We start from the raw sequence: 288358 nt of genomic DNA on the forward strand, positions 1-288358 counted from the left end.
ATATTAATGGACCAAAAACCCAGAGAGTATGCATCAGAGTAAGAAAACTATTTAGGCGATGTGAGTACATGTCTGATGTGTTTTTAACTAGTGTTTGAGATGTTTGTTTTTTGTTTTGTATTTTAAAAGTAAGTAGTTGTCGCACTGCCTCGGTACATTACAGTCACCTCTAGTTAGAGCTCTCGTTCTGGATGAATTCTTCGAGTGAATGAATTCCGTGATCATGTTTGAATTCATATAAATTACACTGATTATGAACTAGTGGTATTAGTCTAACACAGAACTTGTGAACTATGGGTATTATTATTGTTGTATTGTGGGTTTAGTACATTAGTAGTACATGTAAGAAGCTAAAATGATGCAGAGAAAATGTTTAATTTCCAGCTCAACAGAAAAGTGTCCTTCTCATTTATATACTCACAAGCACTTTAAATTAGACTTAATAAACTAAATTTAAAAAAATATTAAAAACAATTGTTTGAATGTTAGGGCTCAATGTTGATCTTTATTTTGTCCTGATAATAGTTTGCATTTAATATCTTCTGACCATAACTCCTCATGATTCATCCAGTTCTATCCAGAGTGATTATGCAGACCACTGCGCTGACAAATGTCTGCTTTGTAGTTTTATGAACTGAGAAAAGGATGTTATGAAACTCTTTTTTTTATTTAACGTGTGAAAGAAAAATTCACCAAAAACACAAAAATCCATCAACTACGTGGAAAGCCTGATTTATATTACCAAAAACCAACAACAGCAATTATGATCCCAAACCCCGGCCTCACATGAGGAACTCGAACAGAAAGACATGAGCTCCCAACAAGTCACACGTTCTCCTAGATCTCCCAGGCAGCTGTGGGCAGAGGTGAGCCAAATGATTCAGCGTTTTCAGCTTCAACCAAGAGTCCGAAAAAGGAGCTGGCAAAGCTCTTCAGGCCTGTTTTCAAAAAAGGTGATAGACTGCCACCTTTGGTTATAAAGGCTTTAGCCTTTGTATGTTAAGAAAAGCAGCCTGACAATCATTGTGGCAGACATTCACTTTAAAACTCTCTCTGACAAATGATCTGATTTGTCTTTATGCTTGAATGCGTAAACAAAAAGGCGTGTATGTACTTGTCAAAACTGATTTTACCGAGCTCATCACGATCTCAATGCATCTCACATTTAACTTCATTGTTGTGTGTAACCTTCCATATTGTTGCTTTTTGAACCTCCCAGAACAGAGTTGAAAGTTGACTTTAATTTTTTATTTTTTTTTTTAAAAATGACAACTTTTGTTAAAGTTTCCCTCTGAGCAGGTTAAATGTGTGCTCTCGTGTAAGGACAAATTGTCTCAACACCAGCGTGGAATGTAAGGACCTCAGGGCCAAAATGAGACAAACAAGAAAACAAGCACTTATCAGAGTCTGAAAAAAGAACCTCCACATTTTCAACATTCTTTTCATTTTCTGGCCAAAACTGAGCTTTCAAAATGTCATCCTGTGGCGAAGAATTCAAGAAGAGAACAGCTCAGAAATATGAATGAGGTCTACTTTAAGGACAAGGGCACGCCACTCCTCCTGGACTTTGCCTCAGCGCTCAAAGGCAGAGTCTGTAATCTTAGAAGAACAAGAATCTGAAGAAGGAGGGAGCCGATGAAGTGAATGGAAGTCTTCCTTGTCTTGGCGTTTCATAGCAGCGCACCAGTCTGATCTGCTCCTTCTCACGCTGCAAACAGGGTGTCAATTAACATTCCAAGTGTTGGCCTGTCGGGGCACTATAAATCACTTCTGCCTCACCTCTTCTGGTCACACTCCTTTATTTCTACTGTAGGCATAATGACAGGAGAGAGAAAATGAATAAAGCATGGGCATGACCCTCTTAACTCTTCCCACCAGTTTGTGCAGCTGCGTTCCTCTGTATCTTCCTTTTTATGGGAAGCACTAAACCACTGTATCACATAAAGATTAAAAACTAAACCATAACACACTACAGGAAATGTTTTTACATCAACAGTGTTAGGTTAAGAAGGTTATTATAAATAAAGTGCGTTGGTGTCTATTCACAGTCTCTGTGTATTTGATTGTAACTACTTGCCCTTCTAGATTTAATGAAAGATACTGCAGCCCTGACCACCGAATGTTCCCAAAAAGAATTCCAATAGCAGCTAAATCCCCAAAGGCCTCCCTCCGGGGAATATGTCAGCTAGAATATTCTTGAATTGGACGGGTGCAGCCGGAAACCCTAATGCTCAAGCCACAGTCTTAAAATTCCCATAACCATAGAGTTGTTTGCCTCAGGGATGAGTCTATAACTGCAGCCTCTGACAGCCACGGTGCTCATTTGTCTTGCTTCATATCCATTTGAACGCTGCTCTAAAGATGGAGCCACAGAAACGGTTTTAGAATCCGTCAGTGACGTTCATGTTTATTCAGCAATGGAGGAGGGTTTCTGTTCAGCTGTGACTTGTCAACTGAATCATTCATTTAGAGGAACAACTTTTGTCTTTAAAACAGCGCTAGTGTTAATGAGATTTATTCAAGTGTCTGAACAAGGACTCAATGAAACTATCCTGTGCAGGAGTCTGGTTATACACCTCCCTGGTGGTTCGATGGGAGACCTTACATGTGTAAAGCATTACTTGCATTACTTTTTTGTGGACAACATTCAAACGCATAACTAGGAAATCCCAAATGTAAACATTGTTTGGTTATATTTATGTATTATTAAATAGGTTCCATTAACATTTATCATGTCATCATATCATATAGACCTACAGACAAGCTATGTTTAGTCTTTGCTAAGGCAGACATGTTCAGACGAGCAGCATTCTCCACAATTCCCTCTGCAGCAGACCAGAATTAAGTCTTGCACAAAACAAAACAGAAATAACACGACTGAACTGAACTGACACAACTGAGCTTAAATGTTTTTTGTTTTTTGTAGATCTTTGCTTCCTACGGTGCACATATTTCTTTGACACATTCCAATTCAGAAAAGATTCGAGAAATACTAACCATATCCCGGGAAATGTCAAGATAAAGTCAAAACCATAATTTTCAACAACAACCCGTTTTCATGGTAAACTGAAATGTGCTATTGTGGGTTCAACCTCACCCTCGTCTAGTCAGATGGTGACATCTTCTGACGGCTGAAAAGACTGCAGCACCGACTGTGAGTGGTGACACATGAGGTGAAGTGTTTTTAAATATTTGCAACTGTTGGAAAATCTGGTAACAGAGAAATGAAACTCAGATAACAATCAGATTAGATCCCGCAGCTTGCAATCAAAATCATTGTTTGACTGTGACTTCAGAGTAGCTTCAGAGTAGTAGTACAGATTACAAAAACACAAACAGAGTTACGGACCATTTAATGATCTTCAGAAGTAAGTTAAACAACCATTTATTTTACAGTTTAAAATGTCCTCATGGAGGAACAGCAAAATACACTCAAAATGAAGATTGATCAAAAGACATTTTTTATATTAATCACCGTTTTAAGATTGTTTTATTTTCCATGTGTGTATTTTCTTCTCATTTGTTTATCAAAAATTATAAGTGCCTTCAACTTAACCATGAGCGTATTCAGCTTGCAGCCATAGAAATATTTACACCACAAAACTGACAAGCATGGTTATACTTTCAGCATCGGTTTTAAACACCTCAACTCCCGTCTCTTTCAGACTGCTTTGTTTTGTTGCACAAAACAAAAATAAAGACCCTGAAGAAAGACAATAATAAAGGGGAAAAGTACACAAGAGCACAGATTAAGGACATTAGTATTTACAGCTTGGCTCCAGGAGACAGTTAGGAGGGGGAGGGGGGTGGAGACAGATGATCAACACATCCATTAGCGGCATGACGTCAAGTTTAAGACACATTCTTTGCCTTTATGATCCTACGTTACCCTTTAAGAGCTGAACATGAAGCATGCTATAACACGTGTGGTGAAGTGGCTTACATTACCTCAGGATGCAGTCCTTGACACAGAAGAGAATGATTTTCAGACAGCAGGGGGCAGTACAGGACCACATAAGGGAGAATAAAGACAGCAAGGCTAACAAAAAAAATGCAACCCCTACAGCACAATGGTTTCCTCAAAATGAACATACAATTTCAAATGTAAAAGCACTGTAGTAGCAGAACTGGGTTGACAAACAATACCAAAAAAAGGAATCAAGTCTGCCCTCTGAATGGCAAAATACAAAGTCACATATGAAAATAGGTTCTGATCAAATGTAGTTTCAGATACATTTCGCATGTTAAGCATTTGCAAAAGACATTTTGGCACAGAATCAATTTTTTAAAAAAGTTTTTTTTGTTGTTGTTTTTTTTTTTGCAAATATCACTTGTGGATCATGTACAGATCCTCACTACTGTTCCCTATTCCCAAAGAAAGAAAGAAAAAGAAAGAATTGATGATCTGTCTTCTAAAATAAGTGACTTGGTCTCTCCACATTGCTTCAGTCTTTAAATATTTATAATATGTACAGTTTCACAATTGTCCACAATAACCTTAAACTTAAAGGAGAAAAAAACAAAAATAAACAAATTAAATATTCTTTATATAGTCCCCTGTTGAGGCATTGAGTGTAAACTGTACAACTCTAAACATCCCCTCCCATGTTCCTGGGGCAGGGAACACTTCGGGATGAAGAGTTGAGTCCGGAAATGAAGTAGAAATCTGCTGATGGAGCAAAAGCAGTATGACTGATCTCCAGGCAATGATGAGTTGTTGTTTTTTTTTTTGTTTGTTTTTTGTTTTTCTTGCACAAGCATGACTGATCACGAGAGTAATTCCATAACATGTATCATTTTATACTCAAGTCTGTACAAAGTTCACAATTTTTTCCTTAACATAGTGCAATGACTTCTCACATCGTCTTTAAAAAAAATCACAATCACTTTTATGAAGGTAAAAAAATCTCATAGGAAGGTCTAAATCCATAGCTTTATGAATGCTATGGATTAAACAAGGCTATGCACAACACCTCCAAAAATGGCCAACATGAAATGAGCAAAGTGATCAAAAATCCCCATTCGACCCTTTGTATCCTTTTCGTAAAGGTATAGTTTTTGGAATTCAGCATCACTGGATGATTTAAGGACTTGGTGAAGTGAAGGAGAAAAGGTGAGTTCATGCTAAATTAGATCTTTAAAAAAGTCAAATACATAAAAATATGAGGCAATTCCAGTTTACAAACCGGATGAGTCAAAAAGGGCTGGTGTTGGCTTGTTTGTGGTGGAAAGGATGGAGGTAATTAAACTGAGGCGATAACAATCATGAGGTGCGGAGAAATGCTGGAGATGCTGTTGAGAAGGTCCGGGGCCAGACGTGAAAGGTGGCTCTCAGAGAATTCACAGGGTGGGAAAATCTGCACCACATAAGCTGGCTGTAGGTCCACAGAAGAAAAAAATGCAAAGAGAGAGGCAACGTCATAATAAGGTACTTCATTATGACATACAACTCATAAAATCTAAATGAGCACACACCTGATTAGAGCCGGGATTGGGCACATTGATGATGCCAGCTGCCTGTTTGGCTTGCAGGTAGGTGATGAAGCCACTTTTCAAAGCTTGGGTTTGACCAAGGACATCTTCTTGATCTCGACCACAGGGTAGAGCCAGTAGCAGACAGTAGTCGTTTTCCACCTGTCATGAATAAATAGATTGTCACCACAAAATTTTAAGTAAAGCACAACTCCAGAATGAGGAAAACATATTTATGGTCAAATGTGTCCATTGTGACTCTTTTCAAATATGTTTACCACGTATTTTAAAACCTTAACTTCGGCGATTAAAATAAAATCAAAATACTCACAGTCATTCTGCGTGCCACACTGTCCAGCTGAGAAGCCTCAAGCCTCATCCTCTGGACAATACGAAGAAGAGAACCTCCCTCCGGGGGCGGCAGGGAGCGCTGGGCCAGTATGGTGTTGCCAGACACAAAGTGCAACTGGACAGCAGCCTGGTCGTTTTTCAGTGCTAACAGGCCTTGCCACACAATAGGATATTTCTGTAAAAAGAAAACAAAGAGTTTGCTAAGCATATTCACCTGTTTAGTATAGTCTTGAAAATATATTCTATGCATTGTGACATTGCTGGTCCAAAAATCTTACTGTCAGAAGCTGCACCATGTCAATGGAACGATGTCCTGAATGTTCAAGCTTAGCATCAGCCCGTTGCTGTAGTGAACTCGATGGGGCTGACGGAGGCGTAGGCAGATAGGCTGGAGGACCTTTCTGTAGAGACAGATCTGGCTTGTGGCCCATGGGGGACATCATTGGAGATTGGTAAGAAGGGGAGACTGTATCTCCTTGTATTCTGGAAATATGTGAAATATCCGAAGAGGTAGCATGACGAAGATGAGAACTCTCAGGCTTGGAATCACTTCCTCCCCCATGTGACTGAGACATTTTACCCCTGTTACCCAGCTCAGGATCTGGAGGGATCTGATGAAGAAAATAAATATGTAAATATGATATATATAAAAGACGTTAAAATATTTACAAAAATACACATAATAATGTGTGGTGACCTGTGAAGATGAAATGCCTTGGTTAGGCAGGTTGTGTCCCGGAAACTGGGATGGAAATCCCCGCATGTCCCGATAAACTGGAAAGGACCCTGCTCCTCCTGGATGTATCAGCTGAACCCCATGAGGGTGAGGAGACAGTATGACAGGGCTGGATGCATGTACTCCTCGGATTCTACTTTCATTGGAAGTCGGATGTATGAGCTTTCCTTCTAGTGGTTTGAGAGGTTCTTTTGCTGAAAGCTCAATATTCTTCCCCACTATAGGACTTTTTGAAGGCCCAGAGATATTGCTTGAAGATGCAGTTCCAGTCTCTGAGTTGCGTGGTGGTCTTGCATCTACTGCAGCCTGCTCGCCCAGTTGCTGGCGCATGAGGATGCGGTGATGTATGTCTCTGTACTGTTCCATGCGAATACTGGGGTGGAGTCCTCTGTGGTCTCCGTGAATCATCATTACATCTGACTGGAGCTGGGAAGCTGAAGGTCTGTGAAGAGCTTGGTTAAAATGTCTGGGTTCCTCTTCACTTACACTGTTACCACAACCTGACACTGACCCTTGGGAACTTGAATGAGACTGCAGTACCATGTCTCTAATGACATTAGGCTGAGGAGTGTTTGAGCGTTGTGAAGGACCAGGGTGGGAGGAAGACAAGGAGTCACCTCGTCTCCCATAATTAATCCCAGAAATTGGCGGAGTAGTCATCCTGGCTTCATGAGACATTGACTGAGTGACACTGTGTGGTTGAATTATGACAGAGGATTGTTCTGGATGTGAATGATGTATACTAGAGTGATAAGTCGACATTGGTGGCATGCCATGACCCAGAACAACTGAAGTTCCAATTGGAGAACTGCTCGGTGGACAGGATTTGACAAAGGGTGATGGGGAGTGAACAGCTGTCCGTGGAGACTGGGGTTCTTGCTTGAGGTGTAGAGCTGACCGATCGCCTGTGATGCCAGGGCCGGGGCTCACACGGGTACCAGACAGTGACGGGTGGTGTGGACTCATAACTGGGCTGAGGTTAGACTGCTGAACAGTTTTGCCAATGTCTATCTTTTTTGTGTGAGGTTCAGTTCCTAGTCCTCTTTTGCTATGCTGCTGCTGTATCACAGGTTGGTTGTACATCAAGACCTGAGGAGAACTAATGGGCTGTTGGAACATCTTAACCACACCACCTTGGGTTGACGTGTGATATGGCGCTTCAGACTTGTCACATCCTCGATTGTCCTGCTTTGTACTGGAAATGACAGGCTGAGAATTATAGTTCTGGCCGGTCAAAAGGACCCCTGTGTGCCCGAATACTGTATGAGTTGGAGCTACTTTTGAAGTAGGTGAATGGGATGATGTGATAACTGGGTCTTGCTTTATCTGAGATTTGGACACAGATTGCTGAAACTCAATATCACCCGCACTGGCTTGAGGGATTTGACTAATTTTGGCTCTCATCCTGTGAGGCCCTTCGGTTTTCTGACCAGAGTAACTCAGAACAACAACACCTTCTGATGTATTGACCCTCAGACCAGGACTGGAACCTGCATTGTAAGGAGTGGTCTCAACAACAGAACGCCCTCTGGTCCCATCTTCTGCTATATCCATGCCAAGGCAGCGATTATTCTCATTGGTGTTGGTTCTAAATTTTTGCTTGGGAATTGACAGGCCAATGCTTCGGTTGCTTAGGGAAATTCGTGGAGTTTCCTCTGTATCATAAGGCATTGGAATTCGACTTATTACTGAGGTAGCAGGAGAAATTACTGTATGCGGTGTCTTCTCGCCACAGTTTTGTTGGGACTCCGTCAGTGGAGATGGTTTATGGTGAACTGGCTGGGGCGGCAATGGTGGCCTCTCCTCAGGATGGAATTGTCTTGAAACTACTGTATCTGAGATGTTTTCATTCTCGGATATCCTTGAAGCTTCTGAAAGAGCAGATGTGACCATAGTGGTAGGTATAGAGTTGCTGTTTGATGCAGACACATATTTAGGTTCCATTAGGATTTTTCTTAACGTACTGGAACTAGGATCAATATCAGACGCCTTGGTATCAGGCGGCATTGGGGGATTTGTTGATGGTGTTCCAAGTGCAGTCGATGGTGGCACAGATGGAGTTACCACAGTGACGTGACATGAAGGAGCAACATAAATCCTGCTTTCTTCTGATCTTTGAGGCCATTCAGGTGAAAGTGACATTTTGGCAGGGCGTAGCAGAGGGACACTGAAATGGGACACTGGTTGAGGGCGAGTAAGAGCAGAGGCAAAAGTAGGTTCTGCTGTTTGAGGATGCTTTTTACTGCTGGAGATGTTGCTTGTGCCTGAATGAAAAGCAGATTCTTTTGGTACAGGTTGTTCAACCTCAGGCTGTTCTGCCTCTTTGGGGGTGTCTACAGTTATAGCACTTGTAACATCTCGCCTACAAGTTGCAACAGCAGTGACCACTGAGGCTGCTGCAGTACCCCCAGCTGTAACAGTGATTGCTTTTGAATTAAGGGTTTCTGGGTCTTCTGGGATTGACTCTGGCAACTTGACCGGGGAAGGCTCTGATTGTGAAACATCTTCAACAGTATCCCCCTTCTTAGTAAATGCACCTTTACGACTTCTGGACTTCTTCGGGGTTTTAGCTCTTACTTTACTTGTTTTCTTGGGTGTTTCAAGTACGACAGGATCTTCTGCTGCCTTAGACTCTGCCATTGATCCCTTTGGGCTTAGTGTCAGAGGTCCATCGTCTAAGTCCCCTGCAAGAATATTGTTGATCGCCATGTGTGTTTCAGGTTCCATAATCTCATTGGAAGAGGAAGATATCAAAGAGTCAGGGGTACGAATAAGAGCAGTGTAAGTAGGTCCTGTGAAACCATCTGCATCTCCACATTCTTCAGCCGTAATGGAATCAATAGCAGCTGCAAGTTCAGTTTCACTTGCAGGATTAGCCCGCTTCTCCTCAACTTCCTCACCTTCTGGTTCCACTATGACAGGAGGCAATACAGTAGGTTGCTCTGGAGGTTGTTCCTTATATGGTCGGGGAGGCTGCTCAACTGTGAGTTTGGCAATATTTTCAACTGCCTGCTCTAGTTCCATCTGTCGTGCTAATAGCGCAGCAGCTGGATCAGTAGGAAGTTCAGATTCTGATAGCGTGTCTTCTCTGTCATCTGAAGCAGGCTCCTTGGATTCATTTGGAAAAACTATAATTTTTGTTCCATCATTCTCTTGTTCTCCTGTCTTGGGTTTAGTATTAGTAGCAGCCTCAAAAGTCTGAGCCTCATCATCCTCTGTACGAAGTAAACCTTTTACATCATCAACACTTACACGGATTTCAAGATTTTTCAAAGTGTGTGATTTATCTTCGGTGGCCTGCTTGGTATTTCGTTTCAACCTTGGCGTTTTCATTTTAACACTCTTTTCAGGATGCTGTCTCCTCTCAGATGAGCTTGTGTCTATCTTTTCAATGTCACTATCTACAGATTTCTTTACTCCTGGATCTTTTTCTTTTTTGTGCACAGGTGAGCTTGTGTTTTCCCCTTTTTCTGATAATTTTCCAAACAGTTCAGAATCAACTTTAGCTTTAGGCTCTGACTCATCATGACTTGCCATACCAGTGAGCTCAGGTAAGACAGTCATGCTCCCAGGTGTTCTGTCTGTTTTACCTTTTTTGTTAACTGGAGCAGATAAAGTCTGTAGCTGTTTCTGGGTGCGGGGTGAACGCCATCCCTCAGAGGCTTTCACAACCTCTATATTACTTGATGTCTCTTTGACCTCTGTGTCTTCTTCTGTGTTTTTCTTCTGATCTCCTTTTACTGGTGATACATCTTCACCTCGTTTAATGCCTCTCTTAGGTGGGCGTCCGCGCCTAGTATTGGTAGAAATTTGAGCATCTAGCTGTATTGATTCTTTATCAGCACCACGTTTGCGCATACAGCGGGATGGCTCAGCTACCTCTTTGCCAGTTTGCTCATCTTCATGTAGCGTAGCATAAACTGACCTTACATTCCTCCGACGTGTTCTACCATGTATCAAACTTGACTCAAGGCTTTGTTCAGAATCAGATGCATGTATTGGTGACTTGGACGTGGTTTTAGACTCAAATGACATTTTGGGTGCTTCTGCTCGAGGAGATGAGGCTTTTTTAAGTTTCTCTCTGTCAATCCGTTCACTCTTTCGCGTAGCAGGTTTTTCAGTTGCAACAATTTGGGAAGTCTGCGTATTACGTAATACTGGTAGGGCTTTTGCCCTTTTACTCTTGGGCTGTCTACGGCTCGGTAATGGTTTTATTTCAGCCTCTAGCTCTGGCATACATGCCTCACCATCTGCCTCTATTTTCTGAGTTTCTTCAAAGTCTTTTGCTTCTTGATTTTCGATTTCTGGTTCCGTCTTAATCATTTCAGATTTTTCTTCAATCTTTGAACAATCCGAATAAGCAAATTCTGGAGTTTGTTTTTCAAAACCGATCAGGGAACCACCAGGAGTGGGAGGCTTATCCTCCATAACTGGATTCTTTTCCACTGCTAAACTATCACATTTCACTTTGTGTTCAATTAACTCTGCTTTTGTTTCAGTTTCATTGTCCAGTTCTGACAGGGCAATGGGAGGGGTTATAATTAAGTTAGGAGCAACTGGTTTGAAGTCTTCCATAGGAAGAGAATCAGATGGAGACACCTCAAGGACTGACTCTACTTTTTCTTCTTTGACAAGTGACGCATGTTGATCTGAGGAGGGAGTTACAACTTCTTTCTTTATTGATGGAGACATTTCTTTAGGGGAAGGAACAAATGGCAAAGATGTCAAGGTTAATGGAGAGGTGGCTGATTTGTCATCAGCTTTCAGTATGGGCTCAGATTCCTTATCAGACATCACATTGTCACAATTCTGAACTCCATTTCTTTTGATATCGACCACTACTGAATCATTCTCATGATCAGGTGATGTTTGGTCTTTGTCCTTTTGTTGCTGGAGCTCCAAAAAACGACTATGGAAAAGCACTATGGGCTCTTGGGGGATGTCACTTCCTCCAGATTCAGGTTGAGCCTCGGCAGCACCTGGCTTGGTAAAAGGCCTAGCAATTCCAGTTTCTAAATCTTGGTCTTTTCGTTCGAGATGTTGCAAACGGCGTGAATCCTGCTCAAATATTGAACTGTGTAGGAAACGAGAGGCAAACAATTCCTGACGCTCTTGGTCCTGGGGCTTAAGTTCCTCCTTTTTATCATGCAGCTTTTCATCAGAGTCAGTACGAATCTTTTTCTTTTTCATATACCAAGAAGGAATAGGTCGAGGTGCTAACTCTACCTTGTCCTTATCTGAACAGCTGTGGGAGGCTGGAAAGCGTGAAGGCAGAAAGGACCAATTATCTTCCCTTGAGGAATACAATGTCTTGGCTCTTTCAAGGAGTGCTTTTGTATCAGGAGTTATAGTTTTATCTAAAGCAAATGAGTAAAACTTATTCCTTTCCAAAGAGCCTGAAAGTTTGAGATCTGTTATCCTCTCATCACGATCTCTGAGGATATAAGATAACGAACTACCTGACTTGGGAGAGATATGTTTGTTTTCTCCATCATCCTCTGAATCGGACTGCACCTCTCCAGGTTCCAAATCCTGGCCAAGGCATTTGCTTATGCTGCCATGTTTTGAAACATTGCTTGGGAATGTCATTTCCATTCTGAGCGAATCAGATTTAATCCTTCTTTCCCAATGTTGCATTAACTCCTCATCACATCCAAGCAAGGACGTTTTCAGCTTTGGGACCTCATTTTCAGAGGACTGAAAATGTCTGGCTGTCAGACCCAAACTGTTTTTTAATAACTCAGTGTGTGAAAATTTATCATCTGTTGTTGGGGAGGATTTTCTTTCTTTCTTTGTAACAGACACAGATATCTGGGCAGTGTCATCTTCCTCATTTTCAGAAAACTGACCAGCTCCTATCGATGATGGTATCCTATATATGTCTTCACTTAACTTTTGGGAGCTTGCAAAGTTGTGCTCTCTTTTTACTTTGAGTATTTCAAAGTCAAAATTCTCTAATTTCTTACGTTTGCAGGAAGAGAAGTCATCATTGGCCATATCTTGAATTGATTTTCCAACCTCATGCATGATATAATCCTTTTCAAAATCATGAGTATCATTATTTGCTTGGTGCTCAAACATTACAACCTTTTCCGGGTCAGCAAGCTTTAATCGGAGCCATCGACTCTGTTCTGTTTGTTTTGTGCAAATGTTATGGTCAATGTGGGCAAAATGTTCATCTCCATCATCAGAGTCTCTGCACTTCCCTCTCTCTTTTTCGTTTTCAGACAAAACCTGTTTCTGTTCTTTTAATTCATCCAATTCAAGGCTGCAGTCCTCTTGTATCTTGGTAAAATTTGAGCAATTTTCACCTTTTGGACCCTCTGAATCAATTTTAAGGTAGGAAGAGCTTAACGGATCTGAAGAATCTTCAGTCAGTTCACCTAACTGTGACTGTTGCTCCACAGGAAGGCTAACCGGGTTGGTTTCACAGTCTCGTCCATCTTTAGGACTGTTAACTGACACCATTTGGACACATTTATCCTTGTGGTGTTCTTTTTTATGCATCACTTTTGTCAAAACATTCTTGTCTAATTCGGTCTCCTTAGCATTGTTCCACAGTTTATAAAGTCCAGGTCTACCAAAGTCCTCTTCAGTACTTCTCTTTTGTCGCTCAGATTTTCCTGAGTCTTCAAAGCGCCTTTTCCTTGCAGCTAAACGGTCAATATCCAAAGAAATACCACTGTCCAATCCCATTTCAGATTTTCCATGTTTTTTGGATTTGATTTTGCTATCAGTAACCTCTACTAAACTGTGAATATGTTTGTCTCTAGGTACCTTCCCATGCTTAGAGGTATCACTTTTTGATTCTGTGCGGAATGGAGGACTCCTCTGGTCAGCTGTTGGTGATGTCAGTCTTGGACTATCACTTCCAACCCTCTGTATTTGTTTTTCTTGGACAGTATGACCAATCAATTTCCCTTCTTTTTCTTTAACACGTGTTAATTGCACCACACAAGGCATTAGATCCAACCTGCCTTTGCTCAAGCACTCCTTTGGGATTTTACTGGTATTACTTCGAAGAACAGACTCAGGGCTAACATCTCTTTCAAGTTCAGGTTCCGTGTCACATGCTGGGATAAGAGGTGAAGTGACTTTGAGCTTCTTAAGCCTCTGTTTCTCACTTTTGTCCTTGTCTCCTCGATCTTTTCGTCCTATCCTCTTCTCCTTTTCAACCAAATTCCCCCTTTCAATTTCAAAAACTCTATCTTTCTCAAGTTTTTCAGTCTTATTATACCTTTCAGATCGTGCCTTTTCTAGTTTTTCAAATCTGGGTGGAGAGATTGAACTACAACTACCACTTCTTTCAGAAGATCGACAACAAATACGGCGATCTGTATCACTTGGTATCCTCTCAGAGAGTGAAGGAGAGGCAGTGGGACTAGCTGGACGACGAGTGGCAATGTGAGATGGGCTTTGGCTACGTTCAATGGTCCTTCTCCCATGATCACGTCCTCGGTCTGTTTCAAAGCGTTCTCTCTCCCTTTCACGTTCCCGTTGCAAATAGCTGTATTTGCGAATGTCCTGCTCATAAGGGTCAGCTCTGTATTCCCGATATTCCCGAGGGTCTTCAAAGTATTGTGGATCATAGTAATCTCCTTGATATGGATCCCACTCTGTGTAGAACTCCCGACTTCTAGCAGGGTATTTGCGACGTGGATCTTCAGTATATGTTCCTGGTGTTCGTACATTTTCATAATACTGTCTCTCCGCTTGAAACTCATACTGGGTTCGTCGATCATCTCTGCCAAGAAACAAATCAAAATCAAAAGTTTTAATTTTAGACAGTGCTGATATATTCTTATCCATCTTTAAGCAAACAGCACAAACCTTCTTTCAGAGAGAATGTCATAAAAGTCTCGTATATCCTGCCCAGATGCCTGCATCGAACGATAGAAAGCCATCTGACTTTCCTGATTCGCAAAGTCCACCTGAGGAAAAAGAAGTCGGTCATAACGTTACAACCTATCAAGCATTGACAACTCAGATTATATATAATTTCCAAATAAGCCCTCTGTTTCACTTGCCTTGATTTTACTGCCGCCTATCTTCCATCCCTTTGTGTCTTTCACAGCAGCTTGTGCATATTCAATGTTGTTATACAGAATAAGGGCCATTCCTTTCATTCTGTCAAATACAACCTGCAGAGGACAGAGGAAAGTATTGTTTCATGGTTCCATAATAGCAACAATGAACGAATTATGAGTAGGAAAATAAATAAAAACTTACCTTGACAACATGGCCATAGCGGCAGAAATGACGGGTAAGAAACTGCTCAGTTGTGTTCGATGCTAATCCATCCAACCAAACACATGTTGTAGGCATGCTCTTCCCAAAGCCCAACTGAAAAGTAAAGAATAAAATGTCAGTTCTCATAAACAATACTATGGTTTGCCATAAAGTAGCATTGTTAAAATAACAGAATATGGTACATGTTTAAAGGTAAAATCTACAGTTAACTCAACAAAATTCTTACCTTCAGTCTGTTATTACCAAGATACTCGCCATCCATCTTCTTTATGGCCTTGCAGACACTGGCAATGTCACAATATTGTAGAAAGGCATACTGTGGGGCTCCATTCACCTTCTTGATGTCAATATCCTTCATGGTCAATGAAAATTAATATATTCTGTCAGTAAGCAAGGTCATCATCACCGCTGAGTTTGTCCCAATTTTCAACCGATTCACAGATTGACCTACCACTATTTCTCCAAACCGCTGGAAAATGTTAAGCAGGTCATGGTAAGTGGTGGTCTTCTCCAGGTTTCCAATGAATAAGGTCCGTGTGGCTTTCGGATGAAACTCATCAATCCTCTCATCCAAGGGGCGAAATTCATTCTCACTTTCTGTCTCTGAAAAATGCTGAGTATTAGCTAGTGGATTTGTTGATATCCATGTTTTCATTGAAAGAGAGTTCAGATCAGAACTTACCAGGGCCATTCCAGGCTGTGACATCAATCTGCATGCCAAAAAAAAGCTTTCCCTTTGATGCTCCAAGTGCTTTTTCTTGGTCTTCTTGCTGGCGGAAAAAGACAAGCCCATAGCGCTCCTCTGAAGCTCCATGGATTTGTACTGATGTGACCTTTCCGTGTTTTTTAAATTCATGGAACAAACCATCCTTCAGGCTTGTATCTGAAGTAAACAAACCAAACGTTTAAATTAAGGTTGTTGTTGACTCTTTTTAAGAAATGACCACATTATTATTATCATATGATATTTCAAAGATATTCAGGAATATAGTGCATCACTATTTATGCATATAAAAACTTCTGGTGGTTATGTACTGCAGGAGCACCATAAAACTAACCTGTAGAGCGCACAGGAAGATTTTGGACCTTAATACCAAAGCTTTTACGCGGTTCATCCTTGTCAAGAGAGGATAAGGTAAGTGCTGATGGTGCAGGAACAGCGGCAGACTGCACTGAACGTGCTGGAGAGTCATCACTTGAGCTACTGCTGGAATCACTGCAGCGAAAAAAGTAACATAATTTTGGATATTGAACAAGGGTCACAGTTTAACTTCAATCATTATATCAATCAATATATTTGAATGAAGGTGTGTTGCTTTGCTTTAAGTAACAGTCTAGTTATGAATACTTTACCTAATTTGAAACCCAAGTTTATAAGACTGAAATTACATGTGGTATCATATAATTTTGCAATGTGACATATTCTGCCCATAAGAAATTATAAATAGATTGGCTACTACATAAAATTTCATTTCATATCACGAAATAGTCACTGCATTTTATGGGATGACATTTTTGAAAAACATATGTTCAAATAAGGTGGGAAAAAAATGGTAAGAGACAACATATGATTTTAAAAAGAAATATCTGACACACATACATATATACATATACACTGTCCCTCATTTGGATAAAAGGTCATGCAATGCATTGTCAATAGGCCATTCCACCAAATTTTTTTTTAACATTTTAACAATTTAACATCTCTGAACTGAGGAGGAAAAACATATCCTTTTCCCGCACCTTTCACAATTCTAGGGCGCTTCTAGTTAAAGGCAGAAAAAGATGAATTTGCCCACAACAGGCAAATGCATGGCCGCCTCATGCACCTTTTTTTCTCAAATTCCCATGTCTGTCTCAGCTTTCTAGGCCCTCTGCTGTTTGTTTCCTTCTCACTTTCTCCTCCTGCGCTCAGACACTCCCGGAAGTGCTGCTGACAGAGCCTGGCCTGTGGGAGTGGGCAGGCAGCCAGCACTGGCCAGAAATTTCCAGTTCCAACTGGATCTCACGGAGGGGGGGGAGCTACCCATACACAGAGGTAGGCAGTGAGAAAAATATAGCAGCCGTCTCCTGAAATTCCCCCATAGCACTTCCTCATCAAACCACATGTGTCGCTGTCTGTTGTTGCTGAGCTGTGGACTCTGCTCCGTCCAAAGGTGATGCAGTTAACCCCTCTCCAGATGTTTATTTTTTTAAGTAAATTTATGCAGTGGAGTGAATCCCTATAGATGGACACGAATTAAACTGAATGAAGCTTAGTTTAATCCCATATATTATTATTTATGTATAAGAACTTAGAATAAAATAATTAACAGAACAGAATGTTAAACTACCCTGTCAAATTCAAAAAATACCTGAGAAAAATTCACTGGCATAACAAAGCTGGCACTGTTTTGGATGTCAGATGTTGGATATTTCGGATGATAGGCATTTGTTTCAAACACCATTAATGAAAACACAATCACAGCATGCCGGCAAAACAATCACAGTATAAATGACTGCAATAAAAGGTGTTAGTATTTATAATTTTTAAAAGCTTATAAAAGTATTTGAAAAAAGTTTTAAAATGGTAATGTAACTGTAGCAAAAGGTAGTCTAGAAGTCTAAAAGAAATCTGACTGGTTAATGGATGCAGACAAAGAAACAACCTCAAAAGCTGCCATATAATGGCATGGCAGCATAAATATAAATTAAGCAGAACAAGAAGAGTTTTGTTATGAGAAGTGCACCTAGTATGAAGCAATAATAAGTCAGACTAAATTAAATGTTCACAACACAAAAAGTGCGGCATTATGTGCCTCAAAGGTCATTTCACGCCATTTCAATCCCACCTGAAATGAACTACTCCAACAACAACCTTGTAAAAACACTTGATCTGTCATTAATGATTACACAAAAATAGCAAAGTAAAAATTTTAAAGAAGAAAGAGGGAGAAGGTGTACCACATACGAAATAATCTTCCCCATTTTGGTGAATATGCCAATACAGCACAATTTATCACTGAAACTGAGAACAGAAAAAGGAAGATTCACATGCCAAGTCTGGCCAATGACATTAGCTGGCGTTTTTTCTTTTTATAACACCATGAAAGAACTCCACAATATCCACAATAATGTGCTATGCTGGTTCTGATAAACGGTTCGATCATACCTAAAAAAAATGCTACTGTGCTGATGAAGAAACAGACAGTGACAAAGTACATACATATAATTTTGCCAAAAGGTTTATGTTCTAAACCATACCACAGAGGGATGATGAGCAACAAGCCAATGACAGAAGTTACATACACACATCTTGCCAGTCTTTCGGCATAATGATGCATAATTCACAGAGAATTATTACTGTGTCCATTGGGGAAAATAGGTAAACAACCATGTGTAAAGACAGAAATCCTCACGGACAGATTACGCTTCACTCACCTGCCACTTGTACTGCTGCTGGTACTGCTGACCGAGTCTGAACTGGAGGAGCGGCTGCGAGAACCTGACCCACTGTGGGAGCGTGGAGGACGAGAAGCCTGACTCACGAGCCTCTGAGGAGAGGGATTTCGTGAATGTGTTGAGTGTGGAGACCGGCTACGACTGTGGCGGTATGTCCGCTCCCCACGTCGACCCCTGTCCTCCCTGTAAAGGTCCCTGTGAACCACACTGGCCAAAGTGAAAGGTTCCCTGGCACGAGGCTCATAGCGAGGCTCTGGTGTCTCAAAGCGACAAGGACTCCTGCTGTGGGAGCGGTAGAAGCCAACCCCACTGGATGTGGATCCTCCGCTTCCTCCCGTCGTGGCCCCCGCTGCTCCACTTGTTCCTGTGTTTCCAGCAACAGCACTTACTATAGTTCCACTGACTCCTGATGAAACCGTTGTACCGCTTCCACTGGAGGTACCAGACCCACTGCCAGCAGTGCTCAGAGTCCTCTCTCTTGCATCACGGTAATAGTCTGTTTCATAATGCCGCTGACGGTCGAAACTGCTACCAGGACGCTCGTGATGTCCATAGGCACTGTGATCATATGCCCGATCCCGACTTTCAGCAGTCCTAACAAACAGGAAGAGAGAACAAGTCATATTACCATCACACTCTAATGATTTAAGACAACTGCTAGCACCAGACAGAGGACAAACAAAATTAACAGGTGTCTCAGGTGGGTCATCATTAATGAGAATAGGGGCAAAGTGTTTTGAGAAGATCTCAGAAAATCTACAACTATGAGTTGCTTTACAGGATTGACAAGTTAGGACAACAGAGCATCAGGTCTTTTCTCTGGTGATGAAATGTAACAGATCCTTCTGCCATCATAAAGGGCGACTAAAATGCTGTTAGGTATTACACTTTCACACATTTCCATCAACTCTGAGGAGTTAACAGAAGCTTAGTACGTTTGAAACTTGTTTCCTTAGAATGCAGACGTGTAACCGTTTTGCAGTTTCCCAGTTCATCTTTGGCCATCCAAGTCTAAGCCAAAATGTTCCATACTTAAAATACAACCCTGAAAGCACAGCATGAATGGCATGCATTTGTTGTATAACTGAACACAAGTCCTAAGCTTGTTTGAGCTTAATTGGAGGAAATGACAGACTTGTACAAAGATTACTTTTAATAAAAGGAATGACAGATTATGTCTTTGTAGTCTGTCATGTCATTCTGGGCTTGTAACATCAAGAAACAGTTTCAAAGGCCACTTATTGAGGCGTTTCATCAGTCATATGAGAGGCTTTGTTAAAGAGTTTTGGAGGTGAGTTATGACAGGCCTATTGTTTATAATGTTACACAATTTGACATCCCTTGTTCTTCTTCTGAAAAAAAAAAGCTCCTCAAAAGATCTCTTGTGAAGAAGCGCATTAGAAACGGCGCTAATATGGACATTCTGTTCAGACCTGAGCATCCTCTTTCTGAATAAAGCAATCAGAGTTTAATTTGGTAATACAACTGCTGTGTCATTACAGCAGTCATATTACCAAACTCACCATAATGAGCGGGACAGGACAGCAATTACCACTGTTTGAATTCAGATTATATTATAATCAGCAAATTATCCATGATGTTCCAACACAGGGCAGAATATGGATTTATAGAACAACAGTGACAAACTGTCATTACGCTGGTCCTGTGATTTATTATTTCTCCAATTACAAGGGGAGGGTAAAAATTTGAGTTTAATGGAAAACAAACTAACTTTTATAATTCATGGAAAAAATAGAAAGTATATTTACAGCAGTCTGACACGATACAACATTTGATTGTATTTGAATATATGGCGGTACGTGTGGGTGTAGGCCAGGTTTCAGTTGAGGGAAACTTCCTATATGAATGTTTATCCTGGAAACATTTTTACTGACTGCCTTATATCTCCTAATGCTTGATGCCAATAACAACTAGGGTTCACTCAGAAATAATATTAAATAATACACAATAAAAAAAAGTTTAAAAAAAATTCAACGTGTAGTTTCTAATGTATGTTTCACCTGAATTACAAGAAATCGTAAGGTATACAAAATTCATCCCAGCTTACTCCCCTGTTAGAATTAATACAATTCCCTTGCTCACAATTATTATAGAAGTATAAATCTTTTCTATCTTCTGAATGATATGGACCATCTGAGAGCAGCTGATGTATTTGCATCTTTGTAAATATCCGCTTATCCATATTTTATGTTTATGTTAACAGAGACTTTAATCAAACACATATGGAACAAGGAGAAACTTGTTAAACCGCTTCTGAGGAAAGACACAGTGGCAGCAGCAATGTTTTTGCTTTGGTTCTGATACAGAGGTTTATGATTAGTTCCTGTGGTAATGTTTTTAGCCTCTTGGATTTTCCAGAAATTTGTTGATGTTGTGTTTTAAATGGAAATCTTCTACTGGTAGTTTTTGATGACAGAGACAGACTATGACACATACATAAAATAACTATAAAAATCTGAATCTGTGGTGATTCGGCCATCACTCACAAGAATTTCTTCAATTGAACCTGTGCTAAAATGAGCTGCCTGGATCTTTGTGAGCTTTACAAACTAACTAGAACTCATGTTCCAAAAGGCTGCCATTTCTTTGAAGATATACGACACAAGTGTCTTCTTCTGCATGACTGGGGCACTGTGACGTCCTGAAAGGCCATTTGGTAAATGATCCATGAGATGAGTTTCTTAAAATGCCCAACTTGGCCATTACACCTGACAAAGAAATGTGTTACACATTTCCACACTAACATTTTACTGCTACACTTGAGAGGACTCTCCGCACCCAACTAAAAAACCTTTTTTAACAAGCCCTTTCTATGCTCTCTGATCTGGGCAAAGTGGAAATATTCATCTGTGAAAGACATTTGAGATTGTTGGACATAAATACAGGTCTCACTTTAAGTCTTTCCACCAAAGGCTTTTACCACAGGGAGGGTCTTCTTGTGGGTCACAAGAACAAAAGACTGTATGGGATATACATACTGCTCTAATGTTGAGGGTAAATGGCTTTGGGAGACTATTACTGTGTCGTTTCACTGCACTATACGGAAAAGTACAGCAGGTCGGGGGCAAATTCTGTTTCAGCTTATTTGATTTAATCATCTGTGTGCTGGATTCATGAATAACATCTATGGAATAACGATGTCTGCTGTGAAATTGATGGATTACCTTGACCCCTAGATGCTCTTGAAAATGCTAATTTGGTGGTGCAGGCTCGCTGTTCAATAGATACCCTTCAATTTCACTTTACACAAATCAGGTTCTACATTATTCATAGAGCTTAAAAATAATTCAGTTACTTTTTTGGGAGGATTTCCATCAGTGTTTGATTATTAGTCTACTCCGGTGCATGCCAAGCACATCAACTGTTTTGGGATTACGTGAACAGCATAGTTATAAGGATGCACCCCAGCAGCATGACAAAAAGGTGTCTTATATGGAGGCTCCGCTTAAGAGACCAATACATTCAGTCCCGTCCATCCAAAGTAGTAGAATAGTAAATTATCCTTTTGCCATTCAAACAAACAGATTAACTACATTTGCTAAGCACTTTGTTCTTCTTACATGGTATGATGTGGTAAGATTAATAAAGTCTTCTATAAATGTGACATAGTAAATAATTTAGAAATAAAAAAAATCATTTTGTTAATCTGGGGCAACAACAAAGTAAACCCAGAATGGCCATGAATCAACATTACCTGTAACCACATAATAATACTTACAGATAGATATAAAGAGGTTCTAATAAATTGGCCAATGAATCATTTTGTCAATAAATGATTTAGCTTAAGACTGCATTTCAAATTTGGTTGTGTCAAACTAAATTTCTACAACATTTTATGTCAAATAATGTAGAGCAGACAATGGTAAATGAATCATTAGCTGATGATCTGATGATAGTAGGGAATTTGCACTAAAATAATAGCTATAAGGAGCTTGGAAAGTTCCAAACGTATGTGGATGAAATTGGATATTACCTGAGTTTAAAGTCATAAATTGAAGGGGGAAAAAATGCTGAAGACTTGTATCGCATCTTCACACCACAGATGCCACTCATTGCCACATATCCTATCTGCTGTGGATGACTGAATCAAATCAGATTCTATAATTAGATTCAGGAAAAAGGAAATACTCGTGGTTTTTACATAATTGCCATTCTACCTTGAGAACAATAAGAGAACAATGCTGAGGCGTTTTTGTACACAGGGAACCAGCGGGATCACCTAATGAGGTCCATACAACCTTTGAAGCTACGCAGTTCTGACAAATGCCATTATTCAGCGTATTTCTTTTTCCTTGACAAAATTGATTTGTGATTGTTTCTCAAATATTCATCATTTTATCTTATTTTTTTGATAATGCCAACGTTATTACATTATTATTATCATCACTGCTCAACTCATCATTTAAGTAATACTGACCAGTAAAAATCTTTAATTGTGGCCTTGACAAAGTTCTCATAATCAATAAATCTGTATATTAAATTATTATATTATATTATATTACCAAAATTATATTACCATATTACCAAAGTATATATTTTTACTTGAATATGTTTATTATTGTTGTTATTATTGTTATTATTTACTCCTAATATTATTCTACTCATTATTACGCACCACCTTGTTTGTACCTCCTGTACTGATATCCTGCCCCCACAATTCACTGTACATATTGCAAATATCAGTATGTGACAAATCTTTGAATTTTGGGTCTTTAAAAGCAGTGATCATAAATATCAGCTGCAATAGGATCTATCAAAATGGAGAGCAGGAGATAGGAGCTGAAAGTGGGATCAGGTGTGAGCAAGAGAAAGGAAAATATTACAAGGTAAAGTACAAATTTCTCCATAAAGACATACAGGAAGTAATAACAGTCTATGTGCCAGCTATTTCGGTTAGTGGGGAAAATGGAGAGAGACAGGGGTTCAAACTAGGGGGTTAGAGAGGACAGCTAAAATACACAGGGCAGGACATACCAACCTTTTGAGAGAGTGGTAACTTGACCTATAATTCCAAATACAATTTAGGGAGATAGAACTTTGTGAGCAAAAAATATGGGCAAAAATGTTGAGTGTAGGAGGAAAAAAAAACTGAAGCACAATTAGAAAACGTAATCCTCGTCTTGAGGGAAATGGGGGCCTCGCATAGATGAGCTGGAGTGTCCATTTTAGTTAAAATCATGAAAACACTCTTGGCTTTGTACAGATCCATGTTACGATGTTCTGTCTGCTGTAAGTCAGTGTTCATATATCCATCCAAAATTGTGTGGGGAAAAAAATTTGTGTTGCACTTAAGTCCCATAAAATAAATATACGATATCCAAGAGTCTGTCTTCAGAGAGCTGATCACAGCTTCTCCGACAGCATCAATGGAAGTGAAAAATGAAGTCTTTTATCTTCTTTTCTGAAGTCCTGCTCTTTCCAGGTTGGCCACACTATGTGCCAAAGGAGTCAGGCTCCTGATGCCGAAGGAGTCAAATCTGGTCATGACACACGAAGAATAAAGGTGTTTCATAACAGTAATCCAGATTCATGTTCATAGTAGCACCGTATTCACTCCGAGGGTTGAGAACAGGGTTCAGTTCTGAACGTCCATAATCTTCATGTCTGATGTCCATCCATGATCTCTTTACAAGCATAAGAGCCAAGAGTCAATGAGAATTACAGTTCATGGTACAATTCAGTTCTGTGATTCTGTGTTTAATGTATCCAAGGTTTAGTTATACTTCCACATTCAGGAGGAGGTAATCCACAGACATGAGGTAGGTTATCTCCAGTAGTATGGATGGTGCAACATTCATTTTTTTCAAGCTGTATGATCCATATGCAGTCCTTGCATTCCTTGTAGGAACGCAAAAAAAATAAAAAATAAAAATAAAAAAATATCTCCACCAAAAAAAAGGCATGGAAAAAAAGTCATTTGCTCACTTATTTTTGTTGTCTCTACTGAGTTGGATCACCAGTAGAGGTCTCCCAGCACTCAATTTGTAATGCCCTGATTTTAGATATATTCCCAAATAAAACAACAAAAAAACAAAGAACCAAGAAAGCAACTCATACCTTTAGCATGATCGCATATCCTTTTGGTGTCTGGCCAGTATTAATCCAGCAATGGGGAATAAATATCCTCTGCAGGTTATCCACGTGACTCCAGCCAACAAGAGAAGTGAACACTTCCGCAAGGTGTGCACGATAATTGAAAACCAAATTAAACTAATCCAGACATGATGTCTTATGTATATAATTTGTGCTCTTGGTTTTGTTACATGAGGAAATATGGGCATTAATCCACCGAGCAGGCCGCGTAACTCCAGATTAAGGGAATCCCAGGGATGGCTGCTGGACCACTCTCTCTTTTTCTCTTTCCCTCTCTCTCTTTTTCTTTCTCTCTCTCCAGCAATCTCCAATAATCCTGGGAAATTTTACGATATCCAATATTTGCCCCGTATTTTCCGCAAATGATACATCCACCTCACAGAAATGTTTAAAATGACAGAGATAATCCCCAAAAGCCATTTAAACCACTGACTATTCATTTAAGCAATGGATTTAATTGGATACAAACATGCTCTCATTCATGGAATATCTATGTCTACCTGTAAGTACGTATCCAGGAGCGCTGGTCACACTGATGGACTCAGAAGAACTCACTACAAGACTTAATTCTTGAGCATGAACTCTATTTCTCTTCTTTAACCCCCAAACAAATAAATGAATAGGTGGATGCTTGGTGTTTACTAGAAACCACGGTTCCCCCTGTCTTCAGAGAAACTTTGTCCACTTACCCGTCTAGTCTGCGTTCATAGCGTCCATCTCTGCTGTGAAGCGACGTGGGGGGCACATACACAGCCCCCCCTGCCGCCCTTGTGAACCCTGATACATCCCGGCCACGAGAGCCTAAGGACAGACTATCGTCCAGCCCCCTCGCTGCACTAGGAATTGTGCCTGGTTCATTGTAATCAGTGCGCAGATCTCTGTCCCCCATCTTGTTGATAGCATTGTGAGCCTTCTGAGCACTTTTAATGTCCACAAAATCCACAAAGGCTGCGACTCCACCCTCTGAACCCCGCTTTGGCAGGACCTTGACACTCTCCACCCGTCCATATCTAGAATAATAAAAAATAAAAAAACAAATATAGAAGAAAGACATGGTGATCACCAGGTTTTGAAAATGTTCAGTTTGAATTCTTGACAATAATATTCAATATTTCATTTTTCAAATGCCACCACCCATTTCAGAATTCAGTGTTGAAATTAACTCAGTCAGTGTGTGTGTGTGTGTGTGTGTGTGTGTGTGTGTGTGTGTGTGTGTGTGTGTGTGTGCGCGCGCAGGGGTGGGAGGCAAGGCGGATTTGCTACTCTTACTTTCCGCTCTGTGGCACTTTCTTTCAAGGCAAGAGTAACCCAGCAACTGGACTTGAAACCTTGGAACATTACATGTTAATAACTGCATGTATTTTCTATCATTAGCATGTTTTCAAGGAGGAAGATGCTCCCATAAGCATATAACAGAGGGGTTTAAATGAGACTGCACAGCAATTTTAAAAAGATATGAAATTTGTTCTTGATTTCCAATAAAAATATGTCATGGTTGCTTCTGTTCCACTAAGTAAACGCCTTGTAGCATATTTTAACATGCACGACATTGCTGCTTAAGGTACAATGGGGTTTTAATAGATTTAAAAGATTTATAAGAGTGCAAGTGTCCCTTTGTTCCCTTAATAAGCATGTAAACGTCAAAATGCCTTGTTAAGCGACGGTTCAATTGAGTGATGGGAAGGCTATTACACAAAATTTACAATCCTGCGATCATCTCTATGCACCGAGTACATCCCACGCCCCCCGAAGACAAAAAAGGAACGCGTGTTTTCTGTCGACTGAGACAGTAGGTTGCCCATAAATTTATTGGCATGCCAGTTCCCAACACTGAACAGCCCCCGACGCCATTTTAGAAAAGCTGTTCACACTGCTTACTCATTCTGCCGTCCCCCATCTTCAATGACTTCTATCACACATTGGGCTGTCATGCACCTGCACACTCCGACTACCTCTGGGTAACCGCTGGAGCTGAGGCAGGCTGCACGCTAAAAGGGACTCGCCAACGCCGTTTCCCCCCTCTGCTATATTGCAATAATGGGCTGCCAGTCGGCACCCTCCTAACATAACGTTTCGCACATCATAGGACGGGATTGTGTAAATAAAACGACGTATAGGTAGCCCCATTATTGCGCGGTCTGCAAGGCTGCATGAACCAGACACGAGTCGTATCTGTAGTTCGCTCTCGCTGCATCAGTCTACCGTCAATTATGAGACCGAAAGGGTACAAAGTACCACGTTATTATCACCAGTTTATATGTTTCAAACAGTCCGGGAGATGCTATGGGAAAAATGTGCCTTTAGGTTGCAATTTTTTTTTTTTTTTTTTTTGCCAAATAGGATTAATGTAATTTAGCAGCGTCGTCCCATATGGCGACGCCTACACAGCAAAAAGAAGAAAAAAACGCAATGTTGCTCATATGGGTAGACTATGATATTTCTTGCTTGTTTGTTTTGTTGTTGTTTTTTCTGCAGTCTGGGTTGCAGCACATCTGAACAGAGAATGGCTATTTCCTTGACAGCCGGGAAGAGAGAGACGACGAGAGCGCGCAGACTACCATGATAGCCACACACACAAAACCATATTTACATGTTTTAGTCCAAGAAGGACAACAAAGAGCTAAGAGCCAGTGCGAGGTGCATTGGGTTAACTTGCTCCAGCAGCCCAAACAAAAAATGTAGGAATGATTGAGATTTTCTCATGCTATTTTAAAATACAGATATGTAGTCTGATTTTCCTGAAGTCAGATCACGTTGCTGGCTGTGCAACTCGGCAGCTGCGGGTAAGCAGCGCGGTTTGAATGTGGCAAAGACAACCATTTTCTGCGTCCAAAGCAAACACAAGAAGCCCACTACAACGGTACAATGTTGCACATCAGTCGGAGAGTGAACAGCACCCCGTTCGATCGCAGCCACTCTGCAGCGACGTCGCAAAATAGATGTCGGCGTGACGTCGCGTCAGCTTTGAGGTTTCACTGACTTGTGTTAAAATTATAGACCAAAACAATAATAATTCTAACAGTAAAAAACATCTGCATGCTCCAGCGCGCTCCAGCGGTGTTTCACGGGTTCGATTTGAAGCAGTGGCTTGACAAACTCACGGAGTAAAGTGAAACAGCAGGAACACACGGCGGCTCACTTCATTCCGTGTGCCAGAGACGCAGACTGGGAAATGCAAAGCTCGTCCGGAGCCAGCAGCTCGCCAGGTAGCCTGAAGTTTGTTTACACTGGCTGGGCTCTGTTAGCGTCGAGGCTACAGGAAAACGTGTTTTGTTTGCGGTCACCGTATGGAAAGGTGGGCTGCTTAAAAGCCGGCGTGTTACCTGATGGGGACGTACGACCACACGACATAAAGGACAAGTAATCACCTAACCGACAAGTTCGTAGCCGTGTCACAATGACAAAACCATATGTGCGCTAGCTGGGTGGCACTGGCTGAGGCGTGCGAGACGTTTTCTTCTTTATCGCAGCTCAAATGCAGCGTAGTGCTGTTGCTTTAGAGAGCTGACAGCACAGTTGCCAAATGGGACTTTGCTACAGGGGGAACCTCCTGCTTCATCCCGACTTCACTAAAATATGACACAACAGAGAGAGAGGGAGAGAGAGAGATGCTGGCCGTGCACTCGTCTCCTACATTACAAAACACACGCACGCATCGCTCGTTTTTACTCACCGCTTGAAGTGCTCAATAATTTTCTCTTCTCGTACATTTTCGGGTAAATTTCCCACCCATAAATGTCTGGTTTCCCGGACCATACTGTGTGCTCCTGCTCCCCGATCATGCAGATGAGTTTACTGTGTCAGTTCTCCCCGTGCAAAATACAAAAGGTCTGCAGGATAAACGCCGGACAAGAAGAAAAAACAGATACTTGGCGCAAATCATTGACTGGTCACCGTGACCCAATGTAAACCATTAGGTTGGATCTCCGCACGCTGTTTGATACTCTTCACTGTTAAAGCGCGATCTTGCACCTCTTCGTGAACGCGCTCCGGTCTGTTCCCGTGACTAGGCGCGTCCCTGACACCATGCGACCTTTGGGTGTCGAAAGAAAGCATGTAGCTTCCTAAAAAGATGCAGCAACTTCGCTTGTAATGAGAGGCACACCGCGCAGGCGTGGCTTTGTGTGTGAACTTCTTTTTTTCTCCCCGATGAGATAGTCTTCCACACATGCGCATGCGTGAGAAAACCCCTGGTTGAATGCTGGTGGTGCTTTGACATCCGAGAAGCTTTTTGACACACAGGAGGATCCCATCACTGCCCGTCAAGTATGACGAGGTGTGGCACAATGTATACACAGTAAATTAATACAAACGTGATATTTGTAATGCTTTATTAATGTATTAGGTTTCACTTTATTTTATCAATGCACAAATAAAAATCACAAAACAAATACAACTAAAGTAATTCCAGATAGTCCCCCCACCCCCTACCCACTAGCCCTTATTGTAAATTTATCATTTGTGGCGAGGACTAGTAGATTTGATGTACTGATTTACTTATTACTGATAGCCTATTAGCCAAAATTAATATGAAAGAAAAAAATACGTCAGAAAAACAAATTCAGTCAACATGAAGGTTTTGGTGATATCACCCACTCCACCCCCACCACCTCACAATTTAAAACAGTCTATAAATGTCGTGTTGAACCTTTTGACACATAAAGCGGAAACTTGAACACAGGAAACAGGAAACTACAGGACAGTTGTGGGCGACTGTATGGTAATGATCTGGGCACATGGCAAGCTTCAGTACCTCAATAGTTGTGACTTATACAGTTGGTGTAGACCCCATTAAATGTAATTCTATCCTTATTTTCAGTAGATGCTCATTCTGAAGTTAACAGATCAACTTTGTTATTCTTTAAATCTTAATAACAGAATAAATTGTGATCTTATAGTATTACTGAGTTTAAGAGAGATCTTTGTCACCCTAATTTTGCTTTTATAATTACATTTTTTTGCAGATTTAAAAATTTCCAGAACACAATGAGTGGTTTAATCAGTATCAAAATAATGTCATCTGTTGTTGTTGTTTTATTTATTTATTTTTCACCAATCCAGTTTAAGAACTTCTAATCTATTTTACTAAGACGTGTATGTTCAACAGAAAATATAAGGAAAAATAAGGACTGCTGCCTTGAAACTACTACTAGTGTCAAAAAAACTATTTAAATAGAAAGAAGGTAGTTGACACATGAGGGAAGGTGTTCATTCAAAAACATGACCACATTTAAATATTACATTTGACATGAGTCAACATTCACCATCAACTGACAAATAAATAAAATAAATCACAAATGAAAGGATAAGGCACAGACATACTGAGACAGCAAAAACCTGCCCTAGTTTAACCCAGAATTTAACAGAATGAAAACAACAGAAGCTGAACATAAAAAACACTTGATTAAAATGAGGTTTGTATAAGTTTTTTGCTTTTAACTTGTGTTAACATGTTGTCAGCATTTGAAAGGCTACCTTAGGTCTTTCAGGAGGAATTAATATTTGAATCATATACAACTGCTCCTAGTTGCAGTGGGACACAAAACGCACAAAGGACTATTAAGTCAAGAACTTTGACCTGGCTTAGCTCTACTTTAGGCTAATAAGTAACAGGAAACAACTGGGCTGACGTCCAAAGGTCCATGAGAGCAGAAGTGATAAGCCCCAGTGAGAGTTAAATAAATCGGCATTTTAAAATACATTTTTTACTTTGAACGACAGTCCTATTGAAAATGTGATATATATCTTTCTTAATTACATGGTCAACGTGGAAATAAAATGGCGGCTGAGCTGAGTTTTTCAGTCCACCTACTCGATACGTTTTGCCCTCAACCTGTAAAAGACGATTATTGGTTCAGAAAAGCCCTGTAACAACAGTACGCCATCACTCTGCTTTTGTTACTATATTAAGCATTACATGCCGACGTGCGCATGCGTTGAAATGCGGTAACAGGGGAGACGCAAACCTATTTTGCGCATGCGTTTGATGGGCCAATGAGATGAGGACAGAACAATCTAGAAGTCGCCAGAGGAGGTGACAACAAAGGGAGCAGTCAGTTCAATGGGCATTTTCACCGCACTCGGATGCCCGTGGAAACGTCCTCTGAATGCGTCCTGGGTGGAACTATATTCCATTATAAGACTATTAAATCTACGGGAATACAGTCTTCTATTTTGGTGGATCGGCTTAACACCAAAACTAAATTTCCTCTTGTGATTTTCAGACCTGGGATTTTATCTTGGAAACTGGACCGTCAAGGCTAATTATCCCACGGAATGACGGGACCTGAATAACAAAAACTCCATCATGGAATATGTTTCCGTCTGTCCACAGCTCTCAATAAAGACACATCTAATGGGTACAACACCTCCGTCAAAATGTGGATTTAAATCGATGAGTCGCCGAACCGATAAATTAACAAGAAGTCAGACCCTTCACTGTTGTGTAACGGTTTAACGGCAATAAAAAGCTAAAACAAAAAACAATATACGCCTTTCATTAGTTCTTGCTGGGGATTATAATTTAGTTTCATGTAGGAGAGCACAAACTCGTAATCTTCATGTTTGCTTAGGTTAAATCAAATATGTATGTATTGGCTATGTGCACACACACACATACGTATATCAATCTTATCACTCTTAGGTCTTCAAGTGCAGTTTCTTTTGGTACAGACACAGACAAAATACTAAACAAATCCTAAAACAGACATTAAAAAGATTGATTCCATAAAAATTAAATTTTGAGTATTGGGTCATTTTGGTTCCACTACACTACTAATGAGGCCATGATTTTTGTTAGCAGACCCGTTTTTCTGTTGCTGTGCTTCATGTCTCCATAAAGTCAGTACATTTGAAAGTTCTTCAGAGACAAAAATGGCTAAAACAAGGAACCTAACGCAGGAAACACATCCGAAGATACAGATTCTCTGCCAGGAAGGGTACAGCTGCTGTCAGATTGCCAGAACGTGCAAATGCAGTCCTTCAGTAGTTGGATACACTGCAGAAATACAGACGAACCAACAACTTGGAAGATGTTGGCGCCCAAGGGTTTCTTCAGCAAGAAATGACCTGATCTGCATGTGCAGGGAAAACTGACGAATTACATCACAGGAGCTCCAACAGCAGTGGTCAAATCAAACTGATGTCTAGTGTTCCAGCTACAGTATATGTGGTGGACTTTTAGATCATGGCTTAAGGTCCTACAAAGCTGTGAAGAAGCCCCTGATCATAGGGGCTTCTTCACAGCTTTGTAGGCTTCATAGGGCCCACAAAAGAACTGGACAGTGAGGCATTAGAAGAAGATTCTGTGGTTAGATGAGTCCAGTATCTTCCTCCTACTAATGTGAGGGTACGCAGGAGACCAGGCAAAGCATTATCTCCAGCATGTACAGTACCTACTGTCAAAACTGGTGGAGGGAGTATCATGGTTTGGGGATCCATGAGCGCTGCCATTCTCCAAACCCACATTTTCCCTTTTACACATGCACTGTACCATCAAGGTCGAAACTGGATGTTTCAACAAGATAATGCTCCTTCCCACACATCCAGGAAGTAGTAGAACTTGGCTGCAGGAGCTCAGTATCCAGGTCTTAGAGTGGCCAGCTCAATCCCCATTGAAAATCTGTGGTGGATTATCAAAAGATCTGTTTCAAAGCGCAAACTAAAGAATTTAGAAGAATTAAAAGTAGTAATTAAAGAAGAATGAGGCAAGATTACCCCTCAACGGTGTGAAAGGCTCGTGGGCAACATGCCAGCCAGGATTAGAGCTCTACTGCTGCTAATGGCAGGAGTACTAAATATTAATTTGATGATGTGATGGTTTATTTAATTTTTGTTCAGTTTTGAACACGTTCTTTGTTATTTGTTGACTTTGATGCCAACAATGCTGAGAACTGACATGCTGAAACTATAAAGAATTTAGTTTAAATAGTTTTTCTTGTTAACAATAAATAAATGTATGGTATGCATGGGTGGTAAAAACATTTTTATTAGTGTATGTCTGCCACACCATTTGAAACACACACAAAAAATGATTTTTTCACAAATATTTCTTGAGATTGTGTAGAATTTTAAGGATGTCTGAAACCTTTTTTTTCCCACAACTATATATATATAACCTAGTCTTTTCTTTGTCTAACACCATTTTGTGTGACTTCACGGCACTAACGCTGTCGTCAGCCATTTCTTTTCAAGCACACGTTTGAGAACGACCACCAAAGCCGAGGGGTGTTTATTAGGCCCTCATGTCATTAATGAACAAATAATGCATGTTTGTGTGAAAGTATGAGCTTACCTATGACCTAGTATGTTTGGTGTGGAGTTGATAGACTCTTTTAGCCATATCACTTACTGCACTTTGTTGTATAAGTGTATTTATTTGCTATAGTAGGGAAGTCAGATTTACTCTTTGGTAAAACTGCGTCATAAGCTGACTGTGAGTCTGCCCTGCCTCTTTCAGTTCCTTAATAAGTGTAATCACTTAATGAACCTTATGGCTTTGTTAATTACCTTAATGGCATTAAATGTGGGGAAAATAGAAAAGAAAATGTCTCTTGAGTGGTGAGAACATAATGAAAAAAAATAGATAATAATTACGTTGTATTTGCTCACTTACAAAAATCCCATTAATTACTGAACCTGATAACACACTGTGTGCATCTTTTTTTATTATTATTATTATTTTCAAAAATGTTAAACACAATGTTAAAAATGAACAGGGTTGCAAGAAACGTGTTGAGAAAAAAACAGACATAATGGACAATGGTCCATTGCATGCAACGTATGCCCGTTTTGGGGAGCTTGGTACTTAGAGTAGAACAGACCATTTAATATTTAACAAGGCTTATGACTTGTTGAAAAGAAGGGTGGCTATGTTGGTCACAGATTTTTTATTTTATTTATGAAATGTATTTATTTCACAAATTTCGAGCTGTGTATTATTCTCACTTTAACAGGTGAAAATAAACAAGAGATAGGCAATTTTTCATGTGGTTTCATAAGAATTCTGCACACCAGTAGTTTCCCAATAATTTAGCACACATATATTTTCTCCAAAGAAAGCCAAACCCTTACCTTAACTTTGCCTTGGATCGACAGAGCACTGTAGTTGTTCAATAATCAAAATAATCCTCAAATATACAACATGCTTAATAAAACAGTGAGGCCATGGAGGGGGTTACAAGGATTCTGAGCTAGGAGGTCACACATACCCAAAAGTGCATGGTAACTTTAGTAAGGCAACAGCAGGGAAATGCAAATTGCAGTAAGACTAAGATCCAGTGTTAAGAAATACTTTAGTTTGTGGCTGAAGAACTGTAAACTGTATTTGCATAACATTTAAAATATTTAATGGAAAAACAATACATTGCTGGTACAAAAGCAACAATAGCTTATCTCGCCTTAATATGACTTGGACTAAATAGACTCATTTGGAAGCAGTTCCACTGGATTTCAAAATCTCAGAGTGATGTTCCTTCTCATGTCGCCGTGGTTTTTGACGAAGGTCTCTTTTAACATAGCCCGTATAATCCTCTTCATCCTGTATGCACACAACAAATATGACAGATGAAACGCATGTGATGTAAGGTGGCAGTCAAAGTGGGGATTAAAAGAGTATGGCAGACTGTCCACTGACACAGATCTTGTATGCTAAAACAACAATGGTGTCAATATTATAGTATTTTTTAATTATGATGATCATTGCAATAACAATATGAACACTATGTTGATCCGTGTTACATTCATATGGTTTATTGTTACACATGCATAAATTAATCGCTCTCACATTTATATAACATTCACTATAACATTCATGTGTATGTATTCACTGATCAGTCGTAACATCATGACCACCTTCCTAATATTGTGTAGGTCACCTTTGTGCCTCCAAAACAATTGGGACTCATCAGAGAATGGACATGGACTCTCTGAGAGTGTCCTGTGGTGTCTGGTAACAGGATGTTGTTAGTGGGGCCTTTGGGTCCTAGGGGTTGAGTAGAGGGGCGTCTGTGGGTCATGATTGTTCCAGCACATGGGATGTGCTGCATCCTGCTGGGGATGACTGCTGTCATCAAGGAGTGTCATTGCTATGGGGTGGGGGTGTCTGGTCTGGTCTAGATGGGTGTTACATGTCTAATTAGCATCCACATGGATGACAGGTCCACTAACACTAGCAGCACTATAGATAGATAGACTGGTATATACATACCATACAGTTAATGCCAAGTTTTTTTTTTTTTTTTTAATTTGCAGGACAGAGCACGTCAGTGTTTTAAATTTAACTTAAATGGATACATTGAAACTTCATTAGCTGAGACCACTTTCTGTAAAACTCTACACTATTTAATCAGACGAGCTCGGTGAAAGGAAAAGTAGGCTCAGCGCTCTGAGTCAGAGATTACTCTGACCTGAATCTGTCTTGGGGGTCTTAAACCTCCTCCACCTGGGATGCAAGTTAGAGAAGTTCGGTCTCGTCTCGGGACCAAGAATAATGAACACATTGATATTCGACCCAGTTTTTGGGTCTCGATGGACAGAAAGTGCTGACGGCCCCGTGTGCTGCTTTCAGGGAGTCTCACTGACCTGTGAGGATGCCGCATCCAGCAGATCCATAGTGGGGATTAGACAGCCGGCCTCGCCCAGGAAACACATTAAGATGTGGAGCACGTCAGCCCAGCGTCCAACAGTCAGCATCAGGACCATCAAACCCCCGAGGCGTACCACCACTGTGTTAAGGACAGCCTGGCCGCTGGGCAGACGATGCTGCTCCTCTGCACAACCAAGACAAGGTGGAACTATTTGACTTTATTTGAAACGTGAGTGCCCCAAAAGCTGATAAAACATAAACATGCTTCACTTAAACTTTAATGATTAGTCAAGACCAGGGAGCTGCATTAAATTGACACGTGTTTCATATTTCTCCAGTCTTGAAATAGGTGTATACATTGTCTGTCTGATGAGCTTTGCTCATTTTTTAACACATCTTTTTTCTATGTTTTTCTATGTACCTTGCATGTACACCACCAGCAGTGTGTAGCAGATAGTCAGTGGTGTCCAAAATCTAAGTGCTTCTGTTGCAGAGAGGAAGTGTTGGTTAATGATTGATACTGCAGCCAGCACAGCCACAGAGAAGGTAATGATCATAGTCCTGCACAGCATGGGCAGCAGACAGCTGCCTGATGTGAGGAGGCTGATGCAAATGCCGCAGTAGCGCTGTGAGCTATGGAGTTTATACAGAGCCATGACATGGTGCAGCATCCGAGTGGATTGCCTCGCCAGGAACCAGCTGAGTGACGCTGCCAGCAGCAGGCAAAGCCAGCGCTGGGCCGCCCCCTCGTGGAGAAAGTTCAAACTGCAGCTAAGGGCACAACCCAGTGAGAACTGGCTTTGAACTAACAGCTGCTGCAGAAATTTCTTGGACTCCTGGGAAAATAAAAGACCACAAACAGAACTGATGGACGAATCAAAGGAAATGATGAGCTGATTGTTGTAACAGATGTCACAAATCATTGTGACACGATAAAATCCAGAAATAAACTCAAAACTAATCACAGAAATATCAGGTTAAACAGTTGAGCTCCATATATATATATATATATCACATAATTGGCAGTGATTTCGGTATTTACATTCTTTACCTGGGTGACAGTACCAATACAGAAACTTAAAATATCTTGTTACAACTGAAAGTCCTAAAAAAATCATACTAAAGTAAAAGAGCAAAATATAAGTCTCTCTGACTGATATATTGTTATACACAGATCAGCCACAACATTAAAACCACTGTTAGGAGAAGTAAATAACATTGACCTTTTGGATGTGGCATTCAATCATGTGGATGTTACTTAGACTTGTACCACCCACCTAGACCAGACCAGACACCCCCACCCCATAGTAATGACACTCCAGCAGGATGCAACCTGACCTGACACACACACACACACACACACACACACACTTTAGGATAACTCAAAAAAAGAGAACTTGAAGAACAGCACAAGGTGTTGGCCTGGCCTCCAAATTCACTAGATGCCAAACTGATCTAGAATCCATGGGAGGATCCACAGAGGCCCCTCCCCTCAACCCATAGGAGCCAAAGGCCCCCACTAACAACATGCTGTTCCAGACACCACAGGACACCCTCAGAAGACCCATGTCCATTCTCTGATGAGTCACAACTGTTTTGGAGGCACAAAGGTGACCTACACAATGTTAGGACTGTGGTCATAATGATATGCCTGATCGGTGTATGATCACATTAGATTATTAATATGGAAGCATCAGTGTGTAGGCAGCATGTAAGTCTTGAAGCTCCTGGAGGTAGAGTTAATTTGAACCATATTTTTACAGCTTTGTGTTTGAAGTAGACAATGCAGATGAGTCTGAGTTGACTTCAGATGATTAATGGGAAAGAAAAGTAGAAACAGGAAACAGAAATGAGGTTTTCAGTTTTTGAGTTTTGAAATTAAACTGCGCAAGAAGCTCAGAGGAAGAAAACAATGAAATTGTTGAGCTGTTAACTTCTGAAATGTGATCCTGACTATGTACTGCTCTCAGAAAGATATCAAAGCCAGACTTCTCAATCATTAACAACGTGTTGTATTGTGTTTATTAAAAACTTATTGTACTGTGTATTGTGAACTCATTAATCGTATAAATATATTTAGTAATTAAAACAGAGGTATGGAAGTATAAACTATTACAATGGAAAGTACCTCAAAGTTGTGACAATATTTGAATAAATGTACTGTGCTACTTTCAACTACTGATAACTGGTTTCTTACCGGTCCAGCTGTAACCCATCCAGAGACAGCACGAAGACAAAATTCTAATACCACCAGAGAGGACACACGTGAGCCCACCACAGCTAATATCCCAGTCACAAAGAAAAAGTGGACTATTCCAGCAAGGCCAGTATTACTCTTCTTTTGTTGGCTGTTCGTCCTCTCACTGGACGTGTCTTTAGCATACTTATCACTCCAGCTGTGAGTTGGAAGACAAAATCAATCAAATCATAGTGCATTTCAAAGTGTCTACACCACTGCTGAAACATGACTAATTTACTGGTAATGAAAACATCAAATTATGCAACCAAATACCAAATTTATCATCATGTCATATGTAACAAAAGGCAGCTTGCTCACCTCTCCTCTACCAGTAAATGTATTCTCAGCAGGGAGCATAGCACAGAGATCCCACACGCACCTACCAGACCTGCAGGTCACATAACACTGAATTTGCATCACAGCTAATAACGCACTTTTAAAGCTCAGAAACAGCCTGGGCCCATGTGGTCATCAGAGGAAATGAACAGATGAAGAGCTCACCTTGAAGAAAACTATTCAGAGGATTTGTATCTAGAGCCAGCCATCCCGGTATGTAGGAAGTTGGTAAAAATGATATGATAAAGGAAAACATAGTGCTACCAAAAATAAAATCCTGTTCAATTGTGTAAAAAGGAACTGAAGATAAGCTTATTTAAACCTTCGCATACTCTAGATTCATATATTGTGCTTCTCAGATCGGGTTTTGTTTCGGTTGCTTCAACGATTAGCTTCGCTCATCCAGAAGCAAAGGTCATGTGGATGACGCAACGGCCCCGAGTCATAACAAGATAAAGGAAGCTGGTGAACCACGGGAAGGACTTTGCACTGTTTCTAAAGTAATGGCAGGGCAAGGACAAAATCTTTTTGGAAAATCTGATTTAGCATCGCACCTATGTTTAACCATACAAGTAATTAATCCGGGTACTGGTTGCAAAAGAAGAAGTACAAAGTCTGGTTTTAAATCGGAATGTGCAAATGTTCACAGTATTAAGCAAGAGGTTGGAAATATTACAGTCCAGAAAAGGCATGAACATAGTTTTTCTTGTGATGTGACATTTTGGCTGTGACTGTCTGACCTCACACCTGTAGGTGGGCTCATGCCTATTAGCAATGATATCAGTGAGCTGTTATTTCCATAGCTCAATATCTAAAAAAATAACCAAAAGTTGTAAAATAATATTTATTCTAAAGCACTTGATTGATACTTTACCATTTTAAAAGGAAAAAGAGGAGACACTTCAGGATGAAAATGTAACAAATCAGAATTAAGTACATAAATACGCATTTTAATGACTGACTGTATTATATTTATTTACTTTAAATAACAGTTTTTGTAGATGTAAATGTACTTACAATTTATCATTTCTGTTTTTATTGGAGATAGAACTCAAGTGTGACTTGTAGATATAATTATATTTGTAGATAGGTAGTGTAATTCCCACTACACAGACATGTTTTAATGAATTCATCTTACTGGAACACCCAGAAACAGACAGCTGGCATTGGATACAAGAAACCAGTGACTTAAAGGTTGTAAAATTTGTGTGTTCCATGTCAAACCTCAGCACGTGTCCATAGGGTGGCAGCAGTGTCCAACATTCAGTGTCAAGGCAGTCGTCAACTCGAACCAGGTCCATCAGACACAGGTTCAAGCAGGTGCCAGCCCTTTACTAGGTCTCATGGCTGGAGTCAGCTTTGATCTCTCACCTTGATCTAGTTGGATGAAATGTATATGTGGCATTTTAAGATAAGGCCTTATCACCTGATTAGCTTAAAGGAATTTGTTCATTTACAGCAGAAGTGGTGCGTTGTTATACCAGCAATGCTGACACAGTTCCTCTTATTCAACAAGCCAAAGAAAAGAAAAGTTGAAAGAGTAAAGCATATGTCATCTAAACTTTCCACTATCTGCTCAGGATGTGATGAAACCGGAGACCACATGGTACTTGAAGAGGCCTTTATCACTGAGAACAAGTCATATAATGAGGTGGATTACAGCCTGTAGATTTATGGCAGGCTGACCTCTGTGAACGCATGAACTATGGTCAAGGATTCTTATGGAGCAGGAAGCATGGTTGTCTGTGTCAGTCTGGGATTGAACGTGTTGGAGAGCTGAGCTTTCTAAGCAGCTTGTTTCAGACTCCTACAGGTGAGTGAAGCTGTCACTTGAACAAGCTAGGTCCTTAATCGTCAGACACTGCTTTTTGAATCAGAATATTTCAGTCACTGTGTCTGATTTAAATTATATTAACACATTTCAGTCTGTTTATGTGCCTCATAATGCTGCGCACATAGATAAGTGACACTCTTTAAACAGTAGCTAGTTTCTTTGGCTGTTGTGAATGTGCCTTAATCTTATTTTTATCTACCTGCAGACAACTCACTGTGTCCCAGCACAGAGTATATGTGCTGAACAGTGAGCAGTGATTCCAGCAGATAAATCTCAGAGAAAAAGTAAAACTTCCAACATGGACTCCAACAGTGGTGGGAGCGTCCAATATGATCGCTGGAACGAAAACAACATCAACATGAACGTAGAGGCTTCACAGTCTACTAGGACGAGGTGAGACTTAGCTGCTGTGTGTCATGATTACATTGATGAAATGGGTGTGTTTGGTTTGACATTGATCTTTTCATTTACAGTCAATTGTGGTACAGTGACTATTATTTAAACAGGAAGATCTTGATATGCTTTCATCCCATTTCAACGGCCTCCTCTTCTTACAGTTTGATTAGTAATGGCTGATGAGTTGTGGTGTTTACTCGATGGGATGCCAATGCAGATGCTTAACAAAAACATGCAAACTATATATCTTAGGTCACAGTAATCCTGTAGCTCAGTAAATCCGTGCAAACTTGAAACAAAAATAAAATGACAATAAAATAATGTGGCAGTTTTATTTGACCCTGCCTTCCTTTGTCTCACAATTACAGGATCTATAACAGAGTGTGTGTTGGCAGAACTGGAGCAGTGATAAAGACAGCAGCAGCTATAGCTGCTCTGGTGATCATTTACATTTTAGGATACGTGACGGGATACTACGTCCATAGCTGTTCAGAGTGAAGACCAGACAAGAGGTAAGAGACATTTTAAGATAAGACTCGCTCTAAAAGAGCACGCTCAGAACTGATTATTTTCACTATTTGAATTTATTTCAGTTGACACATATTTATTTTCTTCTTTTGCTGATGTCTTATGATCTATATGGCTGTTTGACTATATAAATGTTTGTAAAATATGATGTATTCAAATCACAGGGAGAACATGCACACAGAAAGGAGGATGGATGTGGACCCAGAGCTCTCCTGCTGGGAGGCGTCAGAGGTTAATACAAGCAGTTTTAATGTTTGAAACACTGTCATTCAAACTCATCCAGACCTTCTGCTCAGGTTTCAGTCTGACTTGTTCTGTGTGGAAAACATGTCATCTGTAGCAATCTGTAACTCTGCACACACTCCAGTACATCCTGCACAAGACGCAATGACAACACAACGACAACCTCAAAAGTTAATCATATAAGTAAATAAATTGCAGCTTCAGGAAGTTTTTGTCAGCCTGTGAAATTTAATCATTTCAAAAGATTAAAAAAATCCATTGTAATCAGTTAATCCTTGAAATCAGTATGTCTAAATAATTGATATATTTCACATTTCTTTTTTTTTTGTAAGCACTGCTGATTTGACATGAATTGCATGCCCTAGTTTTATTACAGTTCATAATTATTCGTCATATATTCCTCTGTATCACAAACAGATCAGAACAGGCTGCATTCTTTGTAAGCTCTTAATAAACTTGTGCGTGAGGCTTTTAACTTAATCATGTCAGTCTGCTCATTAATTCAAACAGCCACATCAAACTAAAGCATTTCCAGATTTTAAGTGAGTTCAGCTTCACACACAAACTGTGGTGCTTGAACCAACGCTGGCATGTTACAATAACATCAGCCTCAACATAATCGCAATAAAAGCGGATGCTTTGTTAAAACAGTGTTGTTTTTTTTTCCTGCAAACAGTCCCACTAAAAGCTGTTGAATGCATATATTGTTAGGGCCACCAGGACCTGATGCAGTTTTTGTTATTTCAGGTTACATTTATAGAATTAATACAGGTTTAAAAAACAAACTATTATCTTTGCGGTCAATTTGTCCCCATTCAGCATTTAACGTCTTTAACTATATTATTAACTCTTTTTTTGGCTCCATATTAAATGGCTTTTCCTAATTTGACGGAGACACTAACATGGACAATGGCCCTGACGTAGTATGTCATTGTTGTGTTGTGTTGATAATTGTTCTTGGCACCAATGATGAAAACTGAAAGTAGTAGGAGGGTTAAATCAATAAACAAAAATACCACATGAGATGTTTAGGAACCACTTTTGAAAACAGTCCTATTTTTAGGGACTCGGTAGTGATTGAACTAAACAAGTGGGTCATAAATAAAATGAAATAAATATATTAAATTATTGGTTATTAGTGATCCTTTGTCAGGCCTTTACTATGCTCGTCTTCAGCTGTGACTGGGTTGCTGTGTTTCTGTTGTTATTTGTGTCATCAGCTCCATCAAGATTAGATAAGGTGACTGACTCAGTCATTACAGAATATCCCACTTCTTCATCTTCAAAAACTCCTGAGTTGGTTGCACAATATGATTGTGGGTCATCGTCCATCTGCACTGTATATTTACCTGAATCAGAGTAGACACTTCAGAATTCATCTGCTAGAGACCCAGTGTCATTGGAAAGACAAGTGTAAGAGACAATAATCAGGTTATTAGTCTCACTAGTCTAAAGTTACAGTGAGCTGAGCTCTTCTGGCTGCCACATCACTGCAAACTGTTAAAGCACCTGCAAAAGGATTTCCTAAAATTAGGTGAGGAATAGCAAACACAGGAAGTGCAGATTTTTATGTGCACTTTGAAGTGGTCTGACGTCCTCCGAAGCCTTTGAGAAAACAGCTGCAGTTTATTGACTGTTTTTAAACATAATTCAGTTATTACTAATTCTAAAGATTTTATTTTGTTAATATAACATTCAGGCAGTACTACTTAACAATCAGATGCCTGGCAGGAAAACACATCATCTTCTTGAGTGAAAATAGCGACCCACAAGCAGCTAGTTGGAAAACTAAAAGTTAGAACATGTAATCTTTAGTGAGTACCTTAGTGTTGACTGAGCTTATTACAAAGAGTCATTCTACTACATTCACACTGCAATTCATACTATGACCAAGCCTTCTGGTGCTGTTGCTTTAATAAATGCTTTTCTTTATTTAATAGGCTTTCACATGAGTAATCACATTACTATGAGCAGTAAAAGATGCAACGTCATAACTTTGCACCTTGTCACACAAAAGTGAACAGGGACATTATTGCAAATGTATACACTAAGACCCCTTTAGTGCACAAGCACTCATGCAAACATATAGACTTAGATGAGATGAGCTGGCCTCTGACCCCTGCATAGAAGTAAAGTCACCCTCTCTATGGGGGTCATTAGAAATACAATTTATAGAGTGATCAATGCCTTACAGTAACAGTATAACACAGGTACATGTCTGTAGACGGAAAGCCCAGATGATAGCTATCATATCATTATACTGCTCTACTTTCTTCTTGAATTTTACTCTCAAAGTTATATTTCATCAAGCGCTCTTAACGTTAATGTGAAGATTTCTTTGAGGACTACAATATGATTACCTTAATCCATTTTAATCATATTAGTTAAATGTGAGAGGGTAAGGTAAATGTGCAGCCCCTCCCATGGCTGAAGCTCCTTTAAACAAGGCACTTAACCCCCGAACCCCATCGGGGCACTTCTTGCAGAGCTGAAGTTGTGGTTGGACATGTTTATTGTTGGGACTTCAGCTGCTATGGTGGTTTAATCTACAATGAAATGGATACACCCAGCTGTAATACATCTTAAATCAGCGGTGCTTCTTCAGATAGGTTATCAACACTACCGCAGGATAATGTCAATGAAATGCTTAACTAGCAAAACCATTGTCACAAACACGCAACTGCTGTATGTATAATGTTACAACCATTACAAGCAAACCAGCCAGAATCATAACAAGGCAGCTCTACTATTGTCAGACTGCTGGAATGACAAACATTACAGTGGTTAATGAGGCAGCTGGTGAACCAGTTCTTCTAGTTTCCTGGTTAAATACAAGGGTGCAGCACACCTGTGCTTGACAAGCCACAGCTGACTGTGCACAGATTCTCACTCTAGTCACAACCAGCAGCAGTCTTTTACATGACAATGAGCACAGCAGTTACAGCTGATGACTTACAACTAGAAGGCTGTGCATTTGCAGTCTGCATGTTCTCCCTGTGGTAACAGGTAATGGGCAACAAACAAATGAACCCAGCAATTTTTTCCACAAATTTGCAACCATTAAAGCAAGGTAATACAAAAGTAGTCCTCAAATAAATTTTTGGTGTGACCATGCAGGGGAACAGTAACAATGATTTCATGTTACACAAAATTTTACAATGCATTTCAGTAAAAACAGATCCATGTTCGTGCATGGAATGGAATATAATCAATTCTGATACAGACTGATGATTTATCGGGGCTGACACCTCTTGCAGTAGATTAATGTAGCACATAAACACATTCCACATGGAACATCTTAAGACACACTATGTTTACAAAAACTCATCTCAATTTTCTGTTCAGGAGTCCCTGTTGTTACAGGTTAGCTTGTGCCGCAGTATTAATCATCTCTGTAAAGTTAGCACCTATGTTTTCTGGGCTCTCTCCTCCACATATAGCTGCATCTGTTAAAGGCAAAAAACTGAGCATCAGCAACAGTAAAAAGAACAATCAAAGTCAAGATTAAGCCTCAACTAGGTTGCAGTGTTTGTATGTTTGTCTTTGAAAAGTTAAAGATAAGTTGGGATCTCTCTGCTTACTTTTACTATGTCAGATGTCATGGTCTTCAGTGGAATGAGTCGAGGCTCCTGCATGTGAACTTCCTGCTCATCAGCGACTATCCATGGAAAATCCTGAAGGGGCAAAAGCACATATGTGACCTACACCTGTATATTATATTAATTGGAGATGCTTGAATCCAAACAAAAACTAAACAGGCTGAAGTGCATCATGGGTGAATGAATAGATGTTTGTGTTCAGTATTAAAAACCTTACCTTAATGACTTGAACTTTCTCCATGTTGCGTGTAGCAGCATCTCTGGTGTGTACTAGTACTGTAAAAGAACACCCTATGACCAAAACCAAAAAAAGTCAAATAAGTCTAGAATTCACATCTGTTGAACATCACTTACATACCAAATAATGTCCTAAATTTCTTGTCAGTACAAATTAAGTTACTTTTAAATGTGTTTAAATTTAGTTACTTTATTTCAGTTCTTAACTACCTGGATATTCAGGTCAAATAGTTTTAAGTATATAAAGTATTGTGTTTGCTCTTTAGGTTGATGCTGAAGAGTTGTACCAGAGATAATTCCTCTCAGATTTACAAACATTAATTCCAAAATAACTGAATAATTAAATACAATAATGAAAACACTGAAACATTTGATTATCAGAACTAGTTGAGCATTATTCATCCTGATAAGCATGGTGACTTGCACATAAGGACAATCAAAGTATAAGAGGTCTTCATATTATGATGACTTGATTGTTTATGAATAAGGGGACGTGGCACGTTACATTGCAACTAACTAACACAGCGCAGTAAATAATTTACTGCATTTAATGACAGAACTTTAATGACATTGCACACAAGTTATTATCTCCAGTAGCAGGTTGACGTCAGGTGTTTAAGGTGATAATATATTAAATAGAAATATATATAAATATAAAAAAAAACAGATCTTATAATCTGTTAGCTATGTAGTTTAACATTCCTTCAACAACCTTTTCACAGCCATGGGATATGGGTCCATACATTTTATGAACCCTGATTCTATCTTTCAAAGGCCGGTCAAAGTTTGGAAACTGCAGTTTGGGAGAAATGTTTCTTAACCTGACTGAATCATGTCAAGAGTGAGAGCAAATAAAACACCTTTCCAAAGCTTTTTGGGGTATGTATGAAATGTATGCAGGTGACATTGTGCGGATACCTATGTGTCTGATGTACATCATTTATGTAATATGTAATTAGTGATGTTACCTGGTGGGTTGTTATTTAAAACAGCATCACACACACTGATCTTCAGGATGAATGCCCTCAGTAGCTGCTCCACGTGAGACAGTAATGTGTCTGAGCTGTGACAATCAAATAACAGTTGGTGGTCACCAAGAAAATGAATAACAAACATGTATACACTTTATAGCTATGACTGATTAAAAAGCAGAGGGAAACCTGATGGACAGCAGCGTAGGTTGAAAAATCTCAAACACAAATCTCTCTACTGGATGATGCTCCTTGTCCATGATGACTACTACCACCTTTTCTGCATCATTCTGGGAGGTAAATGAAGGGATTCAGCAATATACACAAGTAGCTGTGAAGGAAATCTTATCCCAGTATTAAATCTTTAGGACACGTCTTACCTTCTCTATGAGCGGCTTCACACAATGTAACGTGTCTTGAATATACTGATTCAACTCTGGGTGACATGACATCTGGAAATAAACACACCAAAGATAGAAATCAGTGATACAAATATGCCAGCTCCTCTTAAAACCTGTAAGTTCAGTAATTACGGTGTTGTGCAGCTAATTCACCTGCACAGGTACGTTGTATTTCTTTCGCTTCTGAAATATCCCAGAGGGATAAACTTCGCGGACATACAGGATGAGATGAATAGCGACTTCCAGGAACTCACACAGGATGTCAGCAACCACTGAAGAACAGGAGTCAGGTGGATGATGAAACATTTCAAGCTTTTAGTTTTGTTCTCATATTATGACAGTGCCATATACAATCTATTAACTCACATTAAATGACATGTAAAGCTATGTCAACGATTTAGCAAATGACTCGCCATTATAAATGAACAGATTATCTGTTAGTAGGCAATGTCCATTTTTTTCTAATTTGTCAGGGGCCACTGCAAACGAAGGGTTGTTCCATACAAGTAATTCGTTCGGTTACGTTACCTTGTCCAAAATTGAGGTCTTGCCTCGTTAGAGTTGTCATGTTTTATGTCAAAATCCTTAAATCGAAACACCTGGGTGATTTTCCTCCAGCTAGCTAACGTTGGCTCTCATGAGTATCGAAGCCGTTTAAAAATGCTCTTTAGTCGTCGCCCGATTTGACGAGAGAGGAAGAAAGAGGTAACATGTCACTTTAACATGGATTCATATGAGGCTGAAAAAAAGCAAGCCAGCGTTTTAAAATACACGGAAGATATAATCCGTGTAAGGACGCGGAACACGGCTTTTTTATTTACTGCTACCGCTTTGCCGCGCATCCCAGTGACGTATTTTGTTGTTTACCAGTCACTTGCTGTGCCGTCCTCTGGTGATGACGTAACTGGATTTACATTTATGTTTGCGGCTCTGCTAGCCTTTTCACACCCGTTTATGCCAAAAATGCGAACAACAGCGGTTAAAGGGCGTCTTTGCTGATGAAGCCAATTCTGTACGCAGACAAAAAATGAATAAATAAATAAAAACTGTGTCGTAGATAAAATCTGGTTATTTCTTCTGTACAATCTACTTTATTTCTCCTAACCATAAAACGAATAACACTATTGAAATGTAACTGTAATTGTAGTGGACTGTACACGGATGTAAGTTTAATGTTGTTTAGCCAGTAATTTTGGTGTCAAGACTGTATTTGAATTAGGATACTATATTAAGACGTTTCCTAATCAAATGTAAAAATCTGATCCCATCAGTGTTATGTTTTCTGCAACACAACCATGACTCATAATTCCACCCAAAGGCCTGTAGAATCCAAACTATCCTTGAGTAGTGCCTCTCTCAGGTGAACACTGATGTCAAACAGAGACACACGTGGGACTGAGAAGTGCTGCTATGTTACTTCAGTGTTTTTGTACAGCGAGTTATCTTTACTATGGAAATTTAAAAAGGGACATTTCACAGTATGGCTGAAACCTATTCTCCTCAAAGAGTAGCTGTTACATCTTTATAACTTCATTCAAATTATATCACTGTATAATCTGTGGATTGTTCAAGGCCATTCAGGTGGTGTACACTGGCATCATCAAATGCTGTTTTTTTTTTTTGTTTTTTTTTTTTTTGTTATTGTTGTTTTGCTTTTTTATCTTAAAGATCTGACCACCAGGAGGCCTCCATGAGTTTAATAAATCTGAGAGCAGGGCTAAAGAGAGACAAGTCTTGATGCTTTATTATTTCTTGAAGAGATTTTCTTACATTGTACAAAGCGATTGGACAGTAGTTGTGTCCGTTTCGGGTATAATTATTGACTCCCACTAGTTCTAAGCTCAAAAGATAATTTGAAGGTTTCTCACTGACAGTCACAACCCCATCTGTTACAGAGAAAGGATGGCATGCTAAAAATATTGTATAACTGTGTTTACACGGTTAAAAAAATTCTCATGGTATTTAGGTTGTTATTGTTTGACTTAATTTTAAAATATCTTCGTGGTGGCTTGGTAGGCCCTGTCATCTTTTTCATGTCTTGTGTTTTTCTTTCTCAGGCAGAGATTATGGAGCAGAGCACTGATTCATTCAGTTACTTCCAAAACAAAAAGAAAAGGGTAGAAAGAAAATGAGAGGGCAAACCAACAACCCATTGCTAGAGTACTGGTGCTTGTGACAAAAGGTTGCAAACAAAAATAAGCCCCCACAAAGAATATCACAATCAAGCTCATGAAGATGACAGGAGCTGAAGAGTTGTAGTCCTGGAAACAAGCAAACACAATACAAACCCATGAAGATTAAATGAAACCCTTTTACCAACTGACAGAGGGTTCTTTTTAAATGAGCTGTGTCGTGCTTCCACATAATTTCATATAAGTCAGGTAAACTACGTATTCCTAAATATGTCCGATTCTAAATGTAGCAGTTAAGTTCCAGTTAAGACCTGGTGAGCGTACTTATTTGTGGATCCCATTCAGTTAGACACTGAACCCTGCTATTCTAGTACATGGACCTTGACGTGAAAAAGGCTGCATATAAAGAAGTTTCATCCGACTGTGTAGTCTCTACAGCTACAGAGCTGTTTTGTTTTTAGTAACCTTTATGTTCATTCATCAGCGCAGCTAGAGCCTATTTGAAAAGAGGCTCGGCAAAACCCACTGTACACAGCCTGCCCCACACTTAACAAACAGCACTGAGGCACGGTTGGAGTTTGTTGAGTTTTTTTTTTCCTTTTGATGGCAAGAGAATATTTAAAAAACCCTGTTTTAGACACTTCCCGACTTGGATTACCGAGAATCTTCAGACAAAAAAGTAAAAACATTTAACAGCATTTGTCCTTTTGGGATATTATGTCAGTGTTCAGTCTACAGCTTATTAAGTTTAAGACTTCAAACTACCATCATGTACATGTACAAATATATAAATTAGATGTATAAAACCTATTGTCAGGATACGTGTGTACTGTGTGTAAATCTGCAATATAACTGGAAGTAGTTTAACCGATATGCAGATTAGAAAATACTTTTATTTTTCTGGGTCCAGACACAATTATATCCTTATAAACATTTTTACATTTTTGATTGGCGCATTCCCACTCATACAATTCATGATTACCCAGACTCCTTCACACATGTTCGAACTTGAGTGTTGAAGCAGCTTTTCACAGACTTGACATGGAAGAAAGGTATATTCTACAGGTATCAACAGTAATGCATACCCCACACTTTTTTTTTATATAAGCCCACATGGAGAACAACTTAGGAAATAGGCAAGTATGATGAATTTGTTCATAGTGTAAATAGAAGTATGTATGTTTACATCAGTCACCTTATTAAGCCTCTTTCACATCGAGCGACACAAGTGAGAAAAGACAAAAGGTTGTTTCTTGAGGCACAAAAAAGGCAGCAAAACAACATTAGCATTACTAAAAATCTTTGACAAAAAAAGCCAATAAGAATAACAGATATGTCAGAATAACGATGAGTCACACAGTGGTGTCCTATGGGTCACTTCAGTGAACTTCAGGCAATGTGGCATGAGCGTGTTTCTATTGAATGAGTCTCATCTTCATCAATGTGGACAGAAAGGGCAACACTGTTTGACACACAGATATGTTATGAATTAGGAGTACACACTGTTTCAAGACCACCTGCTGTTTTAAAGGCTTATTACATTTTTATTTGAGTTGTTTCAGTTTATGATAGAAACATAAACACCTGAGATTCTGGATAATGCAACATTGGAAAAAACACAGATCAAATATATACAGTCAGACAACCAGACACTTGCAAACATGCAGCAGGTTTGCAAAGAGATACCACTTCAATTGGGGGTAAAACCAAAACTGAGTGGGCTTGGGATAAAAAAGAAGAAATAACTGAGTGCAAACATCTACAGGAAGTACAGTAAGTTAAAATAAGAAATTGTGGTATTTGAAGAGTATTAAAACTCAGTGCGGAACATTTGTCTTCTTCAGGTTGGAAACCTGGGCAGGACTCAGCGGAACAGTCCTAGAATGGTTCAGGTCCTACCTGGAGGAGCGGCGTTATTTTGTGACCATTGGAAATTATCAATCCGACGAAGTGACTATGACATATGGAGTTCCTCAGGGGTCCGTCCTTGGACCCCTACTGTTCAGCCTATATATGCTTCCTTTGGGTCAAATTCTGCAACATTCTAATGTCAACTATCATAGTTATGCAGATGACACTCAGATATATCTCGCACTGTCTCCTGATGACTGCAGTCCAATAGAGTCTTTGTGTCACTGCTTAGAGCAAGTCAAAAACTGGATGAACCAAAATTTCCTTCAGTTAAACAGAGATAAAACTGAAGTCATTGTTTTTGGCAACAAAGAGAAGAGGGTTACTGTCAGTAAACACCTTGAGTCACTGTCTGTAGAAACTAAAGACCAAGTCCGTAACCTTGGTGTGCTGATAGACTCAGATCTGACCTTCAACAGCCATATCAAATCAGTCACCAAAACAGCCTTTTATCAACTTAAGAACATATCCAGAATTAAAGGCTTTATGTCCCAAATAGATCAGGAGAAACTGATTCATGCATTCATCTCCCATAGAACAACTGTAATGGTCTTCTGACTGGACTCCACCCAAAAAAGTATCAAACAGCTGCAGCGAGTTTTAACCAGAACAAAGACATCAGATCATATCACCCCAGTTCTAAAAGTCTTTATGTTGGCTCTCAGTCAGCTACAGAATAGATTTTAAAGTTCTGTTACTGGTTTACAAATCACTGAATGGAATACATGAATACATGAATGAGATGTTAACAGAGTATAAACCCAGTAGAGCTCTGAGACCTACTGAAGCAGCATTTAGCTGTTATGCTGCACACAACTGGAACAAACTACCAGCAAAACTCAAATCAGCCCCAACTGTGAGCACCTTTAAATCCAGGTTAAAAACATTTCTCTTTTCATGTGCTTATGGCCCTCTTCATTGTTTTAATGTATGTCTTGTACTTCTTTCTTTTTCTTTGGTATTTTTTTTTTCTGTTTTATAATGCTCTTTTTAAATGCTTTGTCTTTATGTAAAGCACATTGAGTTGCCTCCTGGTATGAAACGCACTATACAAATAAAAATGCCTTGCCTTGCCCTGCCTTGCCTTTTGGGCAGTATGAGTAATTACCCAAACCCAGCATACATCACACACATACAACATATGCCTACAGCCCAACACATCCTTTTTTCTTTTAGCATGCTTCAAGCGAAAGTAATCAACAGTCAGTCGCTTTCTTTATGCACTATTACAGCTTCCGCTGAGAAGCTTGTTCTTCTTTTTTTGGACCTCTTAGAAACTTTTTTGAATGCTTCTTAGATGCTTCTTCATTCCTGCTGATGTCAGAGACCATTTCAAATAAAACTAGTTACATTTGTAATCAGTGAACTCCTTTAGGAAGGCCTTGAATATAACAAACGTTTATATATGTATGCAAAGGCCCTGTTCTCCATCTTTAATTTGACTGTTGACATTGTTTTACTAAACAGTGGTTTGTTTCGAAGCTCTTTTATTGTCTGACTGTTGGACGTAAAGTCAATATGCCGATTACAACAAAAAGTACACAAGTCATAATCAGTCGTTATTCTCAGAGATTATAAATTTGTAAGGAACTGAAACTTTTCCATCCATTCCTTCTCTGAGTCTGTTTTTCTACTGATGTTGACAATGCATCCCAATGTCCATTGGAAGGCCATTACTGACAAAGATATACACAACAACTACAAGTACATGATAGAGAATGGGCATTCCTGGAATGCAGTATGTGACATTCAAATGTGTGACATTGTTTAAAAATGTGTCAAACGTCCAGTCTAAGCTTTGTCTGGACAAATGTCAAAAAAGGCCTCCCATCTCAGGCACTGTGCTACCTTATTTACATCTTAAATTCAGAAGCACTCAAGATACAAATTACATTGGTTGATACAGTGTAAATTACACCATCACACCAGTACACCAAATTTTAAAATCTTACAGCTTCAATTATTTACATACACCATACATTTAGTAGCTGCTGTACCACAGGTGAGAGATCAACCAACATACTCTGGAAGCTGATAACACCCTGAGCTTCTCCATTAACTGACTCATATAAGAAAACAAAAAAAGGATCAAGCATGGTTAAAGTGGTACTTAGGCCAGGGTGAAGAAATACTGTTGATGCTGTTCCACAGGACGACTGATGGCTTTGTCAAACACACGCATGTCACTGAACAGAAGCTGAGAAGAGTGAACTCTTTAACTGGAATGTGTGCAGATACCTTCAATTAATTTCAGGCAGCAGTGAAGCCGTCAAGTATCGAGTCCTCAGTGAGACTGAGAGGCTTGGAAGTCCTGCTCTTGCAGTAGTGGTTTGTGGTTCTGCTCAGCGGCCATGGCCTTTAAGGTCTCTCTCTGGATCTGCCTGGCCTTGTTGTAGAAGAAGACCCCAATGAACACGAAGACAGTGCCGGTAGCGCTGAGGATGGTGATCTGGTTATTGAACACGATGATGCTGAGCCAAACCGATAGAGCGTGCTTAACAGTACTGGCAACACTGAGGAAGAATAAGAGATATTAGTGATTGGGGTGACTTCTTTCACATACTGTAGCAGTATTTTTCACAACAGTCAGTACTGAACCTGATCATTACTTTCCCACTGCCTTCATTATGTGGGCGTGACTCTATACTCTGTCTTAAGCATGCAGTCAGAGTCAAGGCATGTAGTTACTGTTTATTTATGAATACAACCCGTTACAACAGGATTTTTCAATGTTTGGCATTCCTTAATCCGCCATAGCTTGAAAACTGCCGCACTAAAATGAACAATGAACAGATTTGATGGTTCTGACATTTCAGAAAAACTTCTCTTATGCTGGGTTCAGGCTACAGAGTGTTAGGTAGATCATACTCCAGATTAGTCTGTTCCAACAACCAGACACAACTGGTCCAGAACTCACTTGTTATCAAGGTGAACTTAAGGTTCTTTCTCTCACCTACCCACTGAGTATGTTTGATTTTTAAAATTGCATGATTACGTCAATACTTTTTGATAGCTAGTATACCACTGTTTACAGATAATAAAAAAACTGTTAAAATCCCAAAGAATGTCAAGAACGTCATTTGCTGGTGGATCTGTGCTGCTTGGAAAGAGGACCATTATGGTATTCTGATCAGGCATAACATTATGACCTTCCTAATATTGTGTAGGTCTCCTTTGTGCCTCCAAAACAGTTGTGACTCATCAGAGAATGGACATGGGTCTTTTGAGGGTGTCCTGTGCTGTCTGGTAACACAGTGTTGTTAGTGGGGGTCTTTGGGTCCTATGGGTTGAGGGGAGGGTCCTCTGTGGATCATCCCACAGATACTTGATCAGTTTAGGATCTAGTGAATTTGGAGGCCAGGTCAACACCTTGTGCTGTTCTTCATGTTTTTTTTGTTTTTTTTTTTCCTAAAGTGTTTTGTGTATGTGTCTGTGTCAGGCTGCATCTTGCTAGGAATGGCTGCTGCCATCAAGGAGTGTCATTGCTATGGGGTGGGGGTCTCTGGTCTGGTCTGGCCTGGTGTGGCCTGGTCTAGGTGGGTGCTACATGTCTAAGTAACATCCACATGAATGCCAGGTCCTAAATTTTCCCAGCAGAACACTGAATTTTCACAAGATGTTATTCACGTCTCCTGTGGTTTTAATGTTGTGGCTGATCAATTATTAGTCATACGAAAAGTTCAGCAGGAATACACATACGGAAACAAAGATTAAAATAATTGAACATTCTGTGTATATAAATGAAGTGTAGGGTCACGCAACATTTTGAAGTGGCTCCACAAACTGATAGTAATTTAAGTTGAATCTATGGCCCAAACATATAAAACCAATAGAATGCATGAAACAACCATGGTTGCAATTGAGCGTTGTACCACTCTAACATTACCATGCCTTATGCTACTTCAGATGTGTTATGCTAGTAGCAGCTCCTAATGCATCTCCCTGTCTCTGGTCTTAGTAGTAGTGATCAAGACCTGTGGCTTGACAAACAAACCATTAGAGCTTTTATCTCAAAAGGCTTTTTCGCCACATATAGTGTGTCTCCCCACAACATTTATGTGTAAAGTTGTAAGCATGGACCATTGCCAGCTTGCTCATTAACTGTACCATGAACACTGCAGTGGCAGGAGATAACAGGGCTCAGAACATGCCTTTAGTGGGGATGGGGGTGGGGTGAGTTATGCATGACTGTAAATAGTAAACAAAATATCTATTATGCTTGAGTAAATGAAACCACAATTAATTTATTTGACTTCCTACAACAATAATAAACAAATAATCCAATCAAGTACTCTGTAATCGCATTTAATTTAATTATGAGAGAAAACACTCACAGAGGCACGTATGTTTCATTTACTTGATTTAGGAACATAAAGAGTGGCTATTCTAATAAACATTCACCTTTCCCCCTCATTGTTTCTTCCTTATCTTTTGAAACTACGATAACTGAACCCGCCTTCCTACCTCATCTCAAGACTGTGTTTGACTTAACATCCCAAAGTTCTGGTCAGCCTGACTCAGAACAACAAAAAACTGAGATCTTATTAGCCCAAGCTCCATTCTTATCATTTTGCTGCCGTTGATTTTTCCTTTGGCTAAAACCTCCATTTGTGTTGCCAAGGAAGGGTAGTAGCTAGTTATAAAATGCAAAACTTTTGTACTGACACAAGTGCAAGACATCATAATTTTTCATTCTTTTCCAGAAAATAATCAACTCTAAAATACCATTATGCAGAGAAAATATATAAAATGACATAGTGGTTTATATGTGACGTATAAAAAGAAAGTGGAGTGAAATACTTGTAGCCCTGTGTATAGCACAAAACTTCATGAGTGCACAACGTGATGGATGCCAACACAAGTGACACAGATTATTGCTTTCAGTACTTATTATATACACACTGCTTTAGACTCGTGACACTCGTGACAGTGTCCTACCTGAAAGTAACAGGTGAAATCCGTCCCATCAGAGCATATGCAGTGACGCTCTGCAGGTGAAACAGGCAACCATCAAACAACAGCAACAGGATAATGTCTTGACTAAAGGTAAAGCTCCGTCCACTCTTCCCAATCACTGGAATGTCCTGAAAACATGGAGTGAAACAAACTATCAATATCACCCGTCACAAATAGCTACAGGGCTAGTAAAACTCTGACTAATTCAGTAGAAAGGAATTTCTGAGTCGACCTACCAAGAGGAAAACCCAGGCAGGTATGAGCATAATGACTGCAGCCGCACTAGTATAGAACTGCAGCTCTGGAGGGCTAAAATAAGAAAACAACATTAGAGTTGCATGTATAGTTTTACAGTCACAAATATGAGGATTTACAGTATTTTACCTGAATCTGTACGTGTCTCCACTTAGCAGTTTTTTTGAGAATACGTTCTGCAAGCTGAGATAAGAGGTATAGAGTTAGGGCAGTGTTGTGCAGGAACAGCATTCATTGAATACGCATATTTTTGTGAATGCATAATTTTTCCAAGTGTGAGCATAGATGTCAATTTCCCTCAATCTGGAGAGAAATAACAACATTCACCCCCGTTTACGACAGCTGTCACACGACCTGTGATTTTACAGCAAACAGCATGGCTGAAAGAGAAGCTGCCTCCTGCACTTCAGGAGACTCCTATTCACAATGGGACTAGTTAGTTTTGCCTGGGGACCTCAGGTAATTAATAATAATCATAATAATCACGGAGGTCATCAGTGATCTTAATCAATAGTCAATGTCAATCTTCCATGTCCGTAATTTGTATAAAATATAAATTACACCGCAAATTACATGAACCCTATTTCTTGTAACACACAGGTCCTCTGATAATAATCCAGTGCGAATCAACATCTCTGTGATTTAGGGAGGAGTTTTACTTTTCAAGACTTTTGCTTGATTTATGTTTGATTTTTTCTGCCTCTTGTCACTTAAGGATTAGGTAGGATGTGCTATAAGTCAAAGTTTGGACAGATGTAACAGCGCAAATCAAGATGACACTGAACTATTGCCCTGTTAAATGGATGAAATCATTAAATAAATCATTAATGCGTTCGTCGGCAAAGGTGGAGCTGATTTAAATTCTGACAGGTTGTTGGTAATTCCTTTGGCGGGATAAATTGTATCAAAAATATATTTTTACCATCCATTATAATTTTCAAACTAATTAAAGCTGGATATGACACGCAGTGGAGTGAGGCTGAAAGTAGAGGCATAATTTAGAGTAAAGCAGAGTAAAACACAGAGTTTTTATCCCCTGTGATTTAACCACATGAAGCACAGGTGCAGGATAATATCTTAATCACAGGATGCCCCACAATCATAGGTGAATAGGATTTATTCTACACAAACATTTAAGGAGCTATTTGAAAAGCAGCACAGATCCTGGCAGAAAAAATATCATGTTTTTCTGTAAATTGTTTCTGTCGGATCTGAAAAAAACAAGCCCAGACGTCCACCATTTGAAGCTACACATCGAGTTGGGGAAAAAAATGAAAAAATGAACATGTTTATGAATGTTGTTCAAAATAAAAAAATGTGAACTATGAACGTGAACTAGTTCATTTAATCTGCACGGACTGAACTTTGAACAAGTTCTTGTTTACTGTGAACGTGCACAACACTGAGGTTAGGTAACGGCTAGAATAGCTGTACAGAGAGCGGCAGTACCAGTCCATGATGTTGGTAGAGAGAGCAGCGGAGAAGCCCAGCATGTTGAAACTGATCTCTGTGGCTGTGCAGAGGGCCAGACCAGCCATGACTGGGAACAGAGACAGGTTCACCCACAGCCCTGTGGTATAAAGAGTAAACAGTGCACAAGGATAATGGAATCAGTATACTTATCAACACAAAAGCAGTGACTAATACTCTTGTGGACGTCCAACTAGTATAACCAGACCAATTCTTTTGAAGCTCTCAGATTTGTATTAGTGGTTGTCGCTTAATAAAACAGGACAATAGATTAACATCACTAACAAAGGGGTTGAACTTTCATGAAAGACATAACCAGAACCCCAGACTCATCCAATAAATCAGTGTGTTTACCTGTGTACTCCCCGAGGATCAGTCTGGACATGATGACAGTGAAAATGGGTGCCGAGCTCTTCACAGTCTCAGCAAATGACACCGCAACGTTCTTCAAACTCACTAATCCCAGAACCACTGTGGTGAACCTAACAATAGAGATCAGATATTAACTTAAAACAATGTTGGATTTACATGATTATTAGCAAATCTAATATTATTTTTGTTATCAAGCTAATTCTGCGTTTGATCCCAAAAATAGTTATGCATGCGTGTAGACCACTTGGTTCTAAGGACAAACATATCCAAGTATGGATACAGTTTTGAGAGTGTAAATGGACCCACCTCATGAGTCCAACAAACAGCATGATCATGATGAAGTTGGAGGGATACTCGGTTCTGGACTTGTGCTGGTACAGGCAACAGGGGACAAACATCTTCAGGAAGCCTATGACGGTGGTGGAGAGCATCTGAACTGCACCTGCGGAGCCCACACACATTTAGTTAACTTTCTCTCAGTCAACTACAAAATGTTCCCTTCATTACCCATAACTACTACAGCTATGAACATTACGTTTTCCTCATAGCACTGAATTACTGTGCATGCATTAACAGTTGGATACAGAGGAAAATTAGTAAGCTCAGAGCTACATGACCAGTCATGCAGTATGTTTATTTAATTTCTGAAACGTGTTTGTTTTGTTTGGAGGAAGTTGAACTTCATATAAATGGCAGAGAGCCATCACAAAGCTAACTACGTGACTGGCTACCTGGTTACATTCTTTTTGAGCACCACTTCATCCTCTCCTTTTTTTAAATATGACCATGCCTGGGTCTAAGCCTGAAAGAATCTCACATGTCTCTTCTTAAAATCTTTACTGGGCACTCATAAGAAAGTCTCTCCTGAATCCCTTTATTGCTTCTTACCCAGCATGCTGGGCTCTCCTTCCAGCAGCGTCAGGATGTACTTGTTGAGGAACAGCGTGCAGAAGCTGAAGAAGTACCAGAGGCTCAGGTAGGTCAGTGAGCGCCAGTTCAACACCCCAGACTCAGCCTCGATCAATGTGGTCTCTGTGACCGTGATCTTTAGAACTTGCTCCCCGGGCAGGCTCTCGCTTCGGGCCAGCACCACCCGCTCCTGGCGGGTGCGAAACGGCGACAGGAAGCGCCATAGCGGGGTCCCCGGCATCACGCCTGCAGCCTGAGGGCCCGCAGGGGCCCAGCAGGCGGGATGTAAGAGGATAAATGAGGAGAAGGTGATAGCTTTGAGGGTTACTCCATCTTCAGATGGCAACAACTGATTTTCAGTCTCTCAGTTTTGCCCTGGCTGCTAGAAATGTGTTCTTTTTTCCTGACCTGCAGAAGGAAGGAATGGAGGAAATCAAAATCACATGACTAACCGCTGTCCAAGGGTTGGTCACTTTTTTTGTCTTTTACTCTCATATGTTAATTATATTCTTGCGATGCATTTTACACCCTCTGGACATCTTTGTGGCAAACAGATTCACACACACTGTCTCTCTTGCACAAACACACACACACACACACACACACACACACACACACACACACACACACACACACACACACTCTTGGGGCTGTTAGTCACAAGGCTGCATAATATAAATTAAAATATAAATTGAAATTTACAAGATTTCCATGCATCAGCCTAGAATAGGAAAATTGATGAATCTGATCAAATACAGTAAAAATGTCAAATATCACTACTTTTCTTCTAAATGAAATGCTAACAATAGATAATGCATGGCTTTATACTATAATGACTGTCAGATTAAAAACTGTTGTTTTGGAAGTATATGGGGCATTTCTGATATTTTATGGACAATAGTTAGTTTTTGTATTTTTTCAGACAGGCATTTAAAGGGTTACAATCCGGAAAACTATTGAAATTCTGGTCGTTTTGAGTAGGTTAGAAGTTCTTGAAGTACTTTATGAAAAAAGTAGCAAAAAACACTGAGGCAAGAGGATTTTATGGCTGTTTCTTTATCCGTGCAGATGTTTGCCATGAAATTATCCAGTCGGTAGAGGAGGGCATAAGGGTTAAGTAAGTGAAAGAAAATGTCCCCTAACTTGACACAGCTTTTCTAGTAGATTTTGTGTCGTGCAGGTCTCATATTACACACTGAATAACATCTAATATTATTACCTCATACATTAAAAGCACTAAAAGGATTAAAAGGACATTTTCAACACCGTGAAACCGCTGACTGTGTTACATTACATACAATCTACTTACTGTATTTCACAACAACAGATAAACAAACTATGTAACGTTAAGTCGTGCAGCAACACAAGGAGATGTAAACTCAAGATGCAACGTTACCAAGAAGGCAGAGCCTTACCTCTACTCAGAGTGGACTCAATAAAGAGGGAGGCAGCCGAGCTTCATGAAAGAAGGAAGTTGCACATTGACGTTAGCTAGTCGCTGTGGTTTGCTGCAACTTGGGATGCAAAGGAGAGACACCTGGGCAGCCAGCAGCGGTGTCAGCCATGTTATACGACGAGGAGGTAGCTTCATGAAGCTACACCCACTACAGACAAACATTCACCCAATCTGTCCGAATTTGAGCTGGACACCTGACTACAATACGTGGCTGCTAACAATTAACGAGCAGAGTCAAGTTACCTCGACTCAGCGGCAACAGACTAAATTCTAATCTCTTCAAATTAAAACTTGTTCGCGAGTTAGGGTTGCAAACTACACTCCTCGGAAGTGCAGGTTTATTTTATTATGATACACTTCTTGAAACCTTTTTTTTATATATATATTTTAAATTACACTCTATTAATAAATAAAAATTTCCAGGAAAAAAAAAAACACACATGCTTTTATTTTTATAGTCCAGTCGACTGCTTCCGTATTAATTTCAACTTGACGCAAAACATTACATAGACCAGCCCACACTATCTATCTATCTATCTATCTATCTATCTATCTATCTATCTATCTATCTATCTATCTATCTATCTATCTATCTATCTATGTAGCTACACTCACACATATATATACGTATCTTCAGGTGGAACAGATGATAGACCATACAGTGTGTGTGTGTGTGTGTGTGTGTGTGTGTGTGTGTGTGTGTGTGTGTGTTATAGGTAGTGTGCCATCACCTCATCAACTTGGCAGAGCTCTACAAGTCAAATGTTATATGTACAAGGGTATGAAAAAGACAATCAAAATGACATTGGAATATTTTCATATATTCAAAAATAACTGCGAATCACTGCAAACACTGTAAGCACTGTCAGCAGACACTACAACTCTGACGGAGTTGACAATATTGACTTTTTTTAAATTTTATTTTTTATCCTAACCATTTGTTGTGCACTGAAGCCATTTTGTTTTGTTTTTCCTCAGTTGCTAGCTAGCTCTACCACCTACAATAAAATGTCAAATTTTATTTCACAGTTACTAAGATCATAATGATGTAAAGATGGTGTTGACATGTACAAGCTGTGACTGCAGTGATTTCAACAATCACCATGAACAGGAAATGGAAAAGGGATCCTCAGGGCCATAGCTGCCCACAATATGTCCTGATTTATTCAAGTTTAAAAAAAAAATAAAAATAAATAAATAATAATAATAATAAAAAAAATCTGAGTTGACGGAGAATGAGGACACACTTTTGATAGTATTTTGGTAGTATTTTATGAAAAATATAATTTGAGGTACATTTTATGTATCATTTGATGTATTAATGATCATTTCCTTTCATTTGATATGTACGGTTATGCATTAATAGCACTTTTTTTTGGTAGTTTGACATTGTGACCTTTTGCTGAGGATAGACCAAAAATGTGCATTTCCTGTGTACAATGCCAGGGTTTTAACAAACTGTGCTGAAAAAATAAAATAAAAAATGAAATCAGTGTTATGCACATACAAAATTCATTTACATGTAACCTTTTAACTAGGTTTATGATTAATATCTTGTCCTGTAAGACAGGTTTTGTCCCTTATCTCAAGAATCAGTGATAAGTTTAACCAGTCCATAGCTGATTAGTTTAAAGCTGACACAATAAGTGTTTCTACTCTACTGTTTCTACTACAATCTGTAAAAATAGAGTTTTGCGGAGTCTAAAAAACAGTTACAAGACTTTTTTTGGACAACTTTCACCACAAAGAGTTGATTGTCTGGCTAATGTCTTAATAAAACTTGTGAAAAGCCTGTGAAGCCCAGCAAACATCATGCAAGATGCAGGTACGTCCTGGATACTGTGCTGCCCGGAGCGCAAAAGTGACAAATTAACACTATTATAAATAAAATGTTCATTCTTAATACTCTGTTGAGAGTCCTTTGCAGGCAATGACTGCCTGACGTCTGGAACCCATGGACATCACCAAATGTTGGGTATCCTCCTTTGTGATGCTTTTTTGCTGCAGCAGTCTTCAGTTTTTGCTTGTTTGTTAGTTTTCCTGCCACAGACACTTTTATCTTAATCAAGTGAAATACATGCTCAGTCAGCTTGAGATGTGATGAATGCCACTGAAGAATGTTTCACTTCCTTGTATTAAAAAACTCCTGGGTTGCTTTTGCTGTTTGTTTTGGGCCATTGTCCATCTGTTCTGTGAAGTCCTGGCAAATAAAGTTTGCTGCATTTGGCTGAATCTGAGCAAAAAAATATATTTCTATAAACTTTAGAATTAATCTGGAAACACTAGTGACCCAGTGTCACTGGAGACCCTGTATGCCCATGCCATTTCACTGTGTCCACCAAGAAACAGATGAAACAGGTGAAAAAGGTTGATGTTAATGTGGTTCTAACTATTCTGAGAAAAATGTATTGTATTGTGTCTCCTTTCGGACAGTCCATAGGGGGAACTTTGAAACAACCTAACATGCTGTGGTGTCATGTAATAAATAGAGAAGTAAAAGTCAACAGTGAAGTTCCAAACTATTTTGGCAGAAGCCTTGGCAGCATTGTGTTTTCCTGTTGTCCATCTCTCCCATTCTCATGAAGAAAATATCATAATAACAATTTGAGAGAATCAAATATTTGACAAATGACTCAAGGAGTTCAACTCAGTCTATTTCTTAATTAGTGCTTTGAAAGCTTTGACCTCATAAAACACAACTTAATTTAATCATAGTCTTAATAATCTCATCTCATCTTGTACTACCGTTTATTCTCACTAGGGTCGCGGGGGTTGCTGGAGCAAATCCCAGCTGTCATCGGGTGAGAGGTGGGGTACACCCTGGACAGGCTGTCAATCTATCGCAGAGACAAACAACCATTTGCACGCACACTCACACCTATGGTCAATTTAGGGTCACCAATCAGCCTATTCAGCATGTCCTGGGAGTTGGGAGGAAACCGAAGTACCCGGAGAAAACCCACGCAGACAGAGAAAGGCCCGAGCTGGGGAGAGCTTACTGACCTGTGAGTATATGTAGCTCAGTAGGCCCACGACCACCAATCCAGCACCAGACAGATAACCAGGATGATCATTCTCATAATTCCTCTTTTGGGCGCGTCTTGATCTTGAGTCGTCCCAGGAGGATGTGGTGTATGTGGTCTTGCCCCTCCACATGTTCACAATCAGCACTTGCACAATTCCTTCAACCAGGCAGAGGACCCTGAACCCCTGATTTTCGATCCAGAGCCCTGTGCGGCAGAACATAAACCATATGACTTCCAATGTGACAAACCTTGCTACATCTCCATCAAATTTTTTGTGTTGTGGGGGATTCAGTCCAATTTCCCATATCGGTGGTCATCTTGAGTGTCTTTACACTGTTCTTTGCTCACCTCGTTCGTAAGACATGTCCAGTTGCGGGTTCATGACAAGCAGAATCCCTTACTTGCAAGGCGATCCCTCCTCGCGTAGGAGGAGCTCCAACTCCTCCTTGTTCTTGGGCATAGTCTCCTTTCTCCGCCACCCTCTGCAGAGTCCCTTGACTCCAGACTTGATCAGTCCTCCCAGAAGTGGTGCTAGTAGCATTACCCCATTCCGATAAGTGCATATGGCAGAATCATTTTGATAACCCCCCAAAGTTCCGATCCCAGAGCTAATGCTCTGTCTTCAATCTTCTCTCCCTGGGAACTTTCACAGCAGTCTCTAACACTGTTCTTCCATACAATTCTGGTACGGTGCAATTGTGCCCATTCCATTGCAACCAATATTCTTGTGGCTTCTCACAGGTCCCGTTGTTGTATATCTTGTTAGATTCGATCCATTCAAATCCTTCAATTTCTTTCCCCTTGCACAGGCTCTTGCGAAAGGCATGCTCCTCCAGCTTATTGAGCTCTGCTTTGTTCACAGTGGGCACTGGTTTTCCAGCAATCCGTTGCCTCCTGCCTCTATTCTGATCCCTCCCTACCGGTCCAGGACCTAGGGCCAATTCCTCGGGAGGAAGGACCAAGAGGCACCAACCTGTACTACAGTGTCACATGTATGGATGCATGGGGCCACCAGGAGGCGCGATCCAGGGAGAAGAGCAAAGAGTTTGATGTCACACCAGAGGTGTGGTGGAGGGATGGCGTAATCCAGCTGCCTGGAATTTGGGCATGCGCTCGCAGTGGTTTCTCGGATGCTGCAGCTCTCGGTGCTCCGGGTTGAAAGGATCCAATTATGGTATGCTATGGTCACCAAGTCATATGCACCCAGGGCCCATACATTCCCTTTCCATATGCCGTAGGGAACCTCTGTGATGGAGGCATCCGCTAACTGCCTAACCTCCCCTTGGGACTCAGAGCCCTCCGGGTTATAGACACTCCAGCCCCCCGAGTCCTCCAGATATGGAACTCCATCCCCCTGGGTGTAGATTTTATCCTTAATTCGGCAAGCATGATCCAAGGTGACTCAAGCGGTCATGTCCATTACTCCTTTTTCCCACCGTCAGCCACCTGCTGGTGGGATAGTTGGAGAGCGTCCTTCTGACAGCTTTTTGTATTCGTCTCCTCTAGGTGCTCTCTGGTCGGAAGGTCTGCTGCTAGGAGCGTTGGTTGGGGGACCATGTGTGGCAGGTTGTTGATCCACCTTTCTTGGCTGGTTCCATGTGTTCGGTAGGGGCTTTGGGGTTGCCACCTTCTGTTGATTACGTTGACTCCCCTCGACCCGCCTTACTTCCTCGAACTTCCTCCTGAGATCCCATTTCTTTACTGTTTCCATAATCTGATCTGGGGTGCTGTTCACTGTATTCAAGGTGACAAAATCCAACTCACCCCTTAGGCAAGGACCATTCAGCTTAAAATCTGCCCTTGATCCAACTGACCACACGCTTTTTCAATCTGTGCATTCTCATCGTAGATGTCCTCTGATTATCACTCATGCAGGTCCTCACCATAGGCCAATTTTGCCTCAGGTAATCCTGCAGGCTTTGCGCTGGAGGCTTGTTATTCACCAGCATCTTTCTCTTCTTGAATTCCTCAAAGCTGGAACTCCCCCCTGATGCTGCAGGTGCACCAGCCCCATTGGTACTCACAGCTACATCCTGAGTGGGCCAACAATTTTGCAGCTCATCTCTAACTCGGGAAGATGTCTGTGGTTCGTTGTCATCGCTGGAGGATATCTCCTCTACTCATTGACTTTCAGTATCTTTTGCATACTTGAGAGCAGCTTTCTTCAGACGCTGTAGCATGACATTATGGGTGATGGCCAGGAACGCTTTCTTAAAGTTTGTGGTCAAGGGATCATAACTCCTTAGCATAGGATAGATGGGTGCCATCAGAAAGTTAGCCCGCTCTCTCACAGTCACTTTCACTGGCAACACAACCTCCTCGTCCAACCGTTCCCCCCATACCTCTGGAACTCTGTGGTCCCGCTGTCCGGCTTCGGGTATATAAGCCTTCCTCCCGTCCAGCGTCTCCATGTATCCAAAGGTAATGTGGCGGGCCATCCTCTCTGAGGTGTGCTAAATCATGTACACCGGTGTCCTCTTATTTGCCTCTGTCCAATCCTCAGCTCTACAGCTCTAGTGATGCCTCCCTGTCTCACAGAGGCCATGGTGTCTGCTTCTTCATCGTCATCCTCCTCACCACCGCTACTCCTGCCACCGTCACTGCCACTGCTGCTGATCTCTGGATGGCTGCTTGCACGGGTCGGTGGGGTGGCAGTCTCTCTCTGTGCACTCTGTTCTCATGTAGATGATCGCCCCTGGCTCAGCATGCTGGACGCCCCATCTTCTGGCCTCTCCTCATAGGTTACAGCCGCAACTCCAGGGGTTCTCTCGTTTTGCATGCCATGGTAATCCCATATCGGCCCCAGCCTGATCTGACAAGGACCAGTTTCCCGATCCCTGACCACGCTGATGCCTCCACCACATGTATCCGGCCGTCTTTCACCATGGCCTTCTCCGCCACCAACCATGGCAGGTTACCAGACCTTATTCCATCAACACACATCGTCACTCTTTTATATCCTGCGTTGCTGGCAGATCGTAATCCTCTTTCTGGAACATTGACTAACTCCTGCTCATAATTCTCCTCATAGTCCCATATTGGAACATGTATTATGGCGAAATAACTTGAGCAGCTGCCACTAATGCTCAAAAGTAGCTCCCCTTTTTCCCTCTCTTCTACCCCCAGTCCCTTAACCTCTCTCTGGCTCATCTATGAAGCTCCTTCTTGAACTTATGCCGGGGGTTGGTTAGGATAATTAGTCGATGTCCCTCAAGGTCACACGGTTCACCATGGTGTTGATGCATCACCGTCTGGCCCTTCCACCTCAGAGTCCCCACAGGCATAGGGGATAGCTTGGCGTGCCAGTCTGTTTGGTTCTCCTCATTGGTTAACTCCCTGGAGGGTTTCTCCCTCAGTGACTTATTCAACTTTTCTTCACGTTCCTCCATACGCTGCAGATACGCCCGCATCATGTCGGGTGTCTCCGAGACTCACTTGAATTTGTCGGGTAAAGCAGCCAGTCCAAGCGTCGTTCACTTTTCATCTCATTCCAAGGATGTGTCCTCTGCCCGGGGGGATCCTCAAAAATGTGAGAGGACTCCTTGTCAAATTTCCTTAGTAAATCCAGATAATGTTGGTCTATTGATCCAGTTCCAGACTCATTCCCCAACGTCTTGGTGATGGCGTCATAGTCTCCCTGGGGACTTATATATGTATATTATACATGCTGCCACTGGCTGGGTCCCGTCCTCTAAGCTCCCGGGCCTTATCACTCTCACTGCCCATTCTAACCAGGTCTTTATTGTATCCTTTTTCGTCCCTGGTTTGGGAGATCGCACCACATGCACCCTTATCCGCCCCTGCACCTCATCGGCTTCCCCATCCCTGCATGCCTGGTCCACCATTTTCCCCGTTTATATTTCAGGGATTGTGGTGCACCTTATTGTTACATGCTTCCGAACAATGGGGTCCCATGTGCTGTAGCCCTCTGCAAGTCCTCAGTTAAATCCTCACCTTCGGGAGCCCGCTGGCTGCTCAGACCTGGGTTAATTCATTGAGCTCTCTGTGCCCCCCTTTGCCATCTCTCATCTCGCGAAGTCGCTTACTCTGCCACACCCCATGTTGGGCGCCACGTGTTAGATCCCACAAGTGCAGCTTCTCCGTTTATACAGGGTTATGGCTTCACATCAGCACAGTATTACCCCAACTGAATTCAATGATAGCACTACTCAAGCTGTGGGCGGGGTAACTCGCCTGGTTTCTGGGCACCTTTAATCCTGATGTCTGCCCCGCTTCCTCTCATCCCCGAAATTGCCAGTCAGGGAGGCTTCCCGCAGCTGGGTCCGAAGTTGAGTCCCGTCAGTTGTGGTGGCTTACCCTTAATGGGTCTGTGCCCTTGGTATGTGCCAGGTTAAAATTAAAAGGCTAGGCTGAAAGCCCTGGGAACATAAACTAGACGGCGGACTCAGTAGACTAGTGTGACCAATAAGAGCTAGGTGTTAGAGCTACCATTTAAGTAGTCTATAATTTTACTGTCACGTGACTATCTGTACCAAAAAATAGGGAAAATAATTGTCAAGAGAATTCTTCTGACTTTTTGCAGGTTCATCTTTAGCAATTCAACAGCTCAAGAATCAATCAAAACCAAAATAAATAAATCAAATAATCCATTGAAATACTAATAACTATAATCGTTTTTGTGATGTAATATAAAATTATTGATCAAAAAGAATTACTTATGAGCTGGATGGATGGAGTAGGGGTATAGAAAATGTCCAAATCCAGTCATTTTACTGCTGCAGTACGAGTTGGTGAAATAGGGAAGTCCCAATGAACGATGTTTCTGTCCTTTTGGTAAATCCCTTAACTTGCTTGCATTGTAATCCAAGATGTCTCCTCGACCCTGTACAAAATCCAAGAAATAGAAATCCAGAATGTGAAAGATAATCCAAGCTTCGACTGCTAGGCAGGGGGAATGCAGACAGAACTTTTAAAGCCAAAATAGCACTGCAGGGGAGTTGGCCCAGTCCACATGCTGTACAGTCCGTCAGGGTGAAAATCCAGTAATACACTTCTGCATTACATCTTTTATACTCTTAATTTTGGGACACGTCCTATTTCCAACACATCATCATGACTGACCATCGAACCATCACCCTTCTCCAATAAGGGTGTTACACTCATGACTTATTCATTAATACTTGGGCATCAGATCATTTTCTGTATTTTTCCACTAACTGCGTGTTTGGACATGTCCTGACCTGTCAATTATTAGTAACGTATCTTCAACTTTTATTCATTTTAAATTCTGTGTACAATATGCATTCGCTGAGAATCAACACTTTTAATCAAAATTACTTAAAATCATAAAAATCATTCTTTAAAAATGATCAATTCAAGTTCTGATTGCACACCTGGTACCGTGCTTTAGGCTGTTGGTTAACTGAGATCTCAACTCACTTGACAACTTATATTCTTTTTTTTGAACCAAGTATTTATTGGCATTCGCATGTATTAACATGCATATACTGGATTACATCAGATTTTCCTTAGTTACATACATATGAAAGAGAGGAATGTTTAGACTAAACAGTTAAACCAAAAACAGTTTGGCAAATAACACAACAGATTGTTACTTGTAGTCCTCTGCATGAATCCCAAATACACTTGGACAGATCTCCTGAGACAGCCATTTGACAGGTCTTCACATAGACAGACTTAAGTATTTGCTTATAGGAGCCCATCTTGTTGTCAAATGTCCATCTTGAGATGAAGGTGTGCTGTGTTAGCTATGATAATCAGAATCAGAATCAGCTTTATTGGCCAGGTATGTGAACACATACAAGTAATTCGACTCTGGTCACTTTGCTCAATGGCACAACAAAATAAAAAACAACACTTGAATAAGCATAAAAAGAAAACGTATGAAAAAAGAATAGAAAAACTGCTCAACATAAATAGACTTTCAGAATAAAAAAATAGAATATACATCTATGCATCTATATATATAGTATATAGACTTACAAAAGGACTTACAATGATACAATGATAAACTTATCATCTTCCTCGCTATTAATAATAGGACATGTAATATTTAAGCTTCTCTTTTTCCTATCTTCCCTTAGGGAGTGCTCCAATCATAAGAAAATTGTGTTCAATATATAGATAATTCCTTTCGAATTCCCTCCCAATAATTTTTTAAACTTTGGGCAGTCCCAAAATATGTGTGTGTGGTCTCCTATCTGGTGACAATCCCAGCACAGATTTGTTTTACTACTGTCAAATTTGAAAGTTATGGAGGGGCTTCTAAAATATCTAATTTTTAATTTCCAGTTGAATTCTTTCCACATTGGACTACTGGTCATTGTGTGTGTTCTTCCCATCATGTATCTTTATTAATATGATTCATTTCAAACTCCCATTTCCCTTTTAAATCCAGAGCATTCCCCGACATCAACCAATTTAAACATTTGTAAATTTGTGAAATTACCTTAGTACCTTTCCTTTCTTTTATAATATTTATAAACAGGTCTTCTATAGGTGGGTGTTGCTTCTGCAGTGAACGCCACTCTTTGCGTGACATTAAGTAACGACAGCTGGGATTAGACAATAAGCGTATCCCAGCTGTCATTAGGCCGGAGGCGGACAGGTCACCCGCACTGTGCTGCCCGGGGTGCCAAAGTGACAAATTAACATTACCATAAATAAAATGTTCATTTTTAATACTTTATTGAGAATCCTTTGCAGGCAATGACTGCCTGAAGTCTGGAACCCATGGATATCACCAAACATTGAGTTTCCTCCTTTGTGATGCTTTGCCGATCTTTACTGCAGCTGTCTTCAGTTGTTGTTTGTTTGTTAGTCTTCCTGCCACAGACAGTTTTGTCTTAATCAAGTGAAATACATGCTCGATCAGCTTGAGATCTAATGACTGTCTCTGCCACTGAAGAATGTTTCACTTCCTTGCCTTAATAAACTCCTGGATTGCTTTTGCTGTTTGTTTTGGGTCATTGTCCATCTGTACTATGAAGTCCTGTCAAATAAAGTTTGCTGCATTTGGCTGAATCTGAGCAAAAAATATATCCTTATAAACTTTAGAATTAATCTGGATGCCTCTGTCTTCTGTCACATCAAGAAATGCCAGTGACCCAGTGCCATTGGAAGCCCTGCATGCAAAGTTTCATCTGCAGAAACAGGTGAAAATTTGTGAAAAGGTTGATGCTGGTGTTGTTCTAAGTATTCTGAGACAAGTGTATTGTATCATGTCCCCTTTCGGACAGTCTTTAGGGGGAACTTTGAAACAGCCTAACATGTTGTGGTGTCATGTAACAAATATAGAAGTGAAAATCAACAGCGATTCAGTTGTTATCAGATCTTGTTTTTTTGTTTGTTTTCAAAACCATTTTGGCAGTAGCCTTGGAAGCACTGTGTTTTCATGTCGTCCTTCTCTCCCATTTCCATGAAGAAAATATCATCATCATGATTTGAGAGAATCAAATAGTTGACATTTTGACACGGTAATTTCTTAATCGGTGCTTTGAATGATTTGACCTCACAAAACACAACTGTCTTCTCATATAAATATGGCTTGAGCAACGAACTCTTGGCACTAGATGGCAGCTTTGCCTTTGGCCTGCCGTAATTTGATCAGACGAGGAAGAAGCACTGCGTGCGGCGCCTCTACTTCCTGTTTATTTTGTAGAATGTTTAACTGAAGTTGGGTCGACTGGAGGTGGAGACGCGGCTAACAGGTAGCAGAAATGTAAGCTCCAACCCCCCCGCCCAGTCCTGTCCCGAGGGAAATGGACGAGATAAGGTGAGCAGCTCCACATGTATTTACAATGTTTTATGTTCTTAATATTGCCGATAAGGTTTTATTTTCGTCGTTAGAGTAGCCTATGTACTGATAAAAGGGCTAACAAATCTGGTTGTGGATGATGTTCAGCTTATAAGCGCGTTATAACGACTCATACCCGTTCGTCATGTTAAAGGCTTTATCAGTCTATGAAGTTCACGTGTTCTTTTATTTAAGTACTGTATGTTAGGAGGACTTAAAGCGGGCACAGCTGCTTCTTTATCTAATCCAGCACCAGTCCCTAATTTATCATCTTCTCGGCTCAGTGTGGGAGGAAGAAAGTCCAGAGTTTGTCACTATCCATCCATTGTCAAACTGGAACTGTGTAATATCTAGCTATATAGATATTACTAGAATATTTAATAATGGTAGACAGCAACAGCAATAATAATAATACATATATTTTTTTAAATGATTAAAATATATTTAGCCCGTATTTGCATTTAGTTAACAATGACATTACAGTCAGTGCTCTCATAGGTTTGGAGGAGTTTCTTGTGTCTTTCTCATATTCACTCGTGAAGCTCTCTTAACCTGATTATTACATCAATTTAGTTGGCATTTAAGCAATTCAACTTCTTGGATTCAGATTATGTACTTCAGTGTTGCTGTTTGTCAACTTACTCCATTTTACTCCATCTTATGTTACACTCGATACAAATCAGCCATATTTTGCTAACTAATGGTCAATTGCACTCATATAATGACTATTTAGTCATCAGATTTTATTCTATTTGCTTGGCATGTCAGTATTTTCTTACTGACACGCCAAGCAACATCACATTTGACATATTATCAATGCAGTTTGGAACAGTGCGTAATAATTAATTCTGTTTTTCAGTCCTTTGTTGGGCAACCAGCCGCGGCAGGACCCAGACCTTCTGTCTCCAAACTTGAGACCCAGACACCGGGATCTGATCCCAACGCCATGTGGACCAGTGAGAGGCTCTACCCTTTATCTGAAAGACATAATTCTGCAGCTGTGTTGTGATGATTGTGGTGTTGGTCTTTAACCCGCTGAGACACGCAGGCTGGGGTTGAACACGTTTTTTGTCCTCTCTGTCTCCACTATCTCGCAGGTGAAGCCCTGGTCAGAGCTGACATGCATGCTGAAGCTCTATTTCTGCTTCACCATAGTGTCTTTGCTTGCCCTGCTTGGCCTCACCGTGTACAGCATCTGCAAGGAGCACATGGACACAGACGTGTATGATGAAGACAATTTCACTGTCTCTCTAATCCAGATGGTTGGAATAGGTGTGTATCATGTCTGAATCCTCTGCAAGAAAGCCTTTTATTGCCAGTGTCTTCAGGAAATGGATTTTGTTTCTTTAACCGTCAGCCACTGTGAGAGCCAAAAGCAGAAGTTTTCCTGATGTAATCATGTGATGAAAACTGGAAGAGCTACAAGCAGTGGCTTACCAACCTTTAGTCTGTGCACACTTCAAGAAATGATCCTGTGTGTGTTACTGGTGATTCATTGCCACCCCCCACCCACTCAGATACTTCCCTTATTTTTCTGCACATGCTTTTTATAAAGCTGTGTTTTACTGAAAGGATCATTCTGGTGTTACTCAACCTGCTGCATTTCTCAGAAATACGTGGCACAAGGTGCTTGATGCTGGAAAATGAGGACTGTTGTCACTCAAGTCTCAGAGCAATGCAATTCATATTTGAAAAAGTGGGAGCAAAAAAGTCATTCATACACCAGAAGAAGACTACAAGACTAATTTATTTGCAGCTCAAATTTTATTTGCAGCTCACATATTCCATTGACCTATCTGTTAACCAAAAAATATTCATGTTACGGTAATATATAATGAATATGAAGTGCAACTTTTATGAGCCATTTAAAATCCGAATTGCAGGAAACCTGTAGGACTGCTTTAATAAGTAGGTTTAATATGTAACTCTCCCACACGCACCACACACTGCCCACAACCAACCAACCCCAGACAGAGGTAATAAAAGAGTTTTATTCATTTAAATGGACTTTGTGCCATGCTCAGCTATGGCCATAAACAAATGTTATTTCTACAACTGTGCACATTTAGTTTTTATGCACTTTCAGATGTGATTTATGTAAGGGTGACCAAAATTATTATTTACTGAATTTCATTTTATTTTTTCATTATGTTTGTTTTATTTCTACTGAAGTGAAAAACAAAACCTACTGCCTCTGGTAGCTTCAATTACGCCTCTGTTATAGTGTATTTATCCACTTTTTGATGGGCTTTAAATTTAAAAGATAAGATAATCCTTTAATTTATCCCACAGTGGATAAAAAGTGCATATCTTTTTTTGACATGGATCTGTATTGGGTTTGGAGATATTTGTCATTACCAGCTGCTTACTGGGCACCTAACACGTCTTGATTTTAAAGTTTCGCTCAGATGAATCTGCATCCCTGGTCTAGATCCTAACCAGCATTGAAAGCTGAAGATGCAAAGTCACAGAAGAGGATGGAAAAAACTCAAACTGAACTAAACTCAAAATATTAATCTAGATGTACAATATTGTGATGAATTGTGCTGTGTGTGAGTTGTCCATGATCTTGTCCCCTGCAGTGTTCTGTATCTACTACATCAGCCGCGGCGTGCTGCAGGAGAACCGTCAGGAGCTGGTGGTGTTTGTGCTCAGCGTGTTTGTGGTCATGATTCGATCGGTGGTCAACTTCTCCGTTCAGGGACGGAAGGCCAAGCAGGAGCTGCTGGTGGGTGCATTGTGTCTCAAGTTGTTGGTCTGACTTCACTGCTTAACCTAATTATGATAAAGAAACTTCTGTGTCGACTCTGCTGGAACTTACAGACTGACTTTCATCACATTGGTTTGAGGTTTTTGACTCATTTATTGATTTTGTCTATGGATTTACCAAACAAACAAGAATCAGAGAAAACAAATATGTTGAAAACAATGACTAGAACATGTTGTGTAGAATCAGATTAGTCTTTTCATTTTAATAATTGGCTTCCTTCTAATGGTAAATTTAAAATCTAATAATTGAACATATATATATCATTCGCATGTTCGAAATAAATCACTAAATCCAAAAAAGAAATAAAAAAATATCAAATCAATAATAATAATATCTACAATCAGCCTTCACTATGACTGTCATATTTAAAGCCCCAGACTCCATGCATTATGTCTCTGGTCTTCCTCTCAGCCTCCATCAAGAACACAGGTCACAATATCCAGTATGTAACCTGAGAGGCTAAACCCAGGGCAAAATGGGTAATCATTACTAACTGCTGCTGGTGAAGGTGAGTCACTGTGAGCGCGCGGATTGATCACATGCGCTTCTCAGTATCTTCTCTACAATGAGCTTTCCTCAGGACAGTCAGAGGACTCACTTTTATTTTTAGAGTAAATCTAATTGAAAGTCTAACTAAATTAAGCCCTTAAACTTGAGCAGAGGTCTGTAGAGAGCAGGATCGGGCGTTCCCCCAACCGTCACGTATGTTTTTGTTTAATCCTAACCCACTCACTTGTAAAGGAAGCACAGGAAGCGTCCGTTGTACAGAAACTTTTTGAAGCGGCATCAGTCAAAAAAGAATTAACAGATCCTACCACTTGATGTCACTGTTGTCATTCCTATCAGTCCCACTGTTGTACTGAGTCACAATGTATTTACTGATGTCAGTCCTGAATGGTGCCAGAGAAATACTCCCTGGTTGACATTATTCTGTCAGTCACTGTGGTGCAGACTGAAATGTCTGGATAATGAATTGTGAACAGATTTTCATCCTACATTTAAGTACATCTCTAGATGTTGAATTTTAGTTAGATGGGTTATTGTGTGATGCCTCCTTCAGTGACTTAAACCTTTCATATATACAGTAAATATCTAATGGGTTTAAAGTTTTAAGGAGAGATGCTTATGGTTGTTGGTGAAATGTCTTGACAGCCAGTGAATGCACTGACTCCCTACTAACTAGTAATAACTTTTATCATCTAGATGAAATTTCAGCATTTCCTCCACATACTGCCATTGTCACTGTGGACATTTTAACAGCAGCTTTTAGCTTCAAGTGATAGTTTGGTTTATGTGTGGTTATTTTAGGTTGTGTATTACATTACCGTATTACGGGAGGTAGTGGACGACACTAACCCAGTTTGGAGAAGTAGGCAAGGGAAGTAAAACCAAAAGCTTGAACTGGTGTAGGCGGGACACACCTAAAATAACCTCTGTCAGGAGGAGGAAAATACAAGACTGTGAACCACCACCATCTTCTGAAAGTAACACTCTTACTGTGGACAAACACCTCATAGAACCACACTTAACTCTTTACAGGGCGCTCATTGAAATTCTTCGATTGACCATTTTAAGACCCTAGAGTGTTATTAGATATAAGAAGACTATTTTACTTTTGTGAAATCAAGATTAATGAATTTAACCCATGGTGCTCTGTCATTAAGTGGTAAACAAATATAAACATGTATTTAGGGCATTAGAACGGTAATGTTAATTCAGATTCTGGTCAACATTATCACATTAGACAACATTAGGGCCACTTTCTACTTCATGATATCTAATGAGTCAGTTATGTTCAGTGTTCATGCAGAGACCACATTTGACCAGAGGAAGTTCCCTTGGTCTTCTCTGATTGGCTGAATGAAAACCACATGCTTGTAAACCTCACAGGGACACAATTTAAAATGTGTGTGGAAACTACCAAATATGGTTCCTTGTCCCATAAAGGGTTAGGAGAAAGTGAACTATCCCTAAATCACTATCGTGTCTCACAGCCACAGCAGTTTCACACTAACTGCAGACGTGAAGATGAGTTCATAATGCTCAGCCTTGGTGTAAAACCAGATGATAGACAGAGGTTGAGTTCAGCATAGATAATCTTGTGTCATTTAGTGATTTTGTTTTTAGTTTGACCCCAGCTTGAAGTGAAATCTTGACCTGTGAGACGCTCCGGTCCGTTTGTGTTGCAGGTTCGATTCGTGTGCACCATGACTCTGGGCGTCGTGCATCTCTTTTGCACCATAGTGCTCATCCAGAGGCCCAACATGATGGCGTTCCGTGTGGGCGGGGCTCTGGAGAGGCTCCAAGAGCAGTATTTCCTGCTTAACTTGTGCTTCTCCATGGTGACCTTTGACCTGCAGGCTCAGGTAAACCTGCTCACTCTCACTAGACCGGCTTTTCATAGCCGTGTCACACAACTCGTTGAGAGAATACGTCATGGCCTGCTACACATGATTCCATTTGTTGTAAACACTGAGAGAGGAAATAGGTCATGATGATGAGCAAGGCGGCAGGTTTTACTGGTTGTCTTGGATGTCACATTAAACGTGGCTTGGTCCACGTCTGTTTATTCTTCTCTGTCTCTTCCGTTGCACGTCCTCATCCTGTTGTTTTTATTGTACAAAACAATTTTCCCATAACAGGCTTCTGTGTGCTTTGAGAAAATAGGACGCAGGTTAACTGGCTTCACTAATGGTATTCTGTTAACTCTTCAGTTGTGTCTGTGCATCATGATCACAACGTCAGACACGGCCATGTCCACTGTCAACAGTATCATCCTGGGTGTTGGAGTGGTCTGGGCCTGCCTCACCTCTGCTGTAGGCGCTGCTGCGGTGAGACCTTTTGTTCCAAGAGATTATAAACCACCTAGTGAGAAAAAATGTTAAGTGAAACGGTGGTAAATCCAAAAGCAGTGAGAGGTTTTGTGCTCTTATTGTTTTGCAGGTTTTAAAGGAAGCAAAAGTCTTGGTTTGGATCTTCACGGCGCAGAACCTTCCTCAACTAGCCTTCTTCGTGTATCTGATGTACAGGGTACGGTGACATTTCTCTAAATCCAAACGATGCTTTATGAAGCTGGTCATGGGTGACGGGCTATTTTCACAGAGCGCAGCTCGGTTTATCTGGAGGTTTACCTTAAAGACATGTTACTTTCTAAAGTCTTTCCAGACAGTTCGGTTTGTTCCTTTAAAATGTCAAAACATAGACACAGCTACCAGTAGCCACTGGCCCCATCAAATCTCTACGTGCAATAAACTTCTGTCATGGAATAATTAGCCAGTACATGTTTTTTGTGCATTATTGATGCATCTGGTCTACATAGAGAAGCCATCCTTTACTAATCTGCACACATTAATGCACACTTAAAGACTGGGTGAGTTTGTAGTGTAGTGTGTAGTGTAGTTTTCTATGGTGTAGTTTGTAGGAGCATGTTGGAGTCATTGTAATGAATCTGCTTGTGGGGCTCTCTGATGCATTTTACTTGTGTTTGTAGCACGGATGCATATGGGATGATAGATAATTCTTGTTGGTAGTATTAGATCACATTTTTATTGGGAAAAAAATCACTTCCTATGATCTGAAAGATTCAGGATATGACATCAAAAAAATAGTAACATAATTAGAATGAAGTGCTTAGAGTGCATTTTAATGGTAAGGATGTCAGTGTTGAACTTGAACAAACATACTATGTTACTTCTCATTAACACACTGCAACACAGGCAGAGTCCCAGGAAGTTAATTTACTACATAGCTGAACATCTGCTGCAAGGACCCCACCTCTTTGAACAGCTCTGATCTCCAGCTCTATGACATGAGTTTAACACTCAGTGTTTGGATGGGATGTACATTCAGAAATGGATTCCTACAGGGAAGTAAAAATCAGGTTTGCTTTGATTGCAGGTGGTGGAGAAATGGTTCCACGACAACACATACACACTAGAGGCAGCTGCTGTGACCGGAGCTTTGATTTCACTGGTGATCAAAGCGGTTTTATTCTGGGGCCTCTTCAGACTGGTGCACAGCTTTGGACAAGGCCTGAGAGAGAGAAGTGAGTGTTACCCCTTTTTTTTTTTTTTTTACTCTGGGCAGAAGACACGAACTCTCCGTAGAGTCTGCTCAGCACTTTCAAAGTGCAGCGTACTTTCCAAGTACACTGAACATGTTCCTCATTCTGTCGTCTGGACGACATCCTGGATGTACTGACCTTGGTTGCGTTAATGTTGTCTACAAATCATCAAAAAGCCATAATGCTCTTGTTGACCTTACATGTGTTTTCCACAGTGTTTGCATCCGGCAAGTGATAAAACATCGAGTGGTCGTGGACCGAGGACACAGCTTTAAGAAGATCAGATTTCTATTCATCATTAACTCGGCCAGAACAATCACCTTTTATTTTGCCCAATATGTTTACTGTATGGATTCAATTTTAGCTCCACCTGTGTGCCTGTTTACAAGTCAACTTGAGCCCCGTTTCCATGTGATACCTGAAGCATTAACACCTGATACTAGAATTCATTTCTGGATTGTGCCTACTGTTTGTTTTCAGTCTAGTATGTCACGTTGTCCCTGGTTGCCCTGCAGTCCTCAATTACTGAGCAAACACTGACTTTTTTTTTTTTCCATTTGTCTCTTCAGTATGTGGTCAAACTGCATTTACACCTGACTGATATCCTTTCACAGTGTGAGCCTGTCCAACTGAACATGTCATCCAACTGGTCTGATTGCATAACAATGTGCTCTGCAGGCATTAACACGCCCTAATCTGGATAATTTATCTGGATACCAGCCTTAAATGGGTGCATTCAAAACAGTTTTGCACAAAAATGTATCAAATGCCTTTTAAGACTTTTTCCTAGGGATTTTTAATTGAATTTGATGAATATATGCATTGTAACATCTAAACCTAGTGGTGTTAGTAGATATTTGTGGAGAACATCCTTCATTTAAAAAGGAATAATTTAATCTGCACTGTCTTGACTTTGACATTGGCAACACTGGAATATTTTTTATTTACCTATTGTCTTTTACTTAACTTTCTGCTGCACCTTAATGCACTCCACTGTTTTTTTTCATTCCATGTTCTTAATAAAATATTAAAACAATGATTGCAGTTTCTTTCGATGCTCAAAAGAAAGAGTGAAAAGAAGTTCTTTAGATGTAATGATAGTATAGTGAACGGCCTCGGCCTCCTCCAAGCACGTACTCACAGAACCAAAGTTACATCCACGTAGGTTTCTCCTTCAGCAGCTTCCACCACATACTTTACATGAAAACATGAAGTGAGGGGCTAGTTTCAGGGGAGAAGATCAAACAGGACACAATCATTCTGGTTAAACCATCGGTTTTATTGAAGTGTTTTTCCAAAGCGTTTCAGAATTCATATTAGAAACATTAACAAACTCAGTGATACAAAAGTTACATATTCTCAGAGTATTGAAAGTGAAAAGCACTTTAAGACATGACGCTGCTTCATAGAAGAGAGGTCACAGCCTGGGCTTTTAGTAGAACTGGGGGTTTACTGAGATTCAACAGTTCAGACGAACATTTGACACAAACCTGCTAATATCTTCTTCTAAAAACATTAAGACTGCCCTGGAATGCACTTTGAATTAAGTTTAAGTGTGTCATTGTAATTTTGTCCAATTACTCCTGTTAAAAAGTTGAACTTGACAATCAGAACTGCTGATCAATAAAAAGAACTGTTGAACTTATTCATATAAAAAAGTACCAAATAGATTTATTTTCATCATAATACATTGTAAACCAGTTAATAAACACGTGGGCTTTACAAAATTAAACTCATTCAACTATTCCATCTATATACAAACTCAAAAGATAAAGGAATGATTGCCTTTCAGAGCTCTGTGGGTTTTTTGAGACAGGTAACACCACTGTTCATCATTTCACCTTCACACAATTTGTTGAGCTGATTCACCGTGTACATGTTGGCCTCTGGACGCTGTGTCTGAACACACGTAATGTAGGCCACCTTAAATACTCCACAAAAGCTGCACAATGGCAGACTTGCAAACTGATAGAACAGAAAGCCTATGATATCTCCACATACAACAACACAGAGCATTAAACCACCCACAGCCCACAGACATTGATCTATAAAATATACATATCTATATATATCTATCTATCTATATATATATATATATATAAAAATTCAATTCTATGGCTTAAAGGACATATTAAAACTAGATGTTAAAAAGACACTGAAGACATCTGAACTATAGTGTCTGGTTGGAATGAATACCCCCTCCCAGCTCCTAGTCCACTGCTCAACCGATGTTATACACATTCCAATAGTTTAGGACAACGAAAATGCACAAAACCCATTTATGTGCAACTGAGTGGTCAAAAAAATGACAGACGTGATGTAAACGCTGAAAAATAACATCTCTGTACAATAATGATACCAGTGTTTAAGGCACAGTCTGTACAGCTGGGTCACTGTTGCAGAGCACATGCACTGTTTCCCTGCTCCTCCCCTGGATCCACTGAAAAACTAAGTGAAACTACACGTCCTTCGTTAATGGCATTACTGCACATCAGTTTTTCCTGATTAGTTTAATAGATTGGAGTTTCATTTGAGATTTGTTTTTCCCAAAAAAGTGCAACTTGGGGTTCACCTCAACTGCAGGAATTAGTTTAAAGTCATTATGTATAAAGTCATAGATGTGTCCCTGCCTCTCTTAAAGTGCTAAACAGACCAGATAACACCCATCTCGAGGTCTGCAGTACCTGCCATCCACAACCTGCCTGTCTGCATTTTGGTCCAAGATCCAGCCAGGTGTTCCATTTCCTTCTGGTTAAATGAGCAAAAAGAAATTCTCAGCAAACTGCAATTTTCACAGTATATAGATCTTGGACCAATAGCAGGACCAAACTCCATTCAAAAATCCATCACTTTAATGTCCTTAAGCGTGACATAAAACATGAGATTTTTGGAAATTGACAGAGTCTTAAATTAATGCTGCATACTCCTAAGAACCAATGTAACACTGAGCGGAGCAGTGGGTTGAGCCAGAGAAAAAGGGGGGTTTACAGTTAACTTTAACCCTGAATTATTAAAATTCATCAAATATTTCAGCAGATTTATTTTGCTAGCTAACTGCTAGCTAGCTTACTAGCTAGTGTTGGCTGAACGACCACATACTATGGGAGCTAATGTAAAACTATATTACTGTCACATCTTATCCAATATATCCATTATTATTCATTTTAAAAAATATTTGACTTTATTTTCACTTTATTTTCTTAACATTAGGATTGAATATCTTGCCTCTTATTCCCTCATATTTATTCCACTTTAATACGACACAGAAGAAAGTCAAAAGCAGCAGAAATGCTGTTTGGACTGATAGTTGTTTTCTATGGTATTATATAAAAATAACACCATGGTATTATTTTTATACCTGCGAAGGGAAACTTAACTGACAGACTGTTTGAATGGAGTTCGGTAAGACCTTCCATATCCATAAAAGCCAAAATGGCATAGAGCACAGTCAAACTAAAAACAAGACTTTGGAGTCCAGGAGACCTTTGATCAGACCTTGATGCTGGAGCCAACGCCTCAAAACTCTTCGTCCTCTGAGCTGAGGTAGTTCTGCTTCTTCCTCACGTTCCAGTGTAAACACTGTGCCAGGCTCTCAAACCAGTCATTCACCGGGTCCCGGAAACAGATGGAAGGAACGGGGAAGCAGGAAGTGGTGATGTTAATACTGGAACAGGGAGGGGAAACAAAAGAGATGAAGACTGAATGAGGAAACACGTAGACACACATGGAAGAAAAGTTCCAGTATTGGCAATAAGAAAAGCAAATAAGGTGTTGACATCAGATGCAGAAAGACTTCCTTATGAAGAAACAATAGACTTTTATTGAAGAATACTGGAAACTCATGTCAAGTGCCAGGTAGGTGATTACAGCCCTATTCACTGTGGACTAGTTTTACCTGCAGAGGCTGTCTGTGATATTAATCATGTGCAAATCAGCCATGTCGCTTACTATACCAACCATGTTTCTACCATCACAGAGGTTCTGTGTTCAAATGAATCCAGTGGGAACTGGCATCTATGTGATCTGATTCTTCTCTTTTTTTAACTCAAGAATTATGAAGGCTGTGACATGAATCAGCTATTTGGGTGCAAAGTTGGGATATGACATTGACAGAAAAAAGCCAGCATAAAACCATCAGAAGAATAAAAATGTCAGTGAAGTATGACTAGATTGAAGACCTGCAAGGAATGGTTTTGACGTTATCTTTAGTGCCACATTAATGCCTTTATCACACACATAAAGGTGGAGCTAATTGGCATACTGGCAAGTAGTTCATAGACTCTGCCCCACATCACATTATATTATCAGAAATGTATGTGTGTGTAGAGGTCTAAAAGTTGTTTCACCTCTGACATGTAGTGGAGTGGAAGTGGAAAGTAGCAACAACATATTTTAACCAGGGATAATGTCAGTACATTTGAATAAAGCATAGAGTTTACATGACGTCACATGATGTGCTGAGGTAATACTAATCCTGTGTCTATGTCTGGATGAGTTACATAAAGGACGAGAATGGATCTTACTCAGAGGACACTCTTGGCTTCATGCCCACTAAGCAGGTAGAGAAGATTATGCAACAAAGCCTGGAAGTGTGTAAGCAGCTGCTGAGGGGACTCCATCATCATCCTCCTTCAGCCCTGAGGCTTTGTTTTGCTTCATTAACTCTGTTTCAATGTTACTGTCAGTGTGTTTGTGTGACTGAAGCACGGTGGCCAGCTTGGTATGTGGACTGACCTGTCTCCGTGGCAGATCTCTTGTCTCTTTCTTCCATCAAACGACACCCAGGCTGTGTTTCTGGCGTCACGTGACAGCATTATCTGAGAAAGAACAGGGGACAATGTAGAGAAGTCACACTCGCATGTCTGGACATGGCATGAAGTGATAAAATTATTTCCTCACTCCTCACTCTTGGACTGATGTGCATGGCAGGTGTATTAGTCAAACAAACCACAGATGATGACATGCTATAGTCTTGGCGGCACGCTGAGCTCTAATGCCAGGCCACACCACACCACTCCCTCAAATAGAGTCCTTACCTTGAGCTCCACCCCGGCAGGCACCACGATGGGTCTGAAGGAGAGCGAGTGTGGACAGATGGGGGTGATCATGATGGCTGGGACGTTGGGGTGAATCATGGAAGCTCCCGCTGCCACTGCATACGCTGTGCTGCCTGTAGGTGTAGATACGATCACACCTGAGGGAACAGAGATGTGTGTTAATAGAGACTCTGACTCAAAGGCTTGACAACCTTTATGGAGGAGAATGTTTGTACTCTGTAAACATTTTGCTGCATATTTCCATAGTAGTTGGTTGTTTGTGTTACAAAGGACATTCTTTGAGTGTCTAGAAAATTGTGTACAAAGTGCACTGCTGCCTGGGAGGCGAAGGTCAGTCAGAGTTAGAGACTAAACTTTGCCCCATCCACAGACCTCTTTGTTTGGGCTGTCACAATGTTTTACTCAGAGTGTATTAGGAGAATTCCTGGTCTAATTCATGTGTCAGCACTACAAGACTGTAGCACTGTCCACTCACCATCTCCCTGCACTGTCGTTATGAGATGCCCGTCCAGGAAGAGGTCAACGTTAGAGAGATAAGACGAGGGTCCTCTGTCCACCACCACCTCATTCAGCACCTGTACACGGAGAAAGACACAAGTTCAAAAGTTAACATTCCTACCCTTCAGTTTGCCACAAACTCCTTTACATAGCTGCTGACATCACAACAGCAGCATAGTCAAACTGTCTCTCTGCTGTTGGATTTGCATCTGTAAAAAATTTCAAATATCATTTGCCTCGTATTGTACCTGCAGTCATAGCTGCATGTCACTGATGATAGTGTTTCTTTAAAAACACGTACACTGTGGCTGAGTCACGATGATGAGAACACATGGGTGAGCCCTTCAGGCCTGTTTACAGTGCTGCACCCTGTGGCTAAATGATTAAAAGCCTTTGAACACCCAAACCTAATAAACTACCACAGCTGATGAAAATCACTCAGTATCCAAGTAATCTTTAAATGTAAGTATTGCACAGAGAAGAGCTGGACATTAATGTTGGAGATTACCTGATACTGCATGGCTTTGCGGCTAGTTTCAATGTCCCCGTTGGTCAGGATGATTCCCTTTTCATCCACCCTGGCTTTCTTCTCCCAGTTCTCTTTAAGCACCCGGACTTTCAAGCGACTACGCAGGACGATGGCAGCATTACCTTAAATATAACATATATGTTACTAAATGGAAACAAAAACAGGAATTTTGTACAAGTATGTCGCAGAAACTTAGAGGACAGATTGGAGGACATTCTATACCTTCAATTATTTGGGTGACCTGAGACTGATAGGTGTCAAATTTGAAAGGAGTCAGAAAGCCCAAGGAACCCAGGTGGAAGGCCATAACTGGTGGAACACTCTCCTACAATGAACGAAGAGAGGAGGAGGTTCTAATGTTACAACAGTGAACGTAAAAACACTCTTAAAGTGTCAGTGGGAACATCTGGCTGAATACCTGGAAGAGTGAAGATGCATACAGCAAAGTCCCATCTCCACCAAGGCAGATGATAAAGTCCACACGATTGGAGATGTCATCAAGATCTGAGGAATATACAGAGAAGGAACCATTTACATCTCTTGCACAAAATAATATCTCTCTCTCTCTCTTTTTTTTTACATTTACTATTCATGTGTGTTATAACCGCTTCCATACCTTCTCTGAAAGTGCAGAATTTCTTTGTAATGACACCAAAGTTTTCATCGCCTGAAATAGCTGGGTCATCCAGAACTTTATTTTCCACGTAAACAATCAGGTTTTTCACCTACAATAACAAAAAGAAAACAATTAACAACAGCCAGAAATGATTTTTTTTTTTTTTTCGAATCAATACGTAACATTTTCATACCAACAACAAGGGCTCAACTGAGTCTAAATGGTTGTTGATCTCTGGTATTACCTATTATTTTAAACGTCTACTCTGGGTAAACAATGCCTAGAACCAATAGATTAGCAACTGTTTTTTATCTTACAGGAACATTTGACCACATAACTAATGTTTGAGCTGATCCCTCACCATCCTCCTGCCAACAAACACTGTTGAACACTGAGTGCTGTCAGTTCTGGTGCTAGGTCATACCTCGGTGAGGAATATGCAGAGCTCTTTGAAAGGCTGAAGCAGACTGGCATCTCGGATCTTCTTGATGACAAGGACACTTTTTGGTGGCTTGTTCCACGTCAGCCTCTGGCTGGCGGGGTCCTGAATGTGCCTGAAAAAACAAACAACGTTTGATTCAAAAGAACTCATGAGCTTGTGGTTACAACATGGGAAGTCAAGTATGTAACATGCTTGAAGTTTAAGTATAATATGAGATGTAAGTCGTGACAACACCACACTAGACAACTGTTGCCGTCTTAATGTGACCAAAGCTAACCGCTTGGAAAGCTAATAAGCGAATAACTTAATACAAGAAATGTAAAGGCTGAATGAAAAGAAGTAACTGTGTTTTTTTTTCACACATACATATAAGATCAACAAAGTTGTTTGATTGAATTTCTGTATATTACCTTAAGAATCACCTTGTTCATGTGGACTTTTTTCGTTACTACTGAAAACACAGCCCCATTTGCCCATTTGAGGGTTTCACTAGTGAGAGAATCTAGATGGAACTTGATCCTCGGATCTGATGTAAGACTTGTTAACTAATGATTCCTTCTGGTCATCATAACTGGGACTGCTTGGTACCTCCAATTAGAGACATCCGCTTAAGCTCTAGCTCTGGAGCCAAATACCTCAGACTGCTCCATGCCACCTGCAGATCCTTCACCTCATCTCAATGCCTACCAGTGAGTGACAGCGTATCAACCGTGAAACGGACAATACAAAAACGAGACGGTGATGCTCGCTTCATGATACAACAGGATATAAAAGGGACTAATGGCGACATGAAAACAGGAATGTTCCACAGACTCACACAGATCATAGAAGAAGTGTACAAGTTAAAACTGGAAACTTCAGAGAGGTTCTAGTCTATGCCTGTTTAATAATAATAATACCAGAGTCTGTTGACTGTACTTAGCTATGGCTCTCATCAGTTACAGCTGTGTCATGCATATTAGGAAAATACTGAGATACAGCAGGCTGATTATAGTCCTTATAAAAGAATTTATTCTTGGAGTTTTTATGCAAGAAGTTATGATTTTAACAGTCCTAGTTTACAAGGAGCATTCATACCTCATAGTATTGGCTAAATGTCAGTATAGCAGTAGCAGACTAAATGTGTTGAACACATTAAGAAATATGTCATGTATTAAATTTAAACTTCCATGTTAAAATGTCTCTCCAGAGTAGAAATGGCCTGGTACAGAGAGAGAGTTGTGGTTTCTAGAACCAGTTTCTTCATGATGTTTTGAAATACATTTTTCATTAATACCCAAAGTTAGGCATAATTTCAGGCATGTCTGCCTCAGCTCCACCTGTTTGTTGCTGGGTTACTTGGGTGTAAGGTGGATTGGACACTGCCAAGATGGGAAACTGTAGAAAAGATCTGCACACCTGCAGAAGCTCCCATTTAGACTTTTGTTGTATGATATGATAATGACAATAAAAGTCTAAATGGGAGCTTCTGCAGGTGTGCAGATCTTTTCTACAGTTTTTCATTGTTATACCTTCCGCATAACTTTTTTTTGGATGTGCGCGCCTTTCCAAACCTTTCACTGCCAACATGGAGCCACGGTTCAACATTGCTCTTCAAGAAAACCCAGTGGGTGACGTCACGGAGGGTTAGACCATCTTCATATACAGTTAGTTGGTAATTATTTCACAGTCCTATAAAACCTCTGAATGTACCACATTTCATTAGTCCTTTTATTAAATCTGTCATTTATATTAACAGTTACAAACAAAACCAGGACAACTGGAGTATGTAACACCAATAAATAAGTGGAACTTTCAGACACTGTTTTGACATTTGTCCCGTGTTAAATAACATCAAGAGTCAGAGTCATGCTTAAACTTTTACGCCTGTTACACGTGGACAATGCATTTTCAGCCTCCAAATCTACCGAGACTGGCTTAGATTTTCCTGGTTCTTTTAAAAGGACCTTTTTCAGTTTCCTGACATCAGAAAACATAAAATCTTGATATCCTCAGTATATTTACGAGATTTTTCAAGTATGATATATTTAACAGATCAAACTGTGAGCACAACCAAATACTGGTGACAGTCAAGACAAACCAATCTACTTGCCGAGTGAACACTTAGAGCTTCTAAATCTAACCAGTCACTAGTTTCATGCAGATTCAGGGTTTTAATATTTTCTCTAATCCAGTCAAGTCCTGGTTAAAGTTTATCAACTGCTACCATGACACCTACCAGTCATTATATATGAACTCATGCTTCCTGACTTGTTTTCTAGTCCTTGTTTTTACTACCTACTACAATCAAAAGGGGCAATAACACAACCACACGGGTAGAAACTGCAGCAACACTGCTTCATCCCGCTCTTCTGAAAAGATGTGACTTATTAACATGACGCCTGCATTGGGTTCTATGATACTGAACAAGTATGGGACCAGTACATCAAAAACGTAGTTGTAATATCCTTTACTTCTATGTAAATAACATAAAAAACAGCATTGTTATGACATATTGAGTTCCTGTTTCCTTCAAAAAAGCCACAACAGCATAATGCAATCCAACTCAAAATGCCACAAACTAATGCATGAAAACTCCACCAGTTTATCTGCAGAGGCATGTTTAAATGTAGTAAAGACTGTACTGTAGGTACAGTACAAGCAACTGAAACTGTGCAGATCAGGTTTCAAATGCAATTATATGAAACAAAGCAAAACGTCATTAGCATTTGAAATGGAGACAAGCTGTGATCTATTCAGAATGGTTTCTCCTCTGAACACCTCAAAGCTTCCACACCCTGACCTTTCCCATTCATTCAGCAACCTTGCTCTGTCCAAACAGCAGGACCATGCTGCTACACAACCAGCCTGTGATAACATGCAAACACTGACAATTCCAAGCCTCCAAAACCTACGACACTCCAACTTTACACACTCAGGATAAATGCACACTTGGATTATCAGTCTTTCAATTAAAATAAACAAATAAATGAATTTTTAAAAAAAATAAAAAAATCAGAAAACAGAAACATCTCTTATGCTGTGTCCGATCTAAAAAGCCCAGCTCTGACGTTGCATCAGTTTGTTATTAGCTCACAGCCTCTGAACATCTGGTTTCCAGTAATCTGTTGTGCCATTTAATATTTCACCTATAAAACAAGTTCTCTGTTGAGAAACAGACAAAGATGCTAGAAAGTCCCCTTACCATTTCCAGACTCGGTTCTCGTGGTTCCCAGGGCTGTCCTGCAGTACGCACTGGTTAAACTTCATGGCTGTACACATGTAACGAGGATGACGCTTCAGGCTGCCTCAGCGGGAGAACAGAGCTGTGTCCAGGTTGCCCCTCTGACAAAACTCATTCTGCCTCTAACAACTTCCTCTAAAGCTACACATTGCCGAGCAGCTTCAGCAACTGAACCAATTCACTGCTTGTGGTCAAGCTGTGAGTCACCCACTGACTGTCTGAGAGTCTCTACATGTGCCGTGGACAGTTCCTGGATCAGCTAACAACCCCTCGAGCCGTGGCTATATTTGTCCCAGTGAGGACTTAACACTAAACCTTCCTGCTGCATTCTGCTGCTGAATTAAAGCTCTCACTCATCTTAAGGTTGACTTCATCTCAGCCCCCGCCTACTCTGCTGTTCTGAACACGCCCATTTGAGGGAAGGCCTTCGCTTTAACAGGTGTGATTCACAGGAACAACAGTGGCAGGGCTTTTCCTCAAACTAATACAGACACTACAATGAAACACATTTCTCTCCACTCAGCTATGTGCAGTAATAAACAAAACATGACTGTTGGTCAGTAGATCTCACTTTTAAAACATCTGCCAGTTATAGGAAAGAAGCAGTAGAATATATGATCAGGAGTTTAAGGAAATACCATAGAATATAAGTGAGCTTCCCATCATCCCATTCTGTTCATGCAGTTAGTAATTCTTTCTGAAAACACACATATTTATAGTCTTTATCTATAGATCAAAATACATGTAGTCATGCAAATAAGAAGTCCCTAAATACTGTATCCTGAAGACCTTTTCACATTCCACCATGTACTTATCCAGGAAAGCCTCAAAACTATTTAAAAAGCAGCCTGCATCTGCATAAACTGAAACAAAAGCTTCATTAACAGCACAGAAGATAAAAAGTTGTAGGGCTTGAATCTGACCGGTTTCACAGTGATGAGGCAACAGCAGCATTTCTCTGTGTATTCAGTTCAGTTGCTACATGTGACACTGGTTTACACGTCTGGCTTTAAAACGACTCCATGACGCACTGCAGTTATCCATCTGAGGGCGTGTTCAGGGTGTCGGGGACCAGCGTGACAAGGAGGTGGACATTCTCTGCAGTCAAAAGACAAAAATCTACCTGGAGTAGTATCACTGCCACGCCCTTTCACAGAAAACAACTTAAGTTGAGTGTTTCCATTTTGAAGGGAGTCAACTTTGACTAGTTTACTTGGCTCTCTGGGGCCCAAATCACCTTTCATGTTGCCTGAAGTGCAAATGCACAAAGTCAACTGCCTGCAGAGACAGCACACAATATGCGCAAATATATTTGAAAGCAAGTCTTTCTGAAAATACCACAGGCTGACTTTGTTTAGAATAGAGAAAGGTTGGTTTTACTATTTTTAACCTGTCTAGCTGTATTAAGGAGTCTAATCCAAATGAAGTGCTCGGTGACAGGAGATCAACAGTTTGGCCAGGCTCTGACTGGAAAGACTCTTTCATAACTCTGATTGAACTTGTGTTGTCTTTAACTCATTCATACATAGCTCTAGATCCTTAACAACCTACCATTGTGGAGCGTTCAACCTCTGCTGATACTGTGTCTGAGTGGTGCTGATATGATTGTCTATGTAGTAAGTAGCGTTAGCATATTGGATTTTCTACTTAAACTAGATTTCAAATCTTGTGAAGTCAATAGTGCTGCAACGAGAGGCAACCTTTCCTACAAAGTTTAAAATGTTTCATGAAGTAGATGTTTATTTCAGTACAATTGTATTGAATTACTTTAAATGCAAATGAAAGACAATATTTTTTGAGCACCTAATTTCTAATGCTTCTCCCCAAGGCTAATCCCAACATGCCTTCCTTTCATTTGTCTGAGGTGATGGATGGAGCTCTAACAAAAGTAAATGGACTGTAAGTAAAGATTACCATGTCAAACTACTATTTAAATAGTCACGACTGGAAAACCCTGATCTTTTTTTATACCAAACACCAAGACAAATTTTTGAGTGTGCATCGCGTGCAATAAATCCTGTTCCCACGTCAAAATGATTAAGGAAAAAACTGCAAAATTAAAATCACCTTTTTTAGTTGCTTCACAGAAACTTATTACAAGAGAGAACAAAACACCACCCACACACGTCTAAAAGACAACAAAAAAAGCACTCTTCCTAAAGGTGTTCAAATATGGTTACTTATTAACAGCTAAATTGTTTTAACTTCTTTAATCTATAAAGCTGTCTAAACTTACCCTTGACTTGTTAAAAATCCAAGTTAAAGGACTCTCAGGGGACTTGGGCAGAAATATTAATTAAAACAACTCAATTGAAGAAAATAAGAAAACCTGACACATGTATTGTCACCTGAGCCGCGGTGTTGATGTCCTGATCACACTTCCTCCAGACTAGGTACAAAATTTTTTATTATTTGTTTATTCATTTTTTTCCCCCCACTTCACAGAGCAGTCGGCATGGCAGGCGATGTCACATCCTGTTTGTCTAGTGTCAAATAACTAACTACAACGAAACTTCTCCAAAAAACTGACACTTGAGTATGAGTCACTGAAAACCTGAAGCATATCTGTGACCTATTGGAACATTTCATGTTGAATAGACTGTCTAGTAGGGTTGGTTTTACATGCCAGTTTGATGTCCCAAATGTGCTTTTTTTAAAATTAAGAATTAACTGATAAGCATTTTCCAGCGCATTAAATCCGACAAGGATCAGACAGATGTGTTTGACAGATGCAAAAACTGACAGCAGACTGATGTGATGGGGTATGGGAGCACGTTTGAACACATCTTCATTACTAGCTTTTGGTAGATACATAATTAACACTCTATAAACACAATTTAAATACACATAACCCACTATCTGGAAACACTACAGCTGTCATGATGAATTCATGAAAATGTCAGTACAGCTACACACAGTTGTAACAGTGTTAAGCACACACTTACTTTCACTATTTTGCATTAAAACAAGCATAAAAACAAGAATTGACATGTTTTGCAATCCAGTGCATTTTTTCAGGGTTGGAATTTACACAAGAGGAAATTGGGACAACATCATCAAGTCAACAGGTTCTTTAAAAAAAAAGCAACCATTTAGGAGAAGTCCAACATAAAAAAAAAGCAACCATTTAGGAGAAGTCCAACATAAAGATCTGCATTCACTAGTTTTACAAGGATAATGGCTTTTAACCCCAATTTACTTTTGTAGACTAAAGTACAGAAAAGCTTTCATCTATGGAAGCAGGAACGTTTCTTGACCTCACCTTAAAAACTAATTTTATGATAGCATCTCAACACAAAAGAGGACAGTACAGCTGCCTGGCCAAAAAAAAATATAAAAAAATCGCCACCTGGATTTAACTAAGCAAATGGGTACAAGCTTCCTATTGGATAATTACTGCAGTGGATGATTATCTTTCAGCTGCCAACAAGTTATTTAACCCCAACTGATGCAATGAGTAGTTTCTCATCTCTTAAATAACCATGTTGAAAGACACATCTTGTGGTTGTGGAAAAGATTTTAGTCTGTGTGAGAAGGGTCAAATCATTGGCATGCATCAAGCAGCATTATGAGCATTATCCAACGCATTATTAAAAACTGTAAGGATAGTGGGGAACCATGGTATTCCAGGAAGACTATGTAAAGTCTCTTCAGGTACAATGTGAACGCAACTAAAGAGATTGGGACTGAACAGCTTGTAGCCTTAAGAAAACAACTAATCAGTGAGGATAACTGGTTCCAGAGTGATGGGGCATCAGGGTCAGAAGAGAGGCAGATGAAGTGTGGGGTCAGTGGTATGATCTGGGGTTAGTGTAGGTGCTCAGGTCTAGGTTCAGCAACATTATGCCCAAGGAATGAGGTCAGCTGACTACCTGAATATACTGAATGACCAGGTTATTCCATCAATGGATTCTTTCTTCCTTGATGGCATGGATATATTCCAAGATGACAATAGTTGGGTTACATGTTTCATATAAACACCTCAATTGGAATAAACAGCCCCAGGTTTCACAGGGGTATAATATGCCTTTCCCCAAACCGATCAAAAGTCATGTAAACGGTGAATCGGAACAGGGTCCATCAAAAATTCATTGAAGCTGGGATAGACTGAAGCATGGAACAAATTTGGAACCGCTGTAGAAGTTTCTTATGGAAACAATGTCAAGGTGAATCCTGCTGTAATCAAGGCAGTGTATATACAAAACATGTACGTTTGAGATGCGGAGAAGTTGAAATTGGTTTTGTTTTAGTTTGTTAGATGTGGGTGCTGTGAAAAGGAAGTACAACATTATGCCAGGAGTAGGACATCATGCTGCTGATTTTATTGCCTTTCCAGAGTCCATAAATTAAATTATTGACCAAAATGATCTCCTTCGTTTCATAATTTATTAAAACGCTTTTCATTTTACTTGTGCTTGGGAAAAGCTCGGATAATAAATTGGATTATAGATGTCAGAACAGGCGTGCTGTGTTGTGTGCTGAAGATATTACAGAAATGTTTCTCAGACTGACAAACTAGTTATTGCCACATGTGTCCATAACCAAACAAGACATGAGGTGAAGACTTTGAAGACAGAACATTACGTGGTCACTGTGAAGCTTGATGTAACACGTCACTTTTATCCTGTTAGATGTTTAAGGATTTTTTTTTTTTCGGTCTCACAGCAAATTCATTCTTGAGAGAAAAACAAACAAACATGTTTTCCAGGGTCACAGTGATCCAACCACTTCATCTTTGAGTCAAGTGAACCTGCTAGCGAGCGCATTGCAACAAGATCTAAAATCAACAATAACCAGTGGCATTTTGGTGATGCACTGACTAAACACTAAACTCACACTATTTAAATTTGCACTCTCACTCATGATTCTAATAATAAAGCCCAAAAGGCACACATACTGGATATTATGTGTCAAAACAAACAAACAAAAAGCCCAGCCTTACATTACTGCGTGAGGGTTCTGGAGCATGCATGCCTTCGGGCCGAATGTGGTCACAGGACTTGGTCCATGAAGAGACTGAGTCCTCCTGAAAAAAAGAATGGAAACATTCAGGTTTAAACAAAGGAGGCTGCTGGCAAAGTATGCAAATGAAGAGAAGAAACTATTTTTAAGCTTAGTAAAAAGAGCAACTGTTCTGTTGTGATAAATAAAGTAACCACATCACCACTTCTGATGCATTTACAGTGTCACATTTTACATATTTACAGTATTTGACACTGAAATACTGGCTCGTGTGCATGATTGTCTCAACAAGTCCTAAATTATTAACTGCTTCTTCATGTGAAGTAACCCATCAAATAAAAGGGAAGTAATATACTTGAGACATTTATAAAATGATTACTGAGCACATCACCTCAGATGTGATATCAGACTGAGGGTTGTTTTTGTGGTTAGCAACCTATGACAAACCAGTACTCGGTTCACTGTATTAATTAATATTAAAGTTGAATGTTGTCTGTGACCTTTGATGCTGAACTGTAGGTTATTTCACAATCCTTAGAAATGTAACAGTGAATTGTGAAACATCTGAAAAACAAACACTTTAATCTATCGTTGCTACAGTACCAACACCCTATAAGTAAAGGTGACAAGAAGCCACCTTTTTAGTAAACATTCATATTAAAACATCAGATTTTTTTTTTTATCAGTTCAGCTGAACAGTGGAAAACTCTTACAACATGTTAGTGTTTTTAAAGAGGATGTCCACGGTGAACAAATGCAGCCTTCAAGCTGCAGCACATCACACAGCCAGTAAATCCTATTGGGAATGTATTACATCAACTGACCCTCAAAGCTGCATTAATCAATATTTTCATATTTTCATGAAAAGAAGTTATATGTATATTGTCAAATGATGTTCATAGTAATGTGCTTCCTTTACTACATGCATAAAGCACCTCTCTAGTCTTATAAACTAGAACTACTGGTTTGAGTCACTTGAGTATTTCTGATGATGCCTTTTGTTTGTCTTTAACTTTGATAAATTCATTCGTCAGGCCTTGTCTTATTATATTGAGATTTTACCTACTCAACTTGTTTGCATACCCTCAATATTTCAATGCAACATTAAATCTTCATTCTGTTCTTTTTCTCTACTAGCTCCTCCAGTTTAGAAATGCTTTGTCTTGACACCAATGACACACCTATATTATGCTAGAAAAATGCTAACAATGGGTATTCACTAACATAGAGGTGTTAAGTACCTTCAGAGAATCACCTTCCTCTCCAAGCTTTTGTTCACCAAAAATCTTTCCAAAAAAAAACTTTCCAGGAATGAATTGAGAAGTATCACTCTCAATTGACAATAAACTCAATAGTGATCTATTTGTGGGAGTGGATTACGACATCTTGGAGAACTGTGCTCTTTTGAGAAGCCTCGTGTAAGTTTATACAACACACACATCAGGTCTTAAATATCATTTTCGTGAAGTATTTTCTGTCACGGTTGCAGCAATTTTTCCCACACATTTCACAAATGTGAGAGGTGGTGCAACACAGATTATGTCACAAGGCGGTTTCACAAACATTTCAAGAGAAACTTCTTAAATGCCACACAATAGCAACCAGTCAGGGGATTATCTGTCAACGATACTATATTGTTGTGGCAACATGCTCTATTAGAAAAAACCCTTCAATCAACAGGAACATGCACACCGATTTGTTCATTCTGGTTAAATAGCCATTTACAATCCAAGTGAATAATGACGAATCAACATTCTTTTTGAAAGAATAGTTTCTAGTGAACTGCAAATGCTGAAAATCATGTCTTGTCTTTCGGCTTCAAACATAATCATGTCATCACCTTTAAAAAAATCCAGACGAGCCACCCCTTTAGGTCACCACCCCATAAATCCATGCTTTGGTCCTCAATGTAGTAGCACAGGTTCACTGCCACTGTGCCCATTACTTCCTGTCTTAATGCTAATCAAAACTACTACTACTTTTATATTTGCACTACTTTAGCCAGGAGCTACAATCCAGAATTTTGTTATGTACACACATAATGACAATAAATGATTCTTGAAATAACTTTTCATTCTCGTTCCCACCCCATGTCACATCATTAACGTCTTGTTAGAGCAATCATGGGTGGATAATAGGAATGAAACCAATTCCTCTGTACAGATGAGTGTCTGGTAGTGTCTCACATGGCTAGGGCTAAGACCCGAGTGAGTTTCAGGTGTGTTACTACTAAAGAAACCCAAAGTCTCCATTTAGGACTGAAAAATGACTTGGATGACTTGATGGTTGGTGAAATGTCTCCAAGGATCCCCAAAGTCCAGCTGTTTTATTTTGGTTTTTTGGGAGCTTGTGAAAAAAGAAGCAGATGTACCTGTACTCAGAGCTGCTGGCTGAGGAGGTGCTCAGGCTGCGGGTCTTCCTGTTACGACGAGGCACGCCGCGTCCAGAGACCTCCCCTCCATCACAGGTGGAGCAGCAGTATGGGGCAGCGTCCACTCGCACCTCCTGTCCTCCGTCCATCTCAGAGAGCCAGGCTGCAAGCAAACTGATGGGGCATAACAAACATTCATTCAGCTGAAGTCAAATAGTAACACAAATAATTAGTGAACCATATTCACTAAAATAACCTGTTCCAGACTCCTGGTAGTAGGAGAAAACAGGCTCCAAAGTTCAGTGAATAACAAAAACACACAATTTAAGTGATGCTTATAACTACAAAGAACCATTTACACAACATAAATGTGCTTTTTATGATCATAGAAACAGGAGTCAGTTCTGTGCATATAGCAAGACTAAGGAGGTGGTGGTGGACTACAGGAGGGAGCGGAGGAATCCTGTCCCAGTCACCATCCAGGGTGAGGAGGTGGAGATTACAGACGCCCTCTACAGTAAAGGACAAAGCAGGATGTTCTTCCTGAGGAGACTGAGGTCCTATTGCGTCTGTAGTAGACACCTCAAGACCTTCTACCAGTCCACGGTTGCCAGTGTCGTCTTCTTGGTGCTGTCGTGTGTTGGTGGGGCAGGGCCAAGACTGGTGAGGTCAACAGACTCAATAAATTGGTGAAGAAAGCCCGCTCGGTGGTGGGAATGAACTTGGACTAGAAACACTGGCTGAGAGGAGGGTGAAGGACAAAATCTGTGCAATATTGGACAATCCCTCTCACCCTCTGCACAAGCTGTGGCTGATGGGCAGCTCATTCAGCCAGCGGATCATCCCACCCTGATGCAGAACTGAACGCTTCAAACGCTCCTTTGTGCCCACTGTCATCAGACTGTACAACAGCAGTGTGAACAGCACACAGGTCTGTAGCATTGTTACTATTTCCGCAACTGTTGTCACTTGTGTACTGTACTTTTTGTTGTCCTATTTAAAGTTGTGGTTGCCTGCTCTCTGTGTCCTATTTCATTTGTTTTATTTGTGCTGCTGTAACAACTGAATTTCCCAAATGGGGATCAATAAAGTATTATCTTATCTTATTATGTTAAATAAAATCCACCCTGTTTCTGTAAGTTAATCAGACTTTTGCACAAAGTGCTTTACACAATAATCACACCTGTATCCCCCAACCTCCACCCCTTCCCCAGCACAGACACACACCCACAGATACACGGACAGACCCAACTTAATCTGTGAAGCACTACAAATAAGAATAGCATTCATTAAAACAAGAGCATTAAAACAGGAGCAAGAACTGTGGAAACGCTATCATAGGTGAGAAAACACCGGAGGCTGGATACAACTAACAGCAAGGTAAAATCAGTCAGTAAATAAAAACTCCAAATAGTAAAGTGAACATAAGAGTAGTACAATGTGAAGAAAATCTGACTAAAAATAATAAAAATGCTAAAAGGCAAACAGGAGGAAAAGTGATAAAATTATGTTAATAACGGATTAAAAAATACCAACTACTAAGACAGTAAAAGAGATCAATTTTTTAAACAGTCATAAATAAATAGTCAAGATTCAATTATAAGTTAAACTGCAAAAGTAGGTTTTAAGTTTGCTTTTAAAAATATCAAGACTCTTAAATGTTGAACTTTGAGCATCGATTAATGTATTAATTGACAAAAAAAAATATACTGAAACCGTTGCCAAGGTATTTCTTATAAAGCTGACATTTTTATTTCGGTCACTTGAGGTTATCGTTAGTTAGACAGTTTGAGATATAACTGTAACCTAGCTGATATGGTTTGATAATTGTGCTACGTTTAAATGAAGCTACCAGCGCTGTTGTCGTTTAATATAGCTCACTTTGTAAATTAGCAGGTTAGTAAATGTCTGACATCACCGTCATTCTCCGACACTCATTACCGTTAAGAGGACACAGTTGGTCGAATGTCCGAGTTGAGCTAACCGAGCTACTGTTTATCACGATAGGCTAGTAGTGAGTTCGCCTCAACACAGAGAGCAAGAACATTTTAACATTCCGCGTTCAAACACTACCTTTCACCCAGAGCGTTACGGGGAGACGAGATAGACGTGGAGCAGCAGCAGCAGACTACAGTGGGATTACGCTCTCGCCATTATTTCGTGAGATTTAAGACGTTAAATTACACCATTTTACTTTATCATACCATCACTTCCGGGTACTCACCGCCCAATCACAGGTGGCCTCCTCACCAACGTCATGTTGGACGACTCGCGCGAAGCACAGTGAGTTTATATTAGGTTACGTCACAGCAACGGACGACTAACCTATTAAATAATTATATGGCTGCTGCTGCTGCAATAAAATGATTATTCCACATATAAATCGCCTCATAGCCAACGTGTAAGCAGCACTACTTTACTCTCATATCAAAACAATCTATGTGGATTATTGCACATATCGGTTTATATATATATATATATATATTATTGCTACGCGCATTATTGTTAATAATAACAAATTAGTGTTTTTCGTTGTTGTCCGTTAAATGCACTCATTGAAATACTTAAAAATTGTACATTTCAATCCCAGCCTGTTATTGTAGGGCATAAGAAGACTTTTTCTTTTTTCTTTTTGGGAACCAAATGTAAACATGTATTTAGACCGTTACAAAGTGCTGATTCAGGCACTTTTCACATTAGACGCCATTAGGCCACTTCTTCATGGTACCTAATGAATCAGTTATGCTCAGTGTTCATGCAGAGTTGGAATTTGTAGACCACGTCTTTAACATGTATACAATTTAACGTGCATCGAGACCTTCATGCAATTCATACACATGTCCAGCAGATGGCGTTAGTCTAGGGACCTTATAGGGACCTAATAGGAGCCTTTAGTGTCTGGAGTAAAAAGAACGGCCTGCTCTTGAACACTTGCTAGACCAAGGAGCTGGTCATTGACATTCATAGGTCCAAGCCCCCTCTGCTGCCTATCAACATCCTGGGAGAAGATATTAAGGTGGTGAAGACCTACAAGTTCCTGGGGGTGCATCTAGATGATAAGCTGAACTGGTCGGCTAACACGGATACTCTCTATAAGAAATGGTCAGAGCAGGCTTTTCTTCTTGAGGCGGCTCAGGTCTTTTAATGTGTGTAGGGAAATGCTGGTCATGTTTTACCAGTCAGTGATGGCAAGCATCCTCTTCTATGATGCAGTCTGTTGTGTCAAGAAAAGACACTGGGCAGCTAAAAGCTGGTCAGGAAAGCAGGTTCTGTGGTGTGGCAATGCCTGACCTCCCTGGGGACTGCGGTTGAGACAGATGAGGGGCAAGTTGTTATCCATCAGGGGAAATGTAAACCATCCTTACCTCCAGTATGTCCTGGCGGGACAGACCAGCAGTCGCTTTCGCAGGCGGCTCCTCACAATCCAGCCCCGGACAGAGCGCCACAGCCATTTTTAACATGGTTTCATAGTATTTTTTACTGTTTATGGATGGCCCTGCTTTGTGTTGTTTTGTCTCGCTAACTGTATTGTACTGTGGTTGGGTGTTTCTGTGAGTGACAAGACTCCCTGAGTTTCCCCCTTTAGGATCAATAAAGTATTTATCTATCTACCTGGTCTGAGTCTCTGGCCTGTCATGGTTTTTTAAAAAACAACAAAAAAGCTACTAGTGAAGATGATGCCGTTATGAAAGGTATCTAATGCCGGTTAACTTTGACATGTGTGGATGTGTTCCACGTGTTTCAATGATCAGTTTTAAGGTTTTAATCCTCACAATGAATAAACAGCAACTGCATTGTAAGGCACCCCTTCTTTTATCAGTGTTTACAGCCAGTATAAAGCGCAAAGAGAGACTTACGGACAATTGTACAGAGGAGTCAGGCTGATTCAACAGTGGATAAGAAATTGTTTATTTGACTTGAACATAATTACAAGGAAACCAAACAGTCTGCAACATTCTAGCTTCAGTGGGAATCGCTCTAAGTGAATCACACTCAACACAGTAGGTCATCTCAAACTGCTTTTTATTACATCTTAAATAACAGTACATTTTAATATAGTTTCTATCTTGCATCCAGCTTTCGGTTGTACACTGACTGACTTTAAAATTAAATACAAAAGGTGAAAAGGGAACAGTGGGGGTGCAGAGCTCTACAGTTATTTGATGGAGAAAGAGAGAAAAGGAAAGGGAATTTAATTAATTTTTTAATATTTTTTTATTTTATTTTTTTTTTGCCAACTGCAGGCCTAACGCACAATTACAGCACATTTTTTTGTACAGAATGTCGCAGAGAAAAAACAGAATGGAAAAAATGTCACTACTGCTAAAGAAAGAGCGTCTGTTTACAAGGAGAAGGGAACAACAGAAAATTCTGCCATTCAGATGCTGCAAGTTTTTTTTTTTCATTTTTTATTAAAGGACAGAAAAAAACCTGTTATAAAATGTTTTTCTTTGTAAATGGAATTTGTTTGCTACAGAAGGAATGAAAATTTATTTGTTCCATTTGAGATTGTGTATGTTCAGGAGAATGAATGTACGTATGCATGTGTGTACAATTTAAACATTTACGTTACTTCTTAATTTGTGGAATCCCTCCCAAGTATGGACCAAGTAACCGTTTATGTTGCAGGGTTTGCTTCTCAAGTGCATAGCTTTGACATTTTAGTTGAATCATGTATGCACGGAGTAGCCAAAAATAAAAAGAAAGGAAAAAAAGAAAAAGAAAAATATAAATACCATCGTATTGATATATTCAACAGGTTATTTTCTTAAAGAAAAACATCAAAAGGACTTAATTCCATATGCACCTTTTAAGCAATTCTACAGCATGCGATTCTAAGAGATAACCCACCCATGGCAGACAACCAAAATCTTTTTTTTTTTGTTTTTAACTTAAAAAGTTTCAATATCATTATTTTCAAACATTGATTTATACAACATGTCATTCACAGAGTAGTAACTGCATTTCCAAGCACGGAATGGGCACCTCTGTTAAAAGAGAAACGTCCGGATTGCAACCGGGCTAAAGTGGAGGTACTCCCTACCCGACCAAATCACATCACCGGTCCCAACCACGGGCAACAGAAACCAGAGAAAACAAAACTAAAGTAAAGGAGAAAACAAATGAATACAAAAGGGGGTGGGCTGGATTATGATCCGATGGGTTAATCTTCATTTATTTATTCTACACTGTTGCCAGACAAAAAGGTGTAAGAATGGTTAAAATGTTGTTTTTTTGTTTTTTTTTTGTTTTTTTGTTTTTCGTTTTAAAAACGAGCATTCATTATCATAAACAGCATGTGCTTGGTTAGTTAACTTTTTTCTTTAGACATTATTCTATATATGCAAAGTTTAATTTTTGTGCAAACAAAGATTTGTGGACTACACTGGAAAAAAAAAAGAAACAGTAAAAGTATCATGGGGCTAAATATACAGAAGGGCCAGAAGTGGCTTGAGGACTCCCTGTTGAAGTTGAATTCTCTCGCTTTGTTCTCCAGTGGGATAAAGCTGGGTTTAAAATGAAGCAATCCGGAGGTTCGTTTATTCTTCAACTTAAAAACATTCTCTAAAATGTGTAAAGACTAGGAAATAAAACAAAGCTTTGATCCTCATTTTAAACATTAACTGACAGTTTGCTGATCTACCTCTCTTCAACAAAATATAATGAAAACAACAGAGAAACAAAATAAACATGGCCAAAAAGCTATTAAGAGTTAGATCACTGTCATGTAATAACCTTCACTCAGACCTGTGCATATTGAGGACGCAGGACATATTTGCTTGTTGGTGGTAGCGGTGGTGGGGTTTTTCTATTTTCACTTATTACAATACCAGACCATGGTCGTGGGAGGAATGCACAAATTTCCCCTCCGTTCCACTTTGAAACCACTTAATTCCTCAAGATTAGTTTTCTTTTGTTTGTAGCTGAATGAGTGACAGACAATTGTGCTCTTTTAATTGAGAAGGAGAGAGAGAGAGCTAGAGAGATAGAGAGAGAGAGAATTTTTGCCCTTGATAGTTTTTTTGGGGGGGTGTTTGGAGTCAGTATCATGGTGTTTTCGAAAAGATTGGATATGCAATAAAATTGAACATCGTGATGTTGGAATGGTCTTCCACTCAACTTTGGAGTCCGGATGCCATCTGAAAGAGACACACACAAAAAGACACATTAATTGGACTATTGATATTCAACAACAGATTTATCACATCAGAAATCCATGTAAACTTAACACAATGGCCACCAGCAACAGTCATGTGTGGATAGGTTTGATTTGAGCATTTCATTCCTTGCACCCTTGTTGTCAACCACCAGATGGCAGTAAATCCAAACTCTAGGCATGGCTGACATCAACCATCACAGTCAGCTGTCGGTCACAAAATGTTCCTCTCACATCACCATTTACCTTCAGACTCTAGTTCCAGATCTTGAGGAAGCTGTCCCAGGAGCCTGTTGCCACTGCCATACCGTCATCGGTCACACCCAAGCAGCTCACCCGATTATCATGGCCAGCAAGGACACCTAGGGAGACAGCACAGGGTGAGACACCAGAAACAAACCTGCTCTGCCTGATGTCAGACGCTACACTTCGACTTGAAAACACAAAACACCAAGCGTGTTTGGAAAACTGGAGTAGTACAGAGTCCAGATGTCAACTTCTGATCTCTTTCCTTATTGTTAAAATCGTATCCTGCCCCAATCTGCAGATAATCTTTACTCCACCCTCCAACAGATCCAGTAAGTGCATGTGTATTTGAAATTGTGTGCCCAGACGCAGGCCTCCTCTGATCCCTGTCCCACTATGCAGTCAATAACTATAAAGTATTCATGTGTCCACAGGGGCTCGTCACTGCTGGAGCAGGCGACTATTTCTGCTCTCCAAGATTATCTGAAAATAAAAACATAAAAAGTAGTTCCTACTTTTTCCCTTCATATACTGTGTAGAATCCATCTGGAGGCATTTAAGAGGTGTCTACATTCCAAAATTATGCAATGATCATGACCTTGCAGAAACTATGTCAAAGTGTGGTAAAGGGCAATCCAAGTGGCATTTTGAATGTGAAAGACTACTGGAATGTTTTAAGTAGGAGCACTACACAAAACTGTTACTAATACAACCACAACAGTAATCATTTTGTATTCTGTGCACTTTCACAGGAAGGTTATCACAAATTCTTTCAAAGCAGTTCCCAGTGCTCATATTACTCCTCAGTGTGCCTTTAAAAGAGAAAAGGAATCACCAACGACAGCAATTACAAAAACAACTATGTGGACGGATCTCAGATTTGCACATCTGAGCCATGTTCTTTGCTAAACTGCTTACATTGGCAGTCAAGTCCTACATATTCATATTGTGGATGTTTAGTCTGGTAAAGAAACCTTTATAAGAACTTATTTCTACACTTCCGTCCCAGTATTCCTTCCTCCAACTCCTACACTAGTCCAGATGTGAGAGGTTCCAAATGCGGAGTCCTTCAGCTCCTTCAAAGTGTCAGCAAGTCTGTTTGTGGATGGCTTTGTTCTGTTACTGGCAATTCAGTACCTGGAAAAGATCTTCGAATCTCTCCCTGACTAGTAAGGCACAGTAAACTCTTCACAGCTTTGTTTGGAAATGTTGACAAGAAGTTGACTAACCAGCTGTGAGATCTTCCAGATACAGATTATAAAAACTAAATCAATGTTCACATTATGACAAAGTCCAGAGGAACACTGTATAATATGAGACGTGCCCTCTGGAATAAACAAAACCACTCACACACGTTTTACAGTTACAGTATTCACAATAAAGTCTGGCCATGTTTCCGGTCTGAATACTTGAATGTTCAGCTTGACTTGCAGCCTGCACACACGGCGAAGTCACCTCAACTAAGGGTGCCTACAATATTTCTATTTATACAAGTATAAACTGTCTGGATGTGATTATCAAAGCTTATGAATGAACCAATGCTGTTTCCATTCCTGAGGTGTTCTTGTGGTAGGATTCATGATGGCTAATCATTTATTTTGTGAATTGTACAACATGTCTTGGCCTGAGGTTAAGTAAAGGCTTGTTATTGAAGCTAAGACTACCTTGACATTAAATCATGCAAACACAATCCAACACAATATGTGAATGAGCTTTTCAACCTGCAACCAAATGTTTCAGTGGTTAAAAAGTGTTAATGTTGGGGTCGGATGACCAGACCTGGGTCAGCTTGGTTCCCATTTACACATTTATGTGTTACAGCACATATATTCATACCTTATAAATCAGTTTGGGAGTTACTTTTCTAAAAATATTTCTCAATTCTGTTTATTAATTTAAAATGTATGCTGTGCAGTGGAGATAAATGCTTAATATTTATAGATTTAAAACTTAACAAGACAAAAGTGACAACCCTGTAATTTGGCCATTTAGCATTCAGAATATCTCACATCCGTGAGACCAACACATCCATAATTTAGTTTCGGTTGCAAACACAACTTTAGAGTTTTGTTGTGGATATTCAAATGAGACACCAATGACTCACCTAAAAATAAACCTGTCTCTGATGCTAATTTTGGTGTAAGTACAATTTTCAGTCTTGTGTGCATTTTGAATGGCAGTGTCCATGTGTGGATCTTATTCATTCATCTTGCTCCATCGTTCGGCTAGTAAGGAGGTTTACCTGCACGGTCGGCCTTCAAAGTGTCCCAGACATTGCAGTTGAAGTCATCATAGCCAGCCAGCAGTAGGCGGCCACTCTTGGAGAATGCGACGGAGGTGATACCACAGATGATATTATCGTGTGAGTAAACCATCAGCTCCTGGTCGGCGCGCAGGTCAAACAGTCGGCAGGTAGCGTCGTCTGAGCCCGTGGCAAAAGCGTTGCCATTAGGGAAGAACTGCAACAAGGGTCAACAGATTGACTTTAGAATGACGGCAGGAAACTATATAGTGATTATCATTTAGTCATCGAGAATAAATTATGTTTGTTTTGAAGTTAACTACTAATTAGCTAGGTAGAGCAATTCAATTATTCATTTAAAAGAGTAAATATGTTACTTTTTCTACTAATCCCCGTGAGAGCAAATATTATTTCAGAAACAATGATTTATCATGTTCAACTGGACTCATCGTCTTTCTTTTACATTATACCACGTCCATTCAAATGTGCTAAAGGTAACTGGTCTAGGCTATTTTAAAAACAAAGCTTTGGAAAACAACATTCAAATGAGGGAACATGAAAACAGTCCGCTTCCACAGAGCCATCGATTTGCATAATGATCTCCAATTAGTTTAAAAATAAAACCTTCAGTCTGACTTGCCTTAAGAACTCAACGCACGCTCTGAGAGATACGACAGTATTGATATGACAAATGTATATACAATAAATACAGCCAGTGTGTGTATGAGTGTATCCGTACGCAGATGGCGTTGATGTCTGACTCATGGCCAGTGAAGGTCTGCCGGCACATTCCTTCTCTGATGTCCCAGAGCTTGGCTGAAGCATCACAGGCTCCAGACACAAACAGCCTGGTGTCAGGCGCCAGAGAGAGGCTCATAACGTCACCAGTGTGACCAGCAAAAGTAGTTGTCTGCTGACCAGTCTCAATGTCCCACAGAGCACTGTAAGAAAGCACAAAGAATATTGTTTTTAATTGTTATTCAAGATAGAATATACATTCCAGACAAAAAAAAACAACATTTGAGGCTCAAAACTGACTTGGATTTTAAGAGTAGCTGTCTAGTCATCAGTGCTGGGATTTAATTACAATAATAAGCTACGCAACCAACCAATATAGAAACACTCAAAAGTATTAAGTAAACAAGTATAACAGCCCTGCATGAAAGACTACATCTGAGGTTTTAGACTTAAGAATTTTCATGAAACCCTGTTTAATTTCACTCCTAATTTCCAGTGAAGTCGTATTGGCTTGTATTGGTGCATTATCACAACTCACCAGGTGGTGTCTCCAGAGCTAGTGACAATCTGGTTGTCATCCAGGAAGCGACAGCAGGACAGGTAACCTATAAGGAACGAAGCACAGTGATTGAATTACTTCATTATGATGGAGTCTCTTTTAACAGTATTTAGTAAGAGGGGCATGTTTTAGTGCCTTCCACTCTGCACAGAGGAAGAAATCTTAACCCAAGGTATCATCACACCTTTAGACAATGCTGTGGGAAAGATGAATTGACTAATGACTAATGCAATACCATTAACAGTATAAAATGCTGTAGAGCATCTACTAGTTCAAGACTTGCTTCCATAATTCATCCTTAACTAGTTGGCAGTGTACATACCCCACCCCTCCCTATAGTGAGGGAACTGGAACTAAAATGCTGACACACTTCCTGCATCATGTGACACTGATCAGATGAATGCTCCTTGCCTAAGAGCTCAACACTTTCATTAGTTTGAGCTGGTATACGGTTCAACCAGCTCCTGTTTTTACCGAGACAGACCATGTGCCTGCCATCATCTGGATGTGAAATAATTAGGAACACGCCTCTATATGGAGAACATACAAAATATACAGCAAATAACAGAAAGGCTTACATTTGACTAGTTGTCTGTAGTAGACTTTCAAAAGAAAAAAAAATATATATTGGAAATTCACTCATGTATGTCCTTTCCTGATGTAAGCCAATGGCCAAAATTATTTCTCATGAACACAATGTTTTCTCCGACTAAACTAAAATATGAACAATCTCAAATGTGATTGGTGCTTCATCATGAAAACATTATGAAAGCATGTAGGTCCTACATGTATCACCTAAAGATGCCCACTGTTAATTTGTTAAAGCTAATGTAGTCATTACGCCTTAAAGCAGGTTTAAAAAATCATTTATTATAAATTCATTTTGTATTGCTGCACAACATGGTATGATCTGCAAAGACTGTTGAAAAACAAATGACATATCTGGAGTCCCTGCCCTTAAATTTTTTTTTCCAGGACTAATGGATACGTGTCCAGCATACCTGTGTGTCCGGCCAGCTCGCGGCTGACACGCACATTTCCTTCACGGGTCTTCAGGTTGTAGATGGAGCAGATGTTGTCCAGGCCACCACAGGCCACGTAGTTCCCAGAAGGAGCATAGGCGCACGTCATCACCCAGGAGGAGCGCAACGGGATGGCATGGACCTGGAAGAGTGGAGGAAGATTTAATATGAGATCGTATGCAATGACAGATGGAAGAGAGAGAGGAGAGGGCATGTGACAAAGTCTGTCTGCAATATGAACTTAACCTTTCAAGGGTACAATACCCACTATAAATAGCACTGCTCGGCACCATGAAATACTAGAGAATTCAATTATAATGAACTCAACAGAAGTCATTACACCTCGGTTTATGCCAACTGGTTTGGTTTAAGTTGACAGCGCTTACATACACAGACGTTAAAACGATAGTTCTTAATCAAATACAAAACCAGGTCATTTAGAAATCTGTTCAAAGTCAACTGTTAAGATTACCCCAGTTCATTATTGTGGAGTGTTACATTTCCTGTTGGCTGAAATATTTTTGTTTTACATAGAGGCATGAGCTCTCTTATGCTGGACTTAGTTTCAGTAAGATTAGAGCTCGGTGAGGCCTGACTTTGAGCATTACAAATATCTGTAACATAGCTAGATAAGTCAAGAGTAGATGTGGTTTTAGAGCAAAGTCCCTTTGGGCAAGCTGACTGACTAAGTGACATTTTAAGACTCTATTTCGATGCCAATAACTGCTTTTATTGTTCCACTGCTCTATCAGTATAGCATGGAATGACTGTTGTTCCCCGAGCCAAGACAAAAAGGGAAAGAAAAACAAACAGAAGAGGAATTTTCTGTAACGTGGAAGTTTTTACATTCACATGCTGAAAAACAGGAATGTTTTTCTGTACTTCTGGACTAAAACTTGAAACAACAACCAGACTACATGCAACTGCTTTTCTTCCAAATGCAAAAGAAGGAACCAAAATCACACATATTGTTTCAATGGTTGAATATGCCATTTTGTTTTTGTGTTTTTTTTATTACCTTGTTTGTGGTGTAACTGTCCCAAATAATGAGTTTGCCATCCTGGGAGGCGCTGACCAAAAGCCTGATAAAAAAGAAACATAAGAATGACTCAAATTACAACTAGAAGAAGATATGCACATTTTGGACATGTACTTTTCCACACAGAATAAACAACATCATTTTAATTCTGTGATCCATGTTATCATAACACACTGGTTCTCAGGCCCTGTCATCTGACACCTTCAAATAAACAGTGATTTACACTCAATATGTGGGAACATTTGAATGGGTTGCATTATGTGCAGTTACACTGCAAAAGGCAATAATTCACAGTCCACACACTTTACAGCATGGCTATATATTGGGGTTTATTATACTGGCATGAGATTTGTTTTATTGATTTCAGGTAACAAAGAGGATTAAATGTTTTGCTGAGTCGATATGGTAAAAGATAGAGAGCAGTCCAGGTCATGTAATCCAGTTTTATCTTCATATGTGGGAGGTAGTAGTGGGAAAAGGGCCTGTTGGAGAAGCATCATAGAAGCCAAGTTTTCAACAAAGATGGGAATCCACACTCTACTTCAACTTCCTTCAACCACTAGAGTAAATTAACAATCGGATTTACTTAAATGAATAGATGAAGTATAAATAATTTACTCACAGTATCCCATAGAGTGGACAGTTACTGATAATAAAAAAAACTGATCCATATACTAAAATAAACTGTTTAAGTCTTGTTTTTCAATTACACAGAAAGGTCTCAAAAACACAATTAACCTTAGTTTCCAACATGACTCTTTTCAAGGCCTGTTTTTGTATTCTTGAGACAGCTCCCAGGTACCTCTGTGGCTGTGCTCTGCTATCTCGGGTGACTCCAACAAGAGTAACCACAGTGACAGTCCCAATGCACATAGGCACAGAAAATGAAGTGAACACACTAAAGACTGCTGGGACTATGCAAATCTTAACTACCAGGCTGACGGGAGCGTGCCCACATGTACACGCTGCAGCAGATAATGAGACGCGACATGATGGTTTAAGCTGAGAATTCTGCTCTGAGAAAAGTGAATCCTCAGCTTTAGACACAGTGAAAGGCATGTAGCTTGTGTCAGAATCCACAATAACTTCTGCTAAACCCTGAGACGATGACGTCTATGATAACGTGCTTTCTTTCTAGTCAGGTTTGGGAAGACACACCCAAAGTTGTGAAAGATGAACAGAACAAACCACGTTCATTGTATTTACTGCTGTTGTTCACCGCTCGTTATTTGTAGCGTGTGTTTGGCAGTATACTGTCGACATGAAGAGAGAGGCAGAAAATCTTTTTGCCATTCTTGTGAACATGCACTGTTTTACAGAACTTCCAGTCAAATGTACTCAGGGACCTGGGCTTTGTATACATAGTTGTGAAACAAGTGAGGCCTTGAGATTACAATTTGGGAGGTTTAGAGCTTAATAGGTAGCAATAATTTATCTAAACTGACAGTCAGCAGTCAAAATATGTGACAACTAGTGACGTTTCTGTGTAACAAATTTTTATTTGTATGCATTTTTAATGTACAGTAGATTAATTCTTGAGAAATCTGAACCTATTAGAAAAATTATTTTATATTTATATATATATATACATATATATATATATATATATTTCAAAAGGCTGTAACAAGGGCAGTGTTTTTGCAGTAGCGTCATAAAAACAACTGATGGGTCAATTGGTGGTTATTAAGAAATCTTTTCACGTGGGAGACTGGTTATGACTCACAGATTTCACGAAGAGCAAGGTTATTATCCTTATGTGCAGGGCTCCTTTACTGAAGTAATTACAAACTGCCACTGAAAAACTAGGACTTAGACTGTAACTGGTAAAGGATTTTGCAAGTTATTTTGTCATCATCTGTGGTGAATTAATGAATGTACACCTGTCTAATGTAATATTACTAAAGCAATAGCAATGCGCTCTATGTAATTCCTTAACAACAAGCATTACTACCCAACTGTTTCCTCCTCTCCTATGACGCATTTGATCTACAACTAAAAAGCACATAAGGGCTTCTGATCAAGCGTGTCATTTAAAAAATTTTCATTCATTTATTACAATACTACAACTGCAAAAGTCAAGCATTTGTGTGGTTTCATGATCCACAAAGCACTACACATGGAACTCAATACATCATTGCATGGGTTTAACTTTCTTTCTCAAACTACTAGAAATCCGCCCCCATCTGAATTCAAGAAGTGTCTCTATGGAGCTAAAAATAGTAGACCTTGCATAGACTCTGGCTCAAAAACATTTTTAAGTGACCTCCTTTCTGGTAGATGAACCCTGGCAGGTATGCAAATAAACACTGAAACTCATCTGGAATGTGAAAGATTAGCAGATATAACATACAAAGAGTAAGAGCTTACAGTGGGTAAACACGGTTTACTTTTTTCTTAGGTATATGACAAGAGGGATGATGAGGTGACTGAGCAGTTTGCCATGGTCTCTCTGTGGACTGACGCACAACAGCACCACAGTGATTAACTTGTCGGTTGCTGAGGTGAGAGGTGTGTGCAACTCCAGGGAAATGGTTTATATGAAGTGAGGGATATTGTTTTCCCTGTCTGGGCTATCAGCCTCAACACTTGCTTTAACAAAGGATGACTCCATTTTGAGTATTTTCCCTACCCACATACGCCGCCCCCAATGCACACAAACACAACACGCAAACACACAACACAGCAGACACACTCAAAGATGGAGAGACTTATACATGTCAGATGCGCACAGCAATAAATGCATTACCTATTGTACATGTGCACAATATACCCTAGTGTTTAACTGATAAAACACTGAGTATATGTTAATAAGGAATCTATTTGCACAGACGTATATCTAAACAGTGAACTTTTGTGGAACGTCATGCTTTTGACGAGGATCCTCAGGAGGAAGTAACGAGCACAAAGACAGTCAAGCAGGCTTTTACATCCATTCCTGGCTGGACTAGGATAAAATATTTAGTTAATAGACAGAATGAAACTGAATGAGATTACCTTGAGTCAGTGCCCCAGTGCATGGCATAGATTTTAGCCAGATGCCCCCTCAGTGTCCGTCTAGTGCGCATCTGAATTCGGCCAACAGGGTCAATGTTAGCTGTGATCTGAGTAGGACAAAGACGAGAGAAAAGGTCACTCTGAGAGCCATGTATTCTTTTCTGCCACTGACACCCAAACTTTATGTAGTTCAGAAATTAAGATACATTACTTAAAATTCTTTCATGGCAATGAATTCTTGTTCATCGCACTCAGTGTGAACACCAAAACATTAAAGCTGAATTTGTAATTTAGAACGTATCTGACTGTTTCTTTACTAAGCCAATAAGACAAGACAGGCCAACTTCTTACCTGAGACAGGGTAGCATCAGCACACGCTTTCCTGGCATCCTTAAACACAACAGCACAGTCAGTCTCTGCAACACTTTATATTTTAGTTTAGAAGTGGTGTTTGCATTACATTTACAGACAACAGTTCCACCCCAGTGACAGTCTATGTCTATCTATAACTCCTCCACTATTTAAGTGATCTGTGAAAACTCAACTGTGGCATAAATATGTAACATTAGTTTAACTGCATTAGGGTGGTACTAGTAATGAGTTTATCAGTAATCCTAATCAATGTTGTTAGACATTATGGTGCAGTACAAGTTGCATTGATTTTTCATCTCAACCATTTGAGCTGGATTTTCTTTCAGTTGCGAAAAACTGCAGTGAAACTAATGGACAGAGTTTAAGTGACTTCAATCATTTGGACTGCAGTATGTATTAGATGTAATGACATTCTCTGAACTACGACAGTTACCCAGGGATGTAGTTTACTGGTTGATGTGCTCTCATCCTTATTTATGGACTATGTGGAAAAATTACAGGAAAAATAAGCCAACTTGAGGACAGTGAAGGACTTACTCTGATCTGGTTCTTGAGCTGCTCAGCCTCCTGGCGTAGCTGATCCAGTTCACTCATTTTCCTCTGCTAATGGTGTGCTTCGCTCCGCCGCCTAGACTCTTGCTGATCTGGAGAGAGAGAAAAAGCAGTTCAACATAGACACCACATAATGCTTTTTCATGCAGAGAGGAATAAACAAAATATGGATTAAGTAACCTCTACTTTTCACATTTTCTTCTGAATTCAAGCGACTTCAGAGGACAATGAGTGGTCTTGGCCATGGAGGGACAAAGCTTTGTCCTCCATAATTAACATATGGATATGGCTACTACAACAACACGCAGCTGAGGATCATATAGTGTCTCTTAAATCCAATCTGAGAGGCATAGACAAAGTCGCAGGGAATCACTTTCTAGACAGCTCAAGACTTGTCCTTGCCAGCTTGAAACTGTTACCTAGCAACAAGCACTAGGCAGCTACTTCAGGCTTAAGATAACAATTTTGAGGATGATGTTGGATGTTTTCTCTCCCCTCCTAAACAACAGCAAACCATTGGTCAAACATCTGGACACGAATAGCAGCTGAAAACTGTTCCACAACAAGGCAAAAGAAGATTTGTTTTCCAGAGAGAAGTTTTAAAAAAGATATGCTGGGCTTTACAAGACCAACACGTACCCCCTATCAAACAGACTGTCAAAATGAAGCAAGTATAAAGAGTCCAGATATCAAGAAAGCAGGTAGGCAGCCTAAGAAATCAGCTAATGTTATGCCTCTTCACTGGAACGCCAAGGTGTTCAGATGATGGACAGGGTTTGATGAAGCTGTCAATGCAGTGGCCTGTGGACTCTAAACTCTCCTCCAATGTCATCCCTGTAATCCTGGGACACAGTTGATTCAGCTCCTCCAGCCAAATCCGGTTAATACAAAACCTGCTGATGATCCTAAAAGCAGTGGCTATCCCGCTGACCCCAATCCTCTGGTTGACGGTCTTAACACAGACACTTTCACTAGCCACAGAAAGAAGATAAATTCCACTAAATACAAAAATACAATTGCCATAATTATGAGCTGTGGATTAAAGGCCTGGGGACATATGTACCTTTGCACAAGACCCATCATAATCGATGCAATCATGATTACTTGAAGTGACAACATTAACAGTGAGTAAGAGTTAAAACTTTTCAAAACAGCTCTCCTTAGAAATGATTAGTAATTTCGGGGACCACAATCAGACAAGTAAATTAAGAAATGATCTTCTTATACTCGCAGATCTCACCAAATCCAAGAACCATTTACCCTCACAAATTAATAAAACGAAACACCCTTAAAAGGCAATACTGTGTGACACACATGCCTAACCGTCAAATACAAGCTACCTACAGCACCATTTGCACTGCAAACACACCTTACCTCCCTGTTTCTCTAGGTCCTTTGTCCTGGAGGGTGCTGAGACCTTCTGAATGAACACCTTATCCTTCACGCGCCTCACATCTTAGCAGCTACCTGTCGTCTGATTGGCCAGTGCTGCTAAATGGGTCTGCATCTAAGCAAGATGCTTTAGCCTCCTAATCTTGGTGATAAAAATGTCTCAGTGCTGATATCACTGGCTAATTCTGTCTTCTCTGTGGTAACACTTTGTATAAAAAGGTAAAGAAACCCACTAGTTGATTTATTGATAAAGCTATAAGAACATCAGTGGAGTGTGGAATGTGAACAAATACCTCACTGTAAGACTGGAACATCTGAATAAGATCTGGCCAAGGAAATGTCCCACTAGTGAGGAAGTCCAGAGTTTTAGGGTTAGTGCATAAATACCTAAACGCCAAAACACTTCTGAAAGATTTCTTCAAATTATTACAAAGGTTACAGCTAGATTAACATTTCCACAAAGTCTTTGCCTACATTTCCTTTTGTCAATTCCATTTTGACTCTTGCTTTAAAAAGTTTTCTAAAACTTCACTGAAAGGCATAAGTTTACTCTGCTGCCACCGAAGATGTTTGACTTTTACACAGATACAGCACTTGATATATGGGCACTGCTGTTTTTTCTTTTACAATACCAAAGTAACTCTCTTACTCTGTCAGTCCTATAGTGTCAGTAGTAAACTCTTAAAATGTGTGCATAGCTTTGCAGTGGAAGCCACAGATTTGTCCTCCTGAAAACATATTTGCTCTAGAGGTGGTGCTTTCCTATGGCCCGGGGGCTTTGGGTGTGGAGTCTGCTGTGCTCAACATTGCTGGCCGTTCAACATGTGAACAGAATCCATTCTGTCTACAAGCAAAGGCTCCACTGACTTTAAATGAAAGTAAGCCAGACAGTAAGACACCACTGTAGGTCTTTGTGCACTAGTACCTTAATGAATATTCTGATAGGCTCAACACAAAGCCAGGTAATCCGCAGGTGTAGATGTAAATAAAAACACCTAGTTTTTACCAGCCGTTTAAAGTGCACCGCCTGCAGTTTTGGCCAGTCAGACATAATTTAACATTTACATATACAGTCATATTTGCTGGTGAAAATCTATCTACACAAAAAGTACCACAACTCAGAAAATGTATGTAGAGTTGCACTGTCATGCTCATACTCCAGCATTCTTCATTTCCTGTTAATATTGGAGGCTTGTATAAGGCTTTAACAAGCAGAACACATACTCAGCTGTTGGAAGTCAGGTAATCGATGCTGCTTGTCGTGGAATATTCCACTGTCTGATTGACTAAAATTGCGTTGTTTTTTTTTTTTTACTTTACAGGGAATAATGAACATATTTTGGGTTTCAATCAATTGTCTCATGTCTACAATGCAACAATTTCAAGACTAGAATAATTTAAAATGGATTAAACATAAGATGTTTTACTGACAGAAACCGGAAGCTACGAGGTAATATTATTCACTGGTGATCAGCATTAGAATATCAGAGGACTCTCTCGCTTTCCCTTTTGCTGGTGGTGGGAGTGATGAAACCACTGGCAGCCCAACAGATAGGGCCTCGACTTTGCTGCCTTCTCTTTCTGCCAGCTATTTTTAGAGAGGTGGTGGGGGAGGAGGAGAAAGAGGAGGAGGGAAGCAGACTTCACATTTTCCAGCCACTCCTATCAGTGCCGACATCTCGAGCACAACACAGTGACAAGGAGAGAGGAAGTGTAATTTGACTCCTTACACACACTCCATTGGTATTTCTTCTTCCCATATGGCAACAATCTTGCATTTTCACATCGTATCAATTAATGTTTCTCATAAGACAGCATTTCTGATAACGTTTTCTAAAGGGTACATGTAGAGAAAATAGTAATTCAAGATCAAGACCAAAACCTACAATTTAAAATGAGTACATCTCAGAAAACAAACATTCATGGTGTTGAATAGTAATTTGTACACAAAAAATGTGAAATTGGTGCATTATTCAAAGCATAATACACCAATAATCTCACTTGCACAAATATCTAAATTGGATCTGAGAATTAGTTGTTTTTTTAATCTGTCAAACGTAATATTTTCTGCATCAAAAACAATGAAATGACTGAAATCTAAAACAAATCTGTGGGGCAGCACGTGTGAAGACAAATCACAGAATATTCTTGTGTGGTTTGACAGTAGATCTTTGGGGTAGACACGGCCCGTCAACCTGATGACATAAAGAGTGCAGTAGGCAGCTAGATGTTCTGGTGCACAAGAGGATAGAGCAAGAGAGGCAAGCTGGAGGACAGAGCCAGATTAAACTAATGAGAGTGAACAAGCAGAGGACAATTGGGAGGGTAGCTTGGTAAAGGGGAGCAAGTGCACGGTAAGCTTCCCAGCATCTACAACTCAACAGAGCAGCCAAACTTAAACTTACTTGGTGTTCCCAACATACACAATTTCTAATGTAGTTTTCAGTAAAATACGCTCCATACAGAAGTGCATATACACCACAAAGTGCTGTAAACACTATACAATAGGTTAGACCAATCATCATCATAACCATCTATATCATGGTCATGGCAAACAAATCATGTCACTGAGTATTTTGCCAGTTGAATATGACACTATCTTTTCAACATGATGTTTTTTTTACAAGATAGACTTAGTCAGGAATTGTCCAAAAGCTTATACTGAAATACTGTCCCAGAACATGCTTATTTTTTTTAATTTTATTTACTTAAATTTTATTCCCCCATCCCCCTATTGACCTTCTGTGCTGACATGTAACACACACAAACTAAAAACATTCATCAAATTGGAGCTAATCAAACAACAGGCAGAATATGAATTTTATGATTTATCTAACCTACATTTACAAGAAAATGTGAATCGGAGCAGGTTTACGCTTTTACGCTCTGGCAAAACATTAAACTTTAAAGCAGGTTGGTAGCATCACATTTAACAAAAAACTATTGACGAGATTGATTTAAATCAGAATCACTCCAATGTTCACTTATTCACAGTTCCCTTTAACATAAATTCAATATTGTTTTTCACTCAAATGAAGGCAATGTTATAGTTCAAGTTGATACACAAATAAATTACACTAATGAGCTACTATGGTGTGGATGTGTATATTGGGAGTCTGAACTCTGCATATGAAGGGAAAGTGTGTATTCCAGTAATCTCAGCCTTCAACATTGCAATGTTTCAACACACTTCCTAGCAGTGAGACAAACACAGCCATCTATTAAGGACAAAGTAATGTTCTAAGGTGGGGTAAAGATGGTGGCCTTAATAATTCATGCCCTCCTGCTTGGATACCAGCTGCCCCACCCTTTCCTTCTCGAGGGCTGCATCCCGTCTCACTTGTCCGATTGCCCCTGCTAACTTGCCTCTCTGCCTGATCTTATATTCTTGTTCTTCAGAGCACCACTAAGGGTGTTGTTGATTTAATGATCCTAGAAACAAACGATAAGAGTTCCAGTAGAGTACGGATGAGACAGTTTTTTGTTGTTAGTCAGTATACGGTTGTTGGCCGTGTCCAAGCTACTGATCATCTGTGAGAACATGATGCCTCCACATTAATACAAGCAGAAAGATTCTCTAAGCAGGCGTTTCCTTTTAAAGGGTGTTTCCCTTGTAGTGCTCGTCTCTCTCTCTCTTCCCTTTGTCAAAACATTCAGCGGATGTGGCAACAGCGCGCACACTTTACAAATACATTTGCTTTGTGGTTCCTTCTACTACCATTGCACTTACCAGAGTCCATCAAGGCTTTGAACCAGGCTATGCAATCGGCTGCATTACCGTAACCTAACACAGGACATCCCGACAGGCAGGCTTATGCTAACAGACAAATAAGGGGATAAAAATGATGAGACAGAGAGACGGATGGAGGATCAGCAGGAGGCACTGCGTGTAGTGCTGCAACACCAGAGGACAGGCTGGCACTTCACACAAAATTAGGTCAGTCTGACTTAGATTAGACCTGGCTCATGCTGGTAAACAAATAATCAAGCATGACTGAATGCAAGAAGCTGAGTTTACCGAGTGAAGATGACATGAGACAAGTTTGTTGAGCCACTGTGAGTGCATTGTTAATGAAATGCAAAACCAATTACCCTGGCATCTTTAAGAACCATTATGAATCACCATTTCCGACATTAGACTTGTTGTCTTAATGAAAGTACATTTTGTGTGAACAGAATAATCCAAGAAAAGTACTTAAATATTAGAAACTAAATATTTGTTTTAGTAAAATGGCAGCAAGTTTATAAAATGGCAAAAAAAATAAAATAAATTAGGCAATCAATACAGCATTTATTACTATCAAACTATCAGAGTTCCTACTGAGGTGAGACCAGAACATTTCTGTTCTTTCGTGGTTGATCTTTGCAATCGCTCTGTGTGTTTTCCTGCATTGGTAGCTAGCGGGCTCTTCAATGTGAAGTCAGAGTCATTTCTGTAACAGTGCTGTTATGTTACACTATAGACCAATACACTGTGTTTGCTTCAGTGTATTGCATCTGCATTTTCATGCAGATGCAATACACTTACAGCGTTCTGCATACTTACATCATTCCGCTGTGCATACCTGTGAATGTGTTTGTACTAGTTTCATATTGATAAAAATCACTTGTGGTTAGAAAATGCAGGCGTGTGCAAAATGTGTGTGAAAAAATTAAATCTGAAAGTGAATATAAATAAATAAATCTCATACCCAATAATACATAGTTAATACCTGGAACATATCACTAGCTCAAACAAGAATACCAGATCCTTCTCTTAGTAACCAAAGCAACATCTGAATGTGTCGCTGTTTTCCTCAAATGTTATTCTCATCTAAATTGTGTGACATATCGTACACAGGTTCAAGTAAGAGGGGAGAAAGGGTGGATGGATAAAATCCCTGTTAGTGGCCTACAGTGGGCTTTCAGGTCTTGATGTGATGGGAATGGCTTTTAGAGAAGCCATCTCATTTTCTTCTTTTACCCATTCATCCAGTGGTGGAAAACTCTGCAATATTTAAAAGCACTCCTCCAACCCCCACACCGACCCTATGAGTCAGGCAAATCAATTATTGTGCTCAGCACCTCCAGTCTAACTAGTAGTGACAGCTTAACCACTGACTGACATTACCTATGAAATCTGCAACAAAATGGATCAGTCCAAAAATGTCAAATATAAAGGCTGGCAGTTGATAACAGTTTGCAACCCCAATGCAACTCTGCTACCATATTTGAGTAATTGTGTTGACCTGTTCAAAAATACTCCAATCCTAGCTTTCTAAGGCAGAGTCTATCTTTTCATCCTTGCTGTTGGTTTAAAATATTAACAAGGTTTTCATGTTGGTGAAAATGTCTAAATTATACTCAAAGCTTAATGCTACCTTGATTTACTTATTTGCTTTAACCCTGCATTGGACTAAATGTGGACAATAAAGAAGGACGACTTAGACTGTGGTCAGAATGCATTTAATAAATTGAATACGGTCTGATGTAATAAATGCTTGGGAATAGAATTATTACGGGTTTTATATTCTTTGTCTAAAGACGTTGAATTTCAACATCATGCCGGCTTATAAAACTAGTCAAAATGATACTGTAAATGCCCCCCTCCCCTCTCTCTTTTGGTCTGATCGGTGGCTGAGGGTCTGTCTAAGTGCTGCAGGGAAGTGATGCATGTTAAATGTAGTTGAAACACAACCAGGTCACAAAGAAGGCAGGAACAAGGGGGCTGATGGTGCAGCAAGAGAAGACTGAAGGGGAGTGCTCCTGGACATTTTTTTTTTTTTTAAAGCTCCATCCAATCTCCCTCACTTTGCCTTTCTCTCCGACACACAGACAACCACTCAGTGGCTTTTTTCCCTATCAAACACAGGAGAACTACAGCACTATGGAGGACAAGCTGAATCCTTACGCTCCCTGTCTGACTAACATCAGAATGAATGAATGCAGAGTGAAATATGTTTTTTTATGCTGTTAAACCAAAAATAGACTTAACATAACATGGCAATCTAATCAATCACATATTTAATGTTTGTCATGTTTGTATGAAGACTTTACTGTATTTCAGCCAGCTCTATCATCCTGAAAGTAATTTAAGTATGTCCAAATCTGCCTAGAGGATAACTTTTTATTAATATACAATAGTCTGCAGATGGTTCTGTCACTAAAATGTGAGAAGTGCAAAGTTGCAAAGACACATAACAAATGATGTGAATATTATAAACACATCGTTCTCTGTGCAATAAAGCGCAGTATTGCCATGGTACATTCATCCCAATTATGACCACTATCAATGTCAAGCAAACTACTGAGAAGAGTTCATCTAAAAAGGCCTGATTCCAGTCATCAAAAGGAAGGAAATTTCTAAACTGAAACGTCATAAACTAGATGTTTTGTAATAAGGAAACTTCGCTCTAAATGAGTACCTTAACCAAAAAGATCAGCTGGCTTTTTTGGGTGGAGGCCAGTTTCTGGCAGTCAAGGTTGTGTCCTTATCTGTAATTTTTCAGACAACTCAATGAAGACTCCTTAGAGCAGACGCTAATGACTAGTAAGGCAACACTGCTGTCTAGTGCACTTGCTAATTGTAAACCGTTGCGCATACAGACTTATAAAACTAAACATAGATTTCCTTTAGGGTTATGCCTGAAGTTGGGTTAAGAACAACATTTTGAACATAAAAATAAAATCACAAGTTAAATCATACCAACAATGTTGGTCACATTTGGTGTCGGACTTAATTTGTTAATCACTTATAAAAATAGTTGCTGAATGACTGACTTTAAAACCATTTTTTAAAAAATGCCTTTAGTACACTTTGATGCAAGATCCACAAGAAAATTGCCACCAGGGCATGTCACAGCATTAAGCAAGTTTGAGGATGAATATTAAAGCTCCCTTTTCTGAAACACATTATGAGCATAAAAAAGTATCCTTTAATGAGTGAAATGCTTAAGTAGCTACACTCAGAACAACAATCAACAAAAGCTTTGCCACTAAAGCGTAATTTAACTTTGTTGCGTCACACCTCCCTGGTTGTGATTTGGTCTGGTTGGTAGTCAATTGTTTCTGCTTTAGTATTCACGGCCGCTTCTCCATCTCCGCAATTTTCAAATTGATTAATTTGGGTCAATAAATAATCTTAAAGGTTAACCTAGGAGGTTTGGAGATATAGACATTTGTGTAACTCATGTTCCCTCTCGTGTTCTGAAATTTCGGCAAAACTTTCAGTCGCCATTGTTGAAAGTGAAGCAAGAAGTAGAAATAAAGGTTAACCTGACCGGCACAAAAGAAACAGCGCTGTCTAGTATTTGGGTGGCGTCATTACAGAGCGGGCCAGACTGACGAGTGCACATGCATAGATGTCTCGCACTGCCAAAGGATACGTGCATCACGTCCTTGCGTAGCCCTGCGCAGAAGCATATTTGCGGCTTAACAGATAAGGGGCATGTTTACTTCTTTTCATGGTTGTTTTACTAAAATCTCCATATAGAGGCAATTTTAAATTGTTTCTGAGTAGCTTCCCTGCCACACATTGTCATAATGAGAACTGTACCAGCCACTCCTCTCATACTATAAATCTGCCAATGAGAAAATGTTGACAACATGTGGATTAGTTCCTTTAGTCAATATCTGAGAAGAATGTGGATTTCAAATGCTCACAAGTCTCAAGTAGAGTGGATGAACTGAAAATGAACAGCCTCAGGCCCCATAACCCATTTTGCTTCATTGAAAGTAGAGCAAAATCCTGGGGCTACAAATGAGAATGCATAAACTGGCAGAGTTCTGTTCATGATGTTCATCTCAGATTAGGTACAAAAATCATCGGACAAAAAATAAAATGGTTCACTATAGAGTCTCAGGCATGTTCATCTATTTCATTAACAGTTTTAAAACTGTTAAGGAAAAATTCTGGTACAGTTCTTAAAGTCATCAGGTATTTGTTCCAACATTTGGCCACTGACGCATGCATAACATTCATACTCAGAAAAATGACATAAGCCACAAAGTATTTGCTCAGTGCGCTTTCAATTTACTCTTAGAACATCAGGGGTGAATGGCTAGATTCAGATTTTAGACAACATTTTACAGAACAACACTGGAGTTGTATGACACAAAAACCTCTCAACATCAGCTGACTTGGAGCCAGGGGCAATGAGTGTATGATGAAACTTCTTGGACAACGAAACAGCTTAAGAAAATCAACGTACTCTAAACAATGTACTGTATCGTTTTCTGAAAGTTTGCCAATCAATACAGTGTTTAATGCTGGGAAATACTCAAGTTCCTCGCAACAGCTTACGCAGCTATCAAAAAATGGATGGTTTTATGGTATGTGAATCTTTGCTGTGAAATGGCCAGATATGGTCAGACCTGCATTCATTTCATAATGGTAAGAAAAATATTACTGTAGTATTTTGGTATTAACATTATAAAAATGATAATGTCTTATCGTTATGGACTGGCGCTGCCTTGACAGCATCAGTGTTTAGGTGGAGGGTATGTGTCTAATTAATATACACAAATACAAGGACCATAGGTTTCCCACCAGAACACTACATTGACATAATCAACGTGATTCACAGTCAGTGATTTTAGTTTTTTGTTGTCCATGATCGGTGCACACTTAAGCAAAAACCTTTGGTCAGTGCTCTTACCATATACTGATACTAGTGTTACTGCCTTATTATTTGTTGTTTTACTCCTATCTGCTCGGTCAATTAAGTGCTTTTTTTGTATGTATGCAATACAAGTAAGTATCAAACCTACATTTAGAGTTTAAAAACTGAATTAACAGATTCTTTTTTTCTTTTCTTTTTTTTTAATTTATCATCAATACGGATTTCCTTCGGTTTTTAGCACTACCTTCCCGGGGTGTTTATTTAGTCTAGGTCAACTATCCCTTTAACTGGACATAATTTTGCATGCATGCTCCCTCGCTGTGGTTGCGTCCTGTGGGTAATGTCTGATGATAGGGGACATAACATCAATGGGGCTGACAGTAAAGTTTAACTGATTGATTAGTCAAACATTCCATGATGCTGTGTGCCCTTACTAGGCACACTGCAGTGTTGGTAGAAACAGCAAGCCTTTGTGGAAATAAGCTCAAATTAGCTAAATAAAAACAAATATCTGAAAGTAATTCACTATAAGCTGCTACATACAAGAGAAAACTGAAAATCTGAACACAAGGCTTAAACCAAACTGATTTTACGGACTATCGCTAAAGTGGGGCAATTTTCTGCAAAACCATGGCATGACAACAATTCAGAAATCCATTTTAAAAAGGATAAAAAGGTCACATACATTAACAAAGGTATGTTTTGTGCTTGGGATAGCAGCACAACCTTCTTTTCATACAGGGAAATGAATGAGTTAGATTAAAAAAGGAAAGAAAAAAAGGAAAGGAAGGTCAGGCTAGCCCAGAGCCAAATGCATGACTTTATTTAAAACATAAAATACACTCCTTTGATTGCATTAATAATCATACCCCTCCCCCCGTGCTTTCTCCCCACAGCTTCTAAGAGAGGAACAAGTGTGTGTGAACAGTCACATGACAGCTACCCCACTCCTTTGCTCAAGTGACTGTGGCCTTTCTTGTTTTAAAGAGGAAGAAAACTCACTAATGCAGACTGTCTTTAGCCATCATCTTGGGATTCAGGTTTGGTCACATTTTCCCCGTGGCAGTCAAATGTAAGCGCTAGAATGTAAATACACAGCCACAGAGTCGCTACTCAAACTGACCAGGCGTTCAGCTGCACATGCAAAGTACTGCCAGAATTGTGACTTGTGGCAGGGTTACAGTGTCTGAGTGGTGTGTGGGTCAATAGGCGGAACGGCGTCACTTACTTTGACTATTCAAAACACAGCCAAAGATCTTTTGGCTAGTGGTGACAAGCTATGCATGCATAACAAAACCTCACACTACAGATGAATGTGCAAAGGGAGAAAAATACAGACAGGATTGCGCAGAAATGTCGAGCTTAGGGGACGCTTAGACTGAAAACAAAATAAGAACTGATCCTTGTACTTCAGCAGGTTGGAGTGAAAAAAAAGGAGTAGGAAAATATATGTGGTCTGTATCAACACTTTTTCATATTTCCAGTGCCTTTATTTTAAATCCAAGACAAATGGAAAGGTTTTGATTCTGAGTGTGGGAGGCGACAAACAACTCTCGTTGTCACTGGCTGAGACACAAGTCTTCACTGATACAACTGAATTACTCTGCCAAATAACTACTTAAACGTTTTCAGTTTCACTTCTGTCCTCCTTGTCATACACTAGCAGTCAAAAATTTGGACACGCCTTCTAACTGAACTGAATGAGAAGGTATGTCCGTCCTTTTGACTGGTAGTGTTGCCACCAAATCACTTGTTGCCCACATGTGCCAATTTTTAATTTTGCTCAGTTTCAATCAATCTTTATTTCAGACTCGGATCATTTGTAAGTTTGCATTTTAACAAAGTGAATATAAATCAAGTGACACTCGTTACATTTTATGTGAAACTGTGACAGTTGCACCATTTTCCAACGATGGTCAGTGGGAGATTTGAATTGAAAACTACAGTGTCTTCTAATGTGCCCTATGTTCTCAACCCAAAGTGAAAAGCCCTCTGGTTTACCTTTTGACTGATAACTGACTTTGGGGAGATGCTCACATATCTGAAAAATCACTTGTGATAAAATGTACCAAAGAAACTTGGTGTCAACCAGATTAATGTTGGTGAATTACATCAACTACACCAACGTCTTCAGTCATACCTACACCACGCTACATTCAAAATCCAAAGTGTAGTCAGGACTTGACCATGAGGGCATTTAACTCTAAGTATGATGTAGATGAGGGAGACAGCTAGTGACCTGTAATAAGACACATCCGGCATGATTTTTAGTTTTAATAAAAATTAAGGTATGGCTGGGAATTCAGTTATAGAAACAAATTCCAGAAGTACTGTTGCATAGCAATTTTTTTCCACCAGGTTGTGAAAATGTTTTGTTTGTATTGTAAAGCCGGGCATTTAGATTTGGAACTGCAGTTTTAGGTACTTCCTCAATGGCTTTGTTCTTCAGCACTGGTGGCTGCTGCGTGCTGCGGGCTGACCCAACGCTGCCCCCATTAGCTGTCTCCCAGCAGGTTATAAGCAGCAATGAAGCCAAGGTGACAACATAAAGGAAGCGCAGCCCTGAAAAGAAGCCTGTGGTTCACCACCAACCAGATGAAATTGATTTTAAGGCAGGTCATTACCAAATAGCTGTCACATTTGTCTATTTCTTTTAAATATCTAAAGGAAATTTCCACTCTAGCTTAAAAGGACTTTGAGTAGTTGAGTGCGAAAAGGCCCATTATTTGTTTTGTTAATGAAAGGTGAGGGCTCAAGGGAATTTTGAAGAGATCAAAGTCGTCTTCTCCCTCATAACACACTTGGTGGGGATCATATTGGTGCTCCCCATTTTAGCAAATGTTAAAGAGATGTCTGCACAAAGCAGGCAGCATCAAGAATTCAAAACCAAGCTCCACTGAAGTTTCCACAAGACTGGATAAAGCTTGCACAGGCCTTCAAGTACAACAATTTGCAGTCCTGTTGAAGCGGGCTATTGAAACTGTGGTGCATATATGGTTTCTAGTCAGTACTTTCACATTGGCCAGTCCAACACACAAATGCGATGTGTATTCATACCAAGTTTCCCATTAACCCACTGATGACCTAGCTGAAAGCCAATTGTGGCAAGATGAATCAATGGTAGTTCATTCTCAGAATCTCTGTAATCTCAGAATAACAAATGTACCACGATTGTTGCCGTTTTTCAAAGTGTACTACTTCAATTTCAATGACTACCCTGAAGAACATGAAAGGAACATGTCATTTTTATTTTAAGTATTGATTTATTCCTCATTAGCACCTGTGCATCTTTTGGATAAACATTAAATTAGAAATCAGAAGCAGAAGCACAGGACAGGAAAGGATACAGACTGCCTGTCCAAACAAAAAAAAAAAAAAAAAAAAACACCACTTGGTTTTAACTAAGCAAATAGGTAGGAGCCTCCTATTGGATAATTACTGCAATGGATGGTTATCTTCCAGCTGCCAACAAGTCATTTAACCCCACTGATACAATGAGTAGTTTCTCATTTCTCAAACAACCATGTGGAAAAACACATCCAGTGGTCATGGAAAAGATGTTAGTCTGTTTGAGAAGGGTCAAATCATTGGCATGCATCAAGCAGAGAAAACATCTAGAGATTGAAGCAGGAACTACTAAAATTGGGTTAAGAACTGTCCAACGCATTATTAAAACCTGGAAGGAGAGTGGGGAACCATCGTCTTCCAGGAAGAAATGTGGTCGGAAAAAAATCCTGATTGATGGTGATCAGTGCTCACTTAAAAGTTCGGTGAACTCAAATTAAAGAAAAACAACAGTAGAACTCAGGGCTATGTATAATAGTGAAAGTAAGAGCATTTCCACATGTACAAAGGGAACTCAGGGGATTGAGACTGAAGAGATTGTAGCCTTAAGAAAACCACTAATCAGTGAGGCTAACTGGTAAAATGCTCCGATTTGCGAGGGAGCATAAAGACTGGAAAGCAGTGGAAGAAGGTCACTGTTCCAGAGTGATGGGGCATCAGGGTAAGAAGAGATGAAGTGAAGCACCCATCCAGTCTTTAACCCCACTGAGACCCACCCGTCATCAATACAAGGTCTTGGTGAAAAATTAATGCAACCCTGAATGGAAATAAATCTTGGGACATTGCAATAGCTTCTTGTTCAAACAATGCCACAGTGAATGCTGCTGAAATAAACGTTAAAGTCGGTCCCACTAGATATTAAGAGTATATGACCTTTTTTGGCCTGACCGCGTATATATATGGTCATATATAGCCATGGTACTAACATAAAATACACAAATACTTATTAGTATTTTCAGACTGGATACAGAGCCAATCTTTGCTTTTGATATCAAACAATGGTGAAAGAAATGTCAATTCATAGCCCCATTTGATGACAGTGTCACCCTCTACTTACTTGACATGTGAAAGAAAGACCATAAACTCAGCCAGTCGGCAATACTCAATACAAGAAACTCTAAACGTATTCCTAAATTTTGACTTGGCAGGTAAATTCCCCAGGTTCCCAAAATGTTTAGTAGTTCCTGGATAGGAAAGAGCTTGAATCTCCCTCTGCTTGTATTAATGCTTTCAGCAGCTGAAGCTTTGTATTCTAATTCACCGTGACAGACTCCCTGATCTTTAGAAAGAAGTCCTGTTATTGTGATTGTATCGGCGTCTATTGCCATATCTGAAAGTCTGTTAAATTAGACTTTGTATGTTGGAGCCATGTAACTTCAACGAGCACTTACACCTACAGCTGGAGTACTGGACACAAGTCAAACTGAAATACAAGCAGATATTTTATAAAATCCTCTGCTTCCAAACAACATACTAATGATAAACTAGAATAAAGAGAAACACTTACACAATCTTTAGTCCCACATTTGCTTATAGATGTGCAACACACCCTGATGAAACCATTTCAGTTATGTTAAATAGGAAGCTTACTGAGTGAAGAAGAAAAGAGATTTAGATTGCTCAACCACAAAACACAATACCCAAGAGGTAAAGTAATGGAGGTTATAATGTACAGACTACCACTAATGGTCTATTTATATTAAGATACAAGAATAACCTAATTGGTGAAGTCACCATTGTGGAAGCAGGAGGCTAAGTGCTCAAAAGCACAGAACAATGGATAAGCCAAGGCCCATGTAATACCAAACATATTATCCTGGGTGTTTTCCAACAATTTCAAAACGGATATTATACTGTAAAGGAATCAGGACAACGAGTATTTGACAGACAACTACATTGCATTTAAAATGACTAACACAAAGCTCTCTGATCCCCAGTATCATTTGTAAAGAGGACATTATCCCTCTAGTAATTACCAAGGATTGTGCTGCACACTTTTGGGTTAATATTTAGATACCATTGACCAGAACTGTTGCTAATTACAAATGTTTTTTTTTGTTTTTTTGTTTTTCACATCGTATTTACATCTATTGTTAACCATTGAAATTTGAAGATGTACTTGCAGATCTTTGCTTCTGGTGAATGTCCAAAATGTGTAATGTTGATTATAGTATTGACACAGGCATAAAGTCTTCCATCTTTCCAATATATTTTACGTGTGAAATACTTGCAGCACGTTTGATTACAATTGGTTAACCTACCCTGAGTGAGACATGGGTAGTTTCTTTTTGGGAACCACAGACAATCTGTGACAAAGATCACCTGAAGTTACACCCTGCAATTCTGTAAACAGAGAGAAAGCCAAAGAAGGCTCAAAGCCCCATACTTAAGACCCATCTGCTACAACAAGCTGCAAGATGCTCTCAGAAAACAATGCTATCATCTCCCTTTTCTAATATTAATGGACACATCATACTATCTGCTGCTTCGATTAACCTGTAAAAGTCACCATTCTGAATTACGGAATGAAAATACAGGAATTTTAACAAACACATTTGTCTGACAAGTTATTTCAGTGTCGGTGTGAAATACCTATGCTGTCTTAATGTATAAAATACCATAAATAAATTCTGCAGTACCTTTTGTGAACTCTGAGCTAACTCTGTTTAATGTGTAAATCTACATTATAGCCACTAAATTAACCATACTACATGTGTAATCCAAAGTACGATGTATAAGGGAATAAACACTATATAAAACTCGGCTAGGCATGTACTCCAATGCCTTTTCTTGACTCACCACTTTTCTGCTTTTTACAGTGGACGAACTGAATAACATCAGCACTATCACTGACCAAAGCCTCATAATCCCAGAGAGTGAAATCCACATGCTGAGAATTTAATCCCACTCATATCCTGCATTTACAGATTAAAAAAATTAAAAATACACATTAGCAGGATGACAGTCCTTATTTAAAAACAAAGCCCCCCTCCCAGTGCAAATGGATAATTATTCAGGTGTTAAACATATGGTTATGTTGTGGTGACTAACCCTACTGACAAGCTCAGACTGTACTGCAAGAAAGACTTTGAGACAAGGCTGTCATCCATGACTTGTTTTCACTGCAGAGGCATCAACATCGTTTTATTTTAGAAATGCCAGCAGATTATGCTACTGATGTCGACCAGGGCCAGAGGACAGTGTCAGATACATCCAGGATGTCAGTATGGTGTGGGTCATATCCAGGTCACATTAGCTGATGAAACAGGGCAATGTTTTGCGCTCGGTTTGAACATGCAGTATCATGCATATGCTTCATCTTTTATACGTGGATTACAAGGTGAAACGAGTTAGGCCAAAAGCCTCAAGGTCTCAACCACTTTGTATACAAACAAATAAATCAAAGGCAATCTAAATCTTATATTACATAAGACTTAAAAACATCACTGAGAAAGTACTTGGTTGGTGCTAAGCAAGAGTTTTGAAAAAAGTGCTACATAAATAATGCTTACACACAACTGTGTGAGTTTTAGATCAATGCTACACAACTGAAAACAGGTAAAAGGTAAAAGTATCTATGACATCCTGCTCTGTTACATATATGCTCTGTTACAAACATGCTCAATAAAATTCAAATGGATAAGCTACATTAAAAAAATAAACATAATATTCAAATATCAAATTATGTTTTGGGTACAACAAATGTGACTAACAACATATAGCAGAGGAAAGGTTTGAAATGTCACACTACCGTAATTGAAAGTTATGACAAAAGAAAGAACAATTGACTGTCCTAAAAACCTGTAGTACCAGTAATGAATGTTTTCTAAATTTAGCTCAGTCACATTTAATTGCAACTTCAGTCTTTAGAGAAGTACGTCCCATTTTCCTGAGGTGTGGTTACAGATGTTTTAAATTAGACATTTGGTTTAATAACAGTTTTAAATCAAATATGAATTTATTATAAATTTTACAATTATTATGTCTAGTTGTTATGTTCCCTGGTAATCATGTTCACAGTCAAGATGTACAACACCCCTTCCCCACCATGTTGTTCAGTGTCTGAGGTACACATATTGGATTAATTTTACCAGCAATCTCATCAGCCTTTAAACATTTCATCACAAATATATGATGTACATTTTTGGGGAAAGGGATAATCAAAGAGAACTTGATTGCCAAGCCTGAGCCCATCCGATGCTCGGCAGCTGCCTCTCTCTGTCTGAGAAAAAGCGGTGATGAAAAAGGCTTTGAACGCCATCTTGTTCATTGCAGCTGCTTGGGCCCTGAATACAGGAACCCATTCATTCGAGGAGGCGGAGGGAGGGGGCATACTGGCAAAATGAATTCATCTTTGTGAACAAGAAAATACGAGTAGCTCTTTTAAAAATAAACACCAACAAATGTCGGAAACAATTACTCGACTGTATGCAGTAGCTGATTCTTTAGATTAAGTATCTCCCCACCGCTCGTCAATAACTTCGTAAAAGCGTCAGGCTACCTCGGTGCTAGAGGAGGCGCTCAGCACGGCTTCCTGCGACAGCTCATCCAACTCGCTGCTAAACCATCTTTCGAAATATTCACCACTACATAAACCCCTCCTAACCCCGTTCGTATACTGTAACACATCCGGAAAGTGTTCTGGCTAGGATTTGGTGCTTCACTGTGGGTAAAGTGCTCCCGTTTCGCGTGCTACCGCTTGAGAGAGTGTGGAGCAGCGCGGCCCAGTGGGGCATGGTCACTGTAGCTGCTAACAACTTACCCTGCAACACACCCGTGATCAAGATAAACAGATTGTCAGAATCCAATTAGACAATCTCGTTTTCACATCATTAAAAGAAGAAGTTCAAATTAAGGTCGAACTGTGTGTTCGAGTTAAACGACTACTGCCACTATCGGGTCCACAGCGGTGCTTGAGATTTTTCCTCGCGATCTTACAGCTGTGCTAACACCTGGTTAAATAAGAGCCAGATTCGTTTTTATTTTAAAACACTGCAAAATATAATTACGTTGCAATCTAATTAATTAGCTCGCTCTTCACCGTTACTATAGGTGAGTGGCTGCAGACAAATCATATAGTACTTATGTATGTTAACATATAGTTATAACAGCCGTGATCTATGATGTCTTGGTTTCGTTTCACTGAACTGTGTTTTTAGTCCATGTAACGTTAGTCTATTCAAACAAAGCCAACCATGTAAGTGTTCACAGCGTAGTCATTTAGATATTACGCAAATAATCCCAGCAAAGCAAATATCTACACCTCGATGCAACGAGTTTTACATAAAACTGTGTTAAACGTCAACACAGTTCATGTTCTCTAAGGATATAGACATGTTATTCTAGCTGCCATGTTCGTAATACACACACCCAGATCTCCCATACCAGGCTGCAAAAGCAGGCTGTGGCCACTGCTGGCTAGCTTGTATGGCCTGGCTACGGAATAGTGGGGGTGGTGGCGATTCTATTGGTGAAGTAGCCATTTTTAGACTCCATTCGCCGTGAATCGCAAGATCCCTACAAATATTCCCAAATACGAGTAGAAGGAAACCCAAACGCAGTTCGCGTTTGGTTCACTTATACAACATTATTAAGTCATGACTCTATGACATCGCCCTGTAACTGCTGCCCTTAGGGTTAAACAACAAAAAATCTGAGACTAGCAAATACCAATTAGCTTACCGGGTAATCACTGAGCTATCTATAGAGGAAATATGAGAAAATATGGGCCGACGACCAGCCAATAAGTGTTGGTGCTAATTGGGTTAAATATCATCCTGTGATTGTACCTCGGACTTAAATATCGTTTGGTTAAATTGGCTAATTACGACAAGCCGATACACAGACGGCTAATTTCTTCCGAGAGGGATAAGAGATACCCGGACGTTAGAGAGGGGTGCTGGCTAACCCTACCGAGCTCTCACAAACTAACATCAACGCCCGTCATTAACCCACACACTACTGGAAATAAACACTGCATGTAAATATTGTTCTGGTTACTTAGCATTTAGGTAATTGCAGTGCATTAAGTTTTTCTAACAGTGACCCCCACCCACCGTCTTGGCAGCTACGATTAGCTAGCAGTAGGCTAAAACAGCTAACTATCGGAGGAGGCACTCAACCCAATTTAACCCTTTTCGTTCATCTTCCCTGCTCGACGGGCTAGTCGACTGCACACACACACACTTTATGCATTTCCTGAAGCACAATTTCCTATACCAAAACTTATTCTTACCCGCTTTCAGTCGACGGTATCCGTTGTTTATATCACATTGACTGGAAACTGCAAAATCTTGTCTCTCCTCTCTCCGCCTAGGCGCTCAGATTCAAGTAGTTTGCCACCGAGGAGCGGCACTCCCCGAACCCAGTTTTTGACCCGCCGAGGGGGGAGACACACCGGCACAGAGGCGCAGAGACAAGGCGGCGTTCACCCAGACTGACGTGTCAGAGTCCCGTTTTTGAGTGTTCCTCCGTTTCAGCGGAAATTCCAACTCAAAGCAAAAAAAAATCCCTTCTTGTCTGTCCCACCGTCGTCGTCCCTCTTTTTCTTCCTTCACGCCAGGATCTCAGTCGCTTCTTCCTCCGGCCATCAAACAGCAGAGATGGGCGCGGTAACCCTGCATTCAGGTCTGGGAAACCCCACGTTACGGCGGCGTCACAACGTACGGCAAAGGGTCGGCGACCACTTCAGCAGATCAGGAAATACTGCCATCTTTGGCAGCACCAAATCACCTTTATGACATTTTACCTGCCTAAACGCAGTTTTTAATCCTACTACTTTGTGTATTTATAGACTTTGACTTTACGTGACGCGAGAATGAGCATTCGACAAGTCACAATAAGTCAGAACAGTGATTTCCAACCTGTGATAATTGTAAAGAAGAGGACAGATGCCAGAAGGTACATGGAAAGAAAAACATTTGATAAAAAGTGTGTATATATATATATATATATATATATATATATATATATGTACACACACACTTTCATAACTTTATAAGTCTTTATTGTAATTGTTTAGTTATTGTAGTTAAGTGAATAAAACTACATATATATATATTTATATATATGATAAATTAAGCTTGAAACTAATTATTTACACTGTTTTGGAATAAATTATTTGGATAATTAGTAATATATATATTATAATTAATAAATAATTGTATTTACCGAAAAAGAAAACAGAACTTGTTGAACTCTTTAATAGTTCATGAAGTGCAGCTTCTTCCACTCTTCAGTTGTAGTGATACAAAAACAAACACGAGCAATACTGTTCATCTAATGTGGCTGTGACAACCTTCATGGCTCATGTTTTATCAATATTATCGCAACATACTCCTTAATAATATCTTTCTATCTATTTTTGAACATTGACCAAAGCATATTAAAGAAACAATAAATCTAGTCTGCAGTTTTGTGAATAAAAGTGGCACATTTCTATGTTAACTCTTCACCAATTAAGCAGGTACAAGCTCTGAAGCTGTACAGGCGTGGCAGCTGCATTAGGAAACTGTTCCAGCTAATTCACATGTGTTCAAAGGAGCTCTCAGTGCAAGTGAACAAGCAATCTTTTGGCTGCAAAAACAAAACAAATCTTTTAGAGCGACAGCAGGAACATTAGGAGTGTACAAATCAACAGTTGGGTGATTTCAGTAACATAATAAAACTTGGATGCAACAGCGTTGAACAATCTCAGGATCCTTTCCCCATTCAGACAAGTGAAGAACACTCTTCAGGTGGTAGGCATATTATGATCCAAGTCTACCACAAAGAAGACTTCACAAGTGCAAATACAGAGGTTTCCCCACAAGGTACAAACATTCATACACACCTCAAGAATAGAAAGGCCAGATTTGACTTTACAAAGAATGTCTGAAAAGACGAGAGCAGCTGTGGTAAGGCATTCTTTGTATGAATGAAACTCAAATCAACCTGTACCAAAATGATAAAAAAAAAGAGTGAGAGAGAGAGAGAGAGAGAGAGGAGGTTTGGAAAGGCTTGTGATCCAAAGGATATATGAAAGAGAAGGCAGGGTAAAACATGAGCTTGTATGGCTTTAAAAGACACTGAGTCACTAGTTTTTACTGGTGATGTGACAGGGGTGTACAGGAATATACTGTCAATAATTGAAAAACAACAATTGTATTGAGTCTGCACTCTAAGCCCTTATTTGAGATACAGATATAACTGTTACTTCAGTATGTTTTGGTGCCAATGTCCCTATATAAGTCCAAAAGCGAATTCTTATGTCTCAGATATGAAACTGAAAATGTTGTTGCAGGTTCCAGGGAAACTCACCTTTCGTGTCAGTATAACAACAGCTACTTCAAGCCAATAACACGGGCTTATTTACAATCCAAATGTGATGCGCTTCCCTGCTAGCTCAAATGGCCAAATACATAACACAAGTGCATTCAATATCATGAACATTCTTAGAGTCTGAAACTGATCCTGTAGTTTTATCACAGGCACTATAGAAATCCAGTAATAATTCTCTATCTTAAATAACTTCTACTGAATTTATTTGCTACTACTATTGCACAAAATGTGCTTAGTGTAAGTCAGTGTTTTGTTAACAAATAATATTGACTGGATATTACCTTTGCCATGCTACGGTTAATGAACTGATGTCCCCGTGCTCTAGTTCAGGCAAAGAAATCATTAGGGATTTCCTTCCTGTGCCGAGTGTTTGTGAGTGGACTACAGCTGTAGCACAGAGATGACTTGATCATTATCACCAGTAGTCTAGGTAGAGTGCTCAGAGGAGGGGTTAATGCTCAGTGGGTTAAGGCGTTACTTGGAGACATGGAACACTTTGTCATCCTCTGAGACAACAAAGTGTGCACAGGCTCGGCCCGAAGGGGGAACACAACAGCATCATCGCCGTTTGATTTGTAAGAAGAAGGCTCCTGAGAGAGCACCGTCCTGTCTGTTTGTGAGAGATCTGTTTGCTGTTTGTTGGCTTTTTTTAGATCCACATTTTACAGTCAGTTCTGGGGCCCAGTTGAAATGAAATGCTAGGAATGAGTCACTGAAAAAGTGATTACATTCACATAAAATCATTTGTTTTTGTTGTGCAGTGATTTGGGGGGAAATGTCAACAGTAATTGGTTATTCAACTCAGACAAAGCATTTGTCAATTAAAACAGCCTGTCAATATGACCCGTCTCAGAAAGATGTTGTTTTCAGGTATTTTTATATTTATGTGTTTTTTTAGGTCTGTAAACCTTCAACATGTAGGAGGACACTCAAGATTCATCAGCTCTGTAACCACACATTAGTGCGTTTACAAGAAAAGTATTCCCCAAAGTAACAGTATCATATGTAGGTATGTGTAGGGGTGTGTGTGTGTAAAGATTCATGTATGTAAGGAAGTGAAAAACCCACTTACTGCTTCACTCATCTGTGTAGGTGTACACAAGGGAGTGGTCAATATCGACTGTGGCTTCATTTTTCTGTGGTTATGGATTAGATGCCTCTGTGCAGATATCTTTATACGTATTTTTAAAAGCAGCGGTAAAAATAGTGGAGAGACATGGCGCAGTTCATCAGGTAGCGTTCTGGGTGTGGATTTCCTGCGGGATTCGTCTGCCCAGGTTAATGCTGCAGAGATTTAGTTGCCCATGGATACGCCCCTGCCTGTCTGCATACATGTGTTGTGAAGCTTCTTTAGCAGAGCTTCAGAGCACACAGGGGAGGAAGCTTATTGTCTGCATTTGGTCTTTTGAGTAGATGGGGAACAGTCCACACCTTAATGGGTTTTGTGTGCCGTAGAAAACAAATTCATCGATAAGTAAATAATAGAGTATGCTGACCCTTTTGAAGCCACACACATTTTCAGGAATAAATGTGAGTTGATAACTTTCAGTACAATACAATACATCAACCTGTAAAACTCCGCAAGACAGCATGTTTACAAAGGAGTTTTCATTCTCATTTTCTCATTGTATAACTTCAGTTTCTTTAACATGATCAGAGAAAGCTAACTTGTCAACACTGTGATACTCGTACATTGATTTAGTACATTGACATTCACTAACAGTGCATATCCAGACAGATAGACACACGCGCGACTCGTCCACAGAGCCGGGGCTGTAAGTAGCACTATCTCACAGTATTAGCAGGAGATCAGAGGAGAAATCAGATTAGAAAAATAGGCAAAACGACAACACAAATATTGCCTAATATGATCTGAAACGTTTCATAAAACGAGTGACATTATACGAGGCTAAGCTCATAATGACCTTGCTTTTTATAGGCAGGTTGGGGTACAGTAATCTGATTTAGCATAATCTCCTACAATCTCTGATAAATGCTTACGGCATGTATCTCTGAGAGAGGTCACATCCTATTGGTCCACTGTGAGGCATTACTGACATCTGCTGTTCACTCATGCAGGCCCCAGTATATGCTGAGTATGACGCCCTTTTTGGTTTATAAAGTGAGAATTTGATTGAATGGGTCAATACTGGGAAAAGTAGTATTACCGTCAGGTCCATAAATATTTGAACATCGACACAATTGTAATCTTTTTGGCTCTATACACCACCACACTAGATTTGAAATGAAACAAACAAGATGTGGTTTAACTGCAGACTTTCAGCTTTAATTTGAGGGTATTTACATTAAAATCAGGTGAACGGTGTAGGAATTACAACAGTTTCTATATGTGCCTCCCACTTTTTAAGGGACCAAAAGTAATGGGACAATTTAAAATATCATAAATCAAACTTTCACTTTTTAATAGTTGGTTGTAAATCCTTTGCAGTCAATTACACTCAGGTCAGGTGATTGACTTGGTCATTGCATAACATTCCACTTCATTGCCTTAAAAAACTCTTTGGTTGCTTCCACAGTATGCTTCGGGTCATTGTCCATCTGCACTGTGAAGTGTCGCCTAATGAGTTCTGAAGCATTTGGCTGAATATGAGCAGATAATATTTCCCGAAACACTTCAGAATTCATCCTGCTGCTTTTGCCAGCAGTCATATCATCAATAAATACAAGGGAACCAGTTCCATTGGCAGCCATACATGCCCACGCCATGACACTACCAACACCATGCTTCACTGATGAGGTGGTATGCTTTGGATCAGGAGCAGTTCCTTTCCTTCTCCACACTCTTCTCTTCCCAACACTCTGGTACAAGTTGGTCTTTGTCTCATCTGTCCATAGGATGTTGTTCCAGAACTGTGAAGGCTTTTTTAGATGTTTTTTGGCAAACTCTAATCTGGCCTTCCTGTTTAAGAGGCTCACCAATGGTTTACATCTTGTAGTGCACCCTCTGTATTCACTCTGGTGAAGTCTTCTCTTATTTGCTGACTTTGACACACAGACACCTACCCCCTGGAGAAGGTAGGTGTATGTGTGTATGACCAAGTTTTCCCTGGTCTTCCGGGTCTTTTGGTGTTGCTGAGCTCACTAGTGCATTATTTCTTTTTAAGAATGTTCCAGACAGTTGATTTTGCCACACCTAATGTTATTGCCATCTCTCTGATGGGTTTGTTTTGATTTCTCAGCCTAATGATGGCTTGCTTCACTGATAGTGACAGCTCTTTGGATCTCATATTGACAGTTGACAGCAACAGATTCCAAATGCAAATAGCAAACTTGAAATGAACTCTAGACCTTTTATCTGCTCCTTCTAAATGGGATAATAAGGAAATAACACACACCTGGCCATGGAACAGCTAAGCAGCCAATTGTCCCATTACTTTTGGTCCCTTAAAAAGTGTGAGGCACATATACAAACTGTTGTAATTCCTACATACTAAAACATGTACACAAGACTGAAAACTACAGCCACTGTACAAATTAATTAGATGTGTATTCAGTGTAAGGACTCACATCTAACCACCTTAAACCCATCAGACCACCTTAAAACCACATGCTAACCACATGTTATTAAGATTGCATGAAAACTAGCAAATTAAAAAGCTGAAAAGTAAAGGAAGATGAATATTAAGTCAAAGGTTTTTGCTGAAATGAATGATCCAGATGGAAACACTAATAACTGTATGAGTTGTTGCAGTAACAATTTAATATACAGACAGAGGCCCCACGATGGATAGCATCAGTAATCTCATTCTACTGCCCTAACTCAAATTCTTTGACTGAGCAATAAACTTGACGAAGGTGATGCAGTTAGTTGTTTGTGATCATTTATACTTCTCTTTTAGGTCTTTAGGGCGAGTAGAGTTACTCACTCTATACTATTCTACTTTAAATTGACATTTTCATCATAGCAAAATGGTAATTCTAGGTAATCATAGGGAATATTTAGTTTGACTTGTTTTATTATAATATGTCAGAGTTAGGAATGTGTTATTTACATATGTATATGCATATAATAAACAATAAATATTGCCCCAACAAGCTGTATAGGCTGAAGGCACACCCATTTGTTAGCTCATTGTGGACACTGCTGAAAATCAATAAATCTTAATTTCATGATTCTTATAATGTTCAGTTCATGCTGAAACAGCATCAGAACAATGGAATAATACAATCGTATAATCATTTTGGAGGATGTAGTGGTGCTGTTAAACTGGACTGAATTAAACAAAGTGTTTCTGTTATTTAGCCTAGCCCACTGATTATAATCAAGTTGTCAAAATAATAGAAAGTTGTGTCTGTAAAACACAACACAATTCAACAGTACCACAAGCTACAGCCTCCAAAATGAACACAGTTGAATCAACAGCTCAATGAGTTATTTCAAACAAAGGCTGAATACCTTCATGATTTAGAGCAGTGCATTATCTATGTTTAGACTTATCCAGCTCATATAATAATAATCATAGGCTTGTTGCTGTCACTTATATTGGTGCCTCCATTATTGCCATTTTTATCAGTCAAACTTCCTGTCCAGTTCCTAGTATTTATATATTGAACGTTATTTTATGCCAGATTAAATTTCTTACAAATGTATTTAATTTATCATTCAGCACTCCTCTCTGCCCAATTTGACCCCTGTGTGAACTCCTCTCTTTTCATAGGTACAATACAAGCAGTACTACAGTATGTACTGTATACATCAGCTGACACCACAGCCTCCTGATGAATTGGCTCCGCAAGCACCACCTGCTGGTGGAATTAGGTTCTACAGTCAAGTGCTTTATTAAATTACAATTGAGTGTCACTGGGTAGACAGGGTTTGTCCTGGATTTAATGGAATCTTACAAAAAATTGTGTCAGAAAAATGGTGATTAAGGACTTTTGTTGTTAATTTTTCCCTTCTTTGGAAGTATATTAGTTTGTTGTAGATTCTCGTTTGAGAAAAGGAAACCACAAACCACCTAAATCTGCACATGCTTGGAGTATTGAATATATCCTCTAATGCAAGGTGTTATAATGGTCTGATTTGTTTTCACATGGTGTACAGCAACTGTCATTTTTAAAGCGTTTAAGTGTGTGGATCTAGTCTATATCTATATGTACTCTAAATCCATACACACTCTGGGACATTTTGAAATCAGATCCTCAGACAGTACCTTTAAATATTAAATTTACGTTTTTATTGGTTTACATTTATATATATGTCATCTCTGTGGTTTTCTGTCCATGTAGGTGTGAGCAGACTTCCCAATGACGGGCATCCAGGACCTGTAGAGGTCAGTCAGAAGTCATGGAGACCAAAGCCATCAGGGTGACTCTGTAAACATTTGTCTCATCGCCCTTTACGGTAAGAGGCACGCACGTTTGCACCACCTCATAGGGCTGAAACACACACAGACATACACTCAGTCAGTCCAGCGTGTTCATACAAATCAAGATCAAATAATCTGATCCAGGATGTTTTTTGTCCGTATTTATAACCTTTAGATATCTCATCACTAAATAGAACCTGGTAACACTGTATCATGATGAAAAAAAAAATGAAAGATGCTTAATGCTGAGACTCCCCTGAGCAGTTTTATATTTTTTTTTTTTTTTTTTTGCGTACCTGAGATATTACTGAGATGTTATACTTTTTGACAATCAGTAATAATGTTTTTCTACTAACTGACACGGCCATATGATTTTTACTGTAAAAGCAAATGCCATGTGCACAGAGAAGAATGACTTTTCTAGGCTACTGACTTTCAAATGTGTGTTTAACCCTGTGAAAGCCTATATTAACTTAAAGCCAGGACCTTTTTCTAAACCCAACTAAACTGAAAAATCTATAAAAAACAATAATCTATGTAACTACTAGAAAATAAAAATAAAAAAAGTCATCACTGTGTTTTGGCTTGAAATGGGATATTATGTGTCATCCATTGTGTGTATAATCAGTCAGTATAATAGAAGGAGTCATTTCATTTGTTGTTTTGAAGTTGCAGACTTATGCAGATGTTTCCTTTTGCAATCACTCCTTAAAGTTTGTGTAACTGTGTCCATAACAGCCACATAAATCAACTCTTCCTCACCTTGTGTCCACTGTAAGGAGTCCATGTGATAGTAATGGTGCGCCTGTGTCCCACCTCCACGCTGCCTTTGCTGGGCTCTACACTGAAGCCCAGCTGCTGTAGTGATGCCACGTTGTCCCAGTAAAATTCACCATTCTGAAAAAAACAGAAAAAAAGAAGAGATAACGTGTGTTCGCCTCCTTCAGTGACAATAGTGTTAAGTAGTTCATCTTATGGTGGATCATAGGGTATTTTATTTTTGTGTCAGCTGTCACTCAGGATGTTTGAATGGCAGTATGAGATGACATCCCAGTACCTTCTTACTGGGCTGTGTGGAGCGGATACAGCCCACCTGTAGCTCCCTGACTGCAGGTGTGATGGCACCAGTCCTGCAGCTGGCGCGCAAGGTCACCAGTATAGGGATGCTTGGCCTCTCCACCTCCTCTGACTCTGCTTGATAGACACATGACACATTTCTCCTTTACTACAAATTAAGCATCCTTTACTTCACTTTAATGGCCACATCTCACAAATCTGTGGAATTTTCCTGAAACAGTTCCAAAGTGACAAATTTGCAAAACAATTAGAAATGTGAAGGCATTTCTGCTCACTGTATCTTTGTCAGCCCAGCACATCTATCCACACTGACTGGCAATTTCACTATATATTTTGGTACAGCATGACATTCGCGTTCAGTCTGATGGCTTACATGTCTCCAACTAGTCGACCAAATGATTTTCATACCATACAGAATTGAATGAAAAGCAATGACTGCCATAGTAAACATACTGTTTAAAGTCTACAACACGCACCATTATTGTCACTTACCTCATTTCTTTTTTAAAGATACTCAAAGTATTCACATAGGAACAATGGAAGTCATGCTAACATCACTCTTTTCCACCACTATTCATATTTTTCAGTAAGACATTGAAGCACTTCTTAGGTTTAGTAAAATACGGACCTTGTCTAGGTGTGTCAGTTTTCACTCATGGAGTTTTTGGTGAAACATGGTCTGGCTACTGGTGCTGAGTACATGGACTATCAGCATGCTACGATTAGCATAAATCACTTAATCCCACAAATAGTTTTCACAGACTAACAGCGAAGCATTGATCTGCTCCACACTGTAAACTACATTGTTTCCATTACACTAGACATGGTGGCCCTGAGGAAGAAATGAAGATGGAGGCTCTGATACCTGTGAGCTGCGGCTGACTGATTACGAATGAAGGGAGGAGTGATTCAATGGGCACTGTCAGCAGGTCTCCTCCACATAGATACATGTTATGATGAGAGGCCGCACCCTTCAGATCCATCACACACACTTTACTCTGACAGACAGAAATGGCACAGGGTTAAGGTTGTTACAACATCAAGACCAGAGTGAAGAGAGGACATACAGGGTGCAGTAAGTACATCTGAATAACAAGAATGCACTGAGGGGCCGTATTTTTTCTGGGACATGTGATCACCGGTATAGCTGGTGATTAAGAGCAAGGACATGCCGTGTGAAGACGCGCATCCAAGGCTGAAAGAGTGTGTGCATGTGTGTGCCGTTCAGCTGACCTTATTCACGAGCTCTATGGTGAGTTTGTCAGAGTAGTTAAGGGATGGGTGGTCAGGATGAAAGGTGACAGTGATGTCTTGGCTCTGTCCTGGAGCAATGCTGCCCTCTGCTGGCACCACAGTGAACACACTCAGCCCGCTGTGGTTCTGAGTCCCTGTACAGGGCAGAAACAATATTGCCACTAGTGCACAACTACTGTTCCCCCTGCTGCTGCTCTGGTTAGAATTGTAAAAAATCAACCTCAAGTTTATTTTACTGAATATTTAATAAAAGTGAACATACACTTCTTTTTCTACCATTTTAAGTCACTGTCTATTGCTGAATGATGTAAAATAATTGTGACAAAGCGAGATGAAAGTATTAAAACATATTATTATGGACTGTGTGTTTGTGGCAATATCCCCAGATAGAGTTATTTATTATGTTACTACTAATGTAATCTGGTGACACTGAATCAATCTGGAATATTCATGGGAGTAATTTAATAAGAGGGAGCAGCCACAGTGATGTGTTAGATGAAGAGCTGCAGGTGACAGGCTACACACCTCCACCTTCTCACAGAGGTAACCAACTCCTTCCACTGTGTCCTGCTTTTCACAGATTGATGTTGTGTGCAGCAGAAAATCAGATCAAGGACACTCACACAAAGGCCAGTTATTGTCCGGCCTATTTAATGAAACAATCGTTTGTCAGAATTCTGTGAACTGTACTAAAAAGCACACTTGCTGTTAAATCCAAAAACTACTGGTGGCACCAAATAAATGTTATAGTAGGATTTTACACCAGATTTACTAAAAGCTGTTTCCTGATATTAATGTACAGCCTGTTGCCCACATCCCTTTGTCCTTTCACAGCAGGAGCACACTGGTGATATATACTAGGGCCATTACAATTGGTTTGTTGTCCCTTGAAGTATCTGCATCTTATTTTGTTAAATTAAAGTTAAATTAATATACCTCTAAATACCTAATCACTCAAATACCTAGTCACTGACATGACTAGTGTCTGTCTCTTCTCTCCCCATGGTACTTTAACCATAAGCCAGAGACTCCTGTCTCAAGGTGTGAATGGAGTAAAAGTTCTTGGGGACAGATGTGTAGTAAATTGAGGGCAGATTATAACTCAGTCCACCTCTCTGTTCCAGTTTGGCATAGATAACTTCCTCTACTCCTCTTTACTCCAAACCTCCGGTCTTCTCTGACCATGATGTGGACGTTTTTGTCTTTAAAGCAGTGTCCCTTCCCCAGTGTACAATCACATACATTCATCACTGCACTGAACTGAGCACCACTGTGTGGATGAGTGGGATCAAACATCTTCAATAATCTCTAGAAGTCCAGTTGCCTTGGTTTTCAGCCTTTTTTGGATGTACTACAATCTGGGTGACTGAGAACCTTCACAGACATGTCAACATAAGAACTAAACAAAGCTACTAATGTTGAAAGGACAAGCTGCTCTTTGTCAGTCAAAGTTGTTGGGTTGTCTGGTGATTTGGTGCGATATTTATTACATCTTACCCACAGCAGGTTGGACTTGTGAGTCTGTGTATTTGTCCAGCAAGAACTCCACCTTGTCAACTCCACCCCGAGGCCTGGACGGAGAGAGACTAGCCAGCAGGACAGCGAAGCCCACTGCCACTGCTGAGCTGTTCTGTAACTGTAGACACATCAGGGCTTAATGTCAATAACCTCCTCAAACACATCACATTAACCTACTTCAGAGACTTCTTCTTGACTCACCTTGATGACGTGTGAGGCTCTCTCCTTCTCCAACACGTAGCCAAAGTCAAGGAGACCTCCAGTGTGGGATGAGGTGACAGCAGGGACTACGCCCTCCCCACGCAGAGTTATTTTCAATGTCATTTTCTGACAGCGCACCTCCAGTATGTCATGGCACTAGAGAACATGAAAGGTTTTGTGGGTGCATCGGTACGTTACTAGCCTCTAAATTGTCTTTTATGTGGTTTCTCATTTACTTATTTTTCAGTTTAGTTGTACAAAGACAATCAGCGGATTAACATGGACATTGACACTGACTTATATATTTACTATAGAGTAAAATTCACACTGTAAACTGACCTTTTTGTCCAGAGTTGGACTGAAGGCGAACACCAGAGTGTGTTTCTCTCCTGGTCTAATGGATCTGAGAGCACTGAGAAGGGAAAATGGACCGTTTATGTCCAACAATGACGACTTGAGCTTGGAAACGGTCAAAGAAAAACAGCAGTAAACACAGTATTATTCATTACCATTAGTAGTAGAGTGCTAATTTGAGGACAATTTTTTTGTAATATTTGAGTCTTGGGTATGAAATTAACTTGTGTTAAATGTTAAGATGCCCTTAAAATAAATAATCAGTCTACTATGACTTGATTGACCTCCAGGTTTTGCATCCAGTGGTGCTTTTACTTCAGAAATTTCTGGCTTCCAAGTCCTGTTATTGTAGATGATCCACAGTCAACACTATACAGTTTTCTTTAAAAACACTTCCAAGAAAAGTCTGTATATAAATGTGAACGAGGGAGCTGAGAAGCCTGAAAACACAGAAGTTCATCTGTTTCCGTTCATAGAAGCAAGTTTCACACTACCACTCCCTAACTAATGCAGTTACTTTGCTGGCTGGCTGTATAGGTGTTAGCTTCATCTTGTTAGTGTTGTTGCCTTTGGGGGGTTAGGCTTCCGACAGAGAAGCTGAGTTCAAATATCTTTACCAGGAACAACCAACCTTATCTTGACAGTCTAACGTCATTAAATGTGCATATCCATTTTTTTCTGATACCATTTACAACTTTTTCAATTGGACTAAAACAAGCTGACCCTTTGTGGACAAAGGATACATCCAACAGCTCTTTTGAAATGTTCTGAACTGTGAACCTCCTAATCTCCTTCTCTCCTACAAATGAACAACACAAATACAACACAACAATTAAGCAAAAATATTAAGTAAGTGGAGTAATCAAGTGTAGAACTAGAACACTTTAAAAATGACTCACCCACTGCCACCTGGTGGAAGTCTACGATATTAAGTCTATTGTTGGATATTACAACTAGAGAGGGCTGTACAGCAGGACACTGCAGCTTCAAGTAGATGGTATTGAAGGAGCTGAGGACATATGGAACATGACAAGTTATGAAATGATTAGTGTGTGTCACAGTGTCTTCTTTTGTTTGTGACTTACAGGCTGTTAATCCACTGAGCTCAAGAAAGGACCAAAATAATATCAAAATGTGTCAAAGGTTTACATTGCAAAGTTAAGTAGCTTTGGGTAATGTACTTCTTCTGAAGCAGTTAAATCAGACGAGTTTCTGTTTTCTGCTGGAGGGCATTACTTGGATAAAGTCTTAGCTTTTTACCTTTGATCTATTAATTCTCTTTATCAGCCCTCTACCCACAGCTTATGTGTAAAATTATTTCAGTTTTGTTCACTGCAACAGTGATTTTACTAGTCCCACATTTGCTTTAGAAATAAAAGTTAACCAGTACTGTTGTTCATAAATAGTTATAGTTACGATGATTAGATTTTTCTCACAGTGAGTCCAGGTGTATCTACTGCAGCACCAATCATGGGTTTTGAGAAATGTGAGGACATGAGCTTTGCAGAAAATGGAGTGAATGCTGGCAAATATTGAAACAAGACTTATCAGGCAAAAAAAAAAAAGCAAACACAGATCTGCAGTGAATACAGGGGACTAGTCCAGTTCACTCCTGAAACACATCATGAAGTGAAATGATAGTATAAAGTTTATGTTGCAAATTAAATTTTGTGTTGAGTCTGGTGAATGTCCAAAGATTAAAGACATGTCAGGAATGTGAAATGTGAAATGAGTCTCCAGCTGATTGTTACCTCCACGTTGGCTGTTTCTGTCTGTCTTCCTCTGGAGGGTCTCCGTCTGATATGAAGCAGGGAATGATGTACTCTCTGTAGCGCTGGCTGAAGGAGTACAGCAGAGAGACCTTGGCCTCCTCATACTGCTCTGGCCTTGAAAAGAAAAGCCTCATAAGTCCTGAAACTGTATTTTTATATATATATTGTTTCATCACTACAACTTTAAAGACAGGAATACCAATCATGAGTTTACATGAAGAGAGGAGATTGTAAAGGCTTGTTGTTGAACCTCAGAAGTTATTAATAGAGTTTAACCTACTTTCCTTCATAAAGAGGCTTTCAGGGAGGATGTGTTTGACATTTCCTACTTTTTAGCAGTACTACTCTTTGATGCGTTGCTACAGGATATTTATTACTCAACATTTATTTACTGGCATTTCAGTCCAGCAGATTTAATGACATTAAGAAGGCAGTGTGTGCAGAGAGGACGCCTACCCTGGCTGTATGTCGACAGGATCTGGAGATTCAGCTTGTTTTTCTGTCTCCGGGTCGTCTGACACCTTGGTGTTCTTTGGTTTCCCAGAAGACTTTTTCCTTTTACTGATTTCTGCTGGAATCTCCTTTTTAGCCTTACAACACACATGAATATGACTGATGGATTTATGCAAGAAACTAATGAAGATGCTTTAAATACCTGTATGGTTATGAAAGTGAGAAATCAGTGCACTGCTAAACGTAAGGTGTTCTCATTTAAAAAGCTGACACGGGCACAAGCTGACTGGAGTAGGTAGGTGGGTGTGCAGCTGTACCTCCTGTTCGGCTTGTTTCTTTCTCTCCAACTCCTTCTCACGGAGCAGCTTGGCCCGCTGGAAGAGACGCAATGCCTCGTCTTTAACCTCCTGGTCCGAAAGTCTGGGCCTGAACATCACCTGGACCAGACATTTCTAGGAGAGGGAGAGCAGACAGGATGACATGTCTGGAAATCCTTGGATTTAGAGGACACAGCATCAACTTTGGGTTGGGATTGTGTGTTTCCTTCAAACTGCAAAGCTTTTACACCCTGACAGTTTTTAATTTAAACCCCCACTTCATTTTATGATGTGGAAGTTTGAATTCGTTTTGGCCAGTTTCCTGTTTATGGGTTTGTTTGGAATGAAAGAACTCAAGTGGACTGAGGATAATAATCCCTCTGTTTTCCAATTGCAGAGTATTTACTGGATTCGTCCCAGTAGGCCTCTGCTACACGGCAGAAAATGTAAAATGGTTTAATTGTTCCCATAAATTGTATCTGAAGGAAAGTGTTTCACAGTTAGCTGATGGAAAACAGCCACTACAAATGAAACTGTCACAATAAACTGTAATGATTCTGAAGTGCTGCAGTGAACATAAAAGTAGCATTCACATAGATTTACTCTAAAGTCAGTTCAGTCAAGTGTCCAGTAGAGTGCGTCATTACACCATAAAGACGTCTGTTGTAGGCCAATAGCTGCTATGAGGAAGATTTGCATTGTGACTGGAAGACTTTAGTCTGAGATCCATTAACTCTGTGATCAGAGGCATGTTATGGCTGAAATGATCATCACAAGTAAAACTTAACTTTACTAGCCTCAGGCTTGGTTTCTTTACACAGTAAATTTAAAAGTTAGATTTTTAAAGACAACTCATGACTATGGTGTTCAAACGAGGAGTTGGACTGTCATGTTTTTTCACAGGTTCTAGCTTTTAAACATGTGTTTTAGACAAAATGTTTCACAAGATCATGCTGGAAAGCTGGGCCGGAAAATGTTAAACAAATAGTGACTTGTATGGATCTTCTCATCATCAACTACAAAATGCTGTTAGTCAGAAGACGTGGAACCAAGACTTTGCCTGGTATAAATCTGTCTCATCAAAGTTGATCATCAGGGTTCTTTCCCGTCAAAAACCTCCAGAGCCACAAAACACAATGAAGCTGTTTTCACTTCTCCAGATTAGTAATCTGCTCTTTACGTGTCAAATAAATGTAGTGAGTATAGACATGAGAGGTGTGTACTCCACCTCTCCAGGGAGAAGGCGTCCTGCAGTAGGAGTGATGCTGATATCTGAGTCCTCCGGCAGAACGAATGAGAACAGCCTGGGTATTTCCACAGACACGGCATCCTTGACCACTGGCGTGATCAGATGGAGTTGTTTGGACTGGTTACGGTCAGTGTGGTGGTTGATCAGGTGAAGTATGGAAGTGGACTGGTCACCTAGGGCTGTGGCCCCAAACTGGACCAGAGAATGAGAGAGCTCCAGGGGTGGATGGACACCCACAGCTCGGCAGGACAGCAGGAAATCTCTGATGGCAACGAAAAGTACATTATAAATATTGGATGAATTAAAATGTGTTGATCAAACCAGTTCCCATCAAGGTCCTACATCTACAAATCTATGTGAAATGTGAAGCATTACAAATGAACCTGTTAATTCCAGACTTGCAGCTGAGTTGGAAATGGTACTCTTTGGCCACTTTTGGACTGAATACTAGATCCATCTCTAGGGTTTCTTGTGGGAGCAGAGTGCCAAAGCCCTCATTAGGCTGGACCTCCATGAACTGTGGTTTGAGAAAAGACAAACATACTTCATTTACACTCTGAAATAAATTTAAACAGAACTGACAAGTGAAAATTATAACCTAAAACAATTTCTTGAAATTAAACCCAGACTCAGATACTGTTAACAGTTTCTGTTCTTCTGCAGTAACCATGCGTAGCATGTATATGCGATAATCATCTCTCTGTATGCAGTAGTTTTTATTGGAGGTGGTGGACAATGCTTGACATGAGTTCACATTGCCTCCCGAAGCATGGAGTATTCAAAGGAAACAATGCATGACTGCAGTTTATCTCATTGAGTTTAATGCGTTCTGTATTTAGTTGTTCACTCCTGAATTTAATTACTATCAATGCAAAAACTAATCTCAATAACAAGAAATGTGAATATTAGAGTGAACAGAGGAAGTTGCATCTTGATGACTGAATAGGGGACTAAATAGCCAGCTAGTTCCTGGATCCGTTGCTGCTTTTATCTGGACCCACTAATACAGTATAATTTTAACACAGGCTAAAGCATTCGAGGTGGTCATGCAGTACCTCTGGAACACCCAAGAATCCGAAGTCTTGAGGCAAGAGGGACAGATTGGTGAGGCGGACGGTGCTCTTGACCGACTGGTAAATGGAACAGTATCCAAAGTCCACCTCAGGCTGGTCAAACTGCAGGTCTGAGGACGTCACAACTGCATGGACTGTGAAATGAGCCGGCTGCACCTGCACAAGCAAGAAGCATCTTAATACACTTTTGGCCATTTTCATGCAGTGGGATCTTTTTTCAGAAACATCAGTGAAGATTTCTTCAGTGCAAACTCATGGCATCACACACCCATTCTTGGGTGATGCTCATGGATTCCTCACTTGGCTCACTTGACAGGCAGTCACTGACCTCGGGCCATTCTTGGCAACATTAAAAATTAACATTTTATTCACTATTAGATTCATTTGACCAATCAAAACCCATACAAATGAGGGACTGTGTGATGATAACAGTGGTTCCTTACAGACTCTCTCCAATTTGGATGTGAATACTTACATTTATAGTTGGGAGTCTTCACTTTTAACTCAATTTTCTTCATTTTTTTTCCAACCACATAATGGATCATTGTCCAATCTACAGACTGCATATCCAGTCTTTGTCCCATACATAATGTATATTAACCTAACTGTACATATTTGATCTTTTTTCCTCTAATTGCACAATTCAGATTGTGTCACTGAGGATGGTTTAACTTATTAAAGTCCTTAAATTATGATTAACTTTAGTCTGACTAGCTCAAATGGAGCAACTCTTTTTATGCATATAGTGATCTGTTATCACTACAGCCACTAGATGTACAGGGATTTTTTGCAATTGAAATTTAGCAGTTTTCTTTACTCACGCCCCTTTTCTTCCATCTGCTTGTGCTATTCTACAGTTCAGTTAGTATTCTACACTTACTGAAAAGACTAAAGCAAATAACATTTTAGTCCATCTCCTTATCTCTGTCAAATTCAGATCTAACCCCACAGGACCCGCCTCAAGTCACACATTTGAAAATGTTTCACAAGCATGCTTTTATTTTTAAAACAGATTCGGTATTAGCATTAAAGCAGCTGGACGAACTGTCATTTTGAAAGCAGTACATTGGTTGGACTATTTTAAGCAGCAGATTAATAAACATTTCACGCTCCAGTGAATATTTTTGGCGGCAGGATGATGTGTTGGAGACTGACTCAATACAAACGACTGTCACCGTGCTCGTGGTAATGAATCAACGAGTGACATGAGTTGCAGCAGTGAGGCTCATCAATGTGTTTTTAGTAGTTCTTGGTCATCAGTGGAGCTCTAAAGCTCAAAATAATAAGAATGATAAAGACGAGACTCAGTAGGATCAATTTGAAGTCATGTTATTTTTTAAATTTGTTGATAAAAAGTGTTGTCAACTTTATCCTGTAGCACTGCTTCGTGTACGTTAAATAGTGGGTGATAACACTGTGACCTCATGATATTAAGAACAGTTTTTTCTTTTTTCTTGAGATGACGTCTCCGTGTCAGCCCCCAGCAGACGACCTTGTTTATTGCACCATTGCTTCCCAGGCTGCTGTGGTGCCTGATGAGCTAGCGCTGCATGCATGAATGTGTGTGCGTTTCCATGGCTTTAATGCCAGGTGCTCAGGGCCTGGGGTTGGGGGCAACAGCTTTGGCGCTTCACAGGAACATCCTGGCCCGTTCTTTGGCTCCTCATCAGAACCCCCACCCCGATTCCTCTCCTCTACTTGTCCTGGTAGAAATCAGCATTAGGAAGGTGACAATTTGGCAAGAGGACCGACCAGATTTAAACTTCCTGAAAAAGAGGACTGGCAGAAGTGCAACACGAATGTTTGAGCAGCTGCTCTGTGTTTTGAACAAATGCTGGTGCAGAGTACTTTCCATCTAAGGATGCTCATGCTGTGCAGGGATACTTTACAAAAAACGTATATATTTTAAGACTCTAATTGGGAGTTGAGAATAAGATATTTAGACTTGAACTTCTTGAGAGCAAACTGTATATTCTGTCCTAAATATCTGATTTACTTCAAGCTCTGGAGGGTCATGGGCGGATTGAATCAATATGTTCAGCCCTTATCCCAGTTTTTAAATAACCTGAATATGCAGATTTGAATCTTAAAGAAACCAGAATAACATGCATATACGTTATCCATATAACTGTGCAGTTTTACAAGAACTAACTCTACTTAGTTTAAATGAAAGAAAGCATTATAATACAGTCCTAGGAAGATGCAACAAATACAAGTAGGTTGCTTAGTTAATGTTAACATGTATATAGTATATCCTCAGGCGGCTGCACAAACCACCAGAAACCATGTCCAAATGGACAGAAATAACCAGATATCTCCATGTAAATGCATGTCATGAATGTGGACATGCATTTGCCAGGATGAGCCTCATAAGCGGGACATCAGAGCACTTATAAACAAAATCTGTGCTGGAAGTTACTGCAGGTACCATTAAACAAATAAACATATTCCAGACTGATATTCACCTATTATGCTTTTTTTAATATTTCTACTACTTTAGTCAGGAACTACCACCCAAAATTTCATTTTGTGAACGCATAATGACAATAAATGAATGTTGAATCTTGAATATATTGCTCATATATAACATGTAGATAATAAGGTGGAGGGTTCTGTGATTAAATAAGAGAATACATCCAGTAGAGTTGAGTCTTCCTTTTTTAGCTTGTGAAGACATTTTCAGTCAAACAACATAGGATAACCTTTATGCTTGGCTTATTAGCGTCCATGGAGTCACTGGTGCTTGGGGGTAGAAGATAATTTTAGCTTGTTACCAGCAAAATAGGTTACAACCTTCAGTGGCTTTGCTTCTGTTTTGGATAAAGTAGGACGCATGCACTGCACAGCATGTTAGTGTTTTCAGAATCACAAGGGTGTTTACTGTAAAGTACACATGACATGTATGTGTGCAGCCTGTAATTTGAAACAAACCTGGCCTGCTACTTGCACTGTCATTGGCACCTCCAGGACTCCAGTATCGCTGTCAAAAAACTCCTTTGCATCTTGAGATAGGGAACGCCTACAAGAAAGCAAAAGGGAAGACACTGTGAGACTGCACACTTTTAAGAACTCTCATTTTCATGAGCAGCAATGATACCAATTAGTAACACTAGCTGTTGCAATGATTTCATAGTTGTTCTTTTTTGCGGGACATCATGTATTGAACAGTCAAAAGCCACGAGCCACTGTCAAGCTTTTCAAAGAAACATCTAGATTCAGACCCAGAAGACCCATTACTTTACTTTAACCCACAACAGTGGGATCGGCTCACCAGGGAAAGCAGCAGAGAGATACAGAGCGCGCCTCCACACTACTGTAGGTTGTAGCCATGGTGATGGGAGACGTAAGTATGATTCAAAGAGGACCAGTAGTCATGCACAGGCTTATGTAAAACTCCAGTCCCTCAATATCCCCCCAGTGTCAAGCGCTGCTCTCGTGATCACATGTAAACTGAATAAATGTATATGGAATTCATTTTCATGTAAACAATGGTCAAATGTCAAATGCAGTTTCTGCCTTGAACCACCTCTCACTTTCCCTCTCCTTCTCCCAACATCCTTCATGCTTCTCTCTGCTAGTCATTGCATTTCCTTTCTTTCTCTCCTATTCACTGTCTCCTCTGTACTCCCCTCTTTGCGCTCTTAATGCTGGTTGATGGCTTGAGAGCTAATGCTGTAAATGTCTGTGGTTTTAAGGCTCTCCAGATGTCAGTGTTTTCAAGTTACTACAACCAAGCCTTGACAAATCTGTCGGCTTCAGGTTCGAGGACAGGGCTGTGTTTCATATTTCCCAGACCTCGGTGCACTCCGCGTGGAACTGCCGTAAACATGCTGCTCTACCACAACACCCTCCACATGTCAAAATGAAATCTCTGCATTTACAAAGTCACTTTTTCCCCTCCACAGACAGACCAATGAGAGCAGAGGGTGTATTTAAGGAAGCACTCTTGTTCTGCCTGCTAATAGAATCGCTGCTGGAGAGTCACTCTTGAATTAGCTTGGCAGGGCAGAGTGGAAAAGCCTGGCGGGGCGTCACCAGGCCCATATGCTCAGGACAATTTTGTGGATGGATGAGGTTTCAGATTTGTCAGCGTCCTGCACAAATTCACTTGTGTGCTCCTCCTCGCTGTAGCCAGATCATCCACAGACCAAAAGCTTTAATGACACATCTGAGACAGGTAGAGGACACAATGAAACTGAAATAGTTGTTCTAACTTTGTGGTCCTGCTTTAAAGCTGCAATGCGTTTCTCACCTGGAGATATGAAAACAAATGAAGACAACTTAATCCATGTCTCTCTTTTAAGTCATGTGCATGTCTTTCTCTATAAAACCTGAACAATCTAATCTGTGGTAATTTTGATGAATACCAATAATCCATGACAGCAAGGCCCAAACAACTTAAAAGACATATTTATCAGGTTTATGATTCCAGGATAGTGCTTCAGTTCCTGTTGAAACAAAAATAATGTATTTGAAATATAGAAGTAAATTTCCTCTTCAGTATGGACTCTTGCTTCACCATTAAAAACGTGATTATGAAAAGGATTACAAAACGGATTAAGAAGCTTAGGATTTTTCCTCTGTTGGAAAACGCATTACAAAAATACAGTAAATGAAAGAGAAAGGAATCTTTAAAAAATCATGTGAACCAAACAAGGTATTCTGTTTGTTTTGTATTCTGACATGTCATCACGTCATTGAAATTTTTGACGTGGGCAGCATGCTAGCAGTTAATGTACTGTAAAGAGCGGTTCAGTGTAATCTGTCGTAAATCATCCTTGTAATCTCCCCTTTATCAGCCGGAACTACCAAGGCTGGACCCATCGCCTGCTCTTCACAGATTACACCTAAAAGCACTCTCTCACGCACTTCATAATGATCCTGGCATCCGGTACGCAGGAAAAATAAGGACACTAATTTCCCTCTGTCTTTCATGTGTCAGATTGAATTGCTCTGAAAAGTCAATACACATTTGACGACATAAAGAAACTGAATGATTTAAATACATCAGGCTTGGTTGTTTAATCGATGTCAGGAAACAACTGACCACGAGTTAAGATTGAGAGTGGCAACATCATCTTCTCACTTAGCTAGCTAGCTACGTTGCTACCCCCACAGAAACAATATGATGCCAAGAAAAATGGTGTCTTTACTTGATGTGAGTCATTCATGCGTGAGAGGAAACAGCGTATCGTAGGTCAGGTCCTGCATCTTTACTGGATTACATAGAAAAAGTGAACCACTGCAACTACAGATGTTAAAACATGGCAGCATTAAGTGTCACTGTTACTGGTTTGCTCTGAACTGATGACATTGGTCATACCAGTACGTTAGCAGTTTGCAGTTTGTGCGGTTAAGTCGGTGACCTTGTATGAAGTTACGCATATTTTTTTTACAAGGGTTTATGTGAAGTCATTCAAGGCTTCCCATCCTGAGTGGCAAAGGGTAATGGATGTAGTGTGAATAGGGTTTCTGGATAGACTAAAAATTACAGCACAAGTACCATTTGTGGCACTAGAGCCACTGCTCGCCAAAAGCTGCGCAGAATTGCTTTAAATTAGCATATTTCCAGCATATTTCCTCAGTCATTTTCAACTATTTCCACCACTGCTTCTGAGTCAATAAAAAAGAAGTAAATGCCTAAATAGCCCAATCAAAAACACCTAATACTTACACAATATCATGATGGAAAGCAAAATGACAATACAGCTTAGTGCTGTCTTGTCCGTGTCTATCTGAATTGAAATGAGCAGTACACCTAGTGAAAAGGATCACAAACATATGAGGCAGTGCTCTTGATACTGTAGAGAGGGGATTATATAGTGCATGAAACAATGGTGTGAATATGTAAGGGAAAAGTGTGGGCTGGATGGTGACAAATAAGGTGGAGGAAGACAGGCAGAGAGGGATGAAGCAAGGGAAAGATGCTGAACGATGTGGGCAGGTTGAGCGCAATCCTTCAGAGCAGGAAGCAACAATGTGTTCACTATCTCCCAAAAGCACGAGGAGGAAAGGCAAGAAGCTGTGAAACACCTGTGTAAAGAGTGAAAGCTATGAGTCATTTGAGGATCCAGATTTAACAGCATGTGAGTGTGTGCGTGGACAAGACAGTGAGCGAAAGCAGTGCTGCTAATGAGGATTTGGAAATCCAATCATAGGCTCCGGCCAGAAGAACTGGCAGTGCCAATTTAAATGACACACCACCACTGGATGGAACAAAAAGAAAACCTACCAGAAATCAAGAGACTGGAAGGCAAGATGCATCCATGACAGAGATGACACATACAAGCACATGGCTCACTGACAGGCTGGAAACACAACCTGCGAATTTCTAGTGTGGGTGGAGGACACTCTCTGTCCTAAGGCATTTTAATGGATAATTCTGACCTTATTTTTTAAAGTTTTAGCCATTATTTAGATTGGTTTAGATAACACTGCACTCACCTAACCCAAGTCCATGGTGGTTTTACAGCATTGTCATCAAATTCGAATCATAAGTTTTTCATAACGACAGGCCTTTAAAAGCCGAGAAGGTTATTCAATGTCGTTTTGAAGATATTTCCAAACCCCTCAAACTCTACCAAAAATGTATAATTCTGTAATCCAAACAAAGACAGCAACAGGAATCAGATCACATATTTGCCATGCACAAATAACTAATATAACGTACTCACAGTCGACTTTGAAAAAGAAAAATGTTGAAGTTTAGGTAGTTAGGCTTATAGATGTCATTTAAGGGTGTTTGCATAGTACAATCATGTGGAATATTGGATATTTTCTTATTTATTTACTGTCAGATAATTGTGAGATTCTTTTTTTAAGTTAAAAATCTACCTCTATGAAACTACAACCACAGACCCATCACATTCCACAAATAATTTTAAGTAAAAGAAAACTAATGACATAAATAAAATGAACACAGTGAACAAAGTTAAGCCAACAGTCAGGTGATTGTCAGACCTATTTTAGGGGTGTTGTTCTGTTCCCAAATCTCAGTAGTTACTTTATTCTCTGTTATCGACAGAAGTGATGGCCATCAAAATAAGACCCAAGTCGTAATAACTGGAATTATAATTCAAGTACATCAGTGTTGCCAGGGAGCGCACAGGGAACTGGGTCTGGTGTGTCAAGTTATGCACAGAAAATCAGTGCCAGCATACAGGCAGTGGTGGAGGGTGGATGCATAGAAGGATGAGAGGAGTTTGATTATAACACAGAGAGGCAGAGTGGATGTCGAGATAGAGGGGCAGTGAAGGAGCATAAAGGCAAAGGACTGTAGTGCGAGAGAGAGAGAAACCCAAAGAAAAACAAGTGTAGTTAAAGCACAGAGGTCAAGAAAAAGAGAAGTATGTGTGAGAGAGTGGGAGAGGGACGAAGAGAAAAAGTGTGATACAGAGGGAGCATGGAGGGGGTGGAATCTGTAGTTAGTGCTTAGTGTTAGTGCTTGTGAACGAAGCACCATCTCAGCAGCAGCACGAGTAAAGCTGTACTCTAATCCTCGCATTAAAACCTCTGTTGATTCACGCAGGCAGATTACTGACATTTTCCCACTCGCCTCTCCTGTCCCTCTGCTGTACAGTAACCGGTGCATGCCCCTAACGTTCATCGTGTGAGAGGAAAATGTCATGTTTTTAAACCAACATTTTCTCAGCTATCAATAGACAAAGCTGCTGAAAAGGGAAAAAACGAGGGTGGGCAGAAGAATAATAGCGCCCACGCTGAGTTTCTGCATATTGAACGCCTCTCATATTTGCTCTGTCCGCTCTCCTGCCATTCAAACCACAGTTCAACTCCTGCCTCTCCATCTAAATATAGATTGTGTTTGGTTACTGAAAGAAGTACCAAGACATTCAAACTCATTAGGGTCCATTAAAAGACCACTTTGTACCATTGTGTTCAGAGAGCAGGTGTGTTGAAACAGCTCTTCTACACCTGCTGGTTGATGTCCGACTGCAGATCGTTGCCTTTTGTAACTCTACAAGACTCTGTAGCTGTAAGAAGAAGCTGTAATATACACAATATTATTGAAATACTACAAAATTAGAAAGGTAGTCACCAACCTCTGGTAAAATGTGTGTATTCTTGTCCTCAGTTTATAATCTTTTTTTTATATCTTTAGCTCCCTGTCTGTACTTCTTACAGTTAAACTTAAGTTACTTAAAAAAAACCACATGGTTGTGAACACATTATCCAAACCTCTTTGTTCAAAGAGGAAAACGTTGCAGGGGTCCAACTAGTGCCAACACAGCCAAATACGGACATGTAAAACCTTATTGATCCAATGATTGATTGTGTTCCTTGCCACGTTTTAATCAATAGAAACAAAAACAAGATGCAATTTAAAAGTAACCAGAACTGACTAAGTTGGTCTTGGTGTTTAGTATGTTGGTACCAACACCTGTAACTGCTTCCAAGAGGCCCAAAATAAATTGTGTAGTTTTTGAGTCCAAGCAAAGTGAGTCTTTTTGGAAGAAGGAGAGACTCAGTGGTCACCACAATGTAAGCCAGGCTCAATGCATGCCTGTTTTGGAGTGAAACAGTTTGCACTTACATAAAAGGTTGACAGAATTTTAACAAGCTTATTTTGAAAATAAGATTATCACTGCTCCAGTGATTCCATTATCATTGGATCCTCTGTGTGTGTCCTTCCTTACCTTGGCATGAACTTCAGTTGAGCGTTAAAGCTTGACTGAGCCTGGATGAAGCCGGTCTTTGGTAGGATCTCCACGTGTTTCCTCATTTCTGGGCAAACCTCAAAGGTCAGTTTCAAAGCTGAACTGGCTCTGTCATGCAAGAGAAGTCGTCTCATTAGCATAATACTAACACACCAAGTGCATTCATGTAATAATCTGGTAATCCAGGACAATCTATACAGCTATAAATAATGTAGCAACAGGAAGGGAAGGTGCACAGGAAAACTGTTAAGACAAACAGACCACAGCTCCACCTGACCAGGAGCACATCTGGTGCAAAAGTTGGATGCACCATATGGACATGTACTGCCCTGATCCCAGAAACTTACTTTACTTTTGCTTACTTGTTCATGTTCATACTTGTATCAAGTCTGACGTAAATCCCACCCCAACCTGTCAAGGCAGACTGCCACATAACCGGAGTCAGATCCCGGCTGAGATTGCTAGCTGCTGAGGGAGGAAACACTGGGTTTCTCTCTATGATGCTGTGAGTACATTTGAATTGAATAGAACTCATTTGTTGCAATAGGTTTGGTCGGATCAATTATAGTGAGAAATCTTTGAAATAGATCTATCAAATGTTTTACATACACAGATAAATTAGTTTTGGTCTATGTGACATACATTTCCTTCACGTTACTTCTTAATCACATAGAATACACAAATGTAACAGCAGGCAGTGCACCTGAGGGACATCACAGGGCAAACCTGTTATCTATCCAGGACTCTCCATGGACGGATGAAAGACTTTCGCGTGAGTGACACCTTCAGAAAATTGAGATTTCCATACCATTTAAGTGACCCAATTTCCAAGAGCTCCAACAGATGGTTATGCCTGCGGCTACAAGCCTCAGTTATAGCTGAGGCTTGTGATATAAATGGCTCTTCACCTTGGGAATTCTGCAACACATACCACCACAGCCCACACCTTCAAAAACCAATGACAGAATAAACACAATGAAAATAAAAAAAAAAGTTTGCTGCAGGTGATACAGTGGTAACATTTTATTTTGTCTGCTTTCATTTTGAAAGATACACAAAGGTGAGTTATCAGTGAGCTATGGTCAAATAGACAGAGATCCTTCATTTTCTTGAGTCCCCTCTAAAATGAAATGACCCACTCTGTACAAAGAGGTTCACCAGATGGTTGTTTCCTTGAGGCAAGGACTCACAGGGACACCTGGGGGATATTAACTCCCTACCTTTTTTCCAGCTTAATAATAACCTTCAAATCACTCTCTGAAAAATATTCATGGGCCCATTATCACTTAGGGCAGTTAGCCTTTTTAATTAACAGGGGCATAATGCTTCTGATTCTAAATTGCCCATAGGTGTGAGTGTGAGTGTGAATGGTTGTTTGTCTCCGTGTTAGCCCTGTAATAGACAGGTGACCTGTCCAGGGTGTACCCCGCCTCTCGCCCGATGACAACTGAGATAGGCTCCAGCAACCCCTGTGACCCTAGTGAGGATAAGTGGTAGTAGAAGATGAGATGAGATATTGCTGATTCCATCTTTTTTAGTGGTGAAGTTTATTTCTTAAGCAATGTTTAATGTTGATTCATTAAGATACAGTTTCTTAATGATGTAATACAGTCGTATGATAATGGCCAAAATTATCTATGTTTTGTCTATGTCTAAGACTGTTTTTTATGGTTTAGGTCAAGCCACTGAATTTCTATTGACAGAAATACTGTACAGTATACAGTGATATTTTAGACAATAGTGTTATCAAATTTGTGGCAACACATGACAAAGTAAAGTCCATAATTAAATGTTTTTTTTTTGTTTGTTTGTTTTTGATCTTGACTGGCCCCATCAAACTGAGACACCCAACTAATCAGGTCATTCCTCTGGACTTAGAAAATGTCATCTATGCTTTTATCTCTTCTAGGCTTGACCATACAAAACTACACAGACTGTAAGTAATGCAAAATGCTGCGGCCAGGATCTTAATACTTACTAAGAGAGAGATTCACATTGCCCACTGGTTACCTTCTGGTTCCTCAGACCAGAATTTTCGGTGGATTGTATTGATTGATTTTAAAGCCTTGAATGATCTGGCCTCTGCATACATCTCAGATTGATTAAGTTTCTATGTATCTGATCGTTGCCAAAGACCCTCCAGCAGGGTCCTGCTAATGGTTCTAAAACCTTGACTGGTAGTTGACAGAGAGCAGCCTCTATGCCCCCAGATTAGAAAATGTGAGAAGAGTGGAGGCTGTTGGACCTACAAATCAATGCTTATGTTTTTGAACTGGGTCAGATACATGGGTGTCTGTTTTACTTTGATCGTGTAGATTAGTTCTGAAAGCACCAGTGTGTAGAACTTTGTGGTACAAGCAATGAGGGTGCAGATAGATTGCAGAGAAAGGACTCTACAGAGTTGTGTATTTTGGGTTCATGTAGAGACATGACAGCGAGATGGAAGAGGACCAGCTCTTTTTATATACATGAAGGGCTCATTCTAAACTAATGGAAATATAATAAATCACAGTTAAAGGTGAATATATGTGAAAGAGGAAATTATTAGGAATATTTTATTCCATTCAAAATGACATTGGATAATAAACCTGAAGTTGTTCACAATGGCAGGTAACCACCTTGCTTGGCAGCTCTACCACAATTGCTGTGCATGTGTGCGTAAGCATAACAACCATTGTACAGCACTTAGAATAGCACTAATTTAGAAAAAATACCAACCAATTAATGGATAAACCAAAAACCAATGGACTTCTCCTTATAAAACATTAAAAAACAAACAAACAAACAAAAAAAAACAATGTAAAACATGTCCATGATAATGTATTCTCACTCTACTACATTTTAGTTGTCAAATTAAATAAAGTTCTCTGGAGCTTCTTGCAGCTGGATGTTATTTCCTTCCTGGGCTAATATGAGACAGTTTGCTGTGATGCTGATGTTTTGCTTCAGATCATCCTAATTTCTCTCTCTATTCCTGTCTACACTTTTTTTGCTCAACTGAATCCAAAAAGGTAAAAAAAAATCATGAAAACAAAACACACACACATCCACACACACACACACACACACACACACACATATATGTATATTTGTACTGTGACCAGACAGTGAGTTGGAAATTTTGTCAGAGGAACAGTCAAATCATAATAATGACGGAAGTTTACAGCAACTTTGTCAGGTCATGTTGTAGAAAAGTTGGACATACAGAGCTGAATAATTGAGCATCTCTCAGAGTACCTCTTCTCTTTCTTAAAAGGGCCAGGTGGCTGCGCTTGCATACTCCACATGTACTCCAAAGCCCCATGGGATACCAAGCCTTCATGGCAAACGCTCTAGGCAACTGTCCCCATAATGCAGCACTGTCTGTTTTATACCACATAATATATTTCAAAATAACCAGCTGGATGAACAGATTTTTCATTAACATCTATGCTTCTATTTCCCCCCAAAGGAAGAATAAACTCTAACATCAACAACACATTCACATTCCTTAGACCAAACAAACCAGGCTGCACTGAGATGGGGTACAGCAGACACATTAGAAATATAGCAAACAGAGAAAAAATCAAGAACAGAAGGCTTTGTGAAAGAAAAGAGCAGGTTGTGTTTTTGTGGCTTGAGTCCGGGCATGAATGCTCAGCTCCCCAGCTGGTGCCAGTAGAGGAGGATTTGAAAGGCCAGGCTTTGAAATACATGTATATAAAAAAGAAAAACTCTGCGAACTGTGTTCAGAATATTCCAATCATTGGCTCTTAAGCAAAAGTCAAACACTGCACATTTTAAAGCCTCTTAAAAAATCTTTCAATTAGTAGGAGTGATATTTAAATGACTGGCTCACAGACAAGATAGACATATTCAATTATGCTTTGTGCTGTTCCCTTAAAAAATCTGTCACAAACTAAGGAGGACTTGTGGGAGATCTACTATCTACTCAAAGGAAAAAATGACAAACTGTATGATGAAAGCTTTTATTGTTTCCTCCAAAAGCCTGCCAAGCTATTTTGTGTTGAAAGGATTGTCTTGGAGCGGAGTGACATTCTGCATGGTTTGGCAGTGCAAGAATTAGCATTTTTTTATTTTAAAAGCTGCAGTTCACACTGACGCTGTCATCGTCATGTTGTCACATGCGCTGGTGTGCCAGCGCACCAGATGGCACTTGTCACAAATCCCCCACCCACATACATGCACTCCCTCCCCCCACATGTGACACAATGACTGGATAGGTGATGGACCACACTTCTGCAAAGGTTACAGCCACCGGTGTGTTTTTAACGTTGTGTGTGCATAATAATGTATCACAGCTATAATCAAAATGGATTTACTTTCCTTCTGAGCTACAGTATAGGTCAAAGAGGATTGTGGGGATGTGAGCTTACTGCTTAGTCCCATACATCATCCCTTGTTTAGGAAACCTTTATCGGCTAATACATCTCTATTTTCTCACATCCGCACATTTGTTGAATATCCCAGTTCGCTGCTTGGCTCTCAGCAGACTAAGGCAGGGAGTTTTATGCTGGCCTGAAAACTAAGCAGGCCCTGTCAATTTTAAGGGATTTCTGTGAGCCGTCTTTCTGTGAAAATGCCTGTTTTGGCAGGGAGTGAGTATGTGAGGGGAGTTTTAGTATTGCATTGGGCAGATAAGCCAGCATGCTACATCAGCAGTCCATGCCACTTTCCAAACTCTATTTCTGAGCATGACAACAAATAAAATGGAAATATGACATGCACCGCTCATTTGTGCAGTCATCTCACTGGGCTGAGGGTTTTCTACAGCCACCTATATAACAAAACATTATGATGTCAGTCATTCATCTAGTTTAAAATGAAATTATAGAAGTAATTAATTAAAGACAGAGTTGAAGTCTGACGTTTACATACGCTTAGGTTAACATTATAATTATAATATTTTCTGTGAAACCACAGCTTTGGTATGTTGGTTAGAACATCTACTGTGCGTGACTGTGTTCTCCTGCACACACAGCTACCGGGTGTGTATTATACACTTTTTACACTGAAATATACCCCACAATGAAAATCCAAATGGCTTGTTAATAGACTTTCTATACCAGGCTAATTTAAATAGGTGACTTCTATAAGAAATCATCTCCATGTAGATGTCACGATTGGAGAATTCAGCTATAGAGACACTTTTTTGTACCAGGCTGTAAACATGATTATTTCTGCATCATAGGCAGAGACTACTGTCTGGCAGAAAATCCCATTTTTGCACTAAATCTTTTATGAGCCTAATAGTAAGATCACTATGTCCTCTTCTTATAAAACAACTATACAAATACAACCCCTAACTTGGAAGAATAGGCTTCCACCTGTGTGGCACCCAGGGAGCAGTGTAAGGGTTAATGTAACGAGTTTGCTCCAAGCACCTCAGTGATAGGCAAATGACCCAAAGCAGCTTCTCTAACCACTACTACTTGGCTCCCCTAAAAAGCCTTGCTGGGATGTGCACCCAGGATCTCCTGTTTATTAAACACGAGCTGGGCACAGGGGATCCGATCAAACCCATAGTACAGACAAAATGATATATATATAGTCCTATATGTAGCCCTTCACATTAATACAATCATGCTCCCAGAGGATATATATAGTGGATTCATATACAACTCTTAGCGTAATGCAGAGTTGCCAAAAGTTGAAACATGTCCGTAATGAAATCCAAGTGTGATACCAGACGTTGTATGAAATGAGTCTGGCTACACCAGGTTAATTTAAAAAGAAGACTTGTAAGAATTCATGCCCATACAATTAACATGACTGGAGAATTTTTGAGACCAAACCCCTGTTTTGTGCCAGGCTGTGAACATAATTGTTCCTGCTGTGAAGTTTTACTCTGAGGTTAACAAGGATTGACTTGTGGACATTTGAGGAACTGTGGACTTGGTCACTTTTCAGGTCTAGGAGTTGCTGATTATTGAAACACCATTCATCCCAACAATTCTGTTGCAGTGACATTTATCTTTAACCATTATTAGTACTCACCTGCTTTGGTGGAGTGGTACTCACAAAGACAAAGAAACAGCGCAGTGCAGCAGCTTACATATACATATAACAATGTTGTCAGACATCTCAGGTTCTGGGACCAACCTGCTTAATATCATGACGCTGTCCTGATAAAGGCGGTCAAACATGCAGATCTTCAGGTCAATGCTGGGCTGAACTACCCAGACCGGGACACCGACTGCCACACCCCTCACCTGGATTCTTATCTGTTTGAATCAGTAGTACCATCTGTTACAAATACTGAACATAAGGTTTCACTTATGATGTACAATGGTGCTAAAAGTGTTTATTTTATTTTAGTTTTCTCTGCAGTGTGCTGCAATTTTTAATGTTTAAAATAAATACACAAATATTCTGATGCGATTTAACTTTTTTAAAAATTAGTTTACGTCACAATAACCTGCTGGTCTAACACTGTGCTCACTCTGTTTGTGTACCCACTGTTCACAAACCCATGATCAATAGCTAGTCCTCTTTTAAAATCATTCCACTTATCTTGTCTTCTACAGTATGTCATTCACAAGATTAGAAACGCGTTGTCTCTTACTGGTTTGCTGGTCATGTCAGAGAAGCTGATGTAGAAGTCCTGTTTGGTCTCTCCTGGAATGTTTGGAGCGAATATAATCTCTAATTTGATGCTTTCAAATGGTCCGATCTCTCCCTCTCTCACCTGAATAAGGATCCATCAAAAAGGAGAGGCAAACATTTCATTTTTAAATACATAGGTCACAGTTTACTTTTATCTGTCTTCTTCCATGTATGTGTCTGTGGTGCTGGTGTGCAAAAAAAAAGGAATGCAATCAAACTACAGTGAAAGGTTGCTCCTTCACAACCCATTAAGTTGGTAGGAGCAATAATATAAACCCAAAGAGCGGAGTAAGCCTTTGATGCAGAATGTGGCTCAATGTTATGGGACCACAGTAGTTTGATGGATAATCTGCCATTTAAGACAACAGCTTTCAACCACACAATGTGAAAGTATCAGTCAAAATGACAACGTTTGAGCAGAAGGCATGCAAGCACAGGCAACACACACTCACAATAGACACAGAGGGAGAGGTGATGCACCATTAGCCCCCCACCAGGGAGATGTAATGAACCCTGAACAATTCCAGAACTTCACATGGGCCACAAGGCACACACAACATCACTGCTAAAAACAATGCACATAGGCAGGGACTATTGTCAGCCAGAAAATGCAATTTTTGCACTCTAAATCTTTCATAACCCTAATTAAGAAGATAATTATGACTCCTCCGTATGAAACAACTATACAAATGCAGCTCATTTAATACACTTGGAGGAGTGGACTACCGCTTGTCGGGGGGTTAATGTTAGGAGTTTGCTCAATGGGCCTCAGCAATGGACAATGACGGTCCCAAATTGACTCCCTTGGAAATGATAATTGCCTTATAATTGCAGTTTCTCAGAACACCTCCAGGAGAAATTGTGTTCTGAACGCAGCACCTTTTACGCGCATCCATCCCAGCTGATCATGAATCACAAGGTGAGTGTGCTTACTAAAAAAGTGATGATTCACTTTTGGGCACTAAACAAAAAAGCTCAGTACTTAGCAATGTTTGAATAACCAAAAATGTATATGAAATGTAACCAGATCTATTGTAAAACACGAACATAGTGAGAGTCTAAATCACAAATCAGTGATTGAAAAAATAGCTAAAACCAACAAATCATCACCACGGTTATACTAGTACTATGGAACTGTTTCAAACGTGGGCAAATGGTGTGCCCTCAACCACTGTGTCACAGGGTGCCTTTGGGACCTCAGGGCTGAGGAAAGTTGCCTAGTTCCAGGAGATCTTGCATATACTTGATCAGTTTGGTATCTGGAGAGTTTGAAAGCTAGTTCAACACCTTGGCCTTTTCTTTATGTTTTCTGAGTTGTTCCTAAAATCAGCTTTGTAGGTGGGGTTGCCAGGTCAGCAACAACGTTAAACGCTAAAGTTACATTGCACTTGTCTGTGGTTTTAATATTGTGGCTGATAGGAGTATATGATCAATAGACCAACACAACTACAATTATTACTACTACTAGCAATACGTTCAAGTATATTCATTGTAGTCCATGCAAAATTGAATTAGAAGAATCTCAAATTGAGGGCTTCTTAAGGACAAACACTGTGTCATGTGTGAGGATATGCCACAGTACATGCGTTGATATTACCCTTAAAAAGATCCACAAAGCTTTAAGCAAATAACAAAAGTGATTTCAGTATCATATCAACAATCAATCTGAAAATAATAGTGTATACTATAAACTAAGTTCTTACAATACAAATGCTAATTGAGTGTTTGAAGAAGGACACTTACATTTCCCAATCTTATGTCACTGGGGTCTGATGGGGTCTGGTCTATCTGAGAGTCTACATCTGAGGACGAGGACACCTCGGGAACCACGTCTTGGTCCGTCGCTGAGGCCTCTGACACTGTCATACACACAGACAATGGTTATTTGGTCAACCTGTATCGATTACCCACAACATAGTGAAACACAGTGCAGCTGTTGTAGGCAGATGAAAGAATAATATGATAGAATGTGATCTCATACTGGCACAAAGGGAACACTCAAAGAACGATCAGTGACAATCAGGAGCTTTCTTTGTTCTGGTGGTATGAATGTGAACTTGTTGTAATTATTGTGCAAATAAGAGAAAAAGATGAGCCAACAAACCATTAAAATTCAGTTAAGCCCTAAAAGTAACATGCAACATGAATGGCAACCTTGTCCAACATGAGACAGTGTTTCGCAACAATAGTGAATAAAATAAAGAAAATGAGATAGAGCCACTTCAACTAAGCATTTCCAAAGCCAGCAGAGAAGAGGCAAAAGACTGAACAGCTTATCAAAGCATCAGTGCTGGAAAGTGCTGAGAGCAGCAATGAAGACTTGAGATCTGAGAGAGCATTAAAGAGAAGATGCCTCCTTGTCGCCATCTGTGAGAGCAAGGTGAAGCCTCCGCTTTCTGTCTGTGTTCTTCTATTTTTGTTCTAGCAAGGACTAAATGTCCTAAATGAATACAAAGATGAGAGAACTCATCCACAATGAGGAGATTTTGTCAGACCATACTTCCTGTATGTCAGAGACTGTTTTAGATAACATTGTTTCAAATTAAAAAATTATGGCTCTGCACTATTGTGGAGGTGTTTGGGAGCTGTGGAGCAGTGGCGAGAGGCACACCTTGGAGTTCGAAGGGTCACAGGTTTGCCTCCCACCCTGTCCATGGCTGTGGTGCTCTGAGCAAGCCCCTAACCCCTACTTTGCTCCACGGGTGCAGCCACCTGAGGCTGCAGCCCACTGCTCCAACTGTACACACTAATGTGTGAACAAATGTATGGGTCAAACAGCAGGACAGAATTTTAATATATATATATTTCAATATAGTATAAATTATTATTATTTGCACAATTTTATTTAGGCAAGGCAGTGCAAGAACGCTAATGCAGTAATATACTGCTGATATTCAGCAGGTCTGGCAACTTAAATCACAGTCACCATCTTAGCTTAGCCTGTTAGCATGCAAACATTTGCTAAGCACTAAGTAGTGTGTAGATAAGACTAATGAGAATGTCAACAGTTTCTGTATTTAGTTTTCAACCAAAGCAAATACAACATTGACCTGACGACACAAGAACACCACGACATTCCATCTATTGTTGACACTTGTCAACAGTTGTTCCACTCACTCTCACACATATCAAACTCATGGTGGTGCTAAAGGAGAAAATAAGTCACTAAAGCATGATGTCTTGGTTATCTATCCAGTAGTTAGTGAGATATTTCAATCTGATCCAAAATGGTGGATGAATGGACAGATAGATAATTACTGCTATCCACAGCGCCATTAAACAATATTCTTTAAATATGATAAGCTTGCATGTCTTGTTTTGCCAAATAAAATCCACTACCCACTCACAATAAATAAGACAGGTTCAGCTCAAAATGTAAGGTCTGGTTTCACATGTTTTTCCTTACAGTTCATAGGTAAAATCTGGTGCCAAGTAATTATTTTGTGCATGTAAACATACTGCATCTGTAACAGCTTCACCTGCTTGCTCTCGCTGTGATGCCTCAGAGAGTTCCTGACCTGGTTGCTTTGGTTGGGCTTTGTCGGTTTCTATGGATGCAGAGCTCTTCTGGTGGTCACGTGTTGTGTTTTGACTTCTCGTCTCCTATCAGATAAACACGCACACATAGTAATTAGATTCAGTTCATGTGGGCATATTAGGTTCAGATTTACATTTAAAAGTACCACAATTCAGAATATTTTTTTTCTAATAGTATTTCTTTCCACATTTATAATTTCCTAGTTGTTCAAGTTTTTAAATTTTTGTCTCATTACAGTCTCCTTACATCCAGCATTACAGTAGAATAATGTGCAGGAAAATAGCAATAGAATATATAATCTAAAAGAAACAGAGACTGTAACTGTCGATTATATGAAATCAAATTTCTCCCTCAGGGTATCAACAGAACAACTGTTGAGGTCTAGATCAATGTCTGACCTGGCCTGTGTTGGCAGAGACCTGAGATGGCATCTGGACATGACTAGTTTCTGGACTGAGACAAGTGGAAGTGTCCAGGCTGAAGAGGGTGGCCAGTGCACCCTTGTTGGTCAAGGTGACAGTCCGTGAAATAGTCTGGCCCACGACATGTGAACCAAAGTCAATGAACTGGGCGTCAACCTCCAGCTAGAGAAAGGATACATTGACGTACATTAATTAGCATCAGCAATGAAGAGCTGCCAGCTTGAAGTACATAGTTCTATTTCATCCTTACTGACCGCCAGAGGCGGTGCTTCAAGCACTGAATGCATCCATCTCGCGCATGCGCAGGTCGAGTATTATACCAACAAAGTCACCTGTGACCCCTGATGACCCCGGTCACCTATATCTTCCGGTGACATCAGAGGATCGGTTCCTTTTCATCTTCTCGCTTCGCAGGTAACTGCACGCCACTACGCTAGCTAAAGCTAAGTGGCTATTGCTTCGTTGCCGGTAGCCTTGCGACGTTTCGTCGGAGCCGCGAGCTGCTCGCCCCTCCAAAGGCTGCAACGGACTCCGCCGAGAGGTTTGTGGTTTGCCGCGGACACATCTGCATCGGCTTTTCATCCTCGGTTGGATAAGTTTATTTCGTTCTATTATATACATTCTTAAGTGCAACCGGTTACTCGTTGGTTGTATTTGTTTGTTTGTTGGTGGAGGTAGTGTTCCCGCTCCCTCTCCCGGCATAATATTATGTGAATCAGCTGTTGGCATTGCGTGTGCTTGCCATTAGTGCTGACTATCGGTGCAACCCTTTTGCATTCGCTTTGTTTTGTTGTTTCGTTTGCTGGTGAAGGCAGTGGCCTCGCTCCCTCTCCCGGCATTCGTACCGGTATATGGTTGTATTATATATTTGTATTATATTTTCAATTGTTGGTGAAGGCAGTGGCCTCGCTCCCTCTCCCGACATTTGTACCGCTATATATTTGTATTATTTTTCAGTTGCTGGTGAAGGCAGTGACCTCGCTCCCTCTCCCAGCATCTGTACCGCTAATGTTTGCCAATTAGCTGTAGGCATTGCGTGTGCTTGCCGTTGACTATCGGTGCAACCGATTGTACTCGTTTTGTGTTGCATTTTTCACTTGTTGGTGACGGTAGTGATTTCGCTCCCTCTCCCGGCATTTGCATTGCACTTGGTATTTCAGTTGATTGATGTGCATCAGCGGTCATTTTCTTGACCGTTTGATACTTTTCTTTCCCTATTAATTATTACCGGCGTTTTTCGCTCGGCCTACCTTAGTTTGTGTATTGTGGTGCCATTTTGACTGTGCCCGTTTTGTGCAAATACCCCTAACTGGTGAAGGCAGTGCTTACGCTCCCGCTCCCAGCATAGGTGTGATTTTGTAGTTGGTAGCAGTGTTCCCGCTGAGGCTAACTCATCTCCTGCAACATTTATCTGGTGACGGCGGCGGTTTCGCTCCCTCTCCCACTGTCTGTTGCTTTCTGTTTGTTTTCCTGGTTGTCACCATGTTTGGCAACCATTCTTGTTCGGCCTGTATGGCTTCTCTGCAGCCTGAAGATGGCCATGATTTGTGTCCCTCATGCCTCGGCCTTGAGCATCTGAAGGAGGCTCTTTCAGATGACGCCTGCATGAACTGCAGCTTCATGCCCCGGGCAGTGAGGGCTGCCAGACTAGCTGAGGTAGAACAACTGTTGACCCTCAGCCCATCAGCTGAACAGCTGACCCCAGCACAGGGAGTGGTTCCAACTCGGTCTGGCAGGCCCAAACGTCGTGCTGCCGAGACAGCAGTCCCCACTTCCAGGAAGAGGGTTAAGGAGTCCAGCCTTGCTTCCAAGGTGGACCAGTTAACAACAGAAATTAATAATATGAAATCCCTCTTCCTAACCTTCCAGTCTGGGACTAGTGCAGGGGAGCCAGCTGCTTCAGTGCCTCCAGCGGCCACCTTGGAGCCGGAGGAAGATGTGCTTTCCATGGCGGCGTCAGCCACTCAATTTGCTGAATATGAGCCGGAAGTGGTTGCGCAGGATGTAACCTCCCATGCTTCCGCGGCAGGCTCCTGCTCATCGACCCACAGCTCCGCTGGTGGTTCTGATGATGGCTCAATGGGAGCCATCATTCGTATGGCCCTGGCCCGTTTGCAGTTAGACCTACCGCAAGCTCAGTCGGCTCCAGCCAGTGCTTTCTTCAGGCGTGGTCCATCCCACACTAACTTTACTGTCCCCCCATCAGAAGAGTATCTGAGGGAGTTGCATGCATGTTGGAGGGATTCTAGAACTCTCTCTCATGCAACATCTGATGGCCGCACCCTGGCAGCCATGCAGGATGCACCCAGATTTGGCTTGGGCCGCATGCCAGCAATTGAGCCCCCTATAGCTGCTCTGATTGTCTCGCCTGATGAGGCTCTGAGGCCAGATGCGAGGTGTCCTCGTCCCCAGTGTCGGGTTACGGATGACCTACTCTGTAAAGCCTATGACGCAGCGGCACGCATGGGACGCATAGGTAATTCTATGTCCCACCTGCTGCTCGCGCTATCAGCATCCCTGCAGGAGACTACAGTGGATGCTCCCGTCCAAAATTTCAGCGACGCTTCCCTGCAGGCATTCGCGCTGATGTCTAGAGAGCTGGGGCGATTGATGTCCACTCTCGTCCAGGCTCGCCGTCAGGTTTGGCTGGCGCAATCTCCTCTGACTGATGCATGTAGGAGAACTCTCCGCAGTGTTCCGGTGGAACCTGGGGAGCTATTTGGGTCTGCGGCTCTAGAGGCGCTTAACCGCACAGTTCAAGCCAGACAGACTCGATTTCAGCTGTCTGAGCTTCAAAGGAATATGCCCCCTCCTAGCGGCCCTAGGAGCTCTTCAGTTGCCCCCCAGCGCCGGCCTCATCCACAGGCTTATCCCAGTAGCTATCGCAGGTCTCAGCGCACACCTTCACTGCCTGCCCACCAGCAGGCACGGGGTTTTCGGGCCTCTGAGCAGCTGCCCTCTAGGCAACCTCAGGCCTCTCATGCTGCCCGTCGTGCCCCCAGAGCCTCTAGAGGCCGGGGGACCCGGCGCTGAGGCCCAGGGGCCGGTCGTCGGCTGTTTTTCCCAGCAGCAGCTCAGTTACTGGGCTGCTTCCACCAGGGACCCCTGGGTGCTTTCCACCTTGACCCACGGGTACAAACTTCAGTTCCGACGCCGGCCCCCAGCCTATGGCCGGGTCAAGATGACCATCATACGCGACCCGGCAAAAGCCCAAGCCCTCAGCCAGGAGTTGTCCGTCCTCCTGGACAAAGGTGCCATCGAGCCAGTAGATCCCCTGTTGCAACCAGGGGGATTCTACTCCACTTACTTTCTAGTAACAAAGAAAGACGGCGGACTCCGTCCCATCCTCGACCTGAGGGGTCTCAACAGATTCCTGAAGGTCTTGAGGTTCCACATGCTCAGCAATGCAGAGGTTCTGCGCACTGTGGCCAGAGAGGAGTGGTTTACATCAATAGACCTGAAGGATGCCTACTTTCATGTCCCCATAGCTCCAAACCACAGACAGTTTCTGCGGTTCGCTTTTCACGGGCGTCATTACCAGTTCAGGGTGCTCCCGTTTGGCCTCTCCCTTTCCCCACGGGTTTTCACCAGGTGCATGATGGCAGCCCTCTCACCCCTGCAGTCGCAGGGCATGAAGGTCCTCCCATATCTGGACGACTGGCTCATCTGTGCACCGTCCCAATCTCAGGTGGCCCTGGACACGACACATCTTCTGTCCCACGTGGCCCGACTGGGCCTGAAGGTAAATTTTACCAAGAGTTGCCTGGTTCCCTCGCAGAGCACACTCTTTCTCGGAATGACTCTCGATTCAGTCGCCATGAAGGCCTGTCCGTCACCACAGCGGGTGGACGACATTCTCCGCCTCCTTCTCTTGTTTCAGGAAGGCAGGTGGTTGCGCTATGTGGAGTTTTTGCGCCTCCTCGGGAAACTGACGGCTGCTGCCAATGTGGTTCCTCTGGGACTGCTGTCGCTACGTCCTCTTCAGAGGTGGCTGCACAGCTTTCATTTCGATGTTCGATGGCACAGGCACAGGAGACTCAGAGTGTCACGCTGTTGCCTTCTTGCTCTGGCCCCATGGAGAGAGAGATCATTTCTCCTTCAGGGCATGCCCTTGGGTTCCATTGCATCCCGTCGGGAAGCCATCACAACAGATGCCTCCCTCTCAGGGTGGGGCGCCGTGTGGCAGAACCGGACAGCTCAGGGGCTGTGGTCTGCTCGAGACCGCTCGGTGCATATCAATGTTCTAGAACTGTGGGCTGTGCACAGGGCACTGCTTTTCTTCCTTCCCTTCCTGAGAGGCCGACATGTGCTTATACGGTCGGACAATGTCTCAACCGTCTCCCACATAAACCACCAGGGGGGCACCAGGTCTGCCCAACTGTTGCAGGCATCCCGGGACCTGCTGTTGTGGGCAGCCCCACGTCTGGCCAGCCTGAGAGCAATGTATTTGCCCGGGGAAAAGAACCAGGCTGCCGACTTCCTCTCTCGTTACAAACCGCCGCCAGGGGAGTGGCGGCTTCATCCAGAGGTCGTTCTCAAAATCTGGGAGGTCTTTGGCAAGGCAGAGGTGGATCTGTTTGCCACGGAGGAGTCGACCCATTGCCCTCTCTGGTTCTCTTTGACAGAAGAGAGCAGCCCTCTGGGTCAGGACGCTCTTGCCCACGATTGGCCAGACAGTCTTCTCTATGCGTTTCCGCCAATCCCTCTGATCTTTCCAACGCTACAGAGGGTCCTCCAGCAGGGCCACAGACTGCTGTTGGTAGCCCCCTTTTGGCCAGGCAGGACGTGGTTCCCATTGCTGAGCAGGCTCTGCCGCAGCTCACCATGGCGCCTCCCCGACAGGAAAGATCTCCTGTCTCAGTTACAGGGCCAGATTTGGCATCCCGACCCTCCTCGCCTGCAGCTATGGGTCTGGCCGCTGCAGGGCCCAACCCCCTACTGACAGAGTGTTCAAATTCTGTCCGTAATACCATATTGAATGCCAGGGCGCCTTCTACCCGGTTGCAATATGAAAATAGGTGGCAGCTGTTCACTGAGTGGTGTTCAGACAGGGGTGAGGACCCTGTGAACTGTTCAATCCCTAAGATTTTGGAGTTCCTCCAGTCACTCTTGGATAAGGGTCGGTCCCCGGCTACTCTGAGGGTGTATGTGGCAGCCATTTCCTCTCGACATGTTCGGGTGGAAAATGACACAGTAGGGTGCCACAGATTGGTGTCACTTTTTCTGAAGGGGGCGTGGCGGTTGCGACCCCCACGAGCACAACGTGCCCCAGCATGGGATCTGCACCTGGTGCTAGATGCTCTGTGTTTGCCTCCCTTTGAACCCCTGGAACAGGCAGAGCTGAAGTGGGTCTCTGTTAAGACTGCCTTTCTCCTTGCCATTGCTTCAGCAAAGCGGGTCGGAGAGCTACATGCTCTATCCGTCAGTGATTCATGTCTGAGGTGGAACTCGGATGGTTCAGGGGTTACTCTTTGGCCAAACACAGCCTTTCTCCCGAAGGTTCTGTCGTCATTGAACCTCAATCGACCTATCCACCTAGCACAACTTGTCCCCCCAGCAGGGGAGGACAGGTTAAGACTGCTGTGTCCTGTGCGGGCTCTGAGAACCTATGTAACTGCGACCGCAGGTATAAGACGGTCAGACCAGCTCTTCCTCTGCTATGGTGGTCCTAGGAAAGGCTGTGCTCTCTCCAAACAACGACTGTCTCATTGGGTTGTTGACGTCATCACCCACGCATATAAAGGAGGTGGTCATCCCCTGCCGTCAGGGGTGAGGTGCCACTCTACCAGGGCCGTCTCAACATCATGGGCGGCCCTGCGTGGTGTGCCCCTGGAAGACATCTGTGATGCAGCATCATGGGCATCACCAAGTACCTTCTCCAGGTTCTATCGGGTGAATGTTGCCACCCCCCATCCGATGGGTGTGGTCCTGTTGCCTGACTCTGCTGTTTCCTCTCAATGAGGTATGCATTGGAATTCTTCGTGACTTTGTTGTTATGGGTCATCCAGTGCTTGAAGCACCGCCTCTGGCGGTCAGTAAGGATGAAATAGAACGAAAGTTACGTATGTAACTACGGTTCTATGAATCCTGGATGACCGCCAGAGCGTTCCGTCACTCAGAATCCTCGTGCACTCGCGAGAAGATTCTGCAGGAACCGATCCTCTGATGTCACCGGAAGATATAGGTGACCGGGGTCATCAGGGGTCACAGGTGACTTTGTTGGTATAATACTCGACCTGCGCATGCGCGAGATGGATGCATTCAGTGCTTGAAGCACCGCCTCTGGCGGTCATCCAGGATTCATAGAACCGTAGTTACATACGTAACTTTCGTTTTACATACATTAATACACACATGAATTGACTAAATAAGATGGACTATAATTAGAATGGATACCAAGTATATTACTGTTTTTGTGCAATAAGAGGAAAAAGGAGAATGGTGATTGATTCCACTTTTAATCAATAATCATCCTATATGGCATAAAATAACTAGAAGAAAATAACCTAAGTATTCAGTTCTCCAGAATATGAGTCTGGTAATATGCTATTACAATTTAATTATGAGGCCTGTTTCACCTGAGAAAAAAAACAACTCAGCAAGAAATTGGACAGTCCTATGAAAAGTCACTTTGTTGTAAAAAAAAAAATAAATAAATAAATAAATAACTCCCCAGCGTTAAGATGCATGCATGACGACATCATTGTTACTCTTCTGTCCATCAGTGCATGAAGCCCACCCAAACAATTTGATTGGCCTGGCAGATGTTTGCAGGAGCATAATCAGTTCCCATTGGAGTGTTTTACAAACCAACTTTAACCCTAACTCTTTATACTACAATGCAGCCTGGCTTGCAGTTCTACAATATCCACACTACTCACATTACATCTCTTTATGGTGCATCGAACCGGCACAGAGAAGGGACCCACAGTGGATGCAAACTGGATCTCTCCGGTCAAGTCCTCATTGATCTGCAGGATATTGGGATACAGGACAATGTGTGGGTATCCACAATAAAGGATTCACATTCAATCTAACCAAAGAATAGTGCAGTAGATGTGTCTTGGGTTTTTTTTTTTTTTTGGTGTAAATGATGTGTGACCAGATCTTAAACAAAACGACTGCTCTTGAAGGAAATACAGTCAATCTGGTGAGGAATTAATGTGGTAGAACTGAATAATTCATACGTACAGAAATATAACTAGCAGCTAGTTTTGACCTTTTTACTCAAATTAAGCAGAAATGAAACACACTATCAGCTGTTTTCCGTTATACATTTACAGACATGGCTGAACTTATACAAGGCCACCTAACGTTTTAACTGCTTTGAGACTAAAGTAACTAGAGCTGTACCATAAATGTTTAAGATAGTTGGTGATGTAACTAACCATAGGCTGGAAAACAACTTGCATGTCACAGGACATCCCAGGAGATAAGGAGCCAGGTGGCTCAAAGCTGAAACATAAATCACACAGAGCTATGAAAAAGACTATTTGCATTTTTATATAGTCTACAATGCAGATTACAGTATTGACTGAATGCTCCTATGGTACTGTACGCAGTTATAAGGAATGTGGAAATATAGATATATTACTCATTAAACACACAATGTAACAACAGTTTAGCTGTTAATAAACACTGTACTGCTTTTAGAAGAAGTAATGACATAAAGACTCAGTGCAGACATACGTACAGAATATATATATATTATACATGTCTGTGCAGTAGGAAATAAACTGTATTCAACTAAAATTCACCAGCTTCAGATGACATTCTGAAATGAGATAAATCTCCAGAGAGTGTAGCTGATGAAGAAGAGAGACAGACCAGAGGTCAGAAGTCAACCTGATGCTCAGTTTGCACTCAACAGAAAACAGAGTGAGGAAAAGGCTACGGTTCAATATGAAAGCACTGCAATGTGGAACACAATGGTTGGGATTTATTTCACAGATAATTCTAAGTATATAGTGCTGTATAATGAGAAATCACATGTTTTTTTTGTTCTCCTGGCGAAAAAAGAAAAATGAGCTATTTCAGAACAGCATGTGTATCTCGCAGCACATGTTTACGCCAACCCTAATGCTGCCCTGAGGAGCTCAGTAACTTGACGCCCTTCCAGAGACACAAGAAGAGAGCCGATCAATATAAATACATCAGCCTGCCAGAGAAGCAGGGAGGATGCTCATAATAAATATACAAAAAGTTGGAGAAATGCAGCTGTGAGCACAATTAGAAATCTGCTAAAGTTACAGAATATAATGGATGACAAACAGCCTTGCAAGTTTTAGAAATTGTATTAGCATGACAAAGAGAGAGCATTTGAATCCCTGTGCAATCACGCTGCTGGCATTTGTTTGTAAATGAATTTGCTTTTGTGCCAAGTCTGTTTTTTGCCTGACAAAAGTTGATTTCATAAAACTGAAAGGGATCATATTAGTTTTTTCTTGTACTGTTTTAATTATGGATTCAAATTGTGAAAAAGGACATTAAATATTGTCCTTTTTATAAAAATACTTAGAATCAGTTCCATAATATGCACTATAAATGACATGCTGAAACTAAATAAATGTCCACACTAGTACACACTAGCATCAGCTTCAGTGGGCAACGGGCCATGAGGTTTGGTGTAAGCCAGCTGTTTGAAGTTGCCAGGTAGAAAAATAAGAGCAGGCTGATGCTGCCATCCAGCTCCCCACTGTAACCTGGAAATGTATGAAAGGATTCCACCTGGGTGGGTAAATCTGGTCCTAGTTTTAAATGTCACATTGCACTTTCTTCCGAATTTCTCTTTTGTAGTTGTGGTTAATTTTCTCTTTCCAGGTGGTATGAAGAGATGGGAAGAAAAATAGAACGGTTCACTTGGGATTAAATGCTGAGTGAGCCAGTGTTTGAAACAGCTTGGTACAGTCCTATATAAACTGCCTCAAATGAGGCCAGACTGTACAGTGATGAAGCTGAAGTCACTGCTGTACAGTAGTATGTGTTAAATGTGCTTTACTTATCCATACTTGATACTCTCCATTGGCTCCTACTACAGTAAATCAATAAGAACTCAAAATTTTCAAAATTCCATCCAACAGAGCTTAAACACTCCTTTGAGAGGAATCGATAGTGAAGCATCAACGCTCTGTCTTATGAGTGTGATTATTAGTTGAGTAATGTTGCTACTGTGGCTAAAATGTAATATATATATATATATATTTCTCTTTGTGGTTTTAGAAAACATATGAAAGTCACAAGTGAGGGAGTCATTGCCCTGGAAAAGTTTTGTTACCTAGAAACGAGAATGACACAAGAGCCGAGTTTCTGGAGGAGACTGCAGACATGTGAAAAAACATTCATGCATCTGCAAACAATACAACTGTCATGGTTCTGTGTCTTGTCTCTTTTATTTGTGAATATGTTTTGAGTTTCCTGTTTTATTTTGTTAAGTTCCTGGATACTGATTTTGAATTATGGTTCAACAGAATAATTTTGGTACCTCTAGAAAGATAATAATTTGATCATAGGGACATGTTAAACTAAGGTGTCCTTTTCACTAATCTCTTCAAACTTGTATTCAGTCAGTCTGTCCATCAATCAGGTGAAAAACATGCTCTATGCTGTTTGGTATCATGGTGTGTACTAAACTGAACATGGACCCAGAGATTAGAAATAAGTTATAGACAGAAATTATAGACAAGCTTGTTAAAGGTAAAGGCTATAGTAACATCTTCAAGAAGCTTGATGTTCCTATGACTACAGCTTCACATATTATTAAGAAGTTTAAGTTTGTAAGAGGAAAGTTTATGATAAGCTGAAGAGAACAATAATACAAAGGCTAATCAAAGAGACGAGAACAACTTCCAAAGAGATCAGAGGTGAACTCCAGGGTCAAGGCACATTAGTGTGCGATCACACCATTCGTCACAATAGGAGCCAAAGGGGATTTAAGGGAAGGTGACCGAGGAGGACTCCATTGTTGGGTTGGAATTTGCCTTAATGCTTATTGACAAGTCACAAAGCTTCTGGGAGAATGTCCTTTAGACAGATGAGACAAAACAGGAGCTTTGTGGGAAGTCACCTCAGCGGTATGTTCACAGATGCAAAAATAAGCATCCAAAGAAAAGAACACTTGCCTACTGTGAATCACGAAAGAGGCTCGGTTGTGTTCTGGGGCTGATGTGCTGCATCTTGTGCAGTGTACGGTACAATCTCAAGACTATCAAGGCATTCTGGAGCAAAATGTGCTGCCCAGCATCAAAAAACTTGGTCTCAATCATAGGTTATAGGTCCTCCAGGTTAATGAATGACAGCTAACAAACAAACAGCTAAAAACACCCAAGAATGGCTAAGGACAAAACACCGGACTATTCTCAAGACTTCCATGAGTCCAGACCTAAATCCTATTGAACATCTGTGGATAGAGCTGGAGCAGTTTGCTCACAAGGAGTGAGACAAAAACACCTGTCCTGTCAAGCAGTTTCTGTAACTCTATAGACACAAGGGATATTTATTGTCGCTCTCCTCTGATACCTTATTTAGGTTGACTAAATTTCATGTGTATTGGGTTTAGGTGGATTTGTTTCATATTTGACGGATTGGATGTATATATTTCAATAACTATATAATGTAATAATTAAAAACACTTGAATGTTTTAATTTGTATGTTGTTTGCAATAGTTTTGTTATTAATGAACCAGAGATGGGACCAAACTTAACAAACTGTAAGTGTGATCACACTCTCAGATTTTGTACCACAGTTTCTACTATTGCCTCAGCCTTTATCTCACAACTGAGCTTCAGAACAGACGGGGAGGGGGGATGTGCAACACGTGCTAGGAAGCCACGCTAACTGCAAAAATACAGCTTCTATACAATGGCTTTTTACCAAGTCTGTCAATCCTGGACTGCTGTGGTTGTGATCCCAATAGTGAAAAATGCAGCAGAGCCCATTCCTGAACAAACGTACCTACGCTGGAGGGGGGGCAGCGGTGTGGGGGGAGGGGGAGCCATTTTTAGAAATTAAGGGGGTGTACAGGGAACCATGGGCTGGTGTGAAAAAGCCCAGTGTGTGCCTGTGTTCTTTTTCTCCTGCTGTTCTAATGTTTTTATCTGGGTGAGCTGTGAAGAGTTTGCAGTTGTCACGACAGATCTAAATATTGTTGGTTTTAATTTGCGAACAACAGCATTTTGTACATAACAGACACAGAATAGTAGAAGGAGGGACTCCAAAATTTAATATTTTCGTGACATAGGGTTAGGGCTGTATTATTACTACACCTTTTTACATATGATCCCAATGCAGTCCGTGCCAGTGGTTGTTAAAATTGCAATGCCTGGGCGTGTACAATGTACAGTAGTATTGTTTAATGATCTGTTGAATTTTTTGTAAGGTATACAAGTATTATTTGGTGCATGATGCAAAGGAAGAGGGAGTAGTTTAAGGCAGTGCTGTGAGAAATTAAGCCAATCTAAAAGCAACCATTGTTTTTCAGAAAGCTGGAATATGACTAAATTTAATATTAGCGAAGGCAACGTAATTTATTTCTCGAGAAGAGACTATCTTCAGTCAGCTGGTTTAAATACTCCTACTACTACTACTACTACTACTACTGTGATGTTACAAATAGGGTGTCACAAGTGACACTGTGTGTATTTAAAAATGGTCTAAATGGGTGAGCGCTGGAGGAGGTGATGCATGCTAATGGTGCCAAGCTAAAGGCTAGCAAGCTTTGACAGAACCCACTTGTTAACATGTTTCTGTATTTCTGCTGTAACGCTTTACATTTGAACATCTCTAGAGGAACTAACCTACTAATGGCTCCAGCCTCAAATGGCCAGTCGAAGAACTGCAGGTTAGGCACTGTGGTTTTGATTAGGTTGAGATCACTATTGAGGTTAATTTAACCCTTTCAAAACAGAAAAAGCCCTTTATTAAATCCAGCCTGGCTGGCAATTTTACAGGAGAAAACACTTTAGGGTTTCAACTGTTCCGTTCACATTTCTCCCCAACTGTGATGACAGTGAGTGAGATGGCTGAAATCAGGAGGCATCAAATGCAGCAATCTTTTTTTGTTTGTTTGTTTGTTTTGGAACAAAATAAACAAAGTCATCAAGAAAGAATGATCTCTGAAATCTCAACATTACAGCTTAAAATAAAATTCACAGTAACGAAAATTGATTTTGAAAGTTAAGAATTTATTTTAATTTGAGTTCATAAAAACTTTAAAATTAGATGATGGTACAAGATTTGTTTTTCTCCTACTTGGAGTGCTCAGCTACAGAGTGTTTAGTGGTACTATTTCAACAATAGTCTTTTGGGAATGGATGGTGACATTGAGTACAATGCAGCTGTGCAGAACTCCAGTTGTGGGTAAGCAAGGAAACCCCCACTATTATGAGTCACTGAAAAGGCTTCTTACAAATTTTCAGCACTTGATAGAGCCATCAAGTGATTAAAATATCCAGATTTTGGTTGACCCATCCAACATCATGATATGTATCATCACGATTAGCCATCATCAGGCACTGGTCAGATCACACAACTGTTAGTCTCAGCAACAGCAGGATGTTCATTTTTATTTTTGAATTCAAATTCTCATTTGTAAGACAATAGTTTTTTCTTTCATTTTTATTCATCATAATATTCTATAATGAAGTCATACTGCAAATATGTAATCCCCAAATTTATAATGAATGTGTTTGTTTGTATATTCGCTAATTTTTATCTTTGTTCTTTAGGAAGCTATAATATCGATAAAATGAATTAAATATGTAGAATCATGACAACTCTAAGAGGAGCTTGACAACTTCAGTCAAGAACAAAGTTAGTGGGTTTGGACGTGTGATGTAGTAGCATCTGTACATATACGCTTGGTATAAAGTGTGTATAAAGTTTGCTACATGTGAGTTAGGAATAGAGGACTAGAAGGTGATATGTTTTGACAAGTGGTCCTGCATGAAGGCTCGAGAACAAGTATCAGTAGTTTCCAGCTGACTCTACAGTAGCCTGCGAGACTCTTCACTCAGTCAGGCAGAAAGAAAGAAGAGAGATGAAGACACGGCACCAAGCCATGAGAGAGCTGATAGGAAAGTGATACACAGTGAGTGACCTGGAGAACAATGCAGCTCGGCCTGTGGGCTGTTGGCAGGCTGAGAGGGAGATAGAAGAGACATGGACTGACTCACTTAACTGAGTCTCATAAGAGGAGCTGCGAGCACGGTGATCCAAGCTGGCGTCCATATGTGGGAGGAGAGGCTTTGCTTTCACGTTCACTCCATTGTCTTTTAAAATGACAAGAGGTGGTTGTATCTCTAACAGCTGATAAATGAGCAAATGTTTTCAATGTCATAACTGAAGTTGTTCAATATATAGTGACTTCACTGGACCATTAACATTTTTTTGTCTAATGTAATTATTTTTTTTATTTTTATTTTTTTTTTTTTGTATATGCACTTGTCTCATTTGAGCTACGTGTCTGTTAACTAAGAGACAAATTAAGCATCTACCTCCACGACATCAAAAAATGGTTGGGCAGCAATTTCCTGCAGAGATTTTCAGACCACAGCAGCTGGAAAACAAATTTAACCCCGGCTGCTTCCCTCACAATCAACTTCAAACCTATTGTAAGAAACCTGAGTGTATGTTCTGATACTATGTTTTTGGGTCCCACATAGAAAAGCTGAACTAAGAATATTTGTATTCTCAGAAACATTTCCAAGCTCTGGCCCACTTAGTTTGGCCCAAGTTTGGTTTGTTTCCGGACCATGCTAGCTTGTTTCATTTAGGTTTTAAAGTTGTTGTTTTTTTTTTTTTTTATAAGGGGGTATTTATTGGTTGCAAGATACAAGAAGTTCAGAAGAGGTATTCAAACATAACACTTCAACACTATTGACTTACACTTACATAATCTTGGTGTATTTGTTGATTGATTTGGGTTTTGGCTCCACAACAAAGTAACTACACAACACCAAGTTTGTTCACCCACTAATATCAAAATCTTACTTGACAGAGATAAACTCCTTCAGGTGAGCGGGGACCCTGAGAAGCTTGCAGTGGTTTACGGAGTAGCTGATGTTAGTGAGAGCAATCTTCTTCTTATACATTCTCCCCACTTCAAAGTCCTAAAACAGGCAATAACAATATTAAAAACTGTTCCATTTAATTTCCAAAAATTTCCTAAGTAGTCTTCATCTTGCTAAAAGACATACGGTCTGCATTCTGTGTGGCAAAAAAAGAGTGTTACCTTGAAGAGGATGACCTCTGGTTTACTGGTGAACGGAGGTCCTTTCATTTCCCTTCCATGAACCTTTTTAGCAGCCGTGCTGACCTTTCCACTGGCTACCACAGGTTCTTCTTGCTTTATTTCAGCTTGAAACGGTGTGGCTTGCTCATTGAGGGGCTTCTGAAACTACACAAGAAAGCAACCACAGTAATGTACTAAATAATCACTACCAAGAAACCACTTTCCATTCATGTCTGTCCACACTACACTATTTTATAATTAGCTAATTAGTTCTGGACAAAATGGTCACAATGATCTTTGATCCATGAATCCAGGTTAATGTTTGTGGCAATTTGGAAGAAGCCAGCTGTTACCTCAGACACAGAGATATAAAATCAATAGTTGTGCCAAAGATATATTATATCCTAGAGAGAGTTAATCTGTAAATTCATGGAAAGCAGTTTGGTTCAGAATCTGCCTTATCCAGCATTTTGTATTTTTAGTCCTGTTGTTTCATTGTCTATTGTAAATCACTCTTATACAGAGTTAAGTGCTGGCATTTAATCACCGTTCTCCCCCTCATGAATCATCTCATCTCTCATTAACTTTGTTGCTTTGCTGTGCTCGTCTATTACAGTGGCCTTCACTGTGTTGAGAAGTGGCCTTTGATGAGGTGCCGTTCTGATCTGTACATTAGGAGGAGAGATGACTTCCACTCGACTTGTCACTTGCTCAGACCTCTGAGCTGTAACACTGCGCTCACTCTGAGGCCTCAAAGGCACCAACTCAATGAGAAGTGATAGCTGTCGTGTCAGCTTTCAAGTGTGTGGGGGTTTTGGATGAGACAGAGAGTCAATTCACCTTCATGGCACTGAGCTAGTGTAGATGTTCTTTTACATTTATCTCATTTTGGAGCAGTTCTCGAACTAGGCACTTAATCTTCACATTTATGAAAAGTCAGGACCACTACTGTCATTACAGTCCAACTATGTGATATGACCAATATGAAGCAGTTTGCCAGATTTGATACTTCTTTTAGAATGTGTCTAGACTACGCTTAATTGTCTATAGAAAGCTCTTAAACTTGGCTTTATACTCCTGCAAGGACACGCACAGAGACTATGCCAGAGTAGACATTTATGCCTGTGACCTGGTGCATCAGTATCACATCAGAAAAACACTAGTACGCTGGTACAACTGTGTCTCTGTACTTTTCACAATGGCGATTGAAACTGAGCAGCTCTCAACTACTATCAGGAAATGTCTTTTTTTTCTGACAAACTTCCTAAATGCAAATAACAAAAACAACTAAAAACTGCTGAAACAGATCCAATCCATTTCTCTAGAATCACACTGCATTTTATATAATATAAAAACATTATAGAAAAACTTAATATCAATTCTTTAAGAAACTCTGAGGTTACAGGAGGTAGTTTTCAGACAACGCTTACGTATTTGAAAGCTTTTTTGAGGGAATGCCTTCAAGGCAAGTTGTGGTGGCTCTTCACCCACAGAAATAAGCTTCACTCTGAGCATGTGGAGGTTCATGTGACTCCTCCTCCAGATCCCACCACCCTAATGCATATGCCCCCACCAACTAGCGGGAGTCTCTGGTGCTACCAAAGAAAAATGATGTGCCTACTGGATCCTACATGATTTATGGGTGTTTAAATTTAGCAGCTTGCATGGATTTGCTTTTGGGTTGGTGGTGGCCGTTGCAATGCACCTTGTAGCTGTGGTCCCACAGCCCGGAGAATTCAGGCTCAGCCAGGCTGTCAGCAAGACCCTGGTGGTCCACTTCCTGCTGGATGGCTTCCTCTGTTTTCCCCAGGTCCTCCTCATCAGAAGAAGCTGATGATGAGCTGCTGAACTCTCTTAACTGCTGGACAAAGGCACACACACCCACACATCAATTCATTAAAATGCACTGTCTCTACACAATAATGTCACACACATCATCACAAATGTTAGAAACCCCTCACAGCAGTGGCTGTGTCCTCAGTAGCTGGTGGGGGGAGAGGATCCAGGTAGTACAGCAGCTTCTGTCTGGCCCCCCTCAGAAATGAGGACCTGTCAGTGGTTGAGGGTTTGGGCAGCAGAGACTGGTTCTTCTTCCTGCTCCTTATCAGCTGTTCCTCCTGAAGGATTTTTGCCACGATCTCCACCTTTTTGGACTTTTGGCTCTCCTCGAATTCCCTGATAAATCAGCAACACTGCATTATAGTGAAACGGGGTCATGTATTCCTCAGCACATTGTGAGAGAAAACACCCACACACTGCTGCATGAAGTGGGAGTGGAGGACATACACGTAGGAGGTTTGGAGAGAGGAGAGGAGAGGAGAGGAGAGGAGAGGAGAGGAGAGGAGAGGAGAGGACATACTCTTGTTTTCGTTTCATCTCCTCTAGCTGTTTCTGCTGGTACATATATTTGATACTGTTGATGCCTTGGGCCTGCAGGGATTCTCTCAGTTGTCTTTTTTGCTGTTCTTTCTTTTGGGCGTTTGCTTTGGCTCTGCTCTGCTGGACACGTAAACTCTCCTGAAGAAACAAAACAGATTAATAAAGCTAACACAAGGGGCAGAATGCAATAAACTGAACACTTAAATTCAAAGAAACTGCTATTATGAACATTTAACAGGAAACAAGTCTTCAACGTTATTTTGATCAAATCTTCAATGTTATTTTGAACTGGAAAATACGAGCAAGATGAGGAAAGCAATGCAAGATTATGATGACAAGCAAGACTCAGCTACAACGTGACACTATAGTCACAATCAGATTTGCAAGCTATAAAAGTGTATTATGTGCATTTGAAAGAGTTATGAAACAAGACACTAAACTGCAAGGGGTTGGAATCATCAAATATCCAAAAATGTCTAGTTTTATAGGTCTTTTATAAATGTAGAGTATGTGTGTGTTCTTATATTGCCATCACAGAACAATCAAATTAGGCCAAGTACTATCTCATTGGCTTTATAATGTACACAAAACATAGGCCAGCTCTACATAAACTAAAAAATTAATAGACAACAACCATAATGCTGTGGTACCAGTATGACAATGTTTTGTTGCTTACTTGGGTGGCTGCTATGTTAGACTTCAGCGACTTGACAGCCTGGATCCTTTTTTCCAGTAACTCCCTGTTCTGCCGCTCCTTCTCAGCCTCCTGCTGATGCATTCTGAATGGAACAGGGACAGTTGTTAAGCACACAAATTCTCAAATACAGTAAGGAGAGAGAAAAGCAAAATATATCTTGGCATTGAAACCTCCTAGAGCAGAGCAAAATGTACACTGTGATATGGTACAGGGACATACCATTCAGATTCACGCTAAGGCGATAAATACTGCAGCAAGGGCACTTTTGTCACCATGTTGTGCTTAATTTTGTATTTATTTTATATTACTATATATTTTTTTGACTTCCCTGTTTGTCATGCAAAGAGACAAAAACGGTCCATGCATGTTTTGACATTTACACTTGTTCTTTGTACAGTACACCAAAACATGTGAAAGATACAGTTATTTAATGAATATGAAATTAAAGTGTAGCCTTTTAGCTTTAATTTGAGGGTGTTGCAATGCCAAATGAATGAAAGGTGCAGGGACTGCAACCCTGTAAAGGGTTAACAATTTGCATTGTAACTTTGCAAGAACTGGAAGTGAGATTCAGAGAGCAAGTTTTAATATTGGTAAAAAAGTAGCATAATAATAACAGCAGCCACAAGAGGTAATGTTTACTGTTGACAACACCGTCAGCTAACCTGTCCTTACTGACTTATTAATCTATCTCATGGGACAACTTCAGGACTACATTTTTATGTCTGTAAGGTGTCTTTGAGTTTTGAAAAACGCTACACATATAAAATGTATTGTTATTTGTCTATCCATCAACCAATGCAAGTTTTTGTTAGGACACATTATAACTAGAATCCCCTATTTGTTCTATGTTTCACTTTCAGCTGAACACTGGTGCATTGATTTGAGTTCTCTTAACTGTCATGTCTGCCCCGCATGTAATATATATTTTGCCAGTGTGAGTGTATTATCAATAGGACATGTCAGCTCTGCAATGAGTCCTCTGACATAATTTATATCTTTGTTCTGCTCTGACACAATTTATTGCTTGAAAGCTTGATTACCTTTTAATGGTCTGTTTCAAGTACTTGGCAGTTATCTTGCGATTCGCTCGAGCCTCTTCAATTTTCTTTTGACATTCAGCCTCCTCTTTCTTCAGCATGGCTACCTGTTTACTATCAGAGCACAATCACAGACACATATAACATAACTTTTACAAGGAAATTTTCATTTAAATACCTGTCAATCAAATAATTGTACCTAAACAATTTCACAAGACAATAAAAATACACATGGCATTAGAGCACCTCATTACATTTTGTATGCAGAATGGAGCAATACACAGAAAAAAAAAACTCCCTACTCCCTGAGATTCTGCATCTTTAGCTGCAGGTTCCAGCTGACTTTCCTCTCCTGCTGCAGCCTTGTCGCCGCCTTCTGAGCCTTCAGGACCTGGAAGAGCTTCTCCTCTTCCTGCACCTCCTGCCGGAGAAAGGAGAATCTGCCAAGCTCCACTTCCACCTCACTCAGCTCTATTCTGAGGAGTAAGGACACAAGGATGGCAACAGAACAAAATATTAAAGATGCTGACTGAAGTGTATTATGTACCTACGGAGCAAGCTGATGAAAGCAGTACAAGATTATGACAAGCAAAAATACTGCAGTATTTGCCTAGCGACAGAATAAAACTATACAAGACACTAAATAAACTGACTGAAGTGTATCATGCACCTACAGAGTCGCACAATAGACACAATCAATTAACCCATTATGTCCATTTGAAATCCAAATATACTTTAAATTCTGGATGAATAAAAAGCCTATAAAACACTTTTAGAAACAGTTCTTTATGGCAAAATGAGGATTACTTTCCAAATTGTGTAAGCGTTTGTTACTGAGATGCAGCTGCTCAAAAATATTAAGTAAGCAGGCTATCTGACTAAAAAGTGCACTGAACAAAACCGAAGTGGCTGCAGAGGTGTGGGTGTATGTTTTCAGATTCCACTGAACTGCAGAAAGGACATCCGATAAATATATCTAGAGTTTGAAGGTTTATCAGACACCCAAACACCGCACAGCAGTTTAGCAATAAAGACAGGCATGTTACAACTCTGCACTGGGATCCTGACATGTCTAATCTGTCATGATAATAGCATGGCCAATTGAAAAAATATACTGCTGATGTTACAAAGAAATATTCCTGGATGTGGGTTGAATCATCTGTTGGTTGACAATTTTGTGCTTGAAGACATTTTTAACAATATATATACATTTTGTGACATTTTTGTGCCTACAGTATATTCTATAGCAGGGAAAGAAAACAAGGGACTAACAACAACCAATAGTCTGGCCAGCAAAGAACTGTATCAGGGACTTGCTGCTCAGGGCATCTGCACTCATTGCGCCCAATCTGACTCCCCAAGTGCCAGAGCGGTGGTCCGATTTAAGCCAATAAGGGTGTAAACACCTGTCAGAATAAGACCATCCTGTCACACCGCTTTCCACCTGGACTCACTCTTGTTGCTTCAGCTCAGTGTTGATGTGGCCCTCCAGCTCCTCCTCACTCTGGAGCTTTTGACACAGAAGCTTATGTTGTGCCCGCAGTCGAAACACTGCCACGCTGCAGTGAATAGTTCACAAAAATAACAGCACATGTATTTGTATTTGGTTATAAAGTACCGTACATCCCAGTGTCCGTCGATTAATTTTCAATTCACCTGTTGTCTGCTGCTTTCTGGTGCTCGATTTCTCTCTCCAAATTATCCCTCAGCTCCAACAAGCTCTCAACATTCTGACGACAGAGTTTCAGCTTTTCTCTGGATAAAAAACAGAAGGTAAAGCACAGTGCGTTGTGAACATTTTAAAGGCTGTTAAAACAGAATGTGTTCAGAGCACCAGGCTAATGGATTTCCTTGTGCCCACTCCAACAAAAGGGAGGCAATTCTGTCCCCTAACAAGGCAATCTAATGAAGACACTGTAAAGCTGTGAGTGGACACACACACACCTCAACAGCTTTGAATTGCCCAATGTTCTTTTTGCAGTCTAATAGTGTGCATCAGAGGAATCTGTGACTGTAAAAGCCAGTCATAAAAAGGGAACTGTTGCACATGTTACAATAAGAGGTGTAGACTGGTTAAGAGCCAAACGTGCTTAGGTTCCATTAAAACCTTGTGTTTAATCAGAGCACAGAACAGCTCCAAACTGACCATTGACGCTTTTTGCAGAAGATGACAGACATTTTTTGGTGGCGACTGCGGCACAGTTCATCAGGTGCTTAATGGCTCACAGTGCAGACAAATAAAAAGAGGGAGGAAAAGTGGGGAAAAGGGACATTATGGGAAATGTTCTCTCTTCAGCTGAAATGATTTCCCGCAAATTGCTGAATCAATTGGAACAGAAATGACCGCCACTGTTTCAGGAGAGAAAGATGGAAAAAACCTGAGGAGCATGGAATAACACCGGGGAAAAAAAAAAAGATCCTTCCACAAACTGAAACAACTGGGCAACAACCGGTTGAGAGAGATGCATGTTTCTGATGCTCTTACTAAAAACACTTTACATTGCACTTTTGCTTATGGAAGGAAGGTAGGTAAAGCAGATCCTTTAGCTGCTCTAGAGGTCTGTTGTTGCCAGGTTCAGACCTGGCTTTCAGCACGTCATGCTCCTTCTGTTGGTGAAAGCAGTCCAGCTGGTCCAGATTTCGTCTCAGCTTGAACATCCGTGCTGTCTCGGCATAACTCCTCTTCTTACCACTGTTGGCTGAAGCCGCAAGGTCACAATCATCATCATCACCATCGCCATCCTCCTCCCTTGGGACAGATGCAAATCACATTTAGGAAAAACTGCTTGTTTAATGCAAATTTTTATTTTACATACACGTGAAAATATAGTCCTGCCATGCCCACGGGGACTGTTTATGCCGCGGGATATATGATGCAGAAAAAATAGTTAATCAATGTTAGAAAAAATACAATATAGTTTTTTTTCTGTTATATTATGACCCTGACAATCCCACTCATCCACTATGAGATGCAGGAAATGGGGTGACTACACAAACTTTAGTATTGCATTGTTCAAATACATCATGATTCAGAATAAGTAATAAAAGAAAAAGAAAAACACACTCATGCAATTCTTCCAACCAATCCAAATCAGGAGGAAGGCCAGGCTCTTCATCTTTAAAGGTCTCCTGGCCTGGACCATCATCTGAAGCATCATGTACATCAAATAACACATATCAGACATAACTTCTTCCAAAGACTGAGTTAAAATATGCACTTCATATGTGTAATTATGAATTAATCAAAGAAACTATCTATGTGATGACACTTATCAGCTTTTGAAAATAAGCATAAACAGGAGTTGATACTCACCGTCACTGTCATCACCAGCGCTGAGGTGGACATCCAGCTGTCTACAGCTGTTTGACGGGCTTTCTCTGTCTTCTCTGTCCATCTCACCTTACTCATAAACGTCACAGACACACATTATTGGACAAACCCAACAGCTAACTTACAGGTAACGTTAATACACTGGCACAGATCAATATATAAAAGCTATATATAAGGCTGTATACCTAATTTTATTATTTATTAGCAGTTGGCTACTTAATATTGACATAATGTCCTTGCTAGTTCGGGTGCTTACCATCATTAAAAAAGTTGAAATTTCTTTCTAAACAACTCTTGAATTCAACTTGAATTATATGTATGCCGATTTAAAGATCGACGTTTGGTGATCTGCTGAAGACATTAAGTCATATGTTCATGACACGAACACTTCCAGCATTAAAGATATAATTCAATTAACAGAATCCTGAATGGATCCTGAATAGGCGTGTTGTTTACTGGGAACGAACTAGCTAACTACAGAAAGCTGGAACACTAACATACACTTAAAGTAGAGTTTACGCGGTGTTATATTTAAAATAATAGTAATAACAATACAAGTGTTACCCGTTTCTCGTTTACCAATGCTTTTTCTCACTGGGCTTTATTTCACTTCTAAAAAACAGCTACCTCTCCTCGAAGCACGTTTAATCCGCCATGTTTGTTACTGTTTCCAAGGAGACGGGACGCAAGGGGCGAAGCCTTAACTCCTCTGGATCCGTCTATCACCTGAGAAGCTAACCGAAAACCACTGCAAAATATTACTGACTGCAGGTTGACAACAACATCTTGGTCGATTTAATCAATATATTTCCCAATTAAATGTTTTAGTAGTGTGTAAATAGTACTTATTGCTGCCTGTCAGCAAATAACAGACAAAGTTCAGTGTTATAATACGTGTAACTTTCCATTCAAAACTAATTAAACACAAATTAAAACGATTTTCTAATACTGAGTCGTTTACTTTAATCTGTAAGTGTTTACCACACTTTAAGTGATATCGACACTTATTTGTGTTATTTAAATAAAAAAAAAATTCAATTTTATTTTTTCCTTTTAAGTTTGTAAGCTAGTTCATAGAGACTGAGAAATCTATGCAAAATTAATGATTCAAATAGACAGGATTGCACAATTCCATCTGATCCACAGGGAAAAGACAGGACTTTCTAGCTGATTCGCAGCTTGGGCCACAAGCAAACCGTTTTTTTTTCTACCTTTTATTTTCATTAAAGCTTTCATTTACTTGATCATCACCATTGACTAAGAATTCAAAAGAGGAGGGACAGTGTGAGTTGTACTATTGTATAACACAATGAAGTCATGTGAAACAGGGATGACTTAAATCAACACAGGCGATCTGATAAACAAATATGTGAGTGTGTACAAGCTGATACAAAGAATGGATCAACAGAAGGAGAGCACAGTGATCAAAGAGGACAGCAAATACACCAGGTTGAAAAGACTAAAGGGAATAAGAAATAGTTTGTGGTTTAGAAACACAGAGAATACAATCCCATGCAGTGCATTACAGTAACTTGGTGTCTTCATATTGAAAGGACCTGCACTGCAAAGCCAAACGGAAGTCCAGAGGGAGGCAAGGGTGCTAGTTTGAATCCACATACTGGTTTCTTCTCCCCATGGTGAGGCAGCAGAAACCAGGGCAAATGCTCTGCTGCAATAAAACACTGAGCCACTCTCCCTACAGCACACAAAGGAGGTTACATCTAATGAGGATAGAGCTTTCACATTTAAGCAGGATGGAGGTTGGAACATATAAATCCTGTATTTGTTTAATCAAAGTGAGTGCAGATTAAAATGCTCATACCTCTGGCCCTTACAATATTTCTACAGCCGCATAAAGTCCCTGAAAATCTATAGAATGAATAATAATCTATTTTTAACATTTGCAAAAGCTTCTGGTATGTGGTGATCTTGTCACGCTTCATGATTATTACAGTGGGTAGCCAGAACACCTTGCGGGGGAGGGGGAGGGACTGTAGCTTAATTCAAGTCATATAAAATAAAATAAACCCAAAACAATGTATAGAAATACTGTAGATGCATCACTGAGATATGTTGATTGAACAACATAAATATGCATAACACAAACAAGAAGAAATACTTATTATCAAATAATATATCTTATATATTTTATATATACTTAATAGTGTATTCTTACATCTTGTATCGTTTCAAACATATACTCATATATTTATCTGTATAACTCTTAACATCCAACATATTTATGTCTATAGTCCATACACACAATATACAGTATCTCCTGTCATTTTATAATCTCTCTCTCTTTCTCTGTCTATATATATTATGTGTGTGTGTGTGTGTGTGTGTGTGTGTGTGTGTGTGTGTGTGTGTGTATGTATGTGTGTGTGTGTGTGTGTGTGTGTGTGTGTGTGTGTGTGTGTGTGTGTGTGTGTGTGGACACACACAGTACAATGCTGTATAAATAATATATAGTGGCAGCAAGGAGTAGCAGAGCAGCCACGGTCCAGTTGGATCCTCACAGAGTAGACTCTTATGGCTTGAAAACAAACGACCTCCTCAACCTGTCCACGGAGCAGGACAAAGACATCAGCCTGAACAAGCTTCTCTGTCTGACTATGGTGTTATGGTGTCGTGTAGAAGGTGGTGGACATTGTGCATGATGGACCGGAGTTTGTTCAAGGTCCTTGCCTCTGACACTGACATGAGGAACTCAAGCTTTGCTTGATATTGTCTATCTATCCCCACTGTGGTATAAATGAAGGATTATTTTATCTCATCTTTTTCAGACATGCAGAAAAGACATTAATAAAATACTGCAAGATCTCACATTTAGTCCATGTTATCTGCATTTAGCGCATTCACCTTAACCATGCAGCCACTCATAGATTCAACTAAGTCTGCCAAGAGGTATGACTAGTGTCCTCCTGTGTAACACATACTCTTCAAATATTGTCTTATGCCAAGCAGCAGATTTACTGTCTTTATATTTGGGGCCAACCAAATAAAATCAAATCTCATGAACCTCTCGCATAGTTGTATTTTCCAATGCTGACATTTCCACAGTGCCTACCTGATCTGAAGTAAATTGACCAAAGCTTTTGTCACTTCACATTACATCACTACACATTTAAATATCACTACGCTTTGTCAGTGCGGAGTTTACTGAATCACTTTTTAATTATTTTTTAAGTCAGGCTCTCAGCAAGCTGTTTCAAAGCGCAATCCCTTCAATAATCTTTGTCACGGATTTGATAGAATATAACATCAAGTAGTCATATTATGTCATAAATGTGGTCCAGCAGCACAACAGCTTTTGACTACCATTGTGGTTCCTGTGTGTGGTGGTCCTAGACAAGCTGCTTCACCCACTGAGTCATTCGATATGACATGCTTTTGCAAGCTGTTTATATCTTTATTCATTGGTTGAAAGTAGAGACATGACAGAAAATTAGTAACACAGAGAGAGAAAGAGATGAGAAATGACATGTAATGGAGGTCTCCACTGGCCAATGATGTACCAAACCTCTATGATGTTGTAAAGCCCTATCACTCTTTATTATGACCTTTGCTTGTCGGGAGCCTTCTTACGTTTCTTTTATTTCATCTAATCTTTGATGATTCCTAGAGACTAAATCTCTTCAAACTTTTTGATCTGACATTAAAGTGTTTGAATGGCTGTTTAATTTGGACCTTGATGTCAGAAAGTGTCTGATCTACATGTGATCTACAACAAACTTATGCAACAGTCTGGGATGAAGGGCTGATGTAAAAGTGGAGACAAAGAGGCATTTTCCACCAAATGAACTCACAGTAACACGTAGCCCAGATTGTGGGTGAAATCCTGACCTCACTCGCAGTCCAGTAAATCCAACTTCCAGAAAACACTGTCTGGAAAGGATTTAAGGCAACAGCTGGTTGCAACATGGCAACCAATCTCAATTACTAAAGCACGACCTGTGTTTTGGTTTTTAGAAAGGGCTGATTCAGCAGTGTTTGTGTTTTTCTGCAATACAAGCATTTTCTCTGTGAACTTACAATTTTGCATGTTTTGATGCAAACTCTCTTATCGCGGTTTTTTTTCACCAACCCAATGAGCCCTCCCAGAGATACAATACATTTAAGGTGGATTTCATGAAAGTATTTGACCAGAGGGAAACGCATCAACATCACACTTTTGGACACTTTTGCTCGTCGCTGTTTCTGATGTGAGCCATTTCATTCCAACAGAGAGAAATACAGATTTACTACTAAATGGAGATGATTCATATGTGTCAAATATTACATAATATATTTAAGTCTTATGTTTGTGACATGCCTGCCTACCCCCCGCCTCCCGGCGTGGCCAGATTGAATCTGACGTTTAGAGGCCAAGCAACGAAGGGATCGTCAGATTAGTGAGTCCCTCTCTCTCCCACTCTCTCTCTCTCTCTCTCTCTCTCTCTCTGTTTCTCTCTCCATCCCTCTCTCTGCCGGATGACTGCTGCTGGATGACAGGAGTCGGCGGTGGATCGGCTCGTTGTTGCGCTCTTACCGGGAGTTTCTCCCTGTTTTTTTGTCAGGTGCGCTCTGCTCGTGTGCGCTCCTGGACGCGGAGGATTTGGGGAGCTGCACCATGGGGTCATCGTCACCATCACCCTCAGCAGTACCAACGCTACACTTTACTTTCTTCACCGCAGCGCCAGATCACGACGAGAGCACACTAAAATAAAACAAAGAAAAAAGAACTCAGTGGTTCTTCGCCGTCGATTTCCATCGCGGGAAACTTTCCTTAAAGGTTTTTATTACTGCTATTTATCTTCTAGTGGAATGGAGGTCCCCACTTTCCTGCTGGCGAGTCTTGCCCTGCTCTTCGTCGGAGGGGATATTTTCACCAGGTGAGATGAGCTTTGCTGTTTTTTTCTTCCTCGTGCAGGTACTCCCATGTCGCACCAGTGCAGAGCGCTCCAGGAATGGAGAATACAAAGTTGGATTTTTCATAAAATAACACAGGAAGCTTGAACAACCACTGGGCATTATGATTACATTATACCTAATTAGACTTTTTTATATAGATGTTCTCTTTAATTACAAAAAGCCAATCAGTCGAACTCCTCCTCGTTGTGCATCGACTCCCACCACTTTATCTGCATACAGTATGCATAAAGCTGGCTAAATTGAGTTTCCATGCTTTACCTCCTCGCCCTTATATAAAAATACTTCTCCAACACCCACAGACTGAAGTCTGCTTTCTTCTCTGCTTCTCCTCCAGCGTGTGAACCTGATGACACTATTTGCATAATGCACATAATGCATATGCATAGAAAGGGGTGTTTGTTTTCTTCTTCTTTTCTTTTTTATCATGTGGCACATAATGTCACCCACCTCCAGGCCTGCTCCATAAGGGTCAGATATATCAGATGGTGCCATGGTTCATTTGAATTAGAAAGGGTCTCTTTACCAAATGCGCTGAAAAGGAGCAGCATGTAGATACCAAGAGTTTAAGAAAAATGTCATTGTGAATATCATGAAAAATCAGGGTTATTACATCCTGTGCAAGCATGTCAAAACTAGTCTCTAAAGCTATCAGTCATCTCCAACTGAAGACCTAAACTACGGCGAGATGAGACTTTCAAGTTGTCTCAAGCTGAGAAAACATCACTGAAACTCACTCATCACGCTGAAATCGGCTCCAACATGGTCTTTGATTGTTAGTTTGTTAGTAAAGGACGTTCTTAGACAGATCTACTGAAAACAAAACAATGTGCTATTGTCATCTGAGTAAACCAGGTGTGTCCAAACTAGATGATGAGTAGTAGCGTGTTGTTTTCAATAGAGGCCTACATTCATGTGCGTGTATTCAAAATCCCCTCATGTTCTAGTCCGTAAGCTTTTACAGTCATCTAATTCATAGGATAAAAATGAGCCCCAGTTTTCCAAAGCCCATATGCTGGTGAGTGTTCCCACTGAAAAGGGCAAAGGGTGATACTGCGTAAGCTTTTGGTGAAATTTGGGCGAATAACGTCTATTGTCTGTCTTGGCTGATCACCAGTAGAGGGAGTAATAACTATTGTAATTGGATTTTCCTGCTTCTAGTCGCTGCTGTTATTATTATTTTGTTCTCAGTACAATGCAGAGTGTAGGCTTTTTCTTGCACCTCATAATGTGTCAGATTGTTCTCGAACAAACACACACACACACTCATGCACGCACACACGCATACATTTCTTCTGTTTTGCCTATGCTTGTTGAAAGTTGCAAACTACCGCCCTCCCTTGCTCTCCCCTCTGAAAAGAATTACTCTCTTTCTCTTTTTAGCTCCTCATTTATCCATTTCACAAGAAAAAAGTTGCTTAGCTAAGTTATGCGTCGCCACCTCTGGTGTTGCATGAATTTTCACAGGTTTTCTTTCCTGCAGTCTCACTTACCCTTCACATTACAGAACACAATCTGCATCTAATTCGATGGTGTAATATCTGCATCAGATGTGGACTGGAGTGGTCAATAAAAATACTGTGGCCCAGTAGCATTTCCATCTGTCTGTGATGAATCATCAATAAATTCCATGAAATGAACAAAACCAGTGTTGTCCAGAAAGTATGCATATATAAAATATGGTGGTATGAGATCACCAAATAGTAATCCATAGCTGAAAATACTTCTCTATTCCTGAACTATTTCTACTTGTAAAAGATAGGCTGTTTCAGGGAGCATCCTGGCTGTTTTAGTAAGGAAACCTACACATTAGTGATATGAAGATTCATGTCTTCAGTAGGACCCACTGGGTTTGGAGCATAAACTGTATGAAGATGGACGGTGGAACAGCTCCTCACAATTGAAGTCAAAGCAAACAGAGCTCCCCCAGTGACAGGCTGCAGTATAGGTCATAAACTCCACTTCTTCCATATTAGCGGATGGGATTTGAGCCGAAATAAAACACTAAAATACACGTCTTTTTTTTTTTTTTTTTTTTTTTTTACAAGGATGGTTTCATTTATTTTAGGTAGTTAATTAATGCTGATGCATACACAAGTGTCCATTTTTCCAGAAAGTTTCATTTTAGTTAGCTATTTGACGCTGTAGAAGCAGGATGTGGCATCATGATGACTACCAGTTGCCATGCCAACCACTCTGCAAAGCGATCAGAGTAGGGAAAAAAATAAAAATAAAGACAGTGTATAATCCAACATTTCTTTGTAGCTGGTGGAGGCAGAGAAGACTGCAGTATTAATTAAGACGTGAGAGTCTGAAATGTTAAGACGTGAGAGTCTGTGTGGCTCCATTCTTGGGCCGCAAGTCCAAAGTCACAAGATGGCGCCGCACGTATCCCCGGGAAAATAGCATCAGTTTGACCAATGCAAAGAAGCTTTGTCCGTATTTATATACAGTCAATACGGTGGAGTCATAGTTTAGGCCTGTTTAATGGCAGACATTTTGACATATCACATTAGTCAAAGTTATACTAATGATGGCTAAGTGTCCCAATAAGACATGACAAATACATCCTAAATAGAATGCAGGTGTGCTGTATTAAGAAACAAACTAATGGCTCTCAGGCTCTGTGAGAAAGTCCTCTCTCATTCACTTCTCCCGAGAAACTCAATAATATAATGAATCACCATCATTGTGCATTATGGCTGAATGGGTAAGTGCTGCATGACAATAACAATTCCAAGTGGAACAAATCCCACAGTGGGATTGTTAGTAGAAAGCTTGTGTACTTGCCATGGACTCTTGTTTGTCCCAGGGAACTGTGTAGAGCTAGTGCTCAGATAAAGTGGGAGACAGTAAATACACTGCACTGTGTATTTACTAAGAGCTTGTTTCATACAGACAGATTTGGCCTTTTCATTCGATTTGTCTCTGCGGCAAAAATATTAACGACTTTCAGTGATAATAATAATGGTTCTGTTCCATTTAGGTGCACCAATTAGTTTTGTCATTAACCAGACGAGGGCTTTTTGTGCTATCACATGTTAAAATGTCTGCCAATAAAAAATTAAGTAGGTGTATTTTCATCAATTGGGCCATAGCTCATATTCTTTGTATTTCTTATGAAGAAACCAGTCTAGGAGCTAGTTCACCTTTTCTGCCATTCTTCTTTTACATTATTTAAAACAGGCACTAACACACACATACAATGCAATGACAGAGGTGTGTTGATAAGAGAGGCCATTGCGATTTTAAGTACCTTCTTATAAGGCCCGGAAAGAAGACTGTGACAGTAAAATCTGAATTAAATGTCGATGAAATGCATTTAAATAGATAATAACACAATCAATTGATCATTTTATTAGATTCTCAACTAAAGCTCATGTGATGCTGAGCCGCGTTCCATGTAACCTCATGAGACCAAGGCTGGGTTATCTGAAGTGTATTCCCCATTAAAAGATATCGGCATATGAATTTGTAGAATCTAGAAGCAGGGGGTTAGATTTGATGCTTAATGTGTGACATGAGTAGTCTTGCACTATGCGTTATGGGCCAAACAATCTGCATGTAGAGGAAAATGGACAGAATGCCCTATCATATTGTGCTGGTGATAAAGCTATCATGTCACATTTGTCAAGAAAATACCTTAGATAAAGGCATATGGAGTAGTTTTAAACTGTAGACTAGATGTCGTCTCTCAGCTCCAACCATATTCTCACCCAGTGAATAATAAGAACTAAACATGTTCCACTTCATGGTACATTATTTAAATATTTACATATAATGAACTATCGTTTTGTAAAATAAAAAATATGAACAACCTGAAGTCTCTTAAGTAAAAAAGTGTCAATGCGTTGCTGCTGTTGTTAAGTTCTGGAATCTGTTGTGTTATGTCCGCAGTATAGACTGTAGGACTGCAGAACTGGTCTCTAAAATGAAGTCAAAGCAAGTAGAGCTCCCCCTGGTGACTGCCTGCAGTATAGGCCATAAGGTCCACCCCTCCATGTTGGTGGACGGGACTGGGCCTGAACTAAAACATTTTACAGGATGGTTTCTGTTGTTTTAGGTCGTTAATATAATGTTGATGCATGTTCAAGTGTCAATTTGTTGCATAGGTTTAATTTTGGTTAGCTATTTGGTGCCATACAAACAGGACGTGATATAATGGTGACCACCACCGAAAAGCGTTCCCGTGGGACTGTGAAAGTTGTAAAAGAAAAAAGGAAAAAATAAGTACAGTGTGTAAAGCAATCCTTCCTTGTAACTGGTGGATGTAGAGCCAAGCACAACATTAATTATACAAAAACACAACTGAGTATGGCAGAAGTGCGGCTGGGTCATCGATACCACGGCTCCATATACCGTAGCTCCGCTCTCGGACTATACAAGAGCACAAGTCTCATGAAGATGCCACCCGAATCCCCTGGAAAATAGCCTCAGTTTGGCCAATGCAAGGATGTGGGGACATGCGATGTATATTTATTCAGTCTATGGTTCGAGTCCATCGGCCAACTGGGGCCTTTGTTTGCATGTTTACACGTTCCCCCTGTGTCCGGCCTCCTCCCACCATCCAAAGACATGCACGTTAGGTTCACTGGTGATTCTAAATTGGCCATAAGTGTGAGTGTGAGTGCGAATGGTTGTCTGTCTCCCTGTGTTAGCCTGCAATGGACTGGAGACCTGTCCAGGTTCTACCCCACCTCTCCCCCAATTATAGCTGGGATAGGCTCCAGCCCTCCTGGAATAAAGAGCAGTGGCAGTGACGTTGACAATGGGCAATGAATTAAAGTAGTTACAATTCAGCCATAGGTCCAATGCCATGATTTATTTATATTACATTACTAAGTGATATTGAAATTTTGCCTGTCTGCTTTCAGTTTTATAAACTGATCAGTTAGGGAACTAGTCAGGAACTAGTCAGAACTAGTTAATCACTAATTTGCCATCCTGTAGATGGCATATTAGAAAAATGATGCGTATGACGAATATGCAAATTAAGTCATAGAGTCATATGCATATGTGCATATACATATGCACTAAATTATTTCTTCACCTCTCGGGTGGTGCATTGCCTGATGGCTCTGAAGGACACTGTGCCCACATTGTCATGTTTTAAGAGGAAAGCCAGACTGATAACACTGACCAGTGCACTGGAAACAGGAAGTTTTGGTCATCAGTTATCTGTAATCCAAATATCTGCAGGTTACACCTGGAGCCCCTAAACACACGAGACAGGAGGATTCTATCTCAACATTTCACGGTCTCTCTGCTCTTTCTCACTTGTCCTTAAACGTTCACTCAGGTGACGCAGTTCTCCTGACTAATCTGTATGAGAGGCTGAGTCAGCGGACAAATCCTTCCCACTGTCCAGAGAGTACATTTCCCAATAACACTCTGATTTGATCGTGTTTTCCTGGCTGCATGAACTGGCTCAGAAGCCTGACTCTGTGCTGGGTGCTGAGCGTGTTGATGCAGGCACACTTCAGTGCCTCCGCTAAAAGCCTCCTACTCAATTTAAGGTGACATGTCACATGTAAACAGGAAAAAGAAACACGTGCGCCAATAATTTACTTGTGCTATCTACCGATTATACCCATTCTTAAATGAGAATACATGAGAATAACGGTATATACGGCAAATATGCCACTTTGACAACATTTAAGTATTAAAATCTGGGTAATCTCAGTCAATAAATAAACCATCTGAATTTTACTCCTCTAAGTGTTGAGGCTCAGTGGTTATGTGTGTTATATTTGCTCTCATGACCCCTAAACCGTATTTCCTTTATAGTGATTTTTTTTTTTTTTTTACCATTACATCAATACATGAAAATATTTTCTGCGCTCTGAAGTTCACTGTGTAATCACAGTATTGAAAGTAAGTATCACATTTATCTCCTTCTCTTATATTCAAGATAGCTGATGTTTTATTGATGTTTGGAGAACCTCTGTGACTTCAGGCTGTAAGCACAGAATGACATGAGGTTGAGCATTTTCGAGTTTGATTGGGAAATGTCTGCTTTACTATGGAGCTTCTACAACAGCTCTGTGTAATATGATCACCCAACGGGTGTCATCACCTTTTCATCAAGATGAGATTCAATCCCCCTGTTTAGAAACAACAAGATGTGTTCAGATTTCTAAACTGTTAAAGTATCCTTGAGCAAGACACTGAGTTCCTCCCAGCTGTTCAACAGCTGACGTCTGACCTCCCAGAGGAGGAAAGAGGGCAAGAGAATATTTCCCTCTTTATGAAATAATAATAGAATAAACACATTAACAGATAATGTCCCTGAGGAATTGCCAACAGTCAGTCAAGGCCTGCTTTTAAATTCTGTATTGAATCATCCAAGTGGAGAAGGAAAGAGTTGAACAGAACTGGTTCATCCTGAAATAAAAAGCTTAAGGTCTTTATGAGCATGGTCAGTAACCCAGAGTCTAATTTAAGTATATCTGGCCTTGTACAGTAGCTGAACCAGAATCCTCAGGAAATAGGCAAGTGGGACAGGAGCTGTTCCCATTCTCTCGAAGATATTTCTGATCTGTGCTATTTCTGTTCATTTTAACCAGTTTTGAGAAAACGTTTCAGAATAAGCAGTTTTAGAGAAGGGTCAACACAGCAGTTGAACACACTGTACAGGCTGCAGGCTTCTGGCACATGTATCTGACTGCGTGAGAGGAAATAACTCCATGCCAACAGGTGGCAGTAGTCTGTATTTAGTCTGTACAATCAAAAGAACAAACCTGGAGGATCAAGATTAGCTAGATTAGCTTCAGCTAAGGGCATTGGTAACGATGTGTTCAATAGCAATCCAGGTACTGTTCTAATTCAAAGTATGCATCCAAATGTTTTCTTGTTGGGAGGTGACTTGTGTGAACTTAGGACAGCCAGGTATTCCAGAATGCATTTCGAGGGCATCATTAAGTATGCTACTGTTCCAATTACAGACTGACTGTACTGTGTCCTCCCATCCTCCAGAGCCTGGAGTTCAGAGCATAGACTGTACAGAAATATGGAAAAGTCACGTCCACTTCACTGCATTGGCCAAATTAACTCTAGTTAAGGTAGGTAGGTAGGTAGGTAGGTAGGTAGGTAGGTAGGTAGGTAGGTAGGTAGGTAGGTAGGTAGGTAAGTAAGTAGGTATACGGGTGGCACCATCTTGTGAGTTCAAGCCAGAGTCTGCACAGTACGGTCCAAGAGTGGAGCCACCACCACGCAGAGCCACTTTATCCTTGATCCACTCACTTCTATCAGACCTGATCACATTTTGGTTTAATTAATGCTGCACTCTGCTCTACCTCAACCAGTTCCAAGGAAATGTTGCTAATAACTGAACTCATTGATTTTATCTTTATTATTTATTTATTATTAGAAATATTATTATCCAGTCTAAAGTTCTGAGTACTTGGTATTGGTAAACTCCCAGTGTTGTACAGAGCTAGACTTTCCTCAGTTATGCTTATCAGTTGGTCAGGAGTATGTAGTAGATGTTCATGTCGCTGTGAAGATATTTGTGTATTTAAATATTCATAATAGATAATGAAGAAAAATGAGAGCCTTCCATTTTCCTTCCTGACTGTGTCATTAGTTTACTTTCATGACATTTTTCCAAGAGCCAAACGTTGAAGCTGACGTTATGTCTTAGACTGAACAGGACTTTTGGGCACAAATTGGTTTCAAAGTTGTTGTTTTTTCTATTGCTGAAAATGGCATTTTGTTAGTTATCCTTGTCTCACGTAGCATAACATTTGCACAATCATAAAATATTTTTCAGTCAAAATTAGTGTCAAATCAGATTCATATGAGTATCATAGATGAATATCACTAATGAAATAATTAAACAAAAGGTATTTCATTTTGGGGCCTCAGGGCTACATGATAAATGATGTTGTAGATCTATACGTGATACTTATGGGAACTTAGAGCCTTTGATAGAAGGTAATGAAACACTGCTGTCACTAATTGGATAATGTTTGCCAGTTTTTCATTTATGAACCAGAGCTTCAGATTTTGGCTTTGACTTGAAGGGTATTTAACTTCTGGACACGCTAGGCAGGAAGGTTTTGTTCATATTTTGTGCATATTGAACAAGGCCACCAAGATAGTAAACACAGAAATTTATATAAAAGTGCTTTGCATGTACACTTTAACCCACTCATTCTGCTCCATATTTGGCAGCCAGTCCTGATCAATGTTTTTATTTATTTAATAAAGGATTGTAAAACACTTTACCATTTCTATATACAGTTATACACAGTAAAAGATGATTATGGGATGGATGGGGGATGGATAGGAGAAAGATTTAAGTGCATTTTGTCTTGTTTAATTAAGTGACTGTATGTATGGGGAGTAATCTTCGTTGAGGTGATCATTGGACTATAGAACACATCACATAAAGATTCAGTAACATATGCTGCCTCTGGGACACGTATTTAAATGTCTCATGTGTCAAATATTATTAGAGCACTAATGTAGTCAATAAAAAAATCTGTATGCTGGATGCAGAGCAGCACAGTCCCTTAGAAACACACTCATAAATATGAAGCAACCGTTTATTGATTTTGCTGTTTGTTGTATTATAATTTATTCAATTGTATTTTGATGCCACTGTCTAACACCGATGCCAATAAAACAAATTAAACAGCGAGGATCAGGGGACCGACGCGCCACTTATGTTCAGGTAACTGGCAGTGTCGGTATATAAAACTAATTAGGCTTGTTAGTGTGAGCCTTGCATTACGTTCACAAATTCGAACGAGGCCGTCGTTCTTTGTCTTTGCTCCCATCCATCTCCTCTCCCCCATCTGTTTAATGTTAGCTCATAAACAGGCGGCAGATCCAGGCCCTGGGAGAGGGATATGCAATGGAAGTGAAATATAGAAGGAAGACGCTCTCGAATGTTTGTCAAGTACGCTGGTGTGAGGAAATGCAATTGGTGCAAATGCTTAGAGAAACTCCCCAGGAAGCTATCGAATGTTTCGAGAAATGAAGTCACATTTCTCTCAATACGGCATCATTTTATAGAGTCGCAGAAGGTCAGATGTTTAGAGAGCAGCGTTCTGTCAAAGCATTAATCTGTGCCATTTTAAATAAATAAATAAATAGTTTGGGACAATCATCGGTATGCAGCAACAGGCATCTGGTTGATAAAAGCTTTCAGCATCTGAGAGGATTTGGATTTGCGTGCTGCACAGGAAGCATCACGTTGATGTGCTGCACATGAGCAGCAACAGACAACATTCTGTAAAAACAAAACTGGAAAATAAGACAAATAAGGGAGGAAGTTGGAGATGTTAATGTTCTAAATGCTAAAAGGCCAGTGTAAATGGATCATTCTGCACACGGAATACTCCTGAAACAGCTGTGACTGTTGAACTGAAATAAATGGAGGGATACAGTAGGATTTTGTCGTCAGTTTGACCTTGGCGTGTTAACGAAAAGCTCTTTATTTCCAGATTTAGAAACTGCCAATTAGAGAAGAATCCAGGAGTCACACAGTGATTAATTAACTCACTCAGGGCTCCCACCCCCCCACCCCCTAGACATGACAGTGATTGCCAGACTAAAAATAAAAATCTGTCACTATACAAAGCGGCAGAAGTATTGTATTTGTATTGTTGTTTGGGGGGTCTGTTCTGTATGCAGCTGTGTGCTGCAATGTCTTGCTCAACAGGAAGTTGACTTCCTTCAAATGTCAGCGTGGTTTGAAAGGTTACCGCGTGGCTTTTCATTGTTGGTCAGTGAGGACACCTTCACCCAGGCCCTGTGTCAGCTGTGTGCCTGTCAGTGCCACATTTGCCGCTTTGAATGTCAGAGGAACCTTTAGTTTTATTCAGTTTAGTCATTGCACATGAATCAACTTGCTCAGTTCTGAACAATAGCAGTACTCCTTCTGCAGTAACAATAGCTGTTAATGTCTGTTTTTAATGACAACAGTAATGTAGACTCCCCCTATTATCATCACGTATGTATAGTGTGTGTTGCTGTCTGTGTGTTGGCTCCTTGTTTTAGAATACAAAACTGCCCCCTGGTGGTGACTGAGCAATGCTGCTGTAGTGAAATCCTGCACTGAAGCTGCGGCTCCGGCCCCTCTAACAGTCCTTAATGGTGTCAGGGCCCTCGGGAGAATTACTTTATACCAGACAATAGATTTAATTTGTCCATTATTCCCCTCTTGACATGTTTGCAGAAGAGAAAACGAGAGGACTCGCTGTCTTAAAACAGACAACAATGTCTAAAGGCGCTAAATTGTTCAGAATAGACGGCTCATTAAATGGGGCCTGGAGTCTAATGAGCACCTATTTTCAGTACAACACAAACATGGGGAGGTTTGTGTAAAGAGGTACATTGTGCAGTCTGGGTTGTGGAGTCTGAGCATGCAGAAGCAGATTTAGATCTGCTGTCAGCCTCCGTGTGGACAAACGCACCCAGTGAGACATGACATGACCGAATAAAAACATGCCAGCTTGATTTTAATCGAGTGATGATGAAGTACAGGTTGCTGAAGTAACACCGCTGATGGATATAATTTAATACAGGCATCGATCATCTCAGATTTTTGTGATTTTCATGCAAAAATCTTCAGCAAATGAGCCAATGAAATTTCAAAAGATACATTTCGAAAATCTGAACATATAGTTTAAAAACTAGACAAATGTATTCATTTTATTATTCAAGTAAATTTAAAGCAGCGCCATCAAATTCTTTCAGCATTCAACAATTAATTAAATAAAAGTGTGAGATAGAAAGAATTATCTGCTCTTTGCACCATTTTAATATCTAACATTGTGCCACATATTTCATACTTTTTTTCATGTTTGTCTTTAACTGTATCTCAAGCTCTGACAGGTTTTCCTGTGGACACACTGTGTGCCTCAATGACCACTGAAGGCTGCTGTCTTTGCTGTCTGTCTCCTCTAGGGCCATGCTGAGTGACATTGGTGACTATGTAGGTACAGACATTGAAATATCCTGGTTGCCTAATCTGGATGATTTAATGAAGGGCTATGCCAGAAATTTTCGCCCTGGGATAGGAGGTGAGTATGAGATCTACTGCTTGAGGCGTTGGGTTGCATTTCATCCTCTCACATTTACAGCCATCCTTAGCATAACCCAACCCAAGTTCCAACCACAGGAACGTGGATGTTTACATTTCATTTTCCAATTCCATTATCCCGAGAAGTGTCTTTGTTTATTCTTGTTCTACATCAGAACAAAGCTGCATTTGCCCTATGCAAATACCTGCTTTGACTCTTTAATAAGGTGACTCTTTTGTTACGGATGCGCACAAAAAAAAAACAAAAAACATTTCGGTAAAGAGATGCTTTGCAGAAGGGATTATAAAGGACGATGCCCTTCAAGGACGAGCCGGGGAGGAGGGATGGCTCACACAATGTGCACCGCTCTGGAGACTTTGCTAAGAATGGCTGCAAAATGTGAAACATCCAATGACCACAGCGATAGATTTCTCAATCTCACAGCTTAACTCAGCTGAGCAAAGGTGAAAATGTGGGGCTGCTTTCACCAAACACACTGTCTTGTGTACTACACGGACCATCAAACACAGCATCATCTGGTCACTACATTCCTGTTGATGTATATTATACATTGCTGAATAACTGCTTATAATACACTAAACACTGTAGTGGTAAGTTGAAGGGCTGTTGTGACCATTATTGAATCATATTTGTTCTTTTGGGCAATTCCCTCCATTCAACCACCACCCCATGACTCTACAGAGCTACGTTTGTGTCATAATGGATGTGAAAAGGATTCATAATGTAAATGCAAATGCAAATGAAATTCACAAACAAGCCAACAGATTGTAGGATCTTACTATCACCCTAGCTGCAAAAATGCACAAAAACGGTGTGGTTTTGTGTTGGTGTGTTCCATATAGCAACAACGCAATATTTGTGAGTGCCATTTGTGTTGTAGAAACACATTTTTACATTACATTGCTTTCATTGAAGCTTTGTTTGGCTTACTATTTGTGTGTTCAATCTCCACAGTACCACTGCTGCACATCCTTACAATCTAGAGGTATAAGAGCAGTAAGAGCGCGTTCAGTTGTGTTTTGGTATAGACAGTGGTATTTTGAAATTATTAATCTACACGGCTCAAGATGAATCAACTACAACTAAGTAGAACTTTGAAAAACATCTTTGTCCCATTTTGCCATATTAATCACATATAACTACACTGACATTTAGAGTACAAAACTCGTTTGTAAATGCAGCATTATTTAAGTGGCAGTCCGGAACAGTCGGGAACGTTTCCGTCCAGGTTAATTTGGCGACACCTGTAGTTGTAACAGCAAATGTTGTTGAATACTGGCTTTTTTCCATCATTCAGTGAGCAACTGCGATCTGATTTAATGCTTCACATGGCATTAATCCATGAGCAGCGGGACATGGACTGACATAGTGAGACGTTGGGAGGTGTGCAGCCTGTCGCCTGCAGCTCTTCATCTAACAGATCAGCGTGGCTTCTCCTTCCTCTTTCAAAGATTTCAAACTGATCTGCTGTCAGGAAGAGCTTAGCTCACTGATAAAACACATTAAATTTCTTATTCAAAATCTAAGTCAACATATGTTCTGTCAGTTAAATGCTTTTAAGTGAAGCTACGGCAACTGCAACTACAAATGCTGAAACATCAGTGAGATATAGACTTAGTTACAGTAACATTTATTAAAATGAAAGGCTATGACACATCCACTTTAGATAAATCAAATAAAGGACATCTGGAAAACACAGAGTGGCAGGGTGATGTCAGTTAGGGCCCCCCAGCTGTGAAATGTTCTTCACATGAAAATCAGGCCAGCTGACTCTCATTTAAATCTCCATTGAAAACATTGTTTGAGTCGAGAACCTTTCTTAGTTATAGTTGAGTTTGCAGTGAGATTTTATCATTATTTTTTTGTTTTATTGTTTTTATATTTTGTCATGCATCTAACATTACTCCTATGGAGTAAGTCAAAACAATATATAAACTGCAATACTCACCGTAGTGTCATCTCATTCAGTGACAATGACTTAAGATTGATTTACAAAAACATATTTGACAAAAGCTTCTTTTTTATGTATTTACAAAATGTTCATATCAGACTAATAGCAGCAACAATATTTCATTTTTATAATTATTAATCTTGTCATGAACAGCAAATATGTGTTTTATTACTAAACTACTGGAAAATAGTATATAAAAAAAGTGCTTGTTATGGCATAACGTAAACACGGTGAACATGCCACTGTAAATCACTTCACACCACTCATCCGGTTTGTGGCTTGCAGAAAGTGCAACTTGCCAGAAGTGGTTCTTGGAAGGTGTTGAATGCTGGGGAATAGCTATGTATGATTCTTTAATGTTCAGTATAAATAGCCTCTCTGTTCTGTATCAGCGAGGCCCCCTGTGGTTTCTGCCCTCTAGCATCACTGAAGCACACCCCGTGCTAATCATATGGCAAACTGTTGAGTGATAGTGCTGCAGCGTGTGTGTGCGTACGCGTGTGTGAATGCTGGCAGAAGCTGACTCTGTGCGAATCCATGAAAGCGCAGCACTGTTTATGAATGCCCACAGTGTGATGTGCCACTTAGCATGGTTAAACTGGATAATGCTTAATCTCCATGCACCGTAGGAGTGATTGAGACCTGGGAGGACGGTGGGTGGGAGGGTAACAGATGGGTGATGGAGCGAGCCTGGGAGGGACCTATAGATCAAGATTGTGTGTGGGGGTGTGTGTTTGAGACGGGGAGGGGGCAGGTTAGCCCTGTTGTCTCACTTCTTCCTCTGCAGGTCCACCTGTGAATGTGGCCATGGCTATTGAAGTGGCCAGCATCGACCACATCTCCGAAGCCAACATGGTAAAGTGTCTCTCTCTCTCCTTTCTTTCCCTCAACTTCACTACATTTGCAGCAAAGATCAAAGATTTGCTATTTGCATAATCCTGATTTATCCCACTTGAGGGTTTGAAAAGTATTCAGGGGGAACATGTGTGACTCATTGGATGAGTTGTTAGATAATTTCATACTTTCATGGATTTTTTGCAGCAAGCATTAAATCCAGTGCGATGATTCACATAAAGTATGTTCCAAACAAATAAATATGTTCCATGCTTTAACGGACAAGTGTGCAGTGTTTAGGGAGATCTATAAGCAGACATAAAATATTTCATTCTTATTTATGCTTTCACTGGTGTAACAACTGTGTTGTTGGCTTAGAGTGAGCCCTGCATATCTACATAGAAAGCCGGTCCTCTTCAGTAGAGCTCACTGCCGCTGTGTGTCTAAAGTAGACAAACCAAACACTGACTGTAGAGAAAGCTTCTTGTATTTTAACATTGTAGGTTCTCCTACAAACTAAATGAACATCATATAAATTTATGAACCCGAGGTTACATAGAGGTCAGAGTGGTGGTGCTGCGGAGAGACAAGCCTCACTGACAGCAATCTATGACAGTCACAATTATACTAATAATGTATATTTATAAATAGCACTAAGCCCAGCTTAATATAGAGCACTTATAGTAGGTAAGGGATCCTTACTTAATCTCTCCATTAGTTTGGGGTCCTTGGCCTGAAAAACACTGATTTAAATTGCTGAGAAAAAAGAAATCCATTCATACAGAAATTTGCTGTACAGCCACAAACAAGTTTTTGTGTGAGTCTGTAAACATTTTAACATTTTTGAAGGTCAGTCAGCACCTCACCACTAGACGGCACTTACACATAAACACTGGCCCTTTAACATCTACGACCAATTCTGCACAGCATACATAAGAAAATTTGAGAACGCTACAGTTAAGAAATGTAGAAAAAAAGAAAGAAAGAAAGGCAGACATAGAAAAACAACAAAAAACTAAGCTCAGCAAGAAACCATAGATTTCTGCAATAAAATGTATATGTATATCAAAATTCATTTCATGACTTTTTGGTGTCCCGTTGAAGCATTAATGTTAGTCTATGACACTAGTGTTTCAGTATTTGGTTGTGTTTTCTGTATTTGTGGATTTGTCTGTGTTGTCAGCTTGGTGAAGTTTCCTTGGTTTCGTTGTGTTTATTCCTGCCTTCTCTTAAGAAGTGTGAAGTTATTTTTATCCACAACTACTGAGATTAATGTGGACTTTATTTCAATCATACACCATGGTGGTTTAATGTGACAGAAAGGAATCATAACAGAAATACTATTATTCCTTTCCTCCTTGGTGCTTCCTGTTATCCTTACAGTAGGATTTAAGCTGTGAGAAAAGATCGAAAATGCAGGCTTGGATGAAGATTCTTGTCTTCTCTGCAGGGTTCTATACGCTTCAGTTAATCCATGCTAAAGCAGCTGTTAATAATTAGATACTGTATAAGTCATCACAGGGACCACTTAAAGTTTAAACAAACAGAATCTATGTGTGGAAGTCTTCCCAACATTGCAACTCCAGAAAATCATGTTTTTCTTCTGCCAGAAGATTGTTGTGCCCATTTCTTCACAGTCTGTTACGCTCTGTGCATTTCCTGACAGGAATACACCATGACTGTGTTCCTGCGGCAGAGCTGGCATGATGACCGTCTGTCCTACAATCACACCAACAAGACGCTGGGGCTGGACAGTCGGTTTGTGGACAAGCTGTGGCTTCCTGACACCTTCATCGTTAATGCCAAATCTGCTTGGTTTCACGATGTGACTGTAGAGAACAAGCTGATCCGCCTACAGCCCAACGGAGTCATTCTATACAGCAGCCGGTATAAGCAGATTATTGTCTTCTCTCTTCTCTCTCACTACAGAGAATTATCAGCCAACTCTACAGTTCCTGCTTGGTTCAGCAGAGATTTTGTCTTTGATTTTGCTCTTTTGATTTTACTTACTGTTCTCATTAGCATGGCTTTGGGATACTTCTCTATTCTTTTCTTCTGTCTTCACGAATTTAAGACAAAACATGATCCAGAAATGTTTTCCATTATTAAAATGATCCGGCCTTTGTAATATTCAGCATCAACAGACCAGAACAAGAACAAAATGGGTTGCAATGGCAACGAATGGAGAAACCAAAATATCAAAATACACTGCTCAAAAAAATTTAAAGGAATCCCTTTCATCATAATACTTTCATCATCAGATTGTTTTTGACTAGTTGTGCGTCTGGCTAGGGTCAGAGCTACTACTGGTAGTATGAAGCGATACCTGGACCCTACAGAGGTTGTGTAGGTAGTCCAACTCCTCCAGAATGTCACATTAGATTGTCCCATTGCCAGAAGGGTTTAACTATACATTTAAACTTGCAGAACACTGACTAAAGTGGCACATCTCAAGCTTTGATTAAACAACCTGTCATGTTCCTAGAATCACCTCGACGGTGGCCTGTGACATGGACCTCACCAAGTATCCCATGGACGAACAGGAGTGTATGCTGGATTTGGAAAGCTGTAAGTATGGATTCTCAAAACTGGGAGGTTTCGGTTTCATGTTGAAATGTTCCGATATCTAAGTGGCATTATGAAAGGTTACAGCATTATAAACTAAAATGCTACATGTTCAGAAGCCCTCACATTGCTCATATTAGTTGAATTAAGTGACACTTTTTTTCTGTATTAGATGGCTACTCCTCAGAGGACATTGTGTATCACTGGTCAGAGAGCCAAAGACACATCCACGGCCTGGACAAATTAGAGCTCTCCCAGTTCACCATCACTGACTATCGCTTCGTCACGGAGATGATGAACTTCAAATCAGGTGAGTTTCATATTTGTTTTCCAGTTTAAATCAGTTTTTTTTTTATTGACACTGCCCCCTGCAAGTTTCTTGCGTGTTTTACACATCATGTACAGTTTTGAGTTTTTGGACTTGGTTTGCCTCTTGTGTTGGAGAACTCTACACATTCTTTTTGAAGAGGATTTCTTTTTCAACTTCTTGCACTTCTGTGCTTATATTCTATGCATAGAAGGAATGGATCAAGACAGACTCGCTGCTGAGCCAGGCAGGAGATTCAGGAGATAACAAGAGTTGCTGCTGGGAAGACGCACTCTGCAACACCACTTTATAGCTTACATTTTTACCACTAGGGGCCCAGTCAAGCAGGCAGATGTTTCATGATTTCAATGTCTGTGTAGGACAATGTATATTTTTATGATGGATAATTAGCTGCTTCAGTCAAGTGATTAAACAGACTGCCTTGTTTTGTGCTTCACAGCGGGTCGATTTCCAAGACTCAGTCTTCGCTTCCAGTTGAGGCGTAATCGAGGCGTCTACATCATCCAGTCATACATGCCTTCAATATTATTAGTAGCCATGTCCTGGGTGTCCTTTTGGATCAGCCAATCCGCAGTCCCTGCTCGAGTATCCTTAGGTTGGTATTAGTTTGATTTCTTGAAGAGTTATTTCAACAGTTGCTGGTCTACATTCATTCATTGGAAAGTTAAATCATGAGAGAGTTGCAGAGAGTTGACAAAAGTACATTTTGCTACTGCTTGACAAATAGTATTGTTACAGTATCTGACTCTATAAAATGGAAAAACCTTCAGGATTCATAAAGCAGCCTTTTTAAAGCTGAACATGGGTGGCTGTCGCTGTCTTGGCAGTAACTGACTCCACCTAATTCAAAAATGACTTAAGAGGATGGGCTGAGTAAATGCCTAGGCAAACAGCCAGCACCCTGTGACACAGAAGTGGCACAGTCGCTTAATCATGCATAATTTTAAGCTTTGATATAATTTAAATGGGTGAGATATATATAAAAAATCACTCCGTACAACTGCCATGAACAAGAAAATTATCTGTAGAGACTAAAACGTCTCGATGTGTTTGAGGATGTATTTGCTTCAAGTGGTCATTTGAGGTACTGTGGTTTTTAACTTCCACTGTCTTTTTCAGCCCCAGTCACGGTCAGTGGAAAGCTCATCCTAGTGGAGGCACAAGAGGAAAAAGTGTGACCGAAGTGCTGCAGAAAATGCCTGCACTTCTGTTTTAGTTGTTTGAATTAAAAACTTCAGAATCAATTGTGAGCTGCTAAAATGTACAGGCATTTTACAGCCTGCGTGACCTATTAACAAAAGTCTCCGGCTGTTCCACTCAGTGGATAGCACAGCAGTACAGTGAATAGTGCTTTGATGAGAACGCTAACACACATCTAACAATCTAGATGTAATATTGTAAAATTTATGTTGTTGATGAGACTCATTTAGCTTGGTAGCATGCTAACATTTGTAAAGTAAAAGTAACGTTACACAGTAAACGTAAACACAAGCTCCAGAATGTTATTATATGAACCAAACTTTTTGACCAAATGATAGCACAAGAGGACCTCAAGAGGAAATCAGCAAAACTATTCCTGGTGATTCAGAGGACGTAACCTTCTTCCAATTCCAATCCATCAAAAGTTTTCATGCCAATGCCCAGTTGTTGAGATTTTTCAGTGTGGGCTATAGCAGCAGACAGGAAAACCCAAAAGATTTCCAACAGAAGATGAGTCTAATATCCTTCATGTCTTTGTTCTCTGTGCAGGGATCACAACAGTTCTCACCATGACTACGCTGATGGTGAGTGCCCGCTCCTCCCTCCCGCGAGCATCTGCCATCAAGGCGTTGGACGTATACTTCTGGATCTGTTATGTGTTTGTGTTCGCCGCCCTCATTGAGTACGCCTTCGCTCATTACAACGCTGACTACCGACTCAAAGAGAAGGCGAAGGTGAAGGCCAACAAGCTCAGCTCTGAGGTGAGGAAATTACTCTCATCATGTACTCCCATCAGCAGGTAACAATGCAGAGCTTTGGGGGGGTGCTGTGAGTAATGAGGATGCCATTCAAACCCAGAGCTGGTCTGGGCTTTAAGCCTTGGTGCTGACAATCATCCATCCCTCTGACCTTATACAATGAGTCTCTAAAGAGCATAATGGGAAAAGGGATGATTTCCCTACAGGGAGTGAAAGAGATTCTCATCATATTGTCTGCTTCCTTTTTGGCTGATCTTCATCTTAACTGAGCTACACCTGCAGGAAAACAAAGACACTAAATAATGTTTTTGTAAATTTCTTATGAATAGACATACTGAATAAACCTGATTGCATTCCACATGATGTGACAAGTGTAGTGATGATGAGTAAAGTCATTCAAATTGAATCCAAAGCTGGATGCTACATTCTGAGCAGCGTGCTTAGTGAAAACTGGGTGAAAGTATTTATTTAATATAATAAATCATAGTTTCTGACTAATTATTCGATCAGTGAATCAGTTTAAGTTGCAAAAAATAAATGTCTTTCATTCTCATACCTTTCTCAAAAACAAATATATTTTACCTTGAACTATATGAACAAAGAACATACTGTATCTCGTGCTTCTTGATGGTACTATTCATCACAAAAGTCTTAAAAATTTACAATATTCAGCCTTTATTTAGAATAATAGTGTTAAGTAGAATTTTTAGAAAAGGTTTTATGGGTCTACATGTACATAAATACACTGTTTGTAACTTGCACATGCACTGGAAAGCATTTCCATAATAATAATTGATACTGGTGCTACAGAGTCTTTACTGAGTGGCTGTTTGAAACACAACAGATGAGGACACAACGACAAAACCCTAACACCAACAAACAGTCTGGAATACTTCACTTCCTGTCACACTCCTGGCAGAGTGAGCTGGGCTAATAGCGAATAAATGTAAACATCGACAAATGCAAATTGTCACATTTAGAAAATTAACACGAGCGAATATGTTGACACCTTTACAGCCCATCAAAAAATCAAGGCTTGATAATCTAATATATGCTAAACAACTTATAACTCACTGATGCAGTTGTGGATTGTCACCCATTATTAGAATACCTGATGTAGTACGTGCTGGAGCACTTAGCTTCGTACTAGAACATCCACATGTTTGTGTTATTAGTCAAGAAATATGCACTGAGTTTAGGAAGAGAGATTCTTAACTTCTGTATAATAACTGATTCACATTCTACCATATTGAATTTAATTCAATTAAATTTTATTTATATAGCATCAATAACAATACATATTGTCTCAAGACGCTTGAGAAAAACCGACCTGAAACCTCCAAGCAAGCCTGAGGGCGACTGTGGCAAAGAAAAACTAGCTTTTAATAGGAAGAAACCTTGAGCAGAACCCAGCTCATAGATAGAGGTAGAGCAAGACGAACAAGATAAACACATTTCTGTCATAGATACATATATCGAGCTGAGGGAAACACGTAGAATCTAATGATACAAAATATAGCTAATGATTGACCTATGTTACAGTTTGAGAGTACAAGAGGATTCATGGGCGGGTTGGAGAATGGTTCATCGGAAGTTTTCTAATAGGATTGATTAGAATTTCATTCTACCATGTAAAGACTTGGTATGCTCACTCTTCTCTTTCTCTCCTACAGTCTATTGTTAAGAATGGGAAACAGGCTATGGTTCTGTTCTCCCTGTCGGTCACTGGCATGAATCAGGGCGTGGTCATTTCAAACCGCCAAGGCCGGCCCCAGCGCTCCGGCAGCGAAATCCCAGGGGAAGGTGGCACTGAGGAGGTCGAGCCGAGGAGGAGGAGGTCCAGGCAGACGGAGGAGAGTGAGGAGGAGAAGAAGAAGTGCTGCTCAAAGTGCGTCTGCAAGCCCATTGACGCAGACACCATTGACATCTATGCCAGGGCTGTGTTCCCTTTCACTTTCGCCGTGGTGAATGTGATCTACTGGGTGGCGTACACCATGTGAAGAGGAGGCAGCCGGTCCGAGCGAATGGCTGCCATCCAGAGCTGTATATAAGAACATGCTGGAGTTGCTCCACTTCAGTGTTGGCAGACTGGTGCAGCTGGAAGATACTGCAGGCCTCTGTGAGGAGAAAGAAACACTTCAGAAGAAATGAAGCATGATGGCCTGTGAATATGGAATAGTTAGTGGAAGTAGTTATGAGTTTAAACGTTGTTAAGAGGACTTCAATATATTTTAAGTAGTGTTGTGTAAAGGCAGAGAACAGTAATGCCTGTTGGAACATCACGCACAAAGTGTAAAACGTTTAAGTAACATCATGACTTCCATAGACTGTGTCATCCTGCTACACTGTTTAACTCACTCAACTACTGACCACAAGCTTGATTTTAAACAAACACAAATAAGCATAGTTAGCATCACTAACTCAGAGCCACAGTCGTCAGTGAGTCGTCTGTTATCTCACCAATAAAAACACCACCCAGGCAAGAGGATAATGAGATGAGGTGTACTGCTATTCTGCATGGCTGATAACTCATTCACCCGACCCCCCACCATTTCTTTTCTTTCTCCTTTGGTCCTCCACCCATTTTTTTTAGGTCCATTTTCATGTTAAGGGCACAGTCTGAAGTGTCTTATCTCCTTCTACCAGTTCTGCCTGTTTCCTCGCCATTAAAGGACTTCCTTCACCGCTTGTTTGTGTGTGTGTGTGTGTCTTTCTCTCTGGCGGCTGAATGGTCACTTGGACATTAAATCCATGGTGGGAACAGAAGAGGCTAAACTCTTTATGCAGGAACATTTTTGTACCTGCATGGTCTTAGCAATCAAAAATATTTTGGACAAGCGGTGTGCTCTGTGCTTTGTCTCAGCTGGGACGTAAAGAAATCTGTAGGTTACAATGCACCACTGCTTCCCAGTCACAAATGATGGACTTTTTTCCTTGCTTAAACATTGTAACACTGACTTAATGACGGTCCCTGCATTCTTGGGTAACAATCTAATTATTTCTTATACACAATATACGACTCTCAGCTGGAACACTTCAACGGTTTGAATCAGCATCCTGGTTAAATCAAATCAATCAAAAGATAAATCACATTGTCGGAAAAAAGATCTGCTTCTTTGATGAAAGGTGCACCGCTAACATTACATCTTGTCATCTGCTGTAATAACAAAGTGTTTTGAATTTGCTGCTTGCCTGAGCTTCTCCTTTGACTGCCTTCTTTGCCATGGCAACAGCAGCCGAGGCTCTTGGATACAAGTTCTACTGTACACTGATCAGCATCAAAAGCAAAGACAGGAGAACTATATAACATTGATCATTTTGTGACAATTACATGTTGTGCTGGGAAACTTTTGGACCTCAGAGTCATGTAGATGTTAATTAGACATGTAGTACACACCTAGACCAGACACCCCCACCCCACAGCAATGACACTCCTTAATGGCAGCAGGCATCCTCAGCAGGATGCAGCCTGACACACACACACATAAAAAACAAAAACATAAAAACATGAAGAACAGCACAAGGCGTTGACCTGGCCAGGACACCCTCAGAAGGACCATGTCCATTCAGCCATGAGTCACAAAAGGGAGACCTACACAATATTAAGAAGGTGGTTATGAGGTTATTACTGAGTAAATGCCTATTACTTGTGGCTATTACTTGCTATTTTAAGATACTTACCACTCTAAGTTTGATCATTAAAGAAATTTCATATATCTTCTAAAATGTAACATGATTCATCCTCGTGAATGTTTGATATGTACTGTATATTTCATAGAAATCTGCCTACTACAGTACAAACACAGAGAAAGAAAACATCCCCTGGGAACAATGGACATTCCATAAGATATGCAAGACATTTTAATTTGTGTAAATTTGACTGCACTGTATTGCCATGCCTCATCTGTTCCACAGGCATTCACAGTTTGGAGTCACAAAGCCTTGAGATGAGGGTGAATTTCTTCAGGTTTTGATATGACTTAAATGCCTCAAATTGGCCAAGCAATCGTTAGCCTACCTATTGTTGTGTTAGATCAATGAAGTCCAACTCACCTGTGTAGACAGGTTTATTGTTTTAGTTCTACAGTCTGCAACTTCATACCTTGTTTCCCTCTCACAGCTCTCATCAACTATGTTTGTTGCTGCAGTAGAGTTTTAAAAAAGGTAAAAAAGTTAAAGCGACATCCCATAATAGAGTGAGTGTGATCATTTAACAGGAAGGGAGACCAAAGTGTCTCCTTATGCTTCTGTAGCATAAAATATTTTAACAATATTTTCAAATTCACACACGGGTCAAGCTACACACACACACACACACACACACACACACACACACACACACACACACACACGTACACAAATATAAATATATATATTGTCAGTCATCTGTCTGTGCTCGACTTCAGTGGTTCAGTGGATTGACGTTCCTGGACAGCATCCACCCACGCAGCATCCTCATTCTGATGCAACAGCAGCAACATACCCACACACTCCTGCAGTGATTGCTCAGGAGGCCATCAGCGTCTCCTTTTCCTCTCCTTGCCCCATGTTTTTGTGTGCACGGAGGCCAGGGAGGGAGGCTGTTATCAGACCTGGGTGGGAGCAGGGCAGGGCTGGACGCTCTCTGAACAGGGAGCACGGCAGGCTGGTTTCTCCCAGGGAGATAACTTTGTTCTGGGCCAGAAGAGATGACATCATGACGGATGGCAATGAAGATGTGGGCGCGAGGGGCAGGAAACCTTATCTCCCATGATGGCACCAAGGGGACAAAGACACACACATTTACACTTAAGGATCACACTACTGCTCACTGATACTCCACTAGACTTGAACTGTAGACACTCCTCGTTGAATGCACATACACACACACGCACACACAAGTGGCGAGTCTACCCTTCCCCTGTGTCTAGGAGGTGGCTGCCATTTAAAAGGCATAAGCAGACAGGCAGAGGGCAGGTCACTGTGTGTGCCTGCTGAGGTTTTGTGGTTCTCTCCACGGCCGGATCTGAGAACTTTTTGGGAAATACACCGAAGAGACTGATCTCAAGGAGGAGTACTTTAGGTTTGTACTGCATGAAAAAGAAATATTGCACGAAAACTGATCAACATTTATTAATATGCACAATAACACAGCAGGTTCTGACTGTTTGTGATGCATAGTAGTTACAAGGAAACCTGAGTTGAATTCATGTCTAATTCAAGTAAATGTTTAATGGATTTAAAGAAAAGTAGTTTGTGTAGGTAGAATGACTTTCAATCCAAACTGAAAGTGAGTTCAGCAGTGCTTCCTAAGAAGGTGAGCTTTCTCACCACTTCAATATATATATCTATGTGATGTATATTCATTTCTTTTTATATAAATTACCTTTAATATAGTTAATGAGTTGCTACATTGTGAGAAATCTCTTGTTTCTTCTTCACTTCAGCCATTAAGACCAGGATCCTGTATTATAGGGCAGCTGTCCTTATTAATGTTCCATATCTGCAGAGCATTAGTAAATGATCTATTAACCAGACACAAATTATGAACCTTTTATAGAGATCGTGATTGTCTTTTGACGATGTTCCTTTTTTAGATGGCTAAAGAAACTGACAGGGAGTATTTGTAGGGAGCTAAAATCCTTGGCCAGAGTCAGACAGGGTTATATGGTGTTCATCTTAATAACTAGACAAATCGGGTGCTTCCATTTTAGTACTGCTTTCCAGTCATAGCAGTTATCCTCAGAGATCCTGGGATCAAATCCTAACAAACCAGTGCAAAGCCTTTAGGATTCCTATAATATTGACTGGAGATCAGTTTTCCAGCTGTAGCTCATTAAGCTCTTTTTACTCGTGGACTAATCGACAGCGAGTGTTTACATACTGACACAACATGGAATAATTATCAATATCTTTTAATGGCACTACCTGTTTTTGTTTTTCTTTTTTTTTTTTTGAGTCTGACTGACTATTCTTTGTGACCTTTGTTTTTAAATTGATGGTAGATTGTTAAATTCTAATGACTCTTCTTACTTTCCAAACTTGCTTGCTTTTGGGCGTAAGAGTTTACTAGGTTCAAATCTTCATTAAAACATTTCTTGAAGCTATGTTAAAAAAAAAGTTTTTGGCACATTTTATTTTGCAGTTGTTCATTGACCTTTCCCTTATACCTTGATTTATAGTATTGAGCTTTTTGCCAAAATGCTGAATCAGCCTCAACTTTCATCAGCCTTGCAAGAATGATCTGTTGAAAAGCAAATATGGCAGAGAAATAGGATTTTCCCAAGTCATTTAATATTATGTCTCACGTCCGCCATACTGTAAATCAGTCAATATTTATGACTCAGTCACTGCCAGACAAAGCCGAGCAATCTAATAATGGGGCTGCTTTATAACCACTGTACACTGTTTCTGTTTGATTGTTATACAACTAATTAGCAACATTAACTGGCAGAGGTTCACATAAAACCTAATGACACATAATAAAGTCATCTTCTGTGCAGGTTTTCTGCGGTGTATGATGTGTCGTCTCCTGAACGTCTTGCTGGCCTTGCTGAGTCGCTTCCTGTTTGCGGTCCATGGAGTGGTGACTGTGTGGCAGGTGGTGGCTTTTAAAGGGGAGCCGCTCTACTGGCTGCTGCTGACAGGTGTGGCTCTGCTGGGTGTGGAAATGGCCGTCACTCTGAAATGTACCCGCAACGCAGAGTGGAAATGGTAACGGTTACTTACTGTGGCTCTCTCACACACAGAATGCAGACATTTAACATGGTTAGTAGACATCGCACAATAAACCGTGTTCTCGTCAGGATCGGGCTGTTTGGACCTCTAACAAATGTATAATTAAGACTGAGAGCTTTGTGCGTGTCTCTGAAATGTCTCGCGTTAGGGAAGGGTCAGGGTTAATTAGCCCTAACCCTAATGGAAATAAACAAGTACACAACAGCCTATTACATGTGTGCTTTCCAAGAACAAGGGTATGTATGTACCTTCAAACACACAACAAACAGCACTCGTTTTTGTAAAGCTGGAAAAAATGTAAACATAGAGGACAAAGCACACATGGATACAAAAGACAGTGTGGACACTGAGCCACTTATCTAGTTCTTTTTCCTGTTTATCTCATTAATGTAAATACTACTCATTAAAGTGAAAAATCCATTATCTGTGAAGTAACGGTCTCTGGCCGTTACTTCATGACCTGCACTGATGCAGAATGGAGCTGCTTTCGTGGGAGCTCATACCTCTACTGGTGGGACCTCCACATGACTCAAGTCCTGGTTATACTGTTACACACATGGTAGAATGAGCAGCAAGTTAACTTTTGGCATATCTGGAGTTTTCACAGTATGGACTTTTAATGTCCCAATAAGCCACAGCAGTGAACCAGCATGCAGAAAAGCAGGGCCTCTCCTGATGCAGGCCTCGCTAATTAAGCAGTGCTTTTCCTGCTTAGATAAAATCTACATACAGCATCTGCTCTCACAACTGTACCTTTGTGTGTTTACACAGCAACGCTTTCAGGTACAGTATTGATCTGCAGATCCCCAGCTTTTTGAAAGCATTCAGAGCCCACCACGACCAGGATTACTGGTTATCTACGCAAAACACAAAATAGTCTAAATAGTAAGAAATCTTCTGGTCACATTAACAAAATACAGCCATTGGGGAGATTGTGTAGATAGTCAGACTGATTACAACAGATGTCTAGCTGTTTCATCAGACGCTCATAAGAAACCTCACAACTGTGATCTGAAACGCTCTCTGTGAAGACACAAATGTATGGGGTGATAAACAAACTTAATAATGTCCTGGGAATCACAATATCTATTCTAAAATCCAAAGGCCATGAAAATATAATGCTGTGTGTTGTATATGAACCAAATGTTTACTTCACACTGAATTTGAGAAGTTGAAAAAAACCCTGAAGTGTTTTCAAAACTGACTACAGGTAGTGCTAGGTAGAGGAAAATATCAGAGGATATGAGTAGGTTTGATCCTCTGTAGATTACACATCCCAGTTCAGCCTTTCTATAAAATCCAGCAGTTGCCGAGATATTTCAGGCTCAACTAAAACGGACTGACCAACCAGCAGGCAACACCTGGAGCCACACCGCTGATCGTCAAAGTATCTCTTTAATAGCAGGTGATGTGCCAAAGAACTCCCTCTCCTGCTTTGGTTGAGATAAATTAGCAAGTATCAACCAGATGCTCTTCATGGATTTTTCTTTTTTTAGGGGGGTGACTTGAGGATTGAGATGCTGCGGGCAGACTTTGTAAACCTGCACAGTGTGGTGAATAAATAACTCCTGAACTTGTAACTGTGTGAACAGTTTACAGCCCATCTGCCCGTGGCCGTGAGAGGCAGCTTGCGTAAGGCCTGGACCATTCTCTGCCACTAAACTCTCTACTATCCTCCGCGGCTCTTTCTCTCTTTCACTGTCTATCAAAAACAAAATCTATTCCTCTGCGGCGTTATTGCTCTGTCTTTCACTGAGCTGATATTGTGAGGCTGCCTTCACATCTCTGTCACAGCTTCTCAAATCCTGTCCCAGAGAAAATCTCTCTTGCTGGCTTGGGCTAGCTATGACCAGCTAAAATAAATAATTACAAATGAGTGAATATTAAATGAAGCTAACCTTTATAGAGCGAGTATCAAATGAACATTTAGCATCACACCTCATCCAAAACCAAGCTATGTCTCATTGAAAAGCTGCAACTCTCCGGCACATGAGGACTGAACATCCACAGACACAAGCTTTCTTCAGGCCTCTCTCTTTCTCGCTGAGTCTTACTTTGAAGTTCTCTCCTCGTGGAGAAGGCTTTACACTGTCAAGTGGGATTTGCATATATGATGAGAATAATTGCCTGTCTGAAATGGGATGCTTCTTTTGGGAAAAAAAGGACTCTTTCTTCTTTAAAGGGTGGCAATAAAGACAAAAAAAAAAGCAGATCTCTAAAAATAACCTACCTCATCCATCTCCTCCCTCCATCCCTCTCCTTTGGTGGTCCTCTTTCAGGTTCTCCCCCATGGTTTTCCTCTACCTCAGTACTGTCATTCCGTCCATTTGGTTTCTGGAGCTGAGCCTGCTACAGTCCAAGCTGCCCGTCAACAGTTCCTCGGGCCATGAGCTACATTTGCTGGCTCATATCCCCATAGCAGCGGTAGGCGTCGTGCCACAAAACTGTCCTTCACACCTCTCCCTCCACGCAGTCACATTAAAGCATCACCTGATATCAGATAAGATTTTAAATCTAGCAAGGGGGTGGATAAATTATTAGTTGCAGGGAATGCGGAATAGACACATCAAGATTAAGTCCAGATAGGCTCCTGTTTAAAAACACTCAGATCTCTCCCTTCTGGGACGGTTTTAGTGTAGTTTCTTTCATGTAGGATTTGGGAGATATTTTGCCCCTCTGCTGTACTCCAGGCTGGGTGGCAGCTTTGGAAACTTGGAGACGTTGTGTTTCAGGTGTCAAGAGGTGCTGTCAGAGTAAACTCGCTGAACCTTGGCACAGGGAGGAGCTGAATCACAAGCCATCAATGTCATACCGAGAACGGGGAGGAGATGCCTTGTAGAAAGGATAACTGCCATTGTGTTTTATTGATTATGTGTTGTAGTTTTGTCATCGTTATATCTTTACTATACTGAAGAAGAACAGAGCGAAGAAACTAAAGGGTTCATCTGGCACTCTGGAACACTTTCAGTGAGATTAGATTGTGTTGTTTCCTTCACTCAGGGAATTGCGGAGGTGGATCCAGAGGACTGGGTGGCTGGCCTGGAGCAGACCATGCTCATAGTGTTGGTCCTGGGTCGCTGGCTGATGCCCAAGGGGGACATGTCACGTGACCAGCTCTCACAGCTCCTCATGGTGTATGTGGGATTGGGTGCTGACATCTTGGACATCTTCGATACGTTCAAAGAACCAGAGGTCAAAACCAACAAGGTGGTTGTCATCATCGGCCTGGCCCTCTTCTCCTGGGCGCTCATGCAGTTTCCCCTGGTTCTCACCCAGACACGACCCCCAAAGGGTGAAGCCCAGCAAAGGGGCATAGCTGGTGTCTTCCACTGTGCTGGAGCTCCACCCTCATTCACCTCCTGCTGCTCCAGTGAAGTGTGGAGCTTGCTGCTCACCGTGGGACTCCAGGACGGTCCGTTCCTGCTTTACCGGATCTACCTCATGGTGCAAGAAGAGGTACTTAACCAGCTCATGATTTTCTTCACCTGTAAAAATATCCTCATAGTCCTTTTGGAGCTTTACAGGATCTTTGTGGTGCAGTGTGAGCAACAGGAAGAGGAAACAGGGCTGGGAAGGTGTGCTGCTCTGATGCTTCAGTGTCAGTCCGAGGAGAACAATGAGGTGGAAGAGGTAAAAGAGGACATGGGTAAAGAGGAGTTCTGTGAAGAGCAGAGCTGTCATATAGACAAAGAAAGGGGAACCAAGAGGGAGGAAGATCAGAGTGGAGTCCAGGTAAAGGAAAGGCTCAAAATGCCGTGAGGCATGACTTTGGCCCTCAAGGGGAGGGAATGGCTTTCACGCACCACACAAAAATTTGAACCCAGCTGCCATCCCTTGTACCTCCGCCTGGTTCAGAGACAGTCTCAGCTCTCTGGAGGTTCAGCAACTAGAAATAGACAAGTCTCCACTGAAAAGATCTGAGATGAATTAATGCCTCTCCGGAAAAAACAAAAGGAAAAAAAAAAAACATTTTCTGCCTGAGAAAATCAATTCAACAATTTTAACATGAGCTGTTAATTCCTTTAATATTACAGAGGAATGACGGGGCATCTGAAAGTGCGTTCCAGTTCAGCATCTTTTTTTAATTGGCATGGTATTTCATTATGCTGTGTATGCATGTTGAGCAGAATGGAGGTGTTGATGAGGGTTACATGGCATGAATAGACAGTTTAAGCAAGTGATCAAATGTCTGTTTCAATTAATGGACCTTTTCTAATAAAGATATTTCTCAAAACTGTTTGTGCTGTTTGTTTTACTCTGGCCACCATGAGATGGCAGTGTTGCCAAGTCAACCAAGGCCTACTACAAACATACAGTGTATGTATATGACTTAACACGCATGCCACTTACATATAGGGGAGAATCTGTGAGATGCGCATGCAGCAGCACCCTGGATGTCCTGATCCTTTAGCGTTTCTTAGATCATATGATGATAATCTCCTAAACGTCTCTTTCCAAGACTTGATGATAAATGACGCAGCTATGTGTGTGATAAAATCAAAATATGGCCACATTCAAGGCAGTAATTAACAGTCAGGTGCGGTCGATCTGGAGGCACCTCATAAAGTATAGCAAGCAGGAGGAGAGGGAGGAGGTGTTCTTCCCTTTTCGAGGTTCATTTTTCTCTACCACACAATCAGCCCATTGAAGCCTGTGTGAGAGCTCAGCGCATTTTTTTTTTCCATTTTGTCTGAAAAAGCACACTCGTGATTACGTGGGAGTTGTTTAAGTTTGCCATGATTTGCCCTCTTTTTTGAGAGATGGAAAGCACTTTTGAGATATTTCTCCACAGCCCACAGAGGCGAGAGACTCTCAGAGCGCCGAGAAATGTTCGAGCAGCGTCACAGTGGGGGTAAGGAGCAGCAGTGCGACCCCTCCGTCCAGACAACGCCTCTCCTCTCTGGAACGAAGGCTGGGATGCAGCCATCCTGCATTTATGGATGACCCTCTCACTCAGTGTCTCTCACGCTGTGTTTGGCAGCAAGTGGCAATTCAATCAGAGGCCTTTCTACCACTGTGCTGTATCTCTGAACAAATTGCTGCTCTTCACCTGGCCTGTAAGATCAAGATAGGAACGGAGGCTGTGAATGAGTTGAAACTCTTTGTTTCCAACAAGCTCTTGACGATAGACACACACACAAAAATGTGCCACAGAAGAAATAAAGAGAGCATACTGCATGTGTGTTCTTCCCTCTGCTCCCTGTGCTAGACTATAAAATCCACAGATTATGAGCAAGCTTTAGTAAAACGATGACTTTAGGCTACTTCTGAAGCATTTTCTTGAGAGCACAACTGTATTTCCTCTGTGGCAGCACTTTAGTCTAGATCACTGATAGTGGAGGCAACTTTTAAAAAGGAAAATAATAATAGTCCCCTGTAAGCTACATAACACCGCCTCTGCTCCAAGAGGGCTCGATAATGCAGAGTTTACAAAGTCACGGCCAGGCAAATGACATCGCACGGAGCCAGCATGAGGGCGTAGCTTTGTCCTAAGCACCTGAGTTTGGGGGGGAATCTGATATTTGCACGACAATGTGACGTGGGCAATACAATAGGGTGATGAAAGCACCGCTTGCTTGTGAAGAGAGTCCTTTTCCTCTTCAGATTAACTGCATGCTTTAACAAGATTGTGCGGGTATGTGGGAGGATGGGGATGTCAGCTGATCCATGGGCTGCCCTACATAGATAGAGAGAGAGAGGAAGAGAGCGTGGAAACTCAAAGCCTGCAACTCCACTGCACATAGATAAAAAAAAAAAGAAAAGAAAAGTCAACCCTCTCAAGCCCTCAACTGTGAAATATCGTTCACGTGGAAAAGGAGCGACGCTGGAGCTGCTCCAGGTGCTCCTTAAAATCTCCTACATCTCTGATTGCATCATTTATTACGCTCTACAGGAAGCGTTTGTTCGTAATATAATTTTGCCACTAAATCTTTCAAACTTACTCTTATGATCATGTTTCTGAGGACAAAGTGGAATGATGGATCGCTGACAAGGTATCATTTGGTTGAGGGATGAGTCCATTAGTCATCCTGAAAGTACTCAACCAATGGATTCACCAGCAATGGCTGCTCTCCTAAGCTTGGATTCACGTGTCACACACCTTCCATCATAATGCATGCAGCCATCCACTTTATTATTTTCTGGTGGCAGGTTAAGTCAGGAAGGGAAACTGAGGAAAACTGAGCATTGGGACCTTATCAAGAAAAATTAGCAGAGAATCAATACTCTGTCTTTTCGTAATTTAAAAATAATAATAAATAATAAAAAAAAAACACACAGCTAATATGTAACTTTTTTAAAGAAGCAATATACTTGTTCAAGCTTCTACTAGAGAAACCTCCTGATTGGCATATTTAACACATTTACCAATTATTATGTTTTTCTGATATAGGAAATATCGTATTGGTATTTCTATCACAAGGTTGAAGGCTGCAGACGTTCCACTGGAATCACAGCGAGAGAGAGAGAGAGGGGGAAATTAGACCGGAGCAGGTGCATATCTCGTGACAGCGTGGAATGTTTTCACCACACGCCACAGTCTCCCTATTTTGTGTCAACTAATCAGGAAGTCCAAACACACCAAGGTGCGCCTCATCAGCCTCCAATCCTACAGATAAACCCGTCAACATGCCACTGAAACGGCACAGCGAGAGAGGAAGAGTGAAAACAAAAGCAAACTTCAAATGAACTCCACAACTTTCTGACAGGCGTCTGAGGATTCGACTCACATTGCCTCACGTACCGCCACGGAGGGAAACTAATGAGCTTTACTTCGCTGGTTGTGGATCACTCCGGTTGTCTTGTTTTCACAAAGCGAAGGATTTTAAGACAGAATCAACAGAACAGGGGTGCGTGATATGGTAGGTCTAATTTATGACAAATCATAGTGTACTACAATTATATTGACACTCCTCCTTGAGTCAGAGGAAACAAACATATCTGCTGTATGCAGCTTCTGGTAGTCAAACGCAGCAGTGATGAGTCCCTTGTGTTGAAGTTGAAGAGTTATCATTTCTGCAAAAAGATGTTTTTCCATTCATGTTTTGCAAGATAAAGGATGTTAACTCCTCCAAAACAATGGCACAGAAGAGGTATTAGGCTTAACGAAGCTATTCTTCTTCTATGGTAACCAACCAATTTGACAGGACTATGGCTTTACCCCATTCACATGACACTCCTGACATTGAGGATCAGGGCTAAACAGTGGTCTTCACTGTTTTTTTATGCTATATTATTGCTATTGCCATGCTATTTTTTATTTATTTAGGATATGTAAGTGTTTGAGTACCAATAGGCAGAAAAGCACTATATAAAAACAAGACCATTTACCATTTACCAATAGACAATAGTCTGAATTACGAGCTAATGAATGCTAAGTAAGACAGATGCTAACGTGAGAGAACCTGACTGTAGATGTCTCAGTACTAATGTAATGTAACAGAATAATCTCCAAGTCAAACTCCGCTTCCCAAAAGTTATATGCTGCCTCCGTCAAGAGTCCAGACTTTTCACCCTGACTCCTGAACATCACTCAAACCAGGCAGACGCACAAATATTCAATGCGGTCACATGAGGAGAGGCAGCTTTTTGATAGAAAATAAAACCAAAAGGCAATTGTTGGCAAAGAAATATGGTAAAAGTGGAAACTGTGTCTTGAACCATAGAATGACAACAACCCTCTGGGAGATGTAGCTGTTAATGTGCATTCGACACATCCTCCAAACTAAACACAGTTACACAGGTGCTTTAAAGATAACTATCTAACCTAATAGCAACTACTCTAAAAAGGTAGTTTTAATTCTATGCTGTATTAAATTTCTTTTTTTTCAGTATCCTCATTGTCATGGATCATGTGTGCAATAAGGCTATTATTAATGCATGATTTCCTCATTATTCAGTCACTTCAGTAAAGATAATAGCAGGCATGCTGGTCTAGCCTTAACTCAAAGATAAAAAACAACAACAAACTTTCTGAACGCCAAGGGCCCCCAAAACAAACCACAAGAAGAGGAACACATTTTTCCATTCAGCAGTCAATTTCTTATCTGTTACTTTGTATTGTTGTGGCCATACAGACGGTTACTGCTAAAATGAACACTGTATCTCTTTGCGGTACATATGTCTGTTCTGAAAATATAAACAGCTTTGGCTACTTTTCATCTGTTATTATATCCATTTACTTACTATTATTCATATTTTTACCAATGAGTATGACAATTAATCCAATCTTTATCAAATGTTTTACAAATGGATTAATTGTAATTTGTGAATAAAAAAATGTGGACAAAATGAGAAAGTCATGGTCCATGAGAGGCTGTGTGTCTTACTTTTAAAGCCAAAGCTGTTGATTTGTGGTCTCATCTTTTGTTAATGATTTACCATGAGCATCAGTAACTCATGTACTGTTTCAAAGAGGGTAAACTGACAGATTAGGGCAAATTTGACAAGGACCAAATTGTGATGGCTATACGACTTGGTCAGAGCACCTCCAAAAATGTAGCTTTGTTCTGCAGATTTGCAGTGGTCATAACCCATCTAAAGTGGCAGCAGATTCACTGATACACATGGGAACCAAAGGTTAACCTGTGCTATATGATAAGACAGACAACACACAAGTGAAAACTGCTGTAACAGTTAATGCTGGTTCTGAACGAAAGGTGTCAGAACACCTCAGTGGATCTCAGTTCCTGTGGTGTTTGGCTGAGTAACTGAAGATCAGTCAATCTGCTCATGTTGAATCCTGTCATCTGCTGAAAGTGCCTACAATTGATTCATGTGGGCATTGAAAATGGACCATGGAAGAATGTGGCCTGGCTTGATCTATCACATTTTCTTTTGCTTCATTTGATGGTTCATGATTCCCTAATCTGGGGAACACTGAGCACTAGAATTCATTATGTGAAGAAGGCCAGTCATCAGAGACAGTGCGATGCTTTGGGTGCAATTATCCTCTGGAAAACTTTGAGTGCTACCTAATATATGGATATTACTTTGACAAGTAACCACATACAATACCTAAGCACTGTAGTAGACCATGTCCATGCTTTTATGGAAACAGCATTCTCTGATGGCAGTGGCCTCTTTCAGCAGGCATGAAGCAAGCATAAATTATTTAGGAATGGTTTGAGGAACACAACAAATTCAAGGTGTTGAATAAGCCTGGATCACTATCCAATGCAGGATTTGTACAATATTTGGCAGTTGGTCATAATGGGTTTATGTTCTGCTGGGATGCTGCAACCTATTACATTTTAAATTATTTAAAGATGTGGCTGGTGCTCTATTGGAATGTTATTACATTTAAGATTTAAGAACTTTAATTGTCATCGCACATAACATACAACAGACTTTAGTTTGGCAGCAATCTCTAGAAACATAGATAGATAGATAGATAGATAGATAGATAGATAGATAGATAGATAGATAGATAGATAGATAGATAGATAGATAGATAGATAGATAGATAGATAGATAGATAGGTGGACGGGTTCACTTCGCAACTGACTAAAAACTCTAGTTTATCTACAACACTGGTTATGGTAATAGTTTGAGCAGAAACTTAGGCCATCAACTGGTGTTCGTAATGAGTTTTCTCAGTTTCATTTGCAAGTTTGTGATTAAAACGCAAAGCAAAAGCTGGGTAGTGATAACTTTGACTTGTTGTCTCTCAGCCTTATTTGTATTCATTTCATTTTTTTTCTCCAGTGTTAATTGCTTCTGCAACCAGTTTTATGCAGAATGCAAAAGTAGGCAATGAATATGAAATCCCTAAACACAGCGTTCTGAATTCCTACCCACATGGCAGTTTTGGAGATAACCGCTCTGACAGCTAGCAGTTTAGTCAGTCAATCTCCGGCCACAGAGAATGTATTGTTGAAATATTAATTGGCTCCCCCCCTTTGCCATCGCCCAGATCCCCGGAGCTGGGAGAGCTGCCACTTCACCCAGTTCCAATCTACAACATGGCTCCTGGTCATAGAGGCCAAGGCCATGTTGGGACACCAGTACTAATAAGGAATTACAGTCGACCGTCTGACTGGACGACAGAATTAGGACAGTTGAGAGCACTCGATGAACAAACACATTTTTGAATTCAGCTCAAGAGTTGTTTGAGCCATATGCCTTGTGATATCCCCGCAGTGTGATGCTGATGTCCTAATTCTGTCCTCCATTAAGGGGACTGGCTACTACTGGCTTATTTGCACTACATTTTACCACTGCAGTGTACAGTTTTAGTTGGTCAGAAATTGGTACGTTCATGTGGGTTCACCTACATTTATCTTAAGATAAACAAAGGAACACATACAGTGATGAATGATACATCAAGATGAATGAACATCAAAAATCTCCATCTCTACAGAATGGTACTAAAACACATGGTGAAGGCTTTTGTGATGGCTTCTGAACGGATGGTATAAAGCCTGGATTAGGACTTACCCCAGAAATAAAACTCTAAATGTGTGTCCTCTAATACAACTTACTTTAAGAATTAAAGCTCCTATTTGGTCGTTATTGGCAGCGTGGGGGTGGGGCAAAAGATTCATATACAAATGACGGTTGCTTTTTAAAATTATGAATCAGTTCATTCAGTCTATAATTTTACATTTTCAATATACTTACATTAACCACCTCTGGAGCACAGTGTGCTACAGGTTCTGAGTCATCTCTCCCTCGTCTCTCCCTCTCTAAATGCAACCAGCTGTGCACATCTGGCGAATAAAAGAAGTCAGCCGACATTGTGGAGTAAAGGCCCTTTCAGCTATTTTGCATGTGTGAAGTTGGGCAGAACATTGCTGTGTGTGTGATCACTTTCACTGAACTAATAAAGTGCTCACAGGAGAGTCAGGGGGATGTTGGTCAGATTCCAGTGAGACGTCCAATTTACAAGTGCTATCACCTGCATGTACCAGTTAATTCGGTACCCTGGAGAGCCTTTAACTGCAAGTTATACATAATAGATTAATTAAATGGTCTAAAAACAGGTCTGGGCCTGAAAATCAAGCTTTCTTTAAACGTGAATCAGAGAGAGTTGAAAGTTTGAATTGAGAGTCAATTCTTAATCAAACAGTGACCGTAGTCGAAATGCATTCTCACACTCACACATTTATGGCATCTCTCTCGCCTGATGATAGGATTGGATTACCATTTTGCTTCTTGCCATATTTATGGATTTAAAGTTGAGTCTTTCTGTTTGCCACAAAACCCAGAGTATCTGTTTTACCATTCTCTGATGGCATACAGGGAAAGAAATATGCTGATTTGAGAGTTGTTAAGTTCCATAAATTCATTTTTAACTGTCTGTCTGCTTCTCACCTAAGTTCTGTCGCTTGGATGTTATTGGTCAGCTTGTTAGGTCAGAGGATACTGGGAGATCGGAATCATCAATTTAATTCTGCCTGCTAACCTCTGGTTCTGCAACAGCACCAAAACAGCAATCAAATGAATACAATCAGACTATTGAGAAAATGCCAAGTATCCAGCATCTTTCTAACAAGTCTCATTCACAAACACTTCTATGTTATGTTGTGCCAGGCTGTATGTCTGTCCCATTCTCTTGATTGTGATTTCTTAGGAACACTATGAGGGAATTTCTTCAAATTTGGAACAAACATCATGTCGTGGTCAAACATCAAAGGTCACTGTGACAAACAGTTTGGGCTGTAACTGAATGAAACACCCTCCAACAATGACACACATGTGTATAGAAAATGACAAATAATGTGACTACACTACCAGCCAAAAAAAAATTGGACACACTAATCCATTCAATTCAGTGACAAGGTGTGTCCAAACTTTTGACTGGTTGCCATTTCAAATACAAAAGTTTACATGTCAGCTTCACTGTGACATCATGATGTTCTGCAACGACACTTTTGAGACAGTAATAAGTACAGAGTAGAGGGGTAACACTGCAAATGTTTGCATGGGTGAAAACATATGCATGCTAATATAACAGGCCTGCACTGAATCCTAACTTATAATGACCAGTTTATGTTGTAACAGCCTGAGAAAGGTGGCAACATAATGGATTCTCCATTCTAGAGTGTGTAGTTTGTGGTGCTGTCAAACATAATAGAATTTAACATTAGTGGTTAGACTGTTTGTTATTTAGCCTAGACTAAAATGGGGTTGTCAAAATAATAGAAACGTGTGAAGGTACATAATTATACATAATATATACATAATATAATTCAGTAGTGCTACACACCACATTATCCAGAATGAAAACACAGCTGAATCAATAGCTCTCTCAGTTATTTTGTATAAAGGCTGAATAGCATAACCTTCATTGAGATTTAATGCAGGACTGTATTTATTTTGTTTAGTGTATGCAATGACCTCAGGGTATAAACAGAAATCTTGAAATTAATTTCAATACCCTTTTAAGACAAATTGTAGCCATTTACATCAGTGACACCTTTAACTTAACAGTTTAGTTTACGATAAAGACTATAGACCAGTATCTAGGGATGTAACAATTACTGGTTTCATGATAAACAACGGTAAAATGCCCAACAGTTGGTAATACCATTTCAAAATTTTACTATCATCAAAACCGTGTCTGATTATTATTTGTTTTTTCAAAATAAAATTTGGTTAAACAATTTCAGTGTGCCTGTATAAGTAGTACAATAGCAGTACACTTGCATAAACTCAAAACTAGTTAACACGCAGCGTTGTTGAGCCACCCAGAGCCAACCTGATGTCGGTAAAGATGAGGAGACAGTCCTACTAGCTAAGGTCTTAGCTGTCGCTTCGGGTGCCGCTACTAGTAGCGGTGTAACGTTAACACTAGGTTGTGGTGGCGCAACCATTGACTGTATATATTAGCTAGCAATGGATAGCTGCCACTCACGGTGGCTAACAGTGGCTTTGGGGCGAGCGCCATGACATAGGGTGTGTTGGTAATATGCGCTGAGAACTGGTCTTTACAAACATCGTTTGTGCCTCAGAGACAGTTTACGAACGCACCCATAGTAGTCCAGTTTTTATGTTACTGGTTCATCTTTGATCGATGAAAAAATAAATTCACACACGTTTTCAGCGTTTTTGGACTCAAACACAAAATTTTACTCAAAACGTCCTCATAAAGTCATGGTAAGACTTTTTGATACCTTTTAAGGCTTAATTTCCTCAAAATTGAATTATCAACTTTTAATACTTTCCAAGACCCCACGCATGGCCTGTAACTGGTGATTTATTTTCACCAGTATTTTCATCTGTCACATTGGCTGCAAAGTATGGTGTATGATCGTCGGAATGGTTTTGGTTGTCTTACGTGAGCTAAGCTAACTGAGTTAACTTGCTTTCCACACAGGGTCTTTTATTTGCTTAATTCATAGTATAGAGTCAATAACAGGCACCTTCCTGGTGAATAACCATTTTAATCATGATTCAGAGTTTCTAATATCTTAGAATGGGGTTAAGGGAGTCAGTTGCAAAGCATCCTGGTACATGTAGGCAGTGCAATGATATCTGTACAAGCTCATTGTTTAACATGGATAACCATCCTCAGTGACTGTACAACCACAAAGGGACATTTAACTATCCAGCCTTACACTTTTTCAGTCCAGGAAACAATAGCCATCACAGTAGAGGAACTGCTCTCCTCACTCATGTCATGAACAAAATACTAAAAAGGAGTGTCTCTAAAGGAGATGGGATTGGCACAATCTGTTATGTGAACATGTAATGTGTCAAAATGTGGGCCCAGCAGTGAGAAAATGCTTTCACTTCACTTTATGTGTGTCTTTATTGAGCTGACAACCTTAACAGAGGAAAATGCCCCCCGGCTGTAATGGCACCAATAGGCTATGATGTTGGAATTGTAGGTGAGTGAGCTCGTGTGTATGCATGTAACAATGGCAATTAAAAAAGCAAGGATAATGAGCGCTTGCAGACCGAACGGAACAAGTGGTCCCCAAGTGAGTCGATATAATCAATGGAGGCATCACAGGTGTTAAAGACTGTTCCTTTTAATGACTCCACCAATGAGCTGTGTTACAGACATGCTGCCGAATGGGTCGTAGACGCTTTCACACTAAATCACCATATGTCGCACTTTCCCTAAGAAAACTCCTCAGCTCCTCTAATCCTCCTCACCGTCGGCATTTAAATCTTAACTAGACTTTAAAAGGAGTGGCGCTCGCCTGCTGAGGAACATGTACCTATGTGTCAACTCTCGTGGCCCGCAAAACATAAATCTTCACTGGGATATGTGTGTACGTGTGTGTTTGTGTGTGAGTGAGAATGTTATGGCAGCCGTCCACTGCCTACCACAGAATAATGAGTAAGGCTTTTGAGGGCCATTTCTTCAAGGGTGAAGCACCAAACGCTTTTATTGAGCAGAAAGTAGTTGTCTCAAGAAAACAATCTGTTGCCTGAGAAGACCCAAAGCACTTAAAGAACGCTATAACTTTAATCCATGGTGAAAAAACATTCAGTCTAGTTCAACAGTCTCACGACTGCATCCACATTAAGTGTGGTGTTCTTCTGTACGTTTATAGCCATCTTAATGATCATCTACCATTGACTGCGTGGTAGATTGTGTGGTGTGCGGGTTATGTCTCTTGGTTTGGTTTACATAATTACATTATGTAGGACATGGGCAGCCAGAAGCGCTTTTTCTCTTTGGAACACTTCACAGAGTGAATGGAGCGGATCTATTTCAGGAAGTGGGTTAGTGGTGAGGGGAAGAGGTTTGATTCAGAGAATAAACACGTATTTTACACATTAAGATATTTGTTATTGTGCCATGCACCCCCTGGTGTCCCTACGTCTTTAGACGCTTAGATAAACCCTATCACATCTCAGCTGGATAAGAGTGTGTGTTAACTGATGTAACATATGTGGGCCATATTATAGACTCTACGTGATTAGTTAAGCTGAAACAGAGCTGAAAATGAAGACATTTTAAATCCTAAATGCAGAAGATAAAATTACTATTTATTCGTGGTGCTGATGCACCAGTGTGTAACCTTTACCACTGCAGCTACTTGAAGTTAGTTTAGTGCAGTAGTTCCAAATCAAGGAACCTCTGAAAGGCTTGTAAGATAAATCTGAGAGACTGTGAGATAATTAATGGAGTAAGAAAGAAGGCATACCTTTGTATTTTGAGGGATTTTAATCGTATCCGGTATTTTCTGAAATACCAGATACTTATCTCATTATGCATCTAAAGCATTTAGGGAGGAAATGTCTCCTCTTTGGCTGAACTGCTAAAAACCAAAACGTCCTGCTTAGTTTTTTGTGTAATGGCATTTACAAGACATGGTATATTATAAGCCTATGTTTCCAATGGAAATAGTAAAAAAAAAAAAAAAAAAAAACACCTTTTAAAATACAATACAATTGACAAGTACAATTCTTATCCCTTAAGTGTGAATGTATGAAGTTGCAGAAAATGGGGAAAAAAAGTTTATTACAAGTGCCTCTTTTGTAAAAAACACTTTACTCTGCTGTGTTTTTCAGGGGAATTATGTGTTGGAACATTTTCTCAGCAGACAGTGCGTGCATTTCAGTGTCTTGTCATCACAGTGAGGTTGCCAGGTTACATCACTGTGCCTGTACAAAGACCAGAACCTGTCTGTCTGACAACCTGCTTATGTGCAATAGCTGAAGAAGATACAGCACAAAGGTACTATGTGTATGGATGCACTGCTCTCATTTAAGATTTATTATTCCGTGGAACTTTTGTCATTCAGATTGAGATCCAGAAAACTTTATTTGTCCCTGGGGGGCAATTTAAGGCACAGTGGAGCAGCATGACATGGAAGTACAAGACATTTGTAAGTTACAAATAACGAAAAATAGAAGAATACAAAGTACAAATGACTATGCCAAAAATAAATAACTAAATAAAATAAAACAAAACAGTAAATGTATTAAATATATATATTTACACGTTATTGCAGAGATAGTATGGTATTAGTTATATATAGAATAAAATAAAATAAAAATGCAGTAATAAAAAAATAAATAAAAATAAGGTACATTGCAATAATCCATCATAACCACCGCACACAGTGAAGCCTAATTTGCATATGCATTGGGTTAAGTCTCTGTTTGTCACCAAATGGGGTAAAGAAATGGTAAATGATGAAATTATATGGAAGTTATTGTATTTACAGTATAGAGAACTGTGTGTCTGTGGTGACATTCCCATGCAAATTAAGACACCACGACTGACTGACTGTCAAAGTGCTTGGATCTCTGAGAGGTGAGCTTCATCACCACAACTCACGTGTTGCCGTAGGTGCCATCAAAGATTTAAAAAAGTACTTCTGTTGCTGATGTCTGTACTGTAAGTCAAGAAACTGTCTTCCATCCTTTCTGCTTCTAGTTTTCATGCTAAGCTAGGCTAACCACATCCAGGCTCTGGCTTTGAACCTAATGCTAAAAAATGGGACTGATATCAATCCTCTCACCCCACTGTGGACACACGTTATGTATTACGTTCTTCCCAAAATGTGAAAGCACTTTATCCAGTGCAATCCCCTCTCCCCAAAAAGGTAGGCAACCATGAAAGTGGACTAAAATCATGCTGAGATTGAGGTCCTTCTTATGTAAAACCCCAATAATGTGACTGCATTAATTCAGTCATACTATACTTATTGTGCCACTAAAGTATTATTGGACTTGTCCTTGAAACCCACTTACTGTGAATTGATAAAGCCCTTTCTATTTTATGCCCCACTCACAGAGACTCCTGTGCAACTGTGGAGAGGGCTGAGACCTGATTTCCATTTCCATCACGCGATAACAGGCCCGCCTCGTTCTTACCTAGTGACAGATGAGGATAAAAGCAAAATCAAAGCCCGTCAAAAACAATCTGACAATCTAATGGATGTAAGGGGCTCATGCTTTATGGCCAGATTTTTGAAACATGACATCATGTGTAGCTATACAAAATTCTACATTCAGCCAGTCGGTCCGTGGTACTTCAATGAAAAGTGACGGACTCACTTTGATGTACTGGAGTGTAGGTACATGCTAAACAAATTCCTTTGATGGCAGATTTTCCGTGGTATCCCCAGTGTGCTTGCCAGTAACAGAGTACCTACATCTCACACTCAGTAGTGTGGTTCACCACCCATCTATTTCTGCCCTGGCTTAAATAATACGAAACTTTAAAAAATGTAGATAACGAGCAAAGAGGCCTGAAGTGCATCTGCATCTGTATCTGTACCTTTCACTCCTGCGTCCAGGGAATACACAACCTGCATGAACAAGATGCAACAACGCGACATCTGAGCATTACTTACAAAGTGAATATCTTCTTTACAGGACATGTTGGGAAGGATGCCCTACAGCAAACTAAAGCATTGCTTAATCCAGAACAGGATCCTTTTTGCTGATCCCTTGTTTTTGAGCAAATAATTGCATTCGCATACCTAACGCCTCAGGGATGGAACGAAGAAAGGAATACGGAGAAGTGGGGGAGCCACATCAATATAATTGGAACTATAAAAGGATATAGTGTCGTAAAACCATCAGCAATGCTTGTTTTGTCCTGTTTAGCCTTCAGGAGCAGAGACACGAAGACAGATAGACAAAAAAAAAAAATCATTAACTCAAGTCTGAACCTCAGGTAAAACCAAACTCAACGCACACACTGAATTTACTATCTACAACATCTATTCAACACACGGTGTGAGTATAAGGACAGTGATGCGGTGCGTTTTTCATCGTTGGGCTCAGCAAACTGCAACTGAAATGAAACAATGGCTTTGAGGTTAAAGTTCTGACCTTCAGCTGTCCTTTAAAGGAGCTCACATCCACAGTGAGTTCAGGTCTTGCACATAAATGTCTACGACCTCTTCATCATCTGAAGTGGATGTAAACGGGCTCAAATCAGAGAAACCTTGTACTCATTTATTCAAATGTACAGAGCCACATCTGCAAAATTTATACATTAAAATAGACAATAAATATATGGAATTTTAAATCATCATTGTCATCATTGGTGTTTAGATCTTATTGTGAAGCCTACCCCATCAGAGTTTATTTTCTACTGTTTGTTTTTGTGAGGTTGTTCATGATAAATGTAATTTACATTTACATATATACTGTATCATGCAGGTTTACTGTTTGTCATGTGACAATCAGCTGTTATAGTGAACTCATCCTGAACTGCTGGTCCTTTGTGTTCTCCATTTATTTATTTATTAGCAAACATTTAACAGGACATGCAAAGGAGTGAAGTGCACTACAAATAATACAAACAAGAATGGAAGACAACAACAGGACACTGGACCAGAACACCACCACCAACAAAAGAAACTCAACAACAACAACAAGCCAGTGATAGTAGTAGAACTGAAAAGGCGAAAGAAGAAAGAAAAAAAGAACCGATAATAAAAGACAACTGAGACAGGAGTAGGGGGTGTCAGGCACCAGTGTTCACATGAGCAATACTGTCGCGTGAGTGTGTGGGTGAGTGAAGTGTGCGTGGTTTATGGGCTAAATCTCATGTAGAATGGAGAAAAAAAACTAATAAGCAATTAAAAAAGAAAAATAATTAAACGAATGATAATAAGAACGTTAATGTTTTTAAGATGACGCCAGTCAGGTTGAGGGCATGGGCTGACAGGCAGTAGAGGGGAAGGAGGAGATGTCTGGTTCCAGCTTTCAGTGCAGAAAGTGCAAAGAGTTTTTGTCTGTTTCAGTAGATTGTTGATTTGGGCAAGAGGCCATGTGACTGTCTGTGTGTTTAACAGAGCACAGTGTAATAAATATTCCCCCACCTTGGATCTCCTGCCTGCTCTCATGTGGTCTCTTCTAATTGCAACCTGCACACCTGCTGCTAATTGCAGGACCAGGCGCAACAGTTCCCTGTTGCTTTGGCTCCATTGTTCGCCAATTCATTCAGGTTTCTGGAGTTTGTGTGAAGTAATTTACATAATAATCTTCAAAAAGGTATTTTCATATTAAGCCATACACTGGCTTTTAGGAACAAGCCTGCAGAATAATGGTTATAGTTTGCATGATTATTGTCTTTAGGTCAAATATGAGCCTTGTACTAAACCAAAATCTGTCTTGGCAAGTTCCTAAATGAAGCAGGTGAAACAAGTTGTGAACACTGACACACCATCAAATTTCACATTAACATGGGACATTGTTAGCCAACAGTTGAGTCCAGCATTGAGTCCTGTGTTTCTCTGTTTTCAGTGTCTACCAGCTCTTAAGCTGTAAAATACTCAGCTTTAGTCTCCAGCTGGGACTGTGGGCTTTTGGGAGTTTTGTAAAGAGGAGGTTTACATCATTTCCACTGCAGACCGCTGCTTGCTACCATGAAAAATGACACCGTAAGAAATAACCAAAAAGGATTCAGGTGGTGTATCTCTGCAGGTTGATCACATAAATGGGACCGGTAGTGGTTTAGTTTTTAGAGTTTTGTAGAGCAGGACAGGAGTACAGTCAATAACAGCTGAAAATGAAAACGAGCTGATACCGCCACTGAAAGTGAAACTAAAGTTGCCCCAAATACTGCAAAACTGAAAGCATGGAAGTTAGTGCAGAGAAAACGACTGGCTGACTACTACAAGCTTAGTTATTCAGAGCACTCCGTGAGTCTGAGTGAGTGGATCCAACTAACCGACCATCTGAAACCACCCTCCAGGCTCCTGCAGGGAGAGGCCACGGAGCTCTGTCCAGAGAGTAGAGTCACATCATCAGGCACGCAAGAGAGAACACTAAGTGTGGGCAGTCCACACCATTACATTAACATCAATCTCATGTGGCAACCATGGAAGGGGTTGACTGGCAGTCCTTCAAAATGTGAGTGCTGGAATTCATTCTAAGGAGGACACTTACAATCAGAACTATATAAATTTATTCATAGTGAAATGCAATGGTGACATTAAAAACAACATATGACATAGTTTACCTGTGTGTTTTTTGTTTATGAATTACTTCTTATTTAAATATATATATATATTGAGTATTTTCCTTCTACTCTTTCCCTCCTGATCATGCACCAAAGCCTATTTCTGTTAGTGTTGTAACTTTTTCTTCATGCATTTCTATTTCATATTGTCACAGGGTCAACTTTACCCCTACTGCACAACATCAGAAAACACAGAATATATATAAATCGCCCCCTTTCAAATGAAAATGCCAAAACCTCTGATGTAAAACCAGCAGCAGTGCAGTTTAAGTGCATGATGGACAGCGAATATTATCTCAGCAGCACGACGTTGTGGAGGCAATAAGGACTTTCAGAGCCGGGTCAGACGACAGAGCAGCTTTTGTTTTTGTCAAGCAGGAGTACATCAGTTTCATGATACATTTTATTTCCGGTGCTCTTCTCACCGCTTCCATTTTTGTGCCGCTCCACCGCACATAGTGGCGCTCCCTTAGTAGATGATCTAATGTAACACTTAAAAGTTGGCTGACTGGTTTTATAACCACATTAATCACCGTTGCTCCTGTAACCTCAGCTAGGCTCAACTGACCAGAGGGTGACCAGTGGCTCATGCCTCACGTGATTTTCCCACTGCCACCTTCCTATAAGTTTTACTCACAAACTAACATGAAGTTGTCTTAGCAGTCCTCATATTAACTGTGCAGGGTGGCATTATGGGCATACAGCACAGTGCCTGTTGTCGGTCAGTCACTGTTTGTTCATAAAGACCTTTTATTTAATACGTCTGCCAAGCCTCCTGTGGAAATACGGAGGCAGAAGAAAATCAGGAGGGATAACAATATTTCATCAGCACAGTCCTTTTTTGTACTCTGACAAATAAATCACATAGTGTGACCTTTTAGGATATTTGTGCAAAATCTGCATTATATAAACTCACAACCTTGACAACCATAATTCTATAACTATGTGATAAAATTGCAGTTGTCTAGATAATTATCTTTGAAGCACTGACAAATGAACGTCCTGTCAACAAGGTTAAGAAAACATTCAGATGTGTTGTTATTAAAGGCAGTGGCATAACAGCCCGCTCTGCTGTTTAGGTTGGAGGCATTCCGTGTCCCTCAGTGACACGACCCCTGTGAAAAAAAATCTCTACCCATTGTTTTTCTTTGTCAGTCTGCACGCTGGCAGGGTGTCTCATGAAAAGTGTCAATTTTGTCACGATCAGATCCTGGCTTCTTGTCTTCTATGTTTGGCACGTTTGACGTCTGCTATGCTGATCAACTGACTGTGACGCTACGTGACGTAGCTGATATGTAGCCTGCTCACCATGCACAATATGTCCAACACCTTTGATCAGGTTTCAGCAACATCTGAGGAGATGAATCACTCACTTTGGAGTATTGCCCCCCTGGGCAATTTTAGGCCCAAGGGGGCAATGCGTCCTTACTCCCAATTCTCTTCTCTGTTTACCTGTCTGTCTCAGTTTCTGTGGCCCTCTCACCCTGAAAATAACCAGAGACACCCAAATCCCTTCTTGCAACAACTGTGAGTGCTTCTGTTTGTCGTTCCCACAATATATTAAGTGTGAAGTGAATCCCCCTGCCTGCTTCCAACAAGATTTCACCACAGCCAGCTAGAAGACGAAAGCACTTATTGTGCTCTGTGACTGTGTGGAGTCAAAACCTCAACCATCTGATTGGCACCTCATTTATTCAGTTTAATGGAAGGAGGTGGGCCCTTGGGTGAAGGGAACCACACAGACAAACAGAGTGAGTGACAGCCCTGCTACATTGTCAGAGACAGTCCCCTGGCCTTAACTTTGTTGTACACTAAACTCCTGCTCAAACAAGGTGGAATTAAAAAGAATCAGAAGTAACAGCTTCTCAGCTGGCTGAAGTTACTTTATATGAGGTGTTACATTGCTCTTCTTTTGTTGTCAGCACTAAGCTCTTTGAAAGTGGGTCAAAGAGTAGGTTAAATTAAATAAATCTACCGGGAGCTGTTAAAGAAGTGAGCTAAAATGTTAATGTGTTCAGCATACATCTGGAAGCAGGTTAGAATAGGAGGTGTTTCTACAATGTAACACTTTAAAGGATGACCCTGCTGATTTTTAAAATCTGTTGTAAATCCAGGAACCCCTTTCTTTCACTGGTTCCATGAAGAACTACAATGGACATTTATCAATACTCGTTTTGTCATGTATCCCAGAATGCAACATCAAGTATGGTGCTCTCTCAATTATCAGAGATGAACTTTTGAATTGTACCAAGAGCACAAGCCAAAGTGTAGTACTTATTACTGAGTAAGTACTAAGTGTTTAATTTCAGCTAGGATTTCTGGTTTTATGGTTCTCTAGGAATCTCATATTATGTTTGTAAATGTTTTTATTAAAAGTGCAGTGGAAAGTTCAGACCCCCTGCTCAACCCGTGGCTTCCCAACATAGGCTTCTGCCGTCTGGTTGGCGGTACATGGTGCCTAGGCTTAGGACAAATAGACTTAGAAATTGTTTCATGCCAACAACCATTGGCCTCATAAATAATCTGCTGTGATGACCTGTCCTCGAAACATTGCCTGCCTGCCTTACTGTTTCTGTCTGTCTGTAATTTTATTTGTGTTGTTTCTCTACTGGCTGTTAAACAAATTGCCCCCCTGGGGGATAATAAAGTTCACTAAACCTAAGTCTAAGAATGAGGATACGTACAAAGCAGGAAGGCCTCTTCAGAAACCTAGTTGCTAAGAACTAATAGCAACTGCTGGTGCCTTTGTCCAAATTGCTGATTCAGACAGAAACTGAATCAGTCTGCTGCTCTGAATTTCAGCCAGTGTTGGATGCTGTCATTGACGTCAGGCATGAGGCAGCCTGTGTATGTTTGCCTTAAAATGCATGAGCTGTTCCTCCTCACTCGAACAGTTGAGTACTGGAGAACTTCAAGATCAAGATCTCAAAGATGGATTGGAAAAGACAACCAAGACCAGCAGGACGGGCGCGGGTAGATGATCATTGAATGAGTGACATTATTTTTATTGCTTTGTTTTGCCAACACAGCAGTCGCTGTAGGCTAATATAGTGACACACGGCAATGTCTGTCGTTAGCGCTATTGCATGACACTACTCGTTACTCAGATGAACTGTTGTTGACTTTATGTCTTTTGGAATTTAAGTCAAATACTGATGTAACTTTATTTTATCCGCCTTCAGAGCTTTGCAGGTTGCTGGTGTGCAATGCAATGCATCCTGGTAAATGTAGGCATTTCAATAGTGGCTGGCAATAGAAATTCTGTCAGGCTACCATTACCAGCCTGTATTTATTGAATACAAGATCCTCATAAAAGTGACACATTTCCATATTACAGCTCATTGTATAGTATTGGTGAGTATTTTTCTGATTTGCCATGTTTGATTTATTTGCATGGGGAAATTCAAAGAGAAAATCATCTCATTGCTTCTTTAATGGAAAGGAAAACACTTTGAGCTTGCTGTAAACAGGAAACTTTGACCGGTAGACAGAGAGGAGCACACTTCTTCTACAACAAAGTTGAACTGTGACCAATTAGAGAGGGAAAGTTGCCACGAAGAAGCAAACACAGAGCTATCTGTTGTACAGCCAAATTACTACAACGAAACGCAACGATGCACAAACACTCTGACACAGGCATGTCGTATTTACACAAACCAGGCTGTTTCCTGGTTGGCAGCGTGAAAAAGAAACTCTCCTTACCTTGATCTTTGTCGGCGCTCACACATATGAGCAGCAGTTGTTAAATCTAGCTTTTTTTTCGTAGTGTAGCTGCTTCATCTCTGAAAGCTACAGCTGTCGTTGAATAAATATTATATTATAAATGTGATATTACAGTAAAATCAGTCTGGGATACTAAAAAATGTCCAAATTTGATATTGAAAAACTGTATTGGCTTGTCGTCACTGAATCAATCTGATTTCCATACTCCTCTTTGTGTGATGTTAGACTAAATGTGATTTATGAAACTGTCAAAGAAACCCACTTAACTGCATTAGTTTGCCAGTGGTGGACAGGATGTGTCGTTTCACGGATGCTCTGCCTCACCTGGCCGTACTGTGGAAGTGGAGTTAAAAAGCTTTTCTGACTGTTCGTGCTTTATGTTAAAATTACCTCCTGCTTTCATCCCCTTGTGTAATTTCAATTCTGTGGCTGCCTTGCTTGCATGGTGCACAAACACAGACACAATTTATGTATTTATTCATTTCCTCCGCAGCTTGTTCAAAGCGATGTACGCATCAGGCCCTCTTGACGTGTGAAGCTCAGGTTGTTAATTATTCATTTGGCAATATCTAAAGCAGATATATTCCAGCACTTTTCTGCTGACAACCTGGGCTTAAATCAGAGTAAAACAGAGGACAGTTTGCAAACTACTCCTACTCCTAATATCATTTCAGCACCCTGGTGTCTTCACTCTTCATCAGAATTTTGAGCTCGCTTTGACTTGGTGGAATAAATCATTTTGCTACAAGATAAATTCCCTTTGACTTACACAACATCCCAAATGCAACAACTTTCCAGGAAGATAGGGCAAAGATACGCCTCCACAGCCCTCTGTTTGTTTTTAATGTGCAGCCCGCTGCACAGGAACCGAAATTTAGGAACTGAGGTCAAAGCCTCCGCAGGGTGAGTTGTATACACTGTAGGGTAACACTTTAATGCCTCTTTGGTCACTAATGGTCTGTAGCCTTTTAGTTCACATATACTATTTTGCATTTGCCTGCAGTTCTTCAGCATGGGCTGATAAACAAGACACATTTTTAGCTACAGAGCTGCTAAAAGCTAAAAAGAGCCTCACGCTTTGGTGCTTACGTGAGTGACACACAGGAAAGCTTAAGAGCAACTGCCTGGAGCTAACGAAGGGGGCCCTGTGAAAAATGGCATTTTTATCTAAAATTTATGAAGGCCCCTCTCCAAGTTGCAGACAACCAGATGACTATTTGATTACGATAAACAGTTACACAACCATGGCAGAGGAATGAAGAATACTTAACTACTTTATCCCTGTTAGTGGCCACTAGAGAAGTTTATTGCACCTCTTAGTAGGAGAAAATAGGAGGAATGTACGGTAAAACATAAATAAAAGTATAGCATAAAAGAATGGTGGAAGTGGAAGAAAAATAATGAGTTTTAAAGCAGCATCATTTGTCAAACTAGAAGGAAAAAATCTGCAGATGTAGTGAGTATTCCTTAGTCATGTCATGTCTTTGTTTGGCTGTACATACATACACTTCTCTCTTAGTCCTATTTTACTCTTTGCCAACTCCTGGGAAATATTGCTATCCAGCAGCAAGGCGCTCAAATTATTTATCTGAAGTCTTGTGCTGGGCAGGTAGTGTACTAGATATTTTTTTTGCTGCCTTTTATATGTATTGATGAATGATGGAATAGAAGTGATCCCAAAGTTAGCCCGAACCCAGTGAGTAGATGGAAAGGCAATTATCACCATCTCCAAAAACGCTTCTGTTCTGATTACATTTTAACCTGATGGTGGTAATGGTAATTGAAACCAGACACCATAGACAACCCAAGTGCTACTGTGGGGATAGGACATGGAGGAAAGTGAAAAAGTGATATTTCTCTTGAGATAAAGTGCTGATCAAGAACAACCTGCTGCAGGAATAAGACATACTGTGGAGTAACGTGCATGTTGTTGGTGATAATGATAATGGTGATGGCAACACTTGCTTCGAGATGAACACTTGTATCATCTGCAGTCACTGATAGTAGAAGATGCCAAACCCTTCTGGCACAGTGGAGCTTGGTGAATACCTGTAATGAAAGTAGCTGTGAAGTAGCTGGTAAAGTGAAGGGCGACAATAGAGAGGAAGGATGGCCTCATGTTTAAATTTGCCTTAAGGCCCTGTAAACACTGTTTTGCTCTTGGTTAGTCTTGATTTGCATTTCTCTGCTTTAGGCACCCTGCAGTTTTTGGAAGAATGCCGTCAGCACCCCAGGTTCAAACTAATTCAAGTCATGGTTTCTGATTTGTTATTCCTTTTTCTGCGTTCACCTCTTGAATAAATGCAGAGATTGGTCGTCTGTGGGCGAACTACAGCAACTCGCAAAAGAGCTGTTTTATGACCATCCTCCTATTTTATGTAATATGCATTAAGGCCAGATCACACCAGCCTGACACAATAAACAACAGCTGGCTGTGTGACTGACAGCAGACTGTCAGCTCTTCTGTAGTCGCCTGGCAACAGAGAAACAAAAACACTACATGGTGCTGGGTTTTTTGTGTGTGCGTAGGTTGTCTTCCAGAGATTTAAAATAGTAATCTCTTTTTATTTCTGTGCTTTTGATACAAACCTGTTCAGTCGGATGTTTGCTGGTCAACCTTAAGTTTGTATTTGGTGGATCTGGGCAGCTCATCCTTGAGCTCCTGCTCTGTTTGCACTGTGACTGTCACTGCAAGACGTGGCTGCATCATGGACAATTAATTACAATGGAATCCACCATACCCTAAGTGATTACTTTAATGTTAATGAGGTTTAATCACTCTAATTCTATCATTATTAAATTATAACGAGAGTCCTTATTAATTGAACATGAATACATTACATGTTATTTTTCATTTCATCTACTGCAAAATACTCCTTTGTTATTTGTTTAATTTATTAATATCTTCTTAAGCCAGCCTAGAGTCACATCCAGTGTCTACTGATTGCATTAATTGTCTCATTTGAGCAGTCATTCAAATCCATACTCTTCTATCATAGTGGATCGTAAGATTCTTAAGCTGTTTCATAAGATATGATGGACTGGCAGCCATGCGTCATCATAGAAAAAATACACTATACTACAATTTACAATCTGTTTACATTCAGGTTTTATTAAATGTAGGGGAGTTGAACACATTTTGTACACAATTTATTAGCGTTAGAGAATGGAGATTATTGTGTCAACAGAAGTTTTACGCAAAACTGACAGGCTTTCTTATTCTCTAAATAAAGAAGAAACCGTCTATTGTGTTCTCAAATGAGCGGCTCGTGCTTTTGTCTCCCCGTTGTCTAGGCTATTGTAATAGCTCTTAAAAGAGCTCCACACACTGTCAATGAAGAAAAGTGTGACAGGATGTGGCAGCGAGGCTCATCGGCCCACATCTGTCAAAAAACACTTGAGTGAATTCAAGATTCTTACTCCTCCTTACTTATAAGCTTCACTGCAGTAATCCTGTTGCCCAACTCTGTGAACCATAAGCTGCTTAGGCGTGTCCTCTCTGGCGTCACACATAGGTTTCCTGAAGAGCGGCTTTCTAGTTTAGTTTGGTGTCTCGGGCCATCGCCATCTTGGCAGGACCTGACTCCTGGTTAATTCAAAAATGGGTGAAGGGGTAGAATGTGAATTGAGCTGAGGTTGGAAGGTGAAGTTAAGCACCTTCAGCATCAGCTAGCATTTTGAGAGGTCACTGACCTTTAACTTAGCCCTTAATTTAAAATGCATAATTTAAATGGGTGAATAACATAAATAAGGTATATATATATATATACACACACCAGGCTGTAAACCTGTTTATCTGCTGTTGAGTTGGACGTTTTGACATGAAGGTCCACAGAGATTAACTCACCTCAGGAGTCTCAAGTGGACATTAAATGAACTGCAGTCTTTGACACTTGCACTGGCTTTATTTTTCAACTCTAGATGCTTGTGTAGCAATGAAGTAAAGTTTCTTTTCCAATTCTGTCTAACATTACCCACAATGAAATGTGACGATTAATGCAACTGTATATATTTGGGTATATTATGCTACAGTAGTAGCAGGAGAATGTTGCCTCAAGCCTAGCCTAAAGCAGAGATTAGGAGTGAGCTACACATATCTGGTGAGTTTCCATGTTTAAATAACATCCCCTGAGGCAATTGCAATGCCACTTGAGGTAATTTAACAGATTTCGTGCAGCTCCCTCGGGAGTCACGCAAGGCTTTATGCCACTTTTATATATATATATATATATATATATATATATATATATATATATATATATATATATATATATGCAGTGTAGTCTCCAGGACCTGTAAACAGACTTTGATGTGTAAAATCTGTGGGGTTCCCCTTTAAGCTGTGGAGGATTGGTTCACCCATGTGCATCTCACACAGCTAACCACTACAATGGAGTAAGTTGTACCGCATGACCTTTGAAACAACAAGAGCTCACCGTTTATTGGATTTATGTGTAAAAGTAAAATATGTCACATAAAGGCTGGTGAAGTTGACCCACCCCTCACGGTCATAGCATTCCTGTGTCACAATGACATCTCTAAGACTCCTCTCCTTCAGAGCTCCACGTACCACTGATCAACCTCCTTTGTGTTTTCACATTGTTTTGCAGCATGAGGAACAGATGTGGAGGAATGATGGAACTGCTGTGATTGCTCTGAAGAGGAACAAAACAAAACAGCAGTGCTGGAAGAAGTCAGCGTTTCTCAACCAAATAATACCCTAGTGGGAAAAAAAAGAAAAAGAAAAAACACCACACAAGATTATTGTATCAATTATTTTTTATGAGTCAAACACATTTAGAAGCATGTACTGAGTCATTCAACAGTGAGAGGATTATGTTGTCCCTCACCTCCACGGGCTGAGGAACAGCCAGCAATCAGTTCAGGATGCTTTAGAATCAGCCTTCCCTAAACTCAAGATATCCTGAACATTTCTGCTGCTGCCACACAGTATACACACATCAGACCTGCCTGTGCTGTGATAGTAACCCTTCGAGGATTTATGGTGGTAGTGTCAGACCAGCCAAACACTTCCTGTGGCCTTCAGCTTTGTTCAGTGTCTGGTAACACACTTAAAGCAAACAGCGTTTCTAGATTGGGCCGTTTTGTTTTATGTTGTGGCTACAAGTAGAATTGAGCAGGCAAACTAAATTTGTTGGAGCTAGATGGGAGTAGTTGTGGAGGTTGGTAGCTTCGGTTTGTTGCTGTATGATTTGAATGCATCATCTGCATTGCTTTTTATAATAAGTTACACTAGTGTAAGCAATCTGGGTGGTTACAGTACTGAACCAAATATTGGTTATTGTTCGCATTCTGGTGCTTTCTTTTGGGCTGGAAAACACAAGCTGTATCTGGTAAGGCTGAAGGAAACCATGTTTCCTGATCAGGATGTCCAATTACAGCAACTTTCAACGACTGAAATCTTCACTATTAACGTCAGACATCAAACAGCATCATGGCTTCCAGTGATAACTAACACAACCATCATATCAGTGAGATCTCTGACTTGAGTCAGCCTGCAACTGTGCAAACCACTGCTTTTGTCCAACATGACAACAGAAAACCTCTCAAGAGCTTCAGTCACCAGTATGTTGTTGCAGAATATCTACTAGTGAACTACTGCAGGCACTGAACAAACTGCTCACTGCTGCTACAGTCCCATGGGTTTCTTTCAAATTCTTCCCTTCTGTGCATTTTATTTGCTCAACATATTTAGAAAATGGGTTATGATAATAACCCATTATGTAATGTACATAATGTAAAAAAAAAAAAGAAAAAGAAAAAGAAAGAAAAAGAATAAAAGAAAGACAAATAAAAGAAAAAAGAAAAATACCATTTCTCATCATTGGCTTTGCTCAATCTGGGTTCATGTGACGCTCCGAGCCTGCTATCATCACGGTGAATTTGGTGGTAGGAACCAAAGTCATGGATGGTGTTTCCCATTACAAAAGCACATTTCGGGAAATCTGTGCTTGTGTGACATGTCAGTCAACCATATCACACACATTGTTGGTTCAAAGGTTTTTTCGCATGTCATCAATACAGCTCAATTCATTCCATTAACTTTCCACGGCCTCATGTTGTCACATCACTGCTTCATGCTTCCATCCAGGTTCAGTCCTTTCTTGGGATACTGGTTCTGTCTCGTTACAGCCAGTGTTGTGGCTTTTCTCTCAACCGTGAACACTGTCCTTTCCTTACTTCAAAGTGTTTTTTTTTTTTTTAATAGGCTGCTTTTAACCAAACTTTAAACCTTATTAAGAAGCCATGAGTCAAATTAAATAGTTATGTTTGTTTTGTGCGAATTTATTCTGGGTGTTTTATTAAGAAACATTACTATAATGTATCTCATAAATTAAAATGAGAAGGATGAATATACCTCGTGGAATGTCGAATCCACTGTCCACTGGAGAAATGTTGACTTGGCACAGTAGGAAAAGTGCATGAGCTGTTAAGAGCTTTAATGTTGACTGTGTTCTAGTCAAGTGTCCCGAAAAACCGAAACAATGTGATTCAACATGTCCAGTGTCCGGATCCGGAAAGCAAACAACATCTCAGAATGTCTCCTCTAAAAACCCAGAAACTTTCTTGCCAATAATTTGGCAATAAGTGGACCGTCATAAAATTTGAACTGTTGAGGATAAAACTAAAGCTAAAAGCTTGTATTCCTTGCGGCCCTCATTAGAAAGGCAAGAGTAACCAACAAGTTAAAGGACTAATAATGCTGAGGTCTGGCCCTATGGGATGTTTCACACTATGTAGCATTGTTTCATGCCTCTAAATTGCAGCAGACATCTCAGATCTAAGCAGAAGTTTATTATTATTATTATTATTATTATTATTATTATTATTATTATTTTACAGCTTGGTTGCCTTAAGAAAAGAGATTACATCACCTTGTACCAGAAATAGAAGAGAAAAATGTTCACACAAACCAATCATTGGAATAAGATCATGATATCTGACTATATAACGAAGCAAAAATGAAATCTGTTTGACATTAATATTAATTACACATGATTTGAAGTTAAAGGACAGCATCAAGCAGAGAGCACCCCTGAGACCCTTTCATTTTTAATATTCCCAAATGACATGTATCGCTCTTTGATCCAAGAACACCACAACGTGCATTGCTTTTAAGATGTAAGTCCTGAGTATATTTCCCTGTCTACTGCCTCATACTGCTAGCGGTGTCATTCTAACTGGAAGAGGCATTAATAAGAATGTAAAGAAATACGCGCCTATCTTGTTGCTATCAGCTGTCAGTTCAAAATGCACAATGGTTTCAGTGTGTACATGTCTACGGCAGCAAGTATTGTACTTTGTCTAAGGTATAAATTCAGCAATCAGCAGTCCAGTAAGTGAACAGGACGTTTTCATCACTGCTTTACTTTTTAACAAGGGTGCTGTTAATGAGAACCAGACACACTGGCTGGGTTTCCTTCAGTGTGTCTTCAACCCAATCAATCTTGATCAATTGACGACTGTAACGGACAAATTTATCTTAGGTAATGAAGACACTTAACAATGTTTTTCTGACGTTGAGGCACCCCAAGAAGCGCTCAGAAAAATGCTGCTTGTCTGGTAACTTCTAATTGCCACGGGGCATCACCTCCGCGTTAGATTTCCTTTATTAGTTTTCCGAGCCCAAACGAGGCTCATTAGCCGGCTCGCTCTAATTAGAGGACATATATCAGAACACTCTAGGGTTTCTCACGCAGCATGCTGGGAAAGATGAAATGCCATTAATCAATCTGGCCTCCTGTTTTATGTTGGACAGTGGAAACAAACGAAATGCTGATTGAGTCATTGATGCAGAAATGAAGTGTGTTTGAACGGTAGTAAGTATGGAAAGCAGTGAGACACTGCACACATGCTGGAAAAGGTCCACTAAACTCAGCCGTATTTTAGTTTGTTGCATTAAGACAACATGGCATAAATGAGGTTTTGTTTTTACACTGAAGATAATTAGCAGTTGAATGTCATTTAAATATTTCCTGATATTTGTAACATTGCTTTCAAACAATCATTTTCTAGGTAATTAGCAAGACATACTTTAATTTCTCTTGAGCTCTAACTGCTTAAGAAGAATTAGTCTATTAGTCTTAAATATCACCTAGCAGAATTCTAAGAGGACGATTGTGTGCGTTAAAATGTATGGGTTCAGATTTCTCGCAGTGCTGTTTGCTCTGTACTCCAGCATTTCCACATGTCATGTCATTTTACAAAGTGATTGTATTAACCTGAAGGAAATGTTTTTTGTTTTGTTTTGTTTTGTTTTTTTCTTTAATTCAGTTGCAAAAAAACTTTCTTTTTAATCCCATCAACTAAATAGACCTCATCATACATTCTAATTAAAATACAAATTTCTTTGTAGATTTGTTGATAAACATTTTTCACTTTCAAATGATTAATTTTGTTTTTTGTTTTGTGTTTTTTTTTACATTGAGTCTCATTTTGTGTTGCTGCGGGGGAGTCATCATTGGCAACCAGCATGGGTGGGATTTTATGACCATCAAAGGAGGTTTAAAAAGTTTCAAGATTATCACTTTTTCCATAATCAGAAATCACCGCAGAAGAAAATACCCACATGGAGCAACCTATTTCAGAGGTCCAGTACATTCGTAACTACTGTCTGAATGTCCAGTGTCGTGCACTGGCTGTTTTCATGCTTTAACCATGACATTTACCTTAGTTTAGAAGGTATGTGAGCCATGAGCGGTTGACATGGCAACTTGTACTCATCATGATGTCACATCCTATTTTTAGAATGTCAAATAACTAACTGAAATAAAACAAAATGAAGTGGGTGTCTGTGGTGACATTCCTGGAAAAAATGCTGCATTAACTTACTGCTAAGATCATTTCTAAAAACAGATATCTGGATATGAATGCAGAATACTTCACCATCATCAGATGACAGTTGGTTGATTTAGAGATTTAGAGGTGCTTATACTACTGCTGCAGCTTCACATTAAAGACATTTCAGTGGCAAAAGATAAGCTGACTGTTATTATTAAGTAGGAAATGGGACTTCCTGGTCAGTAAGCTCAGCTCTTATTGCAGTTGTTTATTAATACGAGCTAAATCAAGGAGCAATGGAATAAGAAGGAGCAACCACAGTGATCCCTTAGATGAAAAGCTGCAAGCGGCAAACTGCTTATCTCCATCTTCTCAGAGATGTAAGCGTCTCCTTCTAGTGTGCCCTGCTGTTCAGTCTCATGTCATGTGCAGCATAAAATCCGAAATTCACAGTTGCTAACAGAATGGCAGAAAATCCTTTTTTCTATTAAAACAACAATTGCTTTTCAGCTCTCACTTCTGTGACCCGTGGCAAAAATATTTTGTTACCAACCGCCACATCAGTCTGGACCTAAATGCTCAAGATTCCCACTTTAATTTTATTTTCAAAAAGAACAATACAAATTCATACACAACTGAATGTGTGTGCCACTTGCTTTCCCTTCAGCATTAGCCGCCACAGGCTGATAAAAGTTCTCAGTGATACTTGTTTGTCTTTCAGATTCCTCTATGATTGTTCAAACAATTACGTCACCGATGGAAAATACTTGGCTGGCTGATGCAGGGCTGCAGTCTCAGATAGACTTGACTAGCCAGCTAAAAAATGAACTCGCATCAACTGCATCGATGTACTGTCTAAGATTGCATTATGTAACTGCAAATACAAAACAGCAACGCTTCATTGAACTAATGCTTCATTGGGTTGATGATCATCTATCTATCTTTGGCTTTGTTGAGTTGTCGAATACCGATGAAATGTCAAATGTATAATTATTTGCACACACGAGCAAATGCAGTACCAAGCTACTCTCTTGCTTAATTTGACATAAACGTTGACTAGCGCTAGCTATGTGTCCATCCCTCAGTTACATCACATCAGGTCTTCATCTCGGTGTCACTGGTCACTGGGGTAAGTTCAGGAGAGAGTCCTCTGAGCCTCCTTGCAACCTCTAATGCACTGAAGTTATTGAACAGGCACGGCCAGAGGGGCTGTATTGACTTTGATCTGAATTGAGCGACTTTCATGGTCAATTTTACACGGGCTGCTAGCTCTGCGCATCAGTTCACCCGGAGCCTTTTAGCTGCGAGGAAATGAGATTTCTTTCTTCACTCGAGGATCTACTGCAGTGTGGAGACCAGATACACGCTCTCTCAATCTCACATGACACGATATTGTCTCTTGAGGACGACACGCACTCTAACGACTGACAGCTGACCTTGTTTGGCAATATTTGTGAAGACCTTGGGTTCGAGTATTCTCTCACTGATCTGACGCACTCTAATGAAACTCCTGCTGTAATTCTAATATTAAGTCTCGTCATTAATATTTTGTGAAAATGGGATTTTGAACATTAATTTCATTCACCAGAAGCAGGATTAGGAGTGAGTGCAAGAGATACAATGCACGTGACTTTGAAGTTCTTCCCTAGAAGGTTGGACTGAATACTTGACTAAATCAGGGATTATGGAAATGAAAATAAAAAGCAATCATCTAAACATATTGTAGTATAACCTCCAACAACTCCAACAAAACACATTTTGGGGGGGAGAGACCAAAGAGAACGTAGCGATCATACTTGCAGTCATCCAACTGAAACATACTAACAACATCGCATACTAACACACTCAGGCTGACGGAAGAGGTCAGAACCAATTTTTCAGTCTTGTCTTTTTAACGTTTCCTTGTGATATGTGACACTTGTGGTTACTGGCTGCCTGTTTCTGCAGTGAGGACATGAACTTGATGATATCTGACATGTCAGGAATTTTCTTTCTTCCAAAACGTGCGTCATCAGAAACTCTGTTAAGTTACACTTGGATAGGCAAACAATTTCAAGGTTGGCTAGGTCTAGCTGATACAATATGAAAAGCCTCAAAGAACGACCACATTTTACAACGCTCTCCATTACCCATGTACGTTCACCATTAAAATCAATACCTCATTATGTTAACAGGATTTTGTTGTAATAAAAAGTTATCCTTCAAATACATATAATACATGTATATCATCACTTGCATTTGGGCCAACATCCTATGGCACACACCACAATCTTGATGTAGTTTGTTGTGAATATTAGCAGTGATTTGCATATGACCGATAGACAACTAGCAGACCTGCTCCTGTTGCTGAGCCTATGAACAGGACACATGGATCGACTCACATAATATCTCTGAGGTACTGAAATGAAGTGAACCAACCTGGGACATCTGTGACACTGTCAGCAAATAGGTTTCACATGTATCTCCAGCCAAAAAGATCAAAATGCTCTAAATGTGAAATTACTGGATGTAAACCTTTGGTTTGAACTCATAATTCCATCTAGACTGCCCAGACATACGTTTGAAGATGAAACCCTTGTTGCCCCACCCCCCGCCTTAAAGTTGCCATGGGAGATACTATGAGACTCAATGACAGGATAACGTACAAAGTGCTGAAATTTTAAATGGGTCCAACTGGAGGGAAGGAAATCAATCTAAAAACCTTCAGTAACCTTTGGAAGATTAACCAAAAAGTCTGTGCTCAAACAGCTAGAGATATACTGGCATCAAAAAATAGACCACACCACCAAAATGAGGCCCAGGATCTGTAAAGAAATTTGTCTTTTCACTAGTAAATCTCTTGATGCTTTCAAACAAGCAACAATAGAAAATATTCACATCCGCTTCAAAAAGTGGTTGTATTTACCTTTGCCACAATATATCGGTTTTCAGGCCCAGTTTGGATCATCTTTGGGACATGTTTACATGGAACACAGAGACATCTGGTCCTTCATATCCTTGCATACACAATGAATACTAATGTCCAGGTTTGTGCAGGTACATGTGTCCGACATCACTGCCAGCGTCTTTCACTGATGAACAAGCAAGAGTGTTGTAAAATTTGACAGTTGCTAGCGTGCTAGTGCAAGTAGTCAAGCTTAATTCTCATCAGACTATGAGTCTGGTAACATGGCTGTGAGATTTCATTTGGTGTTCCCACCAGTACAGAGAAGTAATGCTTCTATATTTTATTGCTGTAATCAGTTCCCTCCACTGCAGCCTAATCAGTAGAAACTTGAATAGGATATGGTGTCAAGCAAACAGAGGTTGCTTGAAAAAAAATTACACCACCTGATGTTAATAGAGGAAACTTTATTTATTTCATCTTATGCCCAAGAAATTGTCATATTTTTGCTCAGTATTGCATGTCAAAGCCCCTTCTTTTTAAACCAGGATTCAAACCATGTCTTCTGAACAGGAGTCTATTTTTTAGACTTTTTTGGAGAAAACAAAAAACTACAAGGCACAAAGACACACACATGAACTACACACACGCCACTGACTATATATGGTCCCAGATAAAAGAGGCTGTGTCATCTAGCAGCTTTTTCGGGAGCCATGCGAAGCGGGAGAATCTCTCCGTGGTTCTCTTGCTAAAGAGCTTTGGCAAGTGGGACATGCAGTGGGGGTGAAGTGTAAGGACGAAATTAATTAAAAATGCAAGAGAACATCAGCAGACTCTTTTCTCAAAGCCTGCGCTCTCACGCTCTCTTCTGGTTTGTGTCACATAAAGTGCATTTTCAAATACATCACAGCTGTTCTCATTTGATGGTACAAGCTGACCACACTCGCTGTCGTCTGGTCCGTCTGATGCTGAACGGAGTGAGGGGATGTCGCGGAGGAGCATCTGAAATGCTCCAACAAAGTAGGGTTTTTTTTTGTAGCACTGCCAAAGAACTTTATGGTACTCCTCTGGTGATCCATGGGCTCCAGTGTGGATTACTCAGTCATCACACAGAGGAATGGAGAAATCAAATCAAAGATGTGACTCTGTGTCTTTTAAGATCAATATGGGCTTTTATCTATTTTCCTGTTAAACTTCTTAAATTGAGCTCCTGAGAAATAACCTCTATATTGACTCTCTTGACTCATGCTCTTGACTTTTTATGTCACTCCAAAAGTAACCTTGTTGGTTCATGAAAGAATCTGCACAGTGTTGTAAAATTGTATCACACAATGAATGCATATTCTCATCCTGGTTATATATATATAGGCCAATACGTAAGCATTCGAATCTCGTTATTTTATTGTACATGAATTACTTGTTCAAATCAAATGTATTTCATGACAAAAGACCAAACCCATCACCTGAAACTGAGTTTTATGTGGATGACTACTGAATTGTTGCATCACTTAGTGGTAATGCCATGCAAACAGTTTCAAATGTGTACATCCAGCAGATTCTCCAATCGGGTTTAGGTTCTAATATTGTGTAGGTATCCTGTGTTCCTGGGTCAGTGTGATTGCTATGGGATGGGGGTCTCTGGTCTGGTCTAGGTGGGTGCTACATGTCGAACTTACATCCACATGGATGCAAGTCCAAACGCTTCCCAACGGATAACGGAATTGTCAAAAGATGATCAATGTTATTTACTAGGGATGTCCGATATTCACTTTTTCCCGATATCCGATAGCCTTTATTGTCCAAATTCTTAATTTCCGATTCAGATATCAACCGATATGGTATACTGATATATGCAGGCTTTTTTTTTTTTCACCCAGACTAATTTTAGGTAGCAAGCAACCTGTTAGCTACACTCTGTTGTTGTTCTGGCTCTGGGTGTTTGATAAGGTCATCAACGCGCGCCAGTATGTCTCAGGACCCCACAAGCGGCAACAGCAGGAACGCGCAGCAGCACAACCCGGGCATTATGTTATCTGTTTTCATTATCGGTGGTAAAACCGATAACAATATGAACAGATATTACAAAAATAGGCTAATATCGGCCGATATTATCGGACATCCCTTATTATTTACTTCTCCTGTCAGTGGTTTTAATATTGTGGCTGATCAATGTATACAGGAACAGTAGCTTTCATCTGAAGTTGCCTTTATTAGCAGGATTTAAGCTCAATGGCCTTTTTAACTGGTAAATATACTTAAGCCATTAGCACACCAATCAAACCAGCTCACTCCCCCTCCCTACTCTTGTGCTCCACCACCACATTTTTTCTGTGTCTCCACCAGCAGATGGGTTCCACCCACCGCAGGAGATGGGTTTTGCTCAAGGTATCCTTCCGTCAAAAGGGATTGCCTTAGTGGTTGCCCTGGGGGTTTCAGACTCAAACAGCTTTGCTAGTTGGCAAAACTTTATAAATAAATACTGACTTCAATTAAACAGAAATCTCTCTGCAGTATTTATCTGATCCTACTCCACTCAGCTGTGGTGAAGATGTGCTAATGTTTTCTCCATTTACAGCCTGATGCTATGACCCACATCCATGTCTGTAACTTCTGTCACCCCTACCACAAGTTCCATCCATCTCCATTCATATGCATTCAGTTTGAAAAGACTCTCTGGATTTCATAGGCAAACTGATTGAAACCAACTGTTATGGCAGCAGTGGCGATTGGACAGCAAAAATAATGAGCCGAAATACTCTGTAAAGATAAGAGCAGCTGTAGATTCATGTGATAATCCTCTGTAGGGCCATCAGTATGATTGGCTGCATTGTTTCCACACTGCCATTCAAGAGATTGTTATTTACATATCAATGGCAATGACTATATAGAGGGACATATGCACGGTTCATGCTTCTACATCAATTTGAAGCTGTAGCTACGGCGTCAGCCCAGATTTTACCGGGATCCTAACGCCAAAGCCTGATGTACACTGCCCCAGAAATGTAACAGCACATCACGGCGACGAAACCACAAAACTTGTGACTGGTCTGCTTTGTCGAAGTGTGTTTCCACTTTAGTATTTAGACTGTATCTCTATGTCCGCAATTTTCAAATTGATTGTTTTGGATCAATATAGGTGGAACACATCGAGGAAAGGTTAACTGAGAACGTTCGAGGATACAAGCATTTGTACGACTCAGAATAGAAGTGCTTCATGTAAGAGCCCCAGTTAGAACGGAGTCAGAGGGAATCATCAATCAGATCGAGTGTGATAGTGTAAAACTTTGATAAACCGTTGGAGAGGAAGATATTAACATGGAGGTGGCAAACAATAAGAAGTGTTTGAAAAGATGAATTGACATGTACACCGTTGTTAAAAATGTGGGTCAGTCATCTTTTTCAACTGAATAATGCTCAAAAGCTGAAAACTTCTCCTGCTGCTGTATTTCTAGCAGATTTTGTCCATGAAAACAGTTAAGTTGGAATCTTAGATCAGAATGAATTAAAATAGGGCTGAAGGGATATTGTCCATGTACACACAGCCACTGTTCGCCCAGACAGCCTGAAGAACTCCTCTATTTCTCTGTAACAAGGTGAGAGGTTCAACCACCAGAGCGTAATAAAGATCACCATTAAAAGAACTTTTCTAAAGAAAATCAGGATAGTTCTGTCTTCGCCTCAGAGGTACAAATGTTAAAATGTGCACAGCCAGAAGGCCTCCTTTAGAAGTAATTTGCGTGTATTGACAACAGCACTTACATCCACGAATCACCAAGCACAGACTAGGGCCATGAAAATTTGAACATCCACTGAGATAATGCGGGTAATGAAATCATGGTGGTGGAAGGAGCAGCGTATTCCCTTTACTCTCACTCAAGCGGAATCATTTTGATCTCCGAAACAGCAAACTCCGTGTTAACCTCGGAGGTTAACTTTTGTTTAACATTACATCAACTCTTTCAAGAGACGGTGAGGACAGTATCACCCATAGAGCTAGATCAATGCGCCGCTTGTTGAGGATTAAGCTTCTGGTCATCGTTTGCGGTGCTTTTTTTTTTGTTTACAATCACCACAGCTGCCTGGTGTTGTCCACATAACCATGCAAACACAGAATAAGATGCTGGCTGTTACACTACTCTAAATCTAATCCTGATGGATTCTTTTTCTTTTCTAGCGTATGTAAGCCTCACAGACCATAAAATCACAGACTTCATTGCTAGGCAACTAGTCTCTGCACAGAGATGGGGAGGGCGTTCTGTGTTTACTGTCAGAGATCTGGTGCTTGTGGGAGTGCAGCCTCTCCAAAAGAGAATAGATAAAGCAGATACCACTCATTTGCACAGACCTTAAACAATTCCAAGTAATTGCTGAGTCCCACAGGAACATGTATGACTTGCTCACACGAGGGGGTCTGTAGTAGCTTGAATCGTGTGGCACTTCACTCCAAACGCATTGTATTAAAGCGTCGGGGTGAGAGGCGGCCCATGGATTACCATGCTGTAAATTTACTGGGCAGAGTACAGAGGGAGAGGGAGCTCTCTGGAGAACGGGAATGATGAGGTAATCATTCACCCTGATCTGAATTAATAAGGCCTCATTAGGCAGTCAGAGACACACTGCAGCGCTGAAAAGAGCCACAGTGTGGATTTACCCCATCATCTCCTCCGGTCGGATTTGGCTTCTGCAGCCCGGTGGTGCACACTGTGTTCTTCAGATACCTCCATGTCTCATTTGTACTTGATCTGAGGTGTAGGGGAATTGTACAGTTTGTAGATCGCAGGGACAACTTTGCATTACATGCTCCTCTTTTGTCACACGATGAAGCTAAAGATGTTACATTGGTCAGAAGATTTTTGCATTACATGTTCCAGCATATTTCCGCACATCCTTGAATTCTCTACCTTATGAGTAAGATTTTATTTTGAGTCTGCCAATGTTGTATTCTGGGTCAGCATGAGAAGGCCTGAAGCCCACAAATGCCCCTAAAGGCAGCTTGTGACTACTCTGATTCCCTTCAACTGTCAGCAGCCTTTCTGGGTTTTGCACCCCTGTGAAGTGAACCTAAACGCATGGACAACCCCACACAAAGTCACACAAGGGACTGATTAAATGCCCAAAGACCTCGCCACAATCTAGATTTCATTACCCGGAATAAACATGTTGCATCATTGCCCAAGCTTTTGTCTCCCTGACAGTCTGTTTTGAAATTCAATAGATTGTAGTGGCAGATCTCTGAGGAGTGGCAGAGAGAATTGTTTCATGGAGTGGAAGCCTGTGGTTTTGGTTTTATTCCCAGGGAGTACTTGCCTGAGCAGACTGAAGGGCACTTTGGTTCAGAAAGCACCCCACCTCACCTCAGTCTAAGTGGATGTGACAGGTGGCCATGAGAAAAAAAAATTAAAGAACACAACAAAGACACAACAGTGAAATTACTGACATGAAAACCTTTGCCTGCCTTAGCTATTTACGCTCTCTTAGCTTTATGGCTTTTGAAGCACCAACATAGAGCCAAGAGTCACATAGAGTCGTGTTTATTTACCTCAACTTTACAAATGTAATTAGGGCAGCGGTGTTAAAGATAAAAGACAGATGTGTCACTGTTTAAAAAAAAAATAAATGAAAAAAGAATTAAAAACTTAATCAGAATCTCGCTCACTTTCTTAAATGAGGTGTGACAAGCAAGCAGGCAGAAACTTTTGGGTGAATTATTGACGACTTAGTCATTAACCTACTTCTGCTGTTTAGACAAAATTAGCCACAACTAAGAATAAAGCAAGAAATTAGGGCCAGACACTTGGAGACATGAGTGAAACAAGTACATTGTGTTAAGATTTAAAAACCTGTCGGTTGATCTGTTACTTTTGCAAGGTGGTAGGAACGTGCACGTGCCGACACACAGTACGATGTGTGTGCCACATAACAAGCTGTTTTTCACAATGTAACAGTGAAGCCGTGCCTAGATCTGTAAGGTTCGTACTGGGCTGATGTACTGATGTGAAGAGAAGACAAAATTCCCAGTGGAGAGGTCATTTATAGGACAGAGCCACACTGTCCGTTAGAGCAAGGTTTGCGCTGCACAGAGAGAGGATGGAAGCAGAGCTACAAAGAGGCCAAAAATGAGATTGACTCACCTGATACAAAATGAGATGACAAAATGGAGACGAAAGCATCAGAATAAAGAATGAAGATGTGGAATCAATACGAACTGCTGTAATGCCAGGTGTTTTAATGCAAGTAATCACGTACTGATCCACAACACAGTGTGTTATGAAAAGCCTCAAGCCTCCTAGTGCCATATCCATTGACTGATTTTATATCACCTGAGAGGTCAATCTGATGCAAAGCTTTCACATGTTGGTGAAAGAAAAATCTAAAAAGGAAAGTCGCATGTTTTCAGACATTTTAATATTTTGCTCACTCAGATGACATCATATCAGCCTCTCTCTTAGGGCTAACAACTAATTAGATTAACTTAGGTCAAAGACCGGAAACAGGAAGACAGCTAGTCTGGGACTGTTACAAACTACTATTGAGAACGTATGTGCCAAATTTCCTGTGGAGGAGAATTACTTGCATATGCATGCTGAAAATGTCAAACTTCCCATATCCACAAAAGTTTTGTGGGGAGAATTTAGCCTGGTGTCCCTCTGTTCTGATTATGCCCCAACAAAGATCTGCTGGACTAGACTTTATGAAACAGATAAGCGGAAACGTAGTCATAAATGTCACCTGAGCGTCCATGATGCCTCTGACTCGTTCTGTATTGGTTGAAACATGCCCCGTGCAAATAAGGAGACCAAAAATCAAATGATAATTAGTGATTTGGACAGTCACCTAGTCCACTCTTTCCAGTCTTGGGTCACTGTGCTATTTTTATCAAAAATGTTTTTGGTTAAAAGAAAAATTCTAGTAGGTAATTATTTAGTCAAACATGATAACCTAAACACTGTGAGTCATTCATCGAAAAGAAGTTGTTGCTGTCAACCACTTGAGTACTTCTTCACACTCTCCAAGCCTTTGAGCGCTCCTGAAGGAAAGGTATTCCCTCATTTGGAGATTTTCTGTTTGAAACAGCTGTCTATTGCTTGCCACAAACCTTCTCTAGATACTCTAGTTTGGTTGAGATCCAATAACTGTGAAGGCCACTGGATAGAAATCATATCACCTTCATACTCATCAAACCCTCCAGTGAACCCTTATGTCTCATGATGCCATTTGTTTCTCCTTTAATTATTTCCTGTTTTTCTTGTAATTAGTCATCCAGCTGTAGTTTTCAGCAAACAGACCTTGGAGCAGCTGCAGTCCCTGCTCTGAGGACATAAAGCTTGTGGGACAATGCAGCAGTAAAGATTATTGTATAAAATAATACAACAGATACCAAACATCTAAACTGAACAAGGTACCAAACATAAGCAGTATGTGTTTCACACAACATAGCAGTGTGTGGTTTGAGCTGGGCTGGATTCATTCATAGGAGACAGCTGTGGTATACATGGCAGAGATTCAGCTTCATCAGTGACTCCTCAAAGTGAATTGATTCAAAACAATCAAAACACAGAGCCTGGTTCTGTGCCAGAAGCAGGAGAGTCTAATTTTTAAATACCATTCAATGAACTGACAGCCTTAACAGAGCCTTTCCCAGCAGTTTGTTATGTACAGTATATGGCCTAGTTAATATGTTTAGATGAGCGTGCCTCGGCCCGAGACGACTCCCCGAGTGAGTTTGCTCAGGGACAGATGTCCATAATAAAAGCAGCGCTGAAAAAAAAAAAAAAAAAATTAAGAGCAAAGCTAAATCACAAAAGAGCGTTGGTGAGTTTTATGGTTATGGACGAAACCAAATTAAGACAGTGCAAACTATCCATGCTGCACACTTGCACTTGTTAAGCCTTGTTAAACCCACAACAGTATACTTTTCTCCTAAAACTGCTGTAGCAGATTCCAATTTCTTTTATTTCCCTTCATCTGTCCATATATACACTCCCACACGTTCACTTTTTTAATCTATCCTCCTCCTTCCAGACACAACTGCAGTTTGATTGTCAGCTACGGCGTGAGTCACTATCAGTGATCTTCTAAACCACATATCGTCCATAGCACTGCTTAAGTAATCCCAGTTAAATATGGATGATGACCAACATCCACAGCATATAGTGCTAATGCTGAAAGGTCACAGAGAGAGATGAAGCATGTGGATGTGCATTGATACAGAGCCATTAGTCAGGCCTCTCTTGAGATTTCTAAGCAGCCATTGTGACAGGCGACCTCAGCAGCATGGACTCCCCTCTCAGAGCTGATGCGTCTCTTGTGATACATGACGCCCACAGCCACTCTGCAGAATGTGGGGAAACGGCAGGCCCTATTGGTTCCCGCAATTTGCCCTAATGCTTTTACATATCTCATTCAGCGAAACCGTCACTTTGATTTACCTGAACAGGAGAGGCAGCTGGGAGAACATTGAGATTCCAGCTGATGGGCGCTGCGCACAACAGCGATAAATAATCCAAAGGGTGTGTTTAACAGATAAATGGCTTTTTGCTTGAGTGCTATCCCTCCTGTGTCGACTGCGTGGGCCTGGAAGGGATGCCGTGACGCCGTCTCACTCTGTACACTGCTTATTCTCACCGCCTGTGGCTTCAATGCTCAGCTGCTTCTCTCTCCCATTCCTCTCCTGAGACCGCTCAACTACATGCTAAGAAAAGTCTGAGCGGCCAGTGCTACACATATAGCTGATAAAAGTTTCAACACTCGCTTCTCCGAGCACTTGGTGGCTAATAGCTGTCACACAGTGACGCTTTTCCTAAAACGGTGTTTCCCCCTGGATTTCTACTCAGCCTCACACCAGGCAAGAAACGACGTCAATATCCGTCAACGTCAACGGTTCTTGTATGTATTATTTTAATGCATGAACTCCTTACTGAACTGAACTGAACTGGCACTGAAAAATATCCATCCAGAGAATAGATACCCACTCAGTACTGAATCTTTGAGGCTGACTGGTTGATCGTGTTAACGCTTGACCAGTACAATAAGTGCGGCTGATTTTGTCTCAGAGTATGCAGCCATGCTAGCTACATGAGGCTTCACTCAGATACAGCTGCTGTTTGCACTAATGTTATCATGCCAACAATGTCAATGCTAACATGCAAGTATAATGTTATCTGTACTCTCTGTCTTGATAATATATGTTAACTATGCTAACCATTAACAGCTGAGGCTGATGGAGCAGCAAAATCATATAGTTCATCCAGAGTGCAACATAAATGCTTGCAAAAAATGTCTTGGTATGTGTCAGCTGACAGACACTTCTGTGGTGAGCTACAATCTTTAGCTAGTTGTGCAGAGCTGGAATCAGAGTGGCAGTTTAGCTCACTCATATCTGACTACTATAGAAAGATGGGTAATGACTGTCTCACTTTCAGATGTTGCTCATGCAGCCATTGTGCATGTGTCACCTTCAGCAAAACACAATGGTAGCACAGCTTCTGTAATATTTATGGAGATTTGTGTTTTCTCCAAACTGAGAGGTTTTGCATATAGTTTAACAACTAAAAGTTGTGCATCTTCACAGCTTGTGGCTTCAACATGGACAATATCTGTTCAGTCTCGAGATTCCAACTTAACTGCTAACATGGACTTTAAATGAAATGATCTGACACCATATTTGGGTTCAGTTTCCAAACATCTATCAGACTTACAGCCTTTCAACATGTTTTTTTTTTTTTCTTTTTCACCCAACTGTATCATCCAGTACAGGAAAATGACTGAGGTGGACCGAGGTGGACCAATATTTTGAATGTTTATCTTTTTAGACACTTTCTAACCAACTGATTGTTTTGGAGCTATTTTCCAGTTGAATAGATTATCAAAGGTTCATACACTCCTGAATAGGAGAACTCAGGTGGTTACATAAGGGAATATATATTCTGCCTGGAATACTTGTGTCCATGTAAACACAGAAGACTAAATGTAGATAAGAGAAGGTTTTCAGGTTCTCTGTTTCCCTTTATACTGTCAGTAACTTGAGACTTATTGTTTGTTCATTTTTATGTATGGAACTGGAGGGAGGACCCAATTGCAAGACACCTACGCTTGTTACATACTCTGCAAGAAGCAAGAAATTTGTTCTTGTTCTCAACATTAGCAAGAACAAGAACAAAGTTCATTATGGCCAGGTTATTTACACTTCAGAGACCTAAATGCTGGACTCCAGGGAAGTCCTCATAGGCCACTCCCACTGCACCATACATCATACACGCTAAGCATTCTGCGAGATGGACGCGGGAAGCACTTTTCATTTTATTTTTGGATGTTAGCTAGCATTTTGATGATGTGTCTGTTGGATCACAGCGTTCCATCAACATGCACCCACACACAGTGTCCCGATGTCTACCCAGGAGACAGTAGCGGGAACATTAGCATCTGGGAGCTCACAAAATGGCCACTTGCATTTCCGCACTAACCACGCCTGCCTCCAAATTCTGACCAATCACAGAATAGCTGTCAAATGCCGCTTGGCAAAACGTGAAAATGCGGGATTATATATGCACTTACATAAGACAAGAATTAGGTCCAACAAAAAAACTGACTACAAAATGAAACAGAAAACACCAGAAAAAACAAACAAGGTTACACAAAATGTTCAAAATTGAACACCATTACAGAATGTTTCTTTCCAAATAAGGATGGAGACAAATTGTGCCCCTCGATGTGGTCTCTAACTATTTCAGTTTCAATATGTGGCTCTCTTCTACCGGACAGCTGCTGGATAACAGCTTAGTCTTTTGCTCCCTTCTCTAAAATCATGTTAGAAAATGGTCTGCCATCACAGTTCAGTGCTTCAGACAAGCTGTTAGGATTTGTGTGGGTTTGAAGAGTGACATCAATGGTCTTTAGACTCTTTACCCACATTTCGAAAGGATATTCTAAAGGTGTACAGCGAGACACAAATTTTGCTCTGGTGGGGAGACAGCTACTATATCCTGTATGTAAAAGGACTAACAAAATAACTGGCATGTTGGATTACTGCTTCATTTGTGCCTACGTTCCTTGTGTTGTGAAACAATGTGGTTGTAGTGGCTGCAAGGAGACACAACCATGAGGAAAGAAGGAATCTAAAATGTGCACTACTTAATTATAGTTTATTCTGAAGACAGCTGTGCTAACATTACTCAAGTAGAAGTAAATAGTGCATTTTATGAGGGCTATATTTTAACTGTAGATAAAGAAACTTTTAGTCAATGAGATATTTACAACTTTGAGCAGCGGGACATTGAATAGACTCAAGCTATCCTTTAAACCTTGCATACTCAAGTCCTTATTTTTGCTTTTACTCCTGATTTGTGCTTATCTGGGGGAGCTGCCATATGGAGATGCTTCAACCTGATGAATGCCACCTGCTCATGAGGAGGAGCCCGTTTGTGCATAATGATCTTGAGGCTACCAGTTTTACTCCGTTACCGGGTTTCATTCACAACAATGGATTTGGAAGCATAAGCATTTTATGGCATCAGAGAAATGAAGAAAGGGCCAGAAGCCAAAGAAATTACTTGCCAAAGCAAGGTCCTTGTGAATACACCAGGGTACCTACATGGACCTTTGCAAAAATACGTCTTTAAATTAAAAATGAAAAACATCAAAGTTCTCTCTAGATTTTTAGATAGAGATAATGGTAATACAGGTAATGTCATTACATATTTAGTCCAAATATATTCAGTTTAAGCCATTTTAAGTCCTGAATCAGTCATTTTCAGTGCACGACTGGACCACTCATGAATTTCTTTTGAAAAGCAGTGAATGACAGTCGTTATCTTAAATCGCCATGAATCTGCCATTTAAACACAAGCCTGTTAAGGAACACAGCGTCTGTTTTTTCTTCAGCATATAAATAGGACATTTGGAGCCATTGAAAGGTCAGTTTTTAAATGTCTGACCAAACTACTCTAACTGCCTCCTATCTCTGTCCTGAATGCATCCTGGACAAAGAAAGAAATCTGATCTCATGTGGTGGAGGTAAAGATTAAGAATAATAATAAAAGTTTATATTCTAATATGTTTGACTGTCAAATTATGGATAGAATCTGGGGTTTTCTAATCCAAATATTCACAGTCATATATAATCTTTCTAAGCTTTTAGTATCCTGCCTGCCCACCATCCACTTTCTCTGTCAAGTTTCTATTAATAGTGAAATGATGCTCAGTGAACCTGCATACCGTATTAAAAGTCTCCTTGTCATTAATCACTATGCAGGGGAGCTCCATCCAGACTCCAGTCACAGTTTAATGAGCGACTGTTGTAAAACAAATTTATTTTGGAACGGCCTCAGCAGCCACTTATTGACGAGAGCTTGTTGTTTTCATACTGGAGCACCTGACCTTGTTAAGTGCTCACGGAGAGGCGGGGTTGTGTTTCACTCAGTCAATTCATGTATTCATTTGTGCATTGATCCCGCAGCCATCAACCCGTCAACGTCTCTGTGTTGCAGATGCACAGTGCAGGATTTTGAATGAAAGAGCGGCCCAATGATCGGGGCTTACCGCCTCTGCTGGTTTCCCAGAGGCCTCAGACTGCTCCATTTGTTGTGGTGAGCATTCACGTTCTCCTTGTTCAGTGAGTAATGAGAGAAAAAAAAGAGGTCGTGCCGCATCGCTCCTGTGACTATGATATATAAGAGACAGAAAAGATGACTGTAAGAACACTGCAGAAACATTTCAGTTGGGGAAAGTTATCTCTATAAAATAAAAATGATTTCTTGTGAAAAAACCCCTAAACAAATAAATAAAGGTTTAATAAATCAGCACAGCCCAGCTAGAGTCAGATACAGCACATCACAAGATTAAACCTTTGTCTAGTGTCTAGCTGCAGACAGGGGTTTCTCATGTTTGATTGCTGTTCCATTTCATTTTTGCCGCACGTAATAGCTGATAAGCTGGAAAAAGAATTCTCAGGTTTGCTCAGTAATCTTTTCTGAGCAAAGTTGGTACTATCCTGACTGCAAAAGAAGGAAAACAGTCACTTGGTGAAGGCGAAACAGCATTGATGGTAGTGGCATGTTCTACTCCGGAGCTGCTTTATTAATATGTAAAGCTCATGTAAATGCAGGCTCAGTCACTTGTCACTTGAGGGTGAGCAGTAGCACCAGGAGAGCGGCTTTCTGCATGTGTTGGAGCTCCTCTCGCTTGGTTAGGGCTTTAGCTGGTGGAGGGGAGACTGACAGACCTTTTCTGTTATCAGCTGACAGTGATATTTTTTATTCCCCTCATTTAATTCCCACCCGCCCACACACTGTGTTATGGATGAGACCTACGCATGTCGAACCCAAATGGGTGCACGCGAACCTTCCACCAAAATTCAGCAATTTGCAATGAAATAGTCAGGACTTGTTTTCCAAGGAAAGGTATTTTCCTTTTGGTAATGCAACAGATGAATGAGCTGAATCTTCCCTCCGAAGCCTCCAGCTGCAGATTAGGATTTAAGCACTGCTGGTGAAACCAGAACACCTACTGGAGGGAACAGCGACACTTAGAACATCAATTGAGTTTTCCTGCTTTTTTTTTTTTTATCTTCCCCCAACCCAAACAACACCTGTCATTGCATAATGCTCAGCTGGAGGGATATTACAGTCAGTCCCTCGGTATGGAGTTGCTTTTTCTCATTATGTGCGGCGGGGCTGATAATATCCACCAAATATATCTGAGGTGGAGCATCAAAACTTTGCCAACACATCCAGATCAGAGTGTACAGCTCTAATAAACCTCTGCTGGATGAACTAAAGACAAAGAAGAAAGACATATACAAAACAGCTTTATTAGCTTTATTAATTACTTGGTAGCAAAGTAATTAAGCATCTTGCTATATTACTTTCCATTAATTAGCCAGGCTCAGTCTAAGGTGCCTTCCAGCCACTGAAAAGCCGTCTTATGCACACATCATAGGTAAGTAAGTATTTGAAGGAAAAGTGTAGTCTACCACAGCTTTGTTCTAACTGGGAGATTGGAAAGTGGAAGTGGAGATTTTGGGAGGATGGACAACAAACCCAGGTGGGTCATATGATCATACATTTAACATCTACTAAAGTTCAGCTTTTCCTTTAACCTCTGTGAATGTCCCACTGTTCAAGTCAACTGTATACACTTGTATTCCAAATTGAATCTTTTGTGTTAAAATTCTCATTCACGAGTATGAAACAGTGTCTCAAACATGGCCAATTAAGAGTACATCACTTCACGTCATTTCCATGATCTTCCAAAGAATTTTAGGAAATTGTCATTAATTTTTAGGAAATATGTCTTTTCACATGGGATTCAGCCTTGCTATGTACTGATAATGGCTCTGAAGTGTTCTGCTTGGCCACAAGAGCCAGCCTGCCTGGCACAACCAAGGCCAGAGGTAGATGTTAGTGACATGGGCAGCCGCCTGTTGGTCTCATTTGTGTAATCATTTTCTATTGCCCTGCACACTGTGTCCCGTCAAATTTGATATGATTTCCCATTGTGAGTTGAAGTGGGCACACTCCAACGTTCAGATGAGGGGGTAGCCTTCTGCTTGCTATAAAACTGATAGATAGACAGATAGACTTTCACGTTGTGTTATATATATTGTACGATATTGTAAGAGTCGCTTGAGACGGGGCAGCTGTAGCTCAGTAGGTAGAGCGGGTTAGCAGTTTGATTCCTGGCACATGGATCACATGCTGAAATGTCCGTGAGCACTGAACCAATGGCTCCCAGTGCATGGCTCTGGTGTGTGAATGTGTGTGAGCTTGTGTGAATGAGTGGTTAATTGTGACACTGTGACGCAGTGTGGGTCTCCCTTGTGCCTCCAAAACAGCTGTGACTCATCCAAAAGTCCAAAAGTTTCCCAGCAGAACGCTGAATTGTCACAAGGTGGTGAATGGTATTACTGCTCCTATTGAAGTTCATAATGTCATGCCTGATCTGTGTATTTTATCTATTGTGGCATACTTATTATTTTGTGGTTGTCTAATGCTTAGAATCAGACATAGGCCAACAAGGTTATATTTCCTTTTGTAAAAAATAACTATTTTATATTTAGATACTGTACTTGTACCCAGACTAAGACAAATTCCGGGGGTGCTGTATATAAATATGGATGTGATGGCTATCTTGGCAGTGGTTGACTTTGTCTAAGTCCCTCCTAATTCGAAAATGGGCAAAGAAGGGGAGCATGACTGGACCTGAGGGGAACAAATGATATCACTCAAAGAAGCCACGTCCTTAATTATGCATAGCTTTAAACCAAATACAGTTTATGAGTTGTATAAAAATGAATTTGTCATGACTGGAAGCTGTAGAGCCCCACACATGTTTTGTAACAGGCTGTAAACAAGGTTCTTTCAGTGGTAACGTTGGACGTTGGGCCTTGCTTGGAATTGTTATTAACTTCAGAAGTTCTAAAATTTGACAATTAATCATTTATGCTATACATGAAAGATGTGTTTGTCTTTTTTTCATCTGACATGTGCTTCATCAATTTGATTGGCAGAATCAGAGCTTATCTGGAAGATCGCTGCGGAAAGTTTTCAAATGCATCATTTTTATTAGATCCAGAAACACATTACATGCCCCTGAGCAGCACTTGACACAAGACATAAAAGTTGAATGTGAATCATTTACTAATCTGAAAGACTTTAAAGGTAAAATGAAAATTGCTCTCTGGTGAAGTCTTGATACCATTAGAAGTTTAACAAAATCATGGATGGCTGGTTCCCCCTCTTCATAATATCAGAGTTTCGTTCTTGTGAAACAGCTTGCCGAGTCAGTCTCTGATCTTAGTGCCGTAACGGACACAATGAGAAATGGATTGTTAAATACAGATTACAACGGTGCTGCGATAAATCCTGGGCCACAATTCAGCTGGGAAACTTTGACCTCTGTGTAACCTGTACCTAAGTAGCGAACATTGATTCGCCATAAAAGGGAGAGCAGACTCTCTCCGATTCATTTTATCCCACTGACCAGACTGCAACATCTGTAAGAGACTCTTTTATCAGGTTCACTGGACATGTTCAGAGATGTTTGTGCCAGTACACTCTCCTTTTTCTAGAACTCTGTGGCTTTTATCCTTTTTGCTCTGTGCGGGAAGGATTTTCAGATGCCAGTCTCTCTATTTGTCCAGCACTTCAATTCCTATCCTGTTATCTGATGATCACAATCAAAGTTGGTTTGAATGTTTATTGACAACCTTTGTAAACCAACACTTGAGATTAAAAAACTTAAGACCCACATGTCGTATCTACAGATTCTGCTATGGATGGTCATGGTCCCAGTTGTTATTCTTACACAATTCATATAATTGCAGGATTTTCTTATGACAACTTAGCTATCCTCTGTGGCCATTTTTGGCTTGAATGTTGTTTGAAACATCTCAGAAGTTATTGCCATGATATTAGATACCAACATATATGCTCACCCTCAGGACAGAGCATAATACTGTAACCTTTTCAGAATTTTTCATTTATTTCACTCATCAGGTGTAAAAATGATTTTTCTTTTCTAAACTAATGCCATTTCCAATAGTTAGATCTCATCAGCAGCTGTTAAAATGGAAACAGGTGTTGTCAGTTTGAGCATTTTAGCATGCTGACATTAGCACTGAACTCAACACTCTGCTGTGCCTATAAGCACGGCGTCGCAGAACTGCTTGCATGGCTGAGGATTGTTGGTGGCATTAATTCTCATAAGATTGCATACATGGCTGTTAGTAGTGCCGCATGCTTCTCGGTGCAAAACAGCAGTGTGGCTGAATGAGCCCGTCGTGGACACTAAAGCTGCTGATGTGCTGCTTTTCCATTGTGGTAGCTGCAAACTGCAGCAAAAAGTGTTTTTTTTTTTTTTTTTTTTTTCACACATGTGTGACCTACAAATCAAGTTACGTAAGCAAGCTGTGCTCTTCACAGATTTAAAGTCTGCTCCTCATTGGCTGATGTGGTGGAAGCGGTGATAAGATTGATTCTAAGTACTTTTGAAGTCTCTTTTAAATTTCACACTGATGAGGGAAAGAAAACCCTCCAGTTACCATATCTGGTGCCAACATAATAATAAGAATGATGAGGACAAAATCTACAACATCTAAATTGGGAGAGTGGGATTTTACTTCATTTCTAGTCCATCCTCAGGGTCCTACATAATAACATTAACATTGGTGCACTTAGCGGAAGAATGTTTTGTTTCAGTATCTGGAATAAAATTACAAAAAAGATTAAACATCCCCACCTCCAAAACAGGATGTAGAATAGATAATGGATGAAAACCAAAGACACTCAGCGGAAATATAAGTTGAAAGTTTCAGACAACGCTGAGTGTATGAACACATTTGATATGAAGGTCATAAATACAGTGATCTCCTCTATGTTTGTGATCAAATTCAAGTATTTAATTGTGTCTTAAATAATGTATATGAACTGCAGGCCAACACTGTACTAGCTAACACAACCTGCCCTGGATTAAATGATTTGTTCAATTCTTTATGAGCGAGGGGAAGTAGACTGCTGGAGACTATAAGTTTATGATAAATGAAATGAGCTGAATGCATTTCCATTTAGAGCAGACAGAGATTTAAACAGACAATTCAATAAAACTGACCCTCAGAGACTTCAGTGGAAACAGAGTCACCATTAACGGAAGAGGTTAACGTCCTTGAAGCAATCATAAGAGAACACAATTGCAACGGTCACACCTAAGCAATGTAAAGTGATAAGGAGATGTGGAATATGCTGACATGATGAAAAATACGTTTTCAAGGTCACAAGAGAACATCGGGCAAAAGTCAGATGAGAGAATGAACGCTGAATGTGACGAAGTGGAAAGAAGAAAGAATTCAAAGATTATAAAGGTGAATCCCTGCGCAGGCGGCGGGATATAATTGGTTGTCATTAAATAACGCACTGCAGCTGAGAAATAAGCAAACTGTTGATAAGTGAACCCCATTTGTATGGCCCTGTAAATGGATCCCGTGGCACTGATAAAAATGTGCTGAAGAATTAATTAGTACCTACAGCTGAGAAGGCCATGTTAAGGTAAAAAAAAATTATTTTGGTTGTTGGAGAATGTTTATGAGGTTTTAAAAGAGTCACACTTTTAACTGCAGTTACTCTTATCTGCTGTTTGTGACTTCATTAGCAACTGTCCTGCTCACAGAGAGAACTACTAAGGCTACTTTAACACTGACACTGGTATTAAGTGATTTGCAATAATTTAAAGAAACCTGACAATTTATAAGATTTTTTTTTTTTTTAAAAGGGGTCTCGTTTTATAAAATACTTGCTGTTAGTGATTTTTTTAGCTCTATGCAGAGGATGACGCTTCCAGCAGCATGGAGAATGGCAGATAGATGTACAAACAAAATATCCACAGAGATTTGTCTCTCCTGCAGCGTAATAACCTACATCTCTAATGCTCATCAGAATGTTTGGGAATATTGGCCAAAACAAGAAACTTTTCAGAAGGTGACCTAAACAACATATTCAGCCCACTAGTAGTCGTATTAACTATGACTCTTGCTGACATCACCTCATCTCAATTGTACTAAATATTTTCACTTGTGGCATTGAATTAATGCTCTTGCGAAGGAGCTGTATGTTGTCACAGAGCTTCTGTTGGTCTCTCCAAAATGAGGTTACCATCTTGAGAAACTGTCATGTCTTGATTTCTGTTTCTGTTTCAAATAACCTTTCCAACAATACAAAGGTAAGATGAGGTTGAGGGTTCTTTCAGTGCCAAGAGAGGGACATTATTGAGTTGAGACTGAAAAGGGCCAGTAACAAACCACAAAGTTGGAAGCACACTATTGTCTAAAAATATCACTGTATACTGAGGGATTGATATTTCTCTCCACTGGAACTTGCAACGAAAGACGGGCCCATACTAAAATTACACAAATGTATACAGATCGTTTTGGCAACATAGTCAATGTCTGAGTCTTTGCCAGCTGTAACATATTTAAGATAAGTGCTGTAGGACTATGTTGAGTAGTTTCTAGGAATGCTTGGATAACTTATGACAACCTCCTCTGGCAATAACTTTGTGTTTCAATTATAATCCAGTTTAACTCATGCAAATACAGTACAAGCTGACCACTGCTGCCATCCTCTAAAAAGGAACAAACTCTTCACAGCAGGGGCGGATCTTACATGGGTTGCATAGGGGGGCACAAGCCCCACTTGCAATCTGATAGGCCACCCCATGTGCCAAATACAGATATGAGGGAAAACTCTTGAATGAAGTAACTCAATTACCTACTTTTAATTACTAAATTATGCTGGCATTGTGCACTATTCAGTTTTTAATAGTATCTCAATAGTTGTTAAACATCTGTAATTTATGCTATATTGTAAAAAGTATAATGTAAATTTAATTAAAAATATTATTAATGAAGTGTTGACTGATTCAATCCATACTTTTAGATGCACCAAGGGAGGAGACTGACCCTGATGATGACCGTGCCAAATATGACGACAGCAGCAGCAACTGCTGCAGCAGAGGCAGGAACCTGGTGCTTACTCTTCATAAGACTGATTATTATACAGAACACTTCAGTCTTATGAAAAATAAACATCACTCAAATTATCCCAGCAAAATTGAGAACAATAACAAAAATGTCCTATACTCTTAATAATGTTGTGGTTCACTGTGAGAATTTGAGTGATGCTTATTCTTCATAAGACTGATTACTACATAGAACACTGAAATGTTTACTGTACAGAGCTGAACTACTGATTGTCTGAAGTGTATAGAATATTGTTGTTCACTGTGAGAATTTATGGTTTTGCTTATTCTAATTAACACTTCTTGTTTACTACAGAGTTGAGGAGTAATGATCATGATGATGAAAATGTAATAATTATAACAAATATTACAATATGTGATGTGATCATTGACAATTCAGTAAATGCTACTGTTGGTCAGCTTATTAATTGAACGTAAGAGCCAGATGATGATGACAATGTTGTAAACAAGGGGACATGCCCATCAGAATTTTAATACTGACAGTGGGAATCGAAAAGGTCATATGTACCTTCCTTACAAGATGTTAATTTAGCCAACAAAAGCCAGATGAAGACAATGATATGCCATGTAACTGCAAAATCTAAGAAAGTAATTGTTTCCACTCAGCAGTCTAAATATTGAAGACAGAGGTCAATGGCAGCCCTCATTTTTGTCACTTTTAGTTGCCCCCACCCCGCCCTTCCTTCACAGTATTTGGATGCTAATGGGTATCTGATTTTAATTTTAAGGCCATCGATCTGCAAAATAACTATCGTGAATAAGGACAATGGATACCTGTATTCTTGGATTATAATGTATGCGACGGTTTAATTCATCTGCCCCATTGTGAAATGAAAGAATATCAGTGCTTATGCAAAGTAAGAGAAAAAATATCTTCTTGAAGGACTGTCAGGCAACCCCACTTTGAGAACCATCACTATAACAATGATGCCAGAGTGTTTGTTGTTTTTCTTCTTGCTCCACTTTATGTGCTGTTGAACTGGGCCGTGATGTATTGTACATTATGTATACTGCAGTCAAGTCAAGCAGAGAGACAGGCACCAGAGCAGCTGGAAACAAGGACGCCACAGCACAGAGGGCGAAATTCCTCCACAGTTGGCTTTTCCATGGCTCAGGGCGCAGGCAAACATCTGTTGAATGTATTAAGATCTAAAACCGAGCCAATTACCGGAGAGAAACGCAGCCTCTGGTCAGTCTGTCCTCGGCCCATTTCTGTTTAGCTGTTGATGACTGCGGCTTGCTTCCATCTTCCGCCCTCCTGCAGGCGTGATTGGCTGAGTCTAGTCCAAGGACGGGGATGTGGAGAGCTACAACCGCAATAAAAAGCCAACCTGACTGACTCATGTTGTTTATAAAGGAATCCATGTGGGAGTGGGTGTGAGGAGGTGGACCTCTTTGTTTATGTGTGTATGTAAGCGCTTTGTGTTTAATCTCTGGCAGCTATTTAACATCGATATATTCATATTCAGATTTGTGCTTCCAACCACTAGGGTGTTTTAAGGCCTTTCTCTATATAGGTGGCTTGATCTGGAAGGAGGAGGCAATTATTTTTGATTGGACACAGATAAAAGGCTTTGCTAAATGGGTATGTGCCAGGTCTGTTCTGCACTGTGGCTTGTTGTTCAGTGTCATCAACACTGAATTGATGTGGCAGTAGGAATTTAGGTAACAGTCGTTATGAAGGTGACAAATACGTAAATATCAAATATGTGACATGGTTCAACCAAGTGACGACAATCACGGATCAGATGCATCCTCATGAAGGCTTTTGCTGTGTTTCTTGAGATTCAGTTAAAAGCCAGGACTCCAGTAATGCCACTGGCATGGGTGACACACAAACAGTAAACAACAAGTGTGGGTAGATAAAATCCTGGTTGTTATATAATGTCTATTACAGCTAAGAAGAATGTATATTTCTACTGCTTTCATTAATGCTAAACTGTACCTGTTTTACAGGGCTCAAACTGACGCAAGAATTGCTTTTGATTCTTTCATTCTGATCCTCTTTGCTTTGTCGTCTTTTAATCCCGTCTGGCTGCTGTTGCATATAGGATGCCTGCGAATGTTTCACAATAAATGCCCTGTTGAAAATTTTTATTGGTTTTAGCCAAAGGAATTTGCCTAAATGGCACCCTGCTTAACATGTACAAAGATTAGAAATATAATTCTATTTTGTCCAACCACGTAAAAAAAAAAAAAAAAAAAAAAAAATGAAGACTGGATACCCATGCTTCTTTCTCCGGATATTCATCGTTCGTAGATGATAAATCATACTACCTCTGGTTATTTTCTCACATTTACACTACAAAGCTGCTATTTTACAGAAATTGTATTACTTGTCAGTAAAATACTCAGCACCTCTGGGCTACCAAGAGGATGAATTCACTCCATTTTGGACATGCCCTGAACGCTCCTTGCGATTGCTGCAGTCTTTGCAGTCAGTTCGCAGCCTAACCAAGAGTGACATCTATTTATCTCTGCTCTTTAAAAAGGGGGGATGACAACTGATGCAAAATAACAAGCCATATCTTTTTCATTTCATGCATACTTTGTCAAACACTGAAGCCAAAGTATTTTGCCAAACAAAATTATCAACTTGTTTTCCAAATTGTTGCCCGACAATAGCTTGACAAAAGTACTAGGTCTGCCCATGGCGTTTATTGGATGTTTGCCTTCTGAAAGAAGAAGCCACTGTTTCATGTCACAATATGAGCCAAATCAGTGGAGTGGAAAGATTTAAAGGTCTGAACCCTGGCATGCCGACGTTACCCACAGTGCAAATTGATAACAGATAGTTTAGTCAGAGGATCTGGTGTGTACTAAAAGTTGTGGCTAACCTCAAGGGTGGTAGACCATGGAATATTTGTTGCAATGCTTTTGGTAAACATGGTTCTTCCCACCAACAATGGAGAACCTTGTTCATTAAGTTAAGGCCCATGAAAACATACTCTGGCTTTACATTATATCTCACTATCCCCGGTGCTATTTAAAGGTGTCAGAGAATAGACAGGATTGTAAATGTGGTCTACATTTGGCCACATGGACCAGGTGTTTGATTAGCGGCTTGCCATATTACTTCCCATTTAATGCTGTGAAACGCAGAGACACTATTTCTCTTCATTCTTGTCCGGCAGACCTCCAAGTGGCTTCACTCTGTGCCTCACTCTATTTCAGTCTCCACAGGCTCCTCCATTATTCTGACAGCGTAAATCTATGCTCACGCTGTCACAGGGATACACCGCCTCACGCTCTGATTGGACGACAATGTCTCAATTTTATTCTCTAGAAAATAAAAGAATTAAACTAAACGAAGCTTCACTCGCTCTCTGTTACCAGCGTGGAAGAAACACCTTTAGACAGCTGAAGTGTAACCCAGAACATAGAGCTTTCTGCAGCTTTTCTTTGCTTTAGTTGGGAGCTTTACAGGAACACTGAGCTTGGGGAATGTCAGAAGCCTGGTAACACTGGCAAAATACTATTTAATGTACAAATCTTACATCTGCTCAACTAAGGATTCACTGATTCTTCCTATAAGCAGAGAAGACAGGCTGAGCAGACAGTGCCCTGTCACACAAGTGCTGCCACTGATTCAGTGCTCCAGGTCAAGCGCCTCCCATAATACAGTACAAATATGATGACATGTGATAAAGCAGTTGTTCAAGTCAAAGTGGGTTTATGTACAAGTCATGTGCATGTGTGCTGCAGGTCAGTAAATAGCCATTGCTCTTGATATCCATCTCTAGAAGCCTGACTGATGTCATTATTTGCCTGCTAACAGGTCATCTTTCTCCACAGTGACACAAAGGTGAATCAAAACAACCTTTCAACAACTTGACATGCCATTCTGTCATGTGACATGCAATCAAGTATTTATGACAGGCTGAACGGTTTGGCTTATCACCTGTACGTGTAAAACAACATATGAGGCAGTGTCTACCGCCTTGGTGAGTGCCACCCGCCCCTCTTTGCCTCTGCTCAAATCCACTGACGTTTCTTTGTTTATGTTGGCCCGACACTGCTATCGGACGTTCACGCGGATTTCTGTCAACCATATCAAACTCAGTTATTCCCCGCAAAGGCAGACACTTGTGCCTCCTCTGAAAAAGTAATTTCACACCAATTAAAAGCTGCAACAACCGAATATGCAATCCGGTTTTGCAGACGCATTCTATCCTGCCTCCAGCCTTGACAATGTGATACAATGAGGTCAGTCGTAAGCTCAGCATGATGATCGTAATGGCTCTGTCTATTTTTTTATTTATTTTTATAGGTTGAAGTAATAAAATGGATAGGGATGATATTAAAAAATACCACACTGCATGACATCAAGATATCTGTTGAGGAGGAAGAAAACCTGTTTGGGGAGGTAGGTAGGAGGTAGGGAGAATAAAGAGCATTCTTTGAAGCGCAGAGAGAAATAAACATGCAGCAACAGTTGAAGGCTATTGGTAAGATAATTAAAACCTGTGCAATACCTGTCTCTGCCCCATTGGGTTTTATAGCCAGTGTTAAACTGCCAGATTATATTTAATAGAAATTGGGTTGTCACTGTGGCCTAAAGAGGGGAGGGAAAAATTAGCAAAGGTTACCAAATCACCTCATTGCAGCTGTGTTGCTGTTAAAGCCGTAATTAAAAAAACAGGGATGGGCATAGAAAGAAGGGTTAGCTCCTCTGCACCCTTACAGGGCTCGAGTATGTATGACACAGAACCCGTCGGGCTCCTGAAATCCTTTTATTATGTTGTGCCGGCGGGACATGGCCTCTTATTGAAACTCTCATCCCGTTGGACCTGTTATGGGGGCTTTCTCAGTGAGAATTGTATTATTGATGGGTTTCTCATTTGAATAATTTTGCAATAACAAGAAAATGAATTTGCTGCGTCCCCTAGCATTGGTGCAGCTCAAAAAGTGCAGCGGTGTTTTAATAGCTTGCCTGTGGTTGTTGTTGTAGCGCTTTAAACAGAGAGCAGGAAACTATTAGAATGTTGTCTGCTTGAAGATAATCTTCAGCTAATAAGGATATTTGTCTGTCACAATGGCTTTATTTGCTCATTATTAAATGCATAGTACCCCTTTTGCTGGTATATTTCTAACTGCTGACAGTCTGATGGGATTCAGTGGAGAAAATACAGCAGCGACTTTAACCCTAACACTTAACGTATGTCTGTTTGCTTGCAGGAAAACAACATTATAAAGCAAACGAACAAGGCAGGGAGACACTAATGATCAACACAGAGCCTCTAAGTCAAAGCAGAAACAGAAAAGTAAAACTGCATTTCAAATTTATACCATGCTACTTCTGTTTACGTTATTATATATTAAAATATTTCATCATTATCATGGATAAGATTTTCACTAAAATGGAACAAAAGAATGTCACACATCTGGATATGAATGCAGAATGATGAACAGTCATCAGACAACAGCCGGATGGGTTCAGAGACTGCTACTAATGCAAACTTAATATTTTGGTGGGCGAAACGGAAAGCAAGCCAGCTGCAATCAGTTACTGTTGAAACAAAATCCCCGTCTGATGTCTTTCCCTCTCTATGTTACATGTCAACTGATGTGCATAGTTGGGATCATTTGTATAGAAAACACATTTCCCTAATTAACCAGGCCGGAAACGTAGGCTTCCGAGTGCCGTGGCTGTCTTTGTTTGATCACTCTTACTCTCTCAGAAGCAGGTACGAGTATGCTAGTTGTAGATTTGTACTGGCTAATTAGTTTTTTTTCCCTCGCCCTCACTCTGCCAAACACTTGTTAGCACATGTTCTTGCAGACGTTCTGTTACTGACTCGTGTTTTTGGTGATAACAAAGGAGAAATCATCTAAACAAGTGGAAAGCGACCACAAACTTGACATGTGTAATTTCAGGACCTGTCAACAGTCCAACTTGACTGAGATGTTGCTGCAAGGCCAGGAGAAATTGAGGGACAGGACTTGAGGAACATTATCGTGACCTTATGTTTGGTGGCAAGGGGACAAAAAGTGTACACAGAGATTTGTTGTCTGGGTGTTTACCGTGGACTATTGACGAATGCGGCAGATGAAGTAGACGTTATTGGGCTAGGACTGTACCAGCGTTGAAGGAGACGCAAATAATTTGTCTTTCTGATGTGAGGACAGGACAAAATCAATATGGGCAGAATGGACAACACTAATGAGCCGAGGGAACTGCTGTTGTGCTACTTGTATGACGTGGCAATGGCAGAAAAGAAATTCATGAGCGAAAGTTGGATATGAGAAGTCACATTGGGAGAAGCATAAATTCATTCACTGCTCAGGTGACTCAGAATACAGACTTATTTTCTTTCCAGTCGTGTAAAATTATGAAGGAAAATATTAAAGGTGTTCTACAGAGATGTAACAACCACTTCTGTAGCAACTACTGTAACAACGACGTCCACTATATTTCACCCCATTAAACCTGTGTAAATAATAAACGCCTTCATTGCCGAAGAAATTACTTCAACATTTATGCATATTCCAGCAGGGTGAGTTCGAGGTTTTGGAGCTATCTTCCCCCAGATCTGACTTTCCTCATCAGCCACACTCCACACAAATTACATGCAACATCAGTCACTCTGGGACAAAGAAGACCAGGGCAGAAATACAACTTCAGAGAGAGTTCCTGCAATTTCTCTGTCAGCTAAGGATATCAACACGGTACGATAAGATGTTTGAAAGCTTTCTCGACTGGCTTTCTTAAATGCATAGATGTCTTTTCATTGTAGCAACACAAAACACGCTGGAGGCGCTTTAAAGGCTGACTGAAAAAAACAGATAAAATTGCCATCTTTTGTTGATTCAAACACATGTAAACATTTCAGCCCTTTCACAGACATGCTGGCTGAGAGATAAAGTAGCACAATGGCACTTGTGCAATTGGAGGATTTGTGTAATTTCCTAAGCCACGAGTGTACCATACATAATGGAAATGACACCAAGATCAGTTTATTAATCTGCATGTTTCAAGTGATTTCAGGCTGCTATAATGAGTGTTTTTAGGGTAACATGTTATCAAATGAACACATGCGAGTGAATAGTTTTAACAGCAGCAACATGAAGAAGTAAAGAAGGAATATATTTGGTATGTTTAGCTCATCCTTTTGATTTCCAGACCTAACTTGGATCTCAGCTGTTTTAAGTTAAAAAAAAAAAAAAAAATCTGACTAGTCAGAAAATGTTCTGGTGTATCCCACAGACAGATACTTAACCACCTGACCATCTTGTGATCTAGTGAATTTGTTCCTTAACTGTTTTTGTGTGTGTGTCTTTGTCAGGCTGCTGCCATCAAGGAGTGTCATTGCTATGGGATGGGGGTGTCTGTTCTGGTCTAGGTGGGTGCTACATGTCCAAGTATCATCCACATGAATACCAGGTCCAAAGTTTCCCAGCAGAATATTTAATTGTCACAAGATGGTCAATGATATTTACCTCTGCTGTCAGTGGTGTTAATGTTGTGGCTGATCGGTGTATTATTTAATTAAATTATTATAATAATACTGAAATTAAATATCTGCATGCAAAAAGCAACACTTATTCTTTCTGTGCTACTCGTTAAAGATGCATGAAGAGAATTTTCGCCACTAGAGTTCAGAAAGTCACCAAAACACATAAAGCACAGGCTTTAAACTGCCAGAGAAATACTTTGAGATTCTGCCACCACACCACTATGATTCCACTGGAAGCAAAATAACAATAATAATCACTCTTGTTTTACATTTTCTCTAGACTTCCCCAGCTAATGAGAAAAATATCTTTTGTCAGCCACTCCGCCCTATTTTGCCGGGCAGGACGTTTACTGCCCACAGTTCTATGCAGAGGATTGGTAAGCAGTGAAACTTAGCTGTCTTTTTTTTGTTGCTGGGAAAACCAACACAATGACTGCAGAAAATGTGTCAAGTACTATGAGGAAGGCCTCCGCAACTCTCACCTTATTCAACCCCAATATCAATATCAGAAACTTTCCATGTTTTAAATTTATTCAAATGCTGATGGTAAACCCAGTTTTCTCTGACTCAACATATCTAGAGTATGTTGAATATAGCAAACATTTCTTTAACCAAAGGCAACATCTTAATGCAAAACACACTGATTTAAGTCTAAAAAATGCTTGGTTTCAATGAAATCTGGCACCATTGAAACAATTTGTGATATTTTTAAGCAGTAATTTAGTTTCTGTGCTTACATTTTCAATTTTGCTGATTCTCAGGCAAAACTAATTCAAAATCAAACTCATATGTACTTATGATTGCAAAATATAAACTATGCTAAACATGAGCAATATGCTAAATATTAGCATTATCATTGTGAATATGTTGCTCTATCAGTTTTAACTTAAAAAGCCACATCCTCACAGTGCCTCAAATTAATCTGAATCAACAGTCATCCATAAGCACTCAGAAAATACAGCCTGTTGAGGCTCAGTGACTTTCCATCTGAGCCAACAGATGCAGCCAAAACTAGTTCCATGTAGATCAGATCATAATTTGATGGGTTGAAAGTTGCACAGTAACGATCAGATTGGATTAGGCCCTAATTGTATGGCTCTATAAGTGTGCACAGTCTTTACAACTGACAACTAGCTAATGAAATGGACTGGAAATAAAGAGGATACATTATGTACATTAGGTCTACTCATAGTAGGCTACTCCTGTTACAGGTTGCATTGTTGTTACATAGTTACATTGTTGGCAACATAGTCACCAAGCTTTGACAAGGAAGAAAGAAGAACGTTTTTCGTAATGTGGCGTTCACTTCTAAATAGATTTATGAGGGTAGATCATGGCTTCACCAGCAGTAACATTTCTAAAAGGAACGTAGGAGACCTTTAACATGTCCATAGCTAAGAGGCAGGAAGATCATTTCTCTTTAGCCCATGCATATTTGGGCATTCAATTAAATTAGTGTTGGAGGAACAATATGAAGTGTCACTTTATATAATGTCATGCTACAGTCCAGGGTGTTCAAGAATAGCACAATTCATGCTGTTAACCTCAGCAAGTCTTATTATTTCAGCCAGAGCCCACAGCCTCTGCTCAAAGGCCAAGAAATCCAACACCCACCAAGGCTTTATGGATATTTTTTTATCCCCTCTATGGGATAAATCAAGGATTATCTTATCAAAGGTGCATCAGAGTTGAAGTATTATTGAAAAAAAGCTATTTTATTGATTGAAAGAAGATCTTGTTACTTGTTTATGAATGTGAAGAGAAGCAGCGCGGTCTGAGTTTCCCAAGGTGCGTGAATATCCAGCTGCTCTGACCAAAAGCCTGTGAATTTCAGAGAAGCTGAACATTTTCCAGCAAGCTGCTGAGCTCTGAACCACACTGTCAGAATATATAGAGAAGGCCAAATAATTCCACCTGAGACAAGACAACCCTTATTCTGATTACGCTGGAGATTGATTATTGAACCAAGCTCACAGCACATACCTCGCTCTACGGTGGGTCATACATTTCCAGCCGATGGCTTTAACCTCAGAGTCAGTGGAGGAGTGAGAGACCGAGATCTAGATAAACAGGGACACAGACTGACGGGGTACAGAGGAGAGTGATGATTGCATGGATGGGACCTGAGTTAAATGTGCTGTTGGACTGACAGTGAAAGCGGGGTTGACCTCTTATTGTCAAACGAGATTTGAATCTAGCTGCGTTTGATAAATCTAATGGCCTCTTGTCACAATAAAATATCTGGTGTCGACTCCATAACCGGTGTGACAGTGATTTGCAGCACCACAAGGTCAAGGCAGTGATGTAACTTCAAGCTGGCTTTTGGCAATAAGATCTGCACTTAGAAATAATTGACATCAATAGAGGGACAGATAGAAATGGACAAATATTCCTCCAATCTGTGGATTAAAAGCTGCCTTTCACCTGGGGAACGAAATTTGACGTGGATTAGTGTGTGATCATCGACATCGAACTACAAACAGCACCTTTGTGTTTACTGCCAGTAACTGTACTAAACAAGTTGGCATTATTATTTTTTGAAGTCCCCATTGTATTGGTATTGCCCATAGACCGTATATAAATATGGACCACACATCCCCACTTTATCCTGATGGGCAAACTGATACCAGTTTCCCGGGGAAAGTGTTCTACATCCCACACTCTCTAAATTATTTGCATGTACCTCTCCACTTGCTTTGGCTCCACACAGACCACAAGTGCTGTGATTGGTCTGCTTGGTAGTAGAGTGTTTCTGCTTTAGTATTTCCGACAGCTTCTCCATCTCTGCAATTTTCAAACTGATTGCTTTGAACCATAAAGATGGAACACATTATGGAAAGGTTAACTAAGGTGGTTCGCAGACACAAACATTTGTACGAACGTTCTTCGGCAACGCAAGATGCAGAAACAAAAATCAATCTACTCTCCTCCTGTCCACCAATCTTAATGCACCACACCACATCCAGGGTCACAGGGCTACGTTGCAGGGTTGTGGTTCCTCAACGGGAACTGAGGAAGCACAGAAATGGGAACACTTCTCAGTTATCACCTGAGTTCTTCGGTGTCCAATTGTCAAGAGGACAATTGAGCAACTACAGTTTTTGGCCTTCTGCGTTGGCTTTATTACAGTTTCTGTTGTACACATTTACCACTATAGTATGGTAGCTGGGTGCTCACACAGCTTTGATGTGCAGTGTATTTACAAAAAGTCTGACCCTAGAGTTTCTTGCTCCATCTTAGCTATTAAGTACAGTGTTATCACAACAACAAAGACAAAAACTTTGAGCAAATCTCAAAAATAAGACAAAACAGAGATCTACACTTTTCCTTTCTACAGTTCAAAATGTGAGTCAGTGGGCAGCTGCGTAGGATTTGATCTTTTCTTTCAGGTCCTCATTTGCATAACTAGTTCTGTCGCTTTCCCTTGAATAACTGAGTTCAACACCATGAATGTCCTCAGGGAGACTGTATGAAAATGTATGCTGTTATACCCGCATTCAAATAGCACAATGTCTGCCCCCTCTCGATGATGGTTGAATGGTTATTCGGAGTTGCAACACATTGAATAAAATAAGTGATTTTAAAGCAAAACTGGCTGCTTTGGATTTCATTGTGTAAGTAAAATATCAGGTAAATATAAGCAGATTTTAATGTTGTAGTCCAGTAACTGATATCCCAAAGACAATGACCTTTGCTACTATGAGTGATAAACTCTTACTTTCCGTCTTCATTTTAAATTCCCATCACAGCCAAAGCAAAAGTCACAAAGAAACTCACTTCTGTGTTCATTTCATAGTGTAGAGAAGAAAGCACACCCAATTAAAGCAAAACACATATGACAAGTGCATCACTGTGGCCTGGTGAAACTGAATCCACTAACATCCATAAAAAGCAGCTGGTATGTGAAGCAGCCGTCCAGTAACTTCTTTGTTGAGCCCATTGGCTGGCTTTCTCGGCAATCCTGACCATTACTTAAAAGGTTTGTGTTCTTCTAATAAGATTTTGATCCCATGGCCCTCAAGAAATTCTTTGCAATTTCAAAAGTGGGCAAATGGTGATGACTGCCCTCCTTTTAATGAGCCTGCCACAGACATTATTCTCTTATGAATATTGCTCAGAGGCTGTCTGACCTGTGCAAAACAATGTTGTGGTACTCAGTCATTCGTTGAGTGGTAATGAGAGAATTTAATCACAGCTTTCGGCCTCTCACTAAACACGTGATGTAAATTTAAAACTGAGCCACTACCATTGCCCAGGAGGAAGCATGAAGACTTAAAGTGCAATACCACAGAGCTGAAGTAAACAGAAATCATATTCCGGTGGCCTCTGGATGCCCAACAAGTATTTGTAAACATAATTAGATTAGATTCAACTTTATTGTCATTCCACATGTGCAGGTACAGAACAACAGAATGCAGTTTAGCATCCAACCAGAAGTGCAATAAGTGCATGAAGCATAAATAGTGTGGTATATAAGAGATCTCTTATATACAGATGTGGACAATATTTAGAGAGGGAAACCTATGTACAGGTCAGACCATATATACAGATAAGCAAACAACATATACACAATGATTGGTTGATTGATTAAGTAGACTATAAACAGGAACTACTAACATAATTTACAATAAAAGAAGTGGACAGATGATAAATTAGGTAATACAAATACAGATAAAGTGATTAAATAAACAACATTAAACAATACATAAATAATAAGCAGTAGCTATCTAATGTCACTAATCTAGTGCAATATTTGGTATATAGTACTGTGCAAACAGATTGTTTGAAGTGTCAAGTAGTGCAGTTCAGTGGAAATGATGTAACAGTCTTTGGTCAGTCAGGGAATGAGGAGTCGAGGGGTATGAATCTAACTTCTCCAACTCCCCCAAAACAAGACAATATAGGTGGACAACCACAGATATGTGTCATGCCAATGTCAGCCTGGTGCCCGGTTGCAAACAATGAGCAGAGTTGAATGATAAAAAGCATTGAATCAGTGCCCTATTCCTAGTGTGTCTGTTGTGTCCTTGGGCAAGACATTTAACCCACCTTGCCTCCAGGTGTGTGCTTCCTGGTGTGAGCTGAGTGATTGCGAGTGAGTGATGTTAGTGGTGGTCAGAGGCCGTAGGCGCAAACTGGCAGCCATGTTTCCATCAGCCTGCCCCAGGGCAGCTGTGACTACTGAGGTAGTTTACCATCACCAGGGTGTGACTGGGTGCGTGAATGAATAATGCATACAACTGTAAGCGCTTTGAGCATCTGGAAAAGTGCAATATAAAAACCAATGCATTATTATTATTAGTTTATGGAAATGTAACCCCAATTCTTGAAGGTTAACTTGTTCCAGTCAGTCTGGACTGCAGGTTGATTACCGACATACCAAGGCAGCATAACACACTGGAACGTACTGTCTTCATGTTCACCCCATTGACTGTAAATAAAGATGGAAAATTATTTTTTCACGTCACCCGTAGAATTCCTGGAGAGCAGCTTTATAGCTTAGTATGGTTGGTATCGGCATGTTGGCAGTGCCTGTTTTCATCTTCAAGCTATTGGAGAATTCAGAATAGGTCTGGGTTTATTGAATCTTCATTTGAAAAGATCTGACATCAGTTTTTCAAAAGGTATGGCGTGTCTTCGATCCTGCAACATTAGAATTAGAATTAGAAAACCTTTATTTGTCCTACAATGGGGAAATTGCAGTTTGTAACAGCATAACAAAATAGTATAGAATAAACAATATACAAGTATTGGTATACATACAGAAAGATGTCATATTTCCAAATAGATGAGCCAACTAGAACCAAAGTATTCAAAAATCTCTTTCATAACCAAGCAAATGAATCAATGTTGAATTGATCCAGAAATGAATGGCTACAGGAAATCAGTAGTAACACCAGCCCTATTTCGGAAATGGTTAAAGAGGTGAAGTTTGAGTGGAGCTGAGGCAGGTGGGTGACACCAAGCTTGACAGTTAGCAATGTCACTTGTGGTAGACTAGACGCATGTAAAAATGTCTCCAGGGTGTAAACATGTTTACTTCAGATGTAAAGTTTTGAGTTATAACATGGAGGTCTGTTGGGACTGGCTCACTGTTAGAGCCAGCCTGTATCTGCAGTGTTTGGCACTTCCAAGTTGGATTAAGCACCCGGTTGTTGCTACCTGGCTCACATCAGGCTCATTTTATGCAGTCCACTTGAACTAAAGCTGCTGGGAACAGACAGCCTCATTTTGACATCAATGGGAATATAAAGAATTCAGTTTTACTATAAAGACAATGTTACATTACTGTCATTACTAAAAATTAAGATAAGAAATCCAATCATTTAAGATATAAACAAAATGCACTCATTCATAATAAGTTAGTATGAAATATATACATTTGATTAAAGGGTTATTTCATTCAAATAATTCATCAAATGTCACTAAAAGAGATAACGCAGTGGTGACCGAACCTATGGCCCACAAAAGGGAGTGACAACTGCAACTTTACATTAAAAGTGTTAAACGAGCAAATCATATTAATTAAAAGAAAACGCCAGTGAGTCTGGTGGAAGTGTGGTCAGGTCATCAGTACCGTGGCTCCTTGTGGCTCCATTCTTGGACTATACTGAGCAGATTGTGTCCCTCAAAATAGTGTCAGTTTGACCAATACAAGGAAGTGGGGATGCATTGTCCATATTTATATGGGAGAACTGTGGAGGGCCGAAGGTTCAAAGTTTCACTTACCGGCCTCTCCATGGCTGTGGTGCCCTGAGCAAGTACCTAACCCCCAGTTTGCTGACACACACTACTGTGTGAGCAAAAGGATGGGTCGAAATTCATGAGGGATCAATAAGGGAATAATAATTATTATTATATTCAGTCTACGATGCATTTACTGCCCATTAATGGTATGTGATTAAAATAAGCACTGTAATAAATATTATAGAAACACAGTCTCACATTTTACTGCAATCAAGAAAGACCTTGTTACACACCATAAAATACAGTAATTATGAAATCAGTTCCCTATCTAATTAATGGCACTGCAAGATAGGTGTGTTTATAATAACGTAACAGGGATTATGATGCCCGTTCTAATTCAATTCATAATTTTTACATTTACATTAGAAGTTAAAATTACGAGGTGTGTCAGTCATAATTCTGAGACAAGGTCACTAGTATGGCCGTGGGCCGGTACAGTAAATACATGATGATTCTGCACAACCCAGAATGAGCCTAAGGTCAACATGTCGCACACACACACAGTGAGTTATATATATATATATATATATAATATATAAAGTGCTTTACTGTGCTGCTTTTTTGTTAATTGGGCCTCAAATCAAAGGCCTTATAGTGACTGAAACTACATATCTAGAGGGTGGATGAGGAAAATGATTCAACAGCCAGCGATAAATAGACACCATAAAAGTGTCAGAAAAGCACAAGATGCTGGCCAATTTGAATGACAGAAGAAACAGGAAAACAGGGACTCTTGGAGTGCGCTGTGACTGTTCACACTTATTTTGCTTCAGAGTGTTGTATTTCAAGATAATTTCCACCTCTCTCCCTTCAGCCCATCAGGACATTTGCATATCCTATTGCAAAAGTTTGGCAGCCACCTAAGAGCCTCCTAATTCTGTTGTGAAACCTCTCCGCCTGAATCAAAGAGTATATTTTCTCCGCATTGAGCCCTGGTTGTAAGGTGGTTGGGAGACTTGCATTCACTCAAAAACACAATGATCAATACCAGTGGAGCATTAGGAAGATTAAACAGAATGAAATTAATACAGTGTCTTGTATAGAGCAGCAGTGTGTAAGTAGTCAATAGATGAGCTTGTCCTCATAAGAAGAGCAGATTAGAATAAAGGAGTTGAGTTTTCGCTTCTGACGAATGGCCGGCTCAGTGTCACATGTCCAGTATTTAAAGTTGCATTTAGATATATTTTATTAGCAAAAAAAGGGCATTGTGTTAGCGCTGATCCTGTAAAAGGTGCTTGCTACAAAGATACAAAACAGTCTGCACAAGCATTGCTGACTTGGCCTGGATGTGTGCTTTTTCTGGAAATGTTCACACTTCTCAGGCTGCCATTTGTGTACTAGTTTACAGTGAACTGCAGTTTTTTGTGGAGCTGGTTGCACAGGTAACCAAAGA

At 40.3% G+C, this 288358-nt stretch overlaps 10 protein-coding genes across 19 annotated transcripts; 3 read left to right on the forward strand and 7 right to left on the reverse strand.

The window, feature by feature from the left end:
* Positions 1–3336: 3336 nt before the first annotated feature.
* spen (spen family transcriptional repressor) lies at positions 3337–28440 on the reverse strand. The gene is made up of 15 exons (XM_047584635.1): positions 28038–28440; positions 25054–25374; positions 18230–18844; positions 15868–16025; positions 15492–15692; positions 15261–15412; positions 15036–15161; positions 14789–14902; positions 14587–14700; positions 14390–14490; positions 6521–14303; positions 6102–6434; positions 5804–5998; positions 5476–5634; positions 3337–5375 (listed from the first exon to the last, which is right to left on the reverse strand). Exons 1-15 carry the CDS (start codon positions 28118–28120, stop codon positions 5244–5246), a joined length of 10587 nt encoding a protein of 3528 aa, XP_047440591.1. The 5' UTR covers positions 28121–28440; the 3' UTR covers positions 3337–5243.
* A 4572-nt stretch (positions 28441–33012) lies between these two features.
* Positions 33013–37932, reverse strand: tmem82 (transmembrane protein 82). 2 transcript variants are annotated; one of them, XM_047591790.1, is made up of 6 exons: positions 37690–37932; positions 37507–37576; positions 37147–37345; positions 35371–35785; positions 34946–35133; positions 33013–33902 (listed from the first exon to the last, which is right to left on the reverse strand). In XM_047591790.1, the coding sequence occupies exons 1-6, from the start codon at positions 37778–37780 to the stop codon at positions 33789–33791; spliced, it is 1077 nt and encodes a 358-aa protein (XP_047447746.1). In that variant the 5' UTR covers positions 37781–37932; the 3' UTR covers positions 33013–33788. The 2 variants fall into 2 exon arrangements, with proteins under 2 accessions (XP_047447746.1, XP_047447736.1); XM_047591780.1 differs by having other exon boundaries at positions 34946–35157.
* A 2802-nt stretch (positions 37933–40734) lies between these two features.
* Positions 40735–46599, reverse strand: mad2l2 (mitotic arrest deficient 2 like 2). Its single transcript, XM_047591803.1, has 8 exons — positions 46262–46599; positions 45887–46005; positions 45713–45784; positions 45522–45622; positions 45330–45424; positions 44342–44415; positions 44107–44199; positions 40735–43971 (listed from the first exon to the last, which is right to left on the reverse strand). Exons 1-8 carry the CDS (start codon positions 46299–46301, stop codon positions 43933–43935), a joined length of 633 nt encoding a protein of 210 aa, XP_047447759.1. The 5' UTR covers positions 46302–46599; the 3' UTR covers positions 40735–43932.
* A 2139-nt stretch (positions 46600–48738) lies between these two features.
* Positions 48739–59427, reverse strand: LOC125022594 (solute carrier family 35 member E2A-like). The gene is made up of 9 exons (XM_047609379.1): positions 59154–59427; positions 57718–58146; positions 57136–57271; positions 56812–56939; positions 56437–56557; positions 55117–55170; positions 54969–55041; positions 54715–54860; positions 48739–52289 (listed from the first exon to the last, which is right to left on the reverse strand). The coding sequence occupies exons 2-9, from the start codon at positions 57977–57979 to the stop codon at positions 52061–52063; spliced, it is 1149 nt and encodes a 382-aa protein (XP_047465335.1). The 5' UTR covers positions 57980–58146; positions 59154–59427; the 3' UTR covers positions 48739–52060.
* Positions 59428–69838: 10411 nt separating this feature from the next.
* LOC125007730 lies at positions 69839–77866 on the forward strand. Its single transcript, XM_047584481.1, has 9 exons — positions 69839–69976; positions 70857–70953; positions 71095–71269; positions 72580–72725; positions 74957–75133; positions 75482–75598; positions 75711–75797; positions 76665–76812; positions 77046–77866. The coding sequence occupies exons 1-9, from the start codon at positions 69963–69965 to the stop codon at positions 77063–77065; spliced, it is 981 nt and encodes a 326-aa protein (XP_047440437.1). The 5' UTR covers positions 69839–69962; the 3' UTR covers positions 77066–77866.
* A 222-nt stretch (positions 77867–78088) lies between these two features.
* On the reverse strand, positions 78089–96749 carry nadka (NAD kinase a). Of its 3 annotated transcripts, XM_047584470.1 has the most exons (13): positions 96602–96749; positions 94529–94702; positions 92138–92221; positions 83955–84084; positions 83531–83639; positions 83333–83418; positions 83137–83239; positions 82894–83036; positions 82363–82462; positions 81867–82024; positions 81565–81647; positions 80326–80494; positions 78089–79578 (listed from the first exon to the last, which is right to left on the reverse strand). In XM_047584470.1, exons 2-12 carry the CDS (start codon positions 94675–94677, stop codon positions 80347–80349), a joined length of 1293 nt encoding a protein of 430 aa, XP_047440426.1. In that variant the 5' UTR covers positions 94678–94702; positions 96602–96749; the 3' UTR covers positions 78089–79578; positions 80326–80346. The 3 variants fall into 3 exon arrangements, with proteins under 3 accessions (XP_047440426.1, XP_047440417.1, XP_047440431.1); XM_047584461.1 differs by having other exon boundaries at positions 78089–80494; XM_047584475.1 differs by lacking the exons at positions 92138–92221; positions 94529–94702; positions 96602–96749 and adding an exon at positions 87157–87667 and having other exon boundaries at positions 78089–80494.
* Positions 96750–98420: 1671 nt separating this feature from the next.
* LOC125010824 (guanine nucleotide-binding protein G(I)/G(S)/G(T) subunit beta-1) lies at positions 98421–130413 on the reverse strand. Of its 3 annotated transcripts, none has more exons than XM_047589718.1 (11): positions 130022–130413; positions 110435–110541; positions 109877–109915; positions 109526–109632; positions 106511–106574; positions 105472–105634; positions 104450–104516; positions 103913–104114; positions 103174–103390; positions 100932–101047; positions 98421–100668 (listed from the first exon to the last, which is right to left on the reverse strand). In XM_047589718.1, the coding sequence occupies exons 2-10, from the start codon at positions 110489–110491 to the stop codon at positions 100941–100943; spliced, it is 1023 nt and encodes a 340-aa protein (XP_047445674.1). In that variant the 5' UTR covers positions 110492–110541; positions 130022–130413; the 3' UTR covers positions 98421–100668; positions 100932–100940. The 3 variants fall into 3 exon arrangements, with proteins under 3 accessions (XP_047445674.1, XP_047445748.1, XP_047445838.1); XM_047589792.1 differs by lacking the exon at positions 130022–130413 and adding an exon at positions 111824–111876; XM_047589882.1 differs by lacking the exon at positions 130022–130413 and adding an exon at positions 111089–111222.
* Positions 130414–137280: 6867 nt separating this feature from the next.
* cfap74 (cilia and flagella associated protein 74) lies at positions 137281–188275 on the reverse strand. 5 transcript variants are annotated; one of them, XM_047572368.1, is made up of 39 exons: positions 188199–188275; positions 187602–187692; positions 187353–187434; positions 186870–187037; positions 185945–186043; positions 185743–185847; positions 184591–184764; positions 184292–184402; positions 183228–183330; positions 182532–182689; positions 182134–182347; positions 181878–182030; positions 180173–180337; positions 179932–180050; positions 173333–173399; positions 172826–172915; positions 165921–166106; positions 165464–165587; positions 163728–163843; positions 161944–162066; positions 161481–161602; positions 155358–155486; positions 149635–149722; positions 146686–146859; positions 146014–146147; positions 145610–145892; positions 144382–144516; positions 144068–144201; positions 143591–143725; positions 142739–142848; positions 142583–142638; positions 141825–141944; positions 141486–141641; positions 141264–141402; positions 139746–139900; positions 139378–139510; positions 138493–138629; positions 138198–138332; positions 137281–137505 (listed from the first exon to the last, which is right to left on the reverse strand). In XM_047572368.1, the coding sequence occupies exons 2-39, from the start codon at positions 187681–187683 to the stop codon at positions 137401–137403; spliced, it is 5019 nt and encodes a 1672-aa protein (XP_047428324.1). In that variant the 5' UTR covers positions 187684–187692; positions 188199–188275; the 3' UTR covers positions 137281–137400. The 5 variants fall into 5 exon arrangements, with proteins under 5 accessions (XP_047428324.1, XP_047428248.1, XP_047428401.1 ...); XM_047572292.1 differs by having other exon boundaries at positions 188184–188274; XM_047572445.1 differs by having other exon boundaries at positions 138493–138626; positions 187602–188266.
* Positions 188276–192055: 3780 nt separating this feature from the next.
* On the forward strand, positions 192056–213908 carry gabrd (gamma-aminobutyric acid type A receptor subunit delta). Its single transcript, XM_047606320.1, has 9 exons — positions 192056–192493; positions 203448–203563; positions 206323–206390; positions 208036–208256; positions 208855–208937; positions 209107–209244; positions 209702–209857; positions 211012–211223; positions 212894–213908. Exons 1-9 carry the CDS (start codon positions 192426–192428, stop codon positions 213218–213220), a joined length of 1389 nt encoding a protein of 462 aa, XP_047462276.1. The 5' UTR covers positions 192056–192425; the 3' UTR covers positions 213221–213908.
* A 1845-nt stretch (positions 213909–215753) lies between these two features.
* On the forward strand, positions 215754–222088 carry LOC125019997 (transmembrane protein 26). Its single transcript, XM_047605192.1, has 4 exons — positions 215754–216282; positions 217703–217913; positions 220217–220361; positions 220938–222088. Exons 2-4 carry the CDS (start codon positions 217717–217719, stop codon positions 221694–221696), a joined length of 1101 nt encoding a protein of 366 aa, XP_047461148.1. The 5' UTR covers positions 215754–216282; positions 217703–217716; the 3' UTR covers positions 221697–222088.
* Positions 222089–288358: the final 66270 nt, after the last annotated feature.

This window comes from Mugil cephalus, chromosome 1 (genome assembly GCF_022458985.1).
Source record: "Mugil cephalus isolate CIBA_MC_2020 chromosome 1, CIBA_Mcephalus_1.1, whole genome shotgun sequence".
Lineage (NCBI taxonomy): Eukaryota > Metazoa > Chordata > Actinopteri > Mugiliformes > Mugilidae > Mugil > Mugil cephalus.

What these genes read in the sequence shown, in the direction of transcription:
- LOC125010824 (XM_047589718.1), bottom strand. Translation starts at nt 110,491, where the DNA reads ATGAGTGAACTGGATCAGCTACGCCAGGAGGCTGAGCAGCTCAAGAAC. An exon ending in CTGATGCTACCCTGTCTCAG is followed by an intron (nt 109,633 to 109,876) that starts GTAAGAAGTTGG and finishes TGTCCTACTCAG; the next exon opens with ATCACAGCTAACATTGACCC. An exon ending in ACAGTTACACCACAAACAAG is followed by an intron (nt 105,635 to 106,510) that starts GTAATAAAAAAA and finishes CCACTCTTCCAG; the next exon opens with GTCCATGCCATCCCGTTGCG.
- LOC125019997 (XM_047605192.1), top strand. Translation starts at nt 217,717, where the DNA reads ATGATGTGTCGTCTCCTGAACGTCTTGCTGGCCTTGCTGAGTCGCTTC. An exon ending in CGCAACGCAGAGTGGAAATG is followed by an intron (nt 217,914 to 220,216) that starts GTAACGGTTACT and finishes GTCCTCTTTCAG; the next exon opens with GTTCTCCCCCATGGTTTTCC. An exon ending in CTCATATCCCCATAGCAGCG is followed by an intron (nt 220,362 to 220,937) that starts GTAGGCGTCGTG and finishes TCCTTCACTCAG; the next exon opens with GGAATTGCGGAGGTGGATCC.
- tmem82 (XM_047591780.1), bottom strand. Translation starts at nt 37,780, where the DNA reads ATGTTTTCCTTTATCATATCATTTTTACCAACTTCCTACATACCGGGA. An exon ending in GATGGGTTACAGCTGGACCG is followed by an intron (nt 35,786 to 37,146) that starts GTAAGAAACCAG and finishes TTATTTTCCCAG; the next exon opens with GAGTCCAAGAAATTTCTGCA. An exon ending in GCTGGTGGTGTACATGCAAG is followed by an intron (nt 35,158 to 35,370) that starts GTACATAGAAAA and finishes AAAGTCAAATAG; the next exon opens with TTCCACCTTGTCTTGGTTGT.
- LOC125007730 (XM_047584481.1), top strand. An exon ending in AATCCAGATGGTTGGAATAG is followed by an intron (nt 71,270 to 72,579) that starts GTGTGTATCATG and finishes TGTCCCCTGCAG; the next exon opens with TGTTCTGTATCTACTACATC. An exon ending in CTGCTGTAGGCGCTGCTGCG is followed by an intron (nt 75,599 to 75,710) that starts GTGAGACCTTTT and finishes ATTGTTTTGCAG; the next exon opens with GTTTTAAAGGAAGCAAAAGT.
- nadka (XM_047584470.1), bottom strand. Translation starts at nt 94,677, where the DNA reads ATGGACGGAGGACAGGAGGTGCGAGTGGACGCTGCCCCATACTGCTGC. An exon ending in GCAAAGCCATGCAGTATCAG is followed by an intron (nt 82,463 to 82,893) that starts GTAATCTCCAAC and finishes CTCCGTGTACAG; the next exon opens with GTGCTGAATGAGGTGGTGGT. An exon ending in AACGACAGTGCAGGGAGATG is followed by an intron (nt 82,025 to 82,362) that starts GTGAGTGGACAG and finishes CTGTTCCCTCAG; the next exon opens with GTGTGATCGTATCTACACCT.
- LOC125022594 (XM_047609379.1), bottom strand. Translation starts at nt 57,979, where the DNA reads ATGCCGGGGACCCCGCTATGGCGCTTCCTGTCGCCGTTTCGCACCCGC. An exon ending in CTGCCTGGGTTTTCCTCTTG is followed by an intron (nt 54,861 to 54,968) that starts GTAGGTCGACTC and finishes CCATGTTTTCAG; the next exon opens with GACATTCCAGTGATTGGGAA. An exon ending in ATTTCACCTGTTACTTTCAG is followed by an intron (nt 52,290 to 54,714) that starts GTAGGACACTGT and finishes ATTCTTCCTCAG; the next exon opens with TGTTGCCAGTACTGTTAAGC.
- gabrd (XM_047606320.1), top strand. Translation starts at nt 192,426, where the DNA reads ATGGAGGTCCCCACTTTCCTGCTGGCGAGTCTTGCCCTGCTCTTCGTC. An exon ending in GGAGGGGATATTTTCACCAG is followed by an intron (nt 192,494 to 203,447) that starts GTGAGATGAGCT and finishes TGTCTCCTCTAG; the next exon opens with GGCCATGCTGAGTGACATTG. An exon ending in ACATCTCCGAAGCCAACATG is followed by an intron (nt 206,391 to 208,035) that starts GTAAAGTGTCTC and finishes ATTTCCTGACAG; the next exon opens with GAATACACCATGACTGTGTT.
- cfap74 (XM_047572368.1), bottom strand. Translation starts at nt 187,683, where the DNA reads ATGGACAGAGAAGACAGAGAAAGCCCGTCAAACAGCTGTAGACAGCTG. An exon ending in CAGAAAGCAGCAGACAACAG is followed by an intron (nt 185,848 to 185,944) that starts GTGAATTGAAAA and finishes TATTCACTGCAG; the next exon opens with CGTGGCAGTGTTTCGACTGC. An exon ending in TTGAAACAGACCATTAAAAG is followed by an intron (nt 183,331 to 184,291) that starts GTAATCAAGCTT and finishes TGTTCCATTCAG; the next exon opens with AATGCATCAGCAGGAGGCTG.
- mad2l2 (XM_047591803.1), bottom strand. Translation starts at nt 46,301, where the DNA reads ATGACAACTCTAACGAGGCAAGACCTCAATTTTGGACAAG. An exon ending in AATACAACGTACCTGTGCAG is followed by an intron (nt 45,785 to 45,886) that starts GTGAATTAGCTG and finishes GTTTATTTCCAG; the next exon opens with ATGTCATGTCACCCAGAGTT. An exon ending in TTTAAATAACAACCCACCAG is followed by an intron (nt 44,416 to 45,329) that starts GTAACATCACTA and finishes TTTTGGTCATAG; the next exon opens with GGTGTTCTTTTACAGTACTA.
- spen (XM_047584635.1), bottom strand. Translation starts at nt 28,120, where the DNA reads ATGGTCCGGGAAACCAGACATTTATGGGTGGGAAATTTACCCGAAAAT. An exon ending in TTGGTAATAACAGACTGAAG is followed by an intron (nt 14,903 to 15,035) that starts GTAAGAATTTTG and finishes TTTACTTTTCAG; the next exon opens with TTGGGCTTTGGGAAGAGCAT. An exon ending in AAGGCATTTCATCTTCACAG is followed by an intron (nt 6,435 to 6,520) that starts GTCACCACACAT and finishes TTTCTTCATCAG; the next exon opens with ATCCCTCCAGATCCTGAGCT.